At 39.8% G+C, this 246,533-nt stretch overlaps 1 protein-coding gene and 1 long non-coding RNA gene across 2 annotated transcripts in view; both read left to right on the top strand.

The window, feature by feature from the left end:
• LOC120543102 overlaps positions 1–4,598 on the top strand; it is a 12,100-nt gene extending 7,502 nt beyond the window's left edge. The window contains exon 3 of the long non-coding RNA XR_005636289.1: positions 4,336–4,598. This is a non-coding gene — a long non-coding RNA (uncharacterized LOC120543102). The remainder of the gene's footprint in view (positions 1–4,335) is intronic.
• A 59,707-nt stretch (positions 4,599–64,305) lies between these two features.
• On the top strand, positions 64,306–202,120 carry LOC120542543 (NXPE family member 2-like). The gene is made up of 6 exons (XM_039775074.1): positions 64,306–64,348; positions 143,048–143,089; positions 146,360–146,988; positions 174,503–174,564; positions 199,737–199,955; positions 200,669–202,120. The coding sequence occupies exons 3-6, from the start codon at positions 146,507–146,509 to the stop codon at positions 201,208–201,210; spliced, it is 1,305 nt and encodes a 434-aa protein (XP_039631008.1). The 5' UTR covers positions 64,306–64,348; positions 143,048–143,089; positions 146,360–146,506; the 3' UTR covers positions 201,211–202,120.
• Positions 202,121–246,533: the final 44,413 nt, after the last annotated feature.

The raw sequence follows: 246,533 nt of genomic DNA, 5'->3' as shown, positions 1-246,533 counted from the left end.
CCGCCAGCCACCAGCTCCGCACCGGTCCCGAGAGGGATGTCCCTATCACTCCCATCAGCTCTTCTGTGGTTAAGGGGTTAACGGCCATGTACACCTCCCCGTCCTCCACAAAGTTCAGGACATCATCGACGTTATATGGAGCCCCTAACTTGGGAAAGGAAAGGCGCACCCCAGGAACAGAGGGCGATTGATGTATGCACTCCCCCGAGACACGTACGGCGTTGATTGGTAGGGTGACGGACGTATCTTCTGGAGACTCCTTCGGACCTCCCCCTGAAGAGATTCTTGCCAGCGTTGATCCCGCCTCTGGAGGCACAACACGATTTCCCGCCCCAGGAGTTGAACTTGCTCGTTGAGGTATTCTTTTATCTCCTCCTGGGAGCTGCTGATGCAAGCCCGCAAGGCGTCTTCGCGCCCGAGCGCACTTTCGGCAACCTCGCAGACCTTCTCCTCCAGCCGGGTTATTTGTTGCGCCAGATCTTCCCACAGAGGCGAGACATCCTCCAGGCCTTCCTCCTCAGGTCCATGGTGATCTTCAAGGTACAGCGACTGCAATGAATCCACCACCTCTCGCACCGCTGAACACGCTCTGACCGTGACGTGCCGCGCCCCGGCTACTCCATCATCACACCGTGGCGAAGCAATGGTGTCGTCCTGCTCGGCACGCCCTAAAGACATGATAATTTGGGGAACGTTTAAAGGCAGACAGTGATCGAATTAATTAAGATTCCTCAGAGAGGGCATCACTTATGTAACGGCCGACCCCTTTACCCAGCCGGCAGCTACACCTCCAAGACCTGTGGCCTGGATAATTTGCTGAGAAATCTAACTATCAAGCCGTACTTCTACACAAGTAAACTTTTCCCCACAATCAACGGTATAAATGCAAGTCCACAAAAACAGAATGTAAAATTAAACGGAGTAAATGTATTCAAAGAAACAAGACATGCCACAAAACAAATGCACATATAAATATTCCTCCACCCCAGCAACCTCAAGACAGCACCAAAAAATATACATACAAAAACCCGTCCCTTGTCCCTGTAACATATAACACACACCACACAAGCAACAAAATGACTAATAAACAGAATGGTTGTGGATTTGAGTCCGAAAGTAAAAATGTCCTGAATACGGATGACTGAACTAGCGGCAATTGTGGTGATTTTCCCGGCGTTTGAAGCAACCTCACCGTGATTCCTCGGCGTATGGTGGATGATGAATCGACCCCGGGGTCTCAGCAGATGCAGGTTGAAAGACAGTCCGGAATAAAGAAAAACAAACTGGAACAACGTGCAATGTGATGAAACAGCAAGCAAGTTTAAGTAATTGACACAAAACACGGTTTTTCTTCTTTCTCTCTCCTTCCTCTTAAATAGTCAATGACGGCAGTAATTGATTGATTAAGCACAGGTGTTTTCCAGGTTTGCGGCTGCGGTCTCCTTCCATCATCCGTCCTCCTTTACGGGGACGGCATTAACTGATACACATACAAACAGCCAATGGGACAATGAAACGAGACACACACAGAACTGACATTTGAACACTAACTATGTGGCCCCGCTACAGTTGACACGTCTCTGCAACATCGCATGGACATCGGGGACAGTGCCTCTGGATTGGCAGACCGGGGTGGTGGTCCCCCTCTTTAAAAAGGGGGACCGGAGGGTGTGTTCCAACTATAGAGGGATCACACCTCAGCCTCCCTGGAAAGTCTATTCGGGGGTTCTGGAGAGGAGGGTCCGTCGGATAGTCGAACCTCGGATTCAGGAGGAACAGTGTGGTTTTCGGCCCTGGTCGCGGAACAGTGGACCAGCTCTTCACCCTTAGCAGAGTCCTGGAGGGTGCATGGGAGTTTGCCCGACCGGTCTACATGTGTTTTGTGGACTTGGAAAAGGCATTCGACCGTGTCCCTCGGGGAATCCTGTGGGGGGTGCTCCGGGAGTATGGGGTACCGGACCCCCTGATAAGAGCTGTTCGGTCTCTGTACAACCGTGTCAGAGCTTGGTCCGCATTGCCGCAGTAAGTCGAGCCCGCTTCCAGTGAGAGTTGGACTCGCCAGGGCTGCCCTTTGTCACCGATTCTGTTCATAACTTTATGGACAGAATTTCTAGGCGCAGCCAGGGTGTTGAAGGGGTCCGGTTTGGTGGACTCAGGATTGGGTCACTGCTTTTTGCAGATGATGTTGTCGTGTTTGCTTCATCAGGTCGTGATCTTCAGCTCTCTCTGGATCAGTTCGCAGCTGAGTGTGAAGCGGCTGGGATGAGAATCAGCACCTCCAAATCCGAGAGCATGGTCCTCAGCTGGAAAAGGGTGGAGTGCCCTCTCAGGGTTGGAGGAGAGATCCTGCCCCAAGTGGAGGAGTTCAAGTATCTCGGGGTCTTGTTCACGAGTGAGGGAAGAATGGAGCGTGAGATCGACAGGCGGATCGGTGCGGCATCCGCGGTGATGCGGGCTCTGCATCGGTCTGTCGTGGTGAAAAAGGAGCTGAGCCATAAGGCAAAGCTCTCAATTTACCAGTCGATCTACGCTCCTACCCTCACCTATGGTCATGAGCTATGGGTAGTGACCAAAAGAACGAGATCGAGAATACAAGCGGCTGAAATGAGTTTCCTCCGCAAGGTGTCTGGGCTTTCCCTTAAAGATAGGGTAAGAAGCTCAGTCATCCGGGAGGGGCTCAGAGTAGAGCCGCTGCTCCTTCGCATCGAGAGGAGTCAGATGAGGTGGCTCGGGCATCTGATCAGGATGGCTTCTGGACGCCTCCTGGTGAGGTGTTCGGCACGCCCAACCGGAGGAGGCCCGGGAAGACCCAGGACACGCTGGAGGGACTATGTCTCCGGCTGGCCTGGGAACGCCTTTGGGATTCTCCGGAAGAGCTGGAAGAAGTGGCCGGGAGAGGGAAGTCTGGGCCTCTCTGCTTAAGCTGCTGCCCCCGCGACCCGACCTCGGATAAGCGGAAGAGGATGGATGGATGGATGGATGGACGATGGACGTATTATAAATGTCGGACAGAATGAGAATTCAAAGCATTTATATTATTCACATACGCTGTGATGATGAAAAATGGGGCTTTTGCAAAACAACCTATAAACAACAAAGAATGTCTGACTTTTTAGAAAAGTGCTAAGAATACAAGTTAATCAAAGTATTAACACAAGCAAGCATTCGAAGAAAAGCTAAAATACAAATAGGAGAGCCAAACTTTAAAAATAATCCACCACAGCATCACTAGAAAAAGGAAAGTAACAAAAAAACAACTGGAAATCAAAGAAAAATGTACAGTCGAATTTGACTGATCTGGAAATGTATACTGCAGAAATCCTGATACTCCTTCAAATAGCAAAGATAATCAAAAATTGAGAATTACAGTATTCTAAAAAAATGTTGGAGTCTGGTATAGCATTGTTATATCAAACAAACTTAAATAAATAGATGGATAACTGGAGATGCAAGGCCCTCTCAAGCAAGTGTCTGAGTTTAATTCAAAGGTTAAAGAAGCACTGCTTCCTAATTACAGTGGCATATACTGCATACTAGTATTAGTACTTGTGTTTATTATATTTGTGATAGACCCTTTTACCCCAGGCAGCTTACAAACTCTGTGCACATATCATGTTAAGATTTGAATAAATTCTTTTAAACTCTGGTGTACAGTTGGCTTGAGAGACTTGCTCTTGGTGAAACTTTGAATTACAGGTAAGAAATTAACTTGCAACCCTTTGGTTTAAAGTCTGTGGCAATAAAGCACAACCTGCTATTAACAACAGTAAATGCTCAATATTTTTTCAAATAATTATAAATGTGTGCAAAGTGGTGAATTTAAAGCCTATTACTTTAGTTACTAGGAAATGTTGCCGATGTCTATTAAGTGTCTTGCTCTAATTTTTTTTTAAGGTGGTAAATTAATCCAAAAATGTATTAAACTGATTGTGTTTTTTGGTGCTTTGAGGTGCTTTAAATATTATGGACCAAAATAAAGACATAAAAGAGCAATCATTATTTGATAACACTTGATAATCCAGAAGGTCCGATAGTCCAGCACTTGTATACTTGTATGAGTGTGAAATTAAAATAATTATTCTGTACATTGAATCAACTATAGAATGAATATTAATGTCATAAACATGAATAACAGGATTGGCAGTTGTACTATTTTTAGTATCTCACAAATAATTCAAACTGTATTTAATCACTCCTAAAAATGGGTGATACTGTTAAAAAATTGTCACAAATAACAAATTGAGGTTAATGTAGTTAGCCAATAAAACCAGTAAAACATAAACCTGGAGACTCCGCATTTATCACTGTGTTCTTAATTTAATACCCTTCTTTTAGGTGTATCTGTTCATGAGTTACAGAGACCAGAAGAAGATACTTTCAAACATTCAGAAATTGACCTTAATGTAAGTCTTGGTGAATTAAATCAGTTCACAAGCCAGTGTTATCCAAGACTTACATTACATTTGATTGGATTCAGCATGGCAAGAGTAGACAAAAACAGAAGGCTTACAAGATTGGTTGTTTCTTCAGTGAATGATCTTAAAAAGAAAGTTGTCTGAAGTAAATTGTATATTATTCCTCATTCCTACATATCTCCTCCTAACCAGGTAATTCAAATAGTATTCTTTGTTCATTTCATGCTAATGCATGAGTAAATATTTAATAAACATTCTTGTATTTCAAAACTCATCATACTCATATATCACTATTAGGTTTTGTTATATTTATCCTAGTAGAGCTAGAGGCAGCATATTTACTGGAGAGTAAGATCTGAATACACATGTTGATAATTAATACATGTAGTGCATAGTGTGTATAGAAATTAACTTTGACACACAAGAGCTGCATTCCTTTAACTACAGATAAATACAAAATATACAGAACAGTGTCTTTTGCAATAGGATCATTTTGGTGCTTCTGAGGAGGTGCAAGCGGGATCTCCAGATGTAAGTGTTTATATTTACTAAATTAATTACAGTATCTATTAAATTGTGCCCAGTGGTTTAAGTTGTTATGGTCTTGTAATAAACCAGCTCTGCCTTTGTTTGGATGTTAGTTACAGAAGGGATAGACAATCACATCATTCTGTGAACAGTGGGTATGTATTAGATATTTATGTAATATTAAATCAGTTAAAATGTCAAACATGAAATTATGACCTTCCTCTTTGAAACTAGAGGGTTTGGAGAGGACACGGATCACTTGAATAATTTGTAACTTTACGAGATTGTGCTCCCCCTAGATTTAGACCACTCCTGTCTACTCCCCATTTTGGAAGAGTCACCAAATTTCAGCATTTGACTCCAACCAAAAATTAAGTTAAAGATGGTATGCATGCCTAGCAACAGTAAAAAATCTGAATAGGAGGCTTTTACACTATGCAAAGGATATAAATGGAGTGACACTGTATGTGGTAGGTTGACAAATAGTTTTATGAATACATTTTATACTTAATGCTTACAGTTTTTTTTAAAAATATACTGAGATTTGTTTGCTGCTTAGGGAAGACTTCTTAATTGATGACTCAGACTCTGAAGATGACACAGTCATGTTGGGCACCCCTGTTAGAACCTATGTTGATGTAAGTTACATCTCTGTCAATGTGTGTGAAATGCATCAGTAATTTCTTGTTTGAAATTAATCAGGTGTTTGATTCATTTTTGAGGAAGAGGTGGATGTGACCAGTATATTAAGAACCTTCTAGATGGAAAACCTCAATGAGGACAGCAAATTTACAGTAGTTGCACAACGGAAGATAATACTGCATAGTGCCTTTGCAGCCTTGACAAAAAGTTACTTTGCATGGCATAAAACACCGGTCATTAAATTTGTTGGTGAAACAGCTGATGACTATGGCGGATCTCGAAGAGAGTTCTTCAGGTTTGCAGTCATTTACAGTAAAATACCTTTTACAGTGTGTGAGAGAGAGAGAATTTTAATATGACTTATGCACATAATGGACCACTTAGTTTCTCCACTTAATTTAGGTGTTGACAGTTCTTTGAACTTCTCCTTCTTTATGATAGATTGTTAATGATTGAAGTCCAGACATTGCTTGGAGTTTTTGAAGGTTTGGAAGGACATCTTTTTTCACATATGATCAGGCAGCTTTGGACAGCAGAAAATTCTATACAGCTGGTAAGCTTATAGCTTGGTCTATAATTCATGGTGGGCCAGGAGTTAAAGCCTTGAATCCTCATTTGTTCCAGCTGATGTGTGGGTAGACAGTAAAACTGGAAAAGTTTAACAGCCATCACTTTTCAGATGTTGATATTCATGAAAAGATTAGTCAGGTAATTTTGAAATTAAGTTATCTATGGCCAGGACTGCATTTGAATCATTTGACAAACACTAATATCTTTTAATTCTTAGATTTCACAGTGCACAACTCCTGCAGATGTTGTTACTCTATGAGCACAACTATGAGATTGGATTGCAGACTGTGGAGTCCCAGGTATTTTTACTGCTGGACTTGCAGATATGTCCAAAATATATGGCCAAGTAGTCAGGCACTATATTTACCTCAGGTGCTAAAATGAACAAATTGTATATAATTTTACAAAGTATAGCGTTGTAAGAACCAACCTAAGAAAGTTAAAGTTTTGAGTTAAACTCATTAATGTTTGCTTAATTTGAACAGAATATAAATTTCTTTCATAGTCATAGCTTATGGTATAGTCTTTCCCCCCTTTAAGTTAGTAAGAGAGAGAACCTTCTTACTATAATTGAGAAGTAGCCTGCTTGTGGTAACATCTGATGAACAGCTAGTTAATCAATTCGAAGAGATGCAATTGCAAGAAGTCAAAAACACGAAAGGCGACTCCTCAGTTAAAGCACACTCTTGATATTAAATGTGACTCTTTTGCTCAGAAAACTGCTGCCACATCATCACCTTTTTCAGCAGTGCTGGTTGAACAATCGACACTCGATAGTATCCCACAAATGCTACATGAACTTAAAGTTAAAGTGGAAAGACAGGAACAATCCACAAAAACCGACACTCAAAGCTCCAGAAATGATATACTATATGTACTAGTGCTGAATCAAGTCAAATATCAGAAGAATCAAGCTGAATGTCAAAAAAATCTAGCCAAATGTAAGAAAGCAATCACTGAAATGGCTAAATCGTTAACCCAACAAAAGATAGCTACTGATCCACCACCTCCTGTATGAGGGGCCAAACAGGCCATAAATCATATATTTCTGTGTGTAATCTATTGGTTTACATGTGAACACTATTGGTTTATGAATATCTACAAATAACTCATTGCCATAATTTTTTTCAAGCAACCTTCTTCCTTCTAAGTAGCCTGCTTCTGGTAACATTCGTGAACAGCCTTTAATCATTTCTTGAGGAGAACCTCTGGTGTACTAGATCAGGTAATGTAATTTATCTTGTGAGTCTGCTAATACATCACCTACAGCGTGATCAAAGGCTCTGATAAAGTATGCATAAGCCAGTGGGTCACCTGAAAATAAAGGGACTTGTCTGTGTGGTACTTCACCACGCGGTGCAGGAATATGAGGGGCCAAACAGTCCAAAAATCATATATTTCTGTGTGTAATCTATTGGTTTACGTGTAAACACTATTGATTTATGAATATTTACTATCGGTTTGCGTGCATACTTAATTGGTTTGCCTGCAAACAATACTGGTTTCATTCATACGAACTATATTGGTTCGTGTTCGTATATTATTGGTTTGTGTATGAATTATATCCATGTGTACGTGCATACCACTGGTTTGCATATGAACTATATTGATTTGTGTGTGTATATCAGTGCTTCCAGTGTGTTTGTTATTGGTTTGTGCGTCAACTGCATTGGTTTATGCTTGTATGTTATCAGTTTGCGTATGAACAATATTGGCTTGCGTTCTGTGCCGGTCTAACGATGGATTTACGTATGCACTATATTGGTTTCATGCATGTCTTATACTGGTTTCATGCATGTCTTATACTGGTTTCATGTAGGTAACCTGTCGATTTTGCGCTTGAACTCTATTGGTTGTATGTGTGTACCATGTCGGTTTTGCATATGAAACATAATGGTTATGCGTGCGCACCCTATCGCAACTGTGTATGAACTATATCGGTTCTGCCTGTGAACTATATTGGTTGTTCGCGTGATATTCAGCGGAAATGGGTGGGGAAAGAAATAGGAACTCAAGGACCGGCAGAGTCATGGAGTGTAAAGAGAAGTGTCTTGGAGACGCATCTGCGTTTAAATGGCACCATATATTTTTTCCGCACAATATGTTTGCGAAACGACTTGGTGATAATTATTATTATTTAACAGAATCTACTTTTGAGTCTGTAATGAACACAAGGCTGAAGTTAGGTACGTATTCGGCCGTCGTCTTATTCGCTTCCAGGATCATGTTTACTCGTACCCAGCCACAGTACTTTTTCACACAACTTTTGAAACCAGTTATTTATTTTGAAGGTAAAATATTATACATTTACTAACACCTTTATCCAACATACAACATTTAGATACTACTGGTTACATTTGCCCAGTGCCCCCCGCGCCGCACAGACAGGTGAAGTGACTTGCTTATGGTCACATAGTGTCATTATCAGGACTTTAACCCACGAACTCAGAGTTTAAAAGTGCAAAGTGTTAACCACCATGCCACAATGCTTACACATCTACAACGTGTATATTAATTGGCATGATATAAACTTGTCCAGGACAGATTCCATTGTTAAAGTTGAGTTTAACATTTTCAACCCGTTCAAGTTCAAAATCTGGAATATTTATTTTTTCAAATAATGGATCAGTTTATACTGTAGAATATTTTGCCTTGCTGTTAATATAGAAGAAGAAGCTGGTTTGTGAATAAGTAGCTGACTGCAAGCTTATACTTGATGTAGCTAGGAGTGAATAAAAAGCCAGCTGAATGTGCACCTAACTTCAACCCCGTGATCATTTCAGATGTTAAAAATAATTACCACTAAAGCCTTTCACAAACATACAGTGACTTGCAAAAGTATTCAATACCCTTGAAAGTTGTCATAATTTTCTGCAAGACAAAAGATTTGTATATATACTTATTCATTCTGTATTTTTTCTTATGCTGTAACAAAACATTTCCAAAGTCAAAATAAACCAACTTGATGCGTTAGGATTAAAAGTCAAGGCGGTGGTAAAGAACTTAGGGGTAACTGTTGACTGTAACCTGAATTTTAAATTGCATATTAATCAGATCACTAGGACAGCATTTTTTGACTTAAGAAACATAGCAAAGCTTAGACCTCTTACATCATTGAAAGATGCTGAGAAATTAGTTCATGCTTTTGTTTTCAGTCATCTAGATTACTGTAACACACTCCTCTCAGGACTACCCAAAGAAGACATAAATCGTTTGCAACTAATGCAGAATGCAGCATGCAGCTGCTAGAATCCAAACTAGGAAAAGAAAATCCGAGCACATTTCTCCAGTTTTGATGTCACTACACTTGTTACCTGTGTCATTCAGAATTGACTTTAAAATACTGCTTATGGTTAACAAAGCCTTAAATAATCTCGCTCCATCTTATATATTGGAATGTCTGACACCCTATATTCCAAATCGTAATCTTAGATCATCAAATGAGTGTCTGCTTAGAATTCCAAGAGCTAAACTTAAAAGAAGTGGTGAGGCGGCCTTCTGCTGTTATGCACCTAAAATCTGGAATAGCCTGCCAATAGAAATTCACCAGGCTGATACGGTGGAGCACTTTAAAAAACTGCTAAAAACACATTACTTTAACATGGCTTTCTGAAAACTTCACCTTCATTTAATCCTGATACTCTGTATATTCAATTCATTATAATAACTAATCATGGTGGCTCTAAAATCCGTACTGACCCCTACTCTCTCTTCTGTTTCTTTTCCCGGTTTACTGTTGTGGTGATCTGCACCATCACCACCTAATCAAAGCACCGTGATTTTTCTACATTGATGGATTATAAGCCAGAAGTCTACATGACCATAATCATGAAGTCCTTCCAAGAAAACCCTAAATACAAAGAGGAAAGAAATATATGATTTTTGGACTGTTTGGCCCCTCATATTCCTGCACTGCGTGGTGAAGTACCACACAGACAAGTCCCTTTATTTTCAGGTGACCCACTGGCTTATGCATACTTTATCAGAGCCTTTGATCACGCTGTAGGTGATGTATTAGCAGACTCACAAGATAAATTACATTACCTGATCCAGTACACCAGAGGTTCTCCTCAAGAAATGATTAAAAGCTGTTCACGAATGTTACCAGAAGCAGGCTACTTAGAAGGAAGAAGGTTGCTTGAAAAATATTATGGCAATGAGTTATTTGTAGCAAACGCATATCTCGATAAAGTATTGAAATGACCTCAGATAAAGCAAAATGATGGAGAGGCTCTGAGAGATTATGTTAACTTCCTCTCAATCTGCATGAACACTATGAATGACTCAGGAAATGGTGGAGAATTCAATAACAATCATAATGTACGTGCTGTGCTTAAGACACTTCCATTTCCTCTGAGAAATGAATGGGTGAGGTATGCTTACGAGTTTCAAGAAAATAAAAAGAGATCAGGCATACCCAAACTAATTAACTTTTTGCGTCACAATGCTGAAATGCTGTTACACCCTGTGCAGTCCCGTTTCACAAGACTACACTTGTAAAGAGAGAAAAGGAAAGGTCGACAAGGGTGGGTTTCTGCCGAAGAGTAGCCAGAGATCAGGAAGTATCTTCACTAGAAGTATTTCTGATGCTGCTGAAAAGGGGACTCAAGAAATCTCTGTCAAAAGACTGTTAATGATACATGTGTATTTAAAAAGCCTTGTGTATTCTGCAATGGCCAGCATACCCTTGCTGAATGTAATAAAATCAAAGAACCGCCACATAAAGAAAGAATTAACTTTGTAAAATCTAAAGATTTATGCTTTCGCTATCTTAAACAGTGGCATCTTGGTAAGAACTGTAAAGAAAGAATGAAATGTCAGACATGTTCTTTTCAGAACCCAGACATCCTGCACATCAAAAAAGACAGTGGAGCAACATCTTAAACTACAGCTAGTGTGGCAACATCTACTGAAAGGGAAATTGAGACTGGAACTTACTGGTGCCAGAGAAGAATGCACACTGCAAGTAGTTCCTGTTAAGATAAAATCTAAGAAGAGTGTTTTGTCTTGGTAGTGTAATATATTGCTCTACTTTCCCCTTTGTATTATTAATTTGTAGCCTCTGTCAGAATGCCTAATCCCACAGATTTACCACTGTTTATAAGGTATTATTTTATACAATTTATCCCCACCTTCCCTTCTATCTATAATTAAATGTAGTATAAAGAAAAGCAGAAGTTATGTTACAGTTTAAACAATGTATTATTGATAATATTCATAAACACCAACAATGTGCAAAGTACATTTGAATATTGGCAACCATACAACCTGATTAAATGATGTGTAGTTTCAGGCGGCACATAGACTTGTTTGATACTTAATGTCTCTAGTTAAGGCCTCATTGGTTCTCAGCTTTCTTCAGAGCAGGCCACAAGCCTGTTCTGAGCTGTGCTTTTCATTGTGTTGTCTTCATCATCAGAGGTTAGTAAGAGATGCTTCTTTCAGATGTTAGTAAGAGAGAGAATGTGGTTGAGCAAGCAGATTTCATAGATTCTCTGTCCAACCCCTAGAGGTAATAGGACATCATGGTACTTAAAGGCTTCTGATACAAGCCAATTCCAAACAACCATACTTCAGACCAATGGGGGAATAGAACATCTTAACACCTCCCACCCCCCAAGACCATATGTTAAACATCCTGGTTTCCTTGCGGGGGATGAAAGACTTTAGCAGAGAAATACTCACCAAACTGGTTTAAGACACATGCCCCCCATCTCTGTCTTAAAATTCAAAGAGACGCATTCCTAAACACTAAATTATATTGCTTTGCCTAAATTACAAATAAAGACATACAAAATATTTATCAAGTTATATGCAAAATCTCACATCACAACAAAGATCGAAAGGTATGTAGAAACAAGCCTTCATAGACCTCGGCAGTACAGTAACAATTTGCACTGAAAGGCTCCAGAGACAATTACAGTAAGCCTTCAAGGGAGAAGAACACAAGTAATCCTCAAAACTATGAGGATTAGGAGTAATTATGATGATGATTCAAAAATGCTAACCCAATGTTCTGTCTTTTCAGATTTACAAGTCTGTGGTCTCAATGATGTTGAATATGTTGATTTGCCAAAGGTCTTTACATAGGTCTCCATTCTAGTGAACAGAGAAATTATTCCACTACAAGACAATATCGATAAGTGGGCATATCTTAAAGGGGTACGTCTATCTTATATTGACTCTGAAGTTGATCTTTTAATAAGAATCAACTACCCAGAAATCTTCGAGCAGTCACGAATCATACATAGCCAGGGAGGTGGACATCACACCATGAAGACTGCACTTGGATGGGTGGTTGGTGGACCATACAAAGAGATAGATGACCTCGCAAAACAAAGTGGTAAGATGCCCAAACATTCAATCAATCGTGTGTCAATAACAGAGATTGAAGATATGTTGCTGCAACAGTATAATACAGATTTTCCAGAGCGCAGCTGTGAAGAAAAGGAGGAGATGTCACAGAAGGACATCAAGTTCATGTGCTTAGCCTCAGAATCTGCGAGACTGATAGGTGGCCACTATTGTTTAAATTTGCCTTTGAAGGATGAAACACTTAAAATGCTGAATAATCGCTGTATTGCTAAACAGCGTGCTATTGGACTCAAAAGAAAATTGAGCAAAAATTCTGGTTTCCATAAAGACAATAAAGCCTTCATGAAAGACATTATAGACCATGGTTACGCTGTCAAAGTACCCAAAGAAAGCCTGAATTGCAATGAAGGCAGAGTGTGGTACATCCCACATCATGGTGTGTATCATCTAAAAAAAAATAAAATTCGAGTGATCTTTGACTGCACTGCCACCTACCAAGGGATTTCACTTAATGAACAATTATTAAAGGGCCCTGAACTAACTAACACACTCATTGGTGTCATTACAAGATTTAGAAAGGAGCCATAAGCCTTAATGGCAGACATTAAGTCAATGTTCTACCAAGTTAAGATACCAGACAAAGACACTGATCTTTTACGTTTTTTATGGTGGCCTGAAGGTAATCTAAGTAAAGACCTTGAAGAATTCAAAATGACAGTACATCTCTTTGGTGCTACTTCTTCACCCAGTTGTGCTTCTTATGCTTTGCATAGAACAGCCGAAGATGCCAGAGATACATTTCCCGAGGAAGCTGTTAACACCGTTCTTAATAACTTCTATGTGGACGATTGTCTAAGGTCAGTGACAACAGAAGAATAAGCAATAAAGCTGGCAAAGGACCTCCAAGCTATATGCCTCAAAGGGGGGTTTCATTTGATTAAGTGGGTGAGTAATAAAAGAGTAGTTTTATTGTCCATACCTGAAGAAGACAGAGCTCAAAAGAAGAACAAAAAGAGTTAGATTTTAGCCACAGTCTCCTTCCCACAGAGTTTGCACTGGGCATCCAGTGGTGCACAGAAACAGACAGCTTTAAATTTCAGATTAAGTTACAAAACAAGCCCGCTACGAGGCGTGGTATTCTGTCTGTTGTTAGCTCAGTTTATGATCCACATTTTAGCACTTGCCTTACTGCCAGCAAGGCTTATTCTAAGAGACTTGTACAAAGAGAAATTTGGGTAGGATGAAGAAGTAGAAGTGAAACACATTCAGAAATGGAAAAAATGGATGATTTGAAGTTACTTACAGACTAACCCTAACCCTAACTAGAAATGAATCAATCTAAAAGCAATCCAGAAGAGCACAATTCACTCATCACAAAGCACATGAAAAGGTATAAACTGACTTTAAAACCAAGTCCATTTTCTCTAGATGATTTATTTAAAGCTGAAACAGAGTTTATGCGCTTCAGTCAACAGCAATAATTTCCAGAAGAATTAAAGGCGCTAAAGAAAAAGACTTGTGTTATAAAGAATAGTCAAATCTATAAACTTGACTCGATCATACAAGATGGAATACTGAGAGTTGGAGGAAAAGAAAGCTGCAATGCCCGAAGAAGCTAAACATCCTGCAATCCTTCATAAGCATTCACATGTTGCTTCTCTCATATTGCAGCACATTAATAAACAAATCGGACATTGTGGGCGCAATTATGTGCTTGCACAAGTACGCCAAAAATACTGGAAACCTCAAGCAAATTTAGCTATCAGAAAAATTATTTCAAAGTGTACAACGTGCAGAAGATGCAATGCGAAAGCAGGTGAGCAAAACATGGCAGATTTGTCCAGAAGATCGCCTAGCACCCAACCAACCACCATTCACCAATGTTGGAGTTGATTATTTTGGCCCCTTTCTAGTCAAAAGAGGACGAAGTCTAGTCAAGAGGTACAGAGTAATCTTCACATGTTTAACAACCAGAGCTGCGCCCATAGAGATTGCTTAGACACTGATTCTTGTATCCAAGCCATACTCCGATTTACGAGTAGAAGAGGACAAGTTAAAATCATGTGCTCAGACAATGGAACAAATTTTATTAAAGTCTATGTACTTGAATGTAATGTCATTAAAGTCCCTGCTGATATAATGGTCAGGCACCCCAATAGTTTTGTCCATATAGTGTTAAATACTCACTAGCTTGGCTAGAGCAGACCAGATAGTATCATCAGGATAACAGAGGTCAATGTCAATTTATTTATATAGCACATTTAAAACAACATAGGAATGCTGTGGCCAAAGTGCTTTAAAATAATAGAATAAAAGAAAACAAACAAATAACATAAATAGAAAAAAAAATATATGAACTTAAATAAAATAAATAATAAATAGAAGTAATGTTATATAATCACAAGGAGGAAACCATCAGTATTACTGAAGGTCACGGAATGCAAGTGAATAGAAATGAGTCTTTAATCTTGTTTTGAACAGTTCAGTTGTAGACGATTCCTTTATGTGATGAAGTAAAGAGTTCCACAGGTGAGGAGCAGCAGCTGCAAATGCTCTGTCCCCCTTAGTTTTACACTTGGTGCGAGGGACAACAAGAGACAACTGGCCAGATGATCTAAGCATTCTGGATGGCTGGTGTAAAACACAAAATTCAGATAAATAGGCAGGAGCAAGCCCATGTAAAGATTTAAAAACTAGCAACAAGATTTTAAAATCAATTCGAAAACTGACAGGCAGCCAGTGTAAAGAAGCTAGGATTGGAGAAACAGGGTCATACTTTCTTGCCCCAACCAGAAAGTGAGCGGCAGCATTCTGGACCAACTGTATCCTGCGTATCAGGGATTTGCTAATCCCAGAATACAGCGAGTTGCAGTAATCAAGGCGAGAAAGAATAAAAGCATGAGTAGCTTTCTCAAGGTCCCTAGAAGATAAAAAAGGCTTGATCTTGCCTAATAGATGAAGCTGGAAAAAGCAACTCTTGACTACAGAATTTACTTGTTTCTCAAAAGGCAGGGTACTCTCAAAGATAACACCTAGATTGCGAACTTGAGGTCTGCAAAAGACAGAGAAAGAGCCGAGAAGTCCAAGACCAATTTGGGCTTTAGCTGATGGGCCCACTATAAGCACCTCAATTTTATTTTGATTCAAATCAAGAAAATTATTAGCCATCCAGGATCTTCAGAAAGACCGTTGTGGAGTTGATTTATTGCAGTGTTGCACACAGGAATATAAACCTGTGTATCATCAGCATAGCAGTGAAAAGAAATGTTAAATTTCCTAAAAATGGCTCCAATAGGATGAAGGTATATAGAGAATAAGATAGGACCCAAAATGGATCCCTGAGGAACACCATATTTAAGAGGAACAGTAGACAAAAAAGAGGAATTTAAAGTCACTGAAAAGTGTCTACCAGTTAAATATGACCTGAACCAGTTAAGAGCAGCTCCTTTAAGCCCAACAAGATGTTCAAGCCGCAACAACAATATCTCAAGGTCAATAGTGTCAAAGGCAGCGGACAGGTCAAGGAGGAGAAGGACTGCAGCGTCACCTGAGTCAGTAATAATAGAGATATCATTGAATACTTTCAGGAGGGCCGTTACAACACCATGAAAACACCTAAAGCCAGATTGGTAGATCTCAAATAAATTATAGGAGTTAAGGTGATCAACCAATTGAATACAAAATGGCAGTTGGGAAACTGGGCGAAAATTGCTTAAAACTCCAGGATTTTTCTGCATTTTTTAGACAGGGATGGAACCGCAGCATTTTTAAAAAATGAAGGTACAACCCTCACACTTATAGAATCATTGATAATGGCTAGTAAAGATGGGCCCAAAACATCAAAGGCTTCCACTAAGAAGCGTGGTGGTACTATATCGAGAGAACTGGGAGCTGGTTTAATGGTGTCAATAGTTTCTTTAAATTGTGAAAGTGAGACAAGATCAAAGAATTCTAAGACAATGCCCTGTTTAACAGTATGGAAGTTCATAGCCAGTTTGAACAATGCCACAGCGGATAGTATCAATTTTGCTGACAAAGAATGAAAGAAACTGCTCACATGAATGAACAGTGCTATTTAATCCCATCACAGAATGAGGGTGAATGGCCGTGTTAATTGAATTAAATAAGACTCTAGGATTCTTAGAATGCCGGGATACTAAATCAGCAAAGAAATCTTGTTTAGTTTTCTTAAATGCAGCCTGGAAGTTGAATAGAGAAGTACTAAAAATCTGCTTTGAAACAATCAGTCCATCTTTTTTCCAACGCTGTTCCGCAGCTCGACAGGCATGGTGCAGCGATTCTGTAGTTTCATTTAGCCAGGGAGCAGGTCTTCCCTTATTACTGCATATCTTGAGCAGAGCAATTGCATCTAAAACCATTTTACAAGAAGAATTAAATTTTAAGATAGAATCATCGATACCATCATTTTGGACAGCTATTAGTCGGAACATCAATAGTAATATTCAAATCCATCATTATAGAAAAGTGATCAGTGAAAGAAACATCGCATAAATCAATATTATTAACTGAAATATCATGAGTAAGAACGAGATCGAGGGTGTGACCAAGAGAGTGAGTTGCCGTATTAATATGCTGGATAAAATCAAATGAGTCTAATAGTGATAAAAAGTCATTAACCAAAGGTTTCGATTGACAACAAACGTGAATGTTAAAATCACTAACAATAAATACTTTGTCATGGGAGAGGATAATATCGGCCAGGAGATCAGAGAATTCAGAAATGAAGATGTCATTAATTACAGGAGGTCTATAAACCACAGCAAACAACAAAGGAGGGGAACTGCACACTGCGAAAAGTTTCAGTTTAAAGCTGCTAAATGGACCCTTTGTAAGGCTCTGACACAAGAACATACTTTTAAAAACAGTGGCAATTCCCCACTACAACGAGTCAGCCACAGAGAATTTAAAAATGAATAACTTGATGGTCCAAGTGAGTAAAACATGAAGAGTCTTCATTTACAATCCAGGTCTCAGTGATGAAAAAAGAAATCCAGATTATCTGAGGTAATAAAGTTTTGCAGAATAAAGTTTTATTAGACACTGATCTCACGTTCAAGAGAGCCGCCTTGATAGAGGTAGAAGAGTTTGTTGCGGGCTGAGCACAGGTGAGCGTGTGAAGATTAGCAGCGTTTACTATCCTAGAGCTCACCGAGGAGGAGTGATGCCACCTTGAAATGGAGAACTTAAATCCGGTGTTCAGCTCCCATGAACCAGGGATGGAGTCCTGTGCAGGACAAGATGGGTCATAGATGACTCACAGGCATCGTGAATCCAAACTCTGGGACTTGAGTCAGCGTTATTTAACAGCAATTCCGGCTCTTTTTCTATGACAGCGGCAGGTGCGTTTGCGTCTCCGAGAGGCATTCAGCTCACTGATACAGGAGAACACCAGCGTCCAGGTGAAGAAGTCAGGAGATGAAAAAAACAAAGGTGGAGGTTCACATAATAACAAAGGTGGAGGTTCTCATGATATATTTTATCATATTACTGCCAGTTACAAATAGAGTGTGTACTCCTTCCTGTGCTGTTGCCTACTTGGGTGTCCCTCTCAGCCACTAACCCTGTGGGAGAGAAATAGCAATCTGCCCCCACCAGCTGCCCTGCGTACTTCTTTCTTATTATAGTCACTGCAAGTGTGCAGACAAAATTTCATGGAAGTTTAAAAGTAATGCTTTATTTAGAATAATGCTTCAGTTAATGGATCAATTCAAACAATAATTTTAGTAATACCATGTAAATGAGTCAAATTAAATGAATAAATTAAATAATAATATGACTTGAACAAATGGATAAATACTCAGGAAGATTAACTGTCAGAAATCCCTGATCATATGCAACCTTAAAAAACATGAACCCTTATAGAAAATTTAAAAGTTTTACATTACTTAAACGGTAGACAGCATTGTCTAGAAGGGTATGGAGCAGAATTACAATGACTAAAACAGAATTTGCTCAAGAGACAGTGTCAGCAGAGCAGGTTTGGATTTCAGCAAACATGGCAGCATTTGGATGAAGTTGAAACATCCAGAAGGGAAACTTCTTTCTTTTAATTCTAAGCAGCACTCCCTTTATGCAATTAACTCCATGTTGGGTATCAAGCCTTGTGCTATCCCTCACCACTATTGGTTTAGAATTTCAAGCTCAGGGCCTTGACATTGCAGGCGTTTATTTGAGTTATGCAGTTTCTCATAACAATGTTTATAATATGAACTCTCAGCTAATTAAATCAAACAAAGAAGGTATGTTTTCTCATAGGATCTCTCTTTAGCATGGTTACTGCATGATATGAGAAAACATGTGTTACTGAAAAAGCAGGCCTCTACTAGATGTGACCCATACGTTTAATTCAATCTGCAATCATAGTTCATCAACTTGCCTGAAACACACAGTCATTGCAGAATGTGCCATTTTGTCCTCTCCTATACATAGCTGCAGTCTTCTATATCAAACATTTTGTTTTCCCAAACTGAGATCACTAGCATAATTGCCCTGCTGTTTTCAGATGTCAGACAACTGGAAGATGTAGGACAACCTCTCTACAGCAAATCAAATATTTTTTTTTAGGTCCGAAATGTTTGCACTGCTATTTTGCAGCACTTCATCATGCTGTTTGCACACTGATGGGTGCTCGATTTTGTGCTGATCCAGTGCTATACCAAAACGTCCCATCAGAGTTTCTATATGTTCCTGTCTATATAGATACTCTCCAAATACATTGTTGATTCCCGTTTTGCCTGTCATTATGTGACTCAGCATCCCTTCCAGCCATAACTGGGTTGGTGTTTTGCTCTGCTCAGTCCTTATTCTGTCATTGTTCCATCCTTTTCTAAATAAATCAAGTCTTTTCTGTATCTCAGGCAAAAAAAAAACAAGTGCAGGAAAAACGATGGATATTGTTTTCTGGGTTTAGAATGTGCTCATCCTCATAATTATAAAACAATTCATAAAAATAATGAAGTACATGTAGTTGATCATCTCTCCACATTCGCTCAATACACTGATTGTGGACAGACTCCCCAGGTATGTGACTTGACCTCTCAATTCCTTGAACCAGATTCATGAATAAAGCAACCTTAATGTTTACTCCTCTGTGATCAGATCTAACTCTGGATGGTAAACCATACTGACACGTGGCTTTCACAAACTGTGAAGCTGCGTTATCTGTGCTGCAATTAAGACAAGTAATAAGCCGGGAATATCCATTGATACCACCATGTGTGACAAAACCCCATCTGCAAAAGAAAATGGGTTACTTTAAAAAATGTCCTTAATAGGAATTGATATGTGTGTTACCACCCTGTCAAAGTATAAACCTGAGCTGTTACGTGCTACTTCACTCCACTCTTATGAAATGGCATGCAAGGTTATAAGACGATCTGTGCTCATATCTGTTTTACAGTAACATTTTCATGAAAGATGGCAGGAAGGACAGGAATTCTTATTTTAAAACAATGGCTGGAAGTGTAATCTGAGTTTATTACTATGACAAAGAAACCAAATAATGATGAAAACAAAAGGAAAGTCCATTTTCACCAAAAATTGAGGCAGCACAACATGTGAGGGTTGGCATGAAAAGCATGACATGATCAGCTGCTTTTTTTTTTTGTATTTTGACATCAAGGAGATCTTTAGCCCGTCATTCAGTCATTGCACTATAGGGATCCTTGTTAGGGTAATCAGATCATGTATTTAATTATTTGCCTTCACACACCAATACATTGTCCTGAGGTGCTGGGCAAGATAGATGGGGCCAGGAAAATCCAGATTGTCCTGAATGTCCATTTTGCCCTTGCCCACATTTCAGGGAAAAGCTATTGTAAAAAAGAATCAGGCATGGATGACCTTAGAACTTTGCATACTGATTTAAAAGTGTTTAGTAAAGTGCTATATATCACCTAGAGTTTGTACTCCAGCTGGACAAAGAGGCATGAAGCCACTCTTCTCAGTTTTGGATCACTCCTCATATGAAACTTAATTTGAAAAAAGATACATGTCTACCAAATGGAACAAAAGCACTGACTGGAATTTGGAACAAAGGAAAGTTGATCAAAAACCTGGTGAAAAAAAAACAAGAATGTTAAAATAAATTTTAAATGTTAAAAAAAAAAAAGAAATTTGGCCATTCACATAAATATCTGCAGTCACATTTCAGAATGAGAAATTGTATGAACCTCTGTATCCTAAATGATTCCATGTTTAAAGCAAAATAGAAATGTAACACATTTTATAAGGTATATGTAAGGAGCTTGCTTAATCAGTTACTTTTTGCAACGAGAATTCTCTTACAAGTCCTTATTTCTTATGTGAAGTGTTCCTATTGGAGCATAACCCTAGTGGTTAGTTAAAACAAAAAAACAATCAGGTTAATAACTGATACACTATGAAGATTGTGCTGCACACTACAAAGATTTGTTGCCATTCTGTGAATTTTACAGCCTGCAATCTGTCAAACAGATCTTTTCAAATTGTTGGAAAAAAACATCCAACAAAAAATATTTTAATTGAGGTTAAATCTTAGTCACAACTAGCATTATTTGAAGGGTGCCACATAAAGTATTAAACAATGTGAATGATAAAGCAACTTACCTGACAAGTCTCATGTGACCATCTATATGCCACAAAAAATTGGGAGTTGGAACATGGTAAGAGCGTCTGGAAATTGCATTGCTCCATCTGAGGGCTGCTGCCGAAGGGTCAATCTGAGGCAAAGAATCACGGACCCTTTGCCTAGGAACATTTATAACCATGGGAAACAAAAGTGATCTCATCATCTAGGAAAAGAAAGTTTTTTTCAATTTTAACATTCATTTTAAAGTCATGTATATATACTGATCTGCCACAACATTAAAACCACCTGCCTGACACAATCTAGGTCCCCCTCATGCCACCAAAGCAGCTCTGACATGGCGAGGCATGTACTCCAGAAGACCTCTGAAGGTGTTCTGTGGTTTCTGACACAAAGCATATTAGCAGTAGATCCTTAAGATCCCGTAAGTTATGAGGTGGGGCCTTAATTGATCAGACTAGTGCACATTGAAATCTGGGGAATTTGGAGGCCAAACTCTTGAACTCCTTATTATGTTCCTAAAAGCAGTCCTCAACTATTTTTGCAGTGTGGCAATGTGGATCATCCTGCTGAAAGAGGTCACTGCCATCAGGGAATATTGTTGACCATGTAGGGGTGTATGTGGTTTGCAACAATCTTTAGGTAGGTGGTATGTGTCACAATAACATCCACATGAAATGCAAGACCCAAGGTTTCCCAGCAGGACATAGAGCAGAGCATCACACTGACTCTGCTGTCTTGCCTTCTTCCCACAGTGCATCCTGCTGCCATCTCTTTCTCAGATAAACGGTGCACACACACCCAGCCATTCACATGATGTAAAAGAAAATGTGATTTATTAGATGAGGTCACCTTCTTCCACTGATGCACAGTCCAATTCTGAAGCTCACGTGTCCATTGTAAGCGCTTTTGACAATGGACACTGGTCAGCATGGGCACTCTGACCAGTCTGCAGCTAGGCAGTCTCATGTGCAACAAGCTGCGATGCATTGTGTATTTTGACACATTTCTATTGGAACCAGCATTAACAATTTCAGCAATTTGTGCTACGGAAACTCTCTTGTGTGATCAGACCAGATGGGCTAGCCTTCACTGCCATGCACATCAATGAGCCTTGGGCACTCATGACCCTGTCACCTGTTCACCGGTTGTCCATCCTTGGACCACTTTTGATAGGTGCTAACTATTGCATAGTGGGAACACCTCACAAGACCTGTCATTTGGGAGATGATCTGATCTAGTCATCCAGCCATCACAATGGCTTGGCAAAGTCGCTCAGATCCTTAAACTTGCCCGTTTTTCCTGCTTCCAACACATTACCTTCAAGAAGTGACTGTTCACATGTGCCTAATATATCCCACCCCATTGACAGGTGCCATTGGAACAAAATAATCAGTATTATTCACTTTCCCTCAGGTGGTTTTTTAGGTGATTGGTGTATATATACTGTAAATATAAATATTGCCACGCACAAGCGCATAGGGAACAGCTTAAGGACCCGACGCACTTCGCGACAACCCGTGCCAGGAGACGATGGCGGTGTACTAACCTTTCTCTCTCTCTTCCCATAGAAAAGACGAAGCACCGCCGCCATAATCCTACCCAGACAACCAAAACATCAACACTTCCGGGTTCCTTCTTTCCCTCTGGTCTCCCACTGATGACGTCTTCTAACCATCCATCATCACGCCTTCCCAGCATTCCACCTACCAATTTCCGGTCCGACTCCTTTTAATGTCTGTCTAATGAACTTTCTGTTGAATCAAAGTTGGACCTTTTTGTTACAGTAGACAGGGCTAAAAACCCCAAATCTTGACCTGTGTTTGTCTTTTTATTACAATATAAAACATGATATCAAATTTCAAAAAGCTTGATAGCAAATTTTAAAAACTTGATATCAAATTTAAAAGCTTGATATCAAATGTTACAATGTTGATATCCATTTTTAAAAACTTGATATAAAATTTCTAAAGCTCGATATCAAATTTCAAAAGCATGCTATTAAATGTTATAAACATGATATCAAAATGACAAAATATGGCGTGAGAGTTTAAAATGTATATATATTTGCATTTCAGCTGTCATATCAAATTTCAAAAGTGTGATATTAAATTTCAAAAACATGATATCAATTTTCAAAAGCACAATATAAAATTTTATAAGTTCATGTACCAAGGAATAGACAGCATCAAGAAATCTGGCAATAAAATCATGAACTGACTGGCTGTCTCAACATGTTATCAATGTTAAATATAAGAAACAGTTATCAAAGTGCTAATAGTCACCTTTCAATTATTATTTTTATAATGAAATTTACTATGTTAAATGATCTGTGAATAGCAAATATTATGCCTTACAAAGAGTAATAATTTTGACGTTTTTGTGACTGTGCACCTGTTAATCAGGCTATTCAATTGTTTGACTTAATTGGACCTTTATTACTTTTTTGTAATTTTTAACCTCTTAAAGACCATCACATAATGTTTATTTTAATACATATTATTTATGCAAAAGTTACATTTAGAGATTAAAACTTGACAGATCTGTTTGTAGTTCATATCTTATTTAGCTCCATTTGACTCCATCAGGTCCTAGTGGTGTGCTGAACACATCGGCCTGTCTTTAGTGTCTCTGAGATTGGAGGAGGATTGGAGTCCAACTGTATAGCAGGCACTGATGTGCATCAGCATCATGACTGTTAGCAACTTAGGGATGGTAGATAGTTCAGCTGGGCATAATCCTATATGACTACCCAAGCAAAAAGCATATTAATAGCACATAGAGTCTGCATACTCCAGTGCAAAGACCAACAGAACATAATTATGGCCCTGACATAGTTCTGTTCAACATAACAACCTGTACAAGCTGTAAATGACTCCACTTTACTGGACATTTTAGCACACACCACATAGAGTCTGTCTAGTCTTAACCATTAAATAATTCAATCTGAACAGGTGGGAATTTATGTAGACGATGATACTGAAAAACTGGTTTACATCAATGTAGGTTTCTGTAGGTTATATACCATATTTTTCCCTAAAATTAGCATTAGAAAATCAGGTGCACATTATACACGAGGAAATGTAATTCTGTAATGTTTACTTCTTCTGCTTGGGCTCGCTAGTTTGTGCTCTTGCGCTCTCTCTCTCCCTTGCTCATGCTCTCTCTCTTTCTCTATATCGGTCACTCACGATGTCTCTCTCTCTCTCTTGCTCTCTCTCTCTCTCTCTCACTCTCTCATGGAAAACATACACTAAACGCTTCCTATACAATCACAATGCGTGTCGTACACGGGGCAAAACCTAATTTTCTTTGGAAAAATTAGGGTGCGCGTCTTACACGAGGGCACGTGGTACAAGAGTGAAAAGTATATTTAAAGACAGACACACACTTAATGTCAAGACTTTAGAATAACAAGGTTCTAGCTGTGAGTCATGGTTTTAGAATACTGAGCTTCAAAAGTTCTGACTCTCCATTTATCAAGCGTTTTCAGTTACAAAATGCAAGTTTTATTGAAAATGTGACTCCTACAAAAGAAGATAAGTAAGACCCTTATTGTTCTAGACTATGTTTGGAAGTGAACAGCAATATCTTGACCAGGATGCTTAGTTTCCAAGATGTTTTATCTTGTGGGATTACCGGTGAGTCCAGCAAAATCCATGCCATCTGTAGATCATGTTCATACAAGTGAAGGCTCTGCTCAAATCTATCAGTTCTAGTAGTGTTAATACACAAGTTGATTGGGCCAGCAATGCTTAAACAAAACACTCAGTACTGTCACTACCAAAAATAACATTTTCTTAATAATTATTCAGTATTAATAATTATTCAGTACAACCATTTCAAGAAGTATTTACAATTAACAATACTAATGGGTCAGTTGAATTGAAAGAAAGAATGCACAAAGAAGATTAATTTAACAAATAGACTGATTGGGGAATATACTAAAGCTGAAGTATCAAAAATGCAGCATGCCCACTTCTATAGATTATATATAAATAAAAGAACATTGTAATGGGAATGAGCATGTTTGCTTGTAATGTACAAAAAATAATAAACAGTACAATGCAGATATACTAATTAAAGAGAAAATGCAGATGACATGAATTAGCTAAAAACAGATACACAGACAATTTCAAATACACAGAACTTAATCAATAATCTTTAACAATAACAGAGTGTTATTCAATAGTTAAATCAAATATACAGAACTCTATTATTTACAGTCAGTTTAACACTCAGAAATAAAAAAAGGCAAAGGACAAATAAAGGAACATATTTATTAGAGTAGGGGTTGAGATGGAATCCCAAGTTAAAAATGCCTTAATGATGCTGTCCTTTTGCTTCCAACTGTTGCAACACAAGTATGTCAAACTCTTCTCTCTCAATAAAAAAAAAGATTTACTTTTACTAATACTAAAAGTGTATTGATGCATATTTTAAATTTCACTTCAAACTCATATATATATGAGTGGGTGGGCCATTTATATGGATACACCTTAATAAAATGGGAATGGTTGGTGATATTAACTTCCTGTTTGTGGCACATTAGTATATGTGATGGGGAAAACTTTTCAAGATGGGTGGTGACCATGGTGGCCATTTTGAAGTTGGCCATTTTGGATCCAACTTTTGTTTTTTCAATAGGAAGAGGGTCATGTGACACATCAAACTTATTGGGAATTTCACAAGAAAAACAATGGTGTGCTTGGTTTTAACGTAACTTTATTTTTTCATGAGTTATTTACAAGTTTCTGACCACTTTTAAAATGTGTTCAATGTGCTGCCCATTGTGTTTGTGTAAACAAACCACCGCTATTAGTCTGACACTAACCCATATTGGATAGATCCCTCCAAGACTGTTGGAACAAAAAAATTGATGGTATGGTGTGGTATATGGGGTACAAAGATAGTGGGGCCACTCTTCATCAATGGAAACCTCAAGGCCACTGGATATGCGAAATTGCTACATGATGATATGTTTCCCTCTTTATGCACTGAAGCTGGCACGTTCCCTGAGTTTTTCCAGCAAGATGGTGCACCACCACATTATGGGTGTCAGCTCCGAGCATTCCTAGATGAACAGTTTCCTGGAAAGTGGATTAGTCGTCGTGGGCCAGTTGAATGGCCCCCAAGGTCTCCCGATCTGACCCCCTTAGACTTTTATCTTTGGGGTCATCTGAAGGCAATTGTCTATGCTGTGAAGATACGAGATGTGCAGCACCTGAAACTACGGATACTGGAAGCCTGTGCTAGCATTTCTCCTGCGGTGTTGCTATCAGTGTGTGAAGAGTGGGAGAAGAGGGTTGCATTGACAATCCAACACAATGGGCAGCACATTGAAGACATTTTATAAGTGGTCAGAAACTTGTAAATAACTCATGAAAGAATAAAGTTACGTTAAAACCAAGCACACCATTGTTTTTCTTGTGAAATTCCCAATAAGTTTGATGTGTCACATGACCCTCTTCCTATTGAAAAAACAAAAGTTGGATCCAAAATGGCCAACTTCAAAATGGCCACCATGTCACCACCCATCTTGAAAAGTTTCCCCCCTCACATATACTAATGTGCCACAAAAAGGAAGTTAATATCACCAACCATTCCCATTTTATTAAGGTGTATCCATATAAATGGCCCACCCTGTACATTTATATATATTTAGTTTATATTCTTGTCTAAATAATTCACTACAAGTAAAATGGTATTCTGTTTAACAGAATAATGGTGCTGAAAAGAAAAAGAAAGGACTGTCTCCCCCCAACAACACATGACATACCATTCATTGTCTGCTGGTCTATCAATCAACAGATCTTCTGCCTCTGGTAGAGAAATCCTCTCAACCGTTCCTATAGCTTTAATAAGAGACAATCACAAATACAGAGAAAGAGAGGATGTTACTCATAGAGACACATTCTGTACACATTACAGATTCACTGTAGCCAAATGAGCCTCTGCTTCACCACATCCACAATGATGTGAACTCTGTCAATCTTTTTAAAAGTGCCTACAGCTCATGAAAGCACTTAATCCAGGTAATTGTAGAGGCCATCTATCAGCTCCTCATCTTCTATATAGGTGACCTTTAGGATCTTCATAATTTTTAAACCATTTAGATGACACCTTTTGAGATACAACAGCATGTTGGACAAGAATATACAAGAGGTTGGCACTATAAAGTGATCACAGCTCTTTGCTACTAGATAGAGTACAATAACAAAGTTTTACTTGTTATCTGAACTGAAAAGTCTGAAAGTTACCAGCAAGTGGTCCTTTATGATGAACTCCAACAGTTTTTCATGTTGAGCCCTCCTGATCTCTGTAGCCACAAAAACCTGAGCCACTTGTTCTCAAGTCAGCTGCCCTACTGCAGCCACACAGCCAGCCTGCTCTACTATACTGTGGACACACACAAATAATACACAAAGTTGTCACATGTAGTATTTGTCTTGTGCAAGATATCTGGTTTGGGTCTGAACCATTCTGTTTCCTCAGAAAAGTGGACACATTGCAATACAGTTCAAACTGTGAGAATTACTCTGTGGTTCACTACAAAAACTCCTGTTGGAGGTTATCTCAATAGTTTTTTAGAATACATCCATTATTTCAGAGTATTATAAATGCACCAGTGTAGACACTACCTAAAGTAACATGCAAGTCACCAAAAAGCTTTGTAGGTATTTTTATTCTAATCATAAAATAACCAATCTAACACTCCCTCAGGTGACAACTAGTCCTTGACAAAGCTTATAAGAATCCTTCATACCATCTTCAGTTTTGAGATTTTTGCTCAAGTCAAACCGAGTATGAAACTACGGTGGTAGACTAAGTTTTACATTGATACCTTGGTATGGCTGTATCTGCATATTCCTCAAGGAGTTTACTGCTGCCATGTTCTTCTTGGTCCTGACTTTTAGACATTAAAATATTGATGTTATCCAGTAAAAATTTACCTGTACATATCAAATCATTTTGGTGTATTTAAAGTTACACTTTTTGAAGTCACTTAAACACTAAAGTATTTAAAATTCCAAGGTTATCTAAACTGACTGATTACCCTAGTTGGATGTGAGGTGTCACCTTAGATTGTCCAAGCATCCCAAAATGAGCAGCTCCAAAAGCAGGGTACCTGCACCAACAGTCAGTAATGGTACACTCCAAACAAGTACCAACAACTGTAAGGTATTCTGAAAAGGCACCGGCCATTTGGCACCCACTAAACCAGTCCATATGGCCACATAAAATTATAATAAAGGAATACTAAATGTTTACAAGTCATACAAGCAGTTCTCCAGAAGAAGCAAGCACCACCACTTTCTAATGGCTGGCATCTCATCCTAAGATAAAAAGGATATATACAGTGCTCTCCATTATTATTGGCACCCCTTGTAAAAATTAGGAAGAAGGGTTAGGAAAAAAAAAAAAAAAAAATCACTGCTGAAGAACCGTCATCTTGCACTGAAAAAATGAGAAACATTTGACTTTTAATTAAAACGAGTCCTCATCAAGAAATCAATATTTGTAAAATTAACATTTTTTTCTAACCCTTCTTATTAATTTTTACAAGGGGTGCCAATAATAGTGGAAGGCACTGTAAATGAATGCCACAATTAAAAGTATGCCACACATGAAGAAAAAATATATATTATAAGCATCTTTAAAAGACTGATCACAGTAAAATCAAAGGGTCCCTCAATGGTCAGATAAAGTGTATACTGACAGAGGATAAAGGAAAAAGTACTGAAATCATATACAAACTAAACACAAATGTAAGGTTACATAAAGCCTGTAATTCATATTTAAATACCATCACATTTTCTATTCCGGTCAGTCTACTGAACCAGTAAGGATGTCCTAGGAAAAGAAGGAAAAAAAAAAAGATACACATAAAAGTCAGATATCCATCCATCCATTCATCCATTATCTAACCCGCTGAATCCGAATACAGGGTCACGGGGGTCTGCTGGAGCCAATCCCAGCCAACACAGGGCACAAGGCAGGAACCAATCCCGGGCAGGGTGCCAACCCACCGCAGAAAGTCAGATATTACAAGTAAATTACAAATTTAACAAATGGTTGTTTGCAATTTACCTTATTTTTCATTAATATCCAACTTTCAGAAGATATTCTTGTAGCAAGCTGGCTAAAAGGAAAAAATATAAATGTCACTTGTGATAAAATTGAAAAGGCTCTGTGAACATTGCGACTGTCAGTTTGAGCCACATACAGTTTAGTGGTGCATTGCCAATTGCATGAAAGTGTTTTAACGGTTTAGAAATTGCAGGCATCATCTGCACAAAACTACAATGGAAGTTTGATCAAATTGACGGTACCGAAACATGGCAGATTACTTGGTATTACAATTTAGACACATTTCTCCAAGAACTTCAACATAACGAAGTAAACTAAAAAGAAAAAAGGTATTATCGTGCTCCACTGTAGTCAGTCTGAGCTTTGTTAAAAGCCTGGCTCACAACAAAATGGCTAATAAAGCGTTTCCAAGATGCTTGTAAAAGTTTTTTTGTCTTCCATGCATAGTTAAGAAGTTCTTGTAAAAATTGCCTTGTGGAATTTGAAGAGTTGCACACTTCAAGCACTGAATATGCATCAATTACTACAGCGAAAATGATTATTAATACAAACATAAAGCTTCACGGTACAAACATAACCATGCAAAACAAAGTTATTAAAAAATACGAAGCACACTTACTTCCATTATCAGAAACAATGAGCAATTAGTTTCGTCACTTTTTCTTTTGTCTAATGGAGTTTCGCCACTGCTGCTTCTTTTTTTGTCTTCTTCTTTTGTTTAATTGAGTTTCGTCGTTTGGTTCAATGGCACGTTATTTAAGGTTCTCTATAAGGTAGAACCTCAAACCCGTAGGGATCACAAACTGTGTAAATGATTGGTTGAAGTTACACTTGATAGACAACTTCAAACATTGATAATTGGACAGGTGAGTTTTTGATTGTCATACAGTAACATCAATCTCATTCGTCGAAGTTCTACATTAGAAAACTATGATTTGCTGAAGTTGAATTTGACTGTGTGGAATGAGCCTCACACACAGACAGATGGACATCGTTTTGTCACACAACACACACATTTATTTATCTTTAATATTTACAAGTCTGTGCACAGCCCAGTGCCTCAGCACCACTTCCCCAAAGTCCAGGCCTCTCCCTCCAGTGCCTCTCTTCTTCAGGCCGCCTCTTTGCCTCCTCCCAGACCTCGTCCTGCTTCCACCCGACTCAAGTCCTCATATGAAGGGAGGTGGCCCCTTTTATACATGCCCGGATGGGCTCCAAGTGCTTCCCGTCACTCCCCTGTGTGGCGGAAGTGCCGGCTGCACACCCGATAGCACTCCGGGTGTCCCCGGTCTTCTTCCCCCCAGCACTTCCGGGTCTGGTGGAAGTACTGAGGTGACCACAGGCCCCTACAGGGTTGAGCTTCCAAGCCCTGCACCCGTAGTCCCCAACGCAACCAGGGTGGTCGCCCTCTCGTGGTCTGGAGGAGGCACAAGCATATAGAACAAAGGGGTGTAAAATCTAGCTAGTGAGCTGAATTGAAAGCTGTTGCTTTGATGTTAAATAGGATTTACAGAAAGGCCTGTTGTGATTGACACTATCAGCTGGAAAGTTTTTAGGATATTATTACATGAGCACCAAAGCAGGAAGAAATATAGGTGAAACATATTTGTTGAGCTTGTCTGGTAGTTAAAAAGCTCTAGGACTTATTGTGGAGCAGGGATAGAAGGCAGGTATTTTAATAAAATATATGATCATCCTCTCTCTAAATAAGAAATTAGTGTTATTTCAATCACTCTGGTTGGTTTGCAGTACTGTTAATAATTACACCTGATAACAGGGTCTGGATTGATAGTCTAGAAAGAACATCCAGCAAATGAGAAACAGTGGCTGCTGGAAAAAAGGACATCAGATTTTGACTTAAAGCCAGGAAAATACTTTCATGCATCCATTTCTGGAATGAACTGTTCATTTTTTACTGAATTTGTGTGCGACAAAGTATTTGCACTAGGATCTGAAGCAAGCATAGTAGTAATATGTCAGGCACCTTCTGTCAAACTGTCAATCAAAATGATTTATGACCTTAAGCCCCGCCTCTTTTTGATTTATGACCGGAAGTCCAGCCACCTCCACCTGATTGGTGGATTTCAATAATGCACCCCGCCCCTGCACCTGTTTGCCCCCCTCCTTGACCCCAACCCCAACCACCTGTTCGGCCACCTGTTTGCCCCTCCTTCCCCCACCCCAAACCACCTGTTCGGCCACCTGTTTGCCCCCTCCTTTCCGCTACCCCATCCACCTGTTTACCCCAGGAAACTGTCAAGGGCATTTTGATGGATGTCTGCCCCCTCCTTGAACCCCCCCACCACGGCCACCCACCTGTTTGGTCCTCCTTTCTGTCAAGGGCATTTTGATGGATATCCGCCCCCTCCTTGAAACCACCACCACCACCACCACCACCCCACCCACCTGCTTGGACACCTGCCCGGCTTTTAACAGCCCCCTGCGCACGCCCGCGAGCTGGCCAGTGCCAAAGTTCTACACGGCCACGAACAGGCACGTAGCTGTAGCTGTAAGCTGCAACCTGTATGACCCCCGGAGCGCTGCTAGAGCTGTCAGCCTCTGCCGGCCATATGCTCAGAGCGCAGACACGGGTTGAGTCAGCCCCTGCTGATGCTGTGAAGCGTGATTGCCTTAACACAGTGGTGTGCTTCAAGCACCCAAAACCCCTCTTCCCCTGCCTGCTCCGCGCTGAGTCAGTCCCTGAGCTGAGCGTAAATACCCCTTCTTCCATCCCCATGCGCTGGGCACGCAGCTACTTTTTCCCAAGATGGATGGATCTTTAAAAGTTAAAGGCTTTAATGATAACGTGTAAAACACGAGATAACCAGTTCGATATAAGCCCTTTAAAAATCACACAGTTAAATAAGATACAACAGATCCCTTTTAAATCACGTTTGAGACGTCTAAATGCTAAATGCTATATTAATTAATATATTTATAATTTGAATTTAAATCGATCTAAAACAAGACCGCTTCTATCCAATACCACCCATGTTAATCCTCCCATAATGAAGAAATGTGTTTAGTTTTTCTAAAAGTTTGATTGCCTTAATCAGAGCAGATATCTGGGGCTAGAGAAAAAAAACAAATTAAAATACTCTTTGGCAAAACCGTTTTTCCAAAACACAGTGCCTCACCACCTCCGGCCGCCTGAAGCTAAGGTGGGTGTGGGGAATCAGTGTCGATTCACATTTCAACTGTTAGTCCGGCTCAGGCCGGTTTATGACCTTTAACCTCATGGCTGAACAAACTTTGGGAAATGTGAAAACGATCTTACGGAGAAGCATGCAGCTGTTTAAAGAAATCTATGTGTTACAATGGATTCTAATAAACAAATTCTGGACTTTTCTTCGTCCAGTCAAAGGCGTGGATTTAAACCCCGGACAGCGGACATTACACGGGTGTCCAGTTAAAATGATGGGCAAACATCTGTTACCACAGATCACCGTACACATTTCAAAAAATGCCGCTCTTTTGGGTATATAATTCTGGTGATTTCAGGACCTTAGACCATTTCTCTACGCATCGTTCAGAACAACAAGGTGAATTTCTGCCACTACGGTTTGTCATCAAAAACTTATTAGAATAATGTATTGTAATTTTAATGACTACAGCTAAATGAAATCTAACTATTCTTCATACAGCCTATTCTGCAGACAGCAGTGTCATCGAATCCCCAGGTAAGGCTATTCATGGTTCTTATACGCGTTAAATGAACGTGTTTTAAAAACGGAGGTCTGAATTCTTATATTTTTCCCTTACATCTGTTCATCCGTGCCGACTCGCAAAACGGTAAAATCCTTTTTAAAAAAATATCTTGTTTAATACGTGCACGGCTAGATTATCCGCATTTAGTCCGCGCGTTCGTGTGTCTGTGTGTGCTCGGTAGCACGCGTGCATGGATATGTGTAAGCGTGCACGTGTTTGTTATGATCAGTTGTAGACTTTTATATTGATATGTTTCTATCTGTCTGATCCGATGAAAGGGGATGATGAGTCTATAAATGTGTCTTAAATAACCGCATTAACGACATGCGTGAGTGAATATTTGAGTATAATTACTGGTGTGTAATGGAAAATGTCCACAAATACAATAAGAAAGTTTTATTTAAAAACATACGGCTGAATGCTTTATTTTATTTTCCTTAGAGGTCTATATACAAGTAGATTCTCCGATCAATTATGATGAAACAGGTAAGAAACTTTATTAAAATGATAAAATGTGTACAACGTTCCTACGTGCGTGTGTGTGCATGCTCGTGTGTGCGTGCTCGTGCGTGTGATTACGAGCGCTCTTGTGTGTATGAGCTTTCATTCGTTTTGCTAAATGAAATTTAATTATTTTAATACAGACTAGTCGCCCCAAAAGTCCGGGTGATTTTAGACGTATCAAGTGTATTGCTGAACCATGGGGTAAAAGAATATTATAACATGTTCCTGTATTTATTAGATTATATTTTCATACCTTGAGACCCGGCTATTTTGAAAATGATTTTTATCCATCCTAGTGTAGGGATTGCGCGTGCGGTTTGTTAAAGTGTTTCGGGTAGTTACAAATAGCCTATCATGTGTGAGAGTCTGTCTAGCTAGCATAAAATAGAATTTTTTATACTGCCATGATTCTAGCGGTCTGAACTGGGGATGAAAAGGGGTGATGCGGATTAAAACGTTCGGGGTTAATTAACCTCGTACACACGTGTAGATGATCTTGTGTGTGTATGTGTGTGTGTGGATTGCTTGTTTAAAGAGCACGTGCATTTTGTTTCAGCCCCTGCAAGCGCTGGAATGGGGAAATGTTATTTTAAATAGCGTATGCATTTTGTTTTGTAGACGAAAATTCTGTACAAAACGAAACAGTTTCTCAAAGGGATTACCCTGATTTGTACATTCACAGTAAGTGTCCTTTTCACTTTATCGAAGAAACTTAGGGGAACACACGTATCTCTAGATTTTGTGAAAAGAGGCCTTTAACTGAGAAGGGTATACTTTTATTTTCAGGCTCAAATTCCCCGGGTGTTTTAACGCAATTGCTGGACGGTTCAGAAAATCTAACACTGTACCAAAACTAGCAGACTCCACAAACACCACCCCCCTCTGAGAGCAGAATTCAGCATTCTCCTGCACCCTCTGAGAGCAGCGCCCGGCATTCTCCGGCACCCTCTGAGAGCATCGGGTGGCATTCTCCGGCACCCTCTGAGAGCAGCCGGGGGTATTCTCCTGTGCAATCAGGGGCGCCTTCTAAGTCTAGCCGGCGTTCAACCCCCAGGTGGACTACTTTGCCGACAATGCTTTACTCTGAGCGAGGATCTCGGCGTAGAAATCGTTATTCACCCCGATATTCTCTTCGACCTGACCACGATCGGAGACATCGCGAAAGACTGGTGCAGGTGGGTGACGTTCTTCGCCTGGCACTGAAGCAATTTGTAGAAATAGAGTCTCCTGGGTACAATTCTGTACCCAAAATGAGATTACATTTGATGCATCTGTATGCTTTTTCCATGGTTCTACCTCGAAATTAAAGGATTTTAGGTTTTATATTACTTTTTTCATTAAAAATAACATTAAATGCAAATTTTTATTTTCTGTGCTCATAACTGTAACCTTTGCTTAAATTTAGGCCATGCCTGAAAACAGGTCTAGCGGTTGAGAGATTCGGCACGTAATTCTAACTGAACTAGATCCATAGGATTCAAAGTGCTCGTAAAACTGTCTAATATTTGCTGAAGGGTCTCGTGTATATGATTAAAAACTTCGGCGAATGAATCAAGTGTGTAGGCCTCAGACAAATTGAAGTGGTGTCTAATCTCGATATTTTTAAATTTTGGACGCTCTGTTATAGACAAATTATTTAATCGAGAGCTGGAGGGTTGTGGGGAACTTTCTGGAGGCGATGAATTCACTGTATGTGAGGCAGATGGCTTTGGAGAGTTTACTGACGGCACTGGAGATGATGGATTCATCGTATGCGAAGCAGATGGCTGTGGAGAGTTGGTTTCGAGACTCAAGTTTACCCCAGATGAATTAGTCACTCCTGATCCTGTCTGAGGGTGTGGGGATGAAGTACTCGGCTCTTTTAAGTCATCAACAGGTGAGTGCTGAAGACTGATCTTACTGGGCCCTGAGTTCCCTAAGGTAGAAGGGTGTATTACAGGGTCAGTCAAAATAGTCAAGTCGTCAACCGGCAAGTGCTAAAGTGGGAGTCTACTTGTCCCTGAGGTACCTGATGTACATGAGGCCACTGATATCCCTGAGGTAGAAGGTTGTGGGGATTTTACATTCATGTCTAGGGCAATTGGTTGTTGTGAAGGGCCTGAAGCCGTTCTGTCCTCAGAAGAGATATTTTTCAAAAGCTCCAATAGAACATTAACTATGGCTATTTCATCAGAATTTAGAACCTGGAGCGAAGTATTAATGAGGTCAAAATTGTCGATCGGATGTGTCACTGGGGTTGGTGATTGAACAATTTCAGGTGATCGCGGAGGGGTAGGTATTTTAGGGGGTTTTATAGAATATTCGAGGTTATTAGACATCTCTTTTAATAGTCTCAGGTTTTCACTGGATGGCCTTTTCCTACCTTTGCGCTCTCCAGGATGCTCACGTTCACTGTCTGTATCACTGCCGCTGCTGCTGCTGCTGCTGCTGTCGTGGTCGTTGCTGCTGCCGCTAGACCTGTTTTCAGGCATGACCTAAATTTAAGCAAAGGTTACAGTTATGAGCACAGAAAATAAAAATTTTCATTCAATGTTATTTTTAATGAAAAAAGTAATATAAAACCTATCCTTTAATTTCGGGGTAGAACCATGGAAAAAGCATACAGATGCATCAAATGTAAACTCATTTCGGGTACAGAATTTTACCTAGGAGACTCTATTTCTACAAATTGCTTCAGTGCCCACCGAGGAACGTCACCCAAATGCACCAGTCTTTCACGATGTTTCCGATCGTGGTCAGGTCGAAGGGAATATCAGGGTGAATAACGATTTCTACGCCGAGATCCAGGCTCAGAGTGAAGCGTTGTCGGCAAAGCGGTCCACCTGGGGGTTGAACGCCGACTAGAATTAGAAGGCACCGCCAATTGCGCAGGAGAATACCCCTGGCTGCTCTCAGAGGGTGCCGGAGAATGCCACCTGATGCTCTCAGAGGGTACCGGAGAATGCCGGGCGCTGCTGTCAGAGGTCGTCAGAGAATGCCACCCGATGCCCTCAGAGGATGCAGGAGAATGCTGAATGCTGCTCTGAGAGGGTGCAGGAGAATGCTGAATGCTGCTCTCAGAGGGGGGTGGTGTTTGTGGAGTCTTCCAGTTTTGGTACAGTGTTAGATTTTCTGAACAGTCCAACAATTGCGTTAAAACACCTGGGGAAGTTGAGCCTGAAAATAAAAGTATACCCTTCTCAGTTAAAGGCCTCTTTTCACAAAATCTGGAGATACTTGTGTTCCCCTAAGTTTCTTTGATAAAGTGAAAAGGACACTTACTGTGAATGTAATCCCTTTGAGAAACTGTTTCATTTTGTACAGAATTTTCGTCTACAAAATAAAATAACATTTCCCCATTCCAGCGCTTGCAGTGGCTGAAGCAAAATGCACGCGCTCTTTAAACAAGCAATCCACACACACACATACACTCAAGTGCTCGTGTTCATAAACACACATACACACACACGAGATCATCTACATGTGTATACGCACACACAGCTAAACCGGTTAATTAACCCTGAACGTTTTAATCCGCATCACCCCTTTTCATCCCCAGTTCAGACCGCTAGAATCATGGCAGTATAAAAAAATTCTATTTTATGCTAGCTAGACAGACTCTCACACATGATAGGCTATTTGTAACTACTCGAAGCGCTTTAACAAACCTCACGCGCAATCCCTACACTAGGATGGATAAAAATCATTTTCAAAATAGCCGGGTCTCAAGGTATGAAAATATAATCTAATAAATACAGGAACATGTTATAATATTCTTTTACCCCATGATTCAACAATACACTTGATACGTCTAAAATCACCTGGACGTTTGGGGCGACTAGTCTGTATTAAAATAATTAAATTTCATTTAGCAAAACGAATGAAAGCTCATACACACAAGAGCGCTCGTAATCACACGCACGCGCGCACGAACGAGCGTGCACACACACGCACGTAGGAATGTTGTACACATTTTATCATTTTAATAAAGTTTCTTAACTGTTTCATCATAATTGATAGGAGAATCTACTTGTATAGAGACCTCTAAGGAAAATAAAATAAAGGATTCAGTCGTATGTTTTTAAATAAAACTTTCTTATTGTATTCCTGGACATTTTCCATTACACACCAGTAATTATACTCAAATATTCTCTCACGCATGTCGTTCATGTGGTTAGTTAAGACACATTTATAGACTCATCATCCCCTTTCATGAACGGATCAGACCGATAGAAAAATGTCAATATAAAAGTCTACAACTGATCATAACAAACACGTGCACGCTTACACATACCCATGCACAAGCGCTACCGAGCTCACACAGACACACGAACGCGAGGACTAAATGCGGATAATCAAGCCAGGCACGTATTAAACAAGATATTTTTTAAAAAGGATTTTACCATTTTGCGAGTCTGCACAGATGAATAGATCTAAGAGAAAAATATAAGAATTCAGACTTCTGTTTTTAAAACATGCTCATTTAACTCATATAAGAATTATGAATAGCCTTACCTGGGGATTCGATGACACTGCCGTCTGCAGAATAGGCTGTATGAAAAATAGTTAGATTTCATTTAGCTGTAGTCATTAAAATTACAATACATTATTCTAATAAGTTCGTGATGACAAACCGTATTGGCAGAAATTCATCTTGTTGTTCTGAACGATGCGTAGGGAAATGGTCTAAGGTCCTGAAATCACCAGATTTATATACCCAAAAGAGCGGTATTTTTTTAAATGTGCACGGTGATCTGTGGTAACAGATGTTTGCCCATCATTTTAACTGGACACCGTGTAATGTCCGTTGTCTGGGGATTAAATCCACGCCTTTGGCTGGACAAAGAAAAGTCCAGAATTTGTTTAATAGAATCCATTGTAACACGTAGATTTCTTTAAACAGCTGCATGCTTCTCCGTAAGATCGTTTTCACATTTCCCAAAGTTTGCTCGGCCTTGAGGTTAAAGGTCATAAACCGGCCTGAACTGGACTAACAACTGAAGTGTGAATCGACACTGATTCCCCACACCCACCATAGCTTCAGGCGGCCGGAGGTGGTGGGGCACTGTGCTTTGGAAAAACGGTTTTGCCAAAGAGTATTTCAATATGCTTTTTTTTTCTAACCCCAGTTATCTGCTCTGATTAAGGCAATCAAACTTTTAGAAAAACTAAACACATTTCTTCATTATGGGAGGATTAACATAAGTGGTATTGGATAGAAGCAGTCTTGTTTTAGATCGATTTAAATACAAATTATAAATATATTAATTAATATAGCATTTAGCATTTAGGGGGCGGATATCCATCAAAATGCCCTTGAGGGGAAGGAGGGGGCAAACAGGTGGCCGAACAGGTGGTTTGGGGTGGGGAGAAGGAGGGGGCAAACAGGTGGCTGAACAGGTGGTTGGGGTGGCGTCAAGGAGGGGGCAAACAGGTGCAGGGGCGGGGCACATCATTTAAATCCACCAATCAGGTGGAGGGGTGGGACTGTATGATCATATTGTCAAGTACTGGACATAGGATAAGACAACTGGACACTCTGAGAGAAAAGTTAAATGATCTTTTCCATAAGCACATAACATGGGATATACTGCATGCAGAAGGAATCTGGTTTGTAAGGGCAAGCCAGGACAGATTAGAACACATTTTTAGGAATTTTATAGGGCCCAAACAGAGGACAATGAACATGGCAATTAAAAAAATTCTGAGGAAATCAATTTGTCCAAAAGGCCTAGACAGATAGATGATGCCTTATTTAGCATTTGTTTTCATTTTTCTAGTCTGTATATTGACATGTATAGCCCACTGTGCTGAGGTCTGTCAATATAATGTCTTGTGTTTCAATGGTAATTTTGGAACAGGCTATTTCCCTCCACTTTTTTGAGGCCCATTAGTTGGGGGCCATAGATATTTTCTGTGCTTTGTGGGTGTTAGAAGGTGTAAATGGGCACAAGTGGAAGGCCAGTGGTGGAAAAGAAGTAAAGAGGCTTTTAATGTTCTAAGTGAGTACAAAGAGGGGGGATAAATGCAATGCTGGACGCCCTAAAGACTATAATCTTAGTCACTTAGAGGCAAGAAGCTGCACTGCAAGGAGCTGCACAACAGTACAGTATCTGTGACTGTCGAAGTGATGCTCCAGCATGAAAGCAGTTAACATTCCTCTGTTGGTCCTCCAAAGATTTGTGCTCAAAATGCACTATAACTTTTGTTACATTCAAAGGAGTGGTAAATGGTAGTGAGTTCTGTGATTCCACCAGGCTGATCCCACTCTAACTTCAGCTGAGCTAACCACCACACTTCACAGCAGGTGTGCCTTTTATTACTACTATAGTTAGGAATTGGGGGAAGTGCATGTCTCAGTTGCACCATAAACCCAGGAATATAACATAAGGAACTGGACATTAAAGCTAAATTAATTGGATACTTTTCAGCTTCAAATTCTATAACAGAATGTTAGATTTGACATTTTGTTATGTAATTATTTAGTGAGTGTTGTGATGTGAGATTTTGCATTTAACTTGATAAATATTTTGTACGTCTTTATTTGTAATTTAGGCAAAGCAATGTAATTTAGTGTTACTTTGGTGAGAGGCATTTGTGTTTGCCCCCCCTTTTACGACTGAGTCTATTTGTAATTTTACAACAGGATTTGGGGGATGTGTCTTAAACCAGTTTGGCGAGTGTTTCTTTGCTAAAGTCTTTCTCTTATCCCCCACACAAAGCCAGGTTAGTTTAACATATGGTCTTTAGGGGTTGCAGGTGTTAAGATGTACTATTTTCCCCCATTGGTCTGAGATATGGCTGTTTGGAATTGGCTTGTCTCAGAGGCCTTTAAGTACCATGATGTCCTATTGGCTGTAGGGGTTGGACAGAGAATCTATAAATTTGCTTGCTCAACCACATTCTCTCTCTCTCTAACCAACATATGATGAAGAAGCATCTCTCTTGCTAACCTGTGATGATGTAGAAGTATCTTTCTCTTACTAACAACTGACGAAGACCATCACACCTGTTCTGAAGAAAGCTGAGCACCAATGATGCCTTAACTAGAGACATTTTCAAGAAACTAAGAAATCTGTGTGCCACCTGAAGCTACACATCACCTTTTACTCAGGATATATGGTTGCCAATATTCAAATGTAATTTGCATATTGTTATTATTTATGAATATTATCAATAATACATTATTTTATGGGCACGTTGGCGCAGTGGGTAGCACTCCTGCCTCAAAGTTAGGAGACCCGGGTTCGTTTCCCAGGTCCTCCCAGTGTGGAGTTTGCATGTTCTCCCCATGTCTGCGTGGGTTTCCTCCGGGTACTGCTTAGTTTATAACCTGGGCATCTGGGACAGCAAATAGCTAAACTATTTAAGAGCCTGGGAAAGGAAGAGGTATTAAGTCAAAAAAGTTTTATTGTTTGGGAAAATAGACAGTGAATTCATTCATCATATTGACAGACAGCCAATCAGAATATCTAACAATCACATCTTGCAAAACCCCTGGGTAGAATTTTATAATAAACTAGCTGATTACCCAGTGGCTTTGCTTACTGAGTGCAAGGGAAAAAAATAAAATGTAGTATATAAATTATTAAACAGTAAAACATTAACATTTAAGAAGTAAAGATACATTGAGCACTACTGGAGTACTTTTGGGTAAAACACATTTTAAAGGCGCTATAACACAACAGGTAAGCAGGTAAGCAGTACTAACAGCAGCTTAATTGTATTTGGATCATCTCTCGGTAGCAGATCCCTTGTGAAAGGCGCTATACATGGTATAGAAATAACATTTTCTATGTGATCCTCCAAATTTCTGCCTGACAACATTGCACTACGTGCCTGTGATTTAAGAGAAAAAATATTCTGAGAAATGTGGACACTGCCCTTCCAGTTAACGAGCAGAAAGTCCATACAATTCCCAAGTCCAATACTTTACATGAAGAGGTCGGTACATCTTCTTAGATGTAAACCCTCCATGTTCTTAGAAGTAACCTTGAATGTTGCGGGGTTTTAGTGACCCAAACTCACCTTAAGTGACAATGAGTAGTCGTGCAGCACAATTTACAAAGAGAGTCTTGCTTCAATGGCGCAGATTACACTCATTCGCAAAGATTTCCACTCTCCCAGGAGCCAACAGGGCACTCGAAGTGTCACAAACAGTGCGAGAAAAGAGGACGCTGCCCGAAACTGCAAAGCTCTTGACCAGGCGCGAGCAGCCCGATATTCCGCGCCTCCCAGTGTCCACTTTGTTCTCATGACCCCTCACCGCTGAAGGCAGTCTCATCTTCATATTGTTTACAGCTCAGCACAGTTAAAAAGTAGAAAGACGCAAAGCTCTTTTCCTCATCTCTTCTACTATCAAGTACTGGCAATTAAAAAAAAGTTATAATGTGGCAGTTTCTGCGATGCAGGGCACACTTCTATGGGATAGATCGGCCTGTTTGTATTTACTTCTTTTCAATATCAGTAAAATAACTCTCACACAAATAATAACAATTCGTAAAGACGATACAAAAATGGCGCCCACAAACGAAGTGATTAGTTCCTGTATTATAATATGTTCTGTGGTCATACGTAATTTCCGTTTCGCATGGTCATATGTAATTTCCATTTCAAAAGAGAAAAGAATTTTATATATATAGATATGCCTCTTCTGAAGAGTGACATAGGAAGGAGGAAGAAGAAGAAACAAAGACATCAGGAGAAGGGAAAAAAGTGACATCAGAAGAGGGCACCGGCATCATGCGGCCGTTTCCATCTGATCATCAGAAAAGCATCTCATGAACAACTACAAGTGCTGGATCACAAGCTGTCCTGCGACATTCATTCCTGTCATCTTTACTTTTTTGTACACTTTTTTTAAAGACTATGTATATGCAGACTTTACTATCATTCGCTTCCCGGGTCCTCCCTGTGTGGAGTCTGCATGTTCTCCCCGTGTCTGCATGGGTTTCCTCCGGGTGCACCGGTTTACTCCCACAGTCCAAAGACATGTTGTTTAGAACATTAGAACAATCTAGACAAGAACAGGCCATTCAGCCCAACAAAGCTCATCAGTCCTATCAACTTATTTCCTCCAAGAAAACATCAAGTCGAGTTTTGAAAGTCCCTAACGTCTTACTGTCTACAAAACTACTTGGTAGCTTATTCCAAGTGTTTATCGTTCTTTGTGTAAAGAAAAACTTCCTCATTTTTGTGCGAAATTTACCCTTAACAAGTTTCCAACTGTGTCCACGTGTCCTTGTTGAACTCATTTTAAAATACAAGTCTCGATCCACTGTACTAATTCTCTTCATAATTTTAAACACTTCAATCATGTCACCTCTTAATCTTCTTTTGCTTAAACTGTAAAGGCTCAGCTCTTTTAATCTTTCCTCTTAATTCAACCCCTGTAGACCTGGAATCAGCCTAGTGCTCTTCTCTGGACCTTTTCTAGTGCTGCTATGTCCTTTTGTAGCCTGGAGACCAAAACTGCACACAGTACTCAAGATGAGGCCTCACCGGTGCATTATAAAGGTTGAGCATAACCTCCTTGGACTTGTACTCCACACTTTGTGCTATATATCCTAACATTCTGTTAGCCTTCTTAATGGCTTCTGAACACTGTTTGGAAGTTGATAGCTTAGAGTCCACTATGACTCCTAAATCCTTCTCATAAGGTGTACTCTCGATTTTCCGACCCCCATTGTGTATTCAAACCTAATATTTTTACTTCCTATGTGTAATACTTTACATTTACTGACATTAAATTTCATCTGCCACAAATCTGCCCAAGCCTGTATGCTATCCAAGTCCTTCTGTAATGATATAACGGATTCCAAATTATCTGCTAATCCACCTATCTTGGTATCATCTGCAAACTTAACCAGCTTGTTACTTATATTCCTATCTAAATCATTTATATATATTAAAAATAGCAGCGCCCTAGCACTGACCCCTGTGGAACACCACTCTTAACATCGGCCAGTTCTGATGAGGTTCCTCGCACCATCACCCTCTGCTTCCTGTGTCTGAGCCAATTCTGCACCCATCTAAAAACATCACCCTGAACTCCCACTTCTTTTAACTTGATGCCCAACCTCTCATGTGGCACCTTATCAAATGCTTTCTGAAAGTCCAGATAAATAATATCATAAGCTCCACTTTGATCGTATCCTTTCGTTGCCTCCTCATAGAATTCCAACATGTTAGTAAAACACGACCTCCCTCTTCTGAACCCATGCTGACTGTTCAGAATAACTCCTGTCCTTGCCATGTGTTGCTCAATCTTATCCTTAATAATTCCTTCCATTAATTTTCCTGTGATGCTTGTTAAGCTTACTGGCCTATAGTTGCTTGGATCTGCCCTGTCACCCTTTTTATATAATGGGATGATATTTGCCATTTTCCAGTCCTTTGGAATCTCTCCAGTGCACAGTGACTTCCTAAAAATATGTGTCAAGGGTTTATATATGTACTCACTAGCCTCCTTAAGAACACGAGGATAAATATTATCTGGGCCTGGTGATTTGTTTGATTTCATCTTATTTAATCTGAGCAGCACTTCTCCCTCTACAATTTCCAAATCCCTCAGTACCTCCTTAGTAGTCGTGTTTACCTCTGGGAGGTTATCCACTTGCTCACTTGTAAACACCTCAGAAAAATGTAAGTTTAGGGCATCTGCTATTTCATTGTCTGTATCTTTTAATTCCCTTTACTATTCCTGATGAACTTGACCTCCTCCTTAACTGTTCTTTTACTACTAAAATACTGAAAGAATCTCTTGGGGTCTTCTTTCGCTTATCTGCTATATTCCTCTCCAACTGTCTTTTAGCCTCTCTGATATCCTTCTTAATGGTTGCCCTCATGTTCTCATACGCTCTACGATTCTCTTTGCAGTCATTAGTCTTATATGCCTTATACAGCAGTTTTTTCCTTTGCAACTTCTTTTTTTAAATCTTTATTAATCCGTGGATTTTTTTAGTTTCCTATTACTTCCAAATTTAGGTATGTATCTGTCCTGCATTACATGTAAAACATTTTTAAACCTGTTCCACTGCTCCTCGACTGTCTCCACATTTAAAAGCTTATCCCAGTCTATCCTACTTAGACTTTGTCACATCTGCTCAAAATTAGCCCTACTAAAGTTCAACTTAACAATTTTAGTCTTTGCATCTGTACTCTTACAAAATACTGAGAATTGTATTACATTATGGTCACTTGACCCTAGTGGTTCAATCACCTCTACACCCTCAATTCTATCCTGATTATTACAGAATACTAAATCCAGACAGGCTTCACCCCTTGTTGGTGCTTTAACATGCTGTGTTAAAAAACAGTCGCTGATTACTTCTAAAACTCCTGCTCTTGTGCTCCTCCATCTGTAAGGTTATCCCAGTTAATATTTGGATAATTAAAGTCCCCATGACTATAATATCCCCTGTAAACTTGCCTTTTGATATTACTAAAAGATGTGTGTTGAAATTACTGTCTGAATTGGGTGGTCTATAACACACTCCTAAAATAAGACCTCTTTCCCTAATATTTTCTAGGCGAAGCCACATGTCCTCTCTAATATGGGGCTCATCATCCAACTGAAGATGACTTACATTTAACCCCTGTTTGGCATAAACAGCAACCCCACCTCCTTTTCTGTTCTGTCTATCTTTCCTAAAAAATGTGTATCCCTCTATGTTACACTCATCCCCATCTTTGTTATTTAGCCAGGTTTCCGTTATTGCTATAATATCATAATTATGCTCTGCTACATACAACTCCAACTCACTTACCTTATTTCTGATACTTCTAGCATTAAGGCAAGCTGTTTTTAATTTGTTACTCCTTCTACATTTACATGTTTGCTTAAAATTTACATTACTATGCATTTTCATTTCTACACCATTGTTTGTTCTTCCTTGTATAGATCTACAGTAAATCTGGCCTGTCCTAAACTCCCAATTCCCTAGTTTAAACAATCTTCGACTAGCCTACACATACACATCCCCAATACATTGGTGCCCCTCCAGTTCAAATGTAACCCATCACGGCAGAACAGGTCCCATCTGTTCCAAAAGGAGTCCCAATGCCCCATAAACCTATACCCTTCTACCCTGCACCAAGATTTGAGCTACGCGTTAAGCCTTCTAATCTCCTCAGTCTTACCTGGACTGGCAAGTGGCACAGGCAGAACTTCGGAGAAGACTACCTTGTCAGTTCTGCTCCTCAGCTTGGTACCTAACTCTTTGAATTTGGATTGCAGAACTGGGGGAGGTCTCCCACCTGTGCTCCCGGAAGGCAACACACCGTGCAAGACTCTCTCTCTCTGGAGCACACCTGCGCTTCAATACCCCTGATGATTGAGTCCCCAACTATCACTACCTCTCTGTTTTTGGGAACTGGTTTTGAGGTGGCCTATTGGGGCTCCTCAACCCTGCCTACCACCTCAGAATTATCAGAGTCACCATCCAGCTCCGCAAGGACATGATAACGGTTAGACACTTCTAATTCTGGGGTTGATGCCCCTGGATAGTGTGCACCCTTTACCTTACTCCTTGTGACCATGACCCACCTATTCCTACCTGTCTGGTCTGGAATCTCTTCCCACGCCACCTTGGGGGTGCACACTATCTCTCTAAAGGACACCTGGGCCAAGTCTGCCAATTCTCTATTACAACGCAGGTCAGCCAACTCCTCCTCCAGTTCAGCGACCCTGAGCTCGAGGTGCTGGATCAGCTGGCATCTCTTACAGATGTAGCCCTCATAGACAACTGGCTCTTCCAAACCATCATCTAAAAAGTCCAGCATCCAACAGGACTTGCATTGCACTGGCCTCATTATTAAAATTTGATTTGGGACTACTAAACTGCCTTAACTTTATTTTTTCTTAAAATTAAATTAAATTTCTTCTTTCAGCTGCTTCTTAACTTAAATGGTAAAACTAAGATCTGCTACAGATATTTTACACCTTTTCCCCTTAAGCTCCTGTACTGTTCTCCCTCTCAGCTGCCTGCTGTTTGTCTTTCTATAAGGTTTACTTTTCTCTGTCTCTTCTCCTAACTTTGCGCTCCTCTTACTTATAAGCTCTTGACTCGCACTGTTTGTATTCCCCCGTATTAATGAACCAATACGCTGTCACCCACTTAACTGTTCTACCTCTGGATCACTAAGGACAGTTTAATCTAAAATAAACAAATAAATAAAGCTTTACTACCTTATTTGCTCCTACAGTTCCTTGTGCCTTATCGGCATCTTAACGCTGGTCGCTGACCTGCGCACTGCTGAGCCTTCCCTTTTTACTGCTTTAAAGTCAGCCGCGGCCTTTTTCTCTTTTCCTTTAAACTAAGGAATCGCTCTTACGATGACGTGGTTATTTACTTACAAATGCCGATATCAGTTACTGCTGCTTTCTACCCTTCCTCCTCGATGCTAATTCAAGTACAGATAACAAGAACAGGTACGAGTACAAATAACTTTTCCAAGTGCACTTCCAAACACCCAGTTACTTTTGCTCTTGTGCGAGCAAAAAAAAAAGCAAAAAAAAACCCTTCTAAAGGAAAAAAGCTTTAAAAATTCCCACACGGTTCCTTAGCGGTAACCAAAACCCAAGTTTTCAAGAGCAAAATGTATTTTGTTAGGTTAGGTGCATTGGCGATTCTAAATTGTCCCTAGTATGTGCTTGGTGTGTGGGTGTGTGTGCCCTGAGGTGGGCTGGCACCCTACCCAGGGATTTGTTCTTGCCTTGCACCCTGTGTTGGCTGGGATTGGCTCCAGCAGACCCCCGTGACCCTGTAGTTAGAATATAGTGGGTTGAATAATGACTGACTGACTGAATTTAGTGTCAGTCCTGTTTTCTATTATTATTTGTTCTACTGATATTATTATTCCTGTAATAAATATCATGCTGATTTTAACTTTCTATGCTTTGTCTTAATGTCTAGAGTGATTGAAATAATAAGGTAGATTTCTTTGAACACCTGGTGCAGCCAGAGGTTTGTGCTACGAGGTTTATTAAGGGCTAAGGGTGAGAGCTCCACCCAAAAGTAGGGAACAGTAAGTAAGGCATTAAATGGTCTATAGTCAAGGATGCTGAGCCTTTGTATGTTTAAGTGTATTCTTGGAGACCAAAAGTAATATTTAGGTCTGAGATATCTTTAAAAGATCGTATGTTGTTTATGATGATAATAAGCCTCATGAAGTGCTAAAAGAGTGACGGGCTGTTTTATTCCTAAGGCGCTTGTGCGGTTTAAAATGCTAGAGGTTAACCAACTGTGTGTGTGTCATTCATGGGGTACTGTTGTGTTTAGGGTCTGTGTGTAAGTAAGTCTTGTGAAGTCCTAAGAGAGTGACAAGTTGTGTTATTCCTAAAGCACTTGTGTGGTTTAAAGTGCTAGAGATTAACCAGCTGTGTGTTTGTCATTCATAGGGCACTGTTGAGTTCCTGTATGTATAGGTATAGCTATGTATGCATGTGTTAAGCTTAGGGTACAAAGTAGTTCAACCCAGTAATGAATTTGATGAGTGCACTTACCCCTGGGTAAAGGGTAAGCAGAGCGAAATATCACATTAATACAGATCCCATCATAGTTGTTCACCACAGTGCACACTATTCATAGTCTAAAGTTCCACCAAGTAGGCACACCCTTTATACTCGAGAAAAGACATCCTCTTGATAGATTTAGAAAAAAATGTTGCAAACCCAAGGAGAGATGCAAAACATTCTGGATTTAGATAAGCATTTAGCCTCCTGAGACAACACCAGATTTAGTGTGTGTGCATAGCAGTGTACAAACATTGCACTGGGGACTATTGCTATAACTTTAGCATGAAGTCCGTTTAGAGAGGAAGCCATGACAGCAACTCCATCCTGAGTCACAAGTTTTTCTTAGTAATTGTAGCGCTACATTTTTTTCATTTGAAACAGCAAAGACCCTATTGAAACATCAAAATATACTACAAATCGCTCTTAAATTTGACTTGCACTATCAACATATGACAGACAGTTGTGCATGATATGAAATGTCAGTTGTCTCATCTACTTGCCATACAAAAAAGGGAGCAATTTTAACTTGACCTTTGGTTTCATCAACAGCAATGCCTGCGATAGCAGAAATGAAATCATTTTGAAAGGAAAAAGATGACTGGAAATGTGTGGCCAAGTCAGAAACATATTTGGATAATGTTTCATTGAATTCCCTATAATTCCCCTTGTTAGCCTATTCACTACCCTCATCATGCTCTCTGAATGGTAGTTCTTGACAGGCAAGCTCTTAACAGCCAAACAGTGAAGTGACATCAATTAGGCAGTTAAGAAAGGCCCTGTTTTTTATCACTGTTTCATTTTGTTGTGCCACCTGAATAAGAACATCATCATTAATTGTATGTTCTGTTCTTATCCTACCAAGACAACATAACCGTGCATATGAACTCACTTATTCATTGCTTTTCTCATGTCATTTGTAGCTATATACCCCAAACCCAGTTTTGACCAAACAACTTGAGGTGATTTCTTTAAAAGGCATGGTCAACAGTACCTTATCTCTGTCACAGCACTTCAAGTCAACCACCTCACCATGTAATACCTAGAGAGTTGAAAAGACTGGTTAATTTTCTCTGAAGTTTGATCCAAATTAGTCTTGTGTATTGATCTGCTCTGCTGTTTAATTCTAAGTCTCTCCTCATAAGGAAGACTATCAAATGGCTTCACCAAATTCAGATCTACAATATTAGCACTGTCTGTCATTATGCACAGCTATCTAGTTGGCTGACTAGTGTTCTAACCCCCCACCAAAACAGCCTAGTTTGAAATAAATAAATAAACTTTACTAAACTTAAACAACAAACTCAAGAAATGCTCATTTTGAAGCATTTATCCAATAAACATTTAGCTTTACTACATTGAAAAAAGTATATTTTGAAGTGCTATTTAAGTCATTAAATGGGCTTTAATGGATTGTGCTGCCAAAGAAATATATATGAGAAGAAAAATCACATTAGTTGACCTGCAAGAAATTATTGTTGATTCTGAATGAACTAGCCATAAAGTTGAAGATGTTCTAGCATGTTTTTTGAAATAGAAACGTGAATGCAACAGTACATATTTGATTTATTTTTCTCATGGTAGAGCTTCCCTTGTAATCTTAGAGCAGTTGCCTTTCCTGTTAATTTCTCAACTAGATGGTTACTTTTTATATGATGTCCAAATTTATTCAGATGGCTTCATTCAGTTAAAGTCAAAGTAAAGGCAATACTTTTTCTCTGTGACATTCCACTTTATCACACATACTTTTACTTAGGGATTTTCATTGTTCATGACTGAATTTAGCAACCTTTTATCTGATTTAGCTGTAATTTATGATCACATAGTACTGATGGGGGATTTTAATATACAGTACACATTGATGTGGAAACTGACACTTTTAGCAAATGTTTTACTTATTTGTTAAATTCAGTAGGATTTTTTTCAGATTGTCAAGGGTCCAACTCATAATCATAACCACACATTAGATTTAATTATAACTTACAAAGTTGAAATTCAAAATTTAAATATTACTCCATTAAATGAAGTTATTTCCGATCACTACTTAATTACATTTGATTTAGTCCTGCCCTTGCCAACACACTCACAGATTAAAACAAAGACAGTGTGACATCTAGATTGTAATTCTGCTTCAAAATTTACAGATACTGTACTTTGAGTAAGTCGAGTGTAATTGTAGAAAGCCATTTAGATCAGTTAACATCAAATGTAAATGTGGAAAACAATTTAGATCAGCTAACATCACATTATAATGTGACCTTGAGAGATGCTCTGGACGCAGTGGCTCCCCTTAAAACAAAAGTGATCAAAACACATAGAAACTCTCCCTGGTTTAATGAAAAAATCCGAGCTCTTAAATTAGAGTGTTGAAAACTGGAGCACAGGTGGAGAACAACAAAGCTACATGTCTTTCAAATTGCATGGACAGAGAGTTAAAAAATATAAAAAAGCTATCTTTAAAGTTCACTCAGAATACTATTCTACAATAGTAGATAGCAATAATAAAAATCCTTGGATACTGTTTAGAACAGTGGCTAAATTAACAAATGGAAATTCAGATCTACAGTGCAAAATACCAACAGATATTAGCAGTAGAGACTTTATGAACTTCTTCAATGAGAAAATTAAAATATAAGATCCCAGATCTCAGCATCACAGTACAAACCAAATACTAGCTTAGCAGACCCTGTCTCACATTGCATTCAGCACTTTAGTAATTTTAATCCTGTAACTGAGCAGGAAGTCTTAACTTTAATTTCTAAAATGAAGCCCACTACTTGTTCCCTAGATCCAGTGCCAACAAAACTAGTAAAAAGTGCAATGGATGTTCTTGCAGCGCCTATTCTAAACATTATCAATAGTTCATTATTGCATGGCACATGACCTGATGCACTAAAAGTGTCAGTCATTAAACCATTACTTAAAAAGTCAGACCTAGACCCACACATACTAAATAATTATAGGCCTATTTCAAATTTACCCTTTCTCTCTAAAATACTAGAAAAAGGTAGTTGCCAATCAGCTTCAGTCACACCTTATGCATTACAATTTATTTCAGAAATTCCAGTCTGGTTCCCGCACTAGTCATAGTGCAGAAACGGCACTAAGTGGGGTTGTAAATGACATTCTGATATCCTCTGATGAAGAAAACTCCACCGTAATTATGTTGATAAACTTAAGTGCAGCATTTGACACCATTGACCATTCTATTTTACTGCACAGGCTAAAAAATGATGTTGGGCTTAATGGCACTGTGCTCAGTTGGTTTAGTTCTTATTTATCAAATCGATTCCAATATGTACAGAAATGTGCTGACAGTACTCCATCACATACACAGAAATGAGATACGGTGTCCCGCAGGGCTCAGTACTGGGACCTTTACTGTTTTCACTTAACATGCTTCCACTGGGATCTATCATTAGGAAACATAATGTTAATTTTCACTAGTATGCAGATGACACCCAGTTATACCTTTCATTTAGATCAAATGAAGTTTCTCCAATGTTGTCTTTAATTAGTTGTGTTAGTGAATTAAAGGAGTGGATGGATGAGAACTACTTGTCTTTAAACACAGATAAAACAGAGATGTTAATTGTTGGAGGGAATGACGCTGATCACAACAATATTTTGTCATCATTTAACTCATTTGGAATCACCACTAATTTTACTGAATCAGCCCGCAATCTAGGAGTTATCTTTGACTCTAGCATGTCATTTAAAGCACACATTACAAAGTTGTCCAAATCATGTTTCTTCCATCTTAAAAATGTTGGGAAATTAAGGCGCTTTCTAAATAAACAGGATTCTGAGAAATTAATTCATGCATTTATTTCTAGTAGGATTGACTACTGCAATGCTGTGTTCACTGGATGTTCAAACTGTTCTTTATACAGCCTCCAGTTAATCCAAAATGCTGCTGCAAGAATTATTACAAGAACAAGAAAATACAAACACATAACTCCAGTTCTTAAATCCTTACACTGGCTCCCAGTTAAGTTTAGGGCAGATTTCAAAATCCTCCTTTTAACATATAAAGCATTAAATGGCCAAGGTCCAGGTTACTTATCTGAACTTATCATGACTTACAAACCAGAGCACACATTAAGATCTCAAGATGCCGGTCTGCTTATGATTCCAAGGATTAATAAAATAACAGTGGGAGGTCAAGCTTTCAGTTACAGGGCCCCTAAATTGCGGAATGGTCTGTCTGGTACTATAAGAGATGCCCCTTTGGTCTCACTACTTCAGTTTAATATATGCTAATTAGAGCTGCTGATTAACTGTACAGACTGCATCTCTGCTGTTAGTCATTTGCTCTAAAACATAAGTAACATGATAGTTATAACTTGTTACTAATCCTCACCTATTCTGTTTCTCTTCTCGGTACTCAAATGTGGCACTTGGTGCAAAGGCCCACTGCCAAGTTGTTTTGCCTGCCTAAGGTAAAGTCATCCCTGATGGAGGATCGTAGGAATCATGGGGTAGAGGGGTCCTTTCATCAGATTGGCTGGCTCAGTGCTGTTTAAGCTGTGGAATAGCCAAATGGGGAAGGCAGCTTGATTGCTGAGGTCTCCAGGACTCTAAAAATATCCAAATCTTATTATGAGATATCATCTACTGTTACATTCTTTTCCGTATTTCTAAAATTTTTATTTTTATACTGTATTGAGGATTTGTTGTGTTCTGCGTATTGTATTGTATTGATCCCCTTCTTTTTGACACCCACTGCACGCCCAACCTACCTGGAAAGGGATCTCTTTTTGAACTGCCTTTCCCAAGGTTTCTTCCATTTTTTTCCCTACAAGGGTTTTTTTGGGAGTGTTTTCTTGTCTTCTTAGAGAGTCATGGCTGGGGGGCTGTCAAAAGGCAGAGCATGTTAAAGCCCATTGCAGCACTTCTTGTGTGATTTTGGGCTATGCAAAAAATAAATTATATTGCATTGTATTGTATATTTTTGGATTTTTTGGGTTAATATCAATGTCTGATGAGAATTTAATGTGAACAGCCCTATTAGAAACGTATTTACTGAAAATAAATACTTATTCAATACAGTACTTATTCCTCAACTGTATAAACCCCATCAGTTGGGTGTAGGGGATCATTTAGCCACAACCATGAAGAAAAGTAACAGAAAGTATGTTACCAGGGATGAAAGTCTAGAAGTTGATAGAGGATACTGTAGTGTGAAAAGTAAATCTGTGCAGTTATTGGTAGCAAGAGGAAACAAAGTACTAGAAGCATCAGGCATGAATGATGAATTGGAAGAGGTCTGGTTGAAAACAACAGAAGTAATCTCCAGATGTACAAAGGGATACTATTCTTGCTTAAATTGACTGTGTATATATCTTCTTAATGTTCAGACTTGTTCAGTTTTCAGATATTCACTTTGTATTGAAAGAGCACAAAAATGGTGAGAAACACAACCTGGTGTTAACCTTTCATTTAGTTTCAATCATGTTGTTTTGTACAGGTTTCTAAAGTGCATAGCAGTGACTCAGAACTCTTTTGTCTCAGGTTTGATTTCTAGCCTGGTCAGAGTCTGCATGGAGACTGCACATCTTCCCCATGTGTATATTGTCACGCTTGGGTCACAGATTTGCACAGAAACACAGGAGTTGTAGAAAACAGGGACTTTATTCAAACACTGCAAACAAACATTTGCCTTTTTTCAAAAGTTAAATGTGCTCCATGACAAGTCAGAGATGACAGTTCCGCCAGGAGCAGAGAATGTTAGAGAGAGAGAGAGAGAGAAAAGCAAACAATCAATTCCAAAACTGACAGGTGCTGTGCAAGCTTTTAAGTATATGGAGTACCGCGTGAGAGGTTTGTCACGCAATAGAGTGCAAATAAGGTAAGGAGCAATGTGAAGGTAATCTGTCAACATTCTCAGGGGTTTTCCCAGGAGCATCTGTAATCTCTAGGGGTGCGATCAACACCCCAGCTCACACCCCCTCCTTCAGCTTTATTCACATTTTCGTGAATCAAGCAACTCTCCAAACCAGGTTCAAACAGGCGTGACAATACGTCTGACTTAACGTGCTCAGAGCCAGGACGATGCCTGACTGTAAAACTGTAAGGCTGTAAGCCCAAAAACCATCTCATGAACGAGAGTTTGTATCTTTCTGACAGTATAACCATTAAAGTGGAGCATGATCAGTCACTAATGTAAAATTTTGTCCCCATAAGTAATACCGAAGTGCTTCTACAGCCCAATTTATTGTCAAGCATTCAATCTCAATAGTAGAATAATTGCGTTCCCTAGGAAGCAATTTCCTACTCAAATATGTAATAGGGTGCTCTTCTCCATCAAAAGCCTGGGACAGGAAGGCACTTACACCAAATGCACTTGCGTCTGTCTGTAGGACAAAATCCTTAGAGAAATTGGGATTCCGCAAAACTGGATAAGAAGACAAAGCGGTTTTCAAATTACAAAAGGAACATTCAAAAATTTCTGTCCATGAAATAGGGTGGATTTTCCTGCCTCTAGTAAATTTTGAAAGAGGAGCAGCCCTATTTGCAAAGTCAGGGATGAATCTTTCCATATCTTGAGTTCATACCATCTGCAATGAAATAAAAATCAAACTAGGTTTAAGAATCGCTGCATTTGTTTTTATTTACATTTTCCCTAACATCCCAACATTTTCTGATTTGGGGTTGTACGTATCCCATACCAAATGGCATATAACTGAGACATTGCCCTGGATGGATACACAGATAAGAAGACATGCACAAAGACTCTTGTTGTTTTATTAATATGGATTTGGTATTGGATTTCTGTCAAGCAAATTTTTCTTTTTGAAAATCTAATGGAAAATTAGGCAGAACCTTTAATTCATCATGGAGATCTGAACTGACCAAGGCATTCCCTATTTTGGACACATTCACGCATAGCTGTCAACACATTTAAAAACATGGTGCATGGCAAGGCTAGAAATTGAGCCCCTGAAGCTATAAGAAACATTGCCACTGTCCCATCAGATCACTCTGCCTCAAAATATCATTAAATCTAGTAAATTAAAGGCTTAAATCTGAATTGATAAATTAGTGATAGATTTCTGTTTCTGGTTTGCCTTCAGCATCTTTGCTGAATCTATTTTCTACTTAAGTTTGTGTGTGATTGTGCCCCACAAAGGACTGGTCACCAATGTTGCTGCCTGTAGTGCAAAGATCATCACTGGGTCCTATGACCCTAAACTGGATGGACAGACACACTCGCTCACACCAATAAATCCATGTGGGGGTGGATTTGACCATTAGACAAGGGTAGGCAAGTGCCTCGGCCATCAAAGTAGCTCAGAGCCCCATGATAAACTGCATTTAAGACTTTTTTCAATTTCATATATGTTAAACTTTGCAGTGATAACTGTTATTTGCAATGGTCATCTATCAACCTGAGGCTCCCCTGTTCAATGCAGACTACAATGGAGTATTCTATGTTACTGCCACACCACTGCGCAGTTGGAAGTGTAGCCTAAAAGAGTAAAATTGCAACATAGCTAAGAAAAGAGGCTTGAAGTGTAGCAGGGTCAATAACATAACAACAAGAACATTTATTTATATAGCACATTTTCATACAAATAATGTAGCTCAAAGTGCTTTACATGATGAAGAAAGAGAAAAAAAAACAGAATAAGATTTAAAATAGAATACTAATTAATATAGAATAAAAGTAAGGTCCGATGGCCAGGGAAAACAGAAAAAAAAAAAACTCCAGACAGCTGGAGAAAAAATCTGCAGGGGTTCCAGGCCATGAGACCACCCAGCCCCCTCTAGGCATTCTACCTAACATTAAATTACATCAATCAGTCCTCATTGTATTCAGGGTTCTCATGGAAGGATTTGATGATGACGGTCACGTGGATTTCTGGCCTTTAATCCATCAATGTAGGGACATCATGATACTTTGATTAGGTGGTGGTGGCGCAGATTGCCACCACAGAAAAACATTAAAAGAACAGAAGAGAGAGTAGGGTTAGTACAGATTTTGGAGCCACCATGAATAATAATGATGTTTAATTGAATATACAGAGCATCAGGATTAAACTAAAATGAAGTTATGAGAAAGCCATGTTAAAGTAATGTTTTTTCAGCAGTGTTTTAAAGTGCTCCACTGTATTAGCCTGGCGAATTCCTATTGGCAGGCTATTCCAGATTTTAGGTGCATAACAGCAGAAGGTCACCTCACCACTTCTTTTAAGTTTAGCTCTTGGAATTATAAGCAGACACTCATTGGAATATCTAAGACTATGATTTGGAGTGTAAGGTGTTAGGTGTAAGATGTTATATTCTGAAACTAGCAAAATACCCGCGCTTCGCAGCGGCGAAGTACTGCTTTAAAATTTTAAATAATAAACTGAGGGAAAATGTACCAATAATTATTTGTTAAGGATCTCTTTGTATACCACATTGTCAGTTCGCCCCTCTGGTTTGTAATATGACCAAGCTGTGCGCTGAGCTTACTCTTGAGCATGCAACGTATAGTTGGCCATGTGAAAAGCAATCTTGCCTCAAATCAATGCCAACCTTTTGTAGGGTCTGTCCCTGAGACTTATTAATTGTCATCGCCAAGCAGAGCCTTACTGGAAATTGAAGGTGTTTGAATTGAAATGGGAGATCAAAGGGTATAACGGGGATGCGAGGAATAAAAACTCTGTCCCCTTAGCCACCGCCAGTAAAATAGTTGCCTCAATTAGGTTCTTTTGAAGGCATGTGACCTGAAGTCTCGTGCCATTACAAAGTTTCGGTGGCTGTAAGTTTCTCAGTAACATTATTGGTGCCCCAACCTTCAGAATTAGATTATGGTCAGGAGTGCCTGGAGGATTCAGAGTGTGGACCGAGCTGAAGGCTATGGACGTATATATGTACTGTATGTAAGTAGGATTCAGTTAACATTGGGAACTCACGTACCAAATTTCTTGAAGATGGGCCCATTAAGTAACAAAGACCTCTGGAAAGTTCAATATGGCGGCCGACAGTGGTGTCATACCATCGAAATAAGTATGTACATCGGTTTGGTTTAGCGCAGGGAAGCCGCCTACCAAATTTCGTGAAGATGGGGCCATAAATAAGAAAGTGTAACATGGCGGACATTGTCGACCGTTATGACCGTTACGTGTAGAATTTCGAAATGAAACCTGCTTAACTTTTGTAAGCAAGCTGTAAGGAATGAGCCTGCCAAATTTCAGCCTTCTACCTACACGGGAAGTTGGAGAGTTAGTTATGAGTGAGTGAGTGAGGGTTTTGCCTTTTATTAGTATAGATGTATCTGTGTATGTATATATATGTGTGTGTGTGTATATATATATATATGTGTGTGTGTGTATGTATCTATATATACTGTATGTGTATATATATATATATATATAGATGTATATATATGTGTATGTATATATATATATATATATATATATATATATATATATATATATATATATATAATATATGTGTGTGTATATATATGAATATATATGGTTTTGGCAGCCAAGCGCTTTTTTCCAACCCAGAAGACGTTTCTTGAGATCCGTTTAATCGCCTCGTTGACTGCATGTCTTCCAAGGTAGTTTCAATACCCATTTCCTGCACCGAGTCATCTCCCCTTTTCTGAGTGACTGTGTTAGTGAATACTTGTAACTGATGTCGCCCGTCGGCTACTTTCGACAGTGAACGGAAGCAGTTGTCGAGTAACAAAAATTATTTGTAAGTGATTTCGCATTGAAGAAATAGTAAAAACGTGATCACTTGGGTCAATACCTAAAGAAATACACACAGCAAATGCAATTGAGAATACACCAGAATCTCTATGATTTAATTGTTGCTGTGTGTCTTCATAAACTGTGGGAGGTTTGTAAGGAAAAAGCATGAAGGAAACGAAGCTGCTCTTCGGTGAAGTTGAATTTTTTTTATCAGCGTTTAAACTGTCGTAGACATGAATTACAGCACCATCATAATAGGTACACACCCAGTGAGTCACTCGTTCAGTAGCTGCAGAAGGTAACATTTGAATATGTTTTGCATTTTGTGGAATGGGCATTATAGGTATGTCAGGAGTCCACATTAGCAAAACCTCTTGAGGTTGGAAAATTGTATGCGCAGCTAAAATTTCGTTGAATTTGCTCATGTGATCTGTTGATCAATAATCATTATTTACCAACTCATTCATTGCAAAAATCTTACAGTGGTAAGATCACTCCTTCCATAACACTAAACACAAACACTAAGTAGACACTAACACTAAAAAACGGCAACACCGCCAGGAAGAACACTAAATGAGATAAAGTAAAAGTCTACTAAACTTCTTTATTATAACTGCTTTATTGTAGCAGGTGAGGGGACGCTGGTGCACGCTTGTTGTTGCCGCTCCTCCCTGTTAGCAACACTTTTCGCATAATTCGCCTTAATTCTGCACTTTCTTACACTTGTTTTATTTCCTTTATTGTACGTATAGTTCGTGGATACAGCTGACTCGAATTGCATGGATTTGGCTTAATATTTGCAGATTTTATGGACTCCACTTTACTGGGAACAGCTGAGTCTGTGGATCACGGGACGAGACCTACGAACATTTCTTTGTACCTGGCGATCTAGCACCTCGGGATGATCTGTCTCCGTGATTATATTCGCTATGCTGATGTGCTCCCGTTTCATCTTACAGTACTCTATGACCGGGAACTGATCTGATGTTCATACTAACCTGGCTTATGGCTGTTACTGTTACTGTTTATGGCTGTGTATTGGAACATCCAAATCCTGCTTCCTCCTCCTGCTGCTGTGCTTTCTTTCGCCGCTCACCTACGTTACCACACCCACCTGTCCTACCGGCTCCGTTGTGCTGTGCTGCTTCTACACTGCTATCAGCTAAGTATCACTCACTATTTTAGCGCTTTGAGTACTGAGTAAAGCGCTATATAAATGTAATTAATTATTATTATTTATTATTAAACACTAAAGTACAAAAACGAAGTAGAAAGTAACACTAAACCGCAACACCACCGGGTACACTATCACACCACGTCTACTAAACACTAAGAAACACTAAGCAGAAACACGAAAGGAAAAAATACTATTCAGTAAGTACCGCGTCTACTAAACAGTAAATCAGTAAAGGAGAAAGGACTAAACACTAAGGAAAAAGAACGGCAAGACCGCGTCAGCCGCGGAGCTCAGTTTGGAGCGAAATGAAATAAATGAAATCAGGTGAATGGGAGGGGAGATGATCACGTGACTCCCCCACCCGACTTGACTCTCAATCCTTCCACAAACACAGTCTCTCGGATCCCAACTCTCCTTTATATGTATAGATATAAGATGGAACGAGATTATTTAAGGCTTTGTAAACAATAAGCAGTATTTTAAAGTCAATTCTGAATGACACAGGTAACCTATGTAGTGACATCAAAACTGGAGAAATGTGCTTGGATTTTCTTTTCCTAGTGAGAAAGAAAAAACTTAAACCATTAACTTGCATTCCTTTATGAGGAAAGGCTGACCTCTGCTACTATCAGAAGACCCCTGAAGAATGTAAGATCTTTATGGACTATAAGAATGTTTAAATTGATTCTAAGTGGGTACAAATACAAGGGTGTATTCCTTAGGAATGCAAATGGCTGTTTATTTCATGTTTTAGGATATTCCAGTATGTTATAAATTAAGATTTATGTATAACCTCAGAATGAACTGCTAGGGTTTTTTTTTCCTTTTCTAGGATATAAAAGAGAGAACGTTTTTACTTTAGGGATTCTGCCAAAATCCAAATCAGTTGACTGAGTTGGAAAGAGGCAGTCTCACATTCTCTCTACTCACCAAGAATTAAGAATAAAGAAATTATTTTTACTTTAATTGGGTTTAATTTTTTCCGTTGTTTTTCGACTTCAGCGCTCACACTAGTTAGGATGTCTTTCTTGGGTAGTCCTGAGAGGAGTATGTTACAGTAATCTAGTTGACTGAAAACAAAAGTGTGAACTAATTTCTCAGCATCTTTCAATGATATAAGAGGTCTAACTTTTGCTATATTTCTTAAGTGAAAAAATGCTGCCCTAGTGATCTGATTAATATGTGATTTAAAATTCAGGTCACAGTCAACAGTTACCCCTAAATTCTTTACCTCCGTCTTGATTTTTAATCCTAATGGATCAAGTTTATCCTTAAATATAATTTGATACTATCCGTATGTATGGTGTTCGCATCAATGCCTCGAGCAGCCACGGGAAGAATGCATAAGAAACGAAATCACATGACTGACGCGGAAAGTAGACTTGCTAATGCGACCACACATGCACAACGAGCACAACAAATGGACGAGCAGCGTACGGTTACAAATGCTACTAACGCTGAAAGAAATTGTGCAAATCGGACACAAAGGACAGATGAAGAACATGCGCTACAGAATGCTACTAACGCTGACAGACATCATGCCAGCCATGCACAAGCGACTGAAGAAGCTCAAGCAGCCGCAAATGCAGCACAGGTTGAAAGAAATCAAGCAGCCCGTGCCTTGCGGCGGCTGTAAAGGTTTATTTTAACCACAAATCAGTGCCATGATAACAAAATCATTTCAAGGACTTAACAAAACAAATAATTCTTTGCAGAGAAAGTATGGATTTCACAAACATTGAATATGTAGCCCGATTCGATCGGGCTCCCAGTCGCTAGTTTTTAATAACATCATTATATCCATTATTGCCAATCACTAACATTTCAGTTTTCTCTTTAATTAGTTTGAGAAAATTACTACTCATCCATTCAGAAACACAAGTATGACATTGGTCATCAGGTGCTTTTGATAAATACAGCTGCATGTCATCAGCATAGCTGTGGTAGCTCACGTTATGCCCCGAGATAATCTGACCTAATGGAAACATGTAAATCAAAAAGAGCCACAGACCCAGGATAGAGCCTTGTGGAACACCATATGGAATATCATGTGTCATTGAAGTATAATTACCACAACTAACAAAGAATTTTCTACCTGCCAGGTAGGATTGAAACCAATTTAAGACACTGCCAGAGAGACCCACCCACTGACTCAATTGTAATCAATGGCATCAAATGCGGCACTCAGATCTAAGAGGATGAGAACAAATAAACGGCCTCTGTCTGCATTTACCCTCAAGTCATTTACTACTTTAACTAGTGCAATTTCTGTACTGTGATTTGTTCTGAAATCCGATTGAAACTTATCAAGAATAGTAGGTTTATGTAGTCATTTAGCTGCATAGTGACTGCCTTCTCTAGAATTTTACTTAAGAAAGGCAAGTTAGAAATAGGTCTAAAATTTTCAAAAGCAGAGGAGTCAAGATTATTTTTCTTGTTTATGGGTTTAACTACAGCAGTCTTAAGACAGTCTGGTAAGACCCTGTATCTTATGACATGTTTACTATGTCAAGAATACTGTCAATTAGCACGCCGGATATTTCTTTGAAAAAACTTATTGGTATTAGGTCAAGGATGCAGGTGGAGGGTCTCATTTGAGAAATTCTTTTATATAAATCAGGTAAATCTATCCTAGTGAAAGAGTTTAATTTGTTTATAATGGAGTACTGGGGCTTAAGAGGATCAATGTTGGGGAGATGTACTATATTATTTCTAATATCATTAATTTTTTGATTGAAAAATACAGCAATAGCCTCACAAGTTTCACTGGAAGTATTTTGGAGGCATTCCATTGAGTGGCCTGGGTTTAGCAGATGATCAATCGTAGAGAATAAGACTCTGGGATTACTAGCATTGTTATTTATAATTCTAGAGAAATAGTAGTGCCTCTCAAGATGGACTGTGTTATTGTATTCTGTTATTTTAACCTTCAATATCTCATAGTGGACAGTTAGTTTAGTTTTTCTCTATTTACGCTCAGCTCTCCGGCATGTTCCCTTTAAATCACACTCTTTGGGTCTTCCATTGTATAACAATGCTAGAAGTTTTTCTAACTGTCTTTTCAGGTGTGACTATGTCAAGAGCAGCTTTCACCTTAGTATTAAAATTTTCCACCTTACTATTTACATTATCCTTGCTATTGTAGTTAGCACTATAAACGGAGTGGTTGCTTAAAATGTTTGTCAATTTTGAAGCTGCTGATGAATCAAAAAAGCTTTTTGAAACCATATGTTCTATGAAAAACAAGTGAAATAAAAAATGAAACAAAGTTACCCATGTGGAGCAGGAAAACAAAAAAATAAGAAGAAAGCAAAAAAAAAAAGCAAAGCTTCCAAAGGTAATTTCTTTCTTTTTTTTTTCTTGAAATAACCAGCAACTTGACACTAGATCTTTTTTAGAAGGCCTTTTTAAAATGTTGCAACAAATGCAACAGTAGTACTGAAAGATTCTTCCACCCAGTGATTTACCTTCTTTCTACAAATTTTGTATTCAGCAATTTAACATAATGTATATAATAAACATTAGGTATAAGTATAAATCTTAAGGTCTGCAAAAATTATTAATATTGTTTTAATCAAACTAAGTTTTCTGTGGTTATGACTTTGAATTTTTGGTCAATTGTTCAGTTTCAGATGGACTAGTGTCTCAGGCAGACGTTGTACTGTAAAAACTTCAGAAATGGCCAATGATGGTACGCAGTCAGTTGAAGACCCTTCATTTGCACAAGCTGTCAGTTTTTAAATTGAGTATTTAATGCAATAGTATGGAAGCAGCTCTGAACGCACAGTGAAAAAAATGATGGGATAACCCTTATCTCATATTTACATGAAAACATCTTGTACGTATGTGAAAGTATCCTGTAACAAGAATACATGTATTTTTAAAGTCATTTTTGAATCCAATGCACTTTGTTATTGACTCACCAAAGAAGATTACTTAGGTTTAATATTAACATTAACTAAGCTGAATGCAAATACAAACTCAATTTCTTTGCATTAATTGATGAAAACAGAATGCCATATAGAATTAGTAAATGGAATTGCCAACCTGGAACAGCCTAGGTATATGTTTGTAATTAAACTCGTGTTATGGTAGTGGATAAGGTTCTTTTTCTTTCAGCTGCTTCTGTTATTGGTCACCACAGTGGATCATCTATTTCCATATCTTCCTGTCCTCTGCATCTTGCTCTGTCACACCCAACACCTGCATGTCCTCTCTCACCACTTCCATAAACCTCCTCTTAGGCCTTACTTCTAAATTTAAAATCCAACATAGGGGTATTTGTGGCTGCTTCTAGGCTGTTTTTGGATTTTTATTGTTGTTGTTTCATTTGGTCTATTTTCATCATTTTGCTGTTTTGTTGGTTGTGGCAACATGAATTGATGGTGTCACGAGGTGCACCATGTTTGTTTATATATTCTGCAGATGACATAAAGCATGCATGAATGTTGTGAGTTTTTTGTTTGGTGCTGGAGGGAATTTAGCCAGTTTCTAGCAAGGTATTTTAAACAATTGAAACTAAATGATTTTTGGGAACCTAATAAAGAAAGAATCAATACCAGAAAACAAGCCATCAAAAAGATAAAAGCATAAAATAAAGAAACACTTTTGCTTTGTTTTGGCAAAGCCTTTTCTGTACGCACCTGTCACTTCGGACAGTAATCAGAAACTGGAAGCTCCAAAGTGAAAATTGAAAAAAATCTTTAGGAGTTTTTTATTTTTTGACTTTGACCTGAATGTGTATTTATCATCCCCTTGATTATGTATAAGTTATTTGGATTTTCCTCTGACCTTAATTGTCATTTTTGCTGAACACCCCATATACAATAATGCATATATTATGGGACTGCCTTTCTGGGTCTAGTTTTTCATCTGTGGTATCTGATTTTCTTATTTCTTCCATTCTTTCTATTAACATTCCCCATTCACATCATTTATCTCTTATCCAGGTAAGGGGTATTTCAGTTAGGGACAATTGCTGCTATGTTGTTGCCTTTTTCTTGCATTTCATGTCTGGATTAAACTAAGTACATACATATATTTTCATACCAGCTTCTTTCTTTGCTTAGTTATGGGGATGGGGGTGATGCCTTTGCTGACAGCCTTGGGTGCTGAGCTAGTCATACAGACCCGTACACCTAAACCAGTGTGTTCTCAGCCATTTTTGAGTCGTAGGTGGCAGTCGCAAGGTTGCAAGCACATAAGACTTGTTCACAATATAATCCACCCCACCACCACCACTGACACTGAACAGATGAACAGAACAGTGTGAGATTTCGTATCCCATTTCTAATAGCACTTGCTTCACCAAGCACTCAATTTATAAGCCCACCTATTCTTAATGGGTAACAGTTGAGGGGTGAGCATGATTAAAAATGGGATTAAAATATCACACACCACAATCTGTCCCATCAGTGGGGGCTTGAATGAGGGAGGAGGGATTATACTGTGAACAATCCACTTGTTGAAATGTCTTTTTTACTGTCATCTTCAATGAGAGAGATCATTTGATCTGTTCCTTTTGAGAGTTATGTTCCTTTTCTGGCTTTAATAAGAAACTTGAGCTTTAGGTTCATGTTTTACTTTCGATTGCTCACCCAGTGGATCAGGAGGAATCATCTTCAGGTAATGTTTCTTTTGAATTTTTACATTCTAAGCAACATTTAACTGGGTTAATAAGTAGCATTGTCATTTAAAATTCTTCTTAGTCTTTGTTTAAATCATCTTCAATCTACCACATAAAGTGAAGAAGGTTATAATTATTTGGGAGTTTTACCTGGTGGGGTGTGGATTTAATGTCTGTCATTAATACTACTTGCTCCTCCCTTAACCTTTAAAAGAATGTCAGTGAAAAGTAGTTGTGCAATCATAAATTAATCAAGTCATACTTTATTTTTGGATGGTACACACCTTGATTTGTAATGTACCACACCTTGTCATTGTTGTAATTCAAGTTTTCTTTGGGTATCTTTGCAGCATAACTCTTCCCTGTTTTGTCTCTCATGAAAACTTTGTGCTTCACTCAATCAGAATATGGAACCAATGTAAGAAATATTTTAAGATAGAGAAACTTTTATCTGTGGCACCTCCGCATGAAAACCACCTTTTCCCACCCTCTCAAATGTACACAGTTTTTAATGCCTGGAAAACATTCGGGATTAAATCACTTAGAGAGCAGTACATAGACAACATTTTTGCATCCTACAAACAATTATACTTTAAATTTAACTTTCCAGCAATACATTTCTTTCACTACCTTCAAATTCGAAATTTTGTTAAACAGAACCTGTCCAATTTTCCTCACCTCCCACCTACCTCTATACTGAAAAAAATATTGCTCAGATTCGAGGACTCAGACAGCATTTCTGCAATATATAAAACCTTTTTACAGTTCCTTCCTTTTCAAAGATCCAAGAGAACAGTGGGAAAAGGATCTCTCACTCAATATCTCAGAAAGGTAGTGGAAAGTAGCAATGCACAAAATTCACTTGCGTTCCATATGCACAAAGCATAGAATTATTCAACTTAAAATTATATATCGAGTGCATCTCTCTCGTTTAAAATTGGCCAAAATGTTTCCAGGGCAAGATCGAACCTGCGAACACTGCAATCAAGTTCCAGCCTCACTGGGTCACATGTTTTGGGCCTGCACCAAATTAACATTATTTTGGACCAAAATCTTAAAATGCCTTTCAGACAGCCTTAGTGTCACAATCTCTCCTAATCCACTAACCGCTGTGTTTGGTGTTCTTCCAGATGGGCTTAAAGTCGAGAAGGACAAACAAACTGTGATTGCCTTTACTACACCAATGGCACATAGACTTATGTTGCTCAACTGGAAGAATCCTAATTCTCCTCTTTTAAGTCAGTGGGAAATTGATGTTATATAATATTTGAAACTGGAAAAAGTCAAATTCGCACTTAGAGGATCTGTGCAGAGCTTTTTCAAAACATGTCAGGATCTAATTAATAACATTTTAGAATAAGCATTTAAATTGAGGAAGCAGGTTCTCTCCCCTCTTTAACTACATTTATCTTTATTCATTTATTATTTTATCTATTCATTTGTCTTTACTAACATAAAGTTTTTTTCTGCTGGCCTAGCTCTCTTTCTCAGGGGTGGGGGTTGATTTGTTTCGAGGTTTTGCTTTTTTTTTTTTTGTAAAAAAAAGAAAACTTTGTTGTCCATATGGAGACCTGAATTTCTATTCTGTTTCCTTTTTAGGCCAAAACAGCAATGGTATTGGTGTTTTAAATATCTTACCTTTTTATAGGTAAATGCATACAGTAGTGACCACATACCTGTCTTGCAGACTATGGGACTATGCGCATGAACTTGAAACCTTCCTTCTACATTTCTTCTTGGTGCTCTCTGGAAAATGTGTATTATATTACTGATACATCATATCTTCTGTTAATGTTATAGATACAGTATACAATTACACCTACTTAACAAATTATTTGGAACACTATACTAATGTTGGGTAGGGCCTCCTTTTGTTTTGCAATTATGCCTTCAATCATAAGGAAACTTGAAAATGACAGTGCACAGATTTACACAATGATTAAATTTTTTCTCGTACATCCCTGCAGTGGATATGACATTTATACACACACACACACTGCGGTCTGGGCAGCACGGTAGCGCAATGGCCGCGCTGCTGTCTTGCAGTTATGAGACCTGGGTTCATATCCTGGGACATCCCTTCATGGAGGCTGCATGTTCTCCCTGTGCCTGCATGGGTTTCCTCCCCCAGTCCAAAGACATGCAGGTTAGGTGGATTGGAAATACTGAATTGGTGTGTGTGTGTGTGCATTCATGTGCAGTTGCCCTGTGATACACTGGCACCCTGTCCAGTGTTTGTTCCTGCCTTATGCCTTATGCTGGCTGGAATAGGATCCAGCACCCCCATGACCTTTTTCAGGACTAAGCAGGTGTCTTACTGACACTATGGCCTGAAAACATGCCAGTACGACTGAAAAGAGAGAAACTTTAAAAAGAAAGAAAATGTCTGACTTGGCAGTCACAGTGGTAAATTAAATGGTATAATAGAGTCCCCATAGTGTTTCTAGACACACTTCTGGTAAATAATTTGTTGTTTGGCGGTTTTCAGTTTTAGTACGTCAGACAGAAGATGTGCAGCATTGTTTATAATGACACTCCATTTTGTTTTAATTCTCTCTTTTGCTACTACGTCCAGGGGGACAAGAGTGTGTCATATATCTGATGTTTCCCTCTTAATTAGTTTGTTGATTTGGTATGCCTCTCTTGAAGTAATGATGCCATCTCAGCACACTGCAGCATTGAAAATCGCACTGGTCATCATGGAATAGTAGATGTGAAGGATGTCACTACCCACATTAAAGCAATGCAGTCTCCAAAGATAAAATATATATCGTGTGTGGACAATGTTAAACTGTTTTCAAAAAGCCTCATAAGTCCTCATGCCCTATAGAGATAATAAAACTGACTAAAAAAAACAAAGCTAACCTTTACAAGTATCATAAATTACACCGGCTGTTACAGACTGTAATCAAATGTATGTTTTTATTCTAAAATAGTAAGACTAAGAGCAGTTTACTTCTCAAAACGGAGTGGTGCAGGATCAAACTCACGACCTTTTGATTCCCAGTCGGCAGCTGATTCTATTGCGCCACGGAGGAAATCATAATAAACAGGTGTCAATGTCGCATGTTAAGGCAGCTTTTTGTTTCTGCAGTTATATTTTTGAATAAAAGTGCAATTGTTGTGTTAGATTTGTACCTTTTGTGAAAGTATTTCTTTGATACTTCAGGCTTCATACATTATATAGTTTATGCCTACATTTTGTCATCTACTACTAGAATATAAAAAACGTTTCTGTTTTGACAATGTGTTTACACAGATTACTGTAGAAACGGAACAGACATGAAATGCGTGTGTTTCAAACAACAATCTATTATTTCTACTTTAAAACTCCACTTCACTCCCAGAAAATCAATCAAGGCATGAGCTGGGAGAAGTTTGTGCACATTCTAAGTCAGTGGGGGGATGGAATAGCCGGCATCTTGCAGCCTGATTTTATCAGCACATTTAGATTAACAAAAGACACTGGCGGAGAGGTGAGAACGGTTTTAAGAAGAGATTTAAGGTGGGACGGATTTATGAGTTTTTTCGTAGGCTCTGGTAATTCTAGTGTTAAGTAAGAATGACTTCATGTGTTGTTTCTGGACAATTTGCCATAACCCCAGTAAAGTCATTGGGATGCACAAAGTAGTGAATATGAAACGGTTGTGAAAAGTGAAATTAAACCTTTACACACTTAAATACATATTGTGAAATCAAAATTGAGAACCATATACTCTGTTTCAAGTGAGAATGGCATGTTGTGTTGTTTCTGGATGATCTCATTGCAACACAAAGTCTCAGCCCCTATACCCTCATTGTGATGCATGATGTAATATCTACTGAATGGTTATACTTAAAAGTCAAATCAAACATTCACAACTTAAAAACACATTGGTTAAGTCAAGATTAAAAACCACATGTTCTGTCTGAAGTGAGAATAGTATAACATTATGTTTCTAGGAGATTTCATTGTATCACAAACTCCCGGCCTCAATACCTTCATTGTGATGCATAGTGTAGGTATTATGGAATGGTTAAAAAATGAAATCAAACAATCACAACTTTAATGAACATTATGAAATCAACATTGACAACCATAGGTTCTGTTTCAAGTGAAGATGGCCTGATGGCTTGTATGATCGCCATGCAAATGCCCAACCTCAGTACCCCGTTAGGATGCATAGTTAATAGCTAAGAACATAGAACATAAGATCATAAGAGATCTGACAAATGAGAGGAGACCATTCAGTCCATCAAGCCTGTTTGTTAATCTCATCCACATTTTTCTTAAAGGTTGTCAAGGTTTCTGCTTCAACTACAAGTAGTTTGTTCCAGAGTCACATCACTCATTGGGTAAAGAAGTGTTTAATGGCTTCAGTTTTAAATGCACTTCCACTTAATTTCCATAGATGTCCTTGAATACGCGATTCACCCTTAAGCTGAAAGAATGTTGCTGGATCTTCTTTATCAATGCAATTGAAGATTTAAAATACCTGGATTACTTGCAGATGCCCATTCCATCTCCTCTGCTTGAGACTAAACAGGTTTAATTCTCTGAGTCTGTCAGAGTATTCATTGCATCCTGGGAGGCACTTGGTTGCTCTCTTCTGCAGAGTTTCAAGAGCTGCTAGATCCGTCATGTACCGTGGTGACCAGAACTGCATACACTACTCCAGATGTGATCTTATTAGTGCATAGTAATATGTTAGTAATAAATTTGGATTGGTTGTAAGAAAAAAAAAAACACATCCACAACTTAAGTGCAAACTGTGAACTCAAGATTAAGAAACACAAGTCATGTTTCAAGTGAGAATAGCATGATGTGTTGTTTCTGGACAATTTTATTGTATCACCATGCCCCAGCCATAATACTCTATTTGGGATGCATAGTTTATTTAATATGAAATGGATGATAAAAATGAAATAAAACATTCAAAATGAAAAATGGACATTATGAAATTAACATAAAGGGCAACAGGTTCTGCTTGAAGTAAGAATAGCATCATGTTTTGTTTCTAGACAATGTCATTGCATTGCAAAGCCCCATAAGCTATCCCTTCTTTGGCATGCTCAGTTTTGTTATTGTGACAGGTTGTTGAAAGTGAACCAAAGAATTTACAAATTAAATAAGAACTGTGAAATCAAGACCTGACTCCTAACCTAGTGTTAACATATAAATGTAAAATGTTCTCAGTTGCAAGATGAGTTCCCTTGTTTGGTGCTCACATGATTTTGGTGCACGGTGGTGTGCATATGCATGTAAAGAAAAATATAATAAAAAGAGACTGCAAGACCGGTGTTTTTCTTGGTCAAGATGTTTCAGAGAGCTTTGCTATTTTTCCTACGTCAGTATATTACCCAAGATAGATAGATACTTTATTAATCCCAAGGGGAAATTCACATACTCCAGCAGCAGCATACTGATACAAAAAACAGTATTAAATTAAAGAGTAATAAAAATGCAGGTAAAAACAGACAATAACTTTGAATAATGTTAGCATTTACTCCCCCGGGTGGAACTGAAGAGTCTCATAGTGTGGGGGAGGAACAATCTCCTCAGTCTGTCAGTGGAGCAGGAAAGTGACAGCAGTCTGTCGCTGAAGCTGCTTCTCTGCCTGGAGATGATACTGTTCAGTGGATGCAGTGGATTCTCCATGATTGACAGGAGCCTGCTCAGTGCCCGTCGCTCTGCCACGGATGTTAAACTGTCCAGCTTCATTCCTACAATAGAGCCTGCCTTCCTCACCAGTTTGTCCAGACGTGAGGCATCCCTCTTCTTTATGCTGCCTCCCCAGCACACCACTGCGTCGAAGAGGGCACTCACCACAACCGTCTGGTAAAACATCTGCAGCATCTTATTGCAGATGTTGAAGGACGCCAGCCTTCTAAGGAAGTATAGTCGGCTCTGACCTTTCTTACACAGAGCATCAGTATTGGCAGTCCAGTCTAATTTATCATCCAGCTACACTCCCAGGTAGGTCTGTACCCTCTGCACACAGTCACCTCTGATGATCACGGGGTCCATGAGGGCCCTGGGCCTCCTAAAATTCACCACCAGTTCCTTGGTCTTGCTGGTGTTCAGTTGTAGGTGGTTTGAGTTGCACCATTTAACAAAGTCCTTGATTAGGTTCCTATACTCCTCCTCCTACCCACTCTTGATGCAGCCCACAATAGTAGTGTCGTCAGCGAACCTTTCCATGTGGGAGGACTCCGAGTTGTATTGGAAGTCTGATGTATATAGACTGAATAGGACCGGAGAAAGTACAGTCCCCTGCGATGCTCCTGTGTTGCTGACCACAATGTCAGACCTGCAGTTCCCGAGACGCACATACTGAGGTCTCTCTGTAAGATAGTCCACGATCCATGCCACCAGGTGTGAATCTACTGACATCTCTGTCAGCTTGTCCCTAAGGAGCAGAGGTTGGATGGTGTTGAAGGCACTAGAGAAGTCCAGAAACATAATTCTTACAGCACCACTGCCTCTGTCCAAGTGGGAGAGGGATCGGTGTAGCATATAGATGATGGCATCCTCCGCTCCCACCTTCTCCTGGTATGCGAACTGTAGAAGGTCGAGGGCGCGGCGGACCTTTGGCCTCAGGTGGTGAAGCACTTATACTATTAAAGGTTTTCTTGTTGTTTCATGGACATTTAGTCTACGTGTCAACACCTAGACAGAAGGAATTAGACATCTTCATCCTACAGATTGTTACTTCTTCTCTTCCTCATTGTCCATTGCATCTCTCCATGTCATACTGCATTGTTGTCATTGGAGAGCTTTTATTTTTTTTTTTCTCCAGCCTTTGGAGTTTTTTTTTTGTTTTTTCTGTCCACCCTGGCCATTGGACCTTACTTATTTTATGTTAATTAATGTTGACTTATGTTTATTTTTTATTGTGTCTTCTATTTTTCTATTCATTTTGTAAAGCACTTTGAGCTACATTTTTTTGTATGAATATGTGCTATATAAATAAATGTTGATTGATTGATTGATTGATCCAGGGTTGGCAGACGTCCCTTATATATGGGACATGTCCCATATTTGATAATTTTGCCACCTGTCCCGTACTGACCTTTCAGGGACTCCCAAATGTCCCGTATTTAGTTCATTTTCAAATTTCATAATAAAAAAATATTTTTTTACTGCCTTTTTACGGTACTTAGTTGTAACTTTATAAGTAATTATACTTTCTTTTCTCAGATTATAGTGTTTGCTGCCTGTTTGCAGCTTGTTCAGTTGCTATGGTTGGCTGAGGACAGCGACACTGTTACCGTTTTGCTCTCCAGCCAAGCTGCTGTCCAGTTCTGTACAGCATTGTAACATACAGTGTCAACAAAGTGTGTTGTTACTACTAACCACTTTTTTCTAACTGCCTGTACTAAATAATAATAATATTTCTCTGTTGTCTATATGAAATAAATATTTTCAAATGATTTCACTTTTGCATAATTTTTTTTAGCTTGTACTAAATAATTTTTAAAATGCTTTTACTTTTGTTTTCCTCATTACACATTCAAATCCTTTCTTTATGTTTTTAACTTATGTCTCTACTTTTATTTAATACATTGGTATGGGTGTATGTAGGGGGCATGTGTAAATTTATATATATATAGTAATATAGAGTGAGATTTTAAGAGTGTCCTGTTGTAGCACTGCCACATAAAGATAATGTTTTCTGCTGTCGATCGGTTGTTGGGGGGAATAGTCTTCTGACAGAGATTGACAGCGATACCCCAGAGGTGGAACTTCCGGTTGGTTCGGGGATTCATTTGCATAAAGTGCGCCGTCTTAGAAGGAAAAGGGGAGGGAGGAGAAGAAAAAAAAAGAAAGAAGAACATCAGATAACAGAGAAAGGCAGATCAGCTTCTGCTCTGGCCATAGGAAAAGCCTAGGAGCTCCTATCAGTCCTGTATGAAGGTGGATGGTCTTCTCTTTAGTTCCTGGGAATCGATCGTTCCGCTATTACCTACAGACTCGGGTGAGCTATCAAAATGGACGTACTATACGTTAATCATGGCGCAAGTCTGACTGTATGTCTTTATTGACGAAGAGGAGATAGGTTGTGTAGTCCGCTATTTTCAGGACTCCTCATCAGCTCGCCGGTCGTTGCGGGAGTATTACAGTGGACTATCTACGGATCTATTTATTATCTCTGGAACGGGAATTGGGGGAATGAAAAATGTTCATGTGTAAATACATGTATATGTGTAAGGCGCTGCAAATTAAGGGTTACTTAGGTTCGGGCGGTAAGGTGTAACAATTCGTCTCGAGCACTAGCCTGAGCTAAATGCTACCACTATTCTGACCTAGCTAAAGGCAGATGATAAAAGGATAGGCCAATATCACACCTTAATAAAGTTCCCGCATCGCCTTTATTCTAATAATACAATCCCTTAATATCAATGCATTTATAAGTCACTGCACACCATAGACCATATTTATACTTACAGTCCATCAAATAAACAACAAATAGAAAAACAATCCCCTACACATAGATCGCCCTGCCCGAACCTAAGTAACCCTTAATTTTTCAGGGCCTTACACATATACATGTATTTACACATGAACATTTTTCATTCCCCCAATTCCCGTTCCAGAGATAATAAATAGATCCGTAGATAGTCCACTGTAATACTCCCGCAATGACCGGCGAGCTGATGAGGAGTCCTGAAAATAGCGGACTACACAACCTATCTCCTCTTCGTCAAAAAAGACATACAGTCAGACTTGCGCCATGATTAACGTATAGTACGTCCGTTTTGATAGCTCACCCGAGTCTGTAGGTAATAGCGGAACGATCGATTCCCAGGAACTAAAGAGAAGACCATCCACCTTCATACAGGACTGATAGGAGCTCCTAGGCTTTTCCCATGGCCAGAGCAGAAGCTGATCTGCCTTTCTCTGTTATCCGATGTTCTTCTTTCTTTTTTTTTCTTCTCCTCCCTCCCCTTTTCCCTCTAAGACGGCGCGCTTTATGCAAATGAATCCCTGAACCAACCGGAAGTTCCACCTCTGGGGTACCGCTGTCAATCTCTGTCAGAAGACTACTCCCCCCCAACAACCGATCGACAGCAGAAAACATTATCTTTATGTGGCAGCGCTACATAGATTCCCAGCCCCAGTCGGCGGCACGGCGGGTCCAAAGTAGGGCTTGATATTGGCCACATGTATTGTTTCCACTATGGCTTCTACACCACTACCCCTTTGTATGCGGAAATTAACCGGTCCTAATCGTTTTATTATTCTTACTGGACCCCCACTTGGGCGCTAGTTTAGCAGCAAATCTGTTGACAGCACTGGAGAGTGGGTGTGTCCTAATCCAAACCAAGTCCCCGATAGCAAAGGGTACCGCCCGCCGTCGTGTATTATAATACTTAGCCTGTCTGGATGTAGCACTCACTAACCTTCGTTGTACTTGCTGCTTTAATTTTTCGAGGATCTGAATTGTATTGTATGTCTTTGAATCAGGGAGAGGTGCTGGGGTGATAAGACGATCCAGGGGACTTTTGAGTTGTCGTCCGATAGCCACCCGAGCAGGGGTTTCACCAGTGGCCTCATGCACCGCTGTGTTGATAGCAAATCGGAGCTCTGGCAGCCACTTATCCCAATCTTGGTGTCGTTCGCCCACATAGGAGGCTACCATAGTCTTCAAAGTCCTATTCACTCTTTCCGTTGAATTCGTCTGCGGATGGTAAGCCGTGGTAAGTTTCTGTTTGATACCCCACACTGTATACAGTTCCTGAAGCATAGAGCTAGTAAATTGCGGGCCCCTGTCAGACACAATATACTTTGGGACCCCCCAGCGGGTGAAAATCTCATCTTTGAGAGTAGAACAGATCTTTGGAACCTTGGCGTCCCGGAGAGCAAAGAGTTCTACCCATTTTGAAAAATAGTCCAACACCACCATTAACACTGTCTTTTGGGCTTTGGATGAAGGTAAAGGCCCCATCAAATCAACTCCCAGCATTTCGCCGGGTTCAGATGTAATCGTGGATTGGAGAAATCCTACCGGCTTACAAGGGGGGTTCTTCAATTGTTGGCAGATTTTACATGATTTCACATGGCTCCAAACATCCCTTCTAATGGTGGGCCACCAAGCTACTTCCAGAATTTTCATCAATGTCTTCATTCGCCCAAGATGCCCACCAAAAGGACTGTCATGATAATAATTAAGGAAGTTGGGTACATACTCTTCCGGGACCACTAACTGGCATTTGGATCCTCCGAGATTGGCCGGCACCACACGGAAAAGGACACCCTGGATGTCCTTGAAATGTATGCAATCCCGTCCCATCTCCTTAGAATCTTCGCCAACCTTCTGGCACACAGGACAGTTGGATTGTGCCCCGAGCTAGGTCCTGCATACTTAAAGGTAGATCTGTCCATTGAGTATGAGTAGTTACCATACATATATCCCCAGACATCCAATAACTCCGGGACAGCGCATTCGGGACAATATTATTGCAGCCCTTCTGATAAAATACTTTGAAATTGAAAGCTTGGAGGCGCAAAACCCATCTGGTCAGTCAAGATGACGTCTTTGATTGATTAAAAGCCCAAGTCAGTGCGTTATAATCTGTGAAGACCTCGAATTCCACCCCTTCTAGGAAGTGGCACCATTTTTCCACAGCCCAGACTACTGCCAAACATTCTTTTTCCGAGGTGGAGTAATTTAGCTCAGCCCCATGCAGAGCCCTTGATGCATAAGCAATTACTCTCTCATCCCACTCGCTTGTTTGAGCCAGGACCGCTCCAAGCCCGATGTTGCTGGCATCTGTATGAACTTGAAATGTGAGTTGTACATCAGGTTGAGCCAGGATGGGTGGAGATTGGAGGGCCCCCTTTAATTGTTCCACTGCATCCTGACATTGCGCTGTCCATTCCCATGGAACATCCTTCTTCTGCAAGTGACGCAAGGGTGCAGCGATGTCAGCCAATCGAGGGATAAATTTGTGGTACCACCCTACAAGACCAAGAAACCTCTGTAGACTTTTAATATCGGTGGGGGTAGGATAGTTCTGAATTGCTGCCATCTTTTCAGGGTCTCCTTCAACCCCTTTTCCTGATACCACATGGCCCAAAAATTTAATCTGGGGTTGAAGGAAATAACACTTCTCCACATTTAGTGTCAGATGTGCCTGTTGCAGCCTCTGGAAGACTACTTCTAGATGTTGCAGATGTGGTTGCAGTGCTGGGGAGAACACCACTATATCATCAATATATACATAGCAGATTTTCCCAATTAACCCCTTGAGAACTTGCTCCATCAGACGCTGGAAACTAGCCCCAGCATTCTTCAGCCCGAATGGCATGGCTCTGAATTGGAATAATCCCTCGGGGGTAATTACTGCTGTCTTTGGTTTGCTATATTCTTCCATCTGCACCTGCCAATATCCACAGCGGAGGTCCAGGGTGCTAAAGATGTTTGCCCCATGCAGACTTTCCAAGATTTCTTGAACTAGGGGCATCGGATAAGCATCATGATGGGTTTTTGCATTTAATCCCCTGTAGTCAACACAGAACCGATATGTCCCATCCCGTTTTTTGATAAGGACTACAGGAGAGGCCCATGGTGAAGTTGATGGTTCTAGGACGCCATCCTGCAACATCTTGTCCAGATGTGCTCTTATAATTTCCCTCTTCTGGGGGGATACTCTGTATGCCCGATGACGAACTGGAATCTCGAATCTCATCTTTAGTCCTTATAATATGAGTTATTGTATGCGTCAAACCCAGTTTTTTTGTCCACACCTCTGATCATCGACATAATAGAGGCTGCACCTCCATGGGTTGTTCCAGAACGCTTGCCAGTGAGTTGGTCTTGGAGGTCATTACCTCAGCAGCATAAAAATTGAGACTGAACCATCCCAAATCTTCGCGGGCCTTGGATAAGAAAGGCCTCATTTCACCCCCATCTATTGAGTAGCTCCTCAAATGCAGATGTACAGACATCCGGATGGAGGTAGTAAAATCCAAACAAAGGAGCAATGGAATGGTCAAGTGCTTGTCCTCCAGAACATAGGCTTCAGCCTGCCAGAGGGTCAAATCCATTTGGAACGGTAACGAAACCCTACCCACGGCCCCTGCCATCAGCCAAAATAAATTTGACGGAGGTGGCTGTTTCGAGGTTTTCCCCTGGTAGTGCCATTCTTTTCCACAAGCTTTTCTTCATTAAAGTGAAGTGGCTCCCGGTATCCACGACTGCATCTATGTGTAATCCCCGCAAATGAGTCGAGACCACCAGAAGAGAAGTCTGTACTTGGACCACTGAGACCCCCACTTCAGTTAGGCTGCTTCGTTTTTTAGGTGCTTTGGTGGACTGAACTTCCTTTTTTGTAGTCTGCACTTTATTCCAGTATTCTTTGGAAGCAGCCCAGTCTCGTTCCACAAGAGAACCCACCTTCACCAGCTGTTCTCCCGAGGTCACTACTCCCCTCAATCCTCCAGCCAAGCGTGGATTACATGCGTTCAATATACAGCATACCAGCTCTTCCTCTGCCATGTCAGGTTGCCATCTCTAATGGACTGTGTAGGGGCTTGCACGATCGACCGGAGACGCTCTTCAAGTTCCATCTTATATCCGGAAGGCAGGAAAGCATTAAGGAATTCCTGTTTAAAAGAAATGCAGTCAGTAATTTTGCAGTCTGCCACCAGCTTCTACCTGGACCTTGTAAAGAGGTGTTTATCACCCCCATAAGCTCTTCATTGCCCAGCGGTGTAGCAGCCACAAAAGCTTCCCCGCGCTCCAAAAAGTCAATTACATCCTCTGAAGTATAGTCCGTTTTAAACTTGGGAAATTCCAAGCGAAGCGCCGGCACATGAGGAAGCTCATGAGATTGATAAACGCGCGATGCTCCCCCCGGCGTTGACTGTGCAGCCGGTATTTTAATCGCGGAAATACTTTTCCGTATCTCCTTACGCAGTTCATCCTTCCACTGGCGATCTTGCCGCTGTAAACACTGCACAATCACTCGCTCCATAGCCGCTAGCTGGGCAGTGAAGTTGTCTTTAAGCTCTGCGATCGCTGTATCCACATAAACGCGGAGCCCCTCTTCCCGAGATATTGTACTTTCCGCCACAGAGGTTATTCTTTCGTCCAGAGCATCAAGACGTTCGGAAACCGCCGCGAGTAACAGCGGGTTGCCATCGACGTCCTCCTCGTCCGGTGCGGGTGGATCTTCCAGATACATGGACTGTAACAGACTAGATAGATCATGCAGGAGTCCTGACGGTGACTTGGCGGCTTCGGGCTACCGGATTCCCCCACAGCGATACATTCGGACTGGCATCCTCCGGCTCTAGCGGCATCGAAGACACACTCATAGTGATTCAGTGTAAATTTAGACAAAATACGGGGAATATAAAGACGTATATGTTCCTAGTCCCCAGAGAGGGCACCAACTGTAACCGCCCGAATTTCTAATTTTCTAATCTGGCAACCCTAACTAACACACAAGTTTGAATGGAATGTAACATCCATCCATCCATTATCCAACTCGCTATATCCTAAATACAGGTTCATGGGAGTCTGCTGGAGCCAATCTCAGCCAACACAGGATACAAGGCAGAAACGTTTTTTTTTTTTTTTTATACAGAGGAAGGCGTGACTTTACCAGTTTAACTGACTTTGTTTCTTTACAAAAGCTTCTTAAAAGCAAGCTTCATCAAAATTGTGGAGCTCTTTCAACAAAGGTAAGTCAGACTTGCTTTATCTTAGCTAATGACAGAAACAGTCATCTACAACGTTTTTACATCTTTTATCACAACTTCTTAAGTTTCAAATTTAACATTTTTCATTCAGTTCCAAACAGGCAGTCAGCATACTATAAGTACGCATACTCAAAAAAATTAAGGAAAGAAAAATCAAGATACATCTTTAAGGAAAATTCTTGTTGGTTGTCTGTTTGTTAACAATTTCCTGGTATGTCTTCTAATGGTAGTTTTTTGACCATAATATGTGTTTATCCAGCATTTCCAAAATTCTGCAGCTTTAATGATTGTTTCAGGTTATTTAGTGTAAGGCGTACCAAAATAAAATAATACACAAAAAAGGATAGATGTCTTTTAAGTGATGTTTATTTTTAAGACTAACATATCTTAGTTACTTAGTTTCTTTATTTGACTGTACAGGTACTGCAAATAAGAAACAGGATAGACAGAATAAAAGTTGAAATTGAAATGTAGATGGTAGGGAATTGGTAACTTCTTGTGGTAATATGAACTGGGAGAGCAAATTGCTTTAAAAACTATACACTGTTCTTCTTTTATTGGTAGTTTTTACACTCTGTGGTTCATTATTGCCATATTCTTTACTGAAGGTGTTAACATCCTTATATCATTTTATATAATCCATCCATCCATCCATTATCCAACCTGCTATATCCTAACTACAGGGTCACGGGGGTCTGCTGGAGCCAATCCCAGCCAACACAGGGCGCAAAACAGGAAACAAACCCCGGGCAGGGCGCCAGCCCACCGCAGGGCACGCAAACACACCCCGACACACACTAAGCACACACTAGGGACAATTTAGAACTGCCATTGCACCTAACCTGCATGTGTTTGGACTGTGGGAGGAAACCGGTATATAATCCTGTTTTTTTAATTGTTTTAATACTTTATCATATATCTCTTCTCTTTTATTGGACCTTCCTAATATATATTTTATAGGTCATGTAGACCTAAAGACATTGTCTTTTCAGCCAGACTTTCTCTATTTCATAGTTTTTACACTGCAGTAAAACGTGTGACAGATTCTTTTGTTAAACATTCTTTACAATTCCTGTCTTCTATTTTTCCAATTACATTCTAATTTTTGATTACCATTTAACCCACAGTGACAAATTCTTAATCTATTTATAACAATATCACATCTTCTGTGTTTCTTTGTAAAGATTTTCCTTTGAACTGAATTCTGAATTTGGAATAAATTCCTAGCTGTATTTCTCAATTCCCTTCTTTCTTTCCGTAACTTCCCAATTTCCTTTCTAACAAGACTTTTTTTTTTCAGTTTCACTCAGTGGCACAATGATATCTATATCTGTTTTATTTTAAACTTTCCTAGTGATTTTATCAGCCAGTTCATTTCCCACTTTATTTGAAGACCTTGGTACCTACAAAAGCCCTGCTTTAATACCTTGGGTGGTTTTGTAGACTCCATAACACATGCTGGATTTCCAAGATCATATCAGGTCTTGATGTACTTTCCTCATCTTGTACTAATAAAACAATCATTCAGTCTGAACAAATAACCACTTTTTATGGTCTTATTTCCTCTTCCCAAACTAATGCCAAAATTATTGCCATCAGTTCTGCTGAGAATACCGATAAATGATCAAGTCATGTCGTCATTGTATTTGCACCGAATTGAGGAATGTACACTGCTACTCCCACTTTCCCCAAATCTGGAAATTTAGACCCATCTGTACACATCTGGGTAATGTTATACCAAAGCAATGCCATATGTTTTTCAAAACTTAATTTTCTTTATTCTCCCTTATTATCCATCTTACTTATTTCTTCTATGGAGAGATTCAACTATAGGAATAAGAAAAAATAACATGGTGCCTTTGGAACTTTGCCTTTATAAATTCTGCTGTATACTCTTCCTCAGATCTTTCATTTTTTTTACAGCTCTTTCAATCCTACCCCTATATCCTACAAAGTCTTAACTGTAATGATGCTCCCATCCATCTTCCAGCATTTGTTTCGTTGAGTGCTCTGATGTACATTCTGCTAGCCTTACCCATTGTGAAATAGCCAGAGAAAGGATTCTAAAATCTAATGGCATTTCTCCAGTTTCCACCTGCAGTGGTAAAATAATTGATATACTAAAAGTTTCTGTAAATATTCTTAGGGCTGATGATTGTATCATCACCTAATTCCTCAAACCATATTTCAGGTACTAATGCATATGCCTGACAGCCATAATTTTAAATTGATTTTATCATGGATCTATATATCTATAAAAGAATTACTTTATATGTACATCCCTCAGTCTTGGATGGTTAATTCATTAATTAATCTCACTAAATTTAAAATACTAGTTATGTGAGTATTCCATATTAATTTATCGTCAAACTATGCTCTTAAAATTTTAAAGTTCTGACTCTTTCTATAGAGATATTATTAACACAAATCTCAATGTCATTTTTAATAACTCATTTTCTTGAAAAAATAACTATTTTTGATATTTTAAAACACCCAATCTTCTTTCTTGGTTACAGCCTCTTCCACTTTCTTAAATACAACATCAACAACAACAATTACAGTAAATAAGTACATTTCCATACAAATGGTGTGGCTCAAAGTGCTTTACAAGATGAAGAAGAAAAGGTTTACACATAATTTTAAGGGTATTTGATTGAATAAAAAGGCAAATTGTAAGTTGTGAAATGCTAATTAGGCATTGACCTCGGATCGGATTGATGTCCATCTTAGTTTTTACACAGTTGATTTTACACTTTAGTACTTTATTAATTATTTTTTAAAGTATATTTAAAAATAATTAGTAATGTTTACAAAAAATGTAAAGGTTGGGAGCAGGTGTTGATAAAGCGTGTTGCCTCACTCAACACAATGATCCCCCTCAGGATCCCCCAATTTAAGATCCGAGTATAGTCTTGCAATGGGTGACACCTCAGCACCACTAGGGTTGCCAGATGTCCCTTATATATTTGATAATTTTGTCCCCTGTCCCTTATTGACCTTTCAGGGACACCCAAATGTCCCGTATTTAGTTTATTTTCAAATTTCGTAATAAAAATAAATTTTTACTACCTTCTTTCGGTACTTAGTTGTAACTTTATAAGTAACTATACTTTCTTTTCTCAGATTCTCTTGATAAAAATAACCCAAACGTAACGAGGACGCAAGTGTTTACTGCCTGCATGTAACTTGTTCAGTTGCTATTGTTGGCTGAGGACAGCGACACTGTTACCATTTTGCTCTCCAGCTGCACTGCTGTGCAGTTCTTATCAGCATTGCAACATACAGTGTCAATAAAGTGTGTTGTTACTACTTGCCACCGCCCACTTTTTGTCTAATGGCCTGTATTAAATAATAATAATATTTCTCTGTTGTCTGTATTAAATAATTTTTTTCAAATGATTTTACTTTTACAGAATTTTTTTTTAACTTTTATTGAATAATTTTTCAAATGATTTTACTTTTGTTTTCCTCATAACCCATTAAAAATTTTGCTTTATGTTTTTAACTTACGTCTCTACTTTTATATAATATGTTGGTCTGGGTGTGTAGGGGGAAGGTATAAATTTATATATATAGTAATATAGAGAGAGATTTTAAGAGTGTCCCGTATTTCTAATTTTCTAATCTGGTAACCCTACACATTACCCTTTAATCCTAAGTAGTTATAGGCATGCACCTTCTGTCAAACTGTCAATCAAAATGATTAATGACCTTTAAGCCCCGCCCCCCTATGACGTCATACCGGAAGTCCCGCCCGTCGCCTCCTGATGGCGTCACTCCGGAAAGTCCCGGCCCCTCACGTGACCTCTCTCCTGTCAATCAAAATGATTAATGACCTTTAAGCCCCGCCCCTATGACGTCATACCGGAAGTCCCGCCCCACTGACGCAAGACCGGAAGTCCGCCCCGTCGCCTCCTGATGACGTCACTCCGGAAAGTCTCGGCCCCTCACGTGACCTCTCTCCTCCCCCTTTGGCACTGCCCCCTGGCGGCGGTTGGTTGAAGGGCCCCCTGTCCCCGCCCAGACTCCGCCTTGAACCCTCCTCCGGCCCCTGATTGGTTCTCCTTTCTGTCAAGGGGACTTTGATGGATGTCTGTCCCCTCCTTGAACCCTCCCCTGGCCCGTGATTGGTTCTCCTTTCTGTCAAGGGGCTTTGATGGATGTCTGTCCCCTCCTTGAACCCGCTCCCACCCCACACCCACCTGCCTGCCCAGGAAACTGTCAAGGGCAGTTTGATGGATGTCTACCCCCTCCTTGAACTCCCCACGCCCCCTCTCCCGAAAGACAAGCCCGGGCAAGTGACAGCCTTTACCTCGACAAGCTCAGACATGCCCGGGGGCTGCCTCGGCTCCACCCTTTGTCTAGCACAAGCCCAGACATGCCCGGGGCCTGTTCTGACCGGCTCAGACACGCCCCAAGTCGCCCTGCACCAGTCCCAGCACGTTCACGAAATTAAAATCTCTATCTCATCTTGGCCTCTCTAAGTCAAGCTGCTTTTTTGTCCCTCACACAGATAAACTGTCAGATCAAAGTCACGGTCTGAGTCAGGCCGCATTTAACCATCGGCGCCCCACACTTCCCGGTCCCCCACACCTCCCAGTCCCCCACACTTCCCTGCCGAAAGCCTAAAAAGCTAAGCATTTTGTTCTCGGTTCTATCTATGATTTTAATATGAACACGCCATTAAAATATCTATCTTATCTTTGCTTTATCACTTACAGGTCCATCCTTTTCCATCTCACAGAAATTCCTCAACCAACATTGAATCAGGTTCCCAGTGACAGACTCTGCAGTAAAAACATTCTTAGCAATGAAGCAGGTTTAGCCGACCCCCTGCGAACAGGCCCTGCTCTCTCTCTACCCACACACACACCCCTAACTGCCGCGTGCCAAGCGCTCTCTCTCTGGTCGTTTCGAGCACCCATCCCCTTTGAGACCATAAGTCATGAGCTGTACTTCATTTTTAAAGTGAAGTTTAGGTTCCGGCAGGGATGCTTGCATCCTTGAGCTGTGCAACTCATAGGATGACTCCCACGCCGCTGAGGAATTCTTTTGAGGTCCTTCTCGGGGAGTACTTTGAAGCTGCTTATGTCATTTTTTCATTTCTTTTAAGGGAGTTTAGGATTATCCCTTATCTGGGCAACTCAAGGTCCGGCCGCAACAATATTCGGATCTAAATAGAGAAAAGGACGCAGGCCTGTGTGCTCTCTCTCTCTCTCTCTCTCTCTCTCTCAGAGCGCAGACACAGGCTGAGACAGCCCCTGCTGCAGCGTGGAGCCTTGATCGCCTTAGCAAAAATGTTCACCTATATACAGAGCTTAACCTTAGGGTTTATTTTTCCGGGGTCTGTCTAAAATCAGACAAAAGACACTTACTAAAAAAAGAGCAAAACCCTAATTTCCTTAATTACATTGTCCTCCTGGCTGAGTAATGAACCATGTCCTGTACTTTCGAGAGGCCGGCCCATGCCTGTCATCCCTTACACTATATAGCATGTTTGGTTACTCTTTTTGTAAGTATAATATAATGAAGTATCACTACACTGGTCAAGAGAGACGGATTCCACTTTTGTTTTTGCTTAGCTCATTTCTATCACCTAGGAGCCTTTTGACAAAAGAAACCTCTCTAAATACACTTGTGCATTTCAACGGATATTTATAAGAAATCAGGTTTTCTACCTTATCCCAGTTTTGTACGTGCATGTAAAAGCACAGAATTTTGATATTTTCTGTCTACTCAAAAAACTGAAAATATTTCTATTAACACAAATGATAATTAGAAATCATTTTACTATTTTTAATTAAAAAGTTAAAAACAGAAAAGCCCAATTATGATTTTTGTTTTGTCATGGGAGGGCCCTAGGGTGACACTTTTCCCCTTTATACTCTTACTTATGTAGACCTTAAAACATATTCTTACCAAAATAGTTCATCACTTCCCAATTCCTGTAACTTCAGGTAATTAGACAGAGCTCCATGACAGGCAAGAGAAGATTATAGGTCAAATACACAGTGTCATAAAATAAAATAAAGTGTGAACACCGCAGACCTCTGCCCATGACGGATGGATCTTTTAAAGTTAAGGGATTTTTAAAGATTAGCTTGTAAAGCTTGAGATAACTGCTAGTTCAGCCCTTTAAAAATCACACCTAGTTAAATAATAGGCAGTAGTTCCCTTTTAAATCACGTTTGAGACGTCTAAAAATCTAGCCTGGGCTGTATAATTTGTAATTATATTACTTAATATAATTTGTATAAAAATCGATCTAAAACAAGCCCTATTTCTCTTCAAACTCACCCCACATTTTAAATACAGGTATCTTCAGCTGACCCTAAGGAAACATCTTGTGGAAGCAAGCGCATGGCTCAGGGAGGGGCTGATGGTTCCAGCAGGGGCCGAATTCACACTTCAGCTAAATCAGGTTTCTCAGTGACAGACTCTGCAGTAAAAAACAGTTTTAGCAATGAAGCTGATTTCCCAGAGAGAAAGACCAAGCGGCAGACCCTGTCAGCTTTTAGCCGACCCCCTGCAGCAGCCCCTGCTCTCTCTCTCTACACACAGAAACTAAAGTCAGGCTCTGCAAGCACCTCAATCGGGGGAAGGACTCTGTGAGTTCGCATGCAAACAACTGAGGCCGCCCGTTTCGAGCACCCACCCCCACTGGGTGACCCTCAGAGAGCTCACCGGCTGCTAGTCTCAGGAATTTGTTAGGATTATGTCATGTACAAACCTAAACTTTGATTTATCACCTTTAAAGACATGGAGCAGTCTCGTGCTACAAACGCCTTGTGTCTCTTTTTAACACTTCTGCCTGTAAAAGCTCTCTATTCCTTCTGTGGCCTCAGGTTTAATAGGGGCTTGCACCCAGGCTAATGAACAAGGTCCTGTACATGTCGAGATGCCGGCCCATACCTGCCGTCCCTTACACTATATAACATGTTTGGTTATTCATTTTGTATGTATAATATAATGAAGTTATTTTTAAAAGTAACCCCACACCGCACAAGAGAGACAGATTCCACGTGTGTTTTAGGATTTGCTGCGATCAGTGATTTTTAGTGTTTTGCTGAGCTCATTTCTATCACCTAGGAGCCTTTGGACAAAGGAAACTCTGTAAATACACTTGTGAGTTTAAACGGAGATTTATAAGAATGCACAGGAGGCCGTAGTGAGGTGTGCTGGTTTAACTAGAGGCAGGGGATGTAAGTAGCCCTTTTTTGCCCCTCCGAAGTTCATCGAACTAAAATCATGTTTTTAAAATCAGCAGCTTTAGCTCATGCTAGTGACCTCGTAAATGGGAGCCAACCGCTCAGCACGCTTGTATAGCTCACAAAATAGCAGAGCTAATTACTCTTTCTTCTTAAACTAATGATCAGATATTCGGGTAATTCTTAATGAAACACTAAAGCTTAGTGAACAAAAATACATGTTCAGTAGCCAAGTAAAACGACCGGTTGCTTTAACATGAAAATAAAGTATCTTTAGAAAATAAAGTGTCTAAAAGCATCTTTGTAAAGGTCCGATTTTAAAACGTTATAAGAAAAAGCCTTGTTTCCAAAGAGTTCTTTGGAACCATCAGTGCCTTTCTGATCACATCCACCCCAAACATAGCATAGAACTTAATTTCTGTACTCCTTTTAAATGAGAATAGCCAGTATAAAGTCCCTAAAGGAACGGAGACATCTGATATCTTTTACCCTATATGTTTTCTTGCCGCCCAAGTCATTCAGATTCTGCTTACAACACAAATGTACGATTATTTTTCTCAAATGGCCAGTTCTTTGGCCTGCTAATCATGAAAAAATCATATTTTATTCTCCTGACACTTTATTTGCATATTTTATTATACCTACTTGTATCGACATTTATCTATCTCTATATTTATTTTTCTGTATCAGAAGGTAGTTTAAGTCAATTTGTTTTGGGTTCAATAGATGTATTTTTCATATTTTGATTCTTGTTTTCTTTTTTCACATCTTGAGTCCCCTTTTTGTTACTTGCCCCTAGCGTGGTCAGCCCAGAGTTTGAGAACCACTGTTGTAGGGTTTTATTGGTAAAACACTCTCGGCATTTCAAGCTAAGTTAGATTCCCTTGTTTATTCAGCCGTCCATCGGTGTTCCATTTTCGTTATAAATTGTATTTAGTCTCTCTTTATTTACTAAGCATTTTATATGATGATTAGAAAACAGTTATCTTGTTCAGGCTTTACTTTAAATCAGCATTTTCATCAACAGGTTATAAACACTTTGGTACTCAGGGGTCTTTGTATAATACAGCGTTTTAGAAATTCTGTGAATGCTTGGTAATAGCCTTCCATTTTACAGCAGTTATGAGACCCTGAAAATAAGAACGGTTATAGGAGGTTATAGGAACCTGTACACTACAGGGCTGAGGAGTAGGTTTTGGGCACGTTAGGCCAATCAGGATGGAAAATGTTTTTAGTGAATAGTTACATTACATCTATTATAGGCGTTAGCACAAGGATTAAAATTTTACTAAAACTATGAGGTTTTATTCTTTCTTTTAGGTAGTCCAGGTGACATAGGACGGCTGTTATGGAAAACTGCTTTCCCCTCTGTTTGTGAAAAAGCATCCTTGGTTTTAGTAGCATTCAGGGTCAAGGGACGTAAGTTTGAACTGTGATTCCAAGAGTCAACAAGTGTCTGCAATCTTCTTGAATACGAGTCACAGGACCTGGGTTTGCAGGGATCATAGTCAGGGGCAGAGTTACGCTAGACATTATTATTCCAAAATGAAACATTGACTCGCTCATATCACAAAGATAAGACAGGAAAAACTAAAATGTACAAATACTAAGTGACAGAGGAGATTAAAAAACATCTTAAGACCGGATCACCCCAAGCTCACCGCACACTACAACAGAACCTAGTGTTCTGCGGTATATTATCAGCTAAATGGTCATCTATGTAGGCAGTTCCACGGGATGGCAAAGAGTTGGGGAAAACATTATTGAACATCTGCTAGTATGAGGCTGATTAACATGAGCCGGTTATTGTTAGAATCTTATCCTGGCACTAAAAGTCAGGCTTGTGTTCCTCCTGATTCAGGAAGAACATTAAATATTGGAGTTTAGAATATGAACTAGACTGATAAGGACATGTGTGCCAAAATTAATAAATAAAGTAAATAACCACATGAAAAAGTGGAGTGATTACAATTTGAAAAACTGCCGTAATGTATAAAAACATTTGAAATAAATAATAAGCTTTTTGACATGCAGTCGGAATAGTCTGAATGTGTCTTAAAGAGTTCATTTTTAAATAAAACTTAAAAGGCAAATTAAAAATATTAAATCTGAATAAAACACAGAAGTATCATTTAATGATATCAATTAGGGTTAAGTATTATCAAGCACGGGATCTATTTATCAGGTTTATTTAATTTAGTTATAAACAAAATGATTGTTGGCATTTTGCTTTGAAATGAACAATAGTCTGATAGAGCTTTAAGAATTAGAATGTAAGACAAACCTCTACACTCTATAACAAAATGTTGCTGTTCCAATAGGAATATCTCGGATGTCTGTTTTATTTTAACCTTTTGACAAGAAGCCCTGGTCTTGGAAATATACCACCTATATTGAAAATGAACAGCGCCGACATGCTAACTAAATAGATATAATCTAAGATATTTTAGAATATGACCCTAGGCGCTAACCCCCATGATTCTGACCAACTAAAGGGTCTTCACTTCATTGTCCAACTTCCTGCGGGTGCTATGGATCTTGTAATGGAGACTGCAAAAGATTCTCTAATCTTTACTCTGTAATGGTCCATATGATGGAGATCTAGCGCCTGGGTCCGAGGGTTAACGGTCATAGGACATGATGTTCAAAATTCAACTCGGGTTTTTCAAATGAGATAGGACGAGTGCGGCGTGTGTTCTGTATTCTCTTTACTGTATTCACTATTCACAACGACCATAACCCGAGACCTTAGGTTTTTTATGCCGAAGTACCTTTCACTGACCGAATAAGAGACATCCATCAAAAGACTCTTGACAGTTTCCTGAACCAATCAGGCCGGTGGGGGAGTCGCTTTTCAAAGAGTATAAAAACGTTTTCAACGACCCACTATCCTCGACGGTGAAAGAAATTAGGGTTTAAAAATCAACTGGTCCTTTATTGGTCATTTTCAAAAACAATCTAAAAATTCAGAGAGGTTTTACCAACCACTTCAAAACATTACAACTAAACAGCGTGATTAAAAGCCGACAAAAAACATGTGATCTCACTGAAACATTCAGTTCAGACACTTCATCTGATTTTCCAGTTCGTATACCCCTAAGGTCCATCAAACCTATCAGGTCCAGAAAATGGCATTTAGAGAAAGCCTCGGCAATTTCACGTATTTTTGAATAAGAGTCAGCGTCCGTGTGATAAAAGGCTTATATCGACTCCTGAATAGAATGTTCATTTTTCTGGTCAACAGCATTTTGTAAAAAGCTGGTGAAATGGCAGAAAGATGTGGAAACCGCCCAGAGTCTTGATGACCGGACTCCTGAGCCACGGATTGTGGAAAACAGATAGTCCCTGCTGAACCGATCAGTCTCAAACAGACCCGTAGGCTGTGTCTGGCAGGGTCGGTCTGTACAACATCCCTGCCGGTACTTTTTAGGTTCCGCCATTCAACTCTTGCCCAGCTTCAGTGCCTTTCGAAATGTTTCACCCAGGGTCCGTCCGTTTGTTCAAGGGCCATGCCCGCATAATCCCATCCTTGGGTGATAGGTTCCAATCGGCCGGAGCCTCTGCGGGTCGTCCACGGCCTCTTCTTGTTGCACGGCCTGAATGGCTCTCCCTCAGACCCTGCTAGGAACCCCGGAACATCATGCGCAGGTACAAAATGTCAGGTACTGCGGTTCTCCAGGAAACTATCCGACCAATATAGATCACCAGGGGCAGATACCTGAGGCTCAGGCCCCTAGATCTGGGCAGTTGAAGGCATAAGATGGTCCGGCCGAGAAGGCTGGTCTGCAGGCTAGCTGTTAGGCGCAGAGTACTCGGAGTCGGGCACGATAGCCTCAGGTCAAAACAGGCCGTCGTAGGGGACCGTCTGGTCCGTGACCGTCGTGGCTGATCAGGAACATAGCGAGAGATGCTGATTGTTAACCGTTCAAAACACGTCGTTGAAAGCGTTTTTATACTCTTTGAAAAGACTCCGCCCACCGGCCTGATTGGTTCAGGAAACTGTCAAGAGTCTTTTGATGGATGTCTCTTATTCGGTCAGTGAAAGGTACTTGGCATAAAAACCTAAGGTCTCGGGGTTATGGTCGTTGTGAATAGTGAATACAGTAAAGAGAATACAGAACACACGCCGCACTCGTCCTATCTCATTTGAAAAACCCGAGTTGAATTTTGAACATCATGTCCTATGACCGGTTAACCCTACGGACCCAGGCGCTAGATCTCCATCATATGGACCATTACAGAGTAAAGATTAGAGAATCTTTTGCAGTCTCCATTACAAGATCCATAGCACCCGCAGGAAGTTGGACAATGAAGTGAAGACCCTTTAGTTGGTCAGAATCATGGGGGTTAGCGCCTAGGGTCATATTCTAAAATATCTTAGATTATATCTATTTAGTTAGCATGTCGGCTGTTCATTTTCAACATAGGTGGTATATTTCCAAGACCAGGGCTTCTTGTCAAAAGGTTAAAATAAAACAGACATCCGAGATATTCCTATTGGAACAGCAACATTTTGTTATAGAGTGTAGAGGTTTGTCTTACATTCTAATTCTTAAAGCTCTATCAGACTATTGTTCATTTCAAAGCAAAATGCCAACAATCATTTTGTTTATAACTAAATTAAATAAACCTGATAAATAGATCCCGGTGCTTGATAATACTTAACCCTAATTGATATCATTAAATGATACTTCTGTGTTTTATTCAGATTTAATATTTTTAATTTGCCTTTTAAGTTTTATTTAAAAATGAACTCTTTAAGACACATTCAGACTATTCGGACTGCATGTCAAAAAGCTTATTATTTATTTCAAATGTTTTGATACATCACGGCAGTTTTCAAATTGTAATCACTCCACTTTTTCATGTGGTTATTTACTTTATTTATTAATTTTGGCACACATGTCCTTATCAGTCTAGTTCATATTCTAAACTCCAATATTTAATGTTCTTCCTGAATCAGGAGGAACACAAGCCTGACTTTTAGTGCCAGATAAGATTCTAACAATAACCGGCTCATGTTAATCAGCCTCATACTAGCAGATGTTCAATAATGTTTTCCCCAACTCTTTGCCATCCCGTGGAACTGCCTACATAGATGACCATTTAGCTGATAATATACCGCAGAACACTAGGTTCTGTTGTAGTGTGCGTGAGCTTGGGTGATCCGGTCTTAAGATGTTTTTAATCTCCTCTGTCACTTAGTATTTGTACATTTTAGTTTGTACTGTCTTATCTTTGTGATAGGGCGAGTCAATGTTTCATTTTGGAATAATAATGTCTAGCGTAACTCTGCCCCTGACTATGATCCCTGCAAAACCCAGGTCCTGTGACTCGTATTCAAGAAGATTGCAGACACTTGTTGACTCTTGGAATCACAGTTCAAACTTACGTCCCTTGACCCTGAATGCTACTAAAACCAAGGATGCTTTTTCACAAACAGAGGGAAAAGCAGTTTTCATAACAGCCGTCCTATGTCACCTGGACTACCTAAAAGAAAGAATAAATCCTCATAGTTTTAGTAAAATTTTAATCCTTGTGCTAACGCCTATAATAGATATAATGTAACTATTCACTAAAAACATTTTCCATCCTGATTGGCCTAACGTGTCCAAAGCCTAATCCTCAGCCCTGTAGTGTACAGGTTCCTATAACCTCCTATAACCGTTCTTATTTTCAGGGTCTCATAACTGCTGTAAAATGGAAGGCTATTACCAAGCATTCACAGAATTTCTAAAACGCTGTATTATACAAAGACCCCTGAGTACCAAAGTGTTTATAACCTGTTGATGAAAATGCTGATTTAAAGTAAAGCCTGAACAAGATAACTGTTTTCTAATCATCATATAAAATGCTTAGTAAATAAAGAGAGACTAAATACAATTTATAACGAAAATGGAACACCGATGGACGGCTGAATAAACAAGGGAATCTAACTTAGCTTGAAATGCCGCAGAGTGTTTTACCAATAAAACCCTACAACAGTGGTTCTCAAACTCTGGGCTGACCCCGCTAGGGGGCGCGAAGTAACAAAAAGGGGACTCGAAGATGTGAAAAAAAAAGAAAACAAGAATCGAAAATATGAAAAATACATCTATTGAACCCAAAACAAATTGACTTAAACTACCTTCTGATACAGAAAAATAAATATAGAGATAGATAAATGTCGATACAAGTAGGTATAATAAAATATGCAAATAAAGTGTCAGGAGAATAAAATATGATTTTTTCATGATTAGCAGGCCAAAGAACTGGCCATTTGAGAAAAATAATCGTACATTTGTGTTGTAAGCAGAATCTGAATGACTTGGGCGGCAAGAAAACATATAGGTAAAAGATATCAGATGTCTCCGGTTCCTTTAGGGACTTTATACTGGCTATTCTCATTTAAAAGGAGTACAGAAATTAAGTTCTGTGCTATGTTTGGGGTGGATGTGATCAGAAAGGCACTGATGGTTCCAAAGAACTCTTTGGAAACAAGGCTTTTTCTTATAACGTTTTAAAATCGGACCTTTACAAAGATGCTTTTAGACCTTTATTTTCTAAAGATACTTTATTTTCATGTTAAAGCAACCGGTCGTTTTACTTGGCTACTGAACATGTATTTTTGTTCACTAACGCTTTAGTGTTTCATTAAGAATTACCCGAATATCTGATCATTAGTTTAAGAAGAAAGAGTAATTAGCTCTGCTATTTTGTGAGCTATACAAGCGTGCTGAGCGGTTGGCTCCCATTTACGAGGTCACTAGCATGAGCTAAAGCTGCTGATTTTAAAACATGATTTTAGTTCGATGAACTTCGGAGGGGCAAAAAGGGTTACTTACATCCCCTGCCTCTACTTAAACCAGCACACCTCACTACGGCCTCCTGTGCATTCTTATAAATCTCCGTTTAAACTCACAAGTGTATTTACAGAGTTTTCCTTTGTCCAAAGGCTCCTAGGTGATAGAAATGAGCTCAGCAAAACACTAAAATCACTGATCGCAGCAAATCCTAAAACACACGTGGAATCTGTCTCTCTTGTGCGGTGTGGGGTTACTTTTAAAAATAACTTCATTATATTATACTTACAAAATGAATAACCAAACATGTTATATAGTGTAAGGGACGGCAGGTATGGGCGGCATCTCGACATGTACAGGACCTTGTTCATTAGCCTGGGTGCAAGCCCCTATTAAACCCTGAGGCCACAGAAGGAATAGAGAGCTTTTACAGGCAGAAGTGTTAAAAAGAGACACAAGGCGTTTGTAGCACGAGACTGCTCCATGTCTTTAAAGGTGATAATTCAAAGTTTAGGTTTGTACATGACATAATCCTAACAAATTCCTGAGACTAGCAGCCGGTGAGCTCTCTGAGGGTCACCCAGTGGGGTGGGTGCTCGAAACAGGCGGCTCAGTTGTTTGGAAGCGAACTCGCAGAGTCCTTCCCTCGATTGAGGTGCTTGCAGAGCCTGACTTTAGTTTCTGTGTGTAGAGAGAGAGCAGGGGCTGCTCGCAGGGGGGTCGGCTAAAAGCTGACAGGGTCTGCCGCTTGGTCTTTCTCTCTGGGAAATCAGCTTCATTGCTAAAACTGTTTTTTACTGCAGAGTCTGTCACTGAGAAACCTGATTTAGCTGAAGTGTGAATTCGGCCCCTGCTGGAACCATCAGCCCCTCCCTGAGCCATGCGGCCGCTTGCTTCCACAAGATGTTTCCTTAGGGTCAGCTGAAGATACCTGTATTTAAAATGTGGGGTGAGTTTGAAGAGAAAAGGGCTTGTTTTAGATCGATTTTATACAAATTATATTAAGTAATATAATTACAAATTATACAGCCCAGGCTAGATTTTTAGACGTCTCAAACGTGATTTAAAAGGGAACTACTGCCTATTATTTAACTAGGTGTGATTTTTAAAGGGCTGAACTAGCAGTTATCTCAAGCTTTACAAGCTAATCTTTAAAAATCCCTTAACTTTAAAAGATCCATCCGTCATGGGCAGAGGTCTGTGCGGTGTTCACACTTTATTTTATTTTATGACACTGTGTATTTGACCTATAATCTTCTCTTGCCTGTCATGGAGCTCTGTCTAATTACCTGAAGTTACAGGAATTGGGAAGTGATGAACTATTTTGGTAAGAATATGTTTTAAGGTCTACATAAGTAAGAGTATAAAGGGGAAAAGTATCACCCTAGGGCCCTCCCATGACAAAACAAAAATCATAATTGGGCTTTTCTGTTTTAACTTTTAATTAAAAATAGTAAAATGATTTCTAATTATCATTTGTGTTAATAGAAATATTTTCAGTTTTTTGAGTAGACAGAAAATATCAAAATTCTGTGCTTTTACATGCACGTACAAAACTGGGATAAGGTAGAAAACCTGCTTTCTTATAAATATCCGTTGAAATGCACAAGTGTATTTAGAGAGGTTTCTTTTGTCAAAAGGCTCCTAGGTGATAGAAATGAGCTAAGCAAAAACAAAAGTGGAATCCGTCTCTCTTGACCAGTGTAGTGATACTTCATTATATTACACTTACAAAAAGAGTAACCAAACATGCTATATAGTGTAAGGGATGACAGGCATGGGCCGGCCTCTCGAAAGTACAGGACATGGTTCATTACTCAGCCAGGAGGACAATGTAATTAAGGAAATTAGGGTTTTGCTCTTTTTTAGTAAGTGTCTTTTGTCTGATTTTAGACAGACCCCGGAAAAATAAACCCTAAGGTTAAGCTCTGTATATAGGTGAACATTTTTGCTAAGGCGATCGCGCTCCACGCTGCAGCAGGGGCTGTCTCAGCCTGTGTCTGCGCTCTGAAAGAGAGAGAGAGAGAGAGAGAGAGAGAGAGCACACAGGCCTGCGTCCTTTTCTCTATTTAGATCCGAATATTGTTGCGGCCGGACCTTGAGTTGCCCAGATAAGGGATAATCCTAAACTCCCTTAAAAGAAATGAAAAAATGACATAAGCAGCTTCAAAGTACTCCCCGAGAAGGACCTCAAAAGAATTCCTCAGCGGCGTGGGAGTCATCCTATGAGTTGCACAGCTCAAGGATGCAAGCATCCCTGCCGGAACCTAAACTTCACTTTAAAAATGAAGTACAGCTCATGACTTATGGTCTCAAAGGGGATGGCTGCTCGAAACGACCAGAGAGAGAGCGCTTGGCACGCGGCAGTTAGGGGTGTGTGTGTGGGTAGAGAGAGAGCAGGGCCTGTTGCAGGGGTCGGCTAAACCTGCTTCATTGCTAAGAATGTTTTTACTGCAGAGTCTGTCACTGGGAACCTGATTCAATGTTGGTTGAGGAATTTCTGTGAGATGGAAAAGGATGGACCTGTAAGTGATAAAGCAAAGATAAGATAGATATTTTAATGGCGTGTTCATATTAAAATCATAGATAGAACCGAGAACAAAATGCTTAGCTTTTTAGGCTTTCGGCAGGGAAGTGTGGGGGACTGGGAGGTGTGGGGGACCGGGAAGTGTGGGGCGCCGATGGTTAAATGCGGCCTGACTCAGACCGTGACTTTGATCTGACAGTTTATCTGTGTGAGGGACAAAAAAGCAGCTTGACTTAGAGAGGCCAAGATGAGATAGAGATTTTAATTTCGTGAACGTGCTGGGACTGGTGCAGGGCGACTTGGGGCGTGTCTGAGCCGGTCAGAACAGGCCCCGGGCATGTCTGGGCTTGTGCTAGACAAAGGGTGGAGCCGAGGCAGCCCCCGGGCATGTCTGAGCTTGTCGAGGTAAAGGCTGTCATTTGCCCGGGCTTGTCTTTCGGGAGAGGGGGGCGGTGGGGGAGTTCAAGGAGGGGGTAGACATCCATCAAACTGCCCTTGACAGTTTCCTGGGCAGGCAGGTGGGTGTGGGGTGGGAGCGAGTTCAAGGAGGGGACAGACATCCATCAAAGCCCCTTGACAGAAAGGAGAACCAATCAGGGGCCAGGGGAGGGTTCAACAAGGGGCAGACATCCATCAAACTGCCCTTGACAGAAAGGAGAACCAATCAGGGGCCGGAGGAGGGTTCAAGGCGGAGTCTGGGCGGGGACAGGGGGCCCTTCAACCAACCGCCGCCAGGGGGCAGTGGAAAAGGGGGAGGAGAGAGGTCACGTGAGGGGCCGAGACTTTCCGGAGTGATGTCATCAGGAGGCGACGGGGCGGGACTTCCGGTCTTGCGTCAGCGGGGCGGGACTTCCGGTATGACGTCATAGGGAGTGGGGCTTAAAGGTCATTAATCATTTTGATTGACAGTTTGACAGAAGGTGCATGCCTATAACTACTATCCTACTTTCCTAATCTTGATTAACAAACCTTCCTTCCACTTCTACTATGCTTTTTCATCACACTTATGATCGCTCACATTCTTTCGCTATATGAAAGCTTATTTAGTTCTTTCTTGCTGCCACCATTATTATATTGCATGTGTGTAATTTGGAAGTCTAGGGAGAGAAAGATGTAGGTTAATCAAGTTGACGTTTAATAGGACAGATATTTTAGACAAGCAAGCCTGGTATCAATAAATTGCTCAGCTAATAATGATATTTGAGGTGTCCCATCATTTCCAACACAATCTAGATACATGAATGCAGAAAATCAATCAGGCAACCCCAATTTAGATTAAGCAGGATCCTGTAATCACTGATGGATGAATAGAATTTTTTAATGCTGATGAATGCTGATGGATTGTATTGTTATTGTTGTAGCCAATATTTTACCCCAGCTCAACTTTCTTTTCTTTTAATTAATTGTTTGTTATTAATTATGTTTTAGTTTTCTTTTACATATGCATTGTATTTATCTTCATTTTGTATTGCCCTCCTGATATTAGCTCCTTCAAGTTTTTTTTTTATTATTATTTAACATTTTATTGAATTTATTAAAAGCAAATAACAATCCATACAAAGAGTAAAAGTTTAATAGTATGAAAAATAAGTAAATACATACATCTATACATATAAAGGAGAGTTGGGATCCGAGAGACTGTGTTTGTGGAAGGATTGAGAGTCAAGGCGGGTGGGGGAGTCACGTGATCATCTCCCCTCCCATTCACCTGATTTCATTTACTTCATTTCGCTCCGAGCTGAGCTCCGCGGCTGACGCGGTCTTGCCGTTCTTTTTCCTTAGTGTTTAGTCCTTTCTCCTTTACTGATTAACTGTTTAGTAGACGCGGTACTTACTGAATAGTATTTTTTCCTTTCGTGTTTCTGCTTAGTGTTTCTTAGTGTTTAGTAGACGCGGTGTGACAGTGTACCCGGCGGTGTTTCGGTTTACTGTTACTTTCTACTTCGTTTTTGTACTTTAGTGTTTAATAATAAATAATAATAATTAATTACATTTATATAGCGCTTTACTCAGTACTCAAAGCGCTAAAATAGTGAGTGATACTTAGCTGATAGCAGTGTAGAAGCAGCACAGCACAACGGAGCCGGTAGGACAGGTGGGTGTGGTAACGTAGGTGAGCGGCGAAAGAAAGCACAGCAGCAGGAGGAGGAAGCAGGATTTGGATGTTCCAATACACAGCCATAAACAGTAACAGTAAAAGCCATAAGCCAGGTTAGTATGAACATCAGATCAGTTCCCGGTCATAGAGTACTGTAAGATGAAACGGGAGCACATCAGCATAGCGAATATAATCACGGAGACAGATCATCCCGAGGTGCTAGATCGCCAGGTACAAAGAAATGTTCGTAGGTCTCGTCCCGTGATCCACAGACTCAGCTGTTCCCAGTAAAGTGGAGTCCATAAAATCTGCAAATATTAAGCCAAATCCATGCAATTCGAGTCAGCTGTATCCACGAACTATACGTACAATAAAGGAAATAAAACAAGTGTAAGAAAATGCAGAATTAAGGCGAATTATGCGAAAAGTGTTGCTAACAGGGAGGAGCGGCAACAACAAGCGTGCACCAGCGTCCCCTCACCTGCTACAATAAAGCAGTTATAATAAAGAAGTTTAGTAGACTTTTACTTTATCTCATTTAGTGTTCTTCCTGGCGGTGTTGCCGTTTTTTAGTGTTAGTGTCTACTTAGTGTTTGTGTTTAGTGTTATGGAAGGAGTGATCTTACCACTGTAAGATTTTGCAATGAATGAGTTGGTAAATAATGATTATTGATCAACAGATCACATGAGCAAATTCAACGAAATTTTAGCTGCGCATACAATTTTCCAACCTCAAGAGGTTTTGCTAATGTGGACTCCTGACATACCTATAATGCCCATTCCACAAAATGCAAAACATATTCAAATGTTACCTTCTGCAGCTACTGAACGAGTGACTCACTGGGTGTGTACCTATTATGATGGTGCTGTAATTCATGTCTACAACAGTTTAAACGCTGATAAAAAAATTCAACTTCACCGAAAAGCAGCTTCGTTTTCTTCATGCTTTTTCCTTACAAACCTCCCACAGTTTATGAAGACACACAGCAACAATTAAATCATAGAGATTCTGGTGTATTCTCAATTGCATTTGCTGTGTGTATTTCTTTAGGTATTGACCCAAGTGATCACGTTTTTACTATTTCTTCAATGCGAAATCACTTACAAATAATTTTTGTTACTCGACAACTGCTTCCGTTCACTGTCGAAAGTAGCCGACGGGCGACATCAGTTACAAGTATTCACTAACACAGTCACTCAGAAAAGGGGAGATGACTCGGTGCAGGAAATGGGTATTGAAACTACCTTGGAAGACATGCAGTCAACGAGGCGATTAAACGGATCTCAAGAAACGTCTTCTGGGTTGGAAAAAAGCGCTTGGCTGCCAAAACCATATATATTCATATATATACATATATCTATATCTATATCTATATATATATATATAAGGCAAAACCCTCACTCACTCACTCATAACTAACTCTCCAACTTCCCGTGTAGGTAGAAGGCTGAAATTTGGCAGGCTCATTCCTTACAGCTTGCTTACAAAAGTTAAGCAGGTTTCATTTCGAAATTCTACACGTAACGGTCATAACGGTCGACAATGTCCGCCATGTTACACTTTCTTATTTATGGCCCCATCACGAAATTTGGTAGGCGGCTTCCCTGCGCTAAACGAAACCGATGTACATACTTATTTTGATGGTATGACCCCACTGTCGGCCGCCATATTGAACTTTCCAGAGGTCTTTGTTACTTAATGGGCCCATCTTCAAGAAATTTGGTACGTGAATTCCCAATGTTAACTGAATCCTACTTACATACAGTACATATATACATACGTCCATAGCCTTCAGCTCGGTCCACACTCTGAATCCTCCAGGCACTCCTGACTATAATCTAATTTTGAAGGTTGGGGCACCAATAATGTTACTGAGAAACTTACAGCCACTGAAACTTTGTAATGGCACGAGACTTCAGGTCACATGCCTTCAAAAGAACCTAATTGAGGCAACTTTTTTTACTGGCGGTGGCTAAGGGGACAGAGTTTTTATTCCTCGCATCCCCGTTATACCCTTTGATCTCCCATTTCAATTCAAACACCTTCAATTTCCAGTAAGGCTCTGCTTGGCGATGACAATTAATAAGTCTCAGGGACAGACCCTACAAAAGGTTGGCATTGATTTGAGGCAAGATTGCTTTTCACATGGCCAACTATACGTTGCATGCTCAAGAGTAAGCTCAGCGCACAGCTTGGTCATATTACAACCAGAGGGGCGAACTGACAATGTGGTATACAAAGAGATCCTTAACAAATAATTATTGGTACATTTTCCCTCAGTTTATTATTTAAAATTTTAAAGCAGTACTTCGCCGCTGCTTAGCGCTGGTATTTTGCTAGTATATATATATATATATATATATATATATATATATATATATATACACAGTGCATCCGGAAAGTATTCACAGCGCATAATTTTTTCCACATTTTGTTATGTTACAGCCTTATTCCAAAATGGATTCAATTATTTTTTTTCCTCAGAATTCTACACACAACACCCCATAATGACAACATGAAAAAAGTTTACTTGATATTTTTGCAAATTTATTAAAATAAAAAAATTGAGAAATCACATGTACATAAGTATTCACAGCCTTTGCCATGAAGCTCAAAATTGAGCTCAGGTGCATCCTGTTTCCCCTGATCATCCTTGAGATGTTTCTGCAGCTTAATTGGAGTCCACCTGTGGTAAACTAAGTTGATTGGACATGATTTGGAAAGGCACACACCCACGTTTATTCACAATATATTATACAAAGTCAAGTGCACCACCACCAAACCCCCAGTTCCCCCAAAGTCAAGAAACACAGTCCTCTTCACACAATACTCGGGCCTCTCCTCGCCTCCTCTGCCTCGACCTTGTCCTCCTCTTCACCCGACTCCAGTCTTGATTGCAGGGCGGCGGCTCCTTAAATAGGTGTCTGATTGCCGACCACACCCAGCCACCTGCGACACTAGTCATGATAAAGGGAATGACGACTGCAGCAATGTATAGAGACACCCTGGATGAAAACCTGCTCCAGAGCGCTCTTAACCTCAGAATGGGGCCACGGTTCATCTTTCAGCAGGACAACAACCCTAAGCACACAGCCAAGATATCAAAGGAGTGGCTTCAGGACAACTCTGTGAATGTCCTTGAGTGGCCCAGCCAGAGCCCAGACTTGAATCTGATTGAACATCTCTGGAGAGATCTTAAAATGGCTGTGCACCAACGCTTCCCATCCAACCTGATGGAGCTTGAGAGGTGCTGCAAAGAGGAATGGGCAAAACTGGTCAAGGATAGGTGTGCCAAGCTTGTGGCATCATATTCAAAAAGACTTGAGGCTGTAATTGCTGCCAAAGGTGCATCGACAAAGTATTGAGCAAAGGCTGTGAATACTTATGTACATGTGATTTCTCAGTTTTTTTATTTTTAATAAATTTGCAAAAACCTCAAGTAAACTTTTTTCACGTTGTCATTATGGGGTGTTGTGTGTAGAATTCTGAGGAAAAAAATTACTTTAATCCATTTTGGAATAAGGCTGTAACATAACAAAATGTGAAAAAAATGAAGTGCTGTGAATACTTTCCGGATGCACTGTACATAAAGTGGTGGGCAAAAGTAGGTTTACAGTTGCTCATGTAGAAAAAGATATAAAGGTTATGATTATTCCAATAGTTTTATTAACAGAATAGATTTATTAACTTTATTAACTCAAAAGAATGTCAGATGACACAATGCCCTTAGGTACAATCTCATAAGTACTCAAATTGTTGGCCTTTATTATTTACACACTGCAGTGGGCTGGCACCCTGCCCGGGGTTTGTTTCCTGCCTTGCGCCCTGTGTTGTCTGGGATTGGCTCCAGCAGACCCCCGTGACCCTGTAGTTAGGATATAGCAGGTTAGATAATGGATGGATGGATTACTTACACATCCTTATAGTCTACTTGCTACACTCAAGCACACTTTGGCACAGAGTTATTTATAGTCATCAATTTCTTGACATGCTTCTCTTATGTAGCCAATTATTTCATCCACAGTGCGTGGTTGTCATGAAAAGATGCTATCTTTGACAATGCCCCCAAAGAATTCCATTAGAGTGAGGTCAGGTGATCGTGTTGGCCATTCCACTGGCCCTTGTCGACCTATCCACTTGTTGAGTATTTGTTCAACAAACTCATGCACTTTCATGGCATAGTGTGGAGGAGCTCTGTCTTGATGAGGGAAGAAGTCTTCATTATTATGCTGTCTCTGTAATTGTAGTATAAGTGTCCCTCAGCATGTTAAGATGCAGGATATGTGTAATAGTTGTATGGAAAAAAAAACAGGTCCAAGTACTCTTATACATGAAAGACCTGCCCAAACTGTAACCCCCTGCTAATTCAGCTATACTGTAGTTAGATGGGGATTTTCTGTGCAATAGTAGACACAGTTGTGGCGATTTACAGGACCTAAAAGTTTCAATTTAACTTCATTTGACCATGTAATTTTATCAATGATGCCATTTCCTTGTCTTTTTTTCATTTATAACCACTTTACAGAATTGTAAATGATGATCCAGATCATCCTCTAATAACCCAGGAATCAATCTTGGTCAATACATTTTCAAACATAAACGTCGCATTAGACGAATCAAAGATCTACAGAAAATTCCCAACTCAAACAAACCTCTTTTTTTATTTTCTAGGGCATTCTGTAAATGCCAGAATCAATAACAAGTGATTTTCCTGGTTGTTAACACTCACCAGTCAACCATTTTTTGGAGCATTACAGATGGACCCAGTTTGGTCAGATTTACCGTTGTGGAACTGGACCTGGACACAGACAGGCGGACAACGGTTTTGCACCCAACACACTCATTTATTATATACACTATTTACAAATATTTCAGTGCACACCCAGTGCCTCCAGCACCGATCCCCCAAAGTCCAGGCCTCACAGTCTTCCATGCCTTCCTTTCTGGCCGCCTCCACTCCTCTCGAGCTCCGTCCTCTTCCACCCGACTCTTGTTCCTGACAGAATGGAGGTGGCCCCTTAAATAGCAACCCGGATGGGCTCCAGCTGCTTTCCCGGCAATCCCTCGTGGACACACCCCCGTGTGGCGGAAGTGCTGACTGCGCACCCGGAAGCTGTCTGGGTGTCTCCAGTCTTCTTCCCCCCCAGCACTTCCTGGTGTGGCGGAAGTGCTGAGGTCCAGGGTTCTTCAGGCACCGGGGTGCCACCTGGCAGTGGCCATGGACCCCTACAGGTTTGGGCTTCCAAGCCCTCTACCCGTGGCCCCCAACACAACCAGGGCGGTCACCCCCTCGTGGTCTGGAGGAGGCACAAGCCCTCCTCCGGTCCTCCTGGGTGTCCCGGCTGGGCTCCACCCCAGCCGCATGCGACACCGTGTATTCTGTAAACTGTTTGTCTACTTGGTGGATGTGTATGAAATTGTTCAACCCATTTCTGATGAACATTTTCGGAATTCTCTATCTTCCAGTACTGTTTAAATATCCACTTTCATTGGTTGTTATTTAAATTACTAGCCAAATTCACCTAAAGGAATAATCATAAGTAAGGATATGAAATAATAACAAGAAGAAGAAAAAAAAGAAGAAATACTCACGCCAAAGAGCCAGGCATGAGGAAGCTTCTCATCTCTTTTTATTTCTGTTTGCTACTGGATTAGCAGAAGGCATACTCACTGCAGAAAAGATGCAGTCCTTATTTATACAATTGGCTCATGTGACTGATTTGCATTCAAGGCACCTTGCTCATGAAAAATAAGACTTCAGTGATTGTTTAAACCACAGATTTTGCATAGTGCAGTCCAGGCACCTCGCTCACACAGAATAAGGCTTCGCTGTTTGGTTAAACACAAAATCACATGCTGTACTCTTTGTCTCCTTTATTCTAATTGTTTAAAGTTCATTCCCCATACAGGATTCTCTAAACTTTGCCATTTCCTACTTAAAAGGCATCTAATATGTTTAACTGTTTAGGCTAAAATCACCTCATGTGGGCACATGCACATCTGACATTGCCTTGTCAGCTCCATTCTCCTAACCCTGAGGCTAGCCCCAACCTGAGCCTTGAACCCACCCAGGCCCAGGGAGCTAAAGACCCCCAGCAGCACCTTTATCAGCCCTCACCCAGGGGAGAACCTTAGCAATTTCTCTCCCTCACCCCTGGCAGAAGCTCATTACTCTGGTTCCACCAAGGGAGTCATTGAAAGACCTGGCGACAGCCCTTTGCCTCACCCTGCTCTGCTAAATCTGAAAGGCGCCCTGGTAGACTTCATGGAAGTCTGTTCCCAGCTGATATGGTCCTATGGATTTATACTTCTGCTGCCGGATCATGTAGAAAAAGCGGGCAGTGGGTCATGTGAAAAGTGGGGAGGCAACAAAATTTTCTAAGTCCATCTGGGCAGAGGGTCATGTAAAACCAAAGCGGACATGGGGTCAAGTAAAAAATGGGCAGAGGATCATTTAGAATCAAAGCGGACATGGGGTCGTATAAAAAAACGGGCAGAGGGTCATGAAAAATATATACATGACCCCATGTCTAAACCATTCTTTTAAGGGAAGCCTTTGGCTTTTGGAAGTCCGATCTCAGCTGATATGTTTCTCAATATTACTAGTCTGGCTACCATCAAGCATCCCTGGATGCAGAGTGGAACTCCTAAAAGGCCACGGACTGCCCGGCCATGCCCGGGGGAGAACCGGGAAACCAGGGCAAAATCCACTTTAGGTTGGCACCCCGCCCAAAGGCTCTTTTGGGGTCGGGACTTAGAAAACCTTTTGGCAGCCCCAGAAACGCTGACCCTATGTTGGAAATGACCCCCCAGTAAAAGTGTGGAGGGAGTCGGACAGCCCTGAGATCACCATGCCATGACCGCTCCCCTTTGGGACCGTCCCAGCGGAGGCTGAGGGGCCGACCCCCACCAGCCAGGCTTTGCTCCATCATTGGTGGGTAGTTCCTGCCATCGGCCAGTGCCTGCCCTGAGGCACCCTACGGATGATCCCTGGGCCTTTCAGAAATCCTACCTTCCGGCAAGGGGCTTCTGGCAGCCACCTCTGGGGGGAGCTCTAAACCATCTACTCGGGCCACATCCGGGGGTCGGCCCAATACCCCCCAGGGGCCCATGCCCCAGCTGACATCCTTCCAGAGATTTTCAGCAATTTGTTTTTTAAAACCTCAAAAAAGGACTAAATCCCAAATTAATGGGAAATCCCAAAGATGGAATATCCCTGGTCACCTCCGGGCATGTCTCCCAGTGTATGCCGGCGTACCATGCATACTGAGATGGGGGATTGCAAAAGGAAGGTTTAAGGTTCGCACTTAGTTTCGACATGGGGGAACTTAGCATTTTTTTTTTTTTTAATTTCTCTCATTTCCTGGACCTCTCCTCCTACTCCCTGACTCTTCTGTCTTGGTGCATGGCCTCGGCTGGCTCCTAGCATCGGTCTTAGAACTGGTGCAGACCAGGGGAATTCAACTGTTTAATTAAAAAAAAAGCATTGCAAGGGCCAGAAAGTGGTGTTGGAGCAATGTGATTTCTGCCCAGTGCTCTAGGAATGTCAAAGTGAAGAAATTCAATGGAGCATGGGTAAACAGCAGGACTGGCCACGTACCTATGAGAGCCTCCCTAGCTGCATCCTAAGGAAATCTTGTAATAATTACTTCCCCCAAACCATACAAAACCGGCTATGCTGCTTTTGGATGTGAGGGGTGCATGCAAACTTCTCTTAGATGACATAAGAACTAGGTTAGTGTGAAGGTCGACCTGAGGAGCACGGTTGATGAACAACACAAAACTCGGAATAGGCCCACAGGCTCTTAGCCAGCCAAATGCCTCTTCATCTAATTAGTGAAGCACACAAATGGATGAACAAGATTCTCACTGTCCCTATCTACTATCTAGCGAAACCACAGCCAAGTTAACAGGCTTGGCAGAATCAGCGGGGAATGAAGACCCTGTTGAGATTGACTCTAGTCTGGCACTGTGGAGAGACATGAGAGATGTAGAATAAGTGGGAGGCCTCTAGCCTTGCCTGGAGCGCCGCCGGTGAAATACCACTATTCTTATCATTTTTTTCACTCACTTAGTGAAGCAGAAGGGGGAACTCTCCTTTCTGGCATCAAGCGCCCAAGCCACCCTCGGGCATGACCCGCTCCTGGAACAGTGGCAGGTGGTAAGTTTGACTGAGGCAGTACACCTATCAAAACGTTATGGAGGTGTCCTAAGGCAAGCTCAGGGAGGCCAGAAACCCCCCATGGATCAGAAGAGCAAACGCTCACTTGATCTTGATTTTCAGATTGAGTACAGACCATGAAAGCAGGGCCTCACAATCCTCCTTGCATTCTGGGTTTCAAGCAGGAGGTGTCATAAAAGTTACCACAGGCATAATTGGCTTGTCATCACTTTTTGATCCTTCGATGCCAGCCCTTCCTATCATTGTCAAGCAGAATTCACCAAGCGTTTGATTGTTCACTCACTAACAGGGAACATGAGCTGGGTTTAGACCGTCATGAGACAAGTATGGAAGAGGAAAAATGTATATATTAGCATAAATAGCCATAAAAGTAATTAACAGCTTCTGAAACATTAGATTTAGCATAAAATAGAATGTCAAGCAAAATAAGATATGTTAAGCAAATAGTTAAATAAAAAATCAGTCATATTGCATTATTTTTTCAAAGCTTGAAGCAGAATTGCTAGTGTGAGAAAGGAAGGACAGGATAGGAAAAGGATGACGCATAGAAACTGCTGACGACAGTCCTAGGTGGTTCATTAATAAGGCCTGGAATCACTCCCAGGTGTGGTGAAAGCCCAATACAGGGCTCTGCCACACTCCAAATCCTAGCATGCCCTGCAGGAATCCATGAAGCCACAGCCACCCAGGAGGGCTGCCCTCTAGTGTCCCAGGGAAGGTAGTGCCCTAAAAATGCTCTCTCCCCCTGTTCTTCCATCCAGCTGGCGTCCCGGCCAGGTAACGCTGAACTACACATGAGCGGTGGTTGCCGCCATTATATGTAGCTAGTAGGTGGTGACACTCGTCATAATATATATATATATATATATATATATATATACAGTGGTGTGAAAAACTATTTTCCCCCTTCCTGATTTCTTATTCTTTTGCATGTTTGTCACACCAAATGTTTCTGATCATCAAACACATTTAACCATTAGTCAAATATAACACAAGTAAACACAAAATGCAGTTTTTAAATGATGGTTTTTATTATTCAGGGAGAAAAAAAATCCAAACCTACATGGCCCTGTGTGAAAAAGTAATTGCCCCCTTGTTAAAAAATAACCTAACTGTGGTGTATCACACCTTAGTTCAGTTTCCGTAACCACCCTCAGGCCTGATTACTGCCACACCTGTTTCAATCAAGAAATCACTTAAATAGGAGCTGCCTGACACAGAGAAGTAGACCAAAAGCACCTCAAAAGCTAGACATCATGCCAAGATCCAAAGAAATTCAGGAACAAATGAGAACAGATGTAATTGAGATCTATCAGTCTGGTAAAGGTTATAAAGCCATTTCTAAAGCTTTCACACCACTGTATATATATTGTGAAACCTGGCCCCGGCACAGACAGACGGACAACGTTTTCTCACCCATCACACTGTTTATTTACACACTATTTACAAGTTAGAAAAGTCTCATGCACTCACAACCCCAGCGCCCTTGGCACTGATTCCCCCAAAGTCCAGGGCCCACAGTCTCTGTGCCTTTGTCCTGGCCGCCTCCTGTCCTCTCTCTCCAGTTCCGTCTGCTTCCTCCCGACTTCCACCAATGACTGGAGGGAGGCGGCCCCTTAAATAAGGCTCCCGGATGAGCCCCAGGTGTTCCGTCCTTAGCCACGCCCAAGCGTGGCGGAAGTGTCGGCTGTCTTCCTGGCAGCTCTCCGGGTGCCACACAAAGTCTTCCCCCCGGCACTTCCTGGTGTGGCGGAAGTGCGGGCTCCCGGGATAATTAGGCACCGGGGCGCCGCCTGGCGGTGGCCACGGGTCCCTACAGGGCTGGGCTTCAAAGCCCTGTACCGAGCCCCTGCCTAACCAGGACGGACGCCCCACTCTGTCTGGAGGAGGCACTCGCCCTCCTCCGGTCCTCAAGCGTCCGGCGGGCTCCCGCCCGACCGGCAACCGCCGGGATAAACCGGCATCGGCGCCGCCTGGCGGTGACCACGGGCCCCTACAGGAAGGGCTTCCATGCCCTCAACCCATGGCCCCAACAGAACCAGGGCGGGCCCCTCGCGGTCTGGAGGAGGCACAAGCCCTCCTCACGTCCTCCTGGCGTCCGGCGGGGCCACAATATATATATATATATATATATATATATATATATATATATATATATATATATATATATATATATGCATCCATCCATCCTTCCATCCATTATCCAACCTGCTATATCCCAACTACAGGGTTACAGGGGTCCGCTGGAGCCAATCCCAGCCAACACAGGGCGTAAGTCAGGAAACAAACCTCTGGCAGGGCGCTAGCCCACCGCAGGGCGTATATATACAGTATACATATATTGTGACAAATCTACAGGGGCATGCCAGCCACTCAACCCAACCCAGGCAGACACAGGAAGCACCCTGATTAAAGCACAAGTGATTTTATTTTTCTTCACCTTGTGGGTAACACTTTTCCAGTTTCTACAAGTATAAGACACAGTCCGAAGCACCAAACAAAATACTTTTCATTTCTTTCCTCCTCCACTCCTCCTCGGCGAGCTTTGTCCATCTTCCACCCAACTCTGGCTCCCCGAGTAATGTCTGCTGAGCCCTCAAAGAAGGCACCCAGAAGTGCTTCAGGTGCTCGTTGTCTCATTTCCGGCAGCACTTCCGGGTGTGGTGGAAGAACCACCCACATGGGCTCAGGAACAGCTGCAGTGCCCCTGAATCCCAACAGGGCTGTATCTGCCATGCCATCTGCCATGATGCCCTGCAGGAGTCCGAGGCACCACTGCCACCCAGGGGGGCTGCCATTTAGCGGTTGGGGGAGGTAATGCTCTGTCCACACTTTTTCCCCAGGTTCTTCCAAGGAAGAGGTGTCCTGGCCAGGCAGGTATAGTATATATATATTTTTTAATATTTATATATTTTTCCTTCAGTCTGGACCTTATATGTCCATCCTAGCTTTTGGGTAAGCCTGGCCTTTGACTTTGAGGAAGCTCAGTAGAATCATAATAGGTTTAACTTCTGTTAATTTTTTCTAATCTTTTTATTAGGGAGAAAATGGATGGCGAAAACGTCACTCTTAAAGTTAAACTCTTGAGAGTAGCACACAACAAGTAAGGTACAAATCATTTAAACTTTTTAAAACACAAGATGATACATTTTTAATTACTATTGGCTGTTCTCCATCTATAAAGGCTTAACTAGATTAAATAGCATACATTTGTTGGGTTAAAACAACAACAGCAACATTGATATCTATAGGACATTTTCATATAAAACATGCAGGTCAAGGTCCTTTAAAAGATTTTGAAGAAAAAAGAGACAACTAAAATAAAAACAACATCAATGAATAAATAAATTAAATACCAACAATTCTAAATAACAATACAACAATTTGCACTTATTTAATACAGATAAACAAGTAGCAGATAGTGTCTTTGATTATGGATTAAATTTCTACATTAATTTTTAAGTGTCTAATTATAATAATTTGACTGAACTACACTGGGAGGTATTCTATAAAGTGCACTTTAAGATATCAAGACTTGGCCAAGTAAGCATCATTTTCCAATTGAGGATGAGCCAATTCCACAAATGCCAAGTGTTTCTCGCTAACTTAAAACGGGCTCCAGCAGTCCATGATTATGCATATACTCATGACATTTAAGAATCACAACAACAAATCATCAGTGACATCAATTAAGGTTCAAAAACCACAGAGAGGAATGCAATATTGGCAGATTGAATACCTGTGACATTAAGCGAGAAACTGTCACAGTGTATGGCATATTATGTGAAAGCCTGGAAAACTTTAAAAGAGTTTAATTTAATTGCCTCAATATACAGAAGAGCATGTAACAGTAATAGTAGCTGCCTTTTCAGGAGTTGATCATGAAATAATAGTTGATCTCTAGTAACACAGAAAAAGAAATGAATCAACTATAAAGAAGGTGAGAGATGCTGCAAGGCATACTATACCAGGCCAATGCCTAAGTAAAGTGCAGTTCTGAATTTGTGCATTGACATAATTAAATATTAATGGCATTACTCACAAATGTAAGCGTACTAGTTTGTGAACACCATACTTGAAACACATAAAACATATTCAGTAACAATATGAAGTGCATTTGGAAGCAATTGAAAATGATTTACAATAACATACTTCAGAAATGCACTGTATAGTGCACATTCGGAAATAAAAGAAAGCTGCAGATTCTGTCACTGGTGCAATGCCCCAATGTCACACGTGCTGATTAGTTTGCCCTCATTGGAATGTCAGATTGCATAAACAACTGGACATTCACGTAAATGTCATTTAAAAAGACTGTCTGTGCATTGATGTTATGAATATTTTATATATTCTGTCTCTGATTAGCTTGGTAGTGCCATTACTCACACAATAATGCAGTCTAATACACCTACGTATGACGTTAGGGAAGCCTAAATAACATTATCTAGTTTCACTGATCTAACTTTGGATAAATATATTTTTAAAAAAAGTCAAATTGATGCAAACAGTTGTCACAATAGTTAGACCTTTGCTGAGACAAGTTGATTTAACAATGTATGGCTTCACCTAACTGCATATAAAGTTAGTTTTTGCAATTACATGTAAGGAAATGTCAAGTGCTCTGAGCTGTCCTTGAACAATTTGTTATAGACAATTCAAGCTCCCTCATTCATCAGATTTTCAGGGAATAGACACGCCATGGATGATCCCACAGGGTTGTTGAAAATAAACTGACTTTTTAGGCATTGAATGTAACCACAAACATCTTTATGAAAATTGTCAATACCAAACCAAACATCACATGTTTTATGAATATTTCTAGGTTACTGGCATGCCCTAAATTGCAAAACTTTTGTATCTTTAATATTTTACTTGTGGAGAAAAATACAGAATGGACTATTATAAAATAATAAACGAATTGTATATAATTATTGATGTATGCTATCATATCTATTAATACATGTTACTCTTTATTATTTTACAATGTACATACAAATACGATCATGACTTGTATCAATGGGCTTTCTTTCTAATCCATTTTTTTGTGCTGGTGGTTTAAAAGCTCTACAAGATACGTGTTCACATGAACACAACATGATTGATCCTGGGTCTTTAAGTGCGGCATTTTTTCTTGCACATTATACACTTCAGCAATACTTTAGTCTCCAAGGTTTAATGACTTATAATTTGTACTTTTTATGACTGACAATTTTAATACTGTGGAACACACCTTTTTTAACTTTTCTTTTTTTATTATTACTATATCTTTTTCTTTTAATCTCTCTTTAACAGAAAAGGCAATAGGGACTAATGGCGTAATAATTCAAATGTGATATATTATTACTTGTCATTTTTTCAAATACCAGTATAGCTTTTAATGTTTTACCATTTTGAAACAAATGTCAGATTCATTTAAACGGTAATGTAACTAACAATGCAGGAACACTTCTTCTTCTTCTTTTGGCTGCTCCTGTTAGGGGTCACCACAGCGGATCATCTTCTTCCATATCTTCCTGTCTTCTGCATCTTGCTCTGTTACACCCACCACCTGCATGTCCTCTCTCACCACATCTATAAATCTTCTCTTAGGCTTTCCCCTTTTTCTCTTCCCTAGTAACTGTTATGCTAACATCCTTTTCCCAATATACCCAGCATCTCTCCTCCGCACGACCAAACCAAAGCAATATTGCCTCTCTGACTTTGTCTCCCAACCATCCAACTTGAGATAACCCTCTAATGTACTCATTACTAATCCTCTCCATCCTCATCACACCCAATGCAAATCTTAACATCTTTAACTCTGCTACCTACAGCTCTGTCCCAAGCTTTCTGGTCAGTGCCACAGTCTCCAACCCATATAGCATAGCTGGTCTCACTACTGTCCTGTAGACCTTCCCTTTCACTCTTGCTGATATCCCTCTGTCACAAATCACTCCTGACACTCTTCTCCACCCATTCCACCCTGCCTGCACTCTCTTTTTCACCTCTCTTCCACAAACCCCCTTACTCTGTACTGTTAATCCCAAGTATTTAAACTCATCCACCTTTGCCAGCTCTATTCCCTGCATCCTCACCATTCCTCTGACCTCCCTCTCATTTACACACATGTATTCTGTCTTGTTCCTACTGACCTTCATTCCTCTCCTCTCCGGAGCAAACCTCCAACTCTTCAGGGTCTCCTTGACCTGCTCCCTACTCTCGCTACAAATCACAATGTCATCAGCAAACATCATAGTCCACGGGGACTCCTGTCTTATCTCATCTGTCAACCTGCCCATCACCATTGCAAATAAGAAAGGGCTCAGAGCCGATCCTTGATGTAATCCCACCTTTAGGCTGAATGCGTCCATCATTCCTACTGCAGTTCTCACCATTGTCACACTTACCTCATACATTTCCTGTACAACTCTTACATACTCTCTGCTAGTCCCGACTTCCTCATGCAATACCACAACTCATCTTGAGGCACCCTGTCATATGCTTTCTCCTGGTCCACAAAGGGCTTCTCTATACTTCTCCATCAACACCCTCAGAGCAAACATTGCATCTGTGGTGCTCTTTCTTGGCATGAAACCATACTGCTGCTCACTAATCATCATCTCCCTTCTTAACCTAGCTTCCACTACTCTTTCCCATAACGTCATGCTATGGCTAATCAATTTTATCCCCCTGTAGTTCTCCACTCCTCAGGCATCCTCTCACTTTCCAAGATTCCATTAAACAATCTCGTTAAAAACTCCACTGCCATCTCTCCTAGACACCTCCATGCTTCCACAGGTATATCATCTGGACCAATGGCTTTTTCATTCTTCATCCTCTTCATAGCTATCCTTACTTCCTCCTTGCTAATCCTTTGCAATTCCTGATTCACTATCTCCACATCATCCAACCTTCTTGGTACAGGTCCTTTTCTCCCTCCTTAGTGTCCAGCCTCTCATACAACTCATCATACACCGTTTCTTTAGCCTTCACCACCTCTCTCTTCACCTTGCACCTTATCTCCTTGTACTCTTGTCTACTTTCTGTATCTCTCTGACTATCCCACTTCTTCTTCACCATCCTCTTCCTCTGTATATTCTCCCGTACTTCCCTTTTCCACCACCAAGTTTCCTTTTCCTCCTTCCTCTGTCCAGATGTCACACCAAGCACCCTTCTTGTTGTCACCCTTACTACATCTGCTGTAGTTTCCCAACTACTCTTCACTGCTACCCAGTGCCTGTCTTACCTCCTCCCTAAACTCAATTTTGCAGTCTTTCTTTTTCAACTTCCACCATTTGATTCTTTGTTCTGCCCTCCTTCTCCTCCTCCTCTTCTTGACCTCCAGAATCATCCCATAGACCACCATCCTATGCTGCCTAACTACACTTTCCCCTGCCACCACTTTGCAGTCTTTAATCTCCTTCAAATTGACTCTTCTGCATAGGATATAATCTACCTGTGTGCGTCTCCCTCCACCCTTGTATGTCACTGTATGTTCTACCCTCTTCTTAAAATATGTATTCACCACAGCCATGCCCATCCTTTTTGCAAATCCCCTATCCTCTGACCTTCTTCATTCCTCTCCTTGACACCATACCTACCCATCACCTTCTCATCTCCTCTGTTCCCTTCACCAACATGTCCATTGAAATCTGCTCGAATCACCACTTTCTGTCTCTTGGGTATACTGTCCATCACCTCATCCAGCTCACTCCAGAAATGTTCTTTCTCATCCATCGAACAGCCAACTTGCGGGGAATATACACTAACAACATTCGTCATTACACCTTCAGTTTCCAGCTTCATAATCATTACTCTGTCTGACACTCTTTTCACCTCCTAAACACTCTTAACATACTGCTCCTTCAGAAAAATCCCTACCCCATTTCTCCTCTCATCCACACTATGATAGTACAATTTGAATCTACCTCCATTCCACCTGGACTTACTCCCCTTCCATTTAGTCTCTTGTACGCACAATATATCAACATTTCTTCTATACCTCATATCGGCTAACTCTCTTTCCTTACAAGTCATACTGCCAACATTCAAAGTTGCTACCCTCAGTTCCACTCTCTTTACCTTCCTCCTGTCCTTCTGCCTCCGGACACGTCTCCCCCCTCTTCTTCTCCTTCTTCAGCCAACATTAGCCCAATTTCCGCCAGCACCCTGTTGGCTAATAGTACTGGTGGCAGCCGTTGTTAACCCGGGCCTCGACCGATCCGGTATGGAAATTTGCATCGTTGTCCGCATACGGATTTGGCAAAACTTTACAACGGATGCCTTTCCTGACGTATCCCTCCCCATTTATCTAGGCTTGGGACCGGCACAAAGAAACACACTGGTTTTTGCATCCCCTGTGGCTGGGTTAAGAATGCAGGAAAACTAGATATGCTAAAAAATCGTGTAACTGGCACAAAAAGGTGGTAACTAATGATATAATTTAAACATCATTTATTTTCAATTGATAGTTCTGGTTATAATGTTTTACTATTTTGTAATGAACAAGTAAGATTAAGTTAAATCAGAATTCCACAATATTAGATATGTTACAAAAAACAAAGAAAGAAAACTTTCTCCGAAGTTTTGTTTCTCATCTTTGAAACTCTTTGAAATTCCTTCAATACATCATGTGAACCAGAAAATAGTTTTTGGGTGCAGTTATTATGGAATTGCCAGCATTTCTTCAGGATTTCCTGTCCTTTACTGACTGGGTTTCCAAAGGGGAAATTATTTGTTCCCAATCAAGAGATTGAAAGAGATCTGAAGTAGGGCCACTGTTGACGTTTTGCGAGACATTCTGAGATTATTAACTTCCATGAATTTTTGCTGCGGTATTTTAGTTGTTTTAGTTATAGGAAAGAGTAGTGGAAGCTAGGTTAAGAAGGGAGGTGATGACTAGTGAGCAGCAGTATGGTTTCATGCCGAGAAAGAGCACCACAGATGCAATGTTTGCTCTGAAGGTGTTGATGGAGAAGTATAGAGAAGGCCAGAAGGAGTTGCATTGTATCTTTGTGGACCTGGAGAAAGCATATAACAGGATGCCTCAAGAGGAGTTGTAGTATTGTATGAGGAAGTTGGGAGTGGCAGAGAAGTATGTAAGAGTTGTACAGGAAATGTACTAGAGAAGTGTGACAGTGGTGAGGTCTGTGGTAGGAGTGATGGATGCATTCAAGGTGGAGGTGATATTACATCAAGGATCGGCTCTGAGCCCTTTCTTATTTGCAGTGGTGATGGACAGGTTGACAGATGAGATTAGACAGGAGTCCCCTTGGACTATGATGTTTGCTGATGACATTTTGATCTGTAGTGAGAGTAGGGAGCATGTTGAGGAGTCCCTGGAGAGGTGGAGATATGCTCTAGAGAGGAGAGGAATGAAGGTCAGTAGGAACAAAACAGAATACTTGTGTGTAAATGAGAAGGAGGTCAGAGGAATGGTGAGGATGCATGGAGTAGAGTACAATTCAGAGTAACAAGGATTGTGGAAGAGAGGTGAAAAAGAGAGTGCAGGCAGGGTTCAATGGGTGGAGAAGAGTGTCAGGAGTAATTTGTGACAGACAGTTATCAGCAAGAGTGAAAGGGAAGGTCTACAGGGTGGTTTTGAGACCAGCTTTGTTATATGGGTTGGAGATGGTGGCACTGACCAGAAAGCAGACGGCAGAACTGGGGGTGGCAGGGTTAAAGATGCTAAGATTTGCATTGGGTGTGATAAGGATTATCAGGATTAGAAATGAGCACATTAGAGGGTCGGTACAGGTTGGATGGTTGGGAGACAAAGTCAAAGAGATGAGATTGCGTTGGTTGGTCATGTGTAGAGGAGAGATGCCAGGTGTATTAGGTAAAGGATGCGAAAGATAGAGCTGCCAGGTAATAGGAAAAGAGGAAGGTCTATGAGAAGGTTTATATATGTGGTGAGAGAGGACATGCAGGTGATGGGTGTAACAGAGGTAGATGTAGAAGACAGGAAGATATGGAAAAAGATGATCCACTGTGGCGACCTCTAACGGGAGCAACCAAAAGAAGAAGAAGTTTAGTTTAGTTTAGTAGTAGTAATATGGCTGAAGATTTAGGGATATTGTGAGGGGTTGTGAGGGTTCAAGGCAAAATTGCACTGTGTTAGGTCTGCTTCAGCTTATTAAACTTCCTATCCACTCCTGAGGGAAAAATATATTACTGAATTATATTACAGACTACAATGAGTCACACAACAATTTCAGTAATTGTGGACTATTTTTCTAAAAGTGATGACTTTGTTTCTTTGCCCTCTGTGAAAAATATTGGTGGAAATATTTATCTCTCTATTATAATAAAAAAATCTTGGGAGGAAGACTAGGGAGACGAGACATGATCTACTCGGAAGACAATCTGATGTCCCATGAGAGACACTTTAACGTCACACGAGACAAGGCAGTGAGAACATTTAAAACAAGTTCACCTAGCAGTTGTTGGAATGCTTTTGGCAGACACACTTCATGTGCTCCCAGCTCTTAAAACAATGATGAGTGACAAGCAGCTCGCCAGCAACAGCAAGCCAGCAGATGATCCGATGGCAACTCCTTAGCGTGCGTTAATCCCCTGGCCCCTTCACAACGCAAGCGGCAGAGACACAAATTGGCAAAAGGACAGCTGCTGTACAGGCTTTTAAATGATCAATGTGCCGCGTGACAAGCAGAACACGCAGCTCATCAGCAGCAGCAGCAGCAACAGTAGCAACAAGCCAGCAGATGATCCAACTGCTTCTCCTTAGTGTGCGTTCGCCCCCACCCCCTATCACAACGTGAGCAGCAGAGACATAAAGTGGCAAAAGTACAGCTGCTGTACAGTGTTTTAAATGATTGACATGCAGTATGAAAAACAGAGCACACAGCTCACCAGCAGCAGCAGTAGAAAGACAGCAGCTGAACGAACGGCATTTCCTTAGCATGTGTTCAGCTGACCCCCCTTTACAACGCGTGCAGCATTATACGTCCTGCAAGAAAGTGATTTAACCATGCCCAGGAAATAAAGGACAAGTATTGTTTTTACAAAAGTTTTAAAGTAAAAGTGAAAATAATGCATATGTAAAAATTCCCATGAAAATAACAATCTCTTTAAATTATATATCCGGTAAACCAAACCCGGGGGTGGGCGAGCAAAGTGAGCAGGGGGCCGAGCCCCCTAGTTCATCATTATTTTAAATCACATGGTTTATGTAAGTCTGTTTTTTGGACAGAGTTCCAAAATATATTTCCAGATTTTGGAAAGATCTCTGTGACAATGTGGAAATTCAAATTAAAGTAATTTCTGGGTATAATCCTGAGTGCAACAACTTGACAGAAAGGGGCAATCAGGACAAGGAAAAGTTTGAATGTTGTACCATGAATTTGTTTCAAACTAACTGGAACCATATTTAACCTCTGGCTGAATTTCCAGAAATATTTCAGACAACATTTTTCTCAACATGTATCCTTTTCCAATGTTAATATAATATTTTTGCCTCCAGTCTCATATTGTGGAAATTCTGACACAACAATATCTTCCTTGTCAAAATTTGTGAATGCTTCAAATGGTAGTTGGGAGCATTTGTAGATGGTGAAAACCTCTGCCAAATGCTGTGTTCATACTAAACAATGTCTTTATTCTGATTTTAAGGACAGCCAGAAAGTGCCTGAGAGTTTGTGGCCCCAATACATTACTAGTGAAAGTTTTAAAAAGCTTTTATTTTTCCAGTTTTTATTCAAATATAAATAATTCAAGTCTAGTGAATAACCTGAAATGGTACAAAATAAACAGGTAAACTGCATGAGTTTAAAAAAAAGAAAGTTTAGGTTACCAAAAACTGAAAAATAACATCATTTCCTGAGTAATTAAAAAATACCTTTTTCAGACAAATAATGGGTTAACAACCTACACCTTTTCTGTAGCCATGGGAGTTAATTAAGACTTGAAAGTTGATGCAAACATTTCTTACAAGTGTCCCAACTTTTGGGGATAACTTTTAAACCCTTTGTCTGTATAAAAGCAGTGTTGATGCAAACTATATTGCTACATCCTCTGAAGCATGGTTTGGCCATAACCGCACTGTATCTTGATATCATGACGACTAGAAAAAGACAATTAACAAAGGAAGACATACAGGCCATTATAACCCTTAAAAGAACAGGTGTTTTCTTAATATAAAACGCAAAGAAAGCCAATGTGTTACTGAGTACAAATTATTACACCATCAAAAGCTACTTGAAAACTGGAGGAAACTCGGACAGGAACAGGTCTGACAGACTCAAAGCCACAACAAAATCAGAAGACAAGTTTCAGAGAGTTAACATATTGCATGATAGGCACAGCTTGTCAGTTGTACAGTATCTATATCTCTATCTATAATTGTTTATTTGCTCTATACAGTTCTTCATTTTAGAGTTCAATGAGACTAGCAGATGATCCTGGCCCAGACAAGTCATATTTTTTTAATCTGCAATTTGTGTAATGGTTTTCTTATTGACACTCAACCTATCAAACCTGTAAACTGAAGTTTTTTCTTCACAGTTGAAAGTGACACTTTCTTACTTTGACTACTGTCTTGTTGGGCACCTATCATGCAACCTAAAAACTACAAAAAGTCTATGTACATAAATGTCCCCTAGTTTGGGAAAACAAAAACTGTATTTTTTTTGTCACATATAGTGCTTATTATACTGATTTCAATGTAGTTTAACTATACTGGAGAACTTTACATGCAACTTTTTTTTTGAGATGTGCCTGAGATGGGCCATGTGAAATCAGAGTTAACCATGGCAGTAGAGAACATCAGGCACAGGGCAGCCATCAAGTACTTATCAGTATAGCAAACTGATAAAAACCAAGCAACAATGACTGCTTGGTCAATAGATTGTTGCAGCTTACAGTTAACTCAAAAGGTCTAGTGTTTGAGGATGCTACTATATGCATAATAAAAACCCAATGTTGTTCTGTGGGGTTCCAATGGAAATCTCTGTTTCTATAACATGGAAAAATCATTAAGAATTCCAAAAATGTAGCCAGAATCCATATCAAGGGAGGCTGCCTTAGAAATTATTTATTTTTTTAATCTACACATGTTCTTTTACATGTATTTATCTTTTATCAGTTTAAAATCTTAGTTCATATTCACTGTTATTTAATAGATCATTTTATTCCTATTTTACCATTTCAATATTTTTCGATCAGGCTTCTTAGAGAAGTAAGCAAAAGACTTGATGGGAGATGTTATGGTTGTCAACACACACAGCACAACAAATAATACCGTGTCCAAGAGAAAGCAAAGCTCTCATTTAGCAACAGTAGCGTTAATCAACGACTCAGAGAAAGTAGGAACAGACAAGGACAAAAGAGACAGATACTGGACCACCAAATCACTATTCAATATTAGACATGTGATCAAATAAGTAAATCTAGTTATTATTCACATTGAAATAATTATAAAAATACATTTGTTCAAAATTCTGTATTCAGGCTCCACATGCCTATATGAGTCTCATTTAAAAATGCTCTGTAATTTCATTTCCCTAGCATGCTGTTCAGTGAAAGATTTTGAGTCAGAGATGCATGCAATTGTTTGTTTTGATTGTTTGTTTTTTGTTCTGCTTAATTAACATATTTTTCAACCCTTGAATGCCAGTATATTAAAAAAAAAAAAAAACTAACTTCTTAGATAGTTTAAATCAAATCATTTTATAGGACTATAGTCCTCAGGTCCAGCCTTTTTGTGTATTCATACTCAAACTTGGCTGTTGGTCTCATAAAATATTTATTTAATTAATTAACTTTTGTCCGCAATCAAGTCCAATGGCCATCTTGTAATTTTTTTTTTTCTTTTTTTACACGAGTCACATTCGTATCAAATTTCCATTAGTACAGTTTGCTTGCTATGCTTTATTTCTTTGTATACATTTGCTGCAGTTATCTTTGTTCTTACTGGTTAGAATCACATTAGTGCTGTCATTTTCTTTGTAGTGATTTCTTATCATTATCTTTCATGGGAGCCGTTAACCAGGAGCAGTGTTTTATATCTACTTCATTACTTTACTTGAAGATGTTTTCAGAATTTTTCTGCTTTACTAGATTATACAATATATTAGTATGAGTTACACAAAATCCGCCTGTCCCTTTACTGTGCTCCCCACTTAACTAATCTACAATTACTGAGGTGCCCAGCTCACACAGCATGCTACTAATTTAAGCTGCCGTTATTTTTAAAAAAGTTCCATTTTTGTATGTGCAATATCATAATTAAGGATCCACAAGTGATTCTGCCACAACCCTGCCTTCGTTACACTCAGTTAAAGATGATGGACAACAATTTCTTGAAAAAAAAAAATCACTGGCCATATTTAAGAGACGTGTTTAGCTTTCAGTCAATGAAAGGGTTTCTATATGTGATAGTGCGGGGCAAGCTCCATGCTCCCATTTTGGCTTAGGGAGCATCTTGAACCCAACACAACCAATAGTCATCACTGGGAGGAGCTTAGCAGATGAGGATAAAATACACATATAGCAAGGGGTAGGTGCAAAAAGGTGTTCAGTGCTTTTATTAAAACAAATTCCAAACAAAAGTTTCTAAAAAGTGCAGTGCAGCTTTTCAATAAATAAATATTCCATAAAAAGTCTGCGATAGTAGAGGTTAAAAATTCAATAAGGAACTTATCTATACTGATAAAAGGCAAAGCCCTCACTGACTCACTCACTCACTCACTCACTCATCACTAATTCTCCAACTACCCATGTAGGTAGAAGGCTGAAATTTGGCAGGCTCATTCCTTACAGCTCACTTACAAAAGTTAAGCAGGTTTCATTTCGAAATTCTGCGCGTAACGGTCATAACGGTCAACAACGTCCGCCATGTTGAACTTTCTTATTTATGGCCCCATCTTCACGAAATTTGGTAGGTGGCTTCCCTACGCTAACCAAAACCGATGTACGTACTTATTTCAGTGGTATGATGCCACTGTCGGCCGTCATATTGAACTTTCCAACGTCACTAATTCTCCAACTTCCTGTGTAGGTAGAAGGCTGACCCCATCTTCACGAAATTTGGTAGGTTGGTTCCCTGCACTAACCGAAACCGATGTATGTACTGTGACAGATTAGGGTTTGCTCGCACCCTTGTACCCTCAGACTACACGTCAGACACCAGGTAAAAGTCCAATAATAAGATTTATTATAATAATAAAGTGCATAAAGCACGCTCCTCTCCACAATACTCAATAATCAAATAAACAATAAACAATAACAATTCCCCAACTCAGCTCATCGTCTGGGAGCTCCCACAGTCCTTTTATACTCCCTGACCTGGAAGTGTTCCTGGCCAACAGTCCACAAGTCTTTTTTCCTTCCGGGTCAGGGTAAATAGTACTTTTTCTTCACCCCGGAAGTCCGTCGCTCTTCATGTGACGAACTTCCGGGTCATAGTGCACAAATGAGTCTACTGGCCTCCCGACAGCGACTTCCAGTGGTCTCCAAGGTATCCAGCAGGGCTGCGCATAAAAACTACATAGTCCATGAGGCCCTGCTGCAATTCGGGACCCGTCAGTGCTCTCGGGAGAGCTCCTCCTGGCGGCCTGGGGGCAAGGGCCGGAATATGAAGCCGGCCATCCATCACAGTACTTATTTCGTTGGTATGACGCCACTGTAGGCCGCCATATTGAACTTTCCAATGTCACTAATTCTCCAACTTCCCGTGTAGGTAGAAGGCTGAAATTTGGCAGGCTGATTCCTTACAGCTTACTTACAAAAGTTAAGCTGGTTTCATTTCGAAATTCTACGCGTAACGGTCATAACGGTCGACAACGTCCGCCATGTTGAACTTTCTTATTTATGGCCCCATCTTCACGAAATTTGGTAGGCGGCTTCCCTGAGCTAACTGAAACCAATGTACGTACTTATTTCGGTGGTATGATGCCACTGTCAGCCGCCATATTGAACTTTCCAACGTCACTAATTCTCCAACTTCCCGCGTAGGTAGAAGGCTGAAATTTGGCAGGCTCATTCCTTACAGCTTACTTACAAAAGTTAAGCAGGTTTCATTTCGAAATTCTACGCATAACGGTCATAACGGTCAACAACGTCCGCCATGTTGAACTTTCTTATTTATAGCCCCATCTTCACGAAATTTGGTAGGTGGCTTCCCTGCGCTAACCAAAACTGATGTACGTACTTATTTCAGTGGTATGATGCCACTGTCGGCCATATATTGAACTTTCCAATGTCACTAATTCTCCAACTTCCCGTGTAGGTAGAAGGCTGAAATTTGGCAGGCTGATTCCTTACAGCTTTCTTATAAAATTTAAGCAGGTTTCATTTCGAAATTCTACTGAACTTTTCAACAGTCTTTGTTACTTATGGGCCCATCTTCAAGAAATTTGGTACACAGGTTCCCAACGCTAACTGAATCCTACTTACATACATATATACGAGCCTGCAGCTCAGTAACCGTGTGAGGTGGCATTGGGTCCCCCATCCAATGGCTGGCTGCCTACCTATATAAGGCCATCCATCGCTCCGGTCTCTACATTCCCTTCCTTGCTTCCCCACGGGATTCACGTCTACCTGCTAATAACTACAGCCTTTTTATTTAATCCATGGCTTCTCCGCTGTTTTATTGTTCGTTTATTATGATTATAGTTATTTTGTAGGTATTTTAGACTTACTTTACAGTGTTCAGGTACCCATTTCCTTTATCATTCCAACCGTACCCCCATTACCATGTCTATCGAGGCGAACACCATCGATCAAAGAACTGTCACTTACAGAGTGATTTCCATGCCCGGAGATGGCACCTGCCTTTTCCATTCTCTTTGTTACATATTGTGGACTGTGGAACATTGTGTCTTATGTATTAAATGACTGGGACAGGTTCAAGGTGTGGACTGATGACGGTACAGGAGATAATTAGACTACACAGGAGCACTCGAAGAGTGAAATGCTTAAGCCCTTCACCTATGGATCTGCATGTCAGTTGATGGCTGCCGCTGAATTGTTCGGTTGTCGCTTTCAAGTGTACTGAAATGGCCAAATATTTTACACCTTTTGACAACCGCCAATGCCTCTTAAACATCTTAGATTCACAGAGTACGATTTCAGTAGTGGACACTTTGATGTCTATGAATGTTTAAACTCTCAAAAGCTGGATGTGAAGTTATCGATGAAACCGGTAGTATACTTACAACGCTTGACAGATGCCAAATGTCTCTTCAACACAAGTCCTACAAATACTGTTGTAATTGAAACAAACCATGAAACACAAACTAATTATGACAGCAGCAATCCAAGCTGTGAGATTTCAGACAAGATTACTTTTCACATGGCCAACTGTACGTTGCATGCTCAAGAGTAAGCTCAGCACACAACTTGGTCGTATTACAACCGGAGTGCCGAACTCACAATGTGGTATACAAAGAGATTCTTAACAAATAATTATTGGTATATTTTCCCTCAGTTTAAAAATGTTTAATTTTCTTCTTAATAAAAATTTTAAGGCAGTACTATATAAATATATATATATATATATATATATATATATATATATATATATGACAGCAACACTCATAATAGTGACAAAACAATTATGTAGATGTGTGTATATATATATGTGCATATGTAGATATGTATGTATATGTATATATATGTTTGCGTGTGTATGTATATATATATATGAAAGCAACACTCATAACAGTGACAAAACAATTACATTGACAATCATGTTACATTATTTTTAAAATGTTTCCTTTTCTTTTTCATAACTTCTTTAACACACTACTTATCCGCTGCGAAGCGCGGGTATTTTGCTAGTCCATTATAAACTAGGTTAAAACAATGCAGGAGTCTCAGTAGTATTAAGGCAGGGTGCTTCTGTCAAAATGTCAATCAACAATGATTGATGACTTGATCGCCCCTCTCCCATTCCTCTGATTGGTGGATTTAAATGATGCAACCCGCCCCCTGTTCTGTGATTGGTGAATTCAAACCTGTCCCCTCCCTAACCCTGCCCAGACCCCACCTTAATTCCACCCCACCTGCCTGATTGGTTCAGGTTTTGTGTCAAGAGCAGTTTAATGGGTGTTGATCCCACCCAGACCCCACCTTAATCCCACCTCAACCGCCTGATTGGTTCAGGGTTTGTGTCAACACCTGTTTGTTGGCTGGCACCCCCTCCCTGCCCCTTCTCTTGAGGCCCTTCATATCAAAAGAACGACCTTGCCATGAACCCAAGGCCTGATCGACATGTCCAGACATGTTCCTGCTCATACACAGCCAGCCAGGTCTCCTTTATAGCTGCTTTTGCATATCCTCTCAACGATGCTGGAGCATGTCCCTGCACCTATCTATTATTTTAATATCACGAAATTAAAATATCTATATATCTAACCTTTGCTTTATAATTTGTAAAAAAAGAAAGCCTGTTCTATCTAAACCACTTTTAATTGCTATCTGTAAGCCGCAGTTCGAGTGAAACAGCCTTCCCCATCTCACATAAAGCCATTTCGCACAAAGGCATGCTGACAGGACCTGCAGAGAAACCATCTCACAGAAAGGCACACTGACAGCCGCTGCGTGTTCATGTCTCAGTGTGTAGAAAGAGAGAGCAACCACGTTCCTGCTGCTTGAATCTGGCAGGCCAGCACCGGACAACCCCCACCCCCCACCCCTACTCCTTCGCTGAGAAAACAGACGCTCGTTTTGTGGTTTATAACTTTTGAAGGTAAAGGATTTTACGTATTGCATGTAAAGCACAAGATAACTAGTTCAATCAAAGCCTTTTAAAAATCACACAGAGGTATATAGTATGTGACAGGTGTCAGGGTCACACTTACAGGTGAGAAAGAAAAAACTTAAACCATTAACTTGCATTCCTTTATGAGGAAAGGCTGACCTCTGCTACTATCAGAAGACCCCTGAAGAATGTAAGATCTTTATGGACTATAAGAATGTTTAAATTGATTCTAAGTGGGTACAAATACAAGGGTGTATTCCTTAGGAATGCAAATGGATGTTTATATCATGTTTTAGAACATTCCAGTATGTCATAAATTAAGATATATGTATAACGTCAGAATGAACTGCTTTTTTTTTTTTTTCCTTTTCTAGGATATAAAAGAGAGAACGTTTTTACTTTAGGGATTCTGCTAAAACCCAAATCACTCGACTGAGATGGGAAGAGGTAGTCTCACATTTTCTCTACTCACCAAGAATTAAGAATAAAGAAATTATTTTTACTTTAATTGGGTTTAAGTTCTTCCGTTGTTTTCGACTTCAGCGCTCACACAGGTAATCTAACCTAGACACCATTAAAATATCCGACTACGCCACCCAGTTTTATTAAGAGACTGGGAACTCCTGAAATTTACCAATAATAGCACACAGGTTTCTTTAAAGTGGGCGGTGAGTAAACACACAATGAAAGACACAACAGTAATTTCAGGAAAAGAAACAGTAACTTCTATTACACCAGACAATCATAAGTACATTAAATAAGATAAATGAACATAAACCAAATCTAACAGTATCAGGAAGAAAATTCCTTTTTTAGAAAGGAAAGCACACAGTCCACACTCTAAAAGTCCATTAAAAACAAGAATTGGAGGATACAACCTTTAGTGGTGCAAAGTCCAGTTTGTTCTCAGTGTTACACCAACACTTAATTGTTCAACTGTCCACGGATGCACTCTGTTCACCGGACACTCGTTTTCCAAGAGAAGTTTGGTCAAAATCGTGGAATCCCTGTCGGCTTCTCTTTTTTGTTCCCTTTTTTTCCACCCTGGGCTCCTTGTATTGCGGTGACCTAGGCACGCCTTATTTCTTGTCTGCTAGCTTTGCTCGGTCCTTTCATGCAGCTTCCCTCTCTCGCTGGACCCACAACCGGTGTCTCCTTGTGGAGCTGTCTCTTCGTCCCTGGAACAATTGCCATTCTTGTGCCTCACGTCATGCCAGCCACGTACCCTTGTCAGCCTGCGAGCCCCTGTGCTCTGTCCGAGTGTCTTGGCAGCGCTCTCAGTGGACTGTCCCCCTCCTTTTGCCTTCTCCTGGCCAGAGATTAAATCTCCTTCAGTCCCTGCAATTATCAGTTCTACACAACCAGATTAAACAATGGCACATCTAATTTTCCTGGGTTTAACAAATAATGAAAACACAAGTTAACAAAATGTATTGTTACCAACCATTAATGACTACAGATCTGCTGTTTAGAAACCAATATTGTCAAAAATGTTAATTGCCAAGTCAGGTAAATACAGAAATCCTCCAAGGAAGGAGCAGTTCTGCTATCACAACTTTGTATTGTTTGTAATCTGAACCAGCCAAAACCTTCAAAGGGGTGACTCCTTTGCAATACAACAAATGATACTGGATTATGTGAATTTCCCCTTGCGATTAATAAAGTATCTATCTATCTACAATCTGCAAACAGCCTTTTAACTTCTCACCCCCAGTGCCAACAATGGGTGCCTATTGCCTGTTCATCTGCTGGGTTTTAAATGTAATATTGACATGTTTCTTTTCCTAAGAGAGAAATGGAATGACTCAGTGTATAAAAAATGTCCCCCTCTGACATCATATAGCAATTCCCTTTTAAACCATGTTTGATACGTATAGAAATCTATCTATTGATCTAAAATAAAGCCTTTTCTATCAAATACACCACATTTTAAATAATCAAGTACACTTATGTATGTATTTTTTGCTAAGCTAAGGATCCACATTGCAGAAGCATTTTGATTAACTTTCTAAAGGTGAGAGCTGTACCCATATGCAGAGTGAACTGGCACACTTGAATAACAAGCTACCAGAAGTAGTGATTGAACCCACACGGATATTTGCCCATTGGATCTTAAGTCCAACGCCTTAACCACTCAGCTATTCTGGTGGTGGAAAAAGGCGGTTTAATTTGCCCACTCCATGAAAACTGTGATTGGTCTTTCAGCTCCTTCAAAAATAGGTGGAGTCTCATCTTCTCTTCTGGCGCGGGAGGCCAGAAGGGGCGACTCCCACTTCAGCAGTACACACCTGTGTGCCCTACTCAAACATTATGTGAAATACTCTATGTAAGATTAGCTTTTCTGTTGCTGATACACATACTTGGATATGACACAAGAACTGGTTCAGACATACCGGTCTTTAACATAAGTTCATATCTTCCTGTTGTTAATGTAAAGCCGTCTTAAAATGTGTCAAAGGGGCACTCATTTGCTAAAAGAAATCACTGTCCTTATTATAAAGTATGCTTTCAAAAAATCCCTGAGGTTTTCGGTGTGTCTATTAAATAACAAGACTGATTAAATAACTCACCTTTATTTATATGTATTGCAAATTTAATGCTTGTCCCCTTCAATATACTCACCATTTGCACTAATACATTGCTGCAGTCTTGTTTTCCACTGGTCGAAGGCATGGAGCAAATCAATTTCTGTCAGCTGTTTTAACACATCCGCCGTTTTCACTTCACAGCATCAACTGACTCAAAACGTGTCCCTTTAAGCACTGATTTAACTTTTGGGAAAAGATAAAAGTCACACATTGCTAAATCGGGCGAATATGGAGGATGTTCAAGTGTAGTAATGTGCTGCTCGGTCAAAAACTGCTTTACAGAAAGTGCTGTGTGAGAAGGCGCATTGTCCTGGTGAAGAATGAAACCATTTTCCCACAGTTGCAGCCGTTTTTTTCTGACTTTTTCTCTTTGCTTTGTCAAAACTTCCTTATAATAATGCTGGTTAACTGTTGTGCCTTCTGGAACCCATTCTTCCAAAATGACACCCCTGATATCGAAAAACACAATGAGCATGGCTTTGAATTTTGACTTGCTTGGACAAGCTTTTTTCATTCTTGGTGATGACGGTGTTTTTCAGTGCATTGACTGTCTTTTGGTTTCAGGATCATACTGGAAGATCCAGGTTTCGTAACAAGCGATTACTTTATGAAACAGGTTTGGATCTGTATCAAGTTCCTGCAGAATGTCAAAACAACATTCCTTGCGACATTCTTTTTGCTCTGGTGTGAGAACCCTTGGTACCATCTTTGCACAACTTTTAAAGTTAGCATTTTTTCAGCACACTACAGAAAATACACACATAAATGTACTTTGTGGGGTACAGCCCAGACACAAACAGGTAGACATGATCTTTCTCCACACACGTTTATTTGCAAACCTATTTTACAGTGCCCAACCCAGTGCCGCAGCACCAATCACCCCATTCAGTCATGGCCAACACAATGCCTTTTCTGTCTTCAGACCGCCTCCACTCCTCTCCTCCGAGCTCCGTCCACTTCCACCCGACTCTCGCCGTCGACTGGAGGGTGGCAGCCCCTTTTATGCATGCCCGAATGGGCTCCAGGTGCTTCCTGAGGAGCCTCCGCCGACACACCCCCGTGTGGCGGAAGCACCAACTGTGTAGCTGGAAATCCTCCGGGTGTTCCTGCTCCTGTTCCCCCCAGCACTTCCTGGTGTGGCAGAAGTGCTGAGGTCCAGGGCTCCCAAGGCATTGGGGCGCCCCCTGGCGGTGACCACAGGCCCCTACAGGGTTGGGCTTCCAAGCCGTCTACCCGTGGCCCCCAACACAACCAGGGCAGTCGCCCCCTCAACTTGATTATTTAAAATGTGGTGTATTTGATAGAAAAGGCTTTGTTTTAGATCAATAGATAGATTTCTATACGTATCAAACATGGTTTAAAAGGGAATTGCTATATACTATTTACCTCTGTGTGATTTTTAAAAGGCTTTGATTGAACTAGTTATTTTGTGCTTTACATGCAATACCTAAAATCCTTTACCTTTAAAAGTTATAAACCACAAAATGAAAGTATGTTTTCTCAGCGGGTTGGGGTGGGGCTTTTGGGGGCGTTCGGTGCTGGCCTGCCAGATTCAAGCAGCAGGAACGTGGTTGCTCTCTCTTTCTACACACTGAGACATGAACACGCAGTGGCTGTCAGTGTGCCTTTCTGTGAGATGGTTTCTCTGCAGGTCCTGTCAGCATGCCTTTGTGCGAGATGGCTTTCTGTGAGATGGGGAAGGCTGTTTCACTCGAACTGCAGCTTACAGATAGCAATTAAAAGTGGTTTAGATAGAACAGGCTTTCCTTTTTTACAAATTATAAAGCAAAGGTATTTTAATCTCGTGATAATATTAAAATAATAGATAGGTGCAGGGACATGCTCCAGCACCATTGAGAGGATATGCAAGAGCGGCTATAAAGGAGACCTGGCTGGCTGGGTATGAGCAGAAACATGTCTGGACATGTTGATCAGGCCTTGGGTTCATGGCAAGGTCGTTCTTTTGATATGAAGGGCCTCAAGAGAAGGGGCAGGGAGGGGGGTGCCAGCCAACAAACAGGTGTTGACAGACCGGGGGCAATGCAGAGGCAGCATCCATCAAACTGCTCTAGACACAAACCCTAAACTAATCAGGCGGCTGAGGTGGGATTAAGGTGGGGTCTGTGTGGGATCAACATCCATCAAACTGCTCTTGACACAAACCCTTAACCAATCAGGCAAGAGGGGTGAGATTAAGGAGGGTTCTGGGTGGGATCAACACCCATCAAACTGCTCCTGACACAAACCCTGACCAATCAGGTGGGTGGGTGTTTCTTTTAGGGCAATTGCTCCCTAGTTGGAATAAGTTCTTTTAAATTGTGGCATTTTAAGTAACCAGAAACTATATAGATATAATGTAAAAGGCGATATCCTTCCCATAGTGATACGGCGGTAAAAATCACATAAGAGAAAAAAAATAACTTAGCTTTCTTAAATGACGATTTACGCGGCATAACAGATGAAAAGAAGCCATGACAACATTTTGGTATAGTTTCTCATTTTCGTCACTGCACTGAAAGGATTTTCCTTTGACTGCTTGTCCACGTATTTACAGTATACTGCCTTTTCCATTTGCAGGCCCCTCTCTGGTCTCCAAACAAGGAAAGGAAAGCACTTAATCCCATCTCCAAAATACAGGAATAGCACAATGCCTACCCTCGCAGTTGTCCCCCTCATTCTCCAAATGCTAGAGTTTCTAAATGCTGACTAAGCCCTGTGTGCCAAACTTGGCCTGCACATGTGAATGAATCCATAAAACAATTTCTTGCACAGAGCACAGTGACATTAAACTTACATTCGTGTTACAGTGGGGTGGGATTAAGGTGGGTCTGGGCGGGGTTAGGGAGGGGACAGGTTTGAATTTACCAATCACATGACAGGGGGCTGGGCACATCATTTATTTCAAGCATGTCAAACTCACTACCATTGGTGGGCCGCTTCAACTGCCATACGTGCGTCAGCAGGCCGCACTGTACCAGATACTATTATACTATTATGCAAAGTTACTGTTTCTTTCCAATACTGAAAACTTTAAAAAATGTAACACTTAAAGTTTAAAGAAAAGTAACTTATTTTCATACACTCTCCGTACAACAGCATACAATTAGAGTCTTAGCCTCTTAGCTAGGTCCTTATATTATTATATTATATTCATTATATTATATTTATTGCTTATATAGGAGTCTTACAGTGTGAGATCTATTTCTTTTGTCCTGACACTTGGCATCTCTTGTTAGAAACCAGTTTGTCAATATCAGGCTTGAAATCTTGTGCAGCTGTAACTTTTATGAGGGATGAAAGGTGCTCAACAGTATGTCTTGAGCGATGTGGGGTTTTGGTAGCTTTCATTAACGAAAACAATTGTCATAAAGGTAAGTGCTTCCGAACATAGACAGTACTCTCAATGCCAACTTATGGATCTGCACATACAAGGGTGGCAGGTAAGCATACAAGCCTGGCACACCAACTTTGTTGTATTTTGCCTTCAGAAGAGAATCTGACTGCAGTTAAATCAATTCCATTTGGATATTCTCAGGGCACATTCTCAACGTTGTAAGAGAACAGCGCAAAGTCCTGTCCGTGTGAACTGAAATCGTGAAAACGCTCACTGAATTTATTGCTCAGTAATTCAAGTTGGAAAACAAATCCTCCAAAAATCAAATTTTACTTTACTAAGTTTACTTCAAAGTTTATATTGTAAAATAAGCCGATATGCAAAAAGCCACCTGACCTACACTAATTTTATAAACTCAAAATCACAAAAATAAACAACTCACCAACTTCTTGCGTCCACTTCAGATCTTCAGCTGTAGTCTGCACTAACTGTTCGTTACAATACTAGCACAAAATTACATAAAACTAGAGCAAAAAAAACGTGAAAATATGTGAGCTATTACTACTCGTGATGGTCAGTTCTGCCCAGTGGCCAGTCTCAGCAGCCCAGCCAGTAGTGTAACCTAGCAGGGGCGGCTCTAGGCTTGTGGCGGCCCTGGGCAGAGAAAGAATCAGTGACCCCTGTGCCAATGTCAATATGGTATCTTATGTACGGCGGATGGCCATGTCTGTTGTGGACACTGTATAGCCGCCTCATGCTCATGACACGCTTCTAGATGCGCATGTCCGTAACTTGAAAACCAAGTGGCAGCCCATGATATTCTCATTACGGCAGAACATTATAATACTACATATAGCTTACTGCTACGTCTCTAGTGACATTAGTAAATACAGCGTACTAATTATCAAGTAACACAATGTTTTTCGGCCACATTGCTATCAGCTGTGTGGTTATTTTCTCTTTCTGTTTTATATTTAATATATATTGGCATGGCGTCCCTGTGCAGGTGCACAGTGTGCACATGCCTAAAGCCTCCCCTGCTGCCCGCTGCTGCAGCCTAGCACTTCAGTTGTGACGTTACAGCTCATTAACTTTGGTCAAGGCTCGTGACTATACTAGCAGATGACGTTTCCTGTACCGCAATGCCATAGGAAAACGCACTTTTGTCAGAAGGCAGAAGTAATAATAGTCAATAAGTAACACCGAAGATGTAGAATGATTAAATCACAAACGGTTAGTAATCATTTTGTACAAGTTCAGTGCTAACTAGGATCTGTCATGCAGGCCACACAGATTTCTGTTGTTTAACATGACTGATTTAAATCCAGCATTCAGAGGAAAGAGGTGGGGCACATTATTGAAATCCACCAATCAGAGGAAAGGAGGAGGGGCTATCAAGTCATCAATCATTTTTGATTGAAATTTTGACAGAAGCACCCTGCCTTAATATTACTAGTCTCCTTTAAAATTCTCAGTCCCCAGTGCTTCCCTTTAAAAATCAATGCATCTCTGGCTTATTATACATGGACTCAGAGAAACATTAACCTACAGGTGGAGACATTCAAGTCCTGGCTCGTGTCCCCAATGCCTAATCTATGGCATTCCATGAGGAGCCACCAGACCCTGTTCTGCTCCAAGCTCACCGCTGCCATCATCCCACCGCTTGCAATCATTGGTTCCACCCGGTGAGAGGACACTCCTGAGTGTGATGATTGCTCCTGCTCCCATGTTACACAACAGGAGTGATCCCCAAGCCTCCTCCTGAATGCTGGCCATGAGCTACTCCCTGGGACTCCATTCCCATCCACTTGTTTCTCTCTCTAAACACCAGCTCACTCTCACTCCTGCCTTCATTCTTCTTTTCATTAACCTCCATTCTTTCTCTTCTTTCCCTCTCTCTTGTGTTGACTCATTTTTATAGATTTCCATTGGCACAGCATCTCAATTACACACTGAAAGAAGCCGATGAAGCAATTGAGACAGACACCCTCATGTGCAAGTACATCTTGCCCCAATTACTCCACCAACTCCCCGCTGCAGCGTGAGCATGCACACCCACAGATAATGAGCCAGCCAATTACTTATTTATTTATTAAAAATTGCCACCTTTTTTGAGCCGCGGACTTGCTATACCACCACTGTAGCACATGAAATGTGTGTTGTCAATTGAAATATTGATTTTTAGAGTAATCTTCACATAGACATAAGTTAGGTCTACGGCTGTCTTACATACGCAAACAGGTTGATAAACTGTTTGGAATCGCATACAAATGCACTAAATAGAATGTCAGAATTGCTTGTGAGGTCCAGTCGTGGAGGCTATTTGACATTCCATTCACTGAGGCAAGATGTGACCACAGATTCAGCCACTGAGTTGTGTTAGATACATAGGTGTAGTTAAACGGGTGGCCTGGAGTATTTGGCCCACCAAAATGGATGTACTATTTTACTAAAATAAATATCAAATTCCTAGTTCCTAGCACAAACACAACACACAAAGCACACTTCTCTTATTCTTCTTTTTCCTTCTCTCTCTATCACTCATCCTCTCCTCTGTCCACTTCCACTTCTCCTGGCAAGCTTTGTCCTCGACCAGTTCTGGCCCCTGGAGTGATGGCAGCTGACTTCTTTTATAGGGCACCTGGAAGTGCTCCAGGTGCTTGCTGACGTTCTTCTGGTAGCATTTCCGGGTGTGGCAGAAGTGCTGCAACCAAAGACTCAGCGATTCTTCAGGAGACCACTGGCAAAGGCCACTTTGAGTTTCCATGCTCTTAACCCGTGGCAATACATCTGTGGCCCAGATTATGGTACTCATAGCAGCATTGCTCACCTCCTTGCACCTGTGCCCTGTGGAGATGAAAGTAGCATTTTATATATATATATATATATATATATATATATATATATATATATATATATATATATATATATAGTGGTGCTTGAAAGTTATTTCTGCATAAATATGACCTAAAACATCATCAGATTTTCACTCAAGTCATAGTAGATAAAGAGAAACCAGTTAAACAAATAAGACAAAAATATTATACCTAGTCATTAATTCATAAGGAAAATGATCGAATATTACATATTTGTGAGTGGCAAAAGTATGTGAACCTTTGCTTTCAGTATCTGGTGTGACCCCCCTTTGCAGCAATAACTGCAACTAAACATTTCCGGTAACTTTTGATCATTCCTGCACACCGGCTTGGAGGAATTTTATCCCATTCCTCCGTACAGAACAGCTTCAACTCTGGGATGTTGGTGGGTTTCCTCACATTAACTGCTCGCTTCAGGTCCTTCCACAACATTTGGATTGGATTAAGGTCAGGACTTTGACTTGGCCATTCCAAAACATTAACTTTATTCTTCTTTAACCATTCTTTGGTAGAACAACTTGTGTGCCTACCTTCTCATGAGATTCAGTTCATAGACAGATGTCCTGACATTTTCCTTTAGAGTTTTCTGATATAATTTAGAATTCATTGTTCCATCAATGAAGGCAAGCCGTCCTGGCCCAGATGCAGCAAAACAGGTCCAAACCATGATACCACCACCACCAAGTTTCACAGATGGGAAAAGGTTCTTATGCTGGAATGCAGTGTTTTCCTTTCTCCAAACATAACGCTTTTCATTTAAACCAAAAAGTTCTATTTTGGTCTCATCCATCCACAAAACATTCTTCCAATAGCCTTTTGGTTTGTCCACGTGATCTTTAGCAAACTGCAGACGAGCTGCAATTTTTTTGGAGAGCAGTGGCTTTCTCCTTGCAACCCTGCCATGCACATCATTGTTGTTCAGTGTTCTCATGATGGGGGACTCATGAACATGAACATTATCCAATGTGAGAGAGGCCTTCAGTTTCTTAGAAGTTACCCTGGGGTCCTTTGTGACGTCACTGACTATTACATGCTGTTTTATCTTGGTAGAGTAATATATATATTGCTCTACTGTCCCCTATTGTATTATTAATATGTAGCCTTAGAATACCTAATCTCACAGACTTACCACTGTATATAACTTATCCCCACCTTCCCTTCTATATCTATAACCTCAGGCAATTAGATGTAGTAAAAAGACAAGCAGGAGTTAAGTTACACATAAAATAATGTATTACTGATAATATTCATAAATAATAACAAAATGCAAAGTACATTTGAATATTGGCAACCATACAACCTGATAAAATGGTGATGTGTAATTCAGGTGGCACACAGACTTGCAGTTACTTAAAATGTCTCTAGTTAAGGCATCGTTGGTGCTCAGCTTTCAGCCACATGTCTGTTCAATATGGCTGCTGAGCTGTGCTCTTCAATGTGTTGTCTTCATCATCATATGTGGGTCAGTCAGAGAGAGAGAGAATGTGGTTGAGCAAGTACATTTATAGATGTTCTCTCCAATTCCTAGAACCAATAGGACATCATGGTACTTAAAGGCCTCTGAGACAAGCCAATTCCAAACAGCCATACCTCAGACCAATGGGTGAAATAGAACATCTTATCTCCTGCCCAACCCCAAGACCATATATTACACTAACCTGGCTTTGTGTGGGAGATCAAACTGGTTTAAGACACATCCCCCAAATCCTGTCATAAAATTACAAAGAGACAGTCGTAAAAAGGGGGATGGGGGAAGGCAAACATGAATACCTCTCACCACTTGGTTTGCCTAAATTATAAATAAAGACATACAAAACATTTATCAAGTTATATGCAAAATCCTACATCACAACACTCCACCCGATGAATGTTTTGTACAGTGTCTTTATACACAATGTCTTTAAATTGTTTCAAGAGTCTGATGCATAACTTGTGCATTGATTGGCAGTATTTGCTCTCCCAGTGTTAAAAGTTGTCCGTGACCATTTGTCCATTACATATCTTCTTTATTTCAAAGACAATCTGAAGAACTTGGAAGCGCTCCGATGACTTGTGTCTGCTCCAGCTTGCCTCAACTCTTTCTGCAGTCTCATATGTCATCAGATCTGGTGGTTCAAAATGAGACAAGTCCACACCTTCCACTAAACTAGCCCACTACAATTTAGTCTATTGTGTGAATTTTTAATCTGTACTTGTTCTCTGTCTAACTGCTAATTAGACCCCTGTCCCAAACTATCTGTTTAAGCATATGCAGCTGTACAATTAACATCAAAATTTGAAAGGTAACATGCCACAGGTGCCAGTACAACCACTTCTGCCCAAGTGACAGCCCATGTGCCACTGCATAAACTGTTCACAAACCAACATTTGTGGCCCTCTGCACACATTTGGGGTTGTTTTAGTTGCCTCTTGTGCTTTCCTACCCATGGTGCAACTCTTGACTGCCATCAGCCTTTACCAGTATAGGCTGGCATCACCACCATGAGACATCAAAGCTTGCAACTCTCATCATTCCCCCCGTAGGCCACCCCTAGAGTTGTTTGCTCACCATATGCATACTCATTGTGCTAAACACCTCAGGTTAGAATTGGCCCACTGGTCCTGTGCCTGCACCATAGCCGACAATCTCAGCAGGGCTTCCATATTTTCCCAATTAGACTATACCTAAACATCGGAGCCCATATGTCTTGCAAATGTACCAGCTGCACCTGCTTTCCTGAAAAGTTCACCAATTTTCTTAGTATACATTTTCCTTAATATTATTAATTATATTAATTATCCCACTTAATTAATTAATACCCAGAATGTATACTTTATGAGCCCAAAATAATCCCCTTATTTTGGCATTCCTAACTGGTTTGTTCAGTTTCCACCCCTTGGAATATAAATTTGCTGCAGTAATGAACAAACCTTTCCTTTTAAACTATAGCTATTGTGACTAGTCCTTATAATTGCATGACTTGTGGACTTGTTACTCACTTAAACCCCAGTAAGTGTCTTTTCTTGATGTCACTTCAGTTCTTCTTCATGTCTTTGTCTTTGCTTGTTGTCTTTGTCGTGTTGTCTTTTCTTCATTCTGCTATGTAGGCAGGTCTGCAAAATGGAAGGTGACAAAGCAGTTTCTGTCCATCTCATTTTCTTGGCTGTCGACCTGGTGCCAAAACTCAAACTTTGCTTCCAGGCATTCATTGGAACAGCTTGGCACTAGTGCCACGCCACTCCAATGTGCCAATGGTAACCCGATCTCCTGCATGGATTTTACTCTGCTAATTGCCTTCACTATTTATTACCTGCACCAAACCAAAGTCCATAAAAACCTTACAATAGAAGTAGCACTATTGCAAAAGGCCAGAAAATTGAAACAGAAATAACTATTTTCCTTTCCTGTCTTCCTGCACTACCCTTCTATTTTTTCATTGCCTGTGTGTCCTTTTTTTATTGTATGGTAACTGCTACCTGAAAGTGTGGACTGAAGCCTCTCCAGAACCCAAGTTCTAAATCCAGCATTTCTGCTAAAACTGACCTGTGTTCTTTACTAAAGACCAGCTCACTTTTCTCCATTTTATTGCATGGAGAGTCATAGGCTGTCTTTTTGAACAACTGGTCAGTCAGGTTTCGAATTACTGAACCTAAGTGTGTGTGCTTTTAATTACTGCTGGCCCTAGCACAGCTGTTAGGACCCTCACACCCCTGTGCATTCCTGGCTTCCTGCCTGAGCTTGTAAAACTTCCTGCTGCACCATCCCCAATCCTTTGTTCTTTGGCTTGTCCTGTTTCATTCAAACCAACTCCTAAACTGGTGCACTTTCTTTCCAACTCAGCCATTCTTGCACTAGCACATTCAGACCTTTCACACACAAGCACTTGAATTCCTTTCATTTCCATTGTTCTTTGTTTTAATTCCACACTTTCTTTACTCAGTATCAATATGCCAATATCCAGTTCATGCCCTCTAGTCAACAATTGCCATTCACACTCACCAGCTCCTCTGCCTTCTATCTGATCTCTTTGTCCTAAATCAAATTTCAGTGCAGCACTGGTTACCTTTCCTAACAGTGGTGAAATATCTATCAGTGTAGCATGCTCTTTAAATACTGGACAGACCTCAGAATTACTTGGAGATTGTGGTGCAGTGGAGAATAAAGGAAGAAAACACCCTTGCTGTTTTCTCTTCCTTTCATCTCTCTCCTTTTCCTCACACTCACATTCCCACTCTTTATCTGAGCACACATCTGTCTCATGTAAGTCACCCACCCATGTTTTAGGGTTCCAGTCCGATCTGGTTACTATTGCCCTAACTTTCACCATGGGTGGTTTTCTCTTTTTTCCACTTCTTTCACTGCTTTCTACTTTAGCAGTGGATGTTCTACATGCTAACACTTCACAATTATCACACCAACTGTTACATCTTTCAAAACTCTCACTCAACATTCCACAACTTTCACTTTCATTCACTTTGCTATTTTCTTCCTTATCATGATCTTCCTTATTACCAATAATACAAGCTAGTAAACCTCTTATAACAGCAGCTGTCTTCTTTAAACCTGATCTCTGTTTTCTTGCTTTTAATCCTTCCAGCCCCTTCCATTTTGTGGCACACTCAGCTCAGCTTCTGCTTTCTCTACCTGAACTACAGGTTTCCTAGCTTTAGCCTGCTTCCTCTGCCACTCCACTGGAAGATGGCTGACTTTAAAATGAACTTAGGCATTTCTAAGTCTACAATTTACTCTAATACAATTTGCCAAATTCGTTATGGGTTGGCCTACTTTTGCCCCTGTAAGCAAACATACACATACATACACAAAGATTCTAAACAAATAAGTACCGTATGAATGACGAATGCATGTCCCATCACTCCCTAGCACTTTAACCACTTAAATGCCGTATGAATGACGCATGCATCTTTCACCACTCCCTAGCACTTTAATTAGGGACTCACTACCACCAGTACTAACAAACATGCGGGTGTCCTTGTGACACACATGAAGTCTCTACACTTTGTTGGTTATATTCCATTCAGCAACCAAACAATGTTTTACTTCCACCGCATTTGTACACTGGGTGCCCTAAAATTCACATACATAAACAAACACATACATCAAAACAGTATTTGCAAACAGGGTGCAAAACTTGGTTACCCCAAAATCCTGCCCGACTACGCCAATTGTTTTATCTTGGTAGAGTAATATATATATTGCTCTACTGTCCCCTATTGTATTATTAATATGTAGCCTTAGAATACCTAATCTCACAGACTTACCACTGTATATAACTTATCCCCACCTTCCCTTCTATATCTATAACCTCAGGCAATTAGATGTAGTAAAAAGACAAGCAGGAGTTAAGTTACACATAAAATAATGTATTACTGATAATATTCATAAATAATAACAAAATGCAAAGTACATTTGAATATTGGCAACCATACAACCTGATAAAATGGTGATGTGTAATTCAGGTGGCACACAGACTTGCAGTTACTTAAAATGTCTCTAGTTAAGGCATCGTTGGTGCTCAGCTTTCAGCCACATGTCTGTTCAATATGGCTGCTGAGCTGTGCTCTTCAATGTGTTGTCTTCATCATCATATGTGGGTCAGTCAGAGGGAGAGAGAATGTGGTTGAGCAAGTACATTTATAGATGTTCTCTCCAATTCCTAGAACCAATAGGATATCATGGTACTTGAAGGCCTCTGAGACAAGCCAATTCCAAACAGCCATACCTCAGACCAATGGGTGAAATAGAACATCTTATCTCCTGCCCAACCCCAAGACCATATATTACACTAACCTGGCTTTGTGTGGGAGATCAAACTGGTTTAAGACACATCCCCCCCAAATCCTGTCATAAAATTACAAAGAGACAGTTGCAAAAAGGGGGATGGGGGAAGGCAAACATGAATACCTCTCACCACTTGGTTTGCCTAAATTATAAATAAAGACATACAAAACATTTATCAAGTTATATGCAAAATCCTACATCACAACACATGCCTTGCTCTTGGAGTGATCTTTGTTTGTCGAGCACTCTTGGGGAGGGTAACAATGGTCTTGAATTTCCTCCATTTGTACACATTCTGTCTGACTGTGGATTGGTGGAGTCCACACTCTTTAGAGATGATTTTGTAACCTTTTCCAGCCTGATGAGCATCAAAAACTTTTTCTGAGGTCCTCAGAAATCTCCTTTGTTCGTGCCATGATACACTTCCACAAACATGTGTGTTGTGAAGAGCAGACTTTGATAGATCCCTGTTATTTAAATAACACAGGTTGCCCACTTACACCTGATTGTCATCCCATTGATTGAAAACACCTGACTCTAATTTCACCTTCAAACCAACTGCTAATCCTAGAGGTTCACATACTTTTGCCACTCACAAATATGTAATATTCGATCATTTTCCTCAATAAATAAATGACAAAGTATAATATTTTTGTCTCATTTGTTTAGCTGGTTTCTCTTTATCTACTTTTAGGACTTGAGTGAAAATCTGATGATGTTTTAGGTCATATTTATGCAGAAATATAGAAAATTCTAAAGGGTTCACAAACTTTCAAGCACAACTGTATATATATATACCACCCTATTCAATCTACCTGGATTGCCAAGTTCGGGAACAATGGTCCTCTCTCCGGTTCAAACACTATAAATAAGAAAAAAACAACTTTTCTGCCCGTTCTTTTTGGATCCTGGAATATCAGAACTTTGCTTGATTTGAAGACAAGCAACCACCCTGAAAGATGAATTGCCGCTGTCGCTTGTGAGCTTCAGTGATGCAATAACTCTGTTGTAGCTCTGTGTAAAATGAGAACATTAGATGAAGAAAGCCTAAGGAAGCTATACTTTCTTTTGGAAGGGCAGATCCACCAGGCATCTGTTCATGGACTTGAACCATTAAGATGTTACAACATGTGACCTGTTGAGTTTTCACCGAGCATAAGGGAACTAGACCTGGCACTTCGACTGCTGAAAAACAATAAGTCTCCAGCCCCAGAAAGTATTCCTACAGAAGTCGTGAAGCATGGCAAGCTGACAGTTAAGTCTTTCATCTACTATCTTCAGCTACAAGCATAGGAGCAAAGCTATTTATCTGGAGACTTCAAAAACCCTCTCATTGCCAGCCTTTTCAAGAAAGACGAACGCTCTTGTGTTCAGACTACCGAGGAATTAGCTTGTTGTCCACCGAAGGAAAAGTTCTCACTCAAATTCTGTTTAATTGATGGATACCTAGAACTGAATTGTTTCTAAATGAGTCCCGCTGTGGTTACCGGGTGAATAGAGACACAATTGATCTGATATTCACCATTCATTAGATCCAGGCAAAGCCTCACAAAAAGCAGCAGCCTCTCTGAATGCTCTTTTATGAAATTGTAAAGGCATCTGATTCAGTTTCTCAAGAAGTGATATGGAAATTTCTCTGACGCTTTGATTGCTTTCCATGCTTCATTCAGATGGTAGCTTCCTTCCATGAGGTTCTTGCATTTTGTAGCCTTTTCCCCCTCAGCTACGATCAGTGTGGGGGTTAAATAGGGCTGTATCCTTACACCGACTCTCTTTAACATTTATCTTGCTGCCATGATCTCCACCATCCCTGACCCCTTACTCATGTCTAGGAGTCACAATATGCTTTCATCTTGAAATCAGTTTCTTTAATTTACGTCGATTGAGTGCAAAAAGCAGGACACATCAACAATTGTAGGGGTACAATATGCTGATGACAATGGAGTTTTCAACAATAACCCTCAAGATCGTCAAAAAATTTCTTATCTCTTTGCGTCATTTAAAAGGGCTTTGGAGTAAAAGACAATACAACCAAGACAAAAACTGCTCCTAGGCAACCTCCTCCTGAGTTATGTATTAAAGGTAGTGGCTGAGAGTTTGAAGAAGTGAGCCAATTCTTCTACCTGGGAGGTGGCCTCAACTTGGAGGCTACATGCGTGCATAAGATCACTAACAGGCTTCATGCAGCTAATGCAGTGTTTGTCAAGCTGCACTGCAGTGTGTTCCTGAATCATGGGCTCACCAGGAGTGGTGGTTACAATGCAATGGTTGTGAGCACATTCTTTTACAGGTGTGAGACATGTACTTTATACCAGAAAAATATTAGACTGCTTTGAGCTATTCCAACATCAGAAACTTTGAATGATCCTTGGTATTCGATGGCAAGATTGAATAACCAAGAACACAGTCCTGGAGAGAGCCAGCTGTGCCAGCACAGAGTCTGACATCTGCTCTCAACAACTGAGGTTGCTTGGCTATGTTACTTGGCTCCCTAACACCTGCATCCTGAAGGAAGTACTCTATGGGGAGCTTGCAAGTGAAACATGAAGTAGTGGGTCCGAAACAGAAATGCAAAGATCAAATAAAGAACATCCTCTGCAAATTAGGCATTCCACTCAGGAACTGGAGAATGTTCACTTCCAATGGATTAGAATGGCATAAGCATATCCATCACAAACAACTTTCTTTCAAGGACACTCAACGGGCAATCAATAAGTAGAAAAGAGAGCACCACAAATGTAGAGCCGCTAATCTTGGCACTGACATAGATCCAGCTCCATTCATTTGTCGATTATTTAGCCAGCGCACACCTCCAGAATTGGCTTGACCACACGCATGAAAATTCATCAAGGGAGTCAAAGGAGTGGAAGAAATCCTTGGATCGAGGAACACCAATGATGAACCACCATAATATAAGTGTCTGTGTGTCTGTCTGGTTGCTGTGTCTCTGTCATTCTAACAGATTGCGCATTACAAAAAATAGTAGTAATGCAAAATGTTTTAGATGTGCCATCTGTTGGAAAGATAAATGCAATGTGTTCTACAGGGTGGTCCTGATCTAATTATGCAGATGCAGATCGTCTGGATGACTTTGATATATACGGGGATGATTCCAGTTTGGCACGAAGACGATTCTTCACGTCATCAGCTCGTACACTTTTCGATGGTCCAGGATTTTTCGGGTCATTTTCTATGTAATAAACTTAATAAGTTACAGCATAATGAAAATTGCATAACTAGATCTGGAACACCCTATATTTGTGCCTGCATTACAAAATAGATTCCAATATATCGTACACTGCAAATGTTAATGCTGAGGTCAACCTAGGTAATACAGCTAGTATGTGTGCATGTGTATATATATTTGTGGATATGTATGCATGTATATATATTGTGACAAGGGAGTGTCACTCACCCCCAAAGCTCACACACGATGTTACCCAACAGAATTCTGGGTTCAAATAAAATGTTTTTTATTTTTCAGAAACACTTTTAATTAATCACCAGCAACAGCCAAAACACTCCAAAACAAATAAATTTCTTCCTTCTTCTACCTCCAGTTGAGTTTTGCCTGCTGCTTCCTGACTTCCCAAATCGCTGCTTTGCTTATTTGACAGGGTGTAGATCGGAGTACAGTATTACATTCCTAGTGCGTACACCTGATGAGCATGTACTCTTTGTATTATTTGGCAGCTACTGTATCATTTATATATATTTTTATATATAGTGGGATACAGGCCGGACACAGACAGGTAGACATCATTGATAACACCACAACACGTTTATTTACACTATTTACAAGTCAGGGACACACACAACCCAGTGTCGCAGCACCAATCATCCCCAAGTCCAGGCCTCACACAATGCCTCTCTTCTCTCTTCCGATCCGCCTCCACTCCTCCCCTCAGAGCTCTGTCTTCTTCCACCCAACTCCAGCCACTGAATGGAGGGAGGCGGGCACTTTTATCCCCACCCGGACGTGCTTCAGGTACCTCCTGATAATCTTCCGCTGGCACTCCCCAGTGTGGCTGAAGTACCGGCTACGGACCCGGAAGCACTCCGGGTGTCCCTGGTCTTCTTCCCCCAGGCACTTCTGGGTGTGGTGGAAGAGCTGAGGGCCAGGGCTCCTCAGGCATTGGGGCACCTCCTGGCAGTGACCACGGACCCCTATAGGGTTGAGCTTCTATGCTCTGTTCCCGTGGTCCCCAAAGCCACCAGGGTGGTCGCCCCCTCGTAGTCTGGAGGAAGCCTAGGCGTCCCGGCAGGGTAGCACCCCCAGGCACTTGCCACAATATATATATATATATATATATATATATATATATATATATATATATATATATATATATATATAAAATATAAATAAATAAGCACTAAGGTCTTTGTGTCCAGTCCCTCAGAGGATTCTGATTTGTCAGTTTGTCTTTGGTGACGAGACAAAAGAACAAGCACAAATGTAAGATGCACAAGGAGGAGTAAAGGTATATGAAGCATGCTGAAAGAGTCATCTTTAAAGATGGAAAGTATAAAGCTGGATAGGAGGACAGAAAGGTGCCTCTAAATAATGACAGGGTCTAAGGCTTTTCGTTTATGGGTACACACTCGAGAGAGGGATCATCAGTGAAGAGAGGTTCAGACATACAAGGATACAGAGGAAAGGCACTGAAGGTACACACTGAGTGAATATTTTTTAATTGCTCTATTAACTGCTTTTGACAGGTACCATGAGTAATATATACATGTACATGAAAATTGTTGCATATATTTCACCTACTGTATACAAGCCATTCCCATCCATCAGTTAAAGTACATGACCCCCAATGATTGGATAAAAATAATTTTAATTTTTCAAAGAATATCACAATTCCTGGTTCAAATAGTATTGCTCACTGTCTGTTGCTTCACGAGAGTTAATGTTTTTGTCTTTCAGGACAACTTTCCTTACCCACTGCTACATTCCAAGGTCACCAAAGTAAGTAATCTGAAAGTTAATTACTGCTATTTGTAAGTGATTTATTATTACCAAATGTGTATTGTTTATGTTTTAAGGATTTTAATTAGTTACATTTACATGAGAAGATCATTGGACAGCTATTTCTAACAGTTTTGGCAGTTTTGTTGGCACACATACAGTGGTATGCAAAAGTTTGGGCAACCTTGTTAATAGTCATTATTTTCCTGTATAAATCGTTGGTTGTACGATAAAAAATTTCAGTTAAATATATCATATAGGAGACACACACAGTGATATTTGAGAAATGAAAGTTTATTGGATTTACAGAAAGTGTGCAATAATTGTTCAAACAAAATCAGGCAGGTGCATAAATTTGGGCACCGTTGTCATTTTATTGATTCCAAAACTTTTAGAACTAATTATTGGAACTCAAATTGGCTTGGTAAGCTCAGTGACCTCTGACCTACATACACAGGTGAATCCTATAATGAGAAAGAGTATTTAAGGGGGTCAATTGTAAGTTTCCCTCCTCCTTTAATTTTTTCTGAAGAGTAGCAGCATGGGGGTCACAAAACAACTCTCAAATGACCTGAAGACAAAGATTGTTCACCATCATGGTTTAGGGGAAGGATACAGAAAGCTGTCCCAGAGATTTAAGCTGTCTGTTTCCACAGTTAGGAACATATTGAGGAAATAGAAGACCACAGGCTCAGTTCAAGTTAAGGCTCGAAGTGGCAGACCAAGAAAGATTTCGGATAGACAGAAGTGACGAATGGTGAGAACAGTCAAAGTCAACCCACAGACCAGCTCCAAAGACCTACAACATCATCTTGCAGGAGATGGAGTCACTGTGCATCGTTCAACCATTCGGCACACTTTACACAAGGAGATGCTGTATGCGAGAGTGATGCAGAGGAAGCCTTTTCTCCGCCCACAGCACAAACAGAGCGCTTGAGGTATGCTCAAGCACATTTGGACAAGCCAGCTTCATTTTGGAATAAGGTGCTGTGGACTGATGAAACTAAGTTATTTGGGCATAACAAGGGGCGTTATGCATGGGGGAAAAAGAACACAGCATTCCAAGAAAAACACCTGCTACCTACAGTAAAATATGGTGGTGGTTCCATCACGCTGTGGGGCTGTGTGGCCAGTGCAGGGACTGGGAATCTTGTCAAAGTTGAGGGACGCATGGATTCCACTCAGTATCAGCAGATTCTGGAGACCAATGTCCAGGAATCAGTGACAAAGCTGAAGCTGCGCCGGGGCTGGATCTTTCAACAAGACAACGACCCAAAACACTGCTCAAAATCCACTAAGGCATTCATGCAGAGGAATAAGTACAACGTTCTGGAATGGCCATCTCAGTCCCCAGACCTGAATATAATTGAAAATCTGTGGTGTGAGTTAAAGAGAGCTGTCCATGCTCGGAAGCCATCAAACCTGAATAAACTAGAGATGTTTTGTAAAGAGGAATGGTCCAAAATACCTTCAACCACAATCCAGACTCTCATTGGAACCTACAGGAAGCGTTTAGAGGCTGTAATTTCTGCAAAAGGCGGATCTACTAAATATTGATTTCATTTCTTTTTTGTGGTGCCCAAATTTATGCACCTGCCTGATTTTGTTTGAAAAATTATTACACACTTTCTGTAAATCCAATAAACTTTCATTTCTCAAATATCACTGTGTGTGTCTCCTATATGATATATTTAACTGACATTTTTTATCGTAACAACCAACGATTTATACAGGAAAATAATGACTATTAACAAGGTTGCCCAAACTTTTGCATCCCACGCTTATCTTTTTTTGCTATGTTTTTAGCTAAAACACTGTATGGCCCTGCTAAGACAGGAATTCTTGGAACACTATATGCATAATAATTAACCTATTACTCTGTTGCATTATTGGCTGTGTAAATCCTTTAATAAATTTCTTCCTCCACCTTAAGACAATACTTTTACAACTGCCTTACACAAGACTAACCTGCCATAAAGAGCTTTTATAATGACACATATGACAATAAGCTAACAATTATTTTCATACACAATGAACCAGAAGAAAAATCAAGTGAACCTTTACACGTTTTACTCTCTGAAGTGAAAAATAAATTAATTCATGTTTCAGCCTGTCATCTCATTTGTTTTTGAGAATGCCTTGGGGGAGAGTTTGTCATTAAAGGCATTATGTGGGGGCACCCTTTGTCCTGCCTTTTTCTACTATTTAAAATTACAGTATGCTGATTTAGTTTTATCTTTCCATCCAATACATATATGATGTCAAAACGTAAAGGTATTATTTATGTAAGATTTTTTTGTTGACAAGACAAGTGAATAACCAAAAGCATTTTTAGGGCAGGAGATATTTTTTTTTTCTGATGGTCCTTGAAGACCAATAATTAAATTTAAATAAAGGATGTAATGTATGGCTAATCTTTGTGCAGGTTGCAGCATATCGTGAATACTGCCCATAACACTGAAGTACAATAAGTAATAATACACCCTTGTAACAGACGGCCAGTGAGACAACAAACTCTCAGCCCACTGGAGTAGAATGTCCACTTAGTCAATCAAATGCATGGCCAGTCCATTGCACTGACACTTTATCCAGTTGTATTGAAGACATCCCCACGATGGGGATGCTCAGATGCTTTTTTTTAACAATCTTTAAAATGATCTTTCTTTCCACTGCCATAATTCACTTAGTCCAATTGAGGATCTACATCCATTTATACATTAAAACATCAAGGGAGGACCCTTCGCTATATTAGCTCCAGGGCTAAATATAGACTTAAAGATTCTTTGCATACTTTTATATGTGAGGGGTGTAATATTTTGAAGAAAGTAGCACCAAAAATCAAACTTTCCATGTTTAATGTTAAATTATACCCTGACACATTTCTAGCATTTGATCTGGAAGTATATGATTGCAATGAAACCGTAGATGGACACCAGTCCTTTGCATATGCACACACACATGAATATACACTGTATAAGTTTAGATCTTAGGGAGAATCTGGAGTACCTGAAAATATGAATAAATAAAAACCTTATGCAGAAAGCAAAAAATATATAAGGCTCATGTACTGTTAACCAATGAACCAGACCATGTGTTAAGTGTCACCTAGTACTAGCAGATGACCACACTTACCTATTAACAGTTACATTAATACTGTTAAAACTCAGAGAGGATAGGTGTTAGATATAAAGCCATAAGAAACAACATTGGTATTTATTGTTTTGTGTAACAACCCCTTCATTTCATTGTTTCGTTGTTTTGTTTCCTCAGGAATTCACAGAAATAGAAAAAGTATTCCAAGCTTTAAAGAATTACCTGCCAACAGTAGACCAAAGAGAATTCAGTGAAGTGTCCAATGCAACAAATAGTCGAGTTACTTTACTACACCCAAAGGAGCAGTACAATGTCGGGGACACCATGCAAGTCAGAGTGGATATGCGAGATCACAAAGGCAATCTCAAGGCTCATGGAGGAGATTTTATTTTGTCCCGTATTGTTTCTCCAACACTTAAAGCTGCTGCCTCTGGAGTTGTGAAAGACCTAAAAAATGGGACCTACCTGGTTGATTTTACCTTGTTTTGGCCAGGCCAGGTGGAAGTGGTGCTGCAGCTGATACATTCAAGGGAGGCTGTAGCTGTCTTATGGAGAGTCAAGCAGCTGCATTTTGATAAATGTTTATTCACAGGAACATTCACCAATAACTCAGTAACAGAGAAAACAAAGTGCTTCTCTTATCCAAATTATAGCCTGCCACTCTGCACCTATACAGATAAAAGGGACAACGACACTTACTTCTGTCTGAAGCCTAAAACTCTCCCTTGTGAAACACTGACTCTCTTCCAAAGTATCAATAATGAAAATCCTAATATGACTAATAATGAAACAAAACTGTTTGACAGGTAATGTAAATCTTAAATTGTTTTTACTTCTTTTAGGAAATGTTTATGCTTTATAATGAACCACACATTTCACACCACAACTGCAGTAAGTGTATGGGGGCCCAAAAGTATAAATCTATCAATATTATGTCAAAAATAACAAAAAATATAGCACATGTATATTATAAATATGCATTAAATCAATAGAACTATTAAGTATATAAACATGAAATTGGTACGCCAATTTTCTATTTTTTTAATAACAAAATGAACTACCGTATTTACGCGTGTACCAAGCGCACATTTTTCCCTAAAATTAGCATTACAAAATCAGGTGTGTGTCATACACGAGGAAATGTAATTCTGTAATGTTTACTTCTTCTGCTTGGGTTCGCTCGCTCGCTCTCTTTCTTTCTCTAACTCACCCACTCGTTCTCTTTCTCTCTCACTTGCTTGCGCACTCACGCTCTCTCTCGCTCGCTTGCTCGTGCACTCGCGCTCTCTCTCTGTTGCTTGCTCGCGCACTCGCTCTCTCTTTCTCTCTCTCTAAACGCTTCCTATACAATCACACCGCGCATCGTACATGGGGCAAAATGATTTTCCAGATTTTCTTTGTAAAAATTAGGGGTGCTTGCCTTACACAAGGACGTGTGGTACACGAGTAAATACGGTATTTAGGAAAGCATCCTTAAAGCAACTTTACAATTTTAAAATAGGGACATTTGTCTTTGCTTGTTTATGAGTAATTTCTGCCATTTTCTCTCCTATTTATTTTCTTTGTTTTAATACTGTTTCCTGAATTGTTGGTGTTTCGTCATTTGTGACGTCATTCATCCATGATGCCTATAGTGTGGGTCAAGAGTATGTCTTACCATATAAAGGGCATCTTTATCATGCATGTGTTCCCACTAATACGTACTGCAACTGATGCCTTCTTAAAAATTTCAAAAGTAAGCACATAATTCTTTCTGATGATATCAATTTTTTTCTTTTTTTTTCCTGGGGCAAAATAATTTTAGTTTTGTTTTGATCCCCCAGAGATGCTTATTTTCTCCAGCATCCTGTCAGCCTGGGACATGTAATAAGGGGTGGCATCACATTTACCTTCATTGGCCCAAATTCCCCTTTTCCCACTTAATCCATTGCTTCTTAGCACAAATTGTCAGAAACAGAGAAAAAGCAGCAATAAGCAACATGCCTTGTTAAAGTTAGGTAGGGTACTGATTTTTGTCCCATATGGAAGTAAAGTATGGTCTATACTGATTATTGTTGTGATGTCTGCACATAAGCCACACATATCCACTTTTCTTATAATAAAAGCTTTTGTGTTCAGTTATAAGGGGATCCCCTCTTTCAAAAAGTATGATAGTGCATTGCAACCACACAGAGCATTGTAAAACCACAGGCGTCTTGGAGAATGCATCTGTGTATGCATATGGGTCTGCTCTCTCTAAGAGCAAAAGTGAGGGGTACCAGATTTTGGCCATACCAGTTGCATTCAGTCAGCTCATGTCTACTGACATAGCTGGAATAATTTAATTCTGCACATACCAGCCCAAATAAAAGTGGCTGAGCATTACCAATCATATTCAAACAGTTTGAAACTGAGTGTTTCTAGCATGTTCTAATTGCTAAAAATGAATATTAAATTGCCTTTGTCTACAGCAAATACCAAACAAAGCTTTTCCAAGGTCAATTCAAGTCCAAACGGAGAAATCTATGCAGACAAGAACAGCTCTTTGATCTTCTGATTCTCTCCATCTATACAAATGAAAGGCAAAGCCCTCACTGACTCACTCACTTACTCACTCACCACTAATTCTCCAACTTCCCGTGTAGGTGGAAGGCTGAAATTTGGCAAGCTCATTCCTTACAGCTTACTTACAAAAGCTAGGCAGGTTTCATTTCGGAATTCTACGTGTAATGGTCATAACTGGAACCTAATTTCGTCCATATATACGGCTATAGCCTGCAGCTTGGTCGCTGTGTGAGGCGGAGTTGCGTCCCGCATCATCACGCCCCCCACGTAATTGAGTGCCTGCCCATATAAGGCCGTCCGTCAGCAGCTATCCAATAGACACGCTGCCGCGAAATCTTCGCGGGTGAAGGACTGTGCTTATGCAAACGAAGATGATATGGTCAGACACAAACTCAGCAAAGTGCGAGAGAAACTTTCAAGGGCCGGGTATAAGCTAACATTAAATTAAGCCATGGACATCGCAAGATCGCACGACATAGCACAAGCACAGCTGAGAACCTTCGATACATGCACTCCGAGCGGCTCACGTGAACTGACTTTGCAGGACTGGGAAAGGTAAACCCGTGCATGCAGTGTGTGATGTCTCAGACACACTACTTTTCCGCTGCGAAGCACGGATATCTGAGCTAACATTAAATAAAGCCGTGGACATCGCACAAGATAGCACAAGCACAGCTGAGCAGCTTCGATGCATGTACTCCGAGCGTCTCACGTGAACTGACTTTGCAGGACTGGGAAAGGTAAACCCATGCATGTAGTGTTTGATGTCTCAAATAAAGAGGAAGACGAGCTGTTTATTGATGCAGTAAGAAAGGAATCGATGAATGAAACCTCTTATCTTTACAACAGTTAACAGACACGGAATATAACTTGAACAGAACACATCCTCCAAATACGTACCTGATTGAAAGAAATAATGATAATCAAATCCTTGATGAAAGCAACACTCATAACAGTCACAAAACAATTACATTGACAATCATGTTACGTTATTTTTAAAATGTTCCCTTTTCTTTTTCATAACTTCTCCACTGCAAATCGCGGGTATTTTGATATATATATATATATATATATATATATATATATATATATATATATATATTCTATTATTCGAGATTGATGACTTGCGCGGCTGACTTTGTTTATAGTGAGGAAGAGTTGCGCAGCGTCGACCTCACTCTCTTGTCCGGGAACACCTGTGTCCAGTGGCAAGACCTAAGTCATGATGACCGGAGATGGGTACGAATGCAGTGGATGACCAAGATGTTCTACGTGCCTCATCTTGCTCTGTGCACTCCACGGTGCATTGCCGTAATCACCTTCACCTCTGTTGGACCTAGATGGTCTCTTCCGCAGGTTCCGCCGACGTCCAAACTTCACATGCGTAGGTAGGCAGACCTAGTTCACCGAGGGTTTGGGCCCATCGGCTACCCTCACCTGGTTTAACCGGCCAGTGGAAGCCGTTGTCCGGGTATGGCCGCTGTTGCATGCTAACAGCTGCGGGGAGCCACAGGTGAGAGCTGAGTGACAGGTGAGGACCAAAGCGGACAAACTGCTCCAGGGAGCACCACGTGTTCCCCCATCTGAGGTACTACCTCTTCTTGTACACTCCATATACCCTTATATATATGTATATATACCCCGATCTACATACTGTCAAATAAACAAACCACATGCCGTGGCGCAACGAGAGAGGCTTTGCCTCTAGCGCTGACGTCTGAGGTTCGATTCCTGAGAGGGGGTGCAGTGAGTGTGTATGCCTGATGAGCCCAGAATTAGGGTGAAACATGTGTTGTGTACTCTTTGCATTATTTGACAGTAAAACTATTTCAATATATATATACACATATATTATATATACACACACACATACATATATATCAGCGCTTCCCGATTCATTTTACCCTCGCACACGAGCTCAAAGTCGATCTAAAATACGCAATCAGATTCAAAAAAATATGTCTTTTCAAGTTCTATTTGGATATAAATAGGTTCTATTTAGTCGACAGAAATATCTTTGGTAGGAATGTAAGTTGAATTTAGTCTTTAAATTTCTATGGTAAAGAAAACTTTATGCAATGATGACTAAATTTAACTTACATTCCTACCAAAGATATTTCTGTCGACTAAATAAAAATTACTTCTATTTCCATCCATCCATTTTCCAACCCACTGACTCCGAACACAGGGGTCTGCTGGAGCCAATCCCAGCCAACACAGGGCAGGAACCAATCCCGGGCAGGGTGCCAACCCACCGCAGGACACACACTAGGACAAATTTAGAATCGCCAATTCACCTAACCTGCATGTCTTTGGACCGTGGGAGAAAACCCACGCAGATATGGGGAGAACATGCAAACTCCACGCAGGGAGGACCCGGGAAGCGAACCCGGGTCTCCTAAATGCAAGGCATCATTATTTAAAATTTAAATAGAACTTGAACAGATACGATAGTTCATAATACCCACGCAGCACTAAGTGCACTTGGAGCGGAAGTCATCCGTTTTAACAAGCAGCGTGTTGCACTGATACGAAATAGCCTGCCCATTTAATTATTTAGAAATGGATAGATAAATTAAAAATAATAAAGACTTTGTACAAATAATGTTTTTCATTTATCTTCCTCGATGGATTCTGGCACCCCCAGCACAGCTGCTCGCACCCCAAAGGGTATATATATATATATATATATATATATATATATATATATATATACAGTGGGTACGGAAGGTATTTAGACCCCCTTCAATTTTCGACTCTTTGTTATATTGCAGCCATTTGCTAAAATCTTTTAAATTAATTTTTTCCTCATTAATGTACACACAGCACCCCATATTGACAGACAAAAAAAAGAATTTTTGAAATTGTTGCAAATTTATTAAAAAAGAAAAACTGAAATATCACATGGTCCTAAGTATTCAGACCCTTTGCTCGGTATTTAGTAGAAGCACCCTTTTGAGCTAATACAGCCATGAGTCTTCTTGGGAAAGATGCAACAAGTTTTTCACACCTGGATTTGGGGATCCTCTGCCATTCCTCTTTGCAGATCCTCTACAGTTCTGTCAGGTGGGATGGTAAACGTTGGTGGACAGCCATTTTTAGGTCTCTCCAGAGATGCTCAATTGGGTTTAAGTCAGGGCTCTGGCTGGGCCATTCAAGAACAGTCACAGAGTTGTTGTGAAGCCACTCCTTCGTTATTTTAGCTGTGTGCTTAGGGTCATTGTCTTGTTGGAAGGTAAACCTTCGGCCTAGTCTGAAGTCCTTAGCACTCTGGAGAAGGTTTTTGTCCAGGATATCCCTGTACTTGGCGGCATTCATCTTTCCCTCAATTGCAACCAGTTGTCCTGTCCCTGCAGCTGAAAAAAACAACCCCACAGCATGATGCTGCCACCGCCATGCTTCACCGTGGGGACTGTATTGGACAAGTGATGAGCAGTGCCTGGTTGTCTCCACACATGCCGCTTAGAATTAAGGCCAAAAAGTTCTATCTTGGTCTCATCAGACCAGAGAATCTTCAGGTGTCTTTTAGCAAACTCCATGCGGGCTGTCATGTGTCTTGCACTGAGGAGAGACTTCTGAGAGGCTACTCTGCCATAAAGCCCTGACTGGTGGAGGGCTGCAGTGATGGTTGACTTTCTACAACTTTCTCCCATCTCCTGACTGCATCTCTGGAGCTCAGCCAAAGTGATCTTTGGGTTCTTCTTTACCTCTCTCACCAAAGCTCTTCTCCCCCGGTAGCTCAGCTTGGCCGGACGGCCAGCTCTAGGAAGGGTTCTGGTCGTCCCAAACGTCTTCCATTTAAGGATTATGGAGGCCACTGTGCTCTTGGGAACCTTAAGTGCAGCAGAAATTTTTTTGTAACTCTGGCCAGATCTGTGCCTTGCCACAATTCTGTCTTTCAGCTCTTCAGGCAGTTCCTTTGACCTCAAGATTCTCATTTGCTCTGACATGCATTGTGAGCTTTAAGGTCTTATATAGACAGGTGTGTGGCTATCCTAATCAAGTCCAATCAGTATAATCAAACACAGCTGGACTCAAATGAAGGAGATCTCAAGGATGATCAGAAGAAATGGAAGCACCTGAGTTAAATATATGAGTGTCACAGCAAAGGGTCTGAATACTTAGGACCATGTGATATTTCAGTTTTTCTTTTTTAATAAATCTGCAACAATTTCAGAAATTCTTTTTTTTGTCTGTCAATATGGGGTGCTGTGTGTACATTAATAAGGGAAAAAAATAATTTAAATGATTTTAGAAAATGGCTGCAATATAACAAAGAGTGAAAAATTGAAGGGGGTCTGAATACTTTCTGTATATATGTGTGTATATGTATGTGTGTATATATGTAGCAGTGGCGACTGCTCTAAGACTACAAGGAAAGCTCCACTTCCTCTACTATGTCAGAAAATAAATGCTCATGTATATGCACTGTCGTATTCTTATTGGTTTTAATAAAAGTGTGCTAGAACACGTTTAACTTCATGACTAGCTCGTTCAGAATCAGGAATTTATTGTAGATTGTTTGACGCAATTTTCTTGTCATACATTTCCGTGCAACACAGCGCGTTAAACCCTCCTGAAGCCCAGCTTCACTCGAGCTCTATGGGCAAGCACAGAGGAGCTTTTTTCACTGCAGAAAAGCTGGACGGTAATTGGATAAATGCACCAAAATCGTCACTTCCAGGGAAGCTCAGCTTCTCTGGGAGTGAATGGAGCAGTGGGCGGGCCAGGACGCTGGGCTGCTGCATGATGATTGGAGGAGCTGTTTAAAGGGCGGAACCCCTTTTTTGATTGACAGCATATCTTAAGTATACATCAGCACTACAGAGATTCGAGTTCAGTCCCATGCAGATTTGCAGGTGAAGTCGTATGACAAACTGCTGCACTCTGTATTGTTTGCTGGTGATATAAACCATTTTTGTTTGTACAAATCATTCTTTAAATCATAAAAAAAACATATTATAGCATTCTTGACTATGCTCCTTGTTTCAGCATTGTAAAGTTAGTTCAGTCATATACTTAAAGTAGCTCCTGGAAGGGAAAACTAGCCAGCTAGCAAGCTGTGCATAATGGCAGACGGTGCTAATATTGTTGACCTGCTTTTGGCAAAACCATTTAGTAGTCTTCCTTACGAGGAGGGACTCAGAATTAAACAGCAGGGCAGACCAACGCCCAAGATTGATCTGGTGCAAAAATCAGGAAAAAATAACAGGTCTTTTCAGCTCTCCTGGTATGACAAGGTGGACTGACTGACTGACTGGAAGTGCTGTGACAAAGAAAATGTACTGTTGGCCATGCCACTTGACGAAACCTTCTCAGGGAATGGGATGTGTTTGGTCAAACGTGGGTTTTAGGGATCTGGGTAACTTTGACAGGGCATACAAAAGGCATGAAAAGTGCAAAGAACATGTGAGTTCATGTGCAAGGTTAAGTTGTCTGGGTAGGGTCAGGGTTGAACATGCAATAAATGAAGGTCTTCTCATTCAGGTTTCAAAACACAATGAAACAGTAAAAAAAAAACAGGGCCTTCCTAAACCGTCTAATTGATGTGACTTCCTTGCTTGGCCATCAGGAGCTGGCATTCAGAGGGCATGATGAGGGTAGTGAATCAGCAAATAAGGGGAGTTACAGGGAATTTACAGAAACATTAGCTAAATATGACTTTGTTTTGGCCACACAATTTCAGTCATCAGCTGTGTTTTCTGGTATGTCCCACTCAATCCAAAATGACTTGATCTCTGCTCTCGCAGCCACTGATCATATAAAAGGTGAAATTCAGACTGCTCCTTTTTTTGAACGGCAGGTGGATGAAGCAAATGACATATCTTGCCATGCCCAAGTGTCTGTCATGCAGGTAAAATTCAAGAGTGCTTCATCGGATTTTTGGATGTGTCAGGGGGTCGAGATGCTCAGTCTGTGTTTGAAGTTTTAAACGAGAACATGCAGGGCTACAGTTTTAGAGAAAAAACTTGTGGCACAAACCTATGATGGGGCTGCTGTCTTTGCTTCATCTCTCAATGGCCTACAGGCCAAAGTTAAAGTAATAGCCCCTAGTGCAGTGTTTGTGCATTGCTATGCACACAGACTGAACCTGGTGTTGTCCCATGGTGCTAAATGCTTGCCTGAGTCAAGAATATATTTTTGTATCTCTCTCTGGGTTCAGCACATTTTTTTCAAAGTCCACAAAAAGGATGTCTTTTCTTGAGTCTGCAGGGTCTTCAAGATTGCCCAGAAACGCTCCTACTTGATGGAATTTCACATCACGGATAGTGAGCACTGTGGCAAACAATTATGATGGCCTCCTGCAGACTTTTGACAAGATTACCCAGGATGAGCGCATGGATGATGACAAATTAGATACTGCCAAATGCTTCACAATGAAACTGTTGGATTTTGAGTTTGTGTTCATGTTGTACACATATGAACAAATATTCTCTGAGACAGATGTTGTCTTTGATATTGTCCAGCAAAGGGCTATGGATGTTCTTTACTGCAAAAAAAGAATTGGGTCTCTCCTTGCTTTTGTCAAGGAGAAGAGGTCAGAGGAGGCTTATCAAGCAGTTTATGCAAAAGCAGCAAATCTCACATCAGACCCTCGAGATGAAACTATTAGAAAGCGCCGTCTGCCACAATTACAGGATCCCCAGGACTGCTACAGAAATTTGTACATGGCCATCCTAGACAATCTCATGGAGCAGATTTCTCAGCGTTTTTCAAATTTGGAAAGCACAAGCTTCTTAGAATTAATCAATCCAGTAAAAATTTGATGAAATGAGACAAGTGTTTCCAGAGGAGGCATTTGAAAATGTGCTAAAAAGTTATGGCCATTTCTTTGACTCAGGGAGACTGAGATCTGAACTTCAAGTACTATATTCAGATCCTGACTTACAAGGGTTCAGGGGTAAGCTGTGTGATTTCTTGGTGTTTTTTAAAGACATGGAGTTGGATAGTGCAATGCCTCAGCTATACAAGCTGTTGTCGTTAGTGGCAACAATTGGCGCTACATCAGCAGGTGTAGAGAGGAGCTTCTCCTGTTTAAAACTAAAATTAGCCTATACTGCATACCATGCACACATTTTAATACACATCTCCATTAATAAAAATATTAGTTGTTTATAAACTCACACAGTAAATTCGCTAATGTTGTCACTAGAAAAGTTCATTTAACTCTTAAAAAGTATTTGGAAACTGCATATATGGATGGCGATTATACTGCATACATCTGCATAACAAGGTTTAGAAAATCAGATTGACTTAAAATGTGACCAATCACAGCCACTCAAAACATGTGACATCAACAAAGGGCTACCAACTAGTAACTGAAGTTACTTTAACACTTTCGTGGACATCCTTGAATCAATTTGTATGATTCACTCAAAAGACTCATCATTCATGAATCGCCCATCACTAATTACTGTTCAGTTATGTCTTGTCTCAACAAACAGCCGTTTTAGGTTTTATTAATGAAAGGTAAAAAAACAGAAGTGCAAAATGCAACCGAAGATCTTGGTAGCACCCCAATGGCGAGTGAAATAACTACCCTGAACTGTGTCCACTTTAGCAAAGGCTGCAATATCGATGCAACTGCTGAGTGTGTAGGAAAATCTACAACCATCCAGCTGCTAAACGCCAAAGGATCAGCCATGTCTGATATCCAAAAAACCACAAACTCAATCAGTATTAAAATTTCCAATTTCTGTTATAGCCAGTAAAGTGTGTAGCTTTGCAGCTCATTGATACAACAGGTGACAGTGCATGGCTAGAATGTGGTATGTTGACAGATGTGAATCTGGCATTTTTGCAATAATCCAGTTGAGGAAAGGTTCACTTGGGTATTTTGAAACTGGAAATGCACATATCAGATATTCATACACAAATTACAAAGAATAGTGAAACAGAAATTGGACTATTTGCTGTTATATAATCCTTGTGGTAAAATAAGGAGGTAGACAAGAAAAAGGTTTGGGAATGGCCACCCCATATACTGAAAAATCAGCAAAATAAAAGAAGCACATCTTTACAGATTGGAGTTCACTGAACTGAACTGAACTAACGGGATGTGTCTGTTCTATACATATGGTGGATAGGAGGAAGAGGTTGACTTTGGGCAGCCTGAACGGGAACTGACATGGTAGGAACATGAATTCTGAGTACCGGACGGATGTCATCAGTAACTACTAATTACAGTGCATCCGGAAAGTATTCACAGTGCATCACTTTTTCCACATTTTGTTATGTTACAGCCTTATTCCAAAATGGATTAAATTCATTTTTTCCTCAGAATTCTACACACAACACCCCATAATGACAACGTGAAAAAAGTTTACTTGAGATTTTTGCAAATTTATTAAAAATAAAAAAATTGAGAAAGCACATGTACATAAGTATTCACAGCCTTTGTCATGAAGCTCAAAATTGAGCTCAGGTGCACCCTGTTTCCCCTGATCATCCTTGAGATGTTTCTGTAGCTTAATTGGAGTCCACCTGTAGTAAATTCAGTTGATTGGACATGATTTGGAAAGGCACACACCTGTCTATATAAGGTCCCACAGTTGACAGTTCATGTCAGAGCACAAACCAAGCATGACGTCAAAAGAATTGTCTGTAGACCTCCGAGACAGGATTGTCTCGAGGCACAAATCTGAGGAAGGTTACAGAAAATTTTCTGCTGCTTTGAAGGTCCCAATGAGCACAGTGGCCTCCATCATTCGTAAGTGGAAGAAGTTCGAAACCACCAGGGGCCTCATGTATAACGCCGTGCGTAGAATTCGCACTATAATATGGCGTAAGCACAAAAGCCGAAATGTGCTTACGCACAGAAAAATCCAGATGCAGGAATCTGTGCGTACTCCAACTTCCACGTTTTTCCGCTACATAAATCCCGGTCAGTGTGAAAACTAACGCTCGTGCATGCGCCTTATGTCCCGCCCCAACTCCTCCCAAAATAACGCCTCTTTGAATATGCAAATCAATATAAATTGCACTTAAGCTCAGCCCTCTGTGAAAAGACAATGGGAAAAGCATGGGGGAAAATATAAGAATTTCAGCGAATACCAAGTGGAGGCAAAGGAAAAACATACTATTTGTTTAATTAAACCATGGTATAATCAACAAAAGGAAGTTGATCGAGTGACATAGCGTGTTGGAGAAACTTGAAAGCTCAGATATTAGTCGCCGTGAATAGACGAGTCATAGTCCACCGTCTGAGTGTCATATGAACGCTTATTAGAATACAGAGAAAAAAAGGCACACAGTGGGGAAAAAAGCACGAAATGTCAAGTTCAATCTAGAAATTTCCACTTTAATCATGTAGATTATTTTGTCATTAAAGTAGAACATCATAAATGTCATCTTAAAATCGTTTAATTAACCAGTTTCTCAAATCGCATCGTAATTAAAGTAGCATGTTAAATGCTTTGTTTTGTATTTGATCTACTATGTGCTCTATGTGTGTGAATCACTATGTGCTTCTTAAACCGGATCTCTTCCTCCGACTGGACACAGAATCCATTACATTTGTGATATTACAGCTCTCTGAATAACTAAAATAATGAGATGTATACGTGATATCATTTTCATAATGATAGGTGTTAAAGCATGTTATTAAACATGGGTTTCACGGCGCAGTGATTGTGTGCGACCTTCGGTGAAATTACTTATTGCAGCAGTATTCATGGCCGGCTTTAGACAGAGAAAGAATCAGTGGCCCCTTCAATATGGTATCTTATGCACGGTGGATGGCCACGTCAGTTGGGGACACTGCATAGCCGCCTCGTGCTCATGACACAAGCGTTTAACTTTTGTCGAAATTTGCGGCTGCGTTTTTAGCTGTGTCGTTATTTTCTCTTTCTCTTTTCTCTGCAGCGGCGAAGTACTGCCTTAAAATTTTTATTAAGAAGAAAATTAAACATTTTTAAACTGAAGGAAAATATACCAATAATTATTTGTTAAGGATCTCTTTGTATACCACATTGTGAGTTCGGCCCTCCGGTTGTAATATGACCAAGCTGTGCGCTGAGCTTACTCTTGAGCATGCAACATACAGTTGGCCATGTGAACAGTAATCTTGTTTCAAATCTCACAGCTTGGATTGCTGCTGTCATAATCGGTTTGAGTTTCATGGTTTGTTTCAATTACGACAGTATTTGTAGGACTTGTGTTGAAGTGACATTCGGCATCTGTTAAGTGTTGTAAGTATACAACCGGTTTCATCGATAACTTCACATCCAGCTTTTGAGAGTTTAAACATTCATAAACATCAAAGTGTCCACTACTGAAATCGTCACCTGTCAATCTAAGATGTTTAAGAGGCATTGGCGGTTGTCAAAAGATGTAAAATATTTGGCCATTTCAGTACACTTGAAAACGACAACCGAACTATTCAGCAGCAGCCATCAACTCACATGCAGATGCATAGGTGAAGGGCTTAAGCATTTCACTCTTATAGAGCTCCTCTGTAGTATAATTATCTCCTGTACCGTCATCACTCCACACCTTGAACCTGTCCCAGTCATTCAATACATAAGACAGAATGTTCCTCCGGATATCAAGAGTGAGCCTGATATGGCCGTGCAATATGTAACAAAGAGAATGGAAAAGGCAGGTGCCATTTCTGGGCATGGAAACCACTCGGTAAGTGACAGTTCTTTAATCGATAGTGATCACCTCTATAGACATGGTAATGGGAGTACGGTTGGAATGATAAAGGAAATGGGTACCTGAACAATGTAAAGTAAGTCTAATATACCTAAACAATAACTATAATCGTCATAAGTGAACAATAAAACAGCGGAGAAGCCATGGATTAAATAAAACGGCCGTAGTTATCAGCAGGGAGACGTGAATCCCGTGGTGAAGCAAGGAAGGGAATGTAGAGACTAGTGCGACGGATGGCCTTATATAGGCAGGCAGCCAACAACGTGGGGGACCCAACGCCACCTCACACGGTGACCGAGCTGCAAGCTATGGACGTATATAAACTGCTCAAAAAAATTTAAAATGAAACCTGCTTAACTTTAGTAAGTAAGCTGTAAGGAATGAGCCTGCCAAATTTCAGCCTTCTACCTACACGGGAAGCTGGAGAATTAGTGACGTTGGAATGTTCAATATGGCGGCTGACAGTGGCGTCATACCACCGAAATAAGTACGTACATTGGTTTCGGTTAGCGCAGTGAAGCCGCCTATCAAATTTCGTGAAGATGGGGCTATGAATAAGAAAGTTCAACATGGCGGACATTGTTGACCGTTATGACTGTTACGTGTAGAATTTTAAAATGAAACCTGCTTAACTTTTGTAAGTAAGCTGTAAGGAATGAGCCTGACAAATTTCAGCCTTCTACCTACACAGGAAGTTGGAGAATTAGTGACGTTTGGAAGTTCAATATGGCAGCCAACAGTGGTGTCATACCATCGAAATAAGTACGTACATCGGTTTCGGTTAGCGCAGGGAAGCTGCCTACCAAATTTCGTGAAGATGGGGCCATAAATAAGAAAGTTCAACATGGCAGACGTTGTCGACCATTATCGACCATTATGACCGTTACGTGTAGAATTTCGAAATGAAACCTGCTTAACTTTTGTAAGTAAGCTGTAAGGAATAAGCCTGCCAAATTTCAGCCTTCTACCTACACGGGAAGTTGGAGAATTAGTGATGAGTCAGTGAGTCAGTGAGTGAGTGAGTCAGTGAGGGCTTTGCCTTTTATTAGTATAGATATATATTGGCGTGGCCGACCCCTGCAGTCCTTGCTTTTCTTTCTCCAAGTAAGGGATCGCCACACAATCAGCTCTGTAATAGATGTTAAGCCATCTGTAAGCTTAGAGCGCTGATTCTTCAAAACGTTTAAGCAACATTGAACTATCTTCGTAGTACATGTTTAATTGTTCTATCCTTCACGCCAGTCCTAGTGAAGAATATGGATTATTTAAATGAAGTTAAAGTTTTACCTGTATAATATAATAAACATATTTTGCTGCATTTCATCTTAAAAATGATATCGTCATCATATGTAAATACACGCTTTATAAAGTGGCTCAGGTTGTACAATATTATAACTGTAATGCAAGTTTACAGTGAGGCGATTTTATAAGTACAAACAGTTCTACAAGGAGCACTTGATTGACTGCGTTTAAAGTTCTTGGGATGAAACTGTTTTTGAACTGCGAGGTCCATACAGGAAAGGCTTTGAAACATTTTGCCGTGGCTGAGGCCGCGTGTGCTTGATTCTGTATCCCGATAATTCTCTTTCCGATCAGCTGCTGCTGTGATTCCCCACTCAGATACAATGATATAAATACTCTGAGTTGTGCAGTGAGAGTAATATGGAAAAAGATGATCCGCTGTGGCAACCCTAACGGGAGCAGCTGAAAGAAGAAGAAGAAGAAGAAGGTGCAGTGAGAGTAACAATGCTAAAGCAGTTATGGTATTTGGAATACTATGGCTATTCCCTGGACCATTATATTATCACAAGTTAATTACAATCAGATGCATGACACTAATAAACAATATGCGGTTAGTTTCTGTGTATTTATAAAGCAGCGTCAGGAAAATAAGGAGTAACTACACAGGAACAGTACAACTGCTTTGACGCTGGGTGCCGCCAGTCTGCAAAACCGAGCGGAGAACTTGCGTACGACAAGGTATGAGGTACCGTGGAAAAGTGCGTGGCTTTACGCCAAGTATAGGTTTTATACATCGAACGTGGAAAAGTTCTTATGCAACATTTTTGTGCGTACGCACCGTTTATACATGAGGCCCCAGGACTCTTCCTAGAGCTGGCTGGCCATCTAAACTGACCGATCAGGGGAGAAGGGCCTTACTCAGGGAAGTGACTAAGAACTCGATGGTCACTCTTTCAGAGCTCCAGAGGTCCTCTGTGGAGAGAGGAGAACCTTCCAGAAGGACAACCATCTCTGCAGCAATCCACCAATCAGGCCTGTATGGTAGTGGCCAGACAGAAGCCACTCCTTAGTAAAAGGCACATGGCAGCCCGCCTGGAGTTTGCCAAAAGGCACCTGAAGGACTCTCAGACCATGAGAAACAAAATTCTCTGGTCTGATGAGACCAAGATTGAACTCTTTGGTGTGAATACCAGGCATCATGTTTGGAGGAAACCAGGCACCGCTCATCACCAGGCCAACACCATCCCTACAGTGAAGCATGGTGGTGGCAGCATCATGCTGTGGGGATGTTTTTCAGCGGCAGGAACTGGGAGACTAGTCAGGATAAAGGGAAAGATGACTGCGGCAATGTACAGAGACATCCTGGATGAAAACCTGCTCCAGAGTGCTCTTGACCTCAGACTGGGGCGACGGTTCATCTTTCAGCAGGACAACGACCCTAAGCACACAGCCAAGATATCAAAGGAGTGGCTTTAGGACAACTCTGTAAATGTCCTTGAGTGGCCCTGCCAGAGCCCAGACTTGAATCCGATTGAACATCTCTGAAGAGATCTTAAAATGGCTGTGCACCGATGCTTCCCATCCAATCTGATGGAGCTTGAGAGGTGCTGCAAAGAGGAATGGGCGAAACTGGCCAAGGATAGGTGTGCCAAGCTTGTGGCATCATATTCAAAAGACTTGAGGCTGTAATTGCTGCCAAAGGTGCATCGACAAAGGATTGAGCAAAGGCTGTAAATACCAAAAAAATACCAAAAACCTCAAGTAAACCTTTTTCACATTGTCATTATGGGGTGTTGTGTGTAGAATTCTGTGGAAAAAAATGAATTTAATCCATTTTGGAATAAGGCTGTAACATAACAAAATGTGGAAAAAGTGATGCGCTGTGAATACTTTCTGGATGCACTGTATGATAGTGGGTGGTTCGGTAGTGATGTCACTGAGAGTCAGGGCCTTTGGCTGAACTGCAGGGAAACAAGAAGACACAGGATCAATTGCAAGTGCCAACCCCCAATCTGGCTGACGAATAACACTATTTGAGCCTGTAAACTGACCCCCATGCGCATATGTGTGACATGCTATATTGGTCAAAGTTATACCGGATGTTATTTGTCTATTTGTGCCTTGTGATGGGCTGGTTTGTCTTATGTAACAACAAAATGTAGGCAGTCAGTTTATCTTCACCATTTGTAAGTGCGTTTAAATTTGTGTTAACAAAAACATTCAAACTAGACATGCAAAAAAAAAATAAGCAATTTATGCTAGCATGGCTGAACTTCTAAATTGAATGTATATTTAACATCATTAGACTCACCATGATATGATGTCCTAGTGCTGCTTCTGATTCTCAGTATACACAAACTTATTTTTTCAATGATTACTTTTGCATATGCCTGGAAATTTAAGTAATTTTAGGCAAATCAAAGGTCTATGACAGTCAATTCAAAGCTCACTACTAAAACCTAGGCATTGTTAAGATCCACCAGACCAAGATGAAATATCTGGGGGAACAAGAACTGCAGCGAACAAGTTCAGCCCCTGTTGAGATGCAGTTGGAGCCAGGACTGGAGTCAGACTACAGTGTCCATTGCCTCCAAGTAGCATAAGCTCCATCAGGAAGCCTTTATCAAAAATAACACTGGATCATGGCACACAGCTAACAAGGAGAAAAAGCAACGAACAGCAGAACGTGAGGTGGATTTCAAGCTTCAGTTAATGACAGAGATTACGTTCACAGCTGAACAGTCTGGCATAAAGGAACAGAAGAGCACTAAAAACAACAGCATACCAACCTATCAGCAAAGCTAAGATGCAAGCTCAAGACCTTAAGACAACAGTACAAGATGGCAAGTAATAAAGAAAAGTTGGCACTATTAGATATCTGGGATCTCTTAAGAGGAAAGCTCATCATGCTTCACTGGGCAGATGGACACAGACTGTAGGGTAGGGAAAGAGCCAGGAAGCATACAGCCTTTGTCACAGACCCCTTTGAATTTCCCAGGAGACTCTTTGTGCAAAAACAGTGGCCTACTCATACGCTTCAAGGAAGACATCGATCATTATCTCCACCATACCCAGAGCAATGAGGCTAGTGAACAAGACCTGAGAGGAATGCAAAAACCTAGATTTCTACTACTGAACCCACCAATGAGTTCATCATCAAAGAACCCACCTTGACTGAGGTTCAAGATGTCGTTACAGCTACAAGGAAAAATTCAGCACCCGGCAGAGTACCATAAAATGTATAAACCCTGCGAAATAATAGTAATAATGAAGGATTTATTGCTATTTACAAGACTTTTCTATCTTTTTTTATTTCCAGTCAGTGTCCCAAAGATTGGAATTCTGTGAATGCAAAAACTTAGTAGATCTGAGTGGATTATAATGGTGTAATGGTCTTTTAAGTACCCCAATTCATGTTCATTGTTTGTTTGTCTCCGTGCTGTGCACCTGTGTACCTCTTTCTCTGACTCATAATCTGCTATCACTTATCTCTTAACATTCTGATCTAAACTTGTAAATACCCAATTAGTAAGAAACAAGATACAAATGCAGATGTACATACATAGATACAAGGAAATCCTGAAAAAAAGCATGTATTTTCGGAGTGCTGTTTACAACACATAAAATGCAATATAAAAATACTGATATTTGTCCATGATGCTATATGTTTTAGACAAATAAATGGTAATAATAAAATAACTTCAAATTATTTTGGCATAATCTTGGTAGTAAAATTTTGCAGATAAAGTGAATGAGGTATACCTAGGCAATTATGGTCACGCTGTATCATAGGACCGCTTGAGAGCTATAGACATGACATCACGACTCCAGCAGTGATATTTTCATAACAAAAACGAGAACTAGAACTAAAAATATTGTTTTTCGTTTTACAAGAACGAGAACTGAAATTAACACAAACAGAGAAACTAAAACTAAATAAAAATAAATATTGGTGATATGTGAGCAAGCTAAAATGAGAATGAAAATTGAGTAAAAATGAAAAAATCAGCAATAGCATTTTCATTCAATCCGGTTCTGTCATGTACAGAAGTTGTTTGTAGGTCGCCCTGAGACTTCAGTTATGTTGTGCTGTTCATGATGTGGTGATCTTGTAACTTGGGCTTACATGTAGTAACATTGTGGCGCAACTTCCATAAAGGACCGTTGTTTGTTTGTTGAGCACATTGGCTCGTCGGGTTGAAGCAGTAAGCATTTGTGGTTGACAATGGTGAGTTTTCCACAGATGTTTTGCGGGTAGAAAGCAAGAAAGAAATGTGTGGAAATACTTTAATTACAGCACAGATGATAATAAAAGCAAATGTAGCATGCGAGAAGAAGAAAAGAGTCTTGGGGTTTCAGTGCAGGACCAGCTGGATCAGTACTTAGTGGAAGTCCAGCACTTCTCTGGCACCATGATCTTACTTCTTACCATGCAGTCTCACCTGTCATCATGAAAAGTAAAAAAAAAAACAAAAACTAATAATAATAACATAAAATGAATTTGTCCATTGGTCTGTGCAATAAATTTGTTTTCTGTATTCCAATAATTTTGATCATTTTTATAGTCAAAATCACTGAATTTTGCACATTTCCCGATGAGATGAGCCGAGCCTTCGACTGCGCTATCCCTTACACTCTGGGCTGATGCCTGCAATTGGCGTGTGCCTGTTGCTGTCTCTCTGTATGTCGCTTATATAATATTTGTGGACACTTTTATTATACACCTTGACTTTCTACAGTTTGGCTAATATCTTTAAAGAATATGTCTGACATATTTAGTCTTGCTGATCTAAACCACATAAAACCACAGTGAAAAGGCACAAGATGAAACAGACAGTACTGTGCCTCACTGAAGGTGACGGATGTGAGCCCAACAGGTGCTGTTGTTCTGCGCAGAGGCTCTCGGCATCAATTAAGTTAGCGATATCAGAAAGTCAAGTGCACTGCAGTGGTCCGTTTATTTTATTTTTTGTTCTGACTTACCGCCAAAATGGAAGATTAAGACTTTTAAAACTAAAGGAAAATAAAGAGGACTTTTACAAGTGACAGAGATTTTCATGGAGAAGGATAGGCACATGGACTTCATTCACAAATAAATGTAAGACCATAAACGGTTTTCAGTTTAATAAAAAATTGAATTAGACCAAGAAAAAAAGCCAATATTTTATATTAAAAACTTACTTTTAACCTTAAATAAAATATTCTTTTGTTTTCCTTAAAACAATTACATTTTTTAATTAAGGTCAACATTGAAATTTTTTTTTTTGTACACCACTCTATACTTTCATTTGTATTAAATAAGCATGAATTGTGAAATTGCAACAGAGGAGCAAATGCTCTCTCTCTCGTTGCTATAAATGTGATGTTCTTTCTTAGCCAAATATGTGCCTTACCTATCTGTGTGTAAAGAAAGCTGATGAGATATGAAACATAACCAGTAGTCAATGTGCATGCTGCCAGTTGAATAGTGATTATGCTACCTTTTTGGGTTCATATATTTGTAAGTCTGACTCTGAATGAGTCAGCACCTCACCAGCCACGAACGTCAACATACAGTCTGCTGGTGCCAGTGGCCGAGGACATTGTCTGTATATCTGCATTACAGGCGCTCGTCAAGCGTATATTTTCACAGTGTGGCTATCTGTGCAGTGGATGTCATTGCTACATGAACAAACAAATATGTGCTTGTTTAAAGCTTAACAGCAATGTGCTTATACAGACTGGTTTCTTGGGTTGAAACATTTCATCTTGCTGACTGTACTCATTAGGCCATTTAATCTATTTGATCACTGATAGTCAAGCTGTGTTCAACGGCATTATGACCTGTGAGTGTATTTTGTTGACTGAATCATAACTTGCATTGAAATATGTGTAGGCCTGCATTTGTGGTTTTGCAAAAGAAAAAAAAATGAAAATTGTACTAATATTATGTAAAAAACCCAGAACTAAATAAAAGAAAAACAAACATTTTAAACACAGAACTAAATAAAAATAATAATTGTTGCTTCTACTGAAAACTAGAACGAAAATAAAATAAAAATTAATTTTATAAAATAAAACTACAATTAATATCAGAACTGAAATATCACTTGACTCCAGGTATGTATACATAAGGCTTAAAAGGACAAAGATATGATTTTTCCAGCAGGGTGACCACTTGGGGAATTTTTTCGCGTGTCACCATCCATTTCATACTTTAAACTGGATTGTGTTTTTGAACTGTGTTTGTGTGCATCTAAAAGTTTATTGTTCACTGTTATTATGGGTTATTGGGAAGGATTTTGTAAATAGTACTAGGATCACAGTGTCTTTACATGGAATCAGTAGTGAACAATGACTTTAGGTTTTCAAAAGACTGTTGAGCTTCAGTTGTCCAGACACACAGTTTATGGCTTTTCCTTGTTAATGAGGTAATCAGGGTGATGATATCACTAAAGTTCTTAATATATGTTTAATACTTTCTGATGGTTTCCACTCCAATATTGCAGCTATGTCAGATTTGTCCATAACTAACCCATTATGAGTAATCTCATACACTTGGAACAAAACATTCTCATGACTAAAGTCAGATTTTTGTAATTTAGCAAACAGATGGTTCACACATAATCTTTGTAATACATCCTTTACATGCCAGATGTGGGTATCAAGATCTTTAGAAAAGATTAGAACGTCATCAGTTCACAGCAGTACATAGGTACCTAAGACATCAGGAAAAGTACCATTGACAAATGATTGAAATACAGCAAGTGTGTTGGCTAACAATGTATATATTAAAAATGGCTTCCTATTCATCCCCTTTTCAAATCCTTATCAAATTATAAGCACTTCTTAGATTGATTTTAGAAATAATAGCAGAGCTTGTGACATTGTTAAGCAACAAGCAGTTTAACGGAAGGGGATCATTATTGTTTACAATTATTCTATTTAAGGATCGGTAATCAATACAAGGTCTTAATCCCCAACCTTTCTTCTTGACAAATAAAAAATCTGTTCCAATAGAACTATTTGACCATTAAATAAAGCCATTCTCTAATTTATTTTTCCATAGCATCATTTTTGGGTCTGGATAGTGAGTAATCTTTTCCCTCAGGAACTGCTTTTCCTTAGCAATTATGTGTCTTGCTTGCATGGTCTTAGTGAATTATATATATAGATAAATCACTGCAATGACTGAAATTACATCCACAAACACATGTATCCGGGCTCCGACTGACGCTTACTAATGCTCTCGGTTGTTTGTTTAAAATTGCGCAAGCGGATACACGTGACCGCATTCAGGTTGTAACGCAACTTCTCGATAATTTATTATAAATTTTATTAATAAAACTAGCAGAATACCCGCGCTTCGCAGCAGAGAAGTAGTGTGTTAAAGAAGTTATGAAAAAGAAAAGGAAAAATTTTAAAAATAACGTAAAATGATTGTTAATGTAATTGTTTTGTCATTGATATGAGTGTTGTTGTCATATCTATATCTATATCTATCTATATATATATATATATATATATATATATATATATATATATATATATATATATATATATATATATTTTATAGCTTCACAGCGGAGAAGTAGTGTGTTAAAGAAGTAATGAAAAGAAAAGGAAACATTTTAATAATAACGTAACATGATTGACAATGTAATTGTGTTGTCATTGTCATGAGTGTTGCAGGCATATATATATATATATATATATATATATATATACATATACACACACACATATAAACATATATATACAAATCATATATATATATATACATATACATACATATATACATATATATACAAATCATATATATATATATACATATACATACATATATACATATATATATACATATACATATACAGTATATATACTGTGGAGCCGACCCGGACACAGACAGGCGGACATGTTGTTTTTCACCACCACACGTTTTATTTACAATATTTACAGATAATAATGGTCACTCAGACCCAGCATACAGTGCACAAACCCCAATACTCAGTCCTGGCCACTCAAATGCCTTTCTTCGGGCCGCCTCCACTCTCCTCTCTTGCCTCATCCTCTTCCACCTGACTCTAGCTTCGAATGAAGGGAGACGGCCCCTTTTATACATGACCCGGATGAGCTCCAGGTGCTTCCGACACTCCCCCTTTGGCCACGCCCCAGCGTGGCGGAAGTGGCGGCTGTTCTTCCGGCAGCTCTCCGGGTATCATCCTTATTGTTCCCCCCAGCACTTCCTGGTGTGGCGGAAGTGCTGAGGTAACAGGTCCCCAAGAAATTGGGGCACCTCCAGAGCAACCAGGAAGGCGGCCCCCATGTGATCCAGGGTGGGCCTTGACCCTCTTCCAGTCCCTCACGGCGTCCCGGCCGGGTCGTTGCCCCTGGCATCCCTGACAATACATATATATATATACACACACACATACATTTATATATATATATATATACACATATATCCACATATATACTGTATATACACATATACATATACAAATCTACATATATCTATCTACATATATATATTAGGGGTGGGACTCGATTAAAAAAATTAATCTAATTAATTAGAGGCTGTGTAATAATTAATCTTGATTAATCGTATGTAATCACACATGAAAATTTGCCCCAAATCGCAAATGTATTTTTTTAATTTAAAAGGGTTTTATTGGGCGCCTAAATCAAATAATAGACATGGACATGAATATTGTAAACTCAAGCTCTTTTAATTTCTGAAAAAAAATGCTTTTAAACTGCAATTCAATTCAAAACAGAAACAAAAATATCATCCCTGGCTAAAATTGGGCAGACTTAAAAATAAAGTGGTAGTTTAAGTACTTTAAGTACATTTTCAGAATGGTATTGTCTTTAAATAATAATAACCAAAATTTCAACATAAAGTGCAGTTTTTCTTCTTAAAAAAATAAGTCAGAAACATAAAAGGTAATTTGACCAAAATTAGCCAAAATTATTTTGTACATTAGGCTAAAACAGTGTGATCATTGAACATTTTGTAATTAGATGTAATTAGAATTACTAATAGTTACGGAAGTCCAATGATCCCCAGTAAGGGCCACAAAGTCCACTTTCTGTAATGCATCTAATTTTGCTTGCTTTTCAGTGTGCACAAAACCATGCTTTTATCAAGGCTTCGCTCGGGTAGTCTTTTGAAATGAAATTTTCCTCCGATCAGTCGTAGGAACGCGCTTTATTCTGACTCTAACATTTTTGTAGCTCTGATGTGTGCATCAATGTCATCGATGTACCAGGAAATCATGCACTGACAAAAGTTCTCCTTTGCTTGGAATGCAAAGTGTGATTAAATGCGTTATTTTTTTTACGCGTTATGGAGTACATGCATCGAAGCTTCTCAGCTGTGTTTGTTGTAAAAAAAGGAAACATTTAAAAAATAACGTAACATGATTCTGCGTTAACCGCATATTTTTTCATATGTCTCAAACCAAGGGGATGTGAGGGTGAAATAAATCGTGAAGCACGCGTACATACTCAGTGATTCCCCACTCGGGAATCAAACCTCGGATGTCGGCACTAGAGGCAAAGCCTCTACCATTGCGCCACGGCGTGTGGCTTGTCTATTTGAGAGTATGTAGATCGGCGTATATATACCCGCGTTTCGCAGCGGAGAAGTAGTGTGTTAAAGAAGTTATGAAAAAGAAAAGGGAACATTTTAAAAGTAACGCAACATGATTGTCAATATACCGTAATTGTTTTACACTGTCTTCCTTTACAGGGACATTGACTTTTTCCACCGTGTGCTTTGTTTCCACAGTAGTTGCACTTATGAATATGCTTGTATTTATCAGACGCTTCATATTTTTTTGCTGCCTTCTCAATTGTGTAATTTGGTTTTTGTTCAGCACTCTTTGGAACTGTTGCTTTTTGTCTGTGCACTTCGTCAGTTCACGTGAGCTGCTCGGTGTACATGCATCGAAGTTTCCCAGCTGTGCTGGTGCCATCTCGTGCGATGTCCACGGCTGTATTTAATGTTAGCTAAGACCCGGCACTTAAAAGTTTCTCTCGCAGTTTCACTGAGTTTGTGCCAAACACCACTCTGACCATCTCATCTTACTCTGCATAAGCACAGTCCTTCACCCGTGAATATTTAGCGGCAGTGTTTCTATTGGATTGCCGCTGACGGACGGCCTTATATGGGCAGGCACTAAATTACGTGGGAGCCGTAACTCCGCCTCCCACGGGCATCGAGCAGAAGTCTATTATAGTCTATGGATGAAAAAATAGGTTCCAGTTATGACCATTACGTGTAGAATTTCGAAATGAAACCTGCCCAACTTTTGTAAGTAAGCTGTAAGGAATGAGCCTGCCAAATTTCAGCCTTCCACCCACACGGGAACTTGGAGAATTAGTGATGAGTCAGTCAGTGAGTGAGTGAGTCAGTGAGGGCTTTGCCTTTTATTAGTATAGATCAACAACTAAAACATTTTTTTGAATAAATTCTTTATTTAATTTAAAGTACCGGCATGCAAGGTTACTTCTTCATCTGAAAGATGGCGCTGTGGTTTCATCATTAATTACTTCCATATTCATCGGCAAAACCGGCATTGCGCTGGAAATCTTGTATCTGAAACAATACTCGTTGTATAAGCCGACCCCCAAACTCCAAGCTAGGACGAAATTTTCGGCTTATATTCTGGAATCTACAGTAAATAAATAAAATAACAGAAAGGAAGCTCCTGGACACAAACCAGTGATCATTTAACTGCGAGTCAGCAATCTTACCCCTGTACCACCACCTCTTCCTGTTAGATATGGCGAATTATAATTTTGAGCAGTACTTTTTTTTTTTAAACTGTCATAAATACATTATATGAAAAAGGTTTTTTAAAAAGCCACTTTGAAGCAAATAGGATAATGCAATAACCCACTCTGCTACTTAACTAACCAGATCAATATTCCAGAAGTTTCATTGACTTGATGCTATACTCTTATTAAAAAGTGTTCCTTTAATTTTTTGAGCAGTATATATACATATACATATATATATATACATACATATACATATATATATATATATACATACATATACATATATATATATATACATACATATACATATATACATATATATATACATACATATATATATATATATATATATTGTGAACGCTGGCCCCAGCACAGACAGACGGACGACATATTTTGCACCACACACTATTTATTATATACAATATATACAAGTTATTAAGTTCGTGCACTCACGAAACCCCAGTGCCTTCAGCACCGAATCCCCCAAAAGTCCAGGGCCCACAGTCACTGTGCCTTTCCTCTGGCCGCCTCCTGTCCTCTCTCCAGCTCCGTCTTCTTCCTCCCGACTTCCACCGCTGACTGGAGGGAGGCGGCCCCTTTTATGGGGAGCCGGATGGGCTCCAGCTGCTTCCCGCACTTAACGGTGGCCACACCTCTGTGTGGCGGAAGTGCCGGCTGCGCACCCGAAAGCCGTCCGTGTCTCCCCGGTCGTCTTCCCCCCGGCACTTCCTGGTGTGGCGGAAGTGCCGGGCTCCCAGAATAAACAGGCACTGGGGTGCCGCCTGGCGGTGGCCACGGGTCCCTACAGGGCTGGGCTTCCAAGCCCTGTACCCGAGGCCCCCTGTCTAACCAGGACGGACGCCCCCACTCGTTCTGGAGGAGGCACACGCCCTCCTCCGGTCCTCTAAGGCATCCCGGCCGGGCTCCATCCCCGGCCGAGGGCCACACGGGATGAACCGGCATCGGGGCGCCGCCTGGCGGTGGCCACGGGCCCCTACAGGGTAGGGCTTCCATGCCCTCGACCCGTAGCTCCCAACAGAACCAGGACGGACGCCTCGCGGCCGGGGACCACAATATATATATATATACATATACATATACATATATATATACATATACATATATATACATATATATACATATACATATACATATATATATACATATACATATATATATATATATATATATATATATAGAGAGAGAGAGAGAGAGAAATATACATTGTAAATCAGCGTGGTCTCTCTGTGGTGTCTTTGTGGAAGGCTGGGTGTTCCCCTGGTTTCCTCATTTCAAATAAATAAATTGCTGTCTTTGATAGTGTGAATCTTAATGCCTTTAGTCCACTAAAACCTACTAAATACAGAAGGACTTGTCAGTGTTTTTTATGTTATTTGTATCTATCACATCCTTTATGTGATTAAATATTCTCAACATCACCCCATGGTCCTGAGAAGTGTTAAACTTGTTGGATAATTGATCAAAAGAGGCTGGTAATAACTACTAGTCCTAAGAATTCTACCATAGGATGAGCAAACCAGTTTCCTACCAAACATCAGGCATTTGTTTACTAAATGACCTAAACCTCCACCATAAAAACACAATCCTTCTTGTATGATATGTGTCATATTACCTTAAAACTAATCATAGATTTCCAGAAATCCATGTGAGATAGTAAATCCCTTTTTCAGATGGAGATCTAGAATGTACAGGTGGTGCTCCTCTCTCTCTTCCTTTTTTGATAGTTAGGTTCCCACTTAAAAGTTTAACATTGGTTATTCTTTTCACAATCATGATATAACTTAATTTGCCACAGGAAATGTTCTTAAGGGAAGCATTTTTATAAACTTAAACAATTGCTGTCTTGCTCTTGTGCTTTAAAATTGGGTCAACTTGACACTAATCCAAATGTGATAAAAGCTTTACATTTTGCCTGATATGTCTATTTTGGAATGACAATTGTTTCAGTTTTAGAAAGCATGGTTTCTATGTTTCATAGTTATTTTTATGATAGTTAAAGGAAATTGTAAGTAATTGTTTTATCACAGATTCTTGGCACTAAAAATTAGCAGATGATAATATGATTTTCATGAGGTGCCCAATGTGTGATCACAAAACAAATAAAACCCACAATAATTCTAAAGTATAGCAAATATGCATTGAAATGATTATGCAACAGAATAGAGCAAACAGAACTTCATTTTATAAGATGCAGACTGAAGAGCATTTACCACTTGAAAATGGATACATTCTGTAAGTTTTAAAGCTTTTCTTTTCATATATGGACCATTGCACCATAGATGACACATTAAACTACAAAAAGAATTGCAATACAAATTGTTAGATTTTTATAATGAATTTCAGAGACAAAAAGTAAATCTTTTCCCTCAATTGTTTGCAAACTCGCACACAAGTCTCCAGAAAAAAAAAAAAGTTTAATTACTTAAAGTTTAGACACTGATTCCGGTAAATCCCCAGCTTTATAACATACTTGTTATGGCATCAAACATCATGCAGTGTGCCCAGCAACACAAAGCATGCAAAGTACTAAAATGGCAGCACCCATAAATACTAAAACATAAAATTGTGACAAAATAGCATAATCCAAGCTAAAAATATAAATAATGAAGGTAAAAATTAATAATTCTAACTAAATATGTACAAACATTCAAAAATTGTGATAAATGCATTCCTAACAATAATCTTAGCATAAAACTGTTTACTTAAAAATGAGTTCCTAGTCAATATACCTAACAGAAAATTGTCTGTTTTTCCAGAGCAACAAACAAAACAGTAAAATTTTGATTTCGATGCCAACAGATTTGTGTTTTTATAGTAAGTCTATTTTTGTTTTTACTACATAACAGTAGTAGTAGAAATATTGTTATGTGTTGTCCTCAAGTTCAATACACTATGATCATTTGAGCAGTCTGGAAGGAGTAAATGACTGTCAATACAGGGGAGTCAACAAATCAATAAATAATATATGTGAGAACAGAAATATAAGTAAGAATGAGTTAAGACTAAAGAACCAAATCAGTAAATGAAGTTTAGCTTCACGTAGTAAGCAATGGCTCATGCCTGATACTTGGCTGTCTTCTTTCTTCAAAGGTCAAGTATTGGTGTGAGAATCCCTAATGATTTCAAGCCAGTTACAGTTGTGGCACTTAATGGTAAGTAGTTCAGTTTTAACATATTTTGATTTTTTAAACTACAGTATATTTGTGATGGGTGTCACATCTACAGAAATATATGCTCAAAAGGTATGAAGCTGCCAAAGTGGAAAACTACAAGTCAATCTTACAGCTGTATTTGCAGACAGGATAACATGAAATTAACTATTAATTAGTTTACTAGCTACAATAGTAGTCTCATGGGTGTTCAATGTCCAATGACCAAAAAAGGCATACTAGTCATTTGCGTCATATATAGATTCAGGACAATGCACTCCCATTCCCTCCATTGCATTACACAAGATGTTGATGCTGTAGGTATAAGAACATTCATCCATCCATCCATTTCCAAAGCCCACTTATTCAGAGGAGGATTGTGGTGAAGCTGGAGCCCATCCCAGGAAGCATTAGGCAAAAAGCAGAAACAAACTATGGACAGGACACCAGCCCATCACAGGTGAGCACACACACAAACACACACATGTGCAGCATGGCTAATCCACCTAAGGAGAATGTCTTCAGACTGTAAGAGAAAACTTGAACACTCAGAGGAACCCATGTGAAAAGTAATAAAGAAAAAGAGAACTCACCAAACTACCAAAGCAAGTTCACTGAATGGTGAAGGACTGCATTACCCATAAACCTTTATAAGGCTGGCAGCAGTCTATCAATGGTATAAGGACATTTGTGTATTGTGTTCTGCATTGCTTGGTGATTATTAAAGGTTGGTGATTTTTGTGAAATGTTTTGTTGTGGTTTTTGAATAAGTTAATTGTGGGTTTGTGAGATGGGATACTGCTGGGACAGCTGGGAGTTCACAACAAGTCACAACTTCTTTAGAAAGGTCTTGTTATGAGGATGGTGTAATAATATTATGATAAATATACATTGCTAGATTAAAAAAAAAACTTTATAAACCAGTTGCTTATGTTATTACAGGTTAGATCTCAGAAAAGACCAGTTAAAAACCATGTGTTGGTGAGCTGGCCTGAGGGAATACAGGTGGTGGAAATTAAAGGACATTAAAACAATGGTTTTGGTTAGAATAGGGGCTGAATCATGCTGTATAGCTGATAACACTACACCCCCACTGATTCAAGGGGTGTGTCAAGAAGCCACAAGATTCCTTTAAATTAAGGATGACAGAAAGGCTTAGTCTCTCTCTCTCTCTCTCTCTCCTCTTGCTTCTGCCCTATGCAGAGATCCATGCTGTCTGTTTCTACCATTCCAGGAAAAAGCTATGCTGGGCCACATTGGACTACAGACCAAATCAACATACTAACACAGAGAGCCATCCCATAGCCTGTTATCCAGGCTGTATTATTTTGTCACACTCATCGTACTCTGCTTATATTTTGAAAATATTATCTATAATCCACCTTGTCTCTGTGTGTGTGTGTGTGTGTGTGCGTGTGTCCATCTGGTTGCTCTGTCTCTGTTATAACCAATTTTAGGTACGAAGATTTGTAAAAGCAGTGCTAATGTTTGTAATGAATTTCATTACTACATGTATCACAAAATGCATTCCAATAGGTGGTGCACTACAAACATTAATACTGAATATGCCGATTATCTGGTACTCTATCTAATTGGTATAGACTTCAAAGAAAGAGGGAAGTATTTAACTATAACAGCATTCAATCCTGACAGTGACCTGGCTGGCAAGTGTAAATGTAAAAGGTCTTTAAATTGGATCTGTGGCATTCTATTGAGGTCTATGTAGTAGGGTCACCCTAGGACAATATCATGAACTTTACGGTTGCTATGTATAGTTTTAACACTATGCATTTTGTTTTCTATTTCATAACCATGAATTAATTTAGATTTTTGTTTTTGTTGATTACCTTTGTTATTAACCCATGTGCCATGTTTTTCGTCTCTGGCAGAATACTATGGAAGCTATATTTTTTAGCAAAACTGAAAGATTTGAAGGATAATCTAAAATTAATAATGACTTTCAAGTGGTGCTGTCTAGTGTCCTGTAATGACACATATAAGGCCTCCCCATAACAACATAACAAAGTAATGCCCCTGAAATTGAAGCTGGTTAATCAAAAAGTTAGATCTTGCTTGGACAATTTAAGATTGGTAATGCTGAAGGAGGAACTCAATAAATAAACACCACTTGTTCTTTGTTTTTTTAAATGTGGTCAGAATATGTTGTTGAGAAATCTTCAGAAAGCCAGTTATAATTTAGACTTTATTGCACTTTATAGAAAACAATTGCAGAGTACATAAAGCCTGTCTCAGTTCATGAAGTGAGCCCCAAGTGTTCAGTGAGCCCTGAATATATTAACAGTTCTTAACCCCAAATGTCTCCCTCTCACATTAGTTTCCCATCATCTACTATACAGGGTTTCTTCATGATGATGACCTCATTTAGCATCTTTTTTTATAACAATCACCTGGGGCCTCATGCATAACGTCATGTGTAGAATTCACAATAAAACTTGGAGTAAGCACAAAAATATCCAGATGCAGAAATCTGTGCATGCCCCAACTTCAACATTCTTCTGCTCCATAAATCCCGGTCAGCGTGAAAAGTAACGCTCATGCACATGCCTGCTGCCCCACCCCCAACTCCTCCCAGAATTATGCCTCTTTGAATAAGCAAATCAATATAAGTAGCTCCTTGCATTTTGCGTTCTGTGAAAAGACAATGGCAAAAGCATAGGTAAAAAGAAGAATTTCAGCGAATACCAAGTAGAGGCAAGAAAAATGGTACTATTTGTTGGTTAAAGCAATGATATAAACAACCAAAGGAAGTTGATCAAGTGACAGAGTGGAAGAGAAACTCGAAAGTTGAAGTTCAGAAAGTCGCAAGAAGTGGTCAGATATCAAAATTGCCCTGAAAAGGCGAATAATAGCCCACCGTCTAAGTGTCATATGGAAGCATATTAGGGTACAGAGAAAAGAAAAAAACTGAGACACAATGTGAAAAAAGGTCAACATTTCCATTTTAATCACATAGTTTATTTTGTCTTTAAAGTAGAATGTTAAAATCATTTAATAGTTTCTCAAATCCCATCGTAACTAAAGTGGCACGTTAAATGCTTCATATTCTATGTGTTCTTTTATGTACTCTTATGTGTGTGAATCACTACTTGCTTCTTAAATGGGCTTTCTCTTACACCGACAGGACACAGAATACATCACATTCATGATGTTACAGCTCTCTGAACAATTTAAATACTAAGATGTGTACTTGATATTATTTTCATTATGATAGAAATTAAAGCATGTATAAAACATTGAGGCACGTTGGTGCAGTGGTAGCGATCAGCTGGCACCCCTTCCAGAGATTGTTCCTGCCTCCTGCAAGATACTTGTTGCGCCATACGCGACCCTCAGTAAAATAATTTATTGCAGCAGTACTGTCTCTTTCAAACATACTAATCTCCATTTCCTGTCCTTCCTTTTCTGTCTCTAAATAACCAATCACAACATTTTTAATAAATGTCAAGGCATCTGTAAGCTTAGAACAACGATTCTTCAAAACTTCTAAGGAAGATTGAAATATCTTCTGTAAGAAGAATGAGTCGGAGACATCATAAAGATTTGGGGCAGCCACCTGTATAATTGAATCGGCTGCAAAAGTTAGTTTAAGTAGCACGATGTGCTTAGTTCAGAGTCCAGAACAGAACTGCCTGTACTGAGGCAAGATGGCAGTTTTAAAGGCCTGGAAGGGAAATGACGTCATCTGTGCAGGAACTGGGAGTGGTGTCCTCGTGCCCAGAAGTGACGTCATCCTTGGGGCCAGCAACAGCCGGGATTTCCCAGGAAAGGTCTGCAAGGGACTGAGAGAGATAGTCAGTACACTCCGACATGCGCACATGTGTGACACTTCATAGTACATGTTTAGTTATTCCATCCATCTATCCATCCTCCAGCGCGAGGCAGGACCAATACCTGAACAGGGTGCTAGCTCATCGCTACCACTGCCCACCAAGTCCGCACATATTTATTCATTAACAATATACATTATTAAAATGAACTTAAAAAATTATCTGTATAATGTAATATATATATATATATATATATATATATATATATATATATATATATATATATATATATATATATATACTTTACTGCATTTCACCTTAAAAATGATATCAAGAGCTCCAAGAAGATAGTGCCTGGAAATATAAATCGACTTAAAAGCCAGTCGTCATCTGTAAATACACCCTCTCTTCTATTGAATTAAATTGAATTCCTTTATAGTATATGTATGGTACAATGAGATTAAATATGTAAATCCTCCATAAACTTATTTTTCTCTAAAATGGTAAAATAACAACAACAATAATAATAATAATAACACTGATAATAATAATAGGATAAAAACAGTTAAAAATATACAATATGAAAGCATAAGTGGCTCATGTTGTGCAATATCCATCCATCCATTATCCAACCTGCTACAGTATATCCTAACTACAGGGTCATGGGGGTTTGCTGGAACCAATCTCAGCCAACACAAGGCGCAAGGCAGGGAATAAACCCTGGGCAGGGTGCAAGCCCACCTCAGGGCAGGTTGTGCAAAATTACAACTGTAATGCAAGTTTACAGTGAAGCAATTGTACTTTTAAGTACAAACAGTTCTACAGGGAGCACTTGATGGACTGATTGACTGCATTTATAGCTCTTGGGATGAAACTGTTTCTGAACTACGAGATCCATACAGGAAAGGCTCTGAAGCGTTTACACAATGGGAGATGTTCAAATAGACTGTGCGCATAGCCGAGGCAGCATATGCTAGATGCTGTATCCCGATAATTCTCTCTGCTATTGACACAATCTGCCATAGAGCTTTCCGATCAGCTGCTGTACAGCTGTGATTCCATACTCAGATACACTGGGTTAAAATACTCAGAGTGGTCCACTGAGAGTAACAACGCTAAAGTGGCTATCGTATTTGGAATAGTTTAGCCATTCGGTACACCATCATATGGTTACAGGTTGATTACAATCAGATGCCTTAAACTAAAAAATGATATGCGGTTCATTTCAGGGTAATTGATAAAGTTGTGTCAGAGATGTGAATCTAAAAAATACTGGGTGCTGCCAGTTTGCAAATCCGAGCTGAAAACTTGTGTACGCAAGGGATTGAGCTGGCGTCAAAATGTGCGTGGCTTTACACCAAGTTCAGTTTTTATACATCGCAATATGAGCGTGGAAACAGGCATACACAACATTTGTGTGCCTACGCACCATTTATATATGAGGCCCCTGTTGTTCCAGATATTTTCATGATGATACCCTTGCCCCATAGACATCACCATAATAATCTTCTTCCCAACACTTCTTCTCATAACAATCACTCTGGCTCGAAGGACAGATTTGCCACCCGGAGGTGAGCATCACCTGATTACCCCGCCTTCATTCTCACAGCCTAATCCTGAGCTGTTAAGATTGATGGCCCTTCAGTTAATCAATTTTTAGCAATTCAATTCTTAACAATTAAGTTGGGAATAGAAGGACCCATATATAAAAACTGGACTGCTTAATAATAGCTTCACTGATAAGGGCCAAACTGTAGACGGCCTTGACACAGTGCTTCATACTTGAAAGAAGGAAAAAAGAGAAGCCTTTAACAAATGATTTTTTAAGCTAATATGTGCTACTGTATATTTTTGTTATTATCACTAAGATGTATAAAGAAGCATTGGCATATAAACTTAAATGTTAGCTAAATTTAATATAAATGTGCTATCTAATATAAGAGCCCATGGCTGCAGACAGCAGCATTGTAAAGTCATGGCACACAGCTGCACAGTGGTCCGGCAGAGGCCAAGCTACTGCTTATGTCCCGGGCACATGTTCAGGAAAAAGTCCCTAACTTTCGACAATCAACTCTTAAGCCCCTATAGTGCTCAGATTTACTAATATTGTAATACATTATATTTTAATTTTATTGCCTAAGGTATTAATGAGCCCTAATACTTCTAAATGCCTTTTGAGTGCTTATATGTTTTATGTGCTAGCTTGAGAGCTTTCCCTTCACTCACACAGGCAAAGGCCCTAAATTGAAAGTGTGTTTAGTCTTCTATCAGCACTTGCATCCTCAAAACAAAATTTACCTGCTTGCTTCCTCTGAGAACAGGATAACATTGGCTCACAGCTTGACTCACAGAAACCCAAAACAAAGCAAGTGAAAAGGACAAGCAGGCAAGAGGCCTCTCTAACAAAATAAATGGTGTCCTTTTAAAGCTGCTTCAGGCTTAGACTTTTCATAGTTAATAGCACTAAAACTACTAATAAAGCATATTGATCCTTAATTGAAATTCTTAACAAATACAGTAATTCTCCGCCTTTCTAACTTCCTAACCCAGAAATAACGCGTGCAGATTGTGTCTATATGAGGTGCTTAGATGGTACTATCACTCATTCTCTCATAGTGTTTTTAACGTTTTCTTACCATTAACATATCCAGAAAGAGTTTTATTTCAACTCTATTGTCGTAAGCTCCAGGATTTACATCCATCAAGCCTTTAGTTCCATCATGCACATGACAGAAGGGCTATGTCAACCATCATTAGGAAGGTGTGTGAAGTCAGCTTGCATCCTTTCCTTCTTTATCCTAGCTACACTGAAACTTAAAAAAAAAACTGAACTCCATTGGTTTTTTCAATGTGGATTGTTTGTATGAGCTTTGTGCTTCTATAAGTCATTGTTATTTTGAGAACTGGTGGCCATTTTGTTTGTAGGGTTCTATTTTCTTCCATGCCTCTTAGTATTTGTACCCTCACTGTTTTATACTATTTGAAGTTGGAAAAAATCAAATACTCAGTTAGAGGATCTGTAAAGACTTTTTTCAAAACATGGCAGGATATAATCAGCAATATTTTAAAATAAGCTCTTAACAGAGGAAGTAATTATTTTTGTATTTCTTTGTCTTCTGCATTCATCTCTATTGGCTTATTAAATTATTAATTTAGGTATGTTTACAACCCTTAAATTTTACGCCGTTTGCCTTGCTCTCTCTCTCAGGGGTAGGGGTCGACTTGTTCATAACTCAATTTTACTTTTTGTGAAAACTGATTGATTTGTATGGAATGATTGCAATAAAATTAATACAACTTGGGAAAAAAAAAAAGTATTTGTACCCTTACGTTTTTATCCGAATGGTGCTATTTTTCAATCACACCACTCCACCATTTGCTTTTGACTTTTGGTTTAGTAACAGTTAAATTTTCTCTTTGGAAGTTTGTGATAGTGGGGTTAGGGGATCGGGTTTCGGAGTTGCAGGGGTAGCTTACCTGTCTGTTCTCAATGCTGTCTTTTAGATGCCTTTTGTGGGTGGGGCTGAACTGCAGAGGTTTATGAATTCAGTTTAAAACAAATGTCTCATTTTTTGGCTGTTGATGTATATTACTATAATAATCTATACATATAAAGGAGAGTTGGGATCCGAGAGACTGTGTTTGTGGAAGGATTGAGAGTCAAGGCGGGTGAGGGAGTCACGTGATCATCTCCCCTCCCATTCACCTGATTTCATTTACTTCATTTCGCTCCGAGCTGACCTCCGCGGCTGACGCGGTCTTGCCGTTCTTTTTCCTTAGTGTTTAGTCCTTTCTCCTTTACTGATTTACTGTTTAGTAGACGCGGTACTTACTGAATAGTATTTTTTCCTTTAGTGTTTCTGCTTAGTGTTTCTTAGTGTTTAGTAGACGCGGTGTGATAGTGTACCCGGCGGTGTTGCGGTTTAGTGTTACTTTCTACTTCGTTTTTGTACTTTAGTGTTTAATAATAAATAATAATAATTAATTACATTTATATAGCGCTTTACTCAGTACTCAAAGCGCTAAAATAGTGAGTGATACTTAGCTGATAGCAGTGTAGAAGCAGCACAGCACAACGGAGCCGGTAGGACAGGTGGGTGTGGTAACGTAGGTGAGCGGCGAAAGAAAGCACAGCAGCAGGAGGAGGAAGCAGGATTTGGATGTTCCAATACACAGCCATAAACAGTAACAGTAACAGCCATAAGCCAGGTTAGTATGAACATCAGATCAGTTCCCGGTCATAGAGTACTGTAAGATGAAACGGGAGCACATCAGCATAGCGAATATAATCACGGAGACAGATCATCCCGAGGTGCTAGATCGCCAGGTACAAAGAAATGTTCGTAGGTCTCGTCCCGTGATCCACAGACTCAGCTGTTCCCAGTAAAGTGGAGTCCATAAAATCTGCAAATATTAAGCCAAATCCATGTAATTCGAGTCAGCTGTATCCACGAACTATACGTACAATAAAGGAAATAAAACAAGTGTAAGAAAGTGCAGAATTAAGGCGAATTATGCGAAAAGTGTTGCTAACAGGGAGGAGCGGCAACAACAAGCGTGCACCAGCGTCCCTCACCTGCTACAATAAAGCAGTTATAATAAAGAAGTTTAGTAGACTTTTACTTTATCTCATTTAGTGTTCTTCCTGGCGGTGTTGCCGTTTTTTAGTGTTAGTGTCTACTTAGTGTTTGTGTTTAGTGTTATGGAAGGAGTGATCTTACCACTGTAAGATTTTTGCAATGAATGAGTTTGTAAATAATGATTATTGATCAACAGATCACATGAGCAAATTCAACGAAATTTTAGCTGCGCATACAATTTTCCAACCTCAAGAGGTTTTGCTAATGTGGACTCCTGACATACCTATAATGCCCATTCCACAAAATGCAAAACATATTCAAATGTTACCTTCTGCAGCTACTGAACGAGTGACTCACTGGGTGTGTACCTATTATGATGGTGCTGTAATTCATGTCTACGACAGTTTAAACGCTGATAAAAAAATTCAACTTCACCGAAGAGCAGCTTCGTTTCCTTCATGCATTTTCCTTACAAACCTCCCACAGTTTATGAAGACACACAGCAACAATTAAATCATAGAGATTCTGGTGTATTCTCAATTGCATTTGCTGTGTGTATTTCTTTAGGTATTGACCCAAGTGATCACGTTTTTACTATTTCTTCAATGCGAAATCACTTACAAATAATTTTGTTACTCGACAACTGCTTCCGTTCACTGTCGAAAGTAGCCGACGGGCGACATCAGTTACAAGTATTCACTAACACAGTCACTCAGAAAAGGGGAGATGACTCGGTGCAGGAAATGGGTATTGAAACTACCTTGGAAGACATGCAGTCAACGAGGCGATTAAACGGATCTCAAGAAACGTCTTCTGGGTTGGAAAAAAGCGCTTGGCTGCCAAAACCATATATATTCATATATATATATATCTATATCTATATCTGTCTATATATATATATCTATATCTATATATATATATCTATATCTCTCTCTATATATATATATATATATATATATATATATATATATATATATATATATATATATATATATATATATATATATACAGCTTGCTTACAAAAGTTAAGCAGGTTTCATTTCGAAATTCTACACGTAACGGTCATAACGGTCGACAATGTCCGCCATGTTACACTTTCTTATTTATGGCCCCATCTTCACGAAATTTGGTAGGCGGCTTCCCTGCGCTAACCGAAACCGATGTACATACTTATTTCGATGGTATGACACCACTGTCGGCCGCTATATTGAACTTTCCAGAGGTTACTTAATGGGCCCATCTTCAAGAAATTTGGTACGTGAGTTCCCAATGTTAACTGAATCCTACTTACATACAGTACATATATAAGTCCATAGCCTTCAGCTCGGTCCACACTCTGAATCCTCCAGGCACTCCTGACTATAATCTAATTTTGAAGGTTGGGGCACCAATAATGTTACTGAGAAACTTACAGCCACCGAAACTTTGTAATGGCACGAGACTTCAGGTCACATGCCTTCAAAAGAACCTAATTGAGGCAACTATTTTTACTGGCAGTGGCTAAGGGGACAGAGTTTTTATTCCTCGCATCCCCGTTATACCCTTTGATCTCCCATTTCAATTCAAACACCTTCAATTTCCAGTAAGGCTCTGCTTGGCGATGACAATTAATAAGTCTCAGGGACAGACCCTACAAAAGGTTGGCATTGATTTGAGGCAAGATTGCTTTTCACATGGCCAACTATACGTTGCATGCTCAAGAGTAAGCTCAGCGCACAGCTTGGTCATATTACAACCAGAGGGGCGAACTGACAATGTGGTATACAAAGAGATCCTTAACAAATAATTATTGGTACATTTTCCCTCAGTTTATTATTTAAAATTTTAAAGCAGTACTTCGCCGCTGCGAAGCGCGGGTATTTTGCTAGTAAATACTAAAACTTAGTAATTTCCTCCTCTGCTCCCATAAGAAGTTGCAGTGTTCTGATTCCTTTGGAGTGCTCTCTCCATATTGTAGATATGCAAACAGGCAGTGATAAGACTGGAGGAGTTTGTTTCCTGCAGGATGAGATTGGTGGACATACATTATTGCTTATTCCTACATATGGTCACATTCTTCTCTACTCTTCTTTTTTCCCTTGTTAACTCACTTCTTGCTTGAATATTTCAAACACTTATATTTGCCATTCATACCAATTCTGTTATGACTCCATCCTTCAACAGCCTCTGCCTGAATTCAGAAAGTGTTTTTGACCGTGTGAACTGTTCATTTTTGTGGGAGGTTATGGATAGGTTGGGCTTTGAGCCAACATAGCCTAATCTGATCAAAACTTTATATTCCTACTCCTCTCCAGCTATCCTAAATAATTCCACTATTTCTCCTTCATTTCAGATTTACAGAGAGGCCAGGCAGGGATGTCCTTTTCTCCCCCTCATTTTTGACTTATCTCTTGAACTTCTAGCCAAAACCATACATAACTCTAAATTGCTCACTCCCATTGCAGTTCAAACTAACTACTTATTTTCCTAAATGCAGATGACATTCTTCTGTATTTAGGCAATGCTTCTTCTGATACCTGCTATATCCTAAACTTGTTTAAGTCTTTTGGACCTTAATATGTTTATAAACTAAACTGGTTGAAGTCCTCCCTTCTACTTCACAGTAATCTCTGTCTACTAGCCTGTCTTCTGTCATTAATACCAGTGTCCCACAGGCTCACATATTTAGGAATCAATATATTTATTTCCCTTACAGATTAACATTTCTATTAAGGTCCAAGTTCTTGCTCTGTTTTCAATCACACCCAGCAGTAATATTAAAATGAACATTATCCCTTGTTTTAACACTAGAATTACCAAAGTCTACGATAAAACTCGTAATTCCGTCCCATCTTAAATACCTTCACACCTCTCCGCCAGCGCCTTTTGTCTTGTAAATGTGTCGATAAGCAGCAAGCAGCCTGCTATCATATCCCCCCACTGCCGCAGAATGGGCACAAAGTTTTCTCAGCTCAAGTCTGTTTACCTGAGTGTCAGTTGCTTATGGAATGGCATAGCTGTTATCCTATCTTTTGCACCTTCTTCCTTTCAATTGGTGACAAAACAGGTAATTTTCCTCTCTGTCTGCCTTCTTGAAGATCTGTTTGACAGTTCAGGCCTTATGATCTTCCAAACTCTCCAGTCTTATTTCCATCTTTCTAGTTATTTCTTCTTCTGCTTTTATTCGCACCACCAATCAGTCATCAAGACATTTGGTATCTCTTTATTTGACCATCTTCCCTGTTTTATTCAATTGCATTCCTAAAAATGTCTGTCTTTATTCTGTAAATCAACTTACAGATCTCTTCTTGATTGCTCAGTGGTCCCATGATCTTGCCCCACTAGCTTTTTCTCTACCTTGGCAAAATATTTTCAATTAAATTAAAGATTTAATTCCAGAAAAACTAACTACCAATTCATCCAACTCAAAATAATTTGTACACTTCCTCTTCTTCTCATAAATGTTTTCTTATAGGTTATCTTTTTTCCCTGGATTTACCTTCCAACTACCTCCACATGTCCTGGCACTGCCCCCTTGCCTTATCTTTCTGATTATAGCTAAGCCAGTTTCTCTTATAGTTTCTGTTTGCAAATATTTGTCCTGTCCACCAATACTGTGCATCTGTTGGATCTTTAAAAGCTTTCACTCACCTATCAGCTACATAAATATAATTCAATTGGAACTCTCCACATATTGAAAAAATGGGGCGTCCTTGTAATCCACAGAGAAAGGTCTACCTTGGTAACAGTAATAAGTCCTCTTTTATTTGGAGCCAATTGAAATCACAATTGCAGCACATTCAGGTTCATTTAGAGGCAAGCTTGATGCTTTTCTTGCCAAATCATTCACTTGCCCTTTGGCTACAGGATGTACCTTGATGGTTTTGACTTTGCTGCTGAGCTCGCTTTAGCTGGGATAGGTTAAACAGGAGATATTGGACATTATAAGAGGCATATGCAGTATTTTATCCTCTTTTCAGCTGGTCTTTTTATATCATGTCATGTCATTTTCTAACATGCTCAATCCAGACCAGAGTCACAGGGTGCTGGAGCTTATTCCAGCTAGCATAGACAGGAACAAACCCCAGACAGGGCACCAGTTCATATCGGGGTGAATATGTACCACTCCCCGAGACGGCACAATTACAGGTATAATATGTGCTGCCATGCTAGAGTGAGAGCAAAGAGAAAGAAAAATAAATAAATAAAGAAAGAAATGATCCAGGGCACAAGCGATCAGCAGTACTTTCCTACTAGACCTCCACAAGTACAGAAGTTACAAAAGAATTGTTATTATCCCGTAAAATGAGGCATTGGATGCAACAAACAAACCCCTGTATACATAATACCACGCAGCAGCACTTCCACCACACCACAAAAATCATGAAACAAAACAAATTACTGCAACCAGAGTCCTTTAAATATTCACTGTTAAAACATGATTATTCACAGTCTGTGATGGTGAAGGATGCGCCAAGCCGTACCTCCTGTTCTGGGAAACATATTGCAACACAATCCGTTATGCTGGCCCATCAGGTCCTCTCCTGAATGACTTCACCTCATTCATATGAAAAGAAAAATGATTCTTACAAAAAATGAACCCGGGTTCACCTGACTTTTTCCAGTGAGTTGAGTAGCATTCCCTCTTGCCATTTTGGTGGCATCTGCTTCTCCTCTGGCTCTGGTATTCTTTTCTCCTCCTTCACCTTTTTCCCCATCAACAATTTACATATGGTCAGTTCCTCCCCTTACAGTTTGTTTAGCCCTCCAAGTCAGGTGCTCCATTCTCCATGAACCATTGCCAGCCTTGCACATTCAGCCATTTCATCCTTAACAAGTCTAGGGAAAGGCGCAAACTGCCAGTGACAATCACGCATATCCATGACAAATGTTACAGAGTTTCCACCCCCCAAACCCCCCCTTTGGGTCATAGTAGGGTTTCATGTTAGTAATGTGGTATGTATCCGTTTTCATGTTACTGTCAGTTTTCCATTGAACTTGGTACTTAACGGGCCCTAATTGTTTAATTACTGTTTCTGGACCAAACCATTTTGGTGCTAGCTAGGATGTAAATTTGGTTGATGCTTTTGAGAGGTAATGTGTCCTCAGCCAAACCCAGTCTCCTTCAGAATATCTTATACTCTGTCAGCACTTATTGTAAAACTGGGCTGGTTGGGCCTTGAAATGCATTAACCTCTCTCTGACAAGATCATTTGGTTTTTCTAACTGAAACACTTAGAAGAATTTGGATAAATCAGGTGTTAGGGGAGTGAAAAGCTGCTCTAGGGGACCTAATATCTGTCTTCTGAGAGCCAAACTAGCAGGAGATTCACCAGTACTCTCATGCCAAGCTGAATTGAGGGCCATTAACTCTGGAAGTCTCTGATCCGAGTCGTGGTGGCAGGTACCGACATAGGAGGCTTTCATAATTTTCAGGGTCTGATTCACTTACTCAGTAAGGTTGAACTGTGAATGGTACACCATGGTTTTCTTATGGCTTACTTCCCAATCTTTCATGAAACTTTCCATCTCAGAGCTTGTAAATTGCAGACCCCTGTCGGAAATGGTGACCGTTGTGACCCCCAGCAGGTAAATGTCTCGTTCTTTAGGGTGGAGCACAGCCATTCAGTTGATGAGTTTGCAAAGCAAAAAGCTCCACCCATTTAGAGAAATAATCCACCATCGCCACCTTCCCTCGGAATGTTCTTCTTGTTCTTACTTGGTGGCAATGGATCCATAATGTCGATTCCCCACATCTGTCCAGGTTCAGTGATATTTGTCAACTGTAATTGTCTTGCTGGTAAACCAGGTGGGTTTTTGTACAGTTGGCAGGTAGTACAGGTTCTCACATGTCTCCATATGTCATTCCTCACTGTGGGCCATCAGGCTACCTCTAAGATTTTGCTTAGGGTCTTCAATCTGCCAAGGTGGTCACCGAAAGGGCTGTCATTAAAATAGGCCAAGAACTCTGGGAGAAGGGCATCGGAGATGACTAGTTGGTATTTCTCAGCCCTGAGTTTTGATGACACACAGTGATACAATATCACTTGGAGCTCCTGGTGATGAGTACAACCAGTTTGTGACCCAGAGTTCTCTGGCACCTCCCAACAAACCAGACTGTTGGCCTTGGCTCGATCTATATATGATATGTCAAGAGGCAGGTTGCAATCCCAAGTCGAAATCAGGGCGATTGATGATATATGCCGAGACTCCGCAACCTGAGAGAGCGCATCCGGAACCACGTTTCCAGAACCCTTTCGGTAAAAGACCTTAAAGGTTAACTGATGGAGATGAAGAACCCACCTGGTGAGTCGTGAGGATATCTTTGGGCAATTAAATGCCTAGGCCAGAGCACGGTGATCTGTGTACACCTCAAACAGTGTTCCCTCATGGTAGTAACGCCACTTTTTCACTGCCCACATGACTATGAGACACTCCTTCTCTGAAACTAAATAGTTGAGTTTGGGGCCATGGAGAGACCTTGAGGCATATGCAATGACTCAATCTTGTCCCTTGTTGATCTGTATTAACACAGCCCAAAACCCCACATTGCTAGCGTTGGTCTGGATTTGGAAAGTGAGCAGTGGAATAGGTTGTGCCAGAACTGATGGTTCTAACAGATGTTTTTTCAGTTGGTCAAATGCCTTTTGGCACGCCAGAGTCCACTGCCATCAGGTCCCCTTCCTCAGCAAGTGATATAATGGCTCTGCAGTGTCAGACAAACAAGGTATGAACTTGTGGAACCAACCCACGATTACCTAAAAACGCTGTAAACATTTAATGTCAGAAGGTCGTGGGTAGTCCACAAAGGCCATGATTTTCTCTGGATCCATATTGATACATTTTGCAGACACCACATGACTGAGAAAGGTAAGTTGAGGCTGTCCGAGGTGATATTTACTGATGTTTAGGTTCAGCCGAGCCTGCTGGAGTCGATGGTAGATTTAATTTAGGTCCCGGAGGTGTTGCTCTAATGATGGGGAGAAGACAATGATATCATTAATATAGACAAAACAGTTCTTCCCAATCATTCCTCTCAACACTTGTTCCATCAGGTGTTATAAAGATGCCCCCACATTCTCCAGGCTGAAAGGCATTACCTAGAACAGGAACAAGCCATCAGGAGTGATCACTGCAGTCTTTACCACACTGTCTTCTTCCATGCAAACCTGCCAATAGCCAGATTGTAAACCCAGAGTGCTAACAACCACTGCTCCTTGTAAGTAAATTTTACGCGCCAGGGACATAGGATAGGTGTCACTGGTGGTTTTGGCATTCGATCTGCGGTAATCCACACAAAAGTGAAAGGTTCCATAGGGCTTATGCACCAAAACCACAGAGGATGTCCAGACCGAGGTAGAGGGTTCAAGAATACCTTCTAGCAGCATATGATCAACCCACTCTTTGATGACCTTCCCTTCATAGGAGAAACCCTGTAAGCTCTTTGATGTACAGGGACTTCACTGACGGTGTATACATGATGGTGAATAACAAATTGTACGACCAAGTTTTTCCATCCATACCATAGGCCATCTCCTCAGAATAGGTTGCACCTCACAAGGCTGAGAACAAATGCTGTCCTCCACTGGGCTGATATCTTTAACTGGTACTGCCAAATAGTGATTTAATTTTGGCCACAGTAATTTATCATGTCCTCTTTCCTCAAAATTGAACATGCATCTTGTATATATTCATGAATCCTTGGGTGCAAAATGATGATGGCTGCCACGATGGAATCAAAACCTAGGAGCAGTGGCATAGACAGGAATGCTTCCTCCAAGACATCCACTTCAACTTCCCAAGATAAATTCTGCAACATATACTGCATCAGAACCTTGCCACTATCCCCATACACTCGCCCATCTGCCGAAAAGAACTTTATTGTGTCAACCCCTTAAGCAGCTTGCCGAGTAACTTTATTTTTTCCCACAAGCTGCGATTAATTAAGGTAAAGGTGCACCTGGTGTCAACAACAGCATTCCCAACAGTGTCCTGCATGCTCACTGGCACCACTAGTAAGGGACTCTGTGCATTTAACAGGGTGAGCTCAGCCCCAGCTGACCGATCCTTGTCCTTCTGAGATTTGGCCTAAGGTGCTTCTCTGCTAGAGGTTACTTCAGATGGTTCTTTTTTACCCCTCATAGCAGCCCAATCCTTCTCTATCAAGGACCCGATACATACAAAAATGAACCCGGGTTCACCTGACTTTTTCCAGTGAGTTGAATAGCTTTCCCTCTTGTCGTTTTGGTGGTGTCCGCTTCTTCTTCTACACCTTTTTCCCACCACTGATTTACATATGGTCGGTTCCTCTCCTTACAGTTTGTTTGGCCATCTGAACCAGGTGGTACCTTCCCCATGAACCATTGACAGGCCTTATACATTCAGCCATTCCATCTTTAACAGGTCTAGGGAAAGGTGCAAACTGCCAGTATCACCCACAGATATCTATGACAACGGTTACAAATACACACACAAACACCTACACACCAAACACACACACTAGAACCAATTAAGTGCCACCAATTCACCTAATTTGTGTTTCCTTGTACAGTGGGAGGAAACCAGACCACCTGGAACAAAATCCACTCAAACACAGGAAGAACATGCAAACTCCACGCAGGCAGGAGTCAGGGCGTAAACCCGTGTCTCCTTACTGCAAGAGAGCAGCGCTACAACTGCACCATCGTGCTGCCCTGGCCATTGTTTGTGTTGTTCAAATTTCTTCATTCAATAAAAAAAAATGGACCACAAAAAAAAAACCAAGCCCAGAGCAACAAATGATAGGCAAGGGAAATTAATGGCAATAGAATAAAGCAGGGAGCCAAGTACTCTGGCCTCCTTGTTTATGCAGTACTAATCCAAAGCTAATGGTGTCAAAATTGCAGATCACTGAGGCATAACTCAAACTATTTCTCTCCTTTGTAGTTTGTGTAATATTGTGGCCAGCAGCAGCAAGCCATGCACTTCAGTTTAATTTCAGTTAGATGTCAACCAGCGTAGAGGCTGCTGAACATGAGCAAAGTAGGTTCATAGCAGCACTGCATGATGTTAAAAAATGGCGGTAGTTAAATAATTATTAAGTGTAACTGCTACAATGCATTCAAGTATTTCTGGAAGAGTAAGTTAGAGATTAAAGAAAACTTTTTGTCATGATCAAAACAAAGACATTTTTACAGTTGGATTACCATATATTAGGTATTTTCAAATTGGATTACAACTCCAGATATATTTATTGTTAAAGAATTATAACCAGAAAGCAATTTTTAATAAGAATATAAGAAAATGACATCCATAATACACGTGTTAGGTTACATTTTAGAGATACATTCATGAATACAGTAGTTGCAAATAAGGAAACAACAAGTGCACACTTATAAAATCATTGAAAGGGATATCAAGTGAGCAGGCAAGTTCAGATGGAAAATGGTATCTGCCTAACTGAAACATGTGCAGGTTAGCTATGCTTTGATCTGCATTTGTTTTTAATTTTTTCCTAACCTTATTCTGTATTATTTCTATCTTACCATCCTCTCGATGAGGATTTTAAAACAGTCGTACATTAAAATACTTTAAAATCTTTTGATTGTTTGCATATGAGTAGTGCAATTTTAGTCCCATTTCTGCAACATTGCTATGATTGAATGACCAGAAGGGTCTAGTGCAGTGTTTCCTGACCTCGGTCTTCGGGGCACACTTTGGCTGCAGGTTTTTGTTCCAACCAGATTCCTAATCAGTGACAACACCTGATAAGACTAATCTCATCTAATTAGCTGGTATTATTTTTCTTTTATTCTACATTCAGAAAAGCACAGCAGCAGTACTTCCTTATATTCCCTGCTTTGTGCACCAACAAATGTAAGCTATCACCATTTTACTAATAATTCATTAGTGCTTCACTCACTCAGAATATGGAACCAATGCAGAAAGCATTTTAGGACGGAGAATCTTTTTTCTTTTATCTGTGGTATCTCTGCAAGAGAACCACCTCTTTCAACCCTTGCAAACATATGCAGTTTTTAATATCTGGAAAAGATTTGGGATTAGATTGCTTAGAGATCTTTATATAGACAACATTTTGCATCCTATGAACAGTTACAATCCAAATTTAACTTTCCATCTAAAGATTTCTTTCACTATCTTCAAATTAGGAACTGTTAAACAGAACCTGCCCAATTCTCCTCATCTTGCACCCTCCTCCAGGCTGGAAAAAATATTGCTCAATTTCGAGGACTTAGACATCTCTGCAATATATAAAATGATTTTTTATAGTCCCTTCCTTTCAAAGATCCAAGAGGACAATGGGAAAAAGATCTCTTAATCAATATATCAGAAAAGGAGTGGAAGGTAGCAATGCAGAGAATTCACTCGAGCTCCATATGCGCAAAGCATACAATTATTCAACTCAAAATGATATATCGAGCACATCTGTCTCGTTTAAAATTGTCCAGAATGTGCCCAGGTCAAGATCCAACCTGCGAACGCTGCAATCAAGTCCCAGTCTCACTGGATCAGATGTTTTGGGCCTGCACCAAATTAACATCATTTTGGACCAAAATTTTTAAGTGCCTTTCAGATAGCCTTGGTGTCACAATCCCTTCTAACCCACTAACAGCTGTGTTTGGTGTTCTTCCAGATGGGTTTAAAGTGGAGAAGGACAAATAAACTGTGATTGCATGCACTACACTATTGGCACGCAGACTTATTTTGCTAAACTGGAAGAATCCTAACTCTCTTCTTTTAAGTCTGTGGGAAACCGACGTTTTATACTATTTGAAAATAGAAAAAATCAAAATCTCAGTTAGAGGATCGGTACAGAATTTTTTTTTCAAAACCTGGCAGGATCTAATCAATAATATTTTAGAATAAGCTCTTAAAGCACCCAGGAAGCAATTCTTTCTGCATTTCTCTTTCTTCTCCATTCATCTCTATTGCCCTTTTAAACTAATCAATTTAGGTATGGGGCGGCACGGTGGCGCTGCTGCCTCGCAGTTAGGAGACCCGGGTTCGCTTCCTGGGTCCTCCCTGCGTGGAGTTTGCATGTCCTCCCCGTGTCTGCGTGGGTTTCCTCCGGGCGCTCCGGTTTCCTCCCAAATTCCAAAGACATGCAGGTTAGGTGGATTGGCGATTCTAAATTGGCCCTAGTGTGTGGGTGTGTCCTGCGGTGGGTTGGTACCCTGCTCAGGATTGGTTCCTGCCTTGTGCCCTGTGTTGGCTGGGATTGGCTCCAGCAGACCCCCGTGACCTTGTATTCGGATTCAGCGGGTTAGACAATGGATGGATGGAATTTAGGTATGTTTACAAGCCATAAGTTTTACTCCATTGGCCATGCTCTCTTTCTTAGGGGTGAGGGTTAAGTTGTTTTCATCCTATTTTTTTTTTGTAAAAATTGATTTATTTGTATGGAATAATTACAATAAAATTAAAAAAATTAAAAAAAGAAAAGCACAGCAGCATGATTTTTACATTTATAAGAAATTTAGAAGTATTTTTGCTTTTGCTATCGATTTAAATTATCTTAAATTGTCTTATTAATGACAATTAAAAATGAGCAGAGCAGACATGCTGGCAAACAACACTGAATAATCAAAGGCTGCAACTACTTTAGCTTCAGACCCACTAATTAGTCAATGATGGATTAATTAAACAATTAGAACACATAGAAAAGTAGAACAAAAATCAAGATGAAAATATTGTTAAAAAGAAAAAATAAAATTTTTCCATATTACTGCTTGGTACATTTTAATATATATATTTTTTTTACCAAACTTAGTTTTCTAATTTCTATATTTTTCCCAAAATACAGAACTTGGGAAATAACACATCACTTAATTAGCCCATGAGCCCAATTAAAAACAGAAGCTGGTTGGAACAAAAACCTGCAGCCAAAGTGTGCCCCCAGGACTGAGGCTGGGAAACACTGGTCCAGTGCATGACACCACCACTGTGATGATATGAAGGTCGGTGTCTTGCATTTCATGGTTATCCGAGACTGTAGATTAAAAACTCTGCTTTTTAGTGTGTACATTTTCAATTTGTGAATTTTTGGATTATGATTTAGTTAACTGTTTTTCGGCTTTGGCAAAGTGAAATAAATCTTAGCATTGTTGAATGACTACGTCTTATCTTCTGGTCCCATCCCTTTACTGTCTGCCTCCGTATCTTATAGGCAGGACAAGCTCAGAAGTATTTTTTAATGACACATAGTAACCATGCTGCTAATGTATGAACTCTGACTCAAATTTTCTAAAGACTTTCTTGTGGCAATAATACAAATCCACATTTCAGTTAGTCTCATGTCACAGGGGTGGCCAATTCCGACCCTGGAGAGCCACAGTGGCTGCAGGTTTTTGTTTTAACCCGGTTACTTAATTAGAAGTCAATCCCCACCAATAACTGATCTTATTTCATTTAATTGCTTATTAGTGTTTTAACTCTACCATGTCTGTTCATTCTTAAATCTTTGTTTTTTTTTTCCTTTCTAATGATACTTGCATCAACCAAGTGATTTGAAGCCTAAAATGGATGAGTAATTTTCGGTTTTTCACTTCAGAGTACTTAAATAAACCAAATAGTGAGTGATGAATACACATGTGTGGAAATGGAGACAAGCTAGATGTAGAACTGCTGGTTCCTTTGTTATTTGCATCATATTGCTAATAAGGAGCATTTAAAACAATGAATACAGCTGTTTGTATTGTTACTGTGCTTACAAGCCACAAGAGCAGTTCAAACCTGGCAAATGACAAGAAGAGTGGATGATAAATGAACCAGTTGTACTAAGATTAAAAAGACAATTAAACAAAAATCAATGTGCAGTCCATCCATCCATCCATTATCCAACCCGCTACATCCCAACCACTGGGTCACGGGGGTCTGCTGGAGCCAATCCCAGCCAACACAGGGCGCAAGGCAGGAAACAAACCCTGGGCAGGTCACACACACACACACACACACACACACACACACACACACACACACACCAAGCACACTCAATGTGCAGTATATATTGAAATTATCAACCATTAACAATTATTCGATCTGGACAAATTCCTTAATATTTTTTGCTTATGCTAGTCATTACTTTAATGACTCTTTGCAGAAATAAAACATTCAAAATAAATGGCTATCTTCAAATGATTCATTAAAGGTCTATTTTGTTATATAGTATGATGAAAAATAAATTATGAATTCACATTATTATATACGGAGTGAATATTTGTTTCACTGGTGAGTTTACATATTGTAATAGCCCATCTCTGTCCTGTTGCAGGCCACTACCATTGTGGCATTTGCATGTTCTCAAAGCTTTCTGGAAAGTTTTCTTTTGGAACTTCCAAGTTCCTTCCCATATTTAAAAGCAATGCAGATTAGGAGGTTAGGACGGTTTCATCCTTGATAGGTACATCCTTCCTTCAGCTCAGAACATGGAAGGATTACTAGTGCAACAGTGTGATGGTGCGGGTCTGCCCCAGGTCCTTCCAGGGAGCCTCTTGAACCCTCTACCGTCGATAACCTACCTGAGGGATGAGCCAGTGGATGAAGATATGACGCACATTTAGCAAGGGGTAGGTGTATAAGTGCTTCAGTGCTTTTATTAAAATCCAATGTAACAGAAAGTCAAAACCAAAGTGTTCAAAACAGTACAGTGGAAATCTTCCAATAAATAAATAATCCTTCAAAAAAAGTTGTGGTGGAGGTTAAGATCAAATAAAAATAGTTATTTTTTTAAAAAACAAAAAAAAAACACACAAGGTTAAAAACACAGGAATCCCTTTAATACTGATGTCTCTTCTCTCATCCTGCACGGGGCCTTGCAGCAGAGGAAACACCCTGTTGACAGACACAGCCGACCTTCCACATGACAGGGTCCCCGCCATTCCATGGCTACAACAGAACTCCCCATTTAAACCCAAGGCTTGTGTCCCCAAAGGCCATGGCACTCACTATAGAGCTCTCAAGCTGTGCCTCACCAAACCCCGCTGCCTTCCCAGACTTATGTGGCAAGTTTCCCCTTTCAGCACCATACTGTATCACTCCAGCTCTCTAAACCATTCAGCCAGAGCAATCACTTCTTCAGCCTTTGAGTATTGGCTGTACACTCCCATGAAAGGTCTCTCCTTCAGCACTCTCCCATCTTCCTGCCTGCCTGCTTTCTTTCTCTCTCTCTCTCTCTTTCTATCTCTCTCTCTCCTTTGTTCTCCTGATCGGTTTCCTATTCATCTTCTCTTTTTCTTCAATCTGTTTTTCCTTTTCTTGTGCAGGCTAATCTTTATATGCTTCCATGAGCTCAGTGTCTTAATCACACATCGCAGGAAGCTGATGAAGCAATTAAGATAGACCACACCCTCATGTGCAGGTGCATCTCACTCCAATTACTCCACCAACCTCCTGCAGCTGTGTGAGCATGCACACTCGCAGAGTTCAAGCCAGACAATGAATTATTTATTTATTAAAAATCAGCCACAGACCAGCTATACCACAAATAGCTAGCTCTACTATCTCACAACTCTACTGAACAAGTTTCAGGGTCACTGCCTGTGTAGTGCTTTCATACTGTTCATTTGTCTACACGAGGTTTGTTCCCAGTATTATGGAATTCTCCCTTAGGTTAAATTTGCATGCTAGGTTTACTGAACCTGTTATTAGTGTGTCTGTATTATGCAATGCAGTAACATCCAATTCACGACTGCTTTCAGGTTTGTACCCTTATTATTTTCCTCATTCCCTATCTTGCATTTCTGAAGTAACTGATTTTGTAGTTAACTATCAGGCTACTCATATTTTAATTTGTTGTCTTACAAAATTAACTACTGAATTAGCTAGCTTTGCAGCGTCTTCCAGCACTGCTGCCAAATGTGAACATGTGGAGTCATGTGATATAAACTTGTACTTCTTAAAATATAAACTGTCACTGCTTAATTAGTTCACTCCAATCAAACTGATTCTCAACTGGATAAATCTGATTGGCTCCTGATAATGTCAGTCACCTTCTCTGCATCACTGAAGTTTAATGTTTTGACCAATTTCATCAATTCTCTTTCTTTCCAAATTAAGCATGGCTATAAACAAGGATACATGTTGTTCACCACTTTAGTTTTTTCTGTCACTGGAACCCTTAGTGGCTCCTACTTGCAGATCTGTCTGACGTTTCTCCTCCTATAAAATTATAAATTCCTATCACTATGTTTCATAATATGCAGATGACATTCCTCTTTTCCACAACAATGCCTCAGCAGACCCTCACAATATTTTGAAATTATTTAGTTTTATCTGCGGTGGGCTGGCACCCTGCCCGGGGTTTGTTTCCTGCCTTGTGCCCTGTGTTGGCTGGGATTGGCTCCAGCAGACCCCCGTGACCCTGTAGTTAGGATGTAGCGGGTTGGATAATAGATGGATGGATTGATTTAGTTTTATTTACTTTAATTGTTTTCTAGTCATAAAATCAACTGGTAGAAATCCACAATCCTCCCTTTGCATTGACAATGTAATGTAGTACTATTTCCTGATTCCTTTCTAGCTCCTAACTAGTTTGAGTATATAGTTGACATCTGCTTGTCTCTAAACATAAGCTAACTTACTTTACCGTTGGATCTTCAACAAGAAAAACAAATTCTTTTGTGTCCAGCCAGGAGTAATAGCTCCTTGGAAGATTTATGTTCAATGCTGGGAATCACACTGTGAACAGCAAAGCAACAATAGCAACATAACCACATGAATAACACAAATCAGTCACGACAAAACTGTTAGACATTTTTGTCCAGAATGTGATGAGGAAGGCAGCTGTGCTTTTAGACTGTGAAGCCAATACAGAATTATTTTAGTAGTTGTAATGATTTTGTAATAATCTAGTTGAATGTAATACATTATTTAAGTACAGTATAGGATTAAGTTCCCCATGCAATTGTTTTTAACTTCCAGTTATGGACATTATATTTGTTCACCTTCACAAATGAAGAAGTCAGTCAGTCATTCTCCAACCTGCCATATGCTAACACAGAGTCACAGGGGTCTGCTGAACAATCCCAGCCAACACAGGGGGCAAGGCAGGAAGCAATCCCAGGCAGGGCACCAACCCACCGCAGCAAATGAAGAACTGAATTCATTTTATGTACTTGAATAATTTAAATAATTAAGCCTCTTAATAAATACATTTTCAAGTAAATTCTGTAATGCATAAAAATTATCATATATGAGTAGGTAGTTATATTACAGAGTTTTAAGTAGAGAGCAATGGAACAGAAAATGTTTGTTCACAAAGAAAAATTTTTGCTCAGCCACAGTCCTTAGAGGGAACATTGGTCATATGCCAAAGCTCAGTTGAATTACACTGCAAATGCATACACAAAAGCTAGACAAAAAAAAACCTTTAAATAGGAGTTATTTTGCTTTTATTTGCAAAAATATCTGCCAATGGGTAAGTAAAATTTACTTGACAAGATTACTTAAATAAGTCAATACTTCTTACAATAAAGAAAACAAGATTTAATGTCATAATATAAATACTTTTCACTTGCTTATATTTCATTTGTTGCAGTGTAGGAAAAAGGTTAACAGCTGCTGTCCTAGTCTTATTATGCAGTATTTTTATTACAATTAATTTTAAAAATGGATTTAATTAGCATTGGTTGGTTAAGATAACAAGGCTAATGGTTGCAATCTGCAGTCATCTTGCTTTTATGTCATGCCTCCACATTTTAAAATATTGTGCAAATATAAAAACAAGAATATTAAAATACCATATGATGCATGTGTGTTAAATGTATGCATTACTCATTTTCTACAAAAGTGACACATTCTTTTTTTTTTATTTAAATCATTTATATTTTAGGAGAACTCTTGTTATCCAACAAAACATGTTCATTTGGAGCTCCGCAATCAGTTCCAAGTGGATTTTTCTACAAGAACAACTGGTATTCTTCTTTTTGTAAATTAAGGAGCTTCAGTAATATCCATGACATCAATAGCTGCCTTCAGGGAAAAACGTTGCATCTGAGGGGTGACTCTACTCTCCGCCAGTGGGTTGAATATCTCACAAGTAAGCTTACAGGTAAGAAAAGTAATCTGCTTTATCTTTGCTTTTTGAACATTACTCGATTTGCCAGTACAGGCCTCCACAATGTATTTTGTATGCATTGGTTAAGTGAAACAATCATTTACCACTTCCATAGTTAAAATAAAAACAATATTAAAAAGAACATTTCTGACAAAATTGTATACCAAATATATAGAAGTAATGACGAAAAATTACTTTCATTTTGTTTGCCAGCTTTAGGTTCTCACTAGAATGCTTTACTCTTGCTGTTTGCATATTTTTGTGCTCTGTGATTTTTATTTATCATCCTTATTCACATCTACACTGACACAATGTGTGTGTCAGTGGCTATGATGGTGAAGGTCAGAGTGGGTAAAAGTGGATTTGCTATGGAATGGATGGAGAGGTCATTTAAACACCACGACAATCTGCAGCTTATGTCATTAAAGTTATAATACTGTAAGTGAACTTCTGTGATCTTTGATGCTGAAAACCCCCAAATCTTCAGTTTAAATAAAACTCTTACTTAATCTTTAAAGGAGTTTTAAATACAGAAAGCAAAAGATTAGCTTAAATGTAAAAATCTGTGTCATGGTGATGGTCCTTCAAACCTTTCACTTGTGCAAAACTGGCTCACCCATTGAAGCTGTAATATCATGGTAAACTATAAGGTTTAATACATGCAACCTGATACTAATTTTTTTCTTTCTTTTGTTCCATTTTTACAGATTTAAAGCTTTTGGTACACTTAAATTATTTTATGCCAATGCATGCTTTCGATGTATACAGAAATATAAGTGTTGATTGGAAGAGGCATGGCCACCCATGGATTACATTCAGTTTAATTCCTATCAAAGGTGGACATTTTGTTGCCAGAGAAGTGGACAGAATTGCTGGAGGGCCTAACACAATTGTTGGAATAACAGTTGGTCAGCATACTCGTCCATATCCTTTACAGCTACATATTCAGAAACTGCTGAACATTCGCAACGCAATTAAAAGGCTCCTGCTCCGCAGCCCGACCACTACAGTCTTTGTTAAACTGGAGAACATTCGAGAGTTGAGCAACTCCTTCCGCTTTAGTAACTGGTATGGCTACATACAAAACCTGGCCCAAAGAGAGGTCTTTGAAGGACTCAATGTGACCATTCTTGATGCCTGGGACATGACTGTGGCTGACAACACACAATACGTTCACCCAGTCGAGCGTGTTATATATAGTCAAATAGCCATATTTTTACCTTATCTTTGTCCCAATTCTTCAAACTAAGCTGAACTCCCATGTCTATTTACATTTAAATTAAATCTTTAATATCCCACATGTGCATTTTAGGTGGCTTGGCGTTTAAAGAGGGGAGACAAAATACAGATCATAACTGCAAGGCTGTAAGTTCCAAGTGTACCTACAATCTGTTATTAATTAGAGTCAAAAAGTAATTTGCAAAGATACTACAAACTACGTTAAAAGCTCTAAAGTGTACTTACAGCCTCTCATCTTTAGTAACCTCCTTCTCAGTTTAGGTGATTAACTTTATACTTTTTGTCCTTTATAACCCAAGAATCATCACACTACTGTGCTCAAATTAAAGCTATCAGATCAGATATTGACTTTAGAGAAAGAATGTTTGTAGTACTCTCTTGTTAGTCATTCTGGTGTGTATTTGTTGAGGGGTGGTGTTTGCCATAGTATAATAACATATTTTTATATATGTATAGAAGTCCTGTAAAAAGCCAAATGACCCTCAATCAATCTTTCCGTCTATTTATCTAACACAAAATAGGGCAGTAGCAAGGACTAAATGGAGGTTGGAAATCTGAAACAAGTCAGATTTTCATTCATATTTCTGAAGAGTTATCTACCCATATACAGTATGATCAGATTTATTTGGATTTCACTACCCATATATCTATCTTTCTGCAACAATTTCCTTTTTTTGCCTGTATATCATATACACAAATTCTACACAACTTCATATTTTTACAGACACCGATGCATCACCAGAGATATCTGCGGGAATAGCCTGGAAAACACTCAAGGTGTATCTGATAAGACAAAACATTTAGTAAGCTTTGCATGAAAGTAAAGCGAAAACAAGACAGACATGAGAACTAAATATTGAGATTTATATACATAACCAAAAATATATACATTTACCTAAATATATATATATATGCACTCACCTAAAGGATTATTAGGAATACCATACTAATACGGTGTTTGACCCCCTTTCGCCTTCAGAACTGCCTTAATTCTACGTGGCATTGATTCAACAAGGTGCTGAAAGCATTCTTTACAAATGTTGGCCCATATTGATAGGATAGCATCTTGCAGTTCATGGAGATTTGTGGGATGCACATCCAGGGCACGAAGCTCCCGTTCCACCACATCCCAAAGATGCTCTATTGGGTTGAGATCTGGTGACTGTGGGGGTTATTTTAGTACAGTGAACTCATTGTCATGTTCAAGAAACCAATTTGAAATGATTCGAGCTTTGTGACATGGTGCATTATCCTGCTGGAAGTAGCCATCAGAGGATGGGTACATGGTGGTCATGAAGGGATGGACATGGTCAGAAACAATTCTCAGGTAGCCTGTGGCATTTAAACGATGCCCAATTGCCACTAAGGGGCCTAAAGTGTGCCAAGAAAACATCCCCCACACCATTACACCACCACCACCAGCCTGCACAGTGGTAACAAGGCATGATGGATCCATGTTCTCATTCTGTTTACGCCAAATTCTGACTCTACCATTTGAATGTCTGAACAGAAATCGAGACTCATCAGACCAGGCAACATTTTTCCAGTCTTCAACTGTCCAATTTTGGTGAGCTCGTGCAAATTGTAATTGGAAATCTTTTTCCTATTTGTAGTGGAGATGAGTGGTAACCGGTGGGGTCTTCTGCTGTTGTAGCCCATCCGCCTCAAGGTTGTGCGTGTTGTGGCTTCACAAATGCTTTGCTGCATACCTCGGTTGTAACGAGTGGTTATTTCAGTCAAAGTTGCTCTTCTATCAGCTTGAATCAGTCGGCCCATTCTCCTCTGACCTCTAGCATCAACAAGGCATTTTCGCCCACAGGACTGCCGCATACTGGATGTTTTCCCTTTTCACACCATTCTTTGTAAACCCTAGAAATGGTTGTGCGTGTAAATCCCAGTAACAGAGCAGAATGTGAAATACTCAGACCGACCCGTCTGGCACCAACAACCATGCCACGATTAAAATTGCTTAAATCACCTTTCTTTCCCATTCTGACATTCAGTTTGGAGTTCAGGATATTGTCTTGACCAGGACCACACCCCTAAATGCATTGAAGCAACTGCCATGTGATTGGTTGATTAGATAATTGCATTAATGAGAAATTGAACAGGTGAATATATATATATATAATATATATATATATATATATATACCAGCAACATACCCGCACTTCACAGTGGCGAAGTACTGCCTTAAAATATTTATTAAGAAGAAAATTTAACCTTTTTAAACTGAGGGAAAATATGCCAATAATTATTTGTTAAGGATCTCTTTGTATACCATGTTGTCAGTTCGGCCCTCTGGTTGTAACATGACCAAGCTGTGCGCTGAGCTTATTCTTGAGCATGCAACTTACAGTTGGCCATGTGAACAGTAATCTTGTCTCAAATCTCACAGCTTGGATTGCTGCTGTTATAATCGGTTTGAGATTCATGGTTTGTTTCAATTACGACAGTATTTGCAGGATTTGTTGTGTTGAAGTGACATTCAGCATCTGTCAAGCGTTGTAAGCATACAACCGGTTTCATCAATAACTTCACATCCAGCTTTTGAGAGTTTAAACATTCATAAACATCAAAGTGTCCGCTACTGAAATCTTCACCTGTCAATCTAAGATGTTTAAGAGGCATTGGCAGTTGTCGAAAGGTGTAAAATATTTGGCCATTTCGGTACACTTGAAAGCAACAACCAAACAATTCAGCGGCAGCCATCAACTCACATGCAGATGCATAGGTGAAGGGCTTAAGCATTTCACTCTTATAGTGCTCCTGCGTAGTATAATTATCTCCTGTACCGTCATCAGTCCACACCTTGAACCTGTCCCAGTCATTCAATACATAAGACACAGTGTTCCTCCGGATATCAAGAGTGAGCATGATATGGCCGTGCAGTATGTAACAAAGAGAATGGAAAAGGTAGGTGCCATCTTCTTCTTCATCAAGCCCTTCCGTGAGAACCCTAAATCCAAAGAGGACTGTTTCATTTATGTTAGGTAGAATGCCCAGAGGGGACTAGGCGGTCTCATGGTCTGGAATCCCTACAGATTTTATTTTTTCTCCAGCCGTCTGGAGATTTTTTGTTTTTTCGGTCCTCCCTGACCATTGAACCTTACTCTTATTCGATGTTAATTAATGTTGATTTATTTTGTTTTCTTATTGTGTCTTTTATTTTTCTATTCTTTATTATGTAAAGCACTTTGAGCTACTGTTTGTATTAAAATGTGCTATATAAATAAATGTTGTTGTTGTTGTTGTATCTCTGGGAATGGAAACCACTCGGTAAATGACAGTTCTTTGGTCGATGGTGATCACCTCGATAGACATGTTAATGTGGGTATGGTTGGAATGATAAAGGAAATGGGTACCTGAATAATGTAAAGTAAGTCTAAAATACCTACACAATAACTGTAATCGTAATAAATGAACAATAAAACAGCAGAGAAGCCGTGGATTAAATAAAAAGGCTGTAGTTATCAGCAGGGAGACGTGAATCCCATGGCGAAGCAAGGAAGGGAATGTAGAGACTGGAGCGACGGACAGCCTTATATAGGCAGGCAGCCAACAACGTGGGAGGCGTTGGGTTGGGGGGACCCAACGCCACCTCACACAGTGACCGAGCTGCAGGCTATGGACGTATATATGTATGTAATTAGGATTCAGTTAGCGTTGGAAACCCGCGTTTTGGTTTTGGAAAACCAAATTTCTTGAAGATGGGCCCATAAGTAACAAAGACCGTTGAAAACTTCAATATGGTGGCCGACAGTGGCATCATACTACCAAAATAAGTACCAAATAAGTACCAAATGAAACCTGCTTAACTTTAATAAGTAAGCTGTAAGGAATGAGCCTGCCAAAGTTCAGCCTTCTACCAACACGGGAAGTTGGAGAATTAGTGACATTGGAAACTTCAATATGGTGGCCGACAGTGGCATCATACCACTGAAATAAGTACGTACATCGGTTTTGGTTAGCGCAGGGAAGCCGCCTACCAAATTTCGTTAAGATGGGGCCATGAATAAGAAAGTTCAACATGGCGGACGTTATTGACCGTTATGACCGTTACGCATAGAATTTCGAAATGAAACCTGCAAACCTGAAAACTTACTTTTGTAAGTAAGCTGTAAGGAATGAGCCTGCCTAATTTCAGCCTTCTACCTACACGGGAAGTTGGAGAATTAGTGACGTTTGGAAAATTCAATATGGCGTCCGACGGTGGAGTCATACCACCAAAATAAGTACGTACATCGGTTTTGGTTAGTGCAGGGAAGCCACCTACCAAATTTCGTGAAGATGGGGTCAGCCTTCTACCTACACGGGAAGTTGGAAAATTTGTGACGTTGGAAAGTTCAATATGGCAGCCGACAGTGGCGTCATACCATTGAAATAAGTACATACATCGGTTTCGGTTAGCGCAGGGAAGCCTCCTACCAAATTTCGTGAAGATGGGGCCATAAATAAGAAAGTTCAATATGGTGGACATTGTCGACCATTATCGACCGTTACGTGTAGAATTTCGAAATGAAACCTGCCTAACTTTTGTAAGTAAGCTGTAAGGAATGAGCCTACCAAATTTCAGCATTCTACCTACACGGGAAGTTGGAGAATTAGTGATGAGTCAGCGAGTGAGTGAGTGAGTGAGTGAGTGAGTGAGTCAGTCAGGGCTTTGCCTTTTATTAGTATACTAGCAGAATACCCGCGCTTTGCAGCGGAGAAGTAGTGTTTTAAAGAAGGTACGAAAAAGAAAAGGAAAAATTTTAAAAATAACGTAACATGATTGTTAATGTAATTGTTTTGTCATTGATATGAGTGTTTTTCTCATATCTATCTATCTATCTATCTATCTATGTTGTTCTCATATATATCTCTATCTATCTATCTATCTATCTATCTATCTATCTATCTATCTATATCTATCTATCTATATCTATCTATCTATATCTATCTATATCTATCTATATCTATATATATCTATATATATCTAGCAAAATACCCGCGCTTGGCAGCGGAGAAGTAGTGTGTTAAAGAAGGAAAGAGAAAGAAAAGGAAACATTTTGAAAATAACGTAACATGATTGTCAATGTAATTGTTTTGTCATTGTTATGAGTGTCGCTGTGATATATATATATATATATATATATATAAAAATACCAGCTTGCGATGTCATGTGTTAAAGAAGTTATGAAAAGAAAAGGAAACATTTTAAAAATAATGTAACATGATTGTCAAAGTAATTGTTTTGTGTATTTGGTGGCAGCGTCACAAAGTTGTTTTTGATAGCTGCATCAGAAAATGTACTACGACGTCTGACACACCTCCTTTTTACTGTTTTCTCACAGCTTGGATTGCTGCTGTCATATATATATACACACACACATACATACATATATATATAATATACATATATATATATACACATACATATCTTCATATCTACATATCTATATACATATCTACACACACAAATTATATATATGTATGTGTGTGTGTGTGTGTGTATATATATATATATCTAGATAGGTGTGTGTGTGTGTATATATATATATATATATATATATATATATAATCTAGATAGGGTGTGTGTGTGTGTGTGTATATATATATATATATATATATATATATATATATATATATATATATATATATATATATACATACATATATATATACATACATATACTTGTGTGTATGTTTGTATGTGTCTATATGTGTGTGTATAGCTTTGGTCACTGAGTGCAAGGGAAAAATAATGAAATATAGTCTATAAGTTATTAAACAGTAAAACATTAACGTTTTAAAAAGTACAGGTACATTGAGCACTACTGGAGTGGTTGGGTAAACTACATTTTAAAGACTGTGTAACAAAACAGGTAAGTAACTAACAGCAGCTAAAATGTATATGGATCATCTCTCGGTAGTAGATCCCTTTTGAAAGGCGCTACACGACGGCTGTGGTATAGAAATTACATTTTCTATGTGAACGCTCAAATTTGTGCCTCTGGTAATGTGCCTTACCGCAATTAAAGAAAATTATTTTTGTGTCCTCTGCCGTGTTAAGAGAGAAAGGCTTTGGTTTGGGATAAAAGGAAAAAAGGTGTAAAGAAAGGAAAGTTGCCTTTTTCTTTTATATAGTATAGAGAGATGTGTTCGCTGACGTTATGATCGCCTTTTGGGACAGTCGCGTGGGTCTTGTGTAGACTGGTGAGACGCCCCGCCATTAATCGGCTGTGATGGCACTGTGAGTCCTCCACTCGTATGCGTGTGTTCATAATCCGAGCTGAGGACCTGATAATCGATATCGTGCAAAAGAAAGTGTGAATCGCCTTAATATTATTTTGCCGTGGTGTAGAAAAGGGGTCCCGTGTTTGCACTTGTCTGGGCTATAGCTCAGGGGAGGATGAAAAAAATTAAAAGTGCTCACTTTGACTTAAGGCAGAAGCGCAGTCAGCGTCTCAAAGGCCGGCACAGCTATGCACACGCTGGCTGCTCGACTTTTGCTGGGCAGGAGACCCCTTTGTACACACGCTTCATGATATCAAAAGTCTCAGCTCTTTGGAGGTAATTCATATATTATATATATAGCAAAATACCCGCCTGCAGCGGAGAAGTAGTGTGTTAAAGAAGTAATGAAAAGAAAAGGAAACATTTTAATAATAACGTAACATGATTGACATTGTCATGAGTGTTGCTGTCATATATATTCCTGCCTAAATAAGTCACCTCGCTTCGCTCTTACTTTTTACCGTTCATTTAATCATGGCTAGTGGCGGAAAAATTATAAAATGGAAGGAGGATGGCTTTACCAAAACAATTATTGATGGCGAATCGATTATTCATAAAGCTTGAATTGGTGATCTGTTTTTCTGTGTTAACCTCATATTTTTCATACTTCTTCTCAAACTAAGGTGGTGCGAGGGTAAAATGAATCGGGATGCGCTGATCAATGTAATCGGTGTACCAGGAAATCATGCATTGACAAAAGCTCCCCTGTGCTTGTAATGCAAAGTGTGATTAAATGCATTATTTTTCAATGCATTATGGAGCAGATGCATCGAAGCTTCTCAGCTGTGCTTGTGCTAAGAAAAGGAAAGATTTTAAAAATAGCGTAACACGATTGTCAATGTGACCTTTTGTAAGTAGTGCCTGGAGGATTCAGTGTGTTGAAACTCTAGAGACAGCGTGTGTATTAACTTGAGGTAAATGGGAGGGGAGATGATGACGTGACTCCCCACCTGCCTTAACTGTCAATCCCCCACAAACACAGTCTCTCGGAATTTGCATAAGCACACTCCTTCACCTACAATTTTAACTTAGTTACAAAGTGATCAAAACTCTCGTTTATATCCTCGTCCTCTCATTAAACTTGTATCCCGCATTACCTGTGGGCATGTGAAACGCCAGCGTAGCCTGTCTATGAACTTAATTTAAAGTTTAGGTTTACACCTTGCTTTCTTTCCGAGGTAGCAGCACTCATGAATATGGTAGTTTATGTCACTCGCTCGCTTCTTATTGTTTCGCTGCCTTCTCAATTATATAATGCATGTTTTCTTAAGCGCTTTTTGGAGGTCTTCCTGGTTTTCTACGTACTGCGTTGACAGTCAGTTCATGTGATTACGTGGGAGGCGTGATGATGTCACACGAAACTCCGCCCCCTATGTCTTTGCAGCTCTACTCCATTACAGTTAATGGAGAAAAATACCTTCCAGTTATGACCATTAGGCGTAGAATTTCGAAATGAAACCTGTCCAACTTTTGTAAGTAAGCTGTAAGGAATGAGCCTGCCAAATTTCAGCCTTCTACCTACACGGGAAGTTGGAGAATTAGTGATGAGTGAGTGAGTGAGTGAGTGAGTGAGGGCTTTGCCTTTTATTAGTATATATATATATATATATATATATATATATATATATATATATATATATATATATATATATATATATATATATATATATATATCATTTTGCCACAAGAAAAACAGGGTGCCAAACCTTTTACATCATGTCATTCATATTTTAAGTGTGGAAAAAGGGCTTGTAATGTTTTATCTCAACATATGCACAAAAAGGAAGTTTGAAATGCAACATTTGATACACACAATGCAATAGAAACTGGAGTTGATGAACATAAAGAAATTACAGTACTAACATATTTAAGGTTTATCTGTCTCTGCACACAGTGAAGGAAAGCCTTATGCAACGAGCAGCTCAATATTTTACTCCAGAAATGCCATAGAAACCAGGTCCAGATGGTTATCTAGCAGACTTTTACGAAAAGCTGTATGTTTACGTTACAGTCATATGAAAAAGTTTCAAAGTAGCAACTTCCTTTTAGTATATGACATGCCTTATGGAAACAGTAGTATTTCAGCAGTGATAATAAGTTCATTGGATTAACAGAAAATATACAATATGCATCATAACAAAATTAGACAGATGCATAAATTTGAGCAACCCAACAGAGATAATAATAATAAAAATAATAATTCATTACATATATATAGCGCTTTTCTTAGTACTCAAAGTGCTATCCACACAGGTATTGCATCAATACTTAGTTGAGCCTCCTTTTGCAAATATAACAGTCTCTAGACGCCTCCTATAGCCTTTGAGTGTCTGGATTCTGGATGGAGGTATTTATAACCATTCTTCAATACAAAATCTCTCCAGTTCAGTTAAATTTGATGGCTGCCGAGCATGGTCAGCCTGCTTCAAATCATCCCATACATTTTTGATGATATTCAAGTCAGGGGACTGTGACGGCCATTCCAGAACATTGTACTTCTCCGTCTTCATGAATGCCTTTGTAGATTTCAAACTGTGTTTTGGCTCATTGTCTTGTTGGAATATCCAATCCCTGAGAAACTTCAACTTTGTGACTGATGCTTGAACATTATCCTGAAGAATTTGTTGATATTGGGTTGAACTCATCTGATCCTCGACTTTAACAAGGGCCTCAGTCCCTTGAACTAGCCACACAGCCCCAGAGCATGATGGAACCTCCACCAAATTTGACAGTAGGTAGCAGGTGTTTTTCTTGGAATGCGGTATTCTTCTTCCACCATGCAAAACACTTTTTGTTATGACCAAATGACTCAATTTTTGTCTCATCAGTCCAAAGCACTTTGTTCCAAAATGAATCTGGCTTGTCTAAATGAGCATTTGCATACAACAAGCGACTCTGTTTGTGGCGTGAGTGCAGAAAAGGCTTTCTCATCACCCTGCCATATAAATGTTCTTTGTGCAAATTGCGCTGAATGGCCTTCTATTTGCTGATTACATTCCTTACAGTTGAAACTGACAGTTTAAACCTCTGAGATAGCTTTTTGTAGCCTTCCCCTAAACCATGATGCTGAACAATCTTTGTTTTCAGATCTTTTGAGAGTTGCTTTGAAGATCCCATGCTGTTACTCTTCAGAGGAGAGTCAAAGGGAAGCACAATCTGTAACTGACCACCTTAAATACCTTTACTAATAATTGGACACACCTGTCTATGAAGTTCAAGGCTTGATTAGCTAATTTGTTGCAAGTAATAAGTATTGAGCAGTCACATGCATTCAAATCAGCAAAATTACAAGGGTGCCCACATTTTTGCACAGCCAGTTTTTCACATTTGATTTAATTTCATACAACTAAATACTGCTTCACTAAAAATCTTTGTTCGGAAAACACCCCAGTACTCAGGTGTTCCTAGGAAATAAAAGATGTACCACTGTTATCTTTTTTGTTGAAAGTAGAATAAATTATTATGCAGGCGGCGAGGGGTTCACAAACTTTTTCATATGACTGTAGTTCAATTAATCTAAGTGCTGTTTGAGGAAGCTAGAAAAGCGTCATAACATTTTACCTAAAACTCTACCAATGTGCATCCAGAGCAAAGAGGAGGATGGAGAATGCCACAGCAAAACTTTTCCATTTACTGCATGAACATTTGAAAGGCCAGAAAAACATGCTAGATTGCCATTTATAAATTTCTCATCAGCTTTTAATATACCCGAACTGAAAGATCAATTCTGTTTGGACCCTAACTTGGTAGGGTGGATTGTAGACTTTTTTAAAAAAAAGTAAAAAATAAAATATATTTATTTTTTTCGCCCATAAGACTTGTTTTGACTATTTTTATATTGAAATGTGTATTTTTTATTGTTTTTATTATGGAATATGAATTTCCATAACTAATAGAGTGACACTGTGTGTAGATATAGATTCCTTTAGGTGTAAGCTTTTAGTAGAGCCCTCATTGATATATGTGGGTTGAAGCATTCAAAAGTTATTATACTTTTTCCATACGTTCCAAAATGTGGATAATGGATAAACCATAGGTCCCTCTAAAAAGCACCTGGACATGCCCACATAAAAACTGGTGTAAAAATGTCATTTTTACAGGTATTCTTTTCAAATTTGAAATGTGAGTAGTCAACAAGTTATTCTGTTGGTACATAGTGTGTTTCTGTCCCCACCTACCTACTGCAGCTATAGAGGCCTTTATTTTCACAAAAAAAACTTAGGCGAGAACAAAAAAATTCATTTTTTGTGAGTTCTAATGTGCATAACTTTTGATCAGTCACACCTACAGTTATTCTGACTACTAAGGATGAAACTAGAGAATGTTACCTTTACAAAGAGACCAAACATGTGTTTATACTCCAGATAGTTCAATAACAGCAATGATTCTAATTTGGAGAGGTCGAATTACAAGCGATTTAGCAAAAATGACCCCGAATGATAAGGGTTTAATACCTGCACCAAACCAAAGTCCATAAAAACCTTACAATAGAAGTAGCACTAATGCAAAAGGCCAGAAAATTGAAATAGAAATAACTGTTTTCCCTTTCCTGTCTTCCTGCACTACCCTTCTATTTTTTTTTCATTGCCTGTGTGTCCTTTTTTTGTATGGTAAATGCTACCGGAAAGTGTGGGCTAAAACCTCTCCAGAATCCAAGTGCTAAATCCAGCATCGCTCCTAAAACTGACCTGTGCTCTTTACTAAAGACCAGCTCACTTTTCTCCATTTTATTGCATGGAGATTCATAGGCTGTCTTTTTAAACAACTGGTCAGTCAGGTTTTGAATTACTGAACCTAAGTGTGTGTGCTTTTTAATTACTGCTGGCCCTAGCACAGCTGTTAGGAGCTTCACACCCCTGTGCATTCCTGACTTGCTAGCTGAGCTTCCTGCTGCACCATCTCCCATCCTTTGTTCTTTGGCTTGTCCTGTTTCATTCAAACCAACTCCTAAACTGGTGCGCTTTCTTTCCAACTCAGCCATTCTTGCACTAGCACATTCAGACCTATCACACGCAAGCACTTGAATTCCTTTCATTTCTATTGTTCTTTGTTTAAATCCCACACTTTCTTTACTCAGTATCCTTAAGCCAATATCCATTTCATGCCCTCTAGTCAACAATTGCCATTCACACTCACCATTTCCTCTGCCTTCTATCTGATTTCCTTGTCCTAAATCAAATTTCAATGCAGCACTGGTTACCTTTCCTAACAGTGGTGAAATACCTATCAGTGTAGCATGCTCTTTAAATACTGGACAGGTCTCAGAATTACATGGAGATTGTGGTGCAGTGTAGAATAAAGGAAGAAAACACCCTTGCTGTTTTCCCTTCCTTTCATCTCTCTCCTTTTCCTCACACTCACATTCCCACTCTTTATCTGAGCACACATCTGTCTCATGTAAGTCACCCACCCATGTTTTAGGGTTCCAGTCCAATCTGGTTACTACTGCCCTAACTTTCACCATGGGCGGTTTACATTTCTTTTTTCCACTTCTTTCACTGCTTTCTACTTTAGCAGTGGATGTTCAACATGCTAAGACTTCACAATTATCACACCAACTGTTACATCTTTCAAAACTCTCACTCAACATTCTGTAACTTTCACTTTCATTCACTTTGCTATTTTCTTCCTTATCATGATCTTCCTTATTACCAATAATACAAGCTAGTAAGCCTCTTATAACAGCAGCTGTCTTCTTTAAACCTGATCTCTGTTTTCTTCCTTTTAATCCTTCCAGCCCCCTTCCATTTTGTGGCACACTCAGCTACAGGTTTCCTAGCTTTGGCCTGCTTCGCTCTGCCACTCCACTGGAAGATGGCTGACTTTAAAATGAACTTAGGCATTTCTAAGTCTACAATTTACTCTAATACAATTGCCAAATTCGTTATGGGTTGGCCTACCTTTGCCCCTGTAAGCAAACATACACATGCATAAACAAACACATACATCAAAACAGTATTTGCAAACAGGGTGCAAAACTTGGTTACCCCAAAATCCTGTCGACTACGCCAATTGTTTTATCTTGGTAGAGTAATATATATATTGCTCTACTGTCCCCTATTGTATTATTAATATGTAGCCTTAGAATACCTAATCTCACAGACTTACCACTGTATATAACTTATCCCCACCTTCCCTTCTATATCTATAACCTCAGGCAATTAGATGTAGTAAAAAGACAAGCAGGAGTTAAGTTACACATAAAATAATGTATTACTGATAATATTCATAAATAATAACAAAATGCAAAGTACATTTGAATATCGGCAACCATACAACCTGATTAAATGGTGATATGTAATTCAGGTGGCACACAGACTTGTAGTTACTTAAAATGTCTCTAGTTAAGGCATCGTTGGTGCTCAGCTTTCAGCCACATGTCTGTTCAATATGGCTGCTGAGCTGTGCTCTTCATTGTGCTGTCTTCATCATCACAGGTTAGCAAGAGAGATGCTTCTTCATATGTGGGTCAGTCAGAGAGAGAGAATGTGGTTGAGCAAGTACATTTATAGATGTTCTCTCCAATTCCTAGAACCAATAGGACATCATGGTACTTAAAGGCCTCTGAGACAAGCCAATTCCAAACAGCCATATCTCAGACCAATGAGAGAAATAATACATTTTAACACCTCAACCCCCAAGACCATATTTTAAGCTAACCTGGCTTTGTATGGGGAATGAGACAAAGACTTTAGCAGAGAAATACTCATCAAACTGGTTTAAGACACATCCACCCAAATCCTGTCATAAAATTACAAAGAGACAGTCGTAAAAAGGGGGCAAACACGAATACCTCTCACCACTTTGTTTGCCTAAATTATAAATAAAGACATACAAAACATTTATCAAGTTATATGCAAAATCCCACATCACAACACCCCCTTCCTGATTTCTTATTCTTTTGCATGTTTGTCACACAAAATGTTTCTGATCATCAAACACATTTAACCATTAGTCAAATACTGTATAACACAAGTAAACACAAAATGCAGTTTTTAAATGATGGTTTTTATAATTTAGGTAGAAAAAAAAATCCAAACCTACATTGTCCTGTGTGAAAAAGTAATTGCCCCTTGAACCCAATAACTGGTTGGGCCAGCCTTAGCAGCAATAACTGCAATCAAGCGTTTGCGATAACTTGCAATGAGTCTTTTACAGCGCTCTGGAGGAATTTTGTCCCACTCATCTTTGCAGAATTGTTGTAATTCAGCTTTATTTGAGGGTTTTCTAGCATGAACCGCCTTTTTAAGGTCATGCCATAGCATCTCAATTGGATTCAGGTCAGGACTTTGACTAGGCCACTCCAAAGTCTTCATTTTGTTTTTCTTCAGCCATTCAAAGGTGGATTTGCAGGTGTGTTTTGGGTCATTGTCCTGTTGCAGCATCCAAGATTGCTTCAGCTTGAGTTGACGAACAGATGGCCGGACATTCTCCTTCAGGATTTTTTGGTAGACAGTAGAATTCATGGTTCCATCTATCACAGCAAGCCTTCCAGGTCCTGAAGCAGCAAAACAACCCCAGACCATCACACTACCACCACCATATTTTACTGTTGGTATGATGTTCTTTTTCTGAAATGCTGTGTTCCTTTTACGCCAGATGTTACGGGACATTTGCCTTCCAAAAATTTCAACATTTGTCTCATCAGTCCACAAGGTATTTTCCCAAAAGTCTTGGCAATCATTGAGATGTTTCTTAGCAAAATTGAGACGAGCCCTAATGTTCTTTTTGCTTAACAGTGGTTTGCGTCTTGGAAATCTGCCATGCAGGCCGTTTTGCCCAGTCTCTTTCTTATGGTGGAGTCGTGAACACTGACCTTAATTGAGGCAAGTGAGGCCTGCAGTTCTTTAGACGTTGTCCTGGGGTCTTTTGTGACCTCTCGGATGAGTCGCCTGCGCTCTTGGGGTAATTTTGGTCGGCCGGCCACTCCTGGGAAGGTTCACCACTGTTCCATGTTTTTGCCATTTGTGGATAATGGCTCTCACTGTGGTTCGCTGGAGTCCCAAAGCTTTAGAAATTGCTTTATAACTTTTACCAGACTGATAGATCTCAATTACTTCTGTTCTCATTTGTTCCTGAATTTCTTTGGATCTTGGCATGATGTCTAGCTTTTGAGGTGCTTTTGGTCTACTTCTCTGTGTCAGGCAGCTCCTATTTAAGTGATTTCTTGATTGAAACAGGTGTGGCAGTAATCAGGCCTGGGGGTGGCTACGGAAATTGAACTCAGGTGTGATGCACCACAGTTAGGTTATTTTTTAACAAGGGGGCAATTACTTTTTCACACAGGGCCATGTAGGTTTGGATTTTTTTTCTCCCTAAATAATAAAAACCATCATTTAAAAACTGCATTTTGTGTTTACTTGTGTTATATTTGACTAGTGGTTAAATGTGTTTGATGATCAGAAACATTTTGTGTGACAAACATGAAAAAGAATAAGAAATCAGGAAGGGGGCAAATAGTTTTTCACATCACTGTATCTATCTATCTATCTATCTGTTTAAAACAAGAGGAGATGGGAATTTAAAATCCAAAGTGATCATAGGTTACTGTTAATTATTATGTTCAGTACCATCACTCTGTGTGTAGGTGCATGAGAGCTCTCGTGTGTATAAGTTGTAGCATTTTCTATCTATCTATCTATCTATCTATCTATCTATCTATCTATCTATCTATCTATCTATCTATCTACGTGTATGATGATTAATGTGCATATACAATGTTCATATTACTAAAGCAAGCAATATTAGTTTTTTCTGTTACCGAAAAGGACATTCCAATCAATTAATTTTTTGTCTCGGCGTCTGAAAATTCGGCCAGGGCTTCTCCTCTGAGAATATTCAGGAGTAGTTTAAAAGCGCAGGCAGGTTGTGCATTAGCTCTGACATAATGAGATGTCAGTATTCTGAAATACATACAGAAGGGGCGCTTGTGAAATGCATACTCGTTCGAAATGGGCTCACGCAGCAGCCGTTGATTCTCTGCAGGGGACCGCCTGTTTTTAAAAGTCTGAGATAATGAAACATTTTTGCTTTATAAACTCTCATTTGGACAGCAGGTTGGAGACAGACTAACTGAACCCTGAATAGGGCCCAGGAGCTTATATTGATGTGAGTGCTTAACAGAAATACTGCAACTGTGTTTTCATTCATTTTGCTAAATGAAATGTAATTATTTTAATACAGACTAGTCGCTCGAAAGTCCGGATGATTTTTAGACGTATCAAGTGTATTGTTGAATAATTGGGTAAATGATTATTATAATATGTTTCTGTATTTATGAGATTATATCTTAATACACAGGGAACCTGAGACCGGGCTGTCTGTTTTTATTTATTTTATAAAAAATACATTTTTCTGTGGTACTGGTTTCTTTATTCACTTTCTTTATCTGCTTTTTTCCACAAAGTATCTTTTTATCTTTGCAAGATGGTTGTATAAAGTTTTACTTTTGTATTGCTGCTCAAGTCACCATGTTCAAGTATGAATTTCATTTTTTATCCGGTTCATTTTCCGTAGAGCTTAAAAGCCGGGCTTTCTGTTGCAATTGAGCTATTTGTTGTCGAGATACCAGGTACATCTTGCGCGTGTATTCAATATTTATACTCTCGAACCTATTAAACTAGAAATGAAAGGAATGGCCGCACTTAACAGGGCTCCAAGAAACCCTCCTTTCAGGTTTAAAAGGGTTTTTTTCTTTTTAACGGTACATTTTTTTATACCTGAGTTTGTTTAACGGCGCAACAATGCTTCTTCAGCAGAGGGTTGAGTGTGTGTGTTACTGTGGTATGTTTTAAACTACTTCACCAGGCACAAAGTATCCAATATATTAACATGGTACTAGTCAGGGCCTATTGAGGATCAGGACTTCACTTTCTTTTTTTTTAAATCTGGTCCCTCCTTTTTCCATCTTGTGCATTGTTCAGTAAACCTTATTTTTTGGTGGATCAGAACATTTTGCTTACACTCCACTCATTATTCACTTTAGGTTTTTAACTGTTATCCCTACATTTGTAAGTTTCAGCAGTCCTTTGAAAATGTTTCTGTGACAGTAGTAAGTAGTAACAATCATATTGTGCAAAAATCCAGACTACTTACATTTAAAAGCTCTGCTCTGAATTTACCAATTCTTCCAATATGTCAGCTTTATCTCCATCTCACCACTGCGATTGTGTCTTCCTCTTTGAAGATTTAGGTTGTAGGGGTTTATTTGTAAAACACTCTGTGTCACTTCAAGTTACATTAGATTGTCTTGGTTATTCAGCTGTCCGTCAGTGTTCCATTTTTGTTATAGCATTGTATTTAGTTTCTCTTTATTTACTAAACATTTTATATGTTGAATAGAAAACAGTTATCTTATTCAAGCTTTAATTTAAAACAGCATTTTCATCAACATGCTATAACCGCTTTGGTACTGCTTTGTATAATACATAGTTTTAGAAATTCTGTTAATGCTTTCTAATAGCTTTCCATTTTACAGCAGTTATTTGAGCATATACACTACAGGTGTTATGATTAGGTTTATTTTGGACACGTTAGGCAAACCAGGAAGGAAAATGTTTTAATTACGTAATATCTGTTATATGTGTTAGCACAGTGGTTAAATTTAAACAAAAACTGTGTGGGTTATTCTTTCTTTTAGGTAGTCCGTGCTACATATGGCAATTATCATTGAAAACTGTTTTGCCCTTGTTTGTGAAAAATCACCCTTTGTTTTAGTAGCATTCAGGGTGAAGGGGATGTAAGTTTCGCATTCTTCTTGAATACGAGTTCAAGGACCAGTGTTTGTGTGGTGATCATGGTCAAGGTTAGAGTTAAGCTAAACATCATTATTCCAAAATGAAACGTTTACTTGCCAATATCCAAATTAAGCTAGTATCACAAATATAAGACAGTAAAAAACTAAATTTACAAACACTAAGTCACAGGGGAAATTAAAAAACATATTAAGACCAGATCAACAAGGGATCACCCCAAGCTCACAGCACACTGCAACTGAACCTATGTGTTCTGCGGTATATTATCAGCTAAACTGTCCTCCATTTAGCCAGATCAATAGGGTTACGAAGTGCTGGGGAAAACATTATTTAACATCTGCTAGTATTATGCTGATTAACATTAGCTTGCTATTGTTATGACCTTGTCTGGCACTAAAAGTTGGGTTTGTGTTCCTCCTGATTCAAGAAGAACATTAAATGTTGGAGTTAGGAATATTAACTAGACTGGTAGTCTTGATTGTAATGGCAGTTGGCATTTATGTCAAAATGAAATAAATAAAGGTAATTATGAAGTAAATAATCACATGAAAAAGTGGAGTTATAAAGGAGTTATTACAATTTGAAAAATGGCAATGCTGTATAAAAAAGACTGACTGAGTGATAGGTGACAACGCCAGCATGAAAAGAAACCTTTTGAAATAAATAATAAGCTTTTTTGGACACGTGCAATCTGGAATAGTCTGAATAGGAAATACAGTGGTGTGAAAAACTATTTGCCCCCTTCCTGATTTCTTATTCTTTTGCATGTTTGTCACACAAAATGTTTCTGATCATCAAACACATTTAACCATTAGTCAAATATAACACAAGTAAACACAAAATGCAGTTTTTAAATGATGGTTTTATTATTTAGGGAGAAAAAAAATCCAAACCTACATGGCCCTGTGTGGAAAAGTAATTGCCCCCTGAACCTAATAACTGGTTGGGCCACCCTTAGCAGCAATAACTGCAATCAAGCATTTGCGATAACTTGCAATGAGTCTTTTACAGCGCTCTGGAGGAATTTTGGCCCACTCATCTTTGCAGAATTGTTGTAATTCAGCTTTATTTGAGGGTTTTCTAGCATGAACCACCTTTTTAAGGTCATGCCATAGCATCTCAATTGGATTCAGGTCAGGACATTGACTAGGCCACTCCAAAGTCTTCATTTTGTTTTTCTTCAGCCATTCAGAGGTGAATTTGCTGGTGTGTTTTGGGTCATTGTCCTGTTGCAGCACCCAAGATCGCTTCAGCTTGAGTTGACGAACAGATGGCCGGACATTCTCCTTCAGGATTTTTTGGTAGACAGTAGAATTCATGGTTCCATCTATCACAGCAAGCCTTCCAGGTCCTGAAGCAGCAAGACAACCCCAGACCATCACACTACCACCACCATATTTTACTGTTGGTATGATGTTCTTTTTCTGAAATGCTGTGTTCCTTTTACGCCAGATGTAACGGGACATTTGTCTTCCAAAAAGTTCAACTTTTGTCTCATCAGTCCACAAGGTATTTTCCCAAAAGTCTTGGCAATCATTGAGATGTTTCTTAGCAAAATTGAGACGAGCCCTAATGTTCTTTTGCTTAACAGTGGTTTGCGTCTTGGAAATCTGCCATGCAGGCCGTTTTTGCCCAGTCTCTTTCTAATGGTGGAGTCGTGAACACTGAACTTAATTGAGGCAAGTGAGGCCTGCAGTTCTTTAGACGTTGTCCTGGGGTCTTTTGTGACCTCTCGGATGAGTCGTCTCTGCGCTCTTGGGGTAATTTTGGTCAGCTGGCCACTCCTGGGAAGGTTCACCACTGTTCCATGTTTTTGCCATTTGTGGATAATGGCTCTCACTGTGGTTCGCTGGAGTCCCAAAGCTTTAGAAATGGCTTTATAACCTTTACCAGACTGATAGATCTCAATTACTTCTGTTCTCATTTGTTCCCGAATTTCTTTGGATCTTGGCATGATGTCTAGCTTTTGAGGTGCTTTTGGTCTACTTCTCTGTGTCAGGCAGCTCCTATTTAAGTGATTTCTTGATTGAAACAGGTGTGGCAGTAATTAGGCCTGGGGGTGGCTACGGAAATTGAACTCAGGTGTGATACACCACAGTTAGGTTATTTTTTAACAAGGGGGCAATTACTTTTTCACACAGGGCCATGTAGGTTTGGATTTTTTTTCTCCCTAAATAATAAAAACCATCATTTAAAAACTGCATTTTGTGTTTACTTGTATTATATTTGACTAATGGTTAAATGTGTTTGATGATCTGAAACATTTTGTGTGACAAACATGCAAAAGAATAAGAAATCAGGAAGGGGGCAAATAGTTTTTCACACCACTGTATGTCTTAAAGAGTTAATTTTTAAATAAAACTTGCAAAAGTCAAATTAAAAATATTAAATATTAAAACTGAATAAAACACGGAGTAACATTTAAGGATATCAATTAGTGTTAAGTATTATCAAGCACTGGGTTCTATTTATAAGGGTTATTTATTTAATTTAGTTATAAACAAAATTATTAGATGCATTTTGCATTTTGTTACCTGGTAACTCGACAACAAATGGCTCAATTGCAACAGAAAGTACCAGCTTCCAGTGACCTTTTAAGCGTTACAGAAAGTGAACCGGATAAACAAATGAAATTCATACTTGAACACGGTGACTTGAGCGCCGATGTAAAACTTTATACGACCATCTTGCAAAGATATCTTACCTTTGTGGAAAAAAGCGGATAAAGAAACCAGTACCACAGAAAAATGTATGGATACAAACTTTTTATAAATCTAAAGACGTAAATAAAAACAGACAGCCTGGTCTCAGGTTCCCTGTGTATTAAGATATAATCTCATAAATACAGGAACATATTATAATAATCATTTACCCAATTATTCAACAATACACTTGATATGTCTAAAAATCATCCGGACTTTCGAGCGACTTTTAAACTACTCCTCAATATTCTCAGAGGAGAGGCCCTGGCCAAATTTTCAGACACCGAGACAAAAAACTAATTGATTGGAATTTCCGTTTCGGTAACAGAAAAAACTAATATTGCTCGCCTCAGTAATACGAACATTGTATATGTACATTAATCATCATGCATGTAGATAGAAAGATAGATAGAAAATGCTACAACCTATACACACACGAGAGCTCTCATGCGCCTACACACAGAGAGATGGTACTGAACATAATAATTATTGGTAACCTATGATCATTTTGGATTTTAAATTCCCAGCTCCTCTTGTATTAAACAGATATAATTTTTTAAAAAGGGAGTTACTGGTTTCCAAGTAATACAGTAGATTGGAGAATCAACTTGGAAATACTGACCTAAGGATAAAATATAAGGATTCAGCAATACATTTTTTAAAACATACTTGTTTGACATGTATAATAATCAATAATATGCCATGCCGTGATCTTGACTGCTGGGACTCTCAGGAGAATAGTCTGTATTAATAATAATTATATTTCATTTAGTCCTATCCGTAAAAAATAAATAAATAGAAAACATTGTTCTAATAAGATTTCGAGGATGCACTGTTTTGCCTTTCGACGAGATTCGGAGTCCTCTTTCAGTATTAACGGCAAGCTGTGTGATGGACCGGTCTGAACGCTTTATTTATATACTGAAAAGAGTGGTATTTTTTAAAAGCAGACATTATAATAAGGAGATTGATTTCTTTTAGCAATGTGTGTTCGCTGTCCCGTTCTAAGACTGCTTTACATTGACAACAGCAAGATATGAACTTATGTTAGAGGCTTCTATGTGTGGACCTGTTCTTGCATCAGCAAAATGTCTGAGCAGGGCACACAGCTGGTGCCGCTGAAATGGGGGTCAACCCTTCTGACCTTCTGCGTCTCCACCTGTTTTGGAAGGAACTGAAAGTATGAACACAGATTTCATGGAGTGACGAAGAGTGCTTAAAACAGCTTTTTCTACCAGAATGGCCAAATGGTTAAGGCGTTGAACTTAAGTGTGTTATTGTTATTCAAGTGTGTCCGTTCACTCTGAGGGTCTGGATACATCTCTCACCTTTGGAAAGTTAAGTGAATTGCTTCTGCACTGTGGATCCGTAGCTCAGCTGAAAATACATAAATGTACTTGATTACTTAAAATGGAGTGTATTTGATAGAAAAGGGTTTGTTTTAGCTAGATTTTTTATATAAATTATAATTATATTAATTATAATTATAATTACAAATTATAAAGCAAAGGATTTTTTTATATACGTGATTTAAAAGGGCATTGCTGTTATACTATTTACTTCTGTATGATTTTTAAAGGGTGTATATTGAACTAGTTATCTCATGCTTCTTTCTGTGAGATGGTGAAGGCCGTTTCATTGCAGAGGCTTTCTGTGAGATGAGAGAATCAGCTGCTGGATGCTTATTTATCTGCGAGAGAACTTTCTTTGAGACGGCTGTTTTACTGCAGGACCTGTAAGCGTTTTTGATAGAAAAGGTTTTCCTTTTTTACAAATTATAAAGCAAAGGTTAGATAGATATTTTAATTTCGTGATAATATTAAAATAATAGATAGATGCAGGAGCATAATCCAACACAGTATATGCAGGAACATGTCTGGACATGTTGATCAGGCCTTGGGTTCAGGCAAGGTCGTTCTTTTGATAGAAGGGGCAGGGAGGGGGGTGCCAGCCAACAAACAGGTGTTAACAGACTCTGGAATTAAGGCGGGACCTACACCCATCAAACTGCTCTTGACACAAAGCCTGGCCAATCAGGTGGAGGGGGTGGGATTAAGTTGGGACCAGCATCCATCAAACTGCTCTTGACACAAAGCCTGAACCAATCAGGTGGAAAGGATGAGATTAAGGCGGGACCAACACCCATCAAACTGCTCTTGACAAAAAGCTGGGCCAATCAAGTGGAGGGATTGGGATTAAGGAGGGGTCTGAGCGGGGTTAGGGACTGGACAGGTTGTAATTCACCAATCAACCGACTGGGGTCGGGGCACATCATTTGAATCCACCAATTAGAGGAAAGGGGTGGGGTCATCAATCATTTTTGATTGACATTTTGACATACAACAAGCGACTCTGTTTGTGGCATGAGGGCAGAAAGGGCTTCTTTCTCATCACCCTGCCATACAGATGTTCTTTGTGCTGAATTGTAGAACAATGTACAGATACACCATCTGCAGCAAGATGTTCTTGCAGGTCTTTGGAGGAGATCTGTGGGTTGTAGGTAACCATTCTCACAATCCTGAGAATTGTGAGAATTTTTTTTGGCCTGCTAGACCTGTGTTTAACAGCAAGTGTGCCTGTGGCCTTCCATTTCCTGATTACATTCCTTACAGTTGAAACTGACAGTTTAAACCTCTGAGATAGCTTTTTGTAGCCTTCCCCTGAACCATGATACTGAACAATCTTTGTTTTCAGATCTTTTGAGAGTTGCTTTGAGGATCCCATGCTGTCACTCTTCAGAGGAGAGTCAAAGGGAAGCACAACTTGCAATTGACCACCTTAAATACCTTTTCTCATGACTGGACACACCGGTCTATGAAGTTCAAGACTTAATGAGCTAATCCAACCAATTTGGTGTTGCAAGTAATCAATATTGAGCAGTTACATGCATTCAAATCAGCAAAATTAGATAGATAGATTAGATAGATTAGATAGATAGGATACTTTATTAATCCCAAGGGGAAATTCACATAATCCAGCAGCAGTATACTGATACAAAGAAACAATATTAAATTAAATAGTAATAAAAATGAAAAGAATTAAAATAAAATTAATATTCGCATTTACTCCCCCGGGTGGAATTGAAGAGTCGCATAGTGTGGGGGAGGAACGATCTCCTCGGTCTGTCAGTGGAGCAGGACAGTGACAAAAGTCTGTCACTGAAGCTACTCCTCTGCCTGGAGATGACACTGTTAAGTGGATGCAGTGGATTGATTATTCATGATTGACAGGAGTTTGCTTAGTGCCCGTCGCTCTGCCACAGATGTTAAACTGTCCAACTTTAATCCTACAATGGAGCCTGCCTTCTTAACAAGTTTGTCCAGGCGTGAGGCGTCTTTCATCTTTATGCTTTATAAGGGTACCCAAAGTTTTGCATAGCCAGTTTTTCTCATTTGATTTAATTTCATACAACTAAATACTGCTTCACTAAAAATCTTTGTTCGGAAAACACCCCAATACTCAGATGTTCCTAGGAAATGAAAGTCACACCACTGTTATCTATTTTGTTGAAAGGAGAGTAAATTATTATGCAGGCTGAGAGGGGTTCCCAAACTTTTTCATATGACTGTATAGCAGCAGAGAATGGTAGTGATGCTCTTAGCAATCTCACAGCACTTCTTTGCCAAACGATCAATTGTCATTTAGTGGTGGCTTTTCATGTCATCATTGTGCCTTTAACAAATCTATGAGGTACTGCACCATTAGTAAATAGTGTTTAAGGATAAGATCAGCATATTTTTCATAGCCATGGTTCATTTAGTTCAAATTTTGGAATAATGTGATTTAAAGTATAGTAATATTGTTTCTCTTTGATTTAATTAATATATTTGAAACTACTGTAAAACAAGTAATAAAGAATTGTACATTTTTACAATATTCTTATTAACTGACATTTTCAGTGCAAGTTATGATTTTCATACAAAACCAGGTTACATACATTGGCAGGAACAGAACTTGTTTGTAACCCTGGGCTGCCAGTATTGTCATCTCATTATTCACCTTTTTGTATGTAGACAAATGTTTTCCTTCTTGTAATTATGACAGACATCAAAAGGGCTATCAATCATTACTACTTATGATTTTGAACTGTATTTTTGAACTCCTGTAGTGAGTATAACTAAGTAGCACTATGTTATTAATATTTGTCCCCATATGGAGGTGTAAACGAAGAGTGACACAGTATCTTAAAGTAAGCTCAATCAGCTATAGTATTTACTTATGCACAACAAAGAATTCTGAAGCTTGCAAAGTGTTTTCATAAAATCCTGTTACAATCACCATACATTATGATTGGGTCAGCAGATAATATGGTGACTGGTAGCATTTTTATGATTGGTTTTAGTCAGTTACCCAACAAATATCTTTTTTCTGTCATTCTCCCCAAAAGAAAGAAAGTCCTGTAAATGGAATATTTGGTGTTATCTGAGAAAAAGCTTTGTTTTTCTCCTGTTGCAAGACATGTAGTTCCAGTTAATGTTGTAATCCTTTGTAATCTCACACACCTTGTCAAATCGTGTTTTAGCATGCATTACCTTTAGTCCCCAGTTGGTTAATTTTAAAAACATATATTCCTATTTAACTCTGGCCTCTTTGTCCAGTCCATTGCTTCATGTTTAAGGTTATTGTTACACAAAGCCTTGGGGTGGGATCAGGTTGTGGTAAAGCAGCAGAAGTAGGAGCAGGAGCACCAGAAGGCACACATGATGTCCTGGCTTGAGTCTGGTTGATGAAGTTATGAGATATATGATACAAGTACAAACATATCAAAATATTTAAAAAAAGAACATACCATTATTGCACAGTTGAATTTTTAGTTGATTGTCCACCCAAACCAAGTAGTGCATCCGCAGCTTCCTTTCCTCTGCCCTGAATCAACAACTTGGTTTCTTTCATTGCTAACTCTTTCAACATATATTATTGTTTCTGTTATGATTTTAAGGTTTTTGAATGTTCTGGATACATTTATTTATTTATGTTTTATTGTTTATGGTAATTATGATAATTGTGTGTATTATCAGCAGTCAAGTCCATTTTGCTTAAATCAAAGAACTCCTGCTGCGTTCATGTGACAGCTGGAAGTTGTGGCATGTGTCATAAGTAACCCAAAAGTATTTAAGATGTCAGCACACTATCTCCTGGTCCTACTTTCATGCTTGCGTTTGTGGCATACCAATTTTCAGCTATGATGCTACATGCTAATTCATTAGGCAAGAATATATCTGTCTTCCTGGGCTTGAAAAAAATTGAGTTATCCTTGGATTTAAACCATTCTCACCAGGAATTTGCTGACAAATCTTCCCTTGCCATATCTCCGGGTAAGGGCACCAAGGGTGCAGTCACTACTCATGGCGTTTGTAATCTCCATAGTAAAACTTAAGTCTCTTTATTTGGTGTGGCTTCGACTGCCACTGGACTAATTTGTAGTGGCTTAACTGAAACTACTGTCTACTATTATAAAATAAAATGCTAAGGTCTGTGTGTGTTTGTCCTTCCCCTCAGAGCAATCTGATTGATCAGTTTGGCATTTGGTGACACTATCGAAAGAGAAAGTGTGAGTGTGAGACACAACAGGAGGAGTAAAGCCACAGGAAGCATGCTGAGAGTTACCTTCAAAGATTTAAAGTACAAAAGCAGATAGAAGGCGAGAAATGCGCCTCGAAATAAGAGTCTGAGAAGTAGGCTTCACAGGAACGTGCTTGAAGGAGGGAGTGCTGGTCAAAAGAAATTCAGATGTATTAGGATACCAAAGACAAGGTGCTGATGGTTCAAATAGGATTCTGAATGTATTGCTTGTTTTCAGCAGGTAATGTGGCTAGTGCTAGAAAAAATTGAGAGTGATGAAAGAGTGGAGCACTGTGAGCAGCAGTCAAGAGTTGTTAAATGCAACAATGTTACACCATAAATTATTGACTCCCCCAAACCAAATCGCACTCCATTTATTATTCATAACCACCTCAATGAAATTGTGTTAATGAGTGTATTTTTTTAGTCTGAAGGAACATCAATGTAAACTGTAAATTAAGGAGCTAATAATGACATTAGTTTCAGTGAATGCAATGCTACATTGCTTTCAGTAATAATGCCAACTGATCCAAATGTAAATGACAATACTTGAAGAAAACATCTAAGCAGTCATAAGAAAGTCCATTCATCCTAAAGGGAAACGATCCAGGGCACAATTGACTTTTTAAACAACGTATCGGACAGGATACACAGAAACACAGACCTCTTGCTGCTCCGCTGAGCTCCCTTTTCAACTTTCCCGCTGGCCTATCTGTTTCCCAGCAGCCCCTGCTCCCGCTTCAGTCATCCAATGAGGGTAATCCCCTTTGGGGCTGCTAGGAAATTGAGTTCTTCCTGTGGTAGCACTGCTACAATTGTGTTTTTATTTATGCTTTTTAGTTGCTGTTGTTGCTTTTTTCTTGTATTTCACACCTTGAATAAACTAAGTGCACACATAAATTTTGGGATTTTGGATTCTCAGACCAATTTTTTGTTGTGCTTTGACCAGCATACAGGACAATTCTCAAACTATCCAGGCCAATACAAAAAAAAAAACATCAGACTCTCCTACATTACTGTTTTGAATGTACAGACTGGAATATGTTCAGGGAAGCAGCCACCTACAACCTGCAAATTAACTTGGAGAAATATACTAACTCTGTGACTGGATACATATGATACAGATGCATACAGACATACAGATGACTGGACTTAACACATTATAAAATCTCACCACAGGTCAACAGCACTGATACTTGCTTCCCTGACATCCTCAATAACTTCTATGCACCTTTTAAGGCTTAAAACAACACACAGGAATAAAAGCCTGAGAAACAGGTGCTCTGTTTGGACTCTGTTGATGTAAAGCGGACACTTTCCAGAGTCAATCCACGGAAAGCTGCAGAACCGCACAACATTCCTGGGCTTTTGCTTAAGAGACTGTGCTGATCAAGTGGCCAATGTCCTCAGAGACATTTTTAACTTCTCAATTGACCAGGCTATGTCCCTGACGAGTTTCAAAAAAACTATTATATCAGTGACAAAGAAATCAATGGTTATGTGTCTTAAAGACTACCATCCTGTAGCGTGCACACCACATGTTGGGCTGCTCCTACTCCCTGGCGATCACACAGTAGGAGCAGCCTTTCTTTATCCTCAGGCTCCTGCAGCCCTGAAGCTCACCCCCGATCACTTGCCCCTCACTCTCTGCTGCACGAACACTCTCTCACTCTCCCTTTCTCCATCTCTGGTTTCTTCTCTTCATTTAACCTCGGTCTCTCCCTCATCTTTCTCCCTCTCTGACTGGCCAGTCAATTTTCTTTCCTTCTTCTTTTTCCTTTCTTCTGTTTTTTTTTCTTCCTTTTGCCATGCCAGCTCATCCATGTACCACAGAAACCCAATGGAGTAAACAAGACAGACTACACCTTCACGTGCAGGCATGCTTCATCTTAATCACCCCACCAACTTCCCACAGCCATGCGAACATACAGTACACACCCATGGAGATCAGTGCGGTTATTTAATTATTTATTTGACCACTATCCGTTAAGCCATGGACACACTATTCCACACTTGCAGGCTGTACTGTCCCTCCTGAACACCATTGATACGTATGTCAGAATGCTGTTTGTTGACTTCACCTCAGCATTCAACACAATCATTTTGCAGCAGTTGGTAAGAATACTCTCTCTGCTGAGCCTTGACACTCCACTTTGTAATTGGATTCCAGACTTTTTGATAGAGAGGCCAGTCAGTGCGCATTGGCAGCATAACATCAAGCATCATCAGGCACCCCCAAAGCTGTGTGCTGACCCCACTATTGTTCATGACATTCAGCCACGACTGCTCCGCCAAGTAAGAATGCAGTGTCATTATCTAGTGTGTGATTCATAGTGGGCCTCATCCTAAAGAGAGGAGGTTGAACTTCTGGTGAGGTAATGTAGTGAAAGTAATGTCGCTAAATGTCAATAAGACCAAAGTGCTGCTTGTCATTTCTATGAGAACCCTGGCTGACTATTCCCCACTGCTCATCACTGCCTCTGTTGTGAAGAGAGTCAGTCACAACAAGTTTCTTGGTGTGTATGATGACCGGTTCTGGACAGTCAACACCAACTCTGTTGTCAAGAAGGCGCGACAATGCATTTTTTTCTGCAGAGACTGAAGCGAATCGGCTTGCCACAAGCCATTCTTACCACCTTTTACAGAGGAACTGCGGAAAGCGTCCTGACAAACTTTTTTTAATACTGTGTGGTTTCAGAACAGGAAAGCCCATGAGTGCAAGATTCTGCAGTACATAGTGACGGCAGCTGAGAGGATCATAGGAGTCTCCCTATCCTCAATACAGGAGATTTTTCAGACATGCTGTCTGTATAAATTCTTCACCATTGTGAGGGAGTTTCTCACCCATCACACTGTTTGATCTCCTGCTATCAGCTAGAACGTACCTCAGCATTAGGACCAGCACAGCCAGGTCATATAACTGGTTCTGTCCCCAAGCTGACAGATGTCTGAACTCCTACATCCCCCCCAATTATGCACCGTCACTTTACACTCTGCACTTTACTATGGATGTTGAGCCTTGTTTGAACTGCATGGTCCTGCATTTTTGTTTTCTTGTATTGTATTATTGCAGGGATTTTGGTAATGTTATGGTGTGTTTTAAATGCATGCTGTTTTGCCTCTGCACCAGAGACTGTAAGGAAAGAAATTTTCTTCACCCATATACTATATACAGTATGTGAAAAAATTACAATGTACCATTGTAGGTCTTTCAGAGTCACCATCCAATTCCGCAAGCTCCTGAAAATGGTTTGACACTTCCAGCTCTGAGGTTGGTGCCCCCAGACTTAGTATACACTTTACCTTGCACCTTGTGACTGTTGCCTACCTATCTCTACCTGCCTTTTCTGTAGTCTCCTCCTGCAACAGCTTAAGGGTGCACACCATCTTCTTAAAGGACACCTGGGCCAGGTCTGCCAGTTCTCTACTGCAACACAGGCCAGTCAACTCCTCCTGCAGTTCGGTAACCCTGAGCTCTGGGTGCTGGATCAGCTGGCACCTCCTAGAGTAGAATTGACTCAATCAAGCCACATTCCAAAAAGTTCAGAATCCAACAGGACTTGCATTGTACTGTTAACACCAGCTGTAATTCACCAGTTGCCTTAGCACCTTTGGTTTCTATGCTGTCTATACGTTCTATCTCTACTAACCCAGAGTTTCTCCCAGTGTTTAAATCTGCAGAGCGTGATCGTGAGCTCTTCATAGGACCAACTACTGCACTACAATTCCCCTGTGAGATCAAAGAAGAAAGAATGTAGTGAGAGGTGTTTAAGCTTTGTAACCAGAAAGCGATCCTATGTTTCATCAAAACAAAGAAAATGACAAATCGGAGTCTAAAGTCAAAATAATGAAATATTTAAAACCAGGAATTTCAAATAAATGATCACCAAAGAGAATACTTTTTTAGTCAAATCGCACTAGGTTTTTTAAGTGTCCTAAAGGGCTAGGGAAGCATCTCCCAACTATGCTGGGTCATTTATTTTGGCCAAAAAGGTGACCTGAGCTGTGAGGAAGAAGTGCCAACCATTGCACCACCATGCCTCCCTGAGATAAAATAAATTGAGGTAAACATAAGAACAGTAAAATTACTCATAGGCAGTGGCAACAGGAGCAGGTAGCATGAATTCATGGAGACGTGGACCCCACAATCCCAGTGTGTATTAGATTTACAAAAAACAGAAGGAAAGCAACAGAGAGTAATAGACAAGGAACCCATCTAGCCTCTGGAATCACCAGAAGGGGTCTGGAAATCACTGCTGATCCAGGACTCTTTCATTTTTATAAAGGTCAGTAAGTCTGCAGAATATGTAGACAACCGGGTCCCCTTGTCTGTGACCACCCCATCTGCAGCACTAGAAAACCCGCTCAGACAGTAAGCTGGAAGCTGGGCAACACAACACATCCAGCACACACTGAAAAAGCTCCCAGCTTAAATCCAGTCTCATTGCCCAGAACTCCATGGCATCATTGGTGCAAATAGTATCATTTGCACTGAAGCACCTAAGGTAATCACTCACCATGCAGTCAATCCACTGGCAGCGATTGCTACTATTGTCACTATATGTCATACTGGGTTGTTGAGGCTGGAAAAAGTCTCTCCACACATCCATCAGATTACCACCTCCACTGCTTCTACTGCTACTGAAAGCTCTCTGATGGACATGCAGAGAGGTAGCGGGGAGGTGAGTGTTGGGGTATTCTTCAAGCAGCTTGCTGGTAAGCCAGAACAGAATTGGGGCATTCTCTTTTCCATCTGGCTGGGCACCATAAACTCCCCCGTCTTGGCTTTGTACCAGGGGTCTAGTAGGGAGGCCACCTAGTAATCATCCCTCTGTTTTATAACTTTAATCTAGGGGTCCCTCCTAAGGCATTGCAGCATACGTATGAGCATCCATTTTGTAGAGGTGCCCCCTGCTCACCACCTCTTGACTTCTTTCTTCCTCCTCCTCCTACTGCTGCTCAATGCCACCCCACCCACCGTCAGTAGGTGCTGCCCTCTGTGCTTGCTCATCCTCCTGCTGTAAGCCCCATGCCACCTCCTACTCCTCCTCCTGGAGTGCCCCTGCCCTGCCGGGCTGCTTACTGGGCATGTCCTCCTCCACTTTCTCACCGTCTCCCAACTCAAGCAGATCACTTAGTATCCTGTCCAGCAGGAAAACTAGTGGGAGCACATCATTCCAGCCAGCATTCTCTCCTGGCTGACAAATTTAGTGGCCTGCTCAAAAGGAGCCAGCACATTGCAGATCTGCCGCCTGTACTGCCACTGGACCCCAGTAAAATATACCAGTGACGGTGCTTGGCCCCTGGTACCCTGCTTCACCAGGTAATGGATCACTGCCCTGTTCCCACAGCTGCTCCACCATGTACAGGGTGGAATTCTGTTGTGTCGCTGCATGTCAAACTAATCTGTGGAGGAGCAAGTGGTGCTGTTGCTGCATTATTGCAAGCAATGCACTGGCAGTTGGGGAGTGGTGATTATGGCTGCAGACCCACTGTGCCTTGCTCAGAAATTCGCCTAACCCTGGGTGAGTTTCGTTCAAGGGAATGACTCCAGCAGAGCCTGGCACCTGCCATGCAGTGCCATACCATGGCTGCCGGAGTGTTTACTGGATAGCTCAGTGCAGTTCATGTCTGGGTTGGAGTTGGAAGTAGCAGTGGAGGGGAGTGGTTCTGTTCTCCCTTTGATCCCCTTGGTAGCACCACTGACACTAATGGTGCCTCTCTAACAACACTTTTCCCAGCCCCTAGGAGGATGACCCAATGGGCAGTAAATGATACAAACTGCCCATGCCCACCTGTCCATGTGTCAGCGGTAAAGCTGACCCTTCTGCCCACAGTGTGGTCGAGTAACAGGCCTACATTCCATGACATGTACTGGTGGAGGGCTGCGACAGCCTTTCTGGCAAAATGATGGTGGCTGGGGATCTGCCAGGTGGAGATTCTACAACTCATCAGCTGGTAGAAGGGGGCCTTGTCCACCAGCCAATAGGACAGGAGCGCAATGCCAACAATTTTGCCAGGTGCCCATTTAAATGCTGTGTTTGAAGGTGGCTTGGTGGGACGGGCCTCTAGCAACTGAGTGATGGTGAACTGTTGCAGCATGTTAAAAGGAGGAGTAGTGAAGGGCATGGAAGAGTTGCACACTGGCCACCTCTGAGTGTGGGTTACTGCAGCTGAGGACTGGCTTCCACTGGCAGACTCTGATACAAGGGGTGCTGGGGAGTGGCAGCGGGCAACACATACCGAAGATGAACTGGTAGAGGCCTGTCAGCCCTGCCTGATACTGATTCCACAGCAACTTGTTGTGGTCCTTCATATGGTTGATGAGGGGTGGGGTAGTGCCTATTTGGGAACCAGGCTGACCCCTGCATACCTTCTGCTGGCAGAGGTTGCTGACCACACTGGCCTTATCCTCTGTTAATATGCTAAAATAGGAAATGTGTGTGGCACCACCCTGGCTGTCTTGGTAGCGGCAATATTTTGAATCTGGGTGTCTGCTTCTGGCTGCTGCCTACCAGTGGCACTGCCGACCAAGACAGGAGATTGCTTAGCACTGGGCTCTGTCATGGACCTGCACCCTCTTGCAGCCTCTGATGCTGGGGCATCTCCACCTCACTTCCAGAACTGCTGTTCTGTGATTAGGTAGATACCACCCTCAAGGTTTGTCACTTTTACCCTCCTCCTTTTCCACTGCATCAGCTATAAGAGGAACATGGAGCTGCTCCTCGCTTTCTGCCAGGGTCTGATCCTCAGCAGGTGATGCACTGCCTCTGCCCCTGCCCCACTGTGTCGCTTTAGCTGGTGGAAACTCTGAGTCCTCACTGTATTCCTCCCTAAATGTTTCTACCATCCTCCCCCAAAAGCTTCTGTCCATCAGTTTCCAGGTCTATTATTGCCTCATTTTGGGCATCTTCTCAAGAGATTTCCCAAGGTGTGATCAAAGTGCAGGGTGAATTCCTCCTCAGTGGAATATGTTAAGTGTCTGGAGCCTTAGCTACACCTTGTTGGCTGCTCAGAGTTGATTTGAATGCACAGCTGCTTGCTGATGTGGCTGGCCGCCTTCACAAGACTAACAGGTATTGTCAGTGGTGGCTGAGAGGACGTGGAGGGGTTGGTGGGAACGCACACTCAATCAACTCCACAGCCAGCTCTCCGTCCTCTAATCCTTCATGGGAATTGAATAGTTTTTCAGGGGGCAAAATATAAAATGCACAAACACAGAAAACAACTAGAGGACAAATACTAGGGTGGTTTATTAACTCCACAGTGCCACACAGAAAGTCACCCACCACACACACGTGTGCATGTGCCTGTAACAACAGAACATTTGGACGGAGCGATAACCACAAACAAAATACAACAAATTGCCACAAACTAAGCATAAAAATCCCAATACCGATAAGTCCTTTAATTTCTTTATTTTTCACTTGTGCACTCGCTCTTATTGTTACCACTAACACAGTCTCACAGAGTCTGTAATGTAAATGATCAGCATTATATACCTGGTTGGTCTCATCTAATGTTGGCTCTGAGGAAATATTGTGCTGGCCTCGCAAAGCATTATGGGGCACTGGGAAAAACCTTCTCCTAAACAGGCTGAATTATCACTAAATAATTCAACGAACATAGGCAAACATGAACACAGTAAATTCACTATGAGTAACACTTTGATGAAATTTGCTGATCAACATCAGTGTCATCATTTTATTTTATTTCTACAATGTAGTGTCCTTTAAATTAATTATTGCAGGTTTTATTTCAAAACATCCTTATTTTTAGGGTCAGCTTTTATTTAACAGTGAGCATTTTCTGAACAGCACATTCCCAAAGGACATTCAAGGCCTGCACTATTTTTGCGGAATGCTTCTTTTCATGATGGTTTTGTCACTCGTCAATCAAGCCCAGTCAAGGTTAAAGTTGTTCCTATTAACTGGTATTTTTCTGTTGATTAGTTTCTTTATACATTTAGGAGGGAGGATACCAAAGATCATTAGTGCTACATTTCTTATATTCAAACTGGCAAAAGCATTAAGGCAACAGAACATTTGATGTTTAGTTTTAGAGATGAAATATTACAGTGGACCCTTGACTTACAAACTCAATTCGTCCGCGAGGGCTGGTTGTAACTCAGGTTGGTTGTAAGTCAAGACTATTTTTACCATAAGAAATAATGGAAATACCCATAATGCGCTCCGAACCTCCCACAGCAACACTTACTTAATCTTTTCATAATAAAAAAGGGTTGTATAATGCACATAATTTACCAAAACACCAATAATTTTTCTAATGTACTAACCAAAAAGTAATAAAAAGTGCCTAGCATACCAGAAACAACAATTTCGTACTGTACTCACCATTTAATTTGACATCTTTGGGCTGCAGGAAGGGAGGAGGAGGAGAATGAAACAGAAGGTGGTTATTGTTTAGAAGGAGTCTCCTTATGCAAATCTTTTCTTTGTAAAATTGTCGAGATGGTGGATTTCGACATGTTGTACATATTAGCGAGATCGGTCACGAATGCCACTCTCATATTGCCGCACAATTTTCTTCTTCGTTTCGATTGTGATCGCTGTTTCTCAAGTTAATAATGACAGTAGTCGAGCACTCAGTTCAAAGCTGGCTGTGTTTTGAACTGCTGTAATAATACACTCTAAAGCAAGCCGATGACATCATCATGTGCCGCGTGAGCCCACTAGCTAACATCCCTTAACAATCGCTTTCTTTACCTTCGTTACCTTGTCTTCCTTCTTTAGAAATTATGCATCTTGCTTGCCATGGTCTTAGTGAATTATATATATAGATAAATCCCTGCACTGACCGAAATTAAGTCCACAAATACATGTATCTGGGCTCCGACTGATGCTTACGAACGCTCTCGGCTGTTTGTTTACAATCGCACAAGCAGATACACGTGACCGCATTCGGGTCGTAACGCAAGATGTTGGTCGTAAATCAAAACAAAAATTCTGTCGTAAATCAAGTTGTTCGCATGTCAGGCCGGTCGTATGTCAAGGGTCGACTGTATATACTGTAACATATTGTAAATGTACTGAACAATGGGTGTGTTTATTTCAACTATAATAAACTGTATTTTAAAAGCCTAATGAACTAGTTACACTTTCAACAGACTCCTCCTAAAGCAATAAACACACCCTAAGGACAAGACGGTACTCCTCCAGTTCTGTTGCCCACTTAACATAGTATTGCCAATATCTCTGTTAGCCCCTTCTCACTGTTGCTTTCTCTCTCTCTCCACGATCTACCAAAACCAACCCACCAGTCCTGCATGGGGGTGCCATTGATCCTCTCTGTGAAAGCCTGGACTTTTCCCTTTGAATGCTCTTGCAGATTGATGCAGGGGCTTCCTGTCCCTATCTAATGGGTCACTGTCACTTAAGTACTCCATCCCTCCTACTGACTGTACCAATGGTCTTCTGGAAATGTGCTGCAATTTCCATCTTCGCATATTCAACATTAATGCATACCTGTATGTTTTCTTCATAAATACCATCTGTGGGCCTGCAGGCACGGTGCTCAGTCAGTCTTTAGCTACTGAGGACTTCATCATCAACATCAGCATTTTGAAGAGTATTTTTGCCATCTAAACATTCCCGGTATATCATTAATTCATCTCAAAACAGTATCACATCTTAAATCGTTTTCAAAATACATCTGCAAAACTAACCATTCCAACTCTTAACTCTATGTCTTTGCTAGTCGGAATGTAAGAACTGCTAAAAATCTTTGGTAGTCTGTGATTTGGTCTCGTCCGATGCGAGAGATGGACATCTGAAGTGGAGCTCCGCTAGCAGCGGTATTATATTTCATATTATTTGCTTATTATCCTGAGATATCCTGCATTTATTCAACCCAAGGAGACTGCTACAGTATATATGTAAGCATATATAAACATGGCCAGCAAGAAAGGGGGTCCGAAAGAAAAGAAAACTAAAGCTGCACCCAAGCCAAGATCAGCAAGCCCTAGCTCAAGATATGGCCTTTCAGAGAGAGACCTGGAACAGCTGGGCGAAAGTACAGACTCTTCGGGACCAAGGTCCGCTACATCATCGCTGGCTGAGAGTGAAAAGAGTACAATCGGGAGTGCAGATCTCAATAGCTCGCTGATCGGAGAACACCTGAAACTGGAAAGGGCCTTACAGTCAGCAATCTCAATTACTCCATGCGAGCCGGGAATAGCGGGGGCACCGGCTACAGTAGAGCCTGATGCTTCACCTACGGTACAAGAAAGCACAATTAAAATGTCTAAACTGGAGGTGATGCTCGCTGAGATCGTACAAGATATAAAGAAAACCGAGAAGGCAAATGAGAAAGCAAGGGCAAGAGTTGCTGGAATTGAAACAGGAATGGCAGCAAGCAAATGAAACGCAACGGCTGATGCTGCAACAGGCAAATGAAAGGCTGCAACAAGAAATGCAAGTGGAAAAGCGACAGGTGCTGGGTCAAATTGAAATGCTTACTGATCAATTGGAGGATCTCAAGGAGACATTCACGACTAGGATTGAATTAGCCGAACATTTACTGTAGCTACCAGTGCTGAAGAAAAAGCAGAAAGTGTCAGCTCCGAATGCAAAAAACTCGGAGACAGACTGGCTGCTTTGGAAGATGGAAGTAGAAGGTATAACGTCAGAATTGAAGGTCTGCCTGAGAATCGAGAAAGTTCAAACCCAGTGAAATTCGCTGCTGAACTTTTTTCTAAAATAATCGGGGACGACTTTAAAGCAGAATCTGAGATAGCAGCAGCTTACCGCGTACGCGGATCAAACACCGTTAGACCCAGACCAAGGTCTTTTATAGTTTGTTTTGAACGATTATCATTTAAGCTAGAGGCGATGGCACTCCTCAGAAACAAGGAAAATATTACATTTGAAAATGACCACATTTGTGTTTTTCCTGACTTCTCTCCAGCAACAGCTACTAAACGCACAGCCATCTACAACATCAAACAGCGGTTACGGCAAACCAGCGCCAAATACAGCCTCTTGTATCCGGCAAAACTTAAAGTGGAATGGCAAGGTCATTTCTATGTCTTCGCTAGCAAGGAAGAGGCAGAAAAGGAATTAAGAAAGCTGATCCCGGGACTATTCTGATACATAATAGTGAGTCATGGCGGTTAATGATAAAGCAAGGATTAATAATCTACTGTCTGATCTATTCATTTTAAAATACGGGTTTTTATCAGCATATATTCTCATTATTACTTAGTATTACTAGGGCTATCTGTTTATGTTTTATTGTGCTTAATTACTTTTTCTTTCCTTTTTTAATTACTTCATCTCTACCCTAAACGAGACTGTTCAATATCATACCCTTGGTTTATTGTTATTGCTATTACTGCATTAAGACTTGTTATGCTTATTTTGGACACATCTTTAACACCATCACCCGGGTTTATTATCTGGGTGTATCATCTTAATGCACTAAAATTGCTGAAGACTATATATATATTTTAAGTGCAAAATTCTTTTTTTCTTTTTTAAAGACTATATTGGTAACAGATATCTCTATCTTTTAACCCTAAAGCGCGCTGCATTGGGGCTTGTTTTGCTTTGGACGTGCTCTGTCTCTGGGTATGTCAGAGGACTGGGACTGCGTGAAGTGGGTTTTAGCCTCACTTGGGGAGGCAAAAAGGAAGGGGGGAGAAAGAGAGCAGGCTTAATCTATACCTAATCTATCCTCTTAATCTTTAAAATTATAACTACCAACGTAATAATAAGCTGCATGGCAACAACTCTAGGGGAAATAGGAAATTAAGGCCGAAGCTGTCTCACTTCCAGTTAAGACTATAAAATGACATCAAAAACTCAGAATCAGTGTCTCCATGATGGGACAGTTAACTTCGTAAGCTGGAATGTTAAAGGCCTGAATCACGAATTAAAGAGAAAGAAAGTACTCTCTCACCTAACAGGTCTAAATGCTAAAATAGTATTTTTACAGGAGACCCACTTACTAAGCAAGGATCAGTTCCGGCTGCAAAAAGACTGGACTGGCCAAATGTTCCATTCTAGTTTTACAAAGAAAACTAGAGGGTGGGAATTCTCATACATAGAACAGTACCATTTGTAGCATCAGATGTAGTATTGGATCCTGAAGGGAGATATGTAATGGTCATGGGAGACTTATCTAACTGTAAAATGATTTTGATAAATGTTTATGCACCTAATGTTGATGATAAGGAATTTATACAAAATTTATTTGCATCCATTCCCAATCTGAACTCTCATAAAGTTATAATGGCGGGGGACTTCAATTGTGTTCTAAATCCACTTTTAGATAGGACTTCCTCCACAGGGGGAACGGCATCTAACACCGCAAAAGATAATTACAAAGAACGGAGATAAAATCGTCGAACACCAAAATATAATGCACACTTTCAGAGACTACTATAAATCCCTATATACTACTGAGTTTAAAGAAGACAATATACAATCTAATGCATTTCTGGATACATTACAGATACCACAAATTGACGCTTTTAGTGTGGAGGAACTTGATAAACCTCTGGCATTATCAGAACTACTAGATGCTATAAAGTCACTCCAAGGTGGAAAAGCAGCAGGCCCCGACGGGTACCCTGCAGAGTTTTACAAGAAATTCCCCGCTCAGCTAGCTCCCCTCCTATTAGCAAAATTTACAGAAGCCAGAGATAACCAACTTCTTCCACAAACCTTTCGCCAAGCATTAATCACTGTCTTTCCAAAACAAAATAAGGACTTATTACAATGTGCATCATACAGACCAATTTCACTTCTGAATAACGACGTTAAAATACTCTCTAAAATCATAGCTAGAAGGATGGAGAAAGTGCTACCCTCGGTAATATCACAAGACCAAACTGGATTTATTAGGGGCAGACACTTATCTTCAAATCTTCGACGCCTGTTTAATGTAATATACTCACCAACTAAATCAAACGCCCCAGAAATATTATTATCATTGGATGCAGAAAAAGCATTCGACATGATTGAATGGAAATACCTTTTTACTATATTGGAGAAGTTTGGGTTTGGCCCGAACATTTGTGCATAGATTAAATTACTGTATACTAGCCCAGAAGCTTCAGTTTGCATTAATAACATTTGCTCAGACTACTTTAAACTAGAACGTGGCACAAGACAAGGATGCCCCTTGTCACCGCTGCTGTTTGCGATCGCCATTGAACCACTGGCAATACATTGTCGAAATACTGATCAGATAAAGGGGATTAGCAGAGAAGGACTGGAACAGAAAATCTCATTATATGCAGATGATATGGTACTGTATATTTCGGACCCAGAAAATTCTGTGCCTGCAGTCTTAGCAGCACTCACAGAATTTCAAAAGCTCTCTGGTCTCAGAATTAATCTGAATAAAAGTGTACTCTTGTCAGCTGTGGTGCAGGCACAGGACCAGTGGGCCAATTCTGAACTGAGGTGTTTAGCACAACGAGTATGCATATGGTGAGCAAACAATTCTAGGGGTGGCCTACCGGGGGAATGATGAGAGTTGCATAGCTTTGATGTCTCATGGTGGTGATGCCAGCCTATACTGGTAAAGGCTGATGGCAGTCAAGAGTTGCACCATGGGTAGGAAAGCACAAGAGGCAACTAAATCAACCCCAAATGTGTGCAGAGAGGCCACAAATGTTGGTTTATGAACAGTTTATGCAGTGGCACATGTGCTCTCACTTGGGCAGAAGTGGTTGTACTGGCACCTGTGGCATGTTACCTTTCAAATTTTGATGTTAATTGTACAGCTGCATATGCTTAAACAGATAGTTTGGGACAGTGGTCTAATTAGCAGTTAGACACAAAACAAGCACAGATTAAAAATTCACACAATAGGCTAAATTGTAGTGGGCTAGTTTAGTGGAAGGTGTGGACTTGTCTCATTTTGAACCACCAGATCTGATGACATATGAAGACTGCAGAAAGCTAAAGAAACAGTTGAAGCAAGCCAGAGCAGATACAAGTCATCAGGAGCGCTTCCAAGTTCTTCAGATTGTCTTTGAAATAAAGACGAAATGTAATGGACAAATGGTCACTGACAACTTTTAACACTGGGAGAGCAAATACTGCCAATCAATGCACAAGTTATGCATCAGACTCTTTAAACAATTTAAAGACATTGTTTATAAAGACATTGTACACAACATTCATCGGGGTGGTGTGTTGTGATGTGGGATTTTGCATAGAACTTGATAAATGTTTTGTATGTCTTTATTTATAATTTAGGCAAACCAAGTGGTGAGAGGTATTCATGTTTGCCCTCCCCCTTTTACGATTATCTCTTTATAATTTTATGACAGGATTTGGGGGGATGTGTCTTAAACCAGTTTGATGAGTATTTCTCTGCTAAAGTCTTTGTCTCATTTCCCATATAAAGCCAGGTTAGCTTAACATATGGTCTTGTGTGTTTAAGGTTCTGGTTGAGGTGTTAAAATGTACTATTTCTCTCATTGGTCTGAGATATGGCTGTTTGGAATTGGCTTGTCTCAGAGGCCTTTAAGTACCATGATGTCCTATTGGTTCTAGGAATTGGAGAGAACCTATAAATTTGCTTACTCAACCACATTCTCTCTCTCTAACCAACATATGATGAAGAAGCATCTCCCTTGCTAACCTGTGATGATGAAGACAACACAATGAAGAGCACAGCTCAGCAGCCATATTGAACAGACATGTGGCTGAAAGCTGAGCACCAACGATGCCTTAACTAGAGACATTTTAAGTAACTACAAGTCTGTGTGCCACCTGAATTACACATCACCGTTTTATCAGGTTGTATGGTTGCTGATATTCAAATGTACTTTGCATTTTGTTATTATTTATGAATATTATCAGTAATACATTATTTTATGTGTGACTTAACTCCTGCTTGTCTTTTTACTACATCTAATTGCCTGAGGTTATAGATATAGAAGGGAAGGTGGGGAGAAGTTATATAGAATAATACCTTATAAACAGTGGTACGTCTGTGAGATTAGGCATTCTAAGGCAGCATATTAATAATACAATAGGGGAAAGTAGAGCAATACATATATTACTCTACCAAGATAAAACAGGGGGCAAATAGTTTTTCACACAACAACATTTATTTATATAGCACATTTTCATACAAAAAAATGTAGCTCAAAGTGTTTTACATAATGAAGAATAGAAAAATAAGAGACACAGTAAGAAAAGAAAATAAGTCAACATTAATTAACATAGAATAAGAGTAAGGTCCAATGGCCAGGGGGGACAGAAAAAACAAAAAAAAAAAACTCCAGACGGCCAGAGAAAAAAAATAATAAATAAATAAAATCCACTATAGATAGATAGATAGATAGATAGATAGATAGATAGATAGATAGATAGATAGATAGATAGATAGATAGAAAATGCTACAACTTATACACACACGAGAGCTATTCTGTGCCTACACACAGAGAGATGGTACTGAACATAACAATTAACAGTAACCTATGATCATTTTGGATATTAAATCCCCAGCTCCTCTTGTTTTAAACAGATATAATTTTTTAAAAAGGGAGTTACCAGTTTCTAAGTAATTGATCGGAGAATCAAATTGGAAATATTGACCTAAGAATAAAATACATTGGAACCTCGGTTCACAACCATAATTCGTTCCAAAACTCTGGTCGTAAACCGAAGCAATTTCCACCATAGGATTGTATGTAAATACAATTAATCTGTTCCAGACCATACGAACTGTATGTAAATATATATATTTTTTTGTTTTTAAGCACAAATATAGTTAATTATACCATAGAATGCACAGCGTAATAGTAAACTAAATGTAAAAACATTGAATAACAGTAAGAATACCTTGAACAACAGAGAAAACTAACACTGCAATAGTTCGCGCTATAGTGCTAGGAACCGCTAGCTAAAAGCACTTTTTTTAATGAGTTTTAAGCACAGGGAAAAAAATGAACATTTGAAAAATCCGTAATTTAATAAACCACCAAGAAAAGTAACATTGCCACAATGCACACTATAAACCAATCGCTGTAAACAGAACTGAAAACAAAAACAAGCCTTTTTTACCTCGCTCTCTCTTTCGTGTGTGCATGTGTCTCTTTTTTACGAGCCTTGAGCGCCTGTGTGTATATCTCTCTCTAGTACACTCCTGTGTGCCTCTCTCACGCGCCTGTGTGTGTGCCTCTCTCTCGTGCGTCTGTGTTTGTGCCGCTCTCTCACGTGTCTGTGTGTGTGTGTGCCTCTCTCTCGTGTGTGTGTGTGTGTGTGTCACACTCTCTCTTGCTCGCTCACTCGCTGCACAGGAAATGCACAGGGAGAGACAGAACATGTACAAACCGAAAGGGTAACTGGTTTATTTGTATACTGAGTGTGTGGTCATGAACCGAGGCAAAACTTTCTTGAACTTTTTGGTTGTAAACCGATTTGTACGTGTACCGAGACGTTCGTGAACCGAGGTTCCACTGTATAAAGATTCAGCAATACATTTTTTAAATGCATATAATAAATATTGATGCATATAATAATCAATAATATGCCATATCGTGATCTTGAATTATATTTTATTTAGTCCTATCCATAAAAAATAAATAAATAGAAAACATCGTTCTAATCAGATTTTGAAGATGCACTGTTTTGCCTTTCGACGAGATTCGGAGTCCTCTTTCAGTATTAACGGCAAGCTGTGTGATGGACCGGTCTGAACGCTTTATTTATATACTGAAAAGAGTGGTATTTTTTGAAAGCAGACATTATAATAAGGAGATTGATTTCTTTTAGCAATGTGTGTTCGCTGTCCTGTTCTAAGACTGCTTTACATTGACAACAGCAAGATATGAACTTATGTTAGAGGCTTCTATGTGTGGACCTGTTCTTGCATCAGCAAAATGTCTGAGTACATCTCTCACCTTTAGAAAGTTAAGCAAATTGCTTCTGCACTGTGGATCCGTAGCTCAACTGAAAATACATAAATGTACTTGATTACTTAAAACGCAGTGTATTTGATAGAAAAGGGTTTGTTTTAGATAGAATTTTTATGTAAATTATAATTATATTAATTATTACAATTACAAATTATAAAGCAAAGGATAGATTTTTTATACATGATTTAAAAGGGCATTGCTGTATACTATTTACCTCTGTGTGATTTTTAAAGGGTGTATATTGAACTAGTTATCTCGTGCTTTACTTGCATTACCTAAAATCCTTTACCTTCAAAAGTTAAAAATCACAAAACGTGTGTCTCAGCAAAGGATGTGCTTGCATGTATTCAGGGCCTCACAGAGTGGGGGGCCTGTCGGCTTCAAACTCATGTCTCAGTGTGTAGAGAGAGTAGGCAAGTGCTTTTCTGTGAGATGGTGAAGGCCGTTTCATTGCAGAGGCTTTCTGTGAGATGAGAGAATCAGCTGCTGGATGCTTGCTTTTCTGCGAGAGAACTTTCTTTGAGACGGCTGTTTTACTGCAGGACCTGTAAGCATTTTTGATAGAAAAGGTTTTCCTTTTTTACAAATTATAAAACAAAGATTAGATAGATATTTTAATTTCGTGATAATATTAAAATAATAGATAGATGCAGGAGCATAATCCAACACAGTATATGCAGGAACATGTATGGACATGTTGATCCGGCCTTGGGTTCATGGCATGGTTGTTCTTTTGATATAAAGGGCCTCGGGAGAAGGGGCAGGGAGATGGGTGCCAGACAACAAACAGGCCCGGGGGTGAGGGGGCAATGCAGAGGCAGCATCCATCAAACTGCTCTTGACACAAAGCCTGAACCAATCAGGTGGAGGGGGTGGGATTAAGGTGGGACCTACACCCATCAAACTGATCTTGACACAAAGCCTGGCCAATCAGATGGAAGGGGTGGGATTAAGGTGGGACCAACACCCATTAAAATGCTCTTGACACAAACCCTGGCCAATCAGGTGGAGGGGTTGGGATGAAGGAGGGGTCTGGGCAGGTCCATCAAGTCATCAATCATCTTTGATTGACATATTACTACGTATGCAAATGCACATTTGGACAAACCAGATTCATTTTGGAACAAAGTGCTTTGGACTGATGAGACAAAAATTGAGTTATGTGGTCATAACAAAAAGCGCTTTGCATGGCGTAAGAAGAACACTGCATTCCAAGAAAAACACCTGCTACCTACTGTCAAATTTGGTAGAGGTTCCATCATGCTGTGGGGCTGTGTGGCTAGTTCAGGGACTGATTAAAGATCAAGAGAGAACAGAAAAAAAAGTTTTTTGTTTTTGTTTCTGAAATAAAAAATATTTTAACGATTCCAAACCTCTCAAGCAGATCCACAAAGCTAGAAGGTTAAATGAATGTTCACTGAGAGCTACAGGACTAGTCTTTGCAAGAGTGAAATGATTTATGTGTGTATTATCTCTGGGCAGCAGCCCTTTGAAACATTTTAGTAATGGTGGATACCTAAAGCAGAGGAATGAACTGTGAACAGAAAAAATAAAATGAAGACATGACACAGTATTACTGTACCAGAATAGAACAAGAAGGACCTGATTCTGGAAATATGAGATGATTAAAAGACATCTTCATGGCTTTTAATATTGAAAAGCTGTCAAAAGCTAAGCTAGCAGTAGTGTGACAGCAGAAGTGTCCAGGAGTAAAAAATCCATTGAGAAGAAAGCAAGCCTTTTCCATTTTCTTTGTTAACATTCTTCTATAAATTTTAAGTGGCTGGCAGGATTATCTGTCATCCTGTCTGGGATGGGAATGGGACCCTTACACAGATGGGAGGACAAAACAAAGGAGAAGTGGGGGAAGGCTCCTATTTCAGAATATTATTATTCTCTGTCCATTAGATGGCAGTATCCCAGGACCTCAGTAACCATGTAGACACCTGCAGGGCATGATGGGAGTTACAGTGCCATGAGTCAGCCTTATTAGGTCCCATTTGTACCATCATTGGGTGCTGTGAGTATTCATGATCCCTACTTTTTGGGAGATCTGCTTGACCCACAAGTGTTTCCATCGGGCTATGTATGCCCTGGCACCAAAGGTACTCCCTGGTCCAGTATAAAAGGAAGCCATCCAGCAGAGTCAGAATAAGAGGAAGGAAGGCAACACTTGCTGGAGGGAGGTAGGTGGATGGATGGCTGGATAGAGAAGGAAGAATCATTTAATTGAGAATAAGAAGGTTAAGTTACAACAAGAAAGGGTGCCACACTTTGAAACCAAACAAAAGAATCTTTCTAATTTAATTGAGAGGTGATCTAGAGTGACAATCCAAGATAAACTTATGTCAGCTTGCTATGGTCGACATCCTGCCCAAGAAACAATTAGTACTAGTACTTAGATGACTACATGGGAGGGCTAGAGATATACCAAGCCCATTCCATTCTTAATTCCAAACAAAAATCTCACCAGTACTTGTGCAATTCAACATAGGGCCAAAGACAATATATGCCTTCCATTTTTACTTACTAAAACAATGGAAAAGAACTTAGTGTAAATGTATTTAATGCTAATCCATTACAGTTGAAAAGAAACAAATTAAAAGAGAAGACATGAAGGCTTCAGAATAATGTAGCTATTTTTCTTACTTATTTCCATATCTGAAAGTGGTGGTATAACTGGCTTAGGCATACTATGCTCCTCAACTACAACTCTAAAGTGTGTCTGTGTGAAACTTTCAAATTGATCAGTAAATTGAAAAATCCTCCTGGATAGCATTTCAGTGAAAGCAGAATCCACAAAATCTGGTAAATAGTCAAAACTTCTCATTCTTTACATACAAAGAAAGCATAAGACCATCTCATGTGAAGTGAGCAAAATATTGTGTTTAATGTTATTTACTATGATTATTATTAAAATTAAATTTAAATTTGAGCTTTTTTGTCTTTTTCTGATGTTTTATGTTGATTACTGTGCCTGTAGGAAACATTACACAAGTAAGGATTTAGCTCTACATTGTACATGAGACAACAAAAAGACTTGTACATTACATCAAATCCCTTACTTATCAGAGACTAAAAACCCTCAAGCTATACTGAAAGTACTTTTAAGAAGAATTTAATGTCTTATTTA

Source organism: Polypterus senegalus, chromosome 13 (assembly GCF_016835505.1).
Source record: "Polypterus senegalus isolate Bchr_013 chromosome 13, ASM1683550v1, whole genome shotgun sequence".
Lineage (NCBI taxonomy): Eukaryota > Metazoa > Chordata > Cladistia > Polypteriformes > Polypteridae > Polypterus > Polypterus senegalus.
Note: the sequence above shows the minus strand (reverse complement) of the source record. Positions and strands in the feature narration are given on the sequence as shown.

Coding starts and splice junctions, on each gene's coding strand:
- LOC120542543 (XM_039775074.1), top strand. CDS start 146,507: ATGCAAGTCAGAGTGGATATGCGAGATCACAAAGGCAATCTCAAGGCT. Junction 146,989..174,502: donor GAAACAAAACTGTTTGACAG/GTAATGTAAATC, acceptor CTTTCTTCAAAG/GTCAAGTATTGGTGTGAGAA. Junction 174,565..199,736: donor TACAGTTGTGGCACTTAATG/GTAAGTAGTTCA, acceptor TTTATATTTTAG/GAGAACTCTTGTTATCCAAC.